Raw genomic sequence first — 244,651 nt, forward strand, 5'->3', positions numbered from 1 at the left:
GAGAGAGAGGGCCTTCTAATGTCACCGGCAGCCAACACCCAGTTGGGTGGAAGCCACTCGGGCGGGAAGGCCTTTACGACATCTAGGTGTGTCGCCTGTTCTGAGGCTGAAGGGCCCAGGAATGACCGCAGGTGTTGTTCCAGCCTCTAAGACAGGTGTCGGGTTACAAAACATAATCATTCCAGTTTGGCAACTTTACCTGTAGGACTGCTTTAAGCGACCTGCCCCACACTCCCCAAATCACTCCTGGAAGACGGCAGTGGGAGGCACGCGCCAGCTACTCCGGGGGATAGAGATGCTGGATGCCGGGAACCACCGAGGCCTGCCCTGCACTTAGGGTTCCTCCAGCCGATGTTGCCTGGGGATCGCTGACCTGCTGGCCAGCCAGGGCCCAGTCCCGAGAGACTCTTATCCTGACTTGGGTTGGCGACCTCAGCTCCAGGCCATGGAGACTTCAGAAGATCGAAGAGCCAGGGTGGTAAGTGTGGGGGCTCCAAGGACTGGGAGAGGGAGGGTCTCCTCTGTTCAGGCAACCTAAGAGGTCATCAGCTTACAACTTTGCAACACCTTCCAGGTGAAAAAAGAGGTCCCACCTAAGTCGCCCTGGTCCCCACTTGCCCTCCTCTCCCTTCAACAGCCAAGCCAGGGCTGTCCTTTCAGCTCTTCCCTCCTAAATCCTGCCTCTCTCTCACCCAAGGTCTCCTGGCTTGTTGGCTGGAGACTGGAACCACCTTTCCAATGGCGAGGGGCTGTTTTGACACAATGGTGGCCCTCTGCCCCCTCTCTGGGGAAACTGACTCATTTGTTTTTAAAGAAAAGAGTAGAGTGCTGCCTTAGAACAATCTAGGGTGCCATGGAGATCTACTTGTCTCTTTTTTTGGCTCTGCCTGCTCTCCTTCTCCTCTGAACACTGAGAGCTTCTCCACGGTCTTGGGGTGAAGAGAATCAATCCCATTTTTCAGGGAAGATAACTGAGGACAGGGAGGGGAGGAGGTGGAACCCAGGGAATCTTCCTTCTCTGATTGTTGGACAACATGTCGCAGTTGCCAACAACCAGCATGAAAACGAAGGGGAGGGAGGGGGGATCACTATGTCCAGGGAGAAAGGGATGACCTGCTGGGGCCCCTCAGGTGCTGGTCTCCCGACTCTCGAGCACTTCCCATGACACTCCTCTGGACTGTCTGGCAACACTCCAGCCCCAGGGCTGGGGTAGCAGGGGCCAGGAAGGGCTCCCCGCTTTACTCGTAATTCAGCCAGGATCGAAGCACCCCCTCCTGTGTCCCATCCCTAGATGCCCAGCCTGTGCGCTGAGAAACTCCACCCTGCGGGGCTCTCAGAATGGAGGAGGGAGCGGTACCAGCCTGCCTGAGTGTTGGCAGCTTCTTGATGTCACTTGGAGCCACATAGGAGGCAGTGTTTTGATTTATGGTTTTATTTCTTTACTTTGGCTGCGCCAGGTCTTCACTGATGTTTGGGCTTTTTTCTGCTTACGGTGAGCGGGACCTGCTCTTCATCGCCGTGCACAGGTTTCTCAATGCACTGGCTTCTCTTGTGGAATGCGGGCTCTAGGGCATGTGGGCTCAGAAGTTGCGGTTCCTGGGCTCTAGAGCACAAGTTCAACAGTTGTGGCACACAGACTTAGTTGCTCCACGGCAAGTGGGGTCTTCCCAGACCAGGGATCAAACATGCATTGGCAGGTGGATTCCCTACCACTGAGCCACCAGGAAAGTCCCAAGAGGCAGTTTTGATGGCAGATTGCTGCAGCACTCCCTGTGGAATCAAAGGTCACATGGCCAGCTCCTTTGTGACCTTATCAGCCTTGAGACTTTGAGACTCACTGTCTCCTTCTATAAAACAGAAATATTATCCACACCACCCCCTAGGCATACATACAGGGTTAGCCTAGTGGTATATGAGAATAGCCTCTGTAAACCAGGGAACCCCGTGCAGAAGTCAGGACTTTATGACTAAATAGAGCTTGTTCCAGGGAACGGCAGATTGGGGAGCATGACCTACACTGACCCTCCGCTGCCCTGGGCAGGAGCTGGGTGCTCGCTGCTGTGTGAACAAGTTGGGGCAGGTGAACACACTGGGGAGGAGGGGCCAAGCCTGGGGCCCCAAAGGCCAGGCAGCAGTGAGGCCATAAATCAGGATGGCACCCAGCAAGCTTCCTGCCCCTGAGCTAACCATTAAACCACTGTGCCTCATAACCTGCTATTTCCTCTAATGAAGCTCAGACAACTATAGCTCCCAGCCCTGGCAGAGATGAGACAGCCCTCCCTCCTCCCCCCACACCCCAGGGCCACTCCCTGGACCAGGCCTGCACTGTGGCTTTGTCTTCGTAATGGTTCTCCCTCAAACCTATTCAACCAGATGTGCCAGTGAGACAGGAGCTAGGGAGGGAGAGGGCCCTGGGCAGAGGTCTGAGCCTCGGCCCTCAAGGGGAACATGTCCCTTGCTATCTGATACCTACAGCTGAGCCCTGAGGGGAAGCCTGGGACGGGAGGACTAGCCGCCCTGGTCTTAACTGGTTACTGCCCACAAGGCCCCAATACACTATGAGCCACAGGAGTAAAGGGCTCAACACTTGAGGTCAGTCCAACCCTCGGGCTACCCTGAGGGTTGCAGGTCCTGCAGAAAGCAGGTCCTCCTTGCTCTCCTCCTTAAGTTGCTACTGATACAGGCCCAGAGGTGGCTGGGCTTGGTGGGACTCAGGAGAGTGGCCAGTCAGCAGGCAGCCTGCTGGCAGCGGGGATCAAGGAGCATGAGTGGGGTCCACTTCAAAGAGAGGCTGAGTCCAGGAGCCCACTCAGTCCTCGTGGCGCCTTCCTGGCTGGTAGACAGAAGAGTTGGGCCATGCAAACACCCAAGAGAGCAAGACAGGCAAAGAAGGGCTAGGTGCCCTCCTGTCCTCCAGGCCCCTCACCTGCTGTGACCCCCAAAGTAGCTGCACCCTTCCAACTGCCATTTAATCAGCCCCTCCTACTGGCCAGCCTCCAGACGGCTGGAAGTGGAACAAGAAGGCGCAGTGCCTGGGTTCTGGCCTGGAGGTGCTTGAATCCAGAGGAAGGGCGGCTCCTTAAGCAAAGAATCCTAAGGCAGTGTGAGCAATCCAATAACCAGAGGAGGTGCGAGGTACTGGTGGAGCAGAGAAGGCAGCAGGTTCTCTCTAGGGGTGGCAGGGGAGTCGTCCCAGAAGAGACAGTACTTGCACTTGACCTTGAAGCAGGCTCTCTCCAGGCAGGAGGAAGTGTGTATGAATAGCAGAAAGCATGGCAGTGCAGTGGTAAGGGGGCGGGGGCAGTGGTCAGAGCAAAGGGCGCAGACGCAGCGAGCACAGAGGGCGAAGCTGGGGTCTGGGCCCCTCCGGGTGTCATGCAGGCTCTCCATGGAGATCAGGTTCGGGGGCCCCACCCTGCCCTGGAGCTCAGAGGGGCTGGGCCAGAGTGAAGTCCCAGCAACTGCTTCAGGTTGAGCCACCCCCAAGAAAGGGTGAGGTTGAGCCACCTCGTCCCAAGAAATGGGTGCTGTGCCTTCTCTGTGCCCACACTAGACTCCCTGGTGACAGAGCAGACGTGGGCCCTGCACCCATGGAGCTCAGCGTCTAGAGCACTTGGAGGGTAGGAAGGGGTTGATGGTTATCAACAATCTCACCAACTCCTGCTTCACTGAGTATCACAGGCTGCGATGAGACACGGGAGCTATCAGAGCCAGACCAGGGCAGGGGCCTGGCTAGAGGTCAGTGGAGGCCAAGGGCTGCATAGGAGCTGGGTTGTGGGGAGATGGGCCATGCTGGGTAGAGGGAACAGTGGGCTAGAAGGTGGACATACAGCCCCCAGGCCCTCTTCTGTCTCCCAGCGCTCTTCCCTCCAGCCCTGGGGGTAGAGCTCTGCACCTGGGTATGAGGACATGGAGAAGTGGTTTAGAAGCCAGGCCTGGTCTTTCCCCTGGCCTCTCCCTCACCCTTCCTGCCCCTACTCTGTGCCACTGAGACCCCAGCGGTCCTCTGCAGCAAACACCCTTCACTTCCAGCCTGTGCCCTTGACAAAGACTGAGAAACTCTGAGGAGCTAAATGTGGGAAGTAAGGAGAGACTAGTTCAGGACAGAGGGGGAACATAGAAGAAACCAAAAACAGGGCTCGAGAACTCTGGCCCAACTTTTCTGAAGCCCAGAACTAACCCCAGGATAGCCGGAGACAGATGTTCTCAGGCCTGAAAATCTTGGCAGGCCTCTCAGATTTCCTCAGCTCATCTCCCCTCACTCTTCCTTCTTGCTCAGATGAAAACATCTGCCTCTATGCTGCTGCTGCTGCTGCTAAGTCGCTTCAGTCGTGTCCGACCCTGTGTGACCCCATAGACAGCAGCCCACCAGGCTCCGCCATCCCTGGGATTCTCCAGGCAAGAACTCTGGAGTGGGTTGCCATTTCCTTCTCCAGTGCAGGAAAGTGAAGTCACTCATTCGTATTCGACTCTTAGCGACCCCATGGACTGCAGCCTACCAGGTTCCTCTGCCCATGGGATTTTCCAGGCAAGAGTACTGGAGTGGGGTGCCATTCCCTTCTCCGATCTGCCTCTATAAAGCACCTCAAATGCCCAAGCAATGATCCCCCCCAACAGTGATTCCCCAAAACCTGAAATGCATTCATCTGTCACATTATTTTGCAAACATCAGAGTCACTACCAGACTGTGAGCTTTGAGAGGAGGGTCTGTGTCTCTACTGTTCCTTTTACTTATTTATTTATCGTTGGCTATGCTGGGTCTTCACCACTGCACGGGTTTTTCTCTAGTTGTAGCGAGCAGGGGGCTACTCTCTAGCTGCGGTGCGCAGGCTTCTCGTTGCTTTACTTACTGCGGAGCACAGGCTCTTGGGCTCCCCGGCTTCAGTAAGGCTCGTGGGCTTAGTAGTTGCGACTCCCAGGCTCCAGAGCACAGGCTCCAGAGTTGTGGTGCTTGGGATTAGTTGCTCCTCAGCATATGGGGTCTTCCTGGACCAGGGACCAAACCTGCCATGTCTTCTACGTTGGCAAGTAGCTTCTTTACCACTGTGTAAAGAAGCCTGGGTCTGTGTCTTTTCCATCTTTTTAGCCCCAAACATACCATAGGACCTAGCACAGAATAGGCACCTGATAAATGTTTGCTAACAAAGGACAGACGAATGACCAAAAACTGGAACCCTGTAACTAGCAGTTTGATTTATTTGACACTGAAAACAAGATTAGCCAAGTCTGAATGGAAAAGATCCCAGATGCCACCAGAGGGGTTCCCCAGCTGTTTTCTTTTTTTTTTTTTAGTTTTTTATTTTTTTAATTTTAAAATCTTTAATTCTTACATGTGTTCCCAAACATGAGCCCCCCTCCCACCTCCCTCCCCATAACATCTCTGTGGGTCATCCCCATGCACCAGCCCCAAGCATGCTGTATCCTGCGTCAGACATAGACTGGCGATTCAATTCTTACATGATAGTATACATGTTAGAATGCCATTCTCCCAAATCATCCCACCCTCTCCCTCTCCCTCCCCAGCTGTTTTCATCCCAGATGGGGCTGGGGTGAGGCCTGAGCCCACCTGGAAACCCCAGTGATAAGAAAGAGAGCGTTTGAGCGGGGCCAATGTGGCAATCCCCCTGCGACGTCATTAACTCCACCTCACAGCCTGCAGGTCTGTCACAATCACAGCAAGGAAATCGTAAACAAGATTTAAGACTCAAAACTGCAACACCTCTCTCCACTCCTCCCTCCCAGAGCAGCTTCCAGCCTCCTAGCATAATCCACATGCAACTGGAAACTCTCACAGGGTAGCGGGAGAAAGAAACACTTGAGGAAGAGGGCAAGAGGCTGCGCTGGCACCCCTTCAGGGGTGGGCACACGTCCAGGGGTGTCAGCAGCGTCTTCCGTCACGAAATGTGCAGCACACCGGTCTGGCAGGGGCTCTGCCTGCTGGTATGGCTGATGCTTTAGGCATTTCCTGCAGTCAATTTCTTTCTGTATAACATGCATGCATGCATTCAGCACGTGCTCCCTTGAGTATACAGTATGTACTATGCACGGGCAAGACACGGTGGGAGATTCAGAGAATATCCAAAATCTAAGCTCACACGCTCCATATGCTCTCTATGGATGGAATGCTGCTGCTGCTAAGTCACTTCAGTCGTGTCCAACTCTGTGCGACCCCATAGACGGCAGCCCACCAGGCTCCTCTGTCCCTGGAATTTTCCAGGCAAGAATACCGGAGTGGGTTGCCATTTCCTTCTCCTAGGAGCAGGGCACCTGTTCACCCACGGACGTGAAACAGAAAGGGAACAACGTAGCTGAGGTCACCCCACCTCACCTTCATTCCATTCCCACCCTGACACTGGGACTACATGCATGATCATGCCTCTGATCCCCAGAGAAGAGGGTCCTGCCAGGGTGTTGGAGGACCTACCCTGGTGAGAAAGAATCACTGATGCTCTAAAGAGAATAGTAACAATAGCAGCTGCATCTCATCTCCACCTGAACACAGCAAGAGCAGCATTTTCTGGCTTGAGAAGCACATTCATATCCAGAATCTCCCTGAATCCTTTTTTTAATTTGTATTTATTTGGCTGCACTGGGGCTTAGCTGCAACATGTGAACTCTCAGTTGCAGCATGTGAGCTCTGGTTCCCTGATCAGGAATCAAAAAGGCCCCCTGCATTGGGAGCATGAAGTCTTGGCCACTGGATCGCCAGGGAAGTCCCAAGAATCTCTCTGCCTCTTACCCCAGCTCTCTGATATGTAGTGGTCCTCCTTGTACAGGTGAGGAGACCGAGGCTCAAAGAGCTCAAGTGACTTGAGCAGGATCACTTACCCAAGAGGAGTCAGGGCTGGGACCCTAAGCTCTGGGAGTTTGGGATCCAGTGCCCTGCTTTTCCTTCCTGCCGTCCCCTGTCCTCGAAGATGTGGACCCATAAGACCCGAACTTAAACTAGAAACCGTAAGACCAGAGGGCCCCAGTTTCCTATCTAGGAGCTGATAAATTTTATAATAAAGTATGCATTTAGGGAAGACTGCATCAGCTGGTACAATCAAATGGAATAAAGACATTGTCATCTTTGCAAGGAGACTGCATTCCTTGATAAACTACTAAAGGTCACCAAGGAAGAAAGAAAACACATGAACACAAGAAACCAGTGGGCATAATTAACTCAGACTTTCAAGAAGGCCTAGAACAAGTTTCATGCCTGATGCTACCTAGGAGAAAAGCAAGTTACTATGAGATCACTAAGGACAGAAAATTGATTTAAAGAGAGAATGTTATGAGTAAATCAGCACTAGGACTAGTCTTATCTGGCAAGGAGGTAACAGAAGTTCCTTATTAACAGCAAGCTCTTCAGAATCATAGGCCCTAAGTTTGGAAAGGACTTTAGAGGTCTTCCAGATAAGTGGTTTCCCCAAATTTGGTTCAGCCTCAGAACCCTTGGCCCCTCTGAAATCTAATATAGAATCCCACATGGAAAACAAAGAAAAAACCAGAGCTGGAGTATTTGAAAGAACTGTGACCCTCATCCACTCCTCCCCTGCCTCTCTCCTGCTGCAGCAACCTCTGGGGGCTCCGCCAAATCCCCCCAGGATTCCCCAGAGCGCTTCACTGACCTTGCCTTTGTCTAGAACAGAAATTTCCTTCATGATTCAGCTTCTACTCATAGTCCTTCTGTGGTTCGTAACAATCTTCCCTTTGCCAAGAGAAAGCCATCTTTATGTAACTCTTCCCATCTGTCCTCAGCATCCTTCTTGCCTCCACCCTGAGATGGTCCTACACATTTTTTAACCTTTTATCTATTTTTTTGTGTTTGGCTGTGCTGGGCCTTGACTGTGCACTTTTATCTATTTTCTGTTTTTGGCTGCCCCGGGCCTTGGCTGCGCAGGCTTTCTCTAGTGGTGCTGAGCAGGGGCTGCTCTCTGGTTGTGGCAGGTGAGCTTCTCACTGCGGTGGCTTCTCTCTCTTGCAGAGCGTGGGCTCCAGGGTGCACGGGCTTCAGTAGTTGCAGCCCTTGGGCTCTAGAGCACGGGTTCAATAGCGAAACACAGGCTTAGTTTCCCTATGGCATGTGGAATCTTCTCGGACCAAGGATCGAATTCATGTCCCCTGCATTGGCAGGAAGATTCTTAGCCACTGGGGAAGTCCAGCCCAGCATATTTTAAAGGACCACATCTGTGCTACCCGAAATCTTCACTTCTCTGGCTCCTGCATCCTCCAACCTCTGTTCATGGAAAGATCACATGCGTCCCATGACATCACTTCAGGTCCCCTAACTGCCCTGGTCATTCTCCCCCGCAGGGCATCCTCATCCTTCAATTCCTTTCCTGAAGTCAGAACCGTTGACCTAATGAAACCACAAAACAGCTACCATTTGCTCTGCTCCTGTTACACACATGCTAGACCCTCTACTAGGCTTTCTCATTAATAATTAATGATATTTTAGTATCTATTATGTCAAGCCCTTCCTAGGTTCTATATTAATATTGTGAATTATTAATTTAAGTAGTACAATATATACTCCATGGGCACAAGGACTTTGCCTACTTGTTCATTACTGTATCTCCAGTCCCAGCACAGTGTCTTACTGAATGGACAAAGTATTAGTATTGTTGTTGTTATTAATATTTATTGCATTCCTACTATGTCATAGGCAACGTGCTACATGCTATGCATATTTTGGTCTCATTAAGAGGAAGACACTGGATCTCTGTCTAGCTCTATCCATGTCTCTGTCTCTCTCTTTCACTCCTCTCTCTCTCTCTCTCTCTCTCTCTCACACGCACACACCCTTGAGGCCCCCAGGGGTTAAATGACTTGATTGAGGCCCATGCTCCGTCCAGTATGAAACACAGTCTCCTCTAGAAAACAGCAACCCAGAGAGGAGAAACGTCACCAAGCGCTCCCAGTGTCATCTGAGTGGGCAGGAAAGCAGGGGGCTTCCTTGGTGGTTCAGTGGTAAAGAATCCACCTGCTAATGCACAAGCTTGGGTTCAATCTCTGAGTCAGGAAGACCCCCTGGAGAAGGAAATGGTAACCCACTTCAGTATTCTTGCCTGGGGAATCTCATGGACAGAGGAGCCTGGCGGGCTACAGGCCATGGGGTCACAAAAGAGTCAGACATGACTGAGTGACTGAACGATAACAATGGGAATCCAGGAAAGGAGCTTCACGTTGTACAACTGCAAAGCAATAGGTGCGGAGCAGCTATGGAAGCAGCGCTGAAGCACCGTTTTCAGGATCACGAGTTCAGGGTTCACAGGCAGAGATCCCAGGATCACTACAAACTTCAGCCAGGAGATGGCAGCTCTGCTGCAGCAGCCAAACAGGCCCACTAGAAGCTGGTTCTCTGGCCTCATGCAGAACGTGGGAGAATGCTCAGTCCTCCCTGTGGAGAGCCACCTTCAGACCCTCCTCCAATGCTGCGGGGAGTCCTGCTCCCCAAGCCTCCGGGGCATGTTGGAGGGGTGAATTTTCAGGTCAGGAAGATCCGCTGAAGAAGGGAATGGCTACCCACTCTAGTATTCTTGCCTGGAGAATTCCGAGGACAGAGAAGCCTGGTGGGCTTCAGTCCATAGGGTCGCAAAGAATCAGACACGACTGAGTGCCTGAACAACACAACGGTTTCTCTGCACATCAAAGCACTGTGCACATCATCTCAGCTCATCCTCACCAACAACCCTGTGAAACAGATCGTATCCTCCCCATTTTACCGATGAGGAAACAGAAACACTGAGTAACTTGCTCAGGATCACATGGTCGGTAAGGAGTGGAACTAGATTCAGGCCAGTGCTCCTGACTCAGAATTCAGAGGGTACAAGAGCAGAGACACCCCTCCTCAGACCACAAACACCAAGTGAGCCGGACCATGAGCAAGTCTGTTTGACCATGAGAAGACCAGATGGGGGTTTCTGTGAGCTTGAAAAGGTGCATTGAACTAGCCGGTAAAGTACCTGATGGAAACTTTCTCGCTGTCAGGTTTCATCACAGTAAGTTTTATCACACCTGAGTTCCAAAGGAAAAAATTCGGTCCAGAAGATGTTAAGTGATTTACCTAAGGCAAATAGTAGCTTATAAAGAGCTCCGCAGGTAAATAGAAGAGTCAGATTTCATAACACCAAAGTCCCTCGTCCCTCCCCACCATTTCTCTCTGTGTTAAAGTTTAAAGGACAATTCAGGATAAGCAAAGGGAGTGTGGATTTTTCAAAGGCAATATAAACTTTGCAGGGTTCTTTTATCAACCTCAGCCTGCATCACGGACGGCTATTCCTTAGTTCAAGTAAATTACTTGGTTTAGAGAACCCTGCCAAGCTCGGAGATCCATCAGCTCTTTCCAAAGGCAAACCCCTAAGGGTCCCTGTCAGTCTGGGTGGCCTGCCTCCTGACGGCTCTCCTGTCCCCTTCAGCCTCTGCGCAGGCATTGCTCTCAGGTGTGCAAAGGTGGGGACACCTACCTTCCCATCACACCCTGCAGGGAAGGGAAAGTGGGCTGGATGGAGCCACTATCAGAAAGCAAACTGAATAAAGTAGAAATGCTAAGAGAACTCAGAGAGGCTGCAGAGAAGGGGCTGCTCCTCCTGAGGCCAAAGGATGGCCCCCAGGTGGGATTTGTAGGAGCAACAGGTAACAGCAACATCAGCTGGAGGCAAGGGCTCCGCACTGGGGAACCCCAGTTTCCTTCAGTTTGACTCAACCCAACAGGCATGTACTAATACCTCCTGCCAGCCCTTCTCAATGTCCAGCCATGTGACCTGGGGCAAGACAGCACAGTGCCTCTGGACCTCAGTTTCCTCACTTGTAAGCCAGGAATTGTCACACCTTTGCTCTTTCCCCTGGCCCTACCTGGAGTTGAGAGCTGTGCCTGAACACAAAGGCTGATTCTTAATTGATGGCAGTGAACAGCAGGCTGGCCACAGGATAATGGCTGGTCACCCGACACCTCCCTTCCGCCCCAGGCCCTGCCCTGGAGCCATTATACTCTGGGATGGGGCCAAGGTGTTCAGCTCAAGTTGCCAACAGGTCAGCATCTGTGTGGCTTAGAACAAGGCAAAATGGTTTTGAATGTAGCAGCTGAGACTGAGGTTGGTCCAAAGGAAAGCATGCCACCATAAGGAGGTCTCTGCCCAAGCCAGAGTGAGCAAGGGCGTATCCAGAGGCCCCTCCTTGCCAGGGCGGGGATACCCACCTGTGCGTGGCCAGGGCTGGGGTGGTCTGCCTGGCCATGGGCTCTAACAGTTCAGAAGATACTTGAAAGCCAGCATAATCTGTCATCTCTGAGAACCTTCCATGTACTCAGGGCTGCTGCTTCCCATCCAGGCTCGTCTCACAACACTCACACCCTCCTCTCTTGACTCATGATCCCTCAGCCCCACTCACGGCCACCCTCCTTACCTTACCTGTCATGGCTGAGGCACCCTAAAGAGAGTGTACTCGCTTCAGCCTGCCAAAGGCATCAGACCGTGGATGGATAGTATGTAACTGCTTGTCGTCAGGTTGGGAGTAGGATGCAGGTTCATGGGTCAGAACTGTGTGAGGCCCCTCAGAGCAGCCCTTGAGCCAGCCGATGGCCGAGCCCCACTCTGCAGGCTGACTGAGAGCAGCCTCTGGTCCCCAGGCTCACCCAGAGAACTTCCCCCACCCTTTCCCCTGGGTTTCCCCCATCCCTACCATATCACCAGCCTTAGCAACCTAGCTGCCACCTGCCAGAGCCCCAGAGGACCTGTATATCCCATCACCTAGCAACAGCAGCATCCCTGCTCTAAATTTTCCCAGGGAGACTATGGGAAGCCAGGGCTTCAGACCCCATGGGAGCTTGAAGCTGCCACAGACCAGATCAGGGCCAGAAAGACCCTTTCTGTAGACCCCTGCTTTTCTCCCTTCTTCTACACCCCAGTCAGCCAGCTCTGCGCCCCTACCAACTTCTTTCTGGAATAAGGATTGAAGAGATAGCATTACAGAAAAGAAGAGAGAAATGAGGTCCAAGGGCAGGCTGCTTGGCAAAGAAAGCACACCAAGGAGCTGACCAGGCTTTCTGGCCTCTGTGAGCAGTTGCTTCTTTTTTGCCTCATTATTAGCCTGGTGGTGCCCATTTCATTGTGCGGTTAGTTACCCTCTTCTCTGCTTCATCTCTGAAAGAGAGCTCCCAATTACTGAAGGCATCTTGAGGTTCAGAGAGGTCGAGGAGCATGCCCAAGCTCACCCAGCAAGTCAGAAGACAGGGCAAGGTGAGAACACATACTCCCCCAACTGGGTCTTTGTCTTTCCTACAGTACACTTAATCCTCACCCCCATTTAAAAACAAGAGCTGCCTTATGTTTGATTCATCATCTCTGTGCTGGAGGGGAGACAACTGAGATAGTTATCTGTGATTTGGAGCTGAGCTAAATACAATCAGGAGTTTCTTGGGGATCTAAAATAGTAGGGACTTGAGGGGAAGGGATAGTTAGGGAGTTTGGGATGGACATGCACACACTGCTGTATTTAAAACAGATAACCAACAGGGACCTACTGTCTGGCACAGGAAACTCTGCTCAATGTTATGTGGCAGCCTGGATGGGAGCAGAGTGTGGGAGAGGATGGATACATGTGTATGCACAGCTGAGTCCCTTTGCTGTCCACCTGAAACTGTCACAACATTGTTTATCGGCTGTACCCCAATGGAAAACTAAAAGTTAAAAAAATAATAAAACAGCAGTGGCTGAGGTAAATAAAGGAAAGAAAGTAAATAAAATAAAGGTAAGTAAAGGAAGGAGAGCAGGTGATGAAGGTGCAAAGCTAAAAGAACAGAGGGAAGAAGGGTAGTGAATCAATAAAGCTCCTGCCAGGTACCAAGCACTGCAGTAGGCCCTTTCCTTAACTCAGCCTGGGAGGAAGGTCTTCTCGCCCCTGTTCATGGACAGTTTAGCAGAGTCAAGAACCATGCAGAGGTGGGTTTGCCTCCAGACTGAAGAAGGGCTGGGGAGATGCCGGGAGTAAGTTCTACATGTTGACTGCATGCTAATTATATGCAACTAGACCTCATTGCAGGGGAGTAGAGAATCAGAAGGATCCAGTACCTGTTGACAACAACCAAACAGCTTCCTGAAACAGTGGGGAAATGAAAACAACAGTCCGCCAAGTCCAAGAGGCTGGCCTCAAGGGCTGGATCTGTTACTTGCTCTGGGGCCATAGCGACCACTCAATCTATAGGAGTCTGGGTTTTCTCTTGTATAAAGTGGGGATAATTTCTCAGGGTTGTTGTGAAAGTATTTAATCCTCATGGCATTTATGAAAGATATGTAACAATACCCAACTGCAGAATAAGTTGTTCTGCCTCCATATTCAGGTCTTGGGTTAATGTCTTTCTGCCCCCAGTTGGGAAGCAAGGTAAGAAGATTCTCTGATAGAATCAGGCAGTATGCAGTAACGTAATGTTTTCCAGTCAAATAACTTCCACCCACCCCCCACCTCCCTCCAGCTCTGGGGTCTCTGGGGCCCTAGGGATTCTTGCCCTTTTGTTTTACTCCAGACAGCAGGAGCCTTATTCCAGGATGAGCCCTAGGTCAGACACTGGTTCGGCTGGCCCCGTGAGTCAGGGCTCCACTGGCAGCCTGAGTCAGTAAGGCAGGTGACCCCACCTGGAGCCCCAACCAAAAGAGGGGGGCCAACGCCTCTGCATGGGCAGGGCTGGGCCTGGGCTGTGGCAGCTGTGGCTAGAGGCTGAGTTCAATCTGAGGATAAACAGAGACGCCTCCAGCAAAGCAGAAGGAGGCACAGCTGGTCTTTGGTGGCCTCCTAGCCCCCTTTACTCTATCAGCTCCAAAGCAAGACATTCTCCTGGCCTGGAGGGTTTTCTCCAGGAAATCAAGGGAGTCGCCTGAGATGGTGTCCAGAGACCCTTTCAGCCGTGTACCCTGTGATCATGCGGGGATCCACCACAATGTTGGGGGCAGGCCAGATCCCAGGATCTAATCTGGTCCCCACATCTCTCAGCTCCCCCCTCCCCCTTCCCTCTGCTCAGGATTGATTTTGGACCAAAAGGCAATGTAGCTGCTGAGTCCCCATCTTTATCCTGCTCGGGAAAGTAGTTGGCATTGATTTTCCTCAGCTGTCATTCGTAGGCCTAAAACGCACTTACCTTCCTACCCACTCTCCCCAATGCCTTTGACCTACAGCAGCTGCCCTTGCCAGAAGTTTAGTAACCCATCATCTCTCATCTCTGTGCTGGAGATGGTTGCCAGAGAGGCTTCAAGAAAAACCAAAGAGTGAGCCACTAACTGAAGAACTCGGGCAGCATAAGAATAGCAGGGACCTCCCAGGTGGTCCAGTGGTTAAGACCTCACCTTGCAATGCAGAGGGTGCAGGTTCAATCCCTGGCCAGGGAGTTAAGATCCCATGTGCCCTGGGGCCAAAAAACCAAAACAGAAAACAGATGTAATATTGTAACAAATTCAGTAAAGACTTTAAAAATGATCCACATCAAAAACAAAAATCTTTAAAAAAAAAAAAAAAAAAGGGTGGGAATCAGAGCAGAACCTCAGGAGGATGGGAGTTTAACACCTTGACCACTATTCAGCTGAAGCCCTCAGCAGAGTCAGGTGGCTGCATTTCTCTTTTCTCTTTGACCCTCGGGTGCACGGCCCTGGATAAATCATAATCCTGGACTCATGGCATTTTTCACTGTTGGCCCATGCAGAGCTCACTGTACGTAGCTCACCCCCTAGTTTCAGTAACATAATGAGTCTCCATAAACCTACCACCCAAAACCAAAGCCAGGATTTAGCAATAACCTACATCTAACCAGGAGATCTCCTTGCTGAGGTAGGTGGGCAAGTCTCTTTTGTTTATTAATTCAACAGATCTTAGTTATACATCTTTGATAGGCCAGAAAGGGTGCTAGAATCAACCTGAATCCCATGTTCATAATTTCCTTGCTTTTTTTGGAAAAGATTCTGTGTTCTATGAGATCTTCTGGGAGTTAATTTTTCCTTTAATATGAAATTGCTCAAGCCATTCGTATTACTTTGTGGCACTATAGTTCGTGTGTTTTGACTGCAGCATAATAATCTATTGTGTGAATTAACAGCCAGCTTCTTCAAGGCTAGCTTGGGAAAAACTGCAACCCCAAAAACTGCAACCTTTTCCTTAATTTTTTCATTCAGCAAAGATTTATTAAATACTCAGAGTGTGTCAGGCATTGTAGGAGACACCAGGGGTACAGTCATGACCAGAACAGCCGCAGCCTCTATTGTTCTAGTTTGCAGGCTTTTCTCCCCATTTTTCTTCTGTTTTCTAAAAGGTAAGGCTTTTCTGTATAATGACCACTATTCGGTTGATAGCAACAGAAAGCATATTAGCCCGGGGTACCGAGGTCACTTCAGTTCAGAGATGAGGAATTCACGGTCCCAGCAAGAAAAGGCTGAAGGCCTCTTTTGTTCCTGCTCTCTCTGAGCTTCTAGCACAATTCTGGACCCACCAAAGGAAAACAGTCAATATTTGTTGAAATAATAAACAAAAGAGACTCGACCTACCTGCTTCAATCAATGCAGACCTTTATGTGCAGGCAGACTCTGTGAAAAAGAAGGACTTGACGGGGGACTGTCCGCCACCTGGATGTTCTTGATATCCCTCCAAACTGCCCCTCCCATAGCCTTCCACATCTCAGCGTATACCCTCTTGTCTGTTCACTAAAAACCCAAAAGCATTCAATCTATGAGTAAGGCCAATTGCCTTTAGGCCCTGGAGGAGGGCATGGCAATCCACTGCATATTCTTGCCTGGAAAATCCCCCTGGTCAGAGGAGCCTGGTGGGTACAGGCCCATGAGGTCTCAAAGAGTCAGACGTGAGTGAGTGGCTAAGCACACATTGCCTTCAGGGGTTTCCCAGGTGGCGCATTGGTAAAGAATCTACCTGCCAACACGGGAGACACAAGAAACTGAGGTCACCTCGGGTTCAATCCCTGGGTCAGGAAGATCCCCTGGAGGAAGAAATCGCAACCCACTCCAGTATTCTTGCCTGGAAAATTCCATAAACAGTGGAGCTTGACACGCTACAGTCCAGGGGGTTGCAAAAAGTCAGACTTGACAGAGCGACTGAACACATAAACCCATTGCCTTTATCTTCGAAGCACAGTTGAATCTTTCACCAACTGTCTATTTATCCCTCCTTGCTGTAGCCACTCTGATCTCCATTCTGTTCTTCCAGCACCAAGCTTATTCCTGCCTGCCTGGCAACTTCCAGTCATTCAAGCCTCAGACCAGAGGCCCTCCCTAAACTGATCCCTTCCCTAGATCTCCCATTCTCTGCACACAACCAGGTACTGTCTCCCATCACCCACATTACTCTCCACATAGCACCCAACTCTGTCTGGGTTTATCTGTTGATGATCGGCTCTCCCCTACCCTCCCCTACTCTACCCCTGACTCCCCCACCCCCTCCTCACCCCAGGATACAAGCTTCTCAAGAACAGGGTCCCGCATATCTTGTTTGGCACTTTTCCCATCCTTGCTGTAAATATTTCTCATTTGTCTTTAAATCCACAGCTCCCAGAGCAGTGCCTGGTACAACACAGACCCTCAACAAATATTTGTTTAATACTTAGCTATTGAACCACTCTGGTTATCAGACAAGTGTTATTTCTTTTCACCTTTGTATTTGACTGAATTAGACAAAAGAGCTTTGTGGACTGTTACTTGCTGATTGTGTGTAGATTACTGTTGGTAACATCACCTGACCCTGTAGCTACCAAAACGGAGGGAGTCACCAGATTTGTTCTCATCTTCATCCTGGAAGTAGCTACTGATGCAGGCCCTGGTGATGGTGGAGGAGAGATGGCCCAGAAGAAGCTACAGTACAGAGCCCAGAATTCTAGCAGTCATTTACTGGGCCTCTACTAGGTACAAGCCAGATTCAAAGCACTAAAGGCAAAGGCAATAAGAAATAGAGATCACCGACTGGAGAGTTCCCGGGTAGAGTCCTGGGCCAAGTGTCTGGGGGCACAGGGAGGAAGGGCCCAGAAGGAAGCTGCTTTGTGAACCAGGCACTTCCCGCTAGATATCTCACGGCAGCACTATGACGCAGGTGTCATTTTCCCCACTCTACCGAGGGGACACCTAAAGCTCAGAGAGGTTAAGTATCTTGCCCAAAGGTTCACAGTTAATAGGAGGCAGAGCCCATGTTCCAACTTGGCCCCTGCAGAGCCTTGGCCATCTCTGCTGCATCCCCCAGCTACCTGTGGCGTAGTGCCCCGACAGGGCAAAGCCAGGCACGTCCCCACAGCAGACCACAGAGTTGAGGAAGAAAGGAAGCAGCTCCTTCTCGCAATGACTGTGTCTGCCATGAGAGCAGGCAGCTCCCAGGGACCCCACAATTTCTAATCTAGATCACCCCCCCTCCCCCGCAACCGAGGTATTAGAAGAGTCCCTCTCAATCCCCAGTGGGACTCAGGAAATTTCAGCTGGAAATGTCCAGGGACCTGAAGCTTCCCCACCTGCTCTGGAATGGCTGTGACCTCAGCCAGTGGGCAGGTGAGCCCCGGGGTGGAGACCTAGACCTCGCCCTGCCCAGGAGCTCCAGGTCACATGCTGGACAAGGAAAAGGAAGAAAAAAAAGAGAGTTTACAGCTGGCAGGAAAGCATGAACTTAGGCAGCACCCTCCCCTAGCCTCTGCATTGCAGGAAAGGGTGTAAGTACTTTGCGTGAGAGTCATTGTGTATGTATTTTTGTATGTGTGTTGACAAGACTACACTTGAAGAAATATTTTAGTGTCCTGGTTGCTTTCTGTTTCTGTTTATTCTGTTGAGTATAATGTATGATCAGTAAACTACTCAAATCTAAAACATACAACTCAATGAATTTTTACCCATGGGGGCTCAGTGGTAAAGAAGTTGCCTGCTATGCAAGAGACTCAGGTTCAATCTCTGGGTCAGAAAGATGCCCTGGAAAAGGAACTGGCAACCCACTCCAGTATTCTTGCCTGTGAAATCCCATGGACAGAGAGCCTGGCAGGCTACAGTCCATGGGGTTGCAGAAGAGTTGGACACAACTTAGGGGCTGAACAACAACATACCCCCATGTAATCAATGCTTAGATCAAGATCCAGTTTTCCAACATTCCAGAAGGCTCCACTGTGCTCCTTCCAATAACCCTCATTATAATCACGGTTATGCTTTCTATCACCATGGATTACCTTTACCTTCTAATCATATATATGAAATAATACTCTTTTGTGTCTATAGTTTCTTTTATTATTATTATTATGTCTTTGAGATTACTCCACGTGTCATTGCATTTTGCACTAGTTTATTCTTGTCTATTGCTGCATGATATTCCATTATATGAATATGCCACAATTTACATATCTATTCCACCAGCGATTGACTTTTGGATGTAGTACAAAGACTTCTATACAGGTGTTTTGCGGAACAGATGTACTCATTTCTCTTGGCCCTAATTCTTGGTCATAGAATCATAGAAGAGTCATTTGTTTAGCTTTAGTAAACTCAGCTAAACCTTTTTCCAAAATATTTGTAGCAATTTACACTCACAGCAGCAGTGTATGAGATTTCCAACTGCTCCACATTCTCATCAACAATTGTTACTGTCAAGCTTTTTAATTTTAGCCACTCTGGTGTCTGTGTAGACATGGCTCATTGTGGTCTGAATTTACATTGGCCTGGAATTCCTCCGTGGTCCAGTGGTTAGGACTCTGCACTTTCACTCCTGAGGGCCTAGGTTCAACTCCCGGTCAGAGAACTAAGATTCCACAGGCCATGCGGCATGGTAAAAATAATAATAATAATTTACATTAGGCTGACGAGTGATGATATCAAGCATCTTTTGGCACGTAATTTGCCATAGAAGCATCTCCTGTTTTGAAGTGTTTGTTCAAGTTTCTATAGAATTATATCATCCATAAAAGTAGACAAATGATTGACAAAAACATAAAAGAAAGCAAAATCATCTTAGAAACTCAGTAAAACACTCAATAGCCCAGCAGCCAGTTGCTTCTATGATTGATAACTAGTTGCTACCACTAGTAAACCTGCTGTACCAGGTCATTTGAATGCACAACTAATTTTCATATTTTGAACCAATTATTTATACATCATGGAGACCTCCATCTTACATTTAACAGGGAAAAGAGAACATACATAAAAGCCCTTGGCTCAGTTCATAGCCCCAGCTTAAAAGGCTCCCTCTCTTAACTCACTGACTATTTTTCCTTCAATTACAGGATCCTGAGATCAATCGACCCCTGAACAGCCTCGGTAAGCTCAGGTCTGGCTTTCCTTTGTCTACCTCGGCCTCAATCAGTTACCAAGTAGATACTAAACCCCTCTTGCAGGACTCTCACCACCACCTCCAAGCACTAAATGCTAGGGAAGACACCCGTCCATCATCCAACAAACATTTATTGAGCAAGTGTGACCTCCAGGATTCATTCTATTAATACAAGTAGAAGCCACAGTCTCGGGAGAAAGGACCAACAAACCTAAAACCCCAGTGGCAGTGATTCTCTAATTCACTCATTCAGTTCCTCATTCTCTCATTCCTTCAGCAATACTGTGACAGCCTGCATGGGCCAGGCCCTGGACTGGACGTTGAGCTACAGCATAAATACAACAGCTAATGTCCCTGCCCTCATGAAGTTTACAGTCTGACCATGCTGCCGAGGAACAACCTGAACAAAAGTGCTTTCACTAGTAAAATAGAAAATGGGAGGGACTTCCCTGGCAGTCCAGTGGTTAAATCTCCATACTTCCACTGCAGGGGATGCCAGTTTGATTCCTGGTCCGGGAGCTAAGATCCCACATGCCAAAAATTTGTTTAATTAAATTGTAAAAAAATAAAAGCAAAAAATAGCATATAAAATGGACATAGCAGTATTTGCCTGACTTACAGCAGAGAAAAGGAGTTAATAGATAAAGTCTTCCCCAATATAGAGGGATTTTTTTCCCTCTTGTTCCATTTCCTTAAATTATTGATACCTATGCCTGATAGCCTGGATCAGCCAAAAAAAAAAAATTGAGCAGAGAACAAATATTAATATGACAGGTTCATAGGGAAATGACCAAACCCACTTACTTTGACAGCTTATTATTTCAGGGTCATGGGTTAATAAAGATCACAAACAATACAATCTTCAGCAGGTAAATGATGCCTAGTTTCTACTTTGCGATTTAACATATCAGTATTCCCTGGCATCCCCAAAGAACACCAGACATACAAGTGCTCTGTCACCTGAGTAAGCCTGGGAACTGCCAAACCAGAAAACAATTAAGGGAGCCCGGGAGGGAGAAATCTGTGCCAAGTGACAATTCTGAAGTCAAGAGCGATTACAGGCTGTGCAAGGACCAGGGAGTGAACCTGTTCATGTGGAATGGAGGCTGGTGAGGGCTAGCAGTGCGGATCCATCGGACTGGGAGAGGAGGCCAAATTACACTGGGTTTCAAAGCCCAGAGAAGAGTGTGGTCCAGCTACGGAAGTTGTGGGGAGCCCTTGTGGGTTCCGGAGCAGGGACATGACAGGATGAAAGCAAAGTATTAGGAGGCTCTGTCTAGCAGCAGATGGCTGACAGGCTGAAGGAACTGAGGCAGGCAGGGACGCTGTTCATAGGTCAGAGGGTTGGTTAACTTTATAAAGAGTAAACTTTACAGACTATAAACCAAGAAAACCCTTCCCTTCATGATGATGTTCTCCATGAGAACATCAGGGAGGCAGAGACACTGGGCCCTGGACAAGGGAACTCATCAAAGAATTCCCAATAAGGACTTCTGGGGAAACCAGCCAACCTTGGATCCCCAGAGGTAAGTGCTCAATGAAGAAAGTGCACATGAGTGAAGGAGCAAGATGTCTCCATGTCCACGGCCACAGGAAAGAGGACAGATTTGAATGCTCACTGCTGGAACTTGGAAAACAACACCCACTAACATTATTAACCTACTCTGTTGTCAGGCGGCATTAGTGGTAAAGAATCCACCTGTCAACGCAGGAGACATTAAGAGACTCAGGTTCAATCCCTGGGTCAGGCAACCTACTCCAGAATTCTTGCCTGGGGAATCCCATGGACAGAGGAGCCTGGAGGGCTACAGTCCGTAGGATCACAAAGACTCAGACACGACTGTGCTACAAAGCACACTGGACTGGACAAGCTCATACTGTGCTGGCAGCCTCTGCACACCCGGAGCTTAAAGTCTGGTCAAAAGGTAACCCAGGAAAGAGGATGCCTGCACGCATGCTCAGTCCTGTCCGACTCTTTACAACCCTGTGGACTGTAGCCCACCAGGCTCCTCTGTCCATGAGATTCTCCAGGCAAGAATACTGGAGTCGGTTGCCATGCCCTTCTCCAGGGCATCTTCCCAACCCAGGGATTGAATCCCGTCTCTTAACGTCTCCTGCATTGACAGGAAGGTTCGTTACCACTGGCGCCACTTGGGAAGCCCAGGAAAGAGGTCACGTGATAGTAAAGGGAAAGGGACGGGCCTCTCCTGGGGCAGACGCAGGTCAGACTGGACAGGGTAAAACATCCCAGGACAGGGGCCACGGCGGGAGGAGCACCGGGAGAGATGGACAGGCCCGGGTAAGTGAAAGGAGGCGGGGGTCCACGCACTGAGGGAGCTGAGCCTACTCTGCAGGAATAACCCCAGCACCAAACAAAACTATCCCCAAAATTTTCCTGGGGCCGGAGGGTGGGGAGGCTGTAGCCCTTGGCAGGGGCAGCCTCTGAGGGCTGACTGCTCTTTCCCTCCCCCTACAGATGTCACCCCCTTGCGCAAATCCCGCACCCCATTGGAGACCTTCAAAAAAGTGGGGATCCCGATCATCGCAGCAGTGCTGAGCCTGGCAACCATCGTCGTGGTGGCCATCCTCAGTAAGTTCCAGCCCCCACCAGGCCTCCAACCTCACTCCAGCAAGGGGTAGCACCCACCCATCCCTCCCCTGCCCTCACCTCCCAGCACTGCCCACCCTCCCCCCTCCACCCCAGCAGAGTCAAGGGGAGGTGATGTGCATATAGCTGAATCCACCCCTGCTTTGAACGAAGCCTTCCTCTTGCAGTGGAGGGGAGATGAACTCCGCCCCCATCTATCCCAGATGGATTCTGTCCCAGATGATTCCTTCTGCCGGGAAAGCACAGTTTGCACCAGTTACAAACCTAATCAGGCAATTTGTGCAGCAGCAGCGCCCCCAGCCTCCTCCTTCCCAGGCCTGCAGACTGAAAGCTGAGTGAATTCTGGCAGCTCTGGGGCTGGAGGAACGGAGCATGTCTGCTTGTGAGGAGGGGAAGAAGGAAGAGGCATTAGGGAAGATGCCCAAGAGGGCAGCGCCTCGCCCCATCTTGAGCTCTGGCTTCACCATGGCTGGAGCCTAAGACCCAGTGTGATCCAAGCAGGCCACTCTGGGGCCAAAGATGAGCGAATCAAGCAAGCCCTGATTCCCAGAGCCTGTCTCTCTCAGCCTCCCCCACACCCCATCCTACGACTGAGCCCTCACCTCCACCCCCCACCATGGCCAAGCAGGGTACTGACCACAGATTTCACCCAGGAAGTAGGGCCAAGAGGGCCTGACTAGCACTCAAGACACCTGGGATGGGGATCCCGGTGCTGCCCCTTCTTGGGTGCTGTGTGACCTTGAGTAAGTCTCCCAACCTCTCTTAACCTCAGTTGCCTCGCCTGTAAAATATCCTATCTTTGTCAGAGGGATATCAGAGAACCAATGAGGTAATGTGTGTAAAGTACTTGGATTAAAAACTAGGCTGTGCAAAAGTGGAGGTCACCATGCAGTGTGTAGGGCTGAGGTCAAGGCCATGTGTTTGCTCACCAGGCCAGGACAGCTTTCCAGGAGCCTGGGGCAGCCTCCACCTCATCGGAGGACACTCAGAGCTCATCTGGTCCAACCCCTCAGTCTCCCCTTGGGCACTGAGCCAGAGAAGGGGGATATGGCAGTTGAGGGGCCAGGACAGACAATCAGGCCCCCAACTGAGTAGGTCCATTTCCACCTCATGGTGGTGGAAATGCAGATCCGAGACATAAACATCACCCATCCTGAGTGCCCCACGGGGACATGAGATGCAGATAAACCCAAACCCTTTAGACCCTGGCTGACCCAAGAGTGGTGGTGGGCATCAGCAGATTTGTTGTCCTAAGCCTGTTTGGCTCAAACTAATAGTAAGATGAGCTTACCTTCTCTGACCATGCGCCCCATCATAGTGGAGAGAGCAGACAGGGCCAGGTTCAGGGTGAGCCAGGGCAGGTACTAATACAAGATTTAGAGTCAGGCTTTCCTTGTCCCAGAAGGTCCTGAGTGACTTCCAGCCCGGGGCCCCCAGGTTCTACAACTAGAATCAGTAACCTGAACTTCCCTCCTGGGCTGGGCTCCAACAACATTTGGTTTCTGGGGGCTCGACTGGTGACACTGTATCCTGGCTTCCCCCAGGAGGCAGGACTGACCCTTTCTCACCCTGGTTCCTGACCACGAACCAAACCCTGAAAGTCGAGGAAATATCTGACCTACTCCTTCTCCCTTACTTCTCAAAGCAAGAGCATCAGGACCAAGAAGTCACATTTTAAGCTCCTATAGGGAAGGCTGGGAGAAGCAGCAAAGAGCTTTGGAGCTGGACGGACTAATTGAAATCCTGGCTCCTAAGTGCATGTGGCTTGGGAAGTAAACCCTAACTCTCTAAACTTCCATATCATTGTCTGTAATGTGAGTTAATGATAGCACCTACCTCCTAAAGTTATTGTCAGGACTCCGGGTGACAATGCCCGGAAAGCTGTTAGCAGCAATAAGCAGGCCCATCATGACACTTGTTTCCATCACTCTGAGGGCCACTCAAGGGTGATGCTAGGCTGTCCAGGGGAGCTTCAGGCCAAAGGAGAGTTCAGTTAGACAGGAGGAGCTGGGAGAGTTTGGAAAAGTATGGAAATATCTGTTTCCTGAGGACTTAAAAACACTAGACTCCGTCCCATCATCCAAGACAGAGAAGGATCAATAGACTCTGAAGGCAGGAGGCTGCAGACAAAGCAAGCAAAACACCAACCTCCTAACGGTCTTTCAACCCCAGGTAAAAACACCTCATCCTAGAAATGCGCCTGATAGCAATGAGACACTTTCACAACCACCAGCCCACTGAGCGTTCCTTCTCCACAACCCTGTGAAGCCCAGAAAGGGCAAGGGATTAGTCTAAAATCCCCCAGGAGGCGGCAGAGCCAGTTCTCAGGTCCTCAGACTCCGGGCCCAGGGCTGTCTCCTCCGTCCCCAGAGGCCCTGTGTGCTTGGGGTTGAGAAGCAAGTGGGGCTATTTCTGAGTTGCTCCTCACACGTGATCTTGATAGACTCCTCAGCCATCTTTAGGGATGGGGACTGGTGTTATTATCTCCACTTTACAAAGGAGAAGACTGAGGACACCAGTAATTAAGTGGCAGAAGTGGGCCTGGAACCCATATCTGCCTGTCTCCAGGCCCAGCAGGTTTTCAGGGAAACACAGCCTCTCCTGCCCCTGGGCTGCCTGCCTGACCATCAGCCCTCTCTGCCCTTCCCTGCCCTTGCCTTCCAGTCAAGGTGATTCTGGACAATTACTTCTTCATCTGTGGGCAGCCCCTCCTCTTCATCCCAAGGGAACAGGTGTGTGATGGCCACCAGGACTGTGCCTTGGGGGAGGATGAGCAGTACTGCGTCAAGAAACTCCCCGATGGACCTCCAGTGGCAGGTGAGTCCAGGGGCCAAGGGGCCAGGGGAGTGGGCAGAGCAGGAAGTTGGCTCAGGTCCTCTTGGTCCACTGCACAGCATCTGGTGCCTGCCTAGTCAGCTTCCTTCCCGACTGTAAGAGTCTTAAAAGCAGGATCATGTCTTATCTACTGGATCCCCGATACTTCACGTGTAGCAAACACTCAGTGTATTTTGATGAACAAATGTGGACCAGAGGGGACAGGAAGTTGTAACTGAGCCTTCCCCATCCCTGCTGCACCTGGATGCTGAAAAAGTTCCCTTTTTTTCTCTGACACCTATTATTTCAAAGGGACTACAAAGAGACCATACGGCCACTAGCCAGCTATTGATTCTTCTGTTTATTTTGCGTGTGTGCTTAGTTGCTCAATCATTTCTGATTCTTTGCAACCCCATGGGCTATGGTCCGCCAGGCTCCTCCGTCCATGGGATTCTCCAGGCAGGAATACTGGAGTGGGTTGCCATTTCCTTCTCCAGGGGACCTTCCTGACCCAGGAATCAAACCCAGTCTCTTGAATTGCAGACAGTTTATTTACCGTCTGAGCCACCAGGGGTGTCTATTCATTATAGAAGTGTTTATTGTAACACGTTATGGAACAAAACTGAGCTAGGTCCTTCAAAGGATGGTTTTTACATAAAAACCCATGTTCTTCCTTGGATTGGGTTAATCCAGCTTGATCCACCTAGTACTTGGGCTCTGCAAAGAAAAGACAGCCCAGGACACAGGTGATGGGGGCTTTTATAGGGCAAGGCTGAATGACATCCTGTGTATTTGCTCCTTTTTTAAATCAGAAATCAAATGCCTGTGAGCCTTGCCACCCTGCTGCCAATAGCAATTCTCACTCACCTACCCCTCTCTGACCTTACATGGAAAAAAGAGCAAAGTTCCTCTTTGAGCAGTTTTCCCAGACTAGAGAACTTGTGTGAACCACGGGTAGGAAGGCCTTGTAATACAACCATCAAATGTATATATGCAAATACATCTACAAAGTGAAAGTCACTCAGTTGTGTCCGATTCTTTGCGACCCCATGGACTACACAGTCCAGGAAATTCTCCAGGCCAGAATACTGGAGTGGGTAGCTTTTCCCTTCTCCAGGGGGACCTTCCCAACCCAGGGATTGAACTCAGGTCTCCTACATTGCAGGCAGATTCTTTACCAGCTGAGCCACAGGAGAAGCTCAAAAGTGAAAGGGGAGCTATTAATAATTATGCCAGGGCGAAAGTCAAAATGGAGATTATTCCCAGGAGATCTGGTCACCCTAGCTCCAGTCAGAACAAGACTCAGTCAGTTCCAAAAGAGGAACTCCCCTTGAGGTGGAAAGGTTTGATGCTCTGTGAGGCTCCCCGGTTCCTGGCAGGGTCTGGACCACCGGTTCGGGCTGGTCACATGATGAATTCTGTGGGAGATGAGCCAGATGAGCCCTTGCCCTGAGCTGACCCAGGTTCCTTCCCTCCCAGTCCGCCTCTCCAGGGACCGATCCACCCTGCAGGTGCTGAACCCCGCCACGAAGAACTGGGCCTCCGCCTGTTTCGACAGCTTCACACAAGCTCTGGCCAAGACCGCCTGTCGGCAGATGGGCTATGACAGGTACCCAGCCCAAGGTCCGGTGGCTGTCACCTCACCCCATGACCTCTCTCCCTCTCTTTCTTCCTTCCTCTTTCCCCCTTTCCCGCTTTCCCTCCCCCTTCCTCTCTCTTTCCTGAAGATTGTAGGTATTGGAGTCAGACAACTGCTTTTGAAACGCTTTCCTTACAAGCAGCATGAAGTTAAATCTTGTAAGTCTCAGTTTGTTGAAGAGTTAATGGAGAGGTGTGTGAGGGGTGGGGTGGGGGTCTTCCCTGGTGGTCCAGTGGCTAAGACTCTGCACTCCCAGTGCAGAGGCCCAGGTTTGATCTCTCGTGAGTGAACTAGATCCTGCGTGCCATAATGAAGACTGAAGATCCCGCATGCCACAGCTAAGATCTGGTTGTTGTTGCTTAGTGGTGCAGTCATGTCCGACCCTTTTGTGACCCCCATGGATAGCCCACCAGGCTCCATTTTCCATCGGATTTCCTAGGCAGCTGGAGTGGGTTGCCATTTCCTCCTTCAGGGGATATTCCCAACTCCGGGATCGAACCCGTGTCTCCTGCATTGGCAGGCAGATTCTTTTACCACTGAGTCACCTGGGAAGCCTACAGTCAAATTAATTAATCAATTTTAAAAAAGAATTAATGGGAGAAGCAATGCCAACCTCATAGCATGGTTATGAGAGAGAGAATATCTGCCCCACCCCTCCCCCACCCTCACCCCCATCCCCACACCCCCCCCACACCGTTCAGGCTCCTTTATAATCCCGTCCTTTCCTTTACTCCTCAACCCTCATTTCTTCTTGGTTTGGCAAGATGCCGCCCCTGCCCCAGAATACAAAAAAATCTTATTTATTTATTCAAAGCCCTATTGGTTAAAATTTAGTTTAAATGAACCTGATCTCACTGGGGTTTCATCAGCAATCTCAGCTCTCTCAGCAAATTTCAAAAGCAGTTTTAAAAAGTATGAAAAATATCCAGTTATAAGAAGGGTAATTAAGGATGAAAAAGTATACTTATAAGAAGGGTAATTAACATTGCGTATTTATATTCATTTGATCTTGGCAAAAACTGAAATGGTAGTTATTATTCTGTTTTGTAACTAGGTTCAAAGAAGATGAATAACTTGATCGGATAGTAGCTGGGAGCAAGAGGGCTGGAACGTGTGCCCAAGACCCCCTAATTCCTGGGTGTCAGAATTATATCTGTTTCTAGGTTGGATAATTCTCTCTTTTGTGGAGATTTCATCTGTAGAGCGAGGAGAGGGGAGACAGTTGATCACTCAGAGCCTAACTGGAGAGGATAGAAAAGGACCCATGCATTCAGCTGCACAGGGGATAATCTCTTCCTGGCAGGCCCCAAATTTTAGGATTCTAAGAAACTGGACCCAGAGACTAGGTGGAAATGATACATCTTAGGCAGACACCATCCATCAGTCAATCACAGAATCCTCTTCCATCAAACCCTAGAGCAGCCTCAAGCCCCTTTTTCAATAAGCACTCTAGACAGACATCACCGAGCCATCAGAACTATTGGTGCCTTCTGCTCTCCGGCTGCCAGGTTTCTCCTGCTCTCTGCCCTCCATGGTGTGCAACTTGCAGTCCCTTCTGGAAAGGACACCCTGCTCTCTTCCTTTCCAAGGAGAGCTAGGAAGGCAAGCCCTGCCCCTGCGTCACCCCTCCCCCAACAGCAACCCTGGCCTGGCCTCCTGGCTGCAGCCCCTCCCCCTCCCTCCTGCAGTCCAGCCAACTGCAGTGTCAGCTGTACTAGCAGCGCAGGCTGCAGCTTGATTATGAAACCAGGATGTCTCCAGGGATTCTTAAGGTAAAAGGCTCCTAGGTTTTCTGTCCTTCTAATCTCTTTAAGGCATCAAGCCATCTTGCTCTTGGGCTCTGCAAGATCAAAGCTGATCAGAATTATTCATCATGATGTAACTGGTGAATAGAGGCTAACTCTCCTGAGAATGTCCACTTCCACCATGATCCCTCTTTCTGTATCTCAGATTTCCCTGGCTAGGAGGGCCTTCTTGTTCCAGGACCACAAAACTCTAGATGGCTCAAGATGGGAAGGACTCTGAAGGTCATCTGGTCCACCCATCATTTATAGAGGGGAAAACTGAGGCTTAGAGAGAGACCCAGAGAGAAAATGTGACCTGCCAAGGGTCACACATCAAGCTAGTGTCAGAGCCAGGAGAAGAATCTCAGGCTTGAGGGCTCTCAGCACAAAACCCGGCACTGCTAGACTCCAGCCTTTCAGGGGCCATGGCCGGGTCATCCAGGTAGTGCCAGATTCCTGGGTGGGCATGTGAGAAAGTGCCAGTCAGCCAGTGTCTTAGGTTGACCCAAACCTGCAGACAGAGCTTACGCTAGCATGACTGGTATAAAGGATGGGGAAGGATAGGAGAGATGGGAAAGAGGCACATTCAGTACAGCAACAATCAGAAAGATGAGATTAAGCAGAGAAGAATTCCTGGAGGAAGGAAGGCTTGTACTCAAGGTTTGAAAGAAGACAAACATGGATCTGTGGAGAGAAGGAGGGATAGTGACCCAAACGAGAAAGCTGTTTGTCTGAATGCATGTGAAGCCTGATCTTGGCCTGTCCCACCTCCAAAGGGACCATAAGTGTACCCTACTACCAAGTTCAGACCAGATGCCTCGTTTGGAGAACCAAGTGTCCACCTCTAGTTCCCTCCAACGTAGGGGTGGGTGCTAACTTGTTTCCTCTGCCTCCTTGTGAACCAGGAGAAACAGCTGAGACATTTGGAATAAGGACAGAGCTGGGAGTTACAAAAGGGTGTCCATAACATTTTTTCAGAGCTCTGGGCTTGGGACCAGTCTTCCCTGCCCAAGAAAGCAAGTCCACGTCAGCACTGTGCTCAGGGCTGAATCCTGGATGTCAGGAAACGTCCCTTGTCCTCTAGCAAAGCAGGCACTGCGCTCGCTGACCAAGGCCACCTCCACTCCCCAGCCATGCCCCACCCAGCTCCCTCCGCTGCCCGCTCTCCTGGGAGTGGGGGCTATTCCCACCACCTTGGTCTGAGCTCCTGCCTCAGCTCACATCTCTCACTCTCTCCCTTTCCCTCCCAACATGAGCAGCAAACCCACCTTCAGAGCTGTGGATGTTGGCCTAGACCAAGATCTGGACATTGTCAAAATCACAGAGAACCTGCAGGAGCTTCAGGTGCAAAACTCAAGTGGGTAAGTCAGAGGACGCCTCTGGCCCAGAAAGCTCACCCATGCTCCCTGTCATTGGGATTGCAGCCAGACCACCCTGAATGGATGCAGCAAGGGGAACATAAACCAGACAACAAGAACTCCTGGCCAGGCAGACAGTCCGATATCAAAAGCTAGAGCATCACGTTTCTGAGCGGTTTTCTGTGTTGACTCTTTGGCTTAATACAATGGGCAGCCGGACAAAGTGAGCTGTCCACATGCTGGCGGACTTTCATCAGTCAAATAAGAAAACCAAATTGGTTTCCTATGGCCTTATGCTCTCTTTGAGCCCCAGAGGCAGGATTCCAAAGGCCACTTTGTCCTTCCTGCCACTCACCCAGGCCAGAGCAGCCCCCACCCCCCACCGCATTTCTAACTCTCCGGAGGAGCAGCTGTGTGGCCACAGTCCTGTTCTCATGCCCACCACCTGTGCCAGAGCCCGGCATCTACAGGAACACTGTCACCCCACAGAGAAAATGATGTCTTCTTAGCATGCAGGGAGGTTGTTGAGAGCTGCTTATTCATCAAAGAGTAAATCTTGAAAAGGAGAGGACTAGGAACAGAATGAAGCAACTTAGCAGCAGCAGCAGCAGCAGCAGGAGCAGAATGATTGTTTGCCTGGAGTTTCACTAAAATCCCATTCCTCTCCTGTTTGAAGAGCCTGCAGTGCCGCAGACACTGGTCCAGCCTCTGCTCTCTTCCATCTCAGGCTGCCAAGAGCCCCAGGGTGGGCTGTGACTCAGGCAGGGCCCAGCACATAGCAGATGCTTGTCAGCAGGGGCGTGGAATCCAACTGCATTCAGTCGCACTGAATTGGGTGGAAGTACGGTGTCTATATGGGGCTTCCCTGGTGGCTCAGCTGGTAAAGAATCCACCTGCAAAGCAGGAGACCCTGGTGAGATTCCTGGGTTGGGAAAATCCCCTGGAGAAGGGATAGGCTATCCACTCCAGTATTCTTGGGGTTCTCTGGTGGCTCAGAAAGTAAAGAATCCACCTGCATTGCAGGAGACTTGTGTTCGATCCCTGGGTTGGGAAGATCCCCTGGAGGAGGGCATGGCAACCCACCTTGGTGTTCTTGCCTGGAGAATCCAATGGACAGAGGAGGCTGGAGGGTGTGGACCATGGGGTCACAGAGTCAGAATGACTGGACAACTAAGTACAGCACAGCACGTTGTCTATACAGCCCCCACCAGGCAAGGCTTCATACTTCCCGGGTGCTGGGAGGGGACTGGAATCAGTAGTGCCAGGAGACCCGAGGTCCTGCCTCCCAGCCAAAAGACAAGCAAAAGCCACAGGACGCCTGTGTCTCCTTTCCAGCCCCTGTCTCTCAGGTTCCCTGGTTTCCCTGCAGTGCCTTGGTGAGTATGACCCGCCTCTGAGGGTTTGGGTCCTGGGCCAGCAATAAGCAGGAAGGAAGACCTTCATCTTCACTCTTAAATCACTCAGACTCCAAATGTCACTCTATTCTGTCCAGACATTACTCCTTGGACCTTGGGCTTGTAGGTGAACACTCCTTCAAGTAGTTAGTGTTAAGAACTCCCTCCCACTGTCCACCCATATCTCCATACTTGTTGTGGGCAGAGATCCAAGAGAGAGTAGGAAAACCAGAAAGGGCAGGACCAAGCCTCTACCCGCTCTCACCCCTGGCCAGGGCCCACGTAATCTCATTTGCTTATTCCGTTTAGCAAAGATTCATGGAACAGTTAAGATGCGTCATCACTGTCGGATGCTAGCTGGAAGTAGAAGATACGTAAGAGAATTGGCCTCTGTCCTCAGGAGCTAATGGCTGAGCAAAGAGAGAGGTGTGAGGCCACATCGAGGAAGTGCCAAACTGAGCAATAGTCCCGACTAACATGCTCCAGAGTGAGCAGCATGGGGCCAGAAGGGCAGGGGAGGACATCAGGAGATCTGGACAGCACCCGTCCCACTGGCTTCCAGTGTGACCGTGGGTAATTCACTTGATCTCTCTGAAATTCATCTTCCCAAGAAGCCCTTTAGTCCAACAGCCCAACAGAATCCGGGAGAGCCCCTAGTTCTGAGAGAAGATCAGAAGGAAAAACAAGCTCTGAGGTCCCACTCATCCCACCAGCCTCATGGGAGAACCAAGCTGAGCCTGGCAGATGGCCAGAAACTGGACCACCTGAGAGGAGGAAGGTCACCCTCGCAGCCTTTGCAGTTTAGCAGTGTGGATGCATCCCTGCAGTTCAGTAGTGTGCATGCATGGAACAATGGACTGGTTCCAAACTGGGAAAGGAGTAATTCAAGGCTGTATATTGTCACCCTGCTTATTTAACTTATATGCAGAGTACATCATGAGAAATGCTGGGCTGGATGAAGCACAAGCTGGAATCAAGACTGCCAGGAGAAATATCAATAACCTCAGATATGCAGATGACACCACCCTTATGGCAGAAGGTGAAGAGGAACTAAAGAGCCTCTTGATGAAAGTGAAAGAGGGGAGTGAAAAAGCTGGCTTAAAACTCAACCTTCAAAAAACCAAAATCATGGCATCCGGTCCTATCACTTTGTGGCAAATAGATGGGGAAACAATGGAAACAGTGACAGGCTTTATTTTCTTGGGCTTCAAAATCACTGCAGATGGTAACTGCAGCCATGAAATTGGAAGATGCTTGCTCCTTAGAAGAAAAGCTATGACCAACCTAGACAGCATATTAAAAAGCAGAGATATTACTTTACCAACAAAGGTCCGTCTAGTCAAAGCTATGGTTTTTTCCAGTAGTCATGTATGGATGAGAGTTGGACTATGAAGAAAGCTGCTGCTAAGTCTGCTAAGTCGCTTCAGTCGTGTCCGACTCTGTGTGACCCTATAGATGGCAGCCCACCAGGCTCCCCCATCCCTGGGATTCTCCAGGCAAGAACACAGGAGTGGGTTGCCATTTCCTTCTCCAATGCATGAAAGTAAAAAGTGAAAGTGAAGTCGCTCAGTCATGTCCGACTCTTAGCGACCCCATGGACTGCAGCCTACCAGGCTCCTGCGTCCATGGGATTTTCCAGGCAAAATACTGGAGTGGGTTGCCATTTCCTTCTCCATGAAGAAAGCTGAGCAGCAAAGAATTGGTGCTTTTGAACTGTGTTGTTGGAGAAGATTCTTGAGAGTCCCTTGAACTGCAAGAAGAGCAAACCAGTTCATCCAAAAGGAAATCATTCCTCAATATTAATTGGAAGGGCTGACGCTGAAGGTGAAACTCAACATTTTGTCCACCTGATGTGAAGAACTGACTCACTGGAAAAGACCCTGATGCTGGGAAAGATTGAAGGCAGGAGGAGAAGGGGATGACAGAGGATGAGATGGTGGGATGGCATCACCGACTCGATGGACACGAGTTTGAGCAAGCTCCAGGAGTTGGTGATGGACAGGAAGCCTGACGTGCTGCAGTCCACGGAGTCGCAGAGAGTCGGACATGACTGAGCAACTGAACTGACTGATGCATCCCTGCTGGATGTTAAGACTTTTACCCATTATCATGTGATCCCAAGTTACTGATGGGGTCTGAGCACCTGATGTGCTGAGCTAAGCAGCTCTGAAGTCAGAGCGAGGCTTAAGCCACAGATCCTCCCTAGAGGAGGCTTCAGTCTCGTTGAGAAGACAGGACTGAACTACGACAACAAGGAAAGCTGGCCAACATCCAGGCAGACTGTGAAAATGCCAGGAGAGGAAAATCCCCAGGGATCAGCCAACTTGGAGAAAATGCTCAGGCTAAACATCACAGAATGAACTGTAGGCTCTAAGAGGGCAGGGACCAGGTCTGTCTCTCTGTCTTGGCCAGTGCTCTCTTCCCAGCCGAATGAAGAGTGATTTAGATAAACGTGAGAGGAGACGGCATCTCAGGGACAGGGACTTCCTGGAGCAAAAACAGAAAGACTTTTCAGGGAGCTACCAGCAGATCGATTAGGCTAGACAGCGATTTTATGTCAGGAGGCTGCCAGGAGCAGGAGTTTAAACTCTTCCCCTACAGACAGAGAGGGATGCTAAGGGGCTTTGAAGGGGAGTGAGGGATGTGTAGAAAGCAGTGTTTGGAATTAGAAAGTGTTTCACAAGCCCCTTCCAGGCACAAACCCAGACAGGGTGGTGGTCTTTCCCCCTTAGAACCATCACTGTGGCAGTGACTGCCAGGAGGATTGGAGAGGCTGGGAACAGGGCGGAGAGGTGGAACCAGAGATTTTTTTACAAGAGTTCGCAAGTCAGACGTGAGAGCCAGGAGAGTGGGATGTGGAAGAGGGAACAGGATGTCAAATCGGGAGACTCTCTGAGCAGGGGGAAGGGACTTGGAGAAAGGTGTGTTTGGGATGGGAAGATCCATTTCTGGAACTTTCTTCCCACTCTCCAATCCCAAAGCAGCCTGTGAGCATCTGTTCACTGTTACTCAGTGGGAGCAGCTGGGGACACACCCCTGGGCAGGACTTTGGGTCCACGTTCAGTTTCAAGGTCACGAATTCCAGCACAATGGACACATCTATATTCCCAGTATAAACTCCATCCGAAGCTAAAAAAGGAGATGGAGATTGGGGGGAAGCCTGGGACAATCAGTGTCTCCCCGTGACTAATTCAAAATTGGCCTGGTCCTCTACCCCCACCCCTGTTCCCAGCCCTAAGGACCCCACTCAGGATAGGCTGGGGGCTCTAAGGGGGACAACCCTAGTCCCCAAGAGCCTGACTCCTTCTTTCTTCCTCCTTCCCTCTGAGTCCAGACTGCGGACAGAGCGTGAAGGCCCCTCGGGTGGTGGGTGGGAAGGAGGCCTCTGTGGATTCTTGGCCTTGGCAGGTCAGCATCCAGTACAACAAACAACACATCTGTGGAGGGAGCATCCTAGACCCACACTGGATCCTCACGGCCGCCCACTGCTTCTGGTAAGGCGCACGCGGGGAGCCCCTGGGATCAGAGCCGCGGAGGAGCCTGAGTGCCTGGATCCTCTGTCTCCAATCTGTTGTCTGATGCCCTCCAGCCCTTCCCTGCCCCCTGAAGACCATGTACCAGGGTGTGGCTGCCTAAGGAGACACTGGACATGACAGCCTTTGTTAGGCCTTGGGGGTCTTAGCAGAGGGTTCCAGTCACCAGGCCTGACTTCTTCCCTTTCAGGGGGAAAGCCAGCAAAGACCCCATGTCCTCACTCTCCCCTATATCACTCACTGCACAAAAGCACTTCCCATCTGCCTCTGAGGACTCCAAGGGAGGCTTGAGAACTCTCTCCCTTTCCGCCAGTCTTTCAAGAATTGGCTCCAAATCCAAGGTCCATGCTGCTCCTTCATTATATCCAGAAGTTAAAAAAAAAAAAAAGGTATTCTGTTACCAGCCAGCAGAGGGAGGCCTGCCCATACCTCTGGAGAAGGCCCATTCTAGGTCCTCTTCACCTTCATTCATCCATCTGTTTGTTCATTCATTCACCATCTATGAGTACCTACTAGGTACCATGTGCCTTCATGCAGTAGACACAATAACTGCCTCAGAGGACACACAGTGTAGGCCAGTGATCTTTAACCTTTTTAGAGAATCTGATAAAAGCTATAAACTTTTCCCCTGTGCACTCAGCTGTGTCTGGTGTCAGGAAGAAGACAAGGACAGTAAATTCCCTGCATATGAACGTGTTCCCTTCCAAGAATATGTTTGTAAGTCCAATTGGTTCATTAACTTCAGCAAAGTTAGCCTAGGTACCCAACTTTTACAAATAAAGTCAGACACATTAACGAACGTACATGATTGGACATGCAAACACACATTCCCATCTTTGAGAGTCTTCAGCTTGAAGGTTCATACGTAGGAGACTTACTGTACACAGTAAAACTGACCACAATGCAAGTACCTCATGAATAAAAGACCAGTAAAATGCGCTAGAGGATAGAGTGTCAGGACCCAAAGCTCAGGCACTAGGCATAGCCCATTCCCCAGCCCTCCAGTTATACGTTTCTTCCGGCAGGTTTCACCAGGGAGAAGAATCAAATCCCCCTTTAGAATCTGACCTGCAGTAGGTGATTCCTCAGATGGCCCCTCCTCCAGCACCCCTCACCATCATTTCCCTCCAAGGCAGAGACATGCAGCACCCTACTCCCCAGGGCCCCGGAGACCTAGCCTTTGGCAAAACCTCCTCATGCTTGGCTCAGACCTGAACCGCACTGTCTCTGCCCCCAGGAAGCATCTCGATGTGCCCAACTGGAAGGTGAGGGCTGGCTCAGACAGACTGGGCAGCTCCCCATCCCTGCCTGTGGCCAAGATCTTCATCCTTGAGCCGAATGCCACACACCCCAGAGAGCACGACATTGCCCTCGTGAAGCTGCAGCTACCGCTCACATTCTCCGGTGAGAGCCGGCGCCTGGGGACAGAACTCCCATTCTGCCACTAGCTCTTTCACTAAGTGACCTTGGGCACATCACTACTCCTCTCAAGACTTCAGTTGGCCCATTGTTTCTGGCAAGTATATCAGCCTATCGTCATGAAAGCAGTGAGGCCTCCTCGAGCTCTTAACTGGCACCCGACCCCTGCCAGATTCTTCTGATGTTTGTTTTCTCTACATAGAGCACCCCAAGTGAGAATCACAGATTCATCCAATCTTGGAGTTGTGAGGGACCTAAAAGATCTCCTGGCCCATCCTCTACCCCAACCAGTGCAAAAGCCTGCACAATCTCCCTGCCAAAGGGTCATTGGGCCCATTTGCTCTCCTCCAGGGACACCAACTCATTACTGTTAAGGCAGCCCATAGCATCTTTGACCAGCTCTGTTCAATGACTCAAGCTTACACTGGGTGGTATTTAGATCAGCATCTCCAATGGTGGGTTCCATAGAACATGGGTCCCTTGGGTGCAAGAGGGTTCCTCTCTCAAATAAGTTTGGAAAACATTTTTATACCATAGCTGTCTTCCTGGAACACATTAGTATATTAATGACACGAGAGGGTTTTTTTGTTTTTTTTTTTTTTAGCAATTTGTTTTGTTGTGTTTAATTCACAGTTTCTTTATTTAAAATTATTTGTTTTTGGCTGTGCTGGGTCTCCATTGCTGCATAGCATTTTCTCCAGGGTGGCAAGCAGGGGCTCCTCTTCCTTGCGGTGCTTGGGCTTCTCACTACTATAGCTTCCCCTGTTGCAGAGCAAGGGCTCTAGGCACGCAGGCTTCAGCAGCTGCAGCAAATGGGCTCAGCAGTTGTGTCTCATGGACTTAGTTGCTATGTGGCGTGTGGAATCTTCCTGGACCAGGGACCAAACTCATGTCTCCTGCATTGGCAGGTGGGCTCTCATTCACTACACCACCAGGGAAGTCCAACACATTTTCTAAACTTATTTGACCACAGAATCTTTTTTTTTTTTTTTCCCATGCTACTTCTATTAACATCCCATGGAACATGTGCTATGGAAACCCTGGTGTTAACCCTTACAGAGGGTTTAGCTGCCAGGTTCTCCTGAACTTCGGGTCCCCTCTTTCTCTCTGCTCCTGGCAGGCACAATCAGGCCCATCTGCTTGCCCTTCTCTGATGAGGAGCTCACTCCAGGCACCCCACTCTGGGTCATCGGATGGGGATTTACAGAAGAGAACGGAGGTAAGTGCCAGGCTCAGGATCACAGGACTAAGTGAGAAGCTCCCAAAAGTGATGGGAAGGAGGACCATTCTTTAGAAAAACCCATCCTGGAGGTCCAAGCACCAAGATACCAGGAAACCCAGAGAACTGTCCTGGGCTGGAATTTGAAGGCGAGAATGGGAATGCGAGTGTGTTTTCAACCTCCAGGGAAGATGTCTGACATACTGCAGCAGGGATCCGTCCAGGTCATCAACAGCACTCGGTGCAACGCAGAGGATGCATACCAGGGGGAGGTCACCGACACAATGATGTGCGCAGGCCTCCCAGAGGGCGGCGTGGACACCTGCCAGGTGCGGCCTCCAAGGATCGTGAGGGAATTACAGAGATAGGGGAAGTCTGCTCTGAAGAGATGAGAAAGCTCAGAGGATGAATGCCCCCACATGAAGCCTTGCATACGGTGGGCACGCAGTGTGCGACGCAGTGTGTGATGAAGGGAGGAAGGGGGAGAGGGAGAAAGATATGAGGATGGATGCATGCATGGATGGATGGACAGACAGATAGGAGCAGAGAGATTTCAAATGTACATTTTACATACAAAGATGATGTTTCCCTCCCCACCTGCTCTTACTTCCCATTGCTTAAAACAGTATGAGCCCCTAGCCGGCAGGAACCCCAGGTCTGTTTTCTCTACAGCTGTCCTCAAGCTGCTGAACCACACTAGAGAAAACCTATCTCATGCTGGATAAGCCCCAGTGCACTGCCCCTTGCCCATCCTCCTGGCCAGTCCGTGAACATATTCTCACATCCCAACCCACAGGATCTTCTGAACTATTTTCATTAAAACCCAAAACCCTTCTCCCACCGCCATTCTCAGTCATTAAATCCCTTCACTCAAGAGGCATCTCTTAGGCCTCTCTTGATGACTTGATATCAGGTGGATGCAGAACTCGGAGGACCGTGTCTTCCCTCAGGGAGTTCACGGTAATGGGGGCGGGGGTGAGTAACTCCACAGGCAGTTCAGCTATCGAGTTATTGGGTTCTGAGGGATGAAGCCCCAGAGGCTATAAGAGTTGGTAAGAAGGACACCCAAATAAGTGCACTTTTCACTATCTCTCATTTTTTATACAAGAAAATGTCATTTTGTGGTTTGCTTGTTCTCTCTCTCTCCCCATCTAATTCCAAGCTCCCTTAGGCCAAGGATCTTTACTCTTTTCATTAATTGATCTCAGTTATCTAGAACAGTGACTAGCATGAAATAAGCCTTCCTGTAATGGTTCAATAAATCTGGAAACTACTAGGTTAGATGGGCTTCCCAGGTGAATCCGCCTGAAATGCAGGAAGTGCGAGTTCTATCCCTGGATCGGGAAGATCCCCTGGAGAAGGGAATGGCTACCCACTTCAGTATTCTTGCTTGGAGAATCCCACGGACAGAGAAGCCTGGCGCCCTGCAGTCCATATGGTCACATAGAGCCGGACATGACTGAAGCGACTCAGCACGCACTAGGTTAGACAAAGATAACCAGGCTTCCTTACTACAGGACCCCTTAGAGCCCTCACTGAGCTCGTGTGAGTTGTAGATCTCCAAGAAAGGGCTAACAGCACACCCACAACATGCTTGACTGCAGACAGAACCCTTTCGCCCCAAAAGGGAAGGGCATTCCAGGCTGCAGGAACAGCATGAGCAGGGGAAGTAAAGGTGGAACAGCAGAGGACGCTGGAGAGCAGGGACCAGATGGGCCAGTGCAGTGAGGGGAGGGTGGAGAAGCCCACCTCTCCACCCCAGCCCTGCCCACCCTCCCCAGCAGCCTCTGCTCTGGCCTCTCTCACAGGGCGACAGTGGTGGCCCTCTGATGTATCACTCTGACCGGTGGCAAGTGGTGGGCATCGTGAGCTGGGGCCATGGCTGTGGGGGGCCTACTACCCCAGGAGTATACACTAAGGTCACAGCCTATCTCAGCTGGATCTACAATGTCCGGAAGGTAAGCGTCTTTGCCCTCGCTGTTGTACCCTCCCTCCCTTCCTCTCCTCTGTGAGTTCCAAGCCACCCTTAGTGACTTAATGGCTCTGAGATACCCCTTTAAACCCAAGGCGATGGCACCCCACTCCAGTACTGTTGCCTGGAAAATCCCACGGATGGAGGAGCCTGGTAGGCTGCAGTCCATGGGGTCGTGAAGAGTCAGACGTGACTGAGCGACTTCACTTCACTTTTCACTTTCATGCATTGGAGAAGGAAATGGCAACCCACTCCAGTGTTCTTGCCTGGAGAATCCCAGGGACGGGGGAGCCTGGTGGGCCGCCATCTATGGGGTCACACAGAGTTGGACATGACTGAAGTGACTTAGCAGCAACAGCAGTCTTCATTCCCAGCAAGTGACAACCTGGAATTTCACCATTAAGAGCTGAAATTCCTTAGATCAGAGATCCCCATTAAACGCAAATACCTTACTGTATGGAACACACCCAGCTTTACCATTCTCTTGTTCTCTGATCAAATGCAGCTATCAGACACTTTCCAGAGACCAGATTCTGATAAGAAGGAGGATGGAAATATTAGTCCTAAAAAGGAATGAATTTGAGTCAGTTGTAGTGAGGTGGATGAACCTAGAGCCTTTTAGACAGAGAGAAGTCAATCAGAAAGAGAAAAACAAATATCAGATATTAATGCATATATATGGAATCTAGGAAAAAATGATGAACCTATTTACAGAGAAGAAATGGAGACACAGACATAGCGAACAGACTTGTGGACACATTTGGAGAAGGAGAGGGTGGGACAAATTGAGAAAGGAGCATTGACATATATGTACTATCATGTGTAAAACAGATAAGTAGCGGGAAGCTGCTGTATATCACAGGGAGGTCAGCCTGGTGCTTTGTGATGACCTAGGAGAAGGCAATGGCACCCCACTCCAGTAACTCTTGCCTGGAAAAATCCCATGGCCGGAGAAGCCTGGTGGGCTGCAGTCCATGAGGTTGCTAAGAGTCGGACACGACTGAGCGACTTCACTTTCACTTTTCACTTTCATGCATTGGAGAAGGAAATGGCAGCCCACTCCAGTATTCTTGCCTGGAGAATCCCAGGGACGGGGGAGCCTGGTGGGCTGCCGTCTATGGGGACTACACAACTGAAGCGACTTAGCAGCAGCAGCAGCAGCAGGGGGTGGAATGGATTGGGGGAGGGAAGCTCAAAAGGGAAGGGATATATATAATCATGACTGATTCCATTAATGTACAGCAGAGACCACCACAATGCTATAAAGCAATTATGCTCCAATTGAAAAGAAAAAAAGGAGGATGGAAAGGGTTATGAGACTTCCTGACCTCTAGAGAGTAGAGAGAGGAGCAAAGAGCTTCAGAAAAGGAGGATTAATTTTGCATGCCACCATTTTGTCCAGTTTCAAATTACCTAGTTTGTTTGTTGGTCTTTTTTATTCTAGTCTGATCCATGATGTTCCTGCCCCCTGCAGTGCTGGAAACTGCTTCCCCCTGCCCTGCCTACATGGGAATCCCCCAGAAGTCAGACACAGACCAAGAGCCCCCTTGGGCACACCTCTCTGCCCACACTCTCAGCATTTCTAGGTGCAGCAAAGGACCTGCCATCCCGTAAGTCACCCCACAGCTCACAGGCACCCAGGAAGTCAGCAGCTCCAGTTCAGCTGCCCGTGATGCTCTCAGCATCCCAAGGAGAGAGAGACACAGCCCACTGAACAAGCCAGCCTCCAAGGCTAAGGTCTCAGAAGGCATTGCTAAGCCAAGAACTTTCTACTCTGTTGAATGGAAACAGACGCTCTTCTAAGAGCCCAGATCACCAAGGGCTGGAGTGGAGGGAGGAGAGGCTCTGAGCCAGCCCTCTGCCTCCCCAAGCCCACCTGAACAAGAAACTGTTTATAATGGAAAATGTGCTGTCCTGCTCTTGGCTCAAGTACTGTTTCTTACTGTTTTTTATTGTGGCCAATGTTTATTAAACTGGTGCATAAACTCTTTGACATAGGCTGACGGGGCTGCTTGAAAAGTGTTAAGCTAATGACTACCAAACTATGATCTTTATTCCTTGTCCTGGGTAGGAAAAGGTCTATGGGAAATGATTGATTCTCAAAGTAGAAAAGAAGACATGGGTCCTAGAGCTGATGGGTGGGGGCACCCCGCCCAGGGGGCAACAGTGAACAACCGACTGGGGAAGCCAGGGGTCATTAAGTGTGCTTTCTACACAGCGGACTTGTCCCACTGCCTTCCTCCCCTTCCCCTCTGCCCTGATATCAGCCACAAGCAGGGAGAGGATCTGGGCTTTCAAGGCTGACTTTGAATCATGGCTCCCCAAGAGGCTGGGAAAAGGTATTGCAACTCTAAGTCCTAGCATCTGCCCTAAGAACTCTAGGTGTGATTTTTAACCATTCTTTTTTAAAAAAAAAAAAAAAACACATGGCATGTGGATCCCTGTCATTCAGTTTTAAACAGCCCTTTTTCACCTGCTTCGCTGGTGGCACTAGTGGTAAAGAATCCGCCTGCCAATCCAGGAAATGCAGGTTCGATCCCTGGGTCTGGAAGATCCCCTGGAATAGGAAATGGCTCCCCACTCCAGTATTCTTGCCTGGAAAATTCCATGGGCAGAAGAGCCTGGTGGGCTACAGTTCATGGGGCCACAAAGAGTCAGACATGACTGAGCAATTGAGCACAATCCTGCACAGGAATGGGATGGTCTCCAAGCTGGGATCTGAGGATATTAGCATGAATAAGTTCTTGCACTCAAAATGGTCAGAGACGTAAGCCCCATGAACTTTTCTGGCAGCTATAGGGAGCCCAGGTGTTTTGAGGACCCTCTTGCTGTAGTTGTATCAAATCCTTGATAAAATATACCTGTTAATGTCTTCTTAGGGTCTTAGTAAATAATAGAAATCCTCAAAGGCCAAAAAAATAAAAATAAAGCAAAGCCATCAGAATCATGAGCTGAAACTATGGGGGAGATCTGGGAACAATAGCTTACTAAAGTCTTGGGTTGCCCTCAGACAAAGACTTACATGAAAGCTGAGATCAGAACTAACCCCAGACCCACTGCAGGCAGGGAAGTGGAAACTGGGATTCCCACATAAAACAGAGACAACTGAATGGGGTAGATCCCATGAGGCAGATCTAATGGAGAAGGAAAGACCCCATTAGATTTAGGGCCTCAGGATTTCCAGAGGGAGATCCTCCAAATATGAGTTCACAATCAAAGACTGGCCAAGAGTTTAAAAATAAAACCGCAAGAACTTTAGATGTTAGAATTATAGATAATTATAATAATTATTATATTTTATTATACATATGGACATAGAATGTATATATATATGATAGAGTATGTCTGTGTGATGGACACCACTCTCTATATGGCTTCATCATGTAGGTAGTCACTTAATACTCACACAAACCTGTGAAATTGATTCTATTCTTATCCCCATTTTATGGATAAGAAAACTAAGCATAATCAGAGTAAGTACCTTGCCTGAGGTTGCATACTGGCAAGTTGAACATAAGCATTCTCATTCCAGAGTTCATGCTACAAACTACCAAAATATTGGGCCATACATATTCTATGTGGCCAAAAGAGTAACCACCAAAAGAATGGAAATAAAGTTTTTAACTTCAAAACAATAAAAACAAGAAATAGATTAAGGAAAAACAAACTAAATATCAAGCAATCTCAAAAGAAGGATGAGAGCTAAAACTAAAAAAAGTATAGAAAATGGAATAAATAAAATATACAAAAATAGGATAAAATATCAATAATTACAATAAATGTTAAACTCATCAACTAATACATAGAGATAAGCAAAATGGATAAAAATGTAAAATTAAGCTACATGTTATTTATAACAGACACACCAGCATGTTAGGTTCAGTTCAGTTCAGTTCAGTCGCTCAGTCATGTCCGACTCTTTGCGAATGTTAGGTTACAGACTGTTAAAACCAAGAAGACGAAAAAAGTACAGAAAGCAAGCACATAACAAAATTTAAGCTGGAGAAGCTAAATATTTTTTTTAAGTAAGGATTTAGGACAAAAAAGGAAAAAAACACTTAAGGATAAAGAGAGTCAATCATAAAAGCTTCAATTCACCAGGAAGACAGTAAGTTAAAACCTGTAAAAGCAGCTGCTGCTGTTTTCCTTCCAGTCCCAGAACCAAATGGCGGCCACACAGAAGACTTCCAGGAGCGTCTAAGTCACTGTAGGTTTTCTTCATCTTCCATCAGAAAACAGCTTCTAACTCACTTCAGCCTTCCCTCATCTTCTCTTAGATGCAGAGAGATCAAGCCCTGAGTCTTTGGAGTGGGAGCACTGACTCCAAGACCCTAGACTACCAGAGAACTAACCCTAGGGAGGATCAGATGGTGGGAACTCACACAAAGGAAACCACTTGGATACAAGACCCGGCATCACCCAACCACCAGTAGCACCCTGTGCAGGATGCCTCATCTAAACAACAAACAAAACAAAAATACAAACCCAGTCATCAGCAGACAGGATTACCACCACACTCAGCCTTGCCCATCAGAGGAAAAACAAACAAAAACTCAGCACAAATCACACCCTATACAAAGCTTACACAAATCACTAGACCAACCTTAGGAGGGCAGAAACCAAAAGGAAGAAGGAATTCAACCTTGAAGTCTGGGAAAGGAGACCTCAAACACAATAAGTTAAAAAAAAAATTATGAAAAGGCAGAGAAATACTACACAAATGAAGGAACAAACTAGAAACACAGAAGTCCAAATAAATGAAGAGGAAATAGGCAAACTACCTGAAAAGAATTCAGAATAATGATAGTAAAGGTGATCAAAAACCTTGCAAACAAAATGGAGAAAATGCAAGACTCAATTAACAAAGACCTAGAAGAATTAAAGAATAAACATACAGAGGCAAACAACACAATTACTGAAATTAAAAATACTCTAGAAGGAATCAATAGCAGAATATCTGAAGCAAAAGAATGAATCAGTGGGCTGGAAGATGAAATGGTGGAAATAACTTCTGAAGAGCAGAATAAAGTAAAAAGAATGAAAAGAACTGGAGACAGTCTCAGAGACCTCAGGGACAATATCAAATGCACCAACATTCGAGTTATAGGGTTCCCAGAAGAAGAAGGGAAAAAGAAAGGGTATGAGAAAATTTTTGAAGAGATTATAGTTGAAATTTTCCCTAACATGGAAGATGAAATAGTCAATTGAGTCCAAGAGACACAAAGAGTCCCGTATAGGATAAACCCAAAGGAAAACACACCAAGACACATATTAATCAAACTAACAAAGACTAAACACAAAGAAAGAATATTAAAAGCAACAAAGGAGAAGCAACAAGTAACATACAAGGGAAACACCATACGCTTAACAGCTGATCTTTCAGCAGAAACTCTGCAGGCCAGAAGGGAATGGCAGGATATATTTAAAGTACTGAAAGGGAAAAATTACAACAAAGATTACTGTACCTGACAAGGATCTCATTCAAAATTGATGGAGAAATAGAAAGCTTTTCAAACAAGCAAAAGTTAAGAGAATTCAGTACCACCAAACCAGCTTTACAACAAATGTTAAAGGGACTTATATAGTCAAGAAATACAAAAGAAGAAAAAAGATCTACAAAATCAACCCCAAACAATTAAAAAATTGCAATAGGAAAATATATATCAATAATTTCTTTGAATGTAAATAATTAAATTCTCCAACCAAAGGACACAGACTAGCTGAATGGATACAAAAACAAGACCCATATATATGCTGTCTACAGGAAACACACCTCAGACCTCAAGACACAGATAGAATGAAAGTGAGAGGATGGAAAAATATATTCCATGCAAATGGGAAGCAAAAGAAAGCTGGAGTAGCAATCCTCATGTCAGACAAAACAGACCTTAAAATAAAGAAGATCACAAGAGATAAAGAAGGACACTACATAAATATCAAGGGATCAATCCAAGAGGAAGACATAGCAATTGTAAATATCTATGCACCCAACACAGGAGCACCTAATACATAAGACAAACACTAACCACTGTAAAAGGAGAAATTGACAGTAACACAATAATAGTAGGAGACTCTAACACCCCACTCACACCAATGGACAGATCATCAAAACAGAAAATTAATAAGGAAACACAAGTCTTAAATAATACATTAGATGAGATGGATCTCATTGATATCTTCAGGACATTCCATCCAAATGCAGAATACACCTTCTTCTCAAGTGCACATGGAACATTCTCCAGGACAGACCACATCTTGGGTCACAAATCAAACCTCAGTAAATTTAAGAAAATCAAAATCATATCAAGCATCTTCTCTGACCACAATGCTATGAGACTAGATATCAATTACAAGAAAAAAAACTGTAAGAAACACAAACACGTGGAGATTAAACAGCACGTTTCTAAATAATCAACAAGTTACTGAAGAAATCTAAAGGGAAATAAAAAAATTTCTAGAAACAAATGACAATAAAAACACAACAACTCAAAACCTATGGGATGCAGCAAAAGCAGTTCTAAGAGGGCAGTTTATAGCAAGTCAATCCTAACCCAAGAAACAAGAGAAACATCGAATAGACAGCCTAACTTTACACCTAAAACAACTGGAAAAAGAAGAACAAAAAAACCCCAAAATTAGTAGAAGGAAAGAAATCATAAAGATCCAAGCAGAAATAAATGAAAAAGAAATGAAAGAAACAATAATAAAGATCAATGAAACAAAACCCTGGTTCTTTGAGAAGATACACAAAATTGACAAGCCTTTAGTCAAACTCATCAAGAAAAAGAGAGAAGAATCAAATCAACAAAATTAGAAATGAAAAAGGAGAGGTTACAACAGACAATGAAAAAATACAAAGGGTTATAAGAGACTATTATGAACAACTATATGGCAATAAAATAGATAACCTAGAAGAAATGGACAGATTCTTAGAAAAGTTCAATCTTCCAAGACTGAACCAGGAAGAAATAGAAACTATGAACAAGCCAATTACAAGCACTGAAATTGAAGCTATGATCAAAAATCTCCCAAAATACAAAACCCCAGGACCAGATGGCTTCACAGGAGAATTCTATCAAATATTTAGAGAAGAGCTAATGCCTCTCCTTCTAAAACTCTTTCAAAAAACTGCAGAGGAAGGAACACTTCAAAACTCATTCTACAAGGCCACCATCACCCTAATACTAAAACCAGACAAAGACAACACTAAAAAAGAAAACTACAGGCCAATGTCACTGATGAACATAGATCCAAAAATCCTCAACAAAATTTTAGTATACAGAATTCAGCAACACATCAAAAAGCTCATACACCACGATCAAGTTGGGTTTATTCCAGGAATGCCAGGATTCTTCAATATATGCAAATCAATCAGTGATACATCATATTAACAAATTGAAAGATAGAAACCATATGATAATCTCAATAGATGCAGAAAAAGCCTTTGACAAAATTCAGCACCCATCTATGATTAAAACTCTTCAAAAAATGGGCATAGAAGGGACCTACCTCAACATATTAAAGGCCCTATATGATAAGCCTATAGCAAACATTATTCTCAATGGTAAAAATCTGAAAGCACTCCCCCTAAGATCAGGAACAAGACAAGGGTGTCCACTTTCCCCACTATTATTCAACATAGTTCTGGAAGTCCTAGCTACAGCAATCAGAGAAGAAAAAGAAATAAAAAGAATCCAGATCAGAAAAGAAGAAGTAAAGCTCTCACTGTCTGCAGATGGCATGATACTGTACATAGAAAACCCTAAAGATAATATCAGAAAATTACTAATGCTAATCAGTGAATTTAGCAAAGTTGCAGGATACAAAATCAATACACAGAAATTACTTGCAATTCTATATACTAACAATGAAAAATCAGAAAGAGAAATTAAGGAGTCAATCCCATTCACCATTGCAACAAAAAGAATTAAATATCTAGGAATAAACTTACCTAAGGAGGCAAAAGGACACAGAAAATTAGAAGACACTAATGAAAGGAATCAAAGATGACATAAACAGATGGAGAGATATTCCATGTTCCTGGGTAGAAAGAATCAATATTGTGAAAATGACTGTGCTACCAAATGCAGTCTACAGATTCAAATTACCAATGGCATTTTTCGCAGAACTAGAACAAAAAATTTCACAATTCATATGGAAACACAAAAGACCCTGAATAGCCAAAGCAGTCTTGAGAAAGAAAAATGGAGCTGGAGGAATCAAACTTCCTGACTTCAGATTATACTACAAAGCTACAGTCATCAAGACAGTATGATACTGGCACAAAAATAGAAATGTAGACCAATGGAACAAGGTAGAAAGCCTGGAAATAAACCCATGCACCTATGTGAACCTTATTTTTGACAAAGGAGGGAAGAATCTACAATGGGGCAAAGACAGCCTCTTCAATAAATGGTGCTGGGAAAACTCAACAGCTACATGTTAAAGAATAAAATTAGAACACTTCCTAACACCATACACAAAGATGAACTCAAAATGAATTAAAGAGCTAAACATAAGACCAGAAACTATAAAGCTCTTAGAGAAAAGCATAGGCAGAATACTCGATGACATAAATCAAAGCAAGATCCTCTATGACTCACATCCTAGAGTAACATAAATAAAAACAAAAGTAAACAAGTGGGACCTGATTAAACTTAAAAACTTTTGCACAGCAACAGAAACTATTAGCAAGGTGAAAAGACAACCCTCAGAATGGGAGAAAATAATAGCAGATGAAACAACTGACAAAGGATTCATTTCCAAAATATACAAGCAGCTCATACAACTCAATGCCAGAAAAACAAACAACCCAATCAAAAAGTGGGGAAAAGACCTAAACAGACATTTCTCCAAAGAAGACACACAGATAGCTAACAAACACGTGAAAAGATGCTCAATATTGCTCATCATTAGAGAAATGCAAATCAAAACTACAATGAGATATCACCTCACACTGGTCAGAATGGCCATCATCAAAAATGCTACAAACAATAAATGCTGGAAAGCATGTGGAGAAAAGGGAACATTCTTGCACTATTGGTGGGAATGTAAACTGATACAGCCACTATGAAAGACAGTGTGGAGATTCTTTAAAAATTAGTAATAAAACCACCTCATAACCCAGCAATCCCACTCTTAGGCATATACCCTGAGGAAACCAAAATTGAAAAAGACTCATGTATCCCATTTTTCATTGTAGTACTATTTACATTAGCTAGAACATGGAAGCAATCTAGATGTCCATTGACAGATGAATGGATAGAGAAGTTGTGGTACATATACACAGTGGAATATTATCAGCCATAAAAAAGAACACATTTGAGTCAGTTCTGATGAGGTGGATGAACCTAGAACCTATTATACAGAGTGAAGTGAGTCAGAAAGAGAAAGAGAAATATTTTATTCTACCACATATATACAGAATCTAGAAAAATGGTACTGAAGAATTTATTTACAGGGCAGCAATGAAGAAACAGACATAGAGAACAGACTTAGGGACCTGGGAAGAGGGAAGGAGAGAGTGAGATGTATGGAAAGAGTAACACGGAAACTTACATTACCATATGTAAAATAGATAGCCAACAGGAATTTGTTGTATGGCTGAGGAAATTCAAACAGGGGATCTGTATCAATCTAGAGGGGTGGGATGGGGTAGGAGATGGGAGGGAGGTTCAAAAGGAAGGGGGTATATGTATACCTATGGTTGGTTCATGCTGAGGTTTGACAGAAAACAACAAAATTCCGTAAAGCAATTATCCTTCAATAAAAAATAAATTAAAAAGAAAAACTTGTAAACAAAGAGGAGAAAAAAGAAATGAAAAAATGCCATCTCTTTGTCACCACAGGAATTAGCTATCACACCAAGTCTTTATTTGGAAATTGTGTCTAGAGAGAAAAAAGTGAGCATTGTTCTGTTTTGCCATAAAAATCTACTCGCACTTAACAAGATGAGTCAAGGCGGTGAGGGAAAGCTCTTCTTTAAAGGAAAAATATAGCAAATTGATATAGATGAATGATAGAAAATCATTTTTTGCATCGTCAATGAAATAATTGATTCAGGCAAGTATCATCAACAGATGCTAAAACCATTAAATGAAAGGTTGAAAGAGAGCAGGATGTTTGCATAAAGCCCAAGTATAACCCTCACAGATTCCTTGCTAATCTCAAGAGTAAAACCTAGTTTTAAAATCAAGAGGGGACTTCCCTAGTGGTCCGTAATTAAGACTCCATGCTCTCAATGCAGGGCACACAGGTTCAATTCCTGGTCAGGTAACAAAGATCCCACAAGCCACATGGTACAGCCAAAAATCAATAAATAAAATATAAATTGACAAAAAATAAAAATGAGAAAATTCTGAACAGAAAAATATTTCCAATTTAAAAGCTAAAATATAATCAAAGGGTCAGATTCTCATCATCTACTCACTAACAGTGAAACAACCAGATATTATTTGCCTCCCAACATGAAGATAATGTATACCTCACATTTTGTCACCCAAAGGTAACTTATCAAATATGCTTAAGTCAAACCTTTACATCTAATTTTCAGTTTGTAGGAAATATACGAATTAGAGGAATAAGTTAAATGACACCCTTGGGACCTAACAGACAAATCCAGAAGGTGGGACATTCTAAAGACCAAGAGACCTGGTCAGGGAACTAAGATCCCACATACTACAATTAAGCCCATGGGCTGCAACTACTGATCCCATGCACCACAGCAAAGACCCAGCACAGCCAATATAAACGGTAAAAAATAATAATAATAATAATTTTAAAAATAAAAAAGACTTAAGAGAGTAACAGCCAAATAGAAGGTGTTGACCTCGATTGGATCCTCCCTGCATGCATGCTCAGTCGTGTCTGACTCTCTGTGACCCCGTGTAGCCCGCCAGGCTCTTCTGTCCATGGGATTCTCCAGGCAAGAATACTGGAGTGGGTTGCCATGCCCTCCTCCAGGGGATCTTCCCGACCCAGGACCAAACCCGCGTCTCCTGCATCCCGTCTCCTGCACTGGCAGGAGGATGCTTCACCATTGAGCCACCTGGGAATCCCGAAAGACATCTGAGCTAAGGGCTAACTGGGGAAATATGAATACCATCTGGATATTGGATGATAACAAGGAATTGTTAATTTCATTATAATATTCTACTTTAAAATATCTTTAATTTTTAGAGATTCATACAGAAGTGTCTGGGATAAAATTATACAATGTTGTAATTCATTTTTTAAAAAAAGTTGAAACAAGATAGAAAAGTGTCAAGTGTGGAATCTAGGTGATGGATATTTATTATTCTTCCTGCTTTCCTGTATATCTGAATTTTTTCTCAGTAAATAGATTTTTTAAAAAAAAACATATAAACAGTTTTAAATCCATCTCAAAACTGAAAGAACTTCAAGGAGATATTGATAAATTCACCATCATAAGGCAAACTTGAAGCATACTTCTCTCAATAATTATTAGGTCAAACAGGTAAAATATTAGTGAAGTATAGATGCTTAAGGCTTCCCAGGTGACTCAGTAGTTGAGAATCTGCCTGCCAATGCAGGAGATGCAAGAGACATGGGTTCAATCCCTGGGTCGGGAAGATCCCTAGAGTAGAAATGACAACCTGCTCCAGTATTCTTGCCTGGGAAATACCATGAACAGAGGAACCTGACAGGCTACAGTCCATGGGGTTGCAAAATGTCAGACACCACTGGGTGTGTGCACACACACACACACACACACAGATTTGTAAACAATACACTCAGCATACTTGATTAATACACATGTGTAGGACTTTGCCATCAATGCTTAGAAAATAAACATCCTTCTCAAGCACATTTGTTAAATAAAAAAAAATTAACTCCATACTGGTTCATAAAGTTTCAACCTATTTCAAAGGCAGTATGGGTACCCACCACATCCATCAATTTCTGCTCAGCCTTGTCTGCATCCCCCATCCTCTCACCACTTAGATGAAGTCACTGGCCTGGCTTCCTGCCCCAGCTCTGGTTCCTTTCACCCCCTTGGTTCTAAAGCCCTTTCAACTGTCACCGCCTCTTCTCCTAACACCACGTTGGTCTCCACCTCCCCTGGAGCCAGGGATGAAGGGTCTTCATCATACCCACCAGCACTCGGCACCAGCAGACTATACCCACAAGGCTCTGCTTCCCCAGAGCTGTCTTGAAAGACTGGGTAAAATATGGAAGGTATTGTCTGTGGGATAAATGTTTAATAATGGAAAACAGGAGACAGGAAGGAGCCAGAAGATAAATTATTCTACCTTCTTCCCCCAAATGAAACTATTCAGAGAAGCCCTAGTTCTCCAGAGACAGTCCTGTGATTCAGCAACCAGCGGCGTGCTGCTGATAGAGCTGTGTCAGCTCAGGGCTGCATCACCTTGTGTTCCCTTTCCCTCTTTACCTGCCACTCTGTCCTTTCCCCCTAAATCCTGCTTCCCTGAGACTGAGCCCCATAAAAAAGTGTTAAGATTAATTTTAATTTATACAACTTGAGTTTTCTAAGAAACCTAGTCTATCAAGCTGATGAAACTCTCTGATTGCAGCCCCATTAAGTTATAAGACAACAGCAAGCAGTAATTTTGAAATATAAAATGTATGCGATGTTTAACAGCACTTCTAAATAATTCATAGGTCAAAGCAGAAATTATAAGAAAAAAATTACTTAGAATGATAATGAAAGACATAGAATATATGTAAAGATGTATACAGACACAAGCACATATGCATAGATTTTAGAGTGACATTCAGCAGCTAACCTGAAAGTCCTTGTGCTCAGACTGATCTGGGTTTGTTTGGAGATGGACCAGTCTTTGCACTTGAGACTCGGAGTATAAGCGGTTCCACTAGAAGAGGGGAGAGGAATCAAGAGAGAAACAACAGGAAGCTATAAAGTGACTAGCACTGAGACTCACAAAGGTGACCCTCACCCTCTCCGGAAGGGAGGGTGTGGTGAGGGGGTTGGAGGAGAGAAGAGCCCTGTCCTCTTCCCACTAGGAAGGATGGGAACTGAACCCCAGAAAGATGAGCCTGGCTCCGTGGTGCTCTCCGCTTCTGTCCAGGGCCACCTGCACTAGAAAGTCCCCACCTAAAAGCAAGACCACGATGGAGCCCTGAGTGTGAGTGTGGGTCGGGAGCTAGAAGAGGCAGAGGGAGAGGCGAGGGGGCAGCCCAGCCCCTTAGTGGAACTCAGGAGAGAATTTAAGGATGGAGTGGAAAACAACATGATACAAGTGTGTACAAACGCCATGAGACAGTGACGTCTGAAATAGAGCTGGAGGCCGCAGGCTGCACCCACCCCAGGAGGAGAGCGTGGCTAGAGGGAACAGCAAGCACAAGGGAGCAGTAGGAAGAAGCCCTGTGTGTAGAGAACAGTGTGAGCGGGGACAGAATGGGAAGTAGAAAGGAGAGACGTGGATGACACCAGAGTGAAGGAAAAGGATTTTAGAGGCAAGCACACCTGACTCAAAACTCTGTGTGTATGTGTGTGTGTTTATTATGAATGTATTCAGTTCAGTTCAATTCAGTCGCTCAGTCGTGTCCAGCTCTTTGGGATACTATGAATCGCAGCACACCAGGCCTCCCTGTCCATCACCAACTCCCGGAGTTCACTCAGACTCACGTCCATCAAGTCAGTGATGCCATCCAGCCATCTCATCCTCTGTCGTCCCCTTCTCCTCCTGCCCCCAATCCCTCCCAGCATCAGGGTCTTTTCCAATGAGTCAACTCTTCGCATCAGGTGGCCAAAGTATTGGAGTTTCAGCTTCAGTCTCAGTCCTTCCAATGAACACCCAGGACTGATCTCCTTTAGGATGGACTGGTTGGATCTCCTTGCAGTCCAAGGGACTCTCAAGAATGTATTACATAGTTATAAAAAATTCCAACACCAAAGGTTTAAAGTAAAGAGTTAAACACAGTCATAGAGAATAGAATTGTGGTTGCCAAGGCGGGGGGTGGGTGGTAGAGGGATGGAGTGGGAGGTTGGGGTTAGCAGATGAAAACTGTTATACATAGAATAGATAAACAACAAAGTCCTACTGTATAGCACAGGCAAATATAGTCAATATCTTGTGATAAACCATCACAGAAAAGAATATTAAAAACAGTGCATTTATAATCAAAACTACAATGAGATACCACCTCAAACCAGTCAGAATGGCCGTCATCAAAAAGTCTACAAACAATAAATGCTGGAGAGAGTATGGAGAAAAGGGAACCCTCTTGCATTGCTGGTGGGAATGTAAACTGATACAGCCACTGTGGAAGAAGGTATGGAGATTCCTTAAAATACTAGGAATAAAACCACCATATGACCCAGCAATCGCACAACTAGGCATATACCCTGAGGAAACCAAAACTGAAAAAGACACATGTATCCCAATGTTCATTGCAGCACTATTTACAATAGTTAGACATGGAAGCAACCTAGATGTCCATCGACGGGTGAATGGATAAAGAAGCTGTGGTACATGTACACAGTGGAATATTATTCAGCCATAAAAAGGAATGCATTTGAGTCAATCCTAATGAGGTGGATAAATCTCGAGCCTATTACACAGAGTGAAGTAAACCAGAAAGGGAAATATAAATACTGTATACTAACACACATATATATGGAAGCTAGAAAAATGGTACTGATTAATTTATTTTCAGGGCAGCAATGGAGAAATAGACATAGAGAACAGACTTATGGACATGGGGGGAGGGGAGGAGGGAGAGGGTGAGATGTATGGAGAGAGTAACATGGAAACTTACAATACAATACGTAAAATAGACATGCAGTGGGAATTTGCTGTATGACTCAGGGAACTCAAACAGGAGCTCTGTCACAATCCAGAGGAGTGGGATGGGGAGGGAGAGGGGAGGGAGGTTCAGGAGGGAGGGAACATGGGGGTACCTATGACTGATTCTTGTTGATGTTTGACAGAAAACAACAAAATTCAACTAAAAAATAAATTTTAAAAAAAGAGTGCATATATACATAACTGAATCCCTTCGCTATACCACAACATTGCAAATCAACTACACTTCAATAAAAATATAGTTTTATAGCATATTTTTGAAATTTTATTGGGGTATAGTTGCTTTACTTTAAAAAAGAATAAAGTTTTGTCTTCAATTCCCAGCTGAATCCCCAATCCCCCTCATCAGAGACAACCACTGACCTCAGTTGAATGTGTATTTTTTAGACTCTTTTCTATACAATTATCAATAATCATACCTGTGTCTCTATTTCCTCATCTGTAAAATAGGACTAGTAATAACGGCTCTTCCCTCATAGGGCTGGGGCTTCCCCAGGGGCTCAGCTGTGAAGAAGCCACCTGCAATGCAGGAAATGCAGGAGACTTGGGTTCAAACCCTGGGTCTGGAAGATCCTCTGGAGAAGGGACTAGCACCCCACTCCAGTATTCTTACCTGGAGAAACCCATGGACAGAGAAGCCTGGAGGGCCACAATCCATGGGGTCACAAAGAGTCAGACACGACTGAGCGACTGAGCAGGCATACAGCTAATAGTTACATGTCTTTGGAAAATTATTTTTCCTCCTCAGTGCTTTGGTTTTATCATGGGTAAAAGGGAATTAATTCTACCTACCTTTCAGGATTGTAATGAGATGTGAATATGTTGTGGGAAGGGGACTAGAATCTCAGGAACCAGATCAGTACTTGCCTTAGTCATGACAACACAGAGCCCGGGTCTCCCTTGCTTACTCCCACAGGTCTTCACACTCACTGATCAAGGACATCTTACACCCAAAAGAAGAGGAGATGAAGGGCAGGACAAACCCTGGCTTTTCTCGCCCTCCTGCAGACCGTGCCCAAGAAAAGGTTGGAGTTTGGGCCAGGAACTAGAAGTTGCATAGAAATCTCCTGGGAAACTTGTTACAGTGCAAATTCTGATTCTGTGCTTTGGGGATGAGGCCTGAAATCCTGCATCTTTGACAAGCTCTCTGGCAACACTCATGCTGCAGGTCTGCAGACCACTCTCTTAGTAGTCAAGGCCCTTGACTCCTGTCCTTCCTGTGGCCCAGCTGAAAGACATGGACAAATGCTCTGCCTGACAAGATCAAGGACCCAGACAATTGACCTCACAACCCATTCTGAACCCCAAGGGGCTGCCCTCCCTCTGGGCACACCCAAGCCTCTGAGAATCCTATTCCTTCAAAGAAAGCAGGGAAAGCCTAGATTCTCCTCAGAGAATAGACACAGCCTCTGCTCCCATGGAGTTTATGTCCCAATTAAAGAAGATATACAATAAACAAGTAAACAAATATACATCTGCTAGAGAGAAGTGCTTTGAAAGAAATAAAGCAGGATAGGTAGACAGCATCTGAGTGTGGAAGATGTGATTGTAACTAAGATGGCCAGGGGAATCTTCTCTGAGAGATGGGTTTCGAGCAGAGATCTGACTGAAATAGAAGAATAACAGGGAATTCCCTAGCCATCCAGTAGTTAGGACAGTCCAGTCTCACTGTGGGGGCCCCAGGTTTAATTCCTGAGGGAACTAGGATTCCACAAACCACACAGCCAAAAAAAAAAAAAAAGTAAAAAGAAATAGGAGGGGCTACCCTGGTAGCTCAGTGGTAAAGAATCTACCTATCAATGCAGGAGACACGAGTCCGATCCCTGATCCAGGAAGATTCCCCGTGCCATAGAGCAACTAAGCCCTGCACCACGACTATTGAGCCTGTGCTCCAGAGCCCAGGAACCGAAGCTACTGAAGGCCACACACCTAGAGCCCAAACTCCTCGGCAAAAGAAGCCGCCGCAGTGAGGAGACCACACACCCCAACTCGAGAGCAGCCCCTGCTCCCTGCAACTAGAGAAAAGACCCAGCAGCAATGAAGACCCAGAACAGTCAAAATAAAAAAGAAGAAGAAATAGGAGAATGACTTCTGTGGATATCTGGGGAAGAACATTCTAGTAGAGGAGCAGCGTGTGCAAAGGTCCTGAGACAGAAGACGACTGATACTTGGAGGAACATCAAGGAGAACAGTGAGACTAGCCTGGGATGAGTCAGCAGGAGTGTCAGGAAGAGAAGATATCAAAGATACCAGCGAGAACAATAGAGCCTCTGGGCAATTGCAAGCAGTGAGTAAGGCGAACTGGAAAGTTCTGAACAAAAGAGTGACATCATCGTTTTGGGGTAATTTTTAAAGATGTCATTTACATAAAGTAAACTTTACCATTTTTGGTATAGAGTTCTGCCAGTTCTGACAAATGTATGCAAGCAAGCAATCATGGCTCTATCACCCCCCAAAAGTCTCCCCTGCCTTTGGTAGCCTTTCCCATCCCCACCTATTGCCATTGGCAACCACAGATCTATTTTCTGTCCCAGTAGCTTTGCTTCTTCCAGGGTGTCATTTAGAGGAAACTTTATAATAAATGCCCTCTTGAGTCTGAATCCTTTCCCTTAGCATAAAGCTCTTGAGATTCATCCATACTGGCATATAGAACTTCTTTTTATTTTCCAAATTCAAAGATTAAAGTGGAACAAGATTTCTGGCTTTTGTTGATGTCACATGGTCAGTTTCCTGTCATTTCCAAAACGACTAGAAAAACACCAGGTTGTTTTCATATATACGTTCCTTTACTGTTACTTAGTAGTCACTCTAGATATTATACCATGTATGGAGCTTTTTATTACTGAAGAATATTCCACTGTATGGATGTGATCGTTTGTTCATCCATTCACCAGGTGATGACAATGACAAAATAAAATCCCTACAAACATCTATATACATGTTTTTGTGGGATCATAAGTTTTCATGAATTTCTTCTGACAAAGATGGAGTAACAGGAAATGGATTTACTCTCCTATCTGAAGCAACTAAAAACCTGGGGCAAAATAATATACAAAATGGTTTTCAGACATAAGACATCAGACATCACATGACAGCAACAGCTGAGAGGGGAGAAACCAGTGAAAGGAGCCCTGCAAACGCTGAGCGCAGGGAGCGGGACTCAGGCAGAGCCTGGCAGCCCCCTGGAATCAAGGAGATGAAGGTGGGACTCAGGGAGGCCAAAGCGGACGGGGCCCACCTTGCGAAGTCCTGGGGACGAGAACTTCCCAGAGAGAAAGTTCCAGAGAGCTGCAAAGGGCCCCCTCAGGTCTTTGGCTTCTGAACAACCCGTGCGTGTAAGGAAGCCACCTAAGGCTGAGGAAGAACCACCAGAAAGGATTGGTGAGAACAACCCCTGGAGCTCACACAGGCCAGGGAGGAGGATCATCAGCACCAACCAGAATGGAAAATGTCCTGATTCCTGGGAGACGAGGAAGAGTTCAAAGGGTATCGCCTCAGTAGTTAGTGAGATGGTGCGTAGTTGCTCGGTCATATCCAACTCTTTGTTATCCTTTGGACTATAGCCCGCCAGGCTCCTCTGTCCATGGGGCTTCCCAGGCAAGAATACTGGCGTAGCTTGCCATTTCCTTCTCCAGGCGATCTTCTTGATCCTGGGATCAAATCTGTGTCTCCTGGGTCTCCACCAGTGGTAGGCAGATTCTTTACCACTGAGCCACCAGGAAGCCCAGCGGGTGAGATCAACCCTAGATGAAAGGCTGCCTTGTGTCAGCTCCAGCAAGCATTCCCCCTAATCCTTTCTGCTGGTTCTCTTCCTTAGCCTCGCAGAGTTTCCTCACACACTAGCAATACTCAGCTGAAGACTCAGGAATTCTAACTGACTTTGTCCTCCCAGAGTCTCAACTCCCGCCATCAACTCAGGGACAACACTGGGCTTAGCCTGGGTCCCCTTCCCTGCACTGTGGTCTGGAAATTCTCTCCAGGCAGTAAGCTGGGCCAGTGGAAGTTTCGTTTGTTTTTCACTCTCAGAAAACATCTGTCCCCCACTCCCTTTTGTCTTATGATTTATGATGAAAACCACCATATTATATATTTCCCCCAACTTTTTAGCTGTTTGAAGTACAAGGGTAAATGGTCTCCAAGACTCCATCTTGGCTGGGAAGTGAAGATGACATCATCTAATTTTGTCTTAAAAGGATCACTCTGGAGACCAGACTGAGGATGGGCAAGGGCAACAGTAGACAGACCAGTAGACAATTGCAGTAACCCAGGGGACAGCCAGTGGTCCCCTGGCCCATGACTTCAGGGATGGTGGTGCGAGGTCACTGAGTTCAGGATGTACTTTGAAGGCAGAGCCAATGAGATTTGCTGATTCATGTGTGAGATTCATGTGTGAGAGATCATAAGGAGTAATGGTAGACTCTACTATTTAGAGCCTGAATGACTGGGTGAATGGGGAAGACTGGAAGCAGCAAGATTGGAATGAAATAAGATCAGGAACTTGGTTTTGAAGAGTTGACATAATCCTGTCTGCCAGGAAGTCATTTCTCAACACATATCCCTCCCTCCTAGGTCTGCCCCACTCCACTGACAGCCTCTCGTAACCTGGAACATGAGGGTGTGCTCAGCTCTGGGCACAACCCGGCTTGTCTTCCAGTCCACTGGAGATGCCGTGATGGAGCCCTGCCTCAGGCAGCCCTTTCCAAGTATAGAAACGCTGGTGGAAGCACCTGGCTTAGAAACTACTGACATTTATGGCCAGCACTTTGCAGTTTTTAAAGTATTTCACAACTATTGTCTCCTTTAATCCTCTCAAGAGCAACAGTGGTGGGTGTAATCATCTCTACCTGCAGGTTATGGAACCAGAACTAAGACTGAGAGAGGTGAGGTGGTGCCCAAGGCCATTACTGGTCAATCATAGAGTGAAAACTTGAACCTGAACTCTGGATTCTAAATCCAGGATTGTTCTTTTCCATACTTAGACTCAGGCAGTGGAAGGGGACCCTTCATCTCACCTGTTAGCACCTCGGAGGCTTTATCTAAGCCTGGGCCTGTGACCACATCCCCTTCCTGCCATCAGTGTGTTCCTGCTACAGTGCATGCACGTGCAAGTGGAATGCCAGGAAAGAACAGGCCAGATGCCTCGGGTCCTGAAGTGAGAGGGGTGCTGAGCCGTCTCCAGCTTCAGTCTTAAGTCTGCTCCGCAAATGACGTGGTGTCTTAGTAGGAACCAAGACCATGAGGCAAAGTCTCTCAGTCTCTTGCCCCACACCCTCTGCAAATTTAGCAGCCTGGATTTCCACTTGTACTCCTTTCCCTGGTGCTTAGAAGGTAAAGTGTCCGCCTGCAATGCAGGAGACCCGGGTTCAATCCCTGAGTCCCACGGAAAATCCCATGGATGGAGGAGCCTGGGAGGCTGCAGTCCATGGGGTTGCTAAGAGTCAGACATGACTAAGCGACTTCAGTTTCTTTCCTTTCCTTTTCCCTGTTGCAGTAGCAGAGGGTTGATTCCTCTCTTGTCTAAAGCCAAATTAGACAAGATAAAACCCTCCCAGCCTCAGGGCCCATCCCCTCAGGTCTGCCTGAGAGACTCTTGCCTGCCTATCAGCCAAGACAGGCTTCCCCTCTCCACTACCTCTTTCCCACCCACATTTAATCCTGATTTTATTTTATTTCTCCCATCTTAAGAAGAAAACCATCCATTCTCCTTCCTACCTGGGCCAATGCCTTTTCTTTCCTTCAAGTTCCCTGAATTTGTAACCTTGTGTGCCAGTGCGTTCCTCCCTCTAGCTGACTCACCCACACCCTGGAATCAGGTTCCTTCCGCCTCTCCCATCTGGCCCTCCCTTCTCCTGTGCTGGGCTCACGGGTGTCACCAATGTCCTTTGTAAGGACTGATCCTTAACTTAGCGATGGCCACTCAGTTCCTAACACTCCTTGCCACCTTGACCTCAAAAACACCACTTGACCTTGACCTTGGCCCACCCTCATGACACCCTTTATGGCCTCCCCTTCCTCCAAATAGCCCCTGAGTGTCAGAGCCCAGGATTCTCTAGATGAGCCCACCTTGGCCATGGTTTGAACACACTACTTGAACTACTCCTAAGTTCTAGACTCTTCTTTACAACTACCTGCTATCACCCTGGAGGCACACTGAACATTTTCATAAATGCATTTATATTCTCCCCATGCCCAGAGCTCGGGCAAAATTATCTCTAAATACCTGATCATCTGCAGGGAGATCTTAGAAGCCATCCTTGGCACCATCTTCTTCTACCCGCCCCTCTGCCCCCAAATCAAGCTCTGTACATTCTATCCCCTTGATTATCTCAACCCTTGCTCTCCATTCCCTTCTTGCCTTCATCTGTTGCCTGGGCAACCACATCAGCCCTGCCATACTCACTGTCTCCTGTCTTGCCTTCCCCAATTCAGCCCTCTCTCTCCCCTGTCTCTCCCAAGTCTTCCAATGGTTCCCCATTGCCTACAAAATACAGGTTGAACCTTCTGGCATGGCCTACGAGCCCCGCAGGATTGGGGCCCCACCTATGCTGCCTGCAGACCTCCCTCCCCATCTCCAGCACACCACTGGGGCTTCAGCCGCAGTTGAATCTCCTACTTACCTGAACCCCTGTCCTCTCATGGGCTGCTTTGTGTTCCCTAAAACACACTTTGCTTTCTCCTGGGCACCCAGAATCCCTGTGGGGGAGCACATGAACAGAGTGATGTGGTTCTTTCCCAAGCCTGGCCCATAAAAATCCCCACACACCATCTTCATTCTCTCCTTCCCCATCCATCAGCTGCATGGGAAAGGCTCCAAGGACCCAGAGGAGGACAAAGCCACAACATAAGATGCCACACCTCTAAGCAAGATGTGGAAAGAGCCTAGACAGGAGATCCGCAAGTGAGAAGCAAACTTGCATCGCATTAGAAGTTTTCTGTTTGAATCACAAGAGACTATAAGCTCCCTGAGAGTATGCTTTGTATTTAGCCCATTTTAGTAACACTAGCTTCTAACAGAGGACTTCCCTGGTGGTTCAGATGGTAAAGCATCTGTCTACAATGCGGGAGACCCAGGTTCGAGCCCTGGGTTGGGAAGATCCCCTGGAGAAGGAAATGGCAATCCACTCTAGTACTATTGCCTGGAAAATCCCACGGACAGAGGAGCCTGGTAGGCTACAGTCCATGGGGTCGCAAAGAGTCGAACACGACTGAGCGAGAGCATCTGGTTCAGAATAACCCATCTAGTCTGTGTGCCTGCCAGCAGCTCAAATTAAGAACCTTTAAATTCATGTGTGTGGTGGGGAGGGGCTTCCCTGGTGTTTCAGTGGTAAAGAATCCACCTGCCAACACAGGAGACGTGGGTCCAGTCCCTGGGTTGGAAAGATCCCCTGGAGAAGGAAATGGCAACCACTCCAATATTCTTACCTGGGAAATCCCATGGACAGAGGAGCCTGGAGGGCTACAGTCCATGGGGTCACAAAGAGTCAGACACAACTTAGTGACTAACCAACAACAGTTTATGTGTAGTTTTGTCCTGGCTGAGTCAGTATGGCCTTCACAGGGTGACCCTATGTCAGGTTTACCCAGGACAGTCCCAGTTCCTAATTTGGTTTTGACCCATTCGTTTATCTATCAGTTATGACAGTTGAGTGCAGAAAGGAAATAAGGATGAAACAGCAGTGATGGAAACCTACCTAGGCCTTGGGACTGATCCCTACATGGGGAACTGCAAGTTCAATGCACAGCATTCCGAGTGTTGTAAACTCAGATGTGGACCAGGAAGCTTCAATATCCAACAGGTCTCTAGCTGATGAGAAGGTGGCAGGAGGTCCCAGGCAACAAGCAGGAGCTGAAGACGGGTGAGCACATGGATCCTGGTGATGAGTCCATTCAGGGTGGGAGCACAGAGGAGTTACTGTTGCTGAGGGTGAAGAAAGCACAGATGTCAAGGACATCTGCTGACACGGAGGACCTCATAGACCTCTGCCTTGCTGGGGTCTTTGATTGAGGAAGAAGTCTTTTAATAAGATCTCTTGAGGACTTAGTGTTTGAAACTCTTCGAGATGCAGTCTTAGGTGAACCTATTTAAGAGAGGGATATGGGGAAAAGATGTGGAATGATAGAATCCACAAATATAAGGAATTCCTTCCCAGCCTGCCTTATGCCCAGCAGCTGGAAAGGAGGCTTGAGTGCTTGGTTAAACTATGTTCAAATAACTTAAGATGGACAACATGAAATGCACATGGGTAGTCATTCCTGGGATGTCAGCCTAAACTTCCTCCCTCCCCCATCCCCACCCACGCCCATCCTCCCATCCCTGCAGACAGCATGACCCACCAAGCATGGCTCATTGTGCTTATATAGACCAGTCAGTAGGTCGTTTTGTGCTTTCTCTCTTTTTTAAATTTTTTAGATTTTTTTTAATGTGGACTATTTTTTAGATTTTATTTATTTTAGGCTGTGCCTCATCTCTGTTGCTTCACGGGCTTTCCTCTGGCTGTGGCGAGCAGGGGCTACTGTCTAGTCGTGGTGCGCAGGCTTCTTGTTGCAATGGCCTCTCTTGTGGAGCACAGGTTCTAGGGCACGTGCGCTTCAGGAGTTTCAGCACATGGGCTCAGCAGTTGTGCTCCTGGGCTCTAGAGCCCAGGCTCAGCAGTTGCGGTGTACGGGCTTAGTTGCTTCACGGCCTGTGGGATCTTCCCAGATCAGGGATTGAACCCATGTCGCCTGCAGTGGCAGGGGGATTCTTCACCACTTAGCCACCAGGGGAACCCTGTGCTTTTCCTCTTTAAGGTTGGCCTTGTAATTTGAAACAGATTTCACCTGGATATACATGTTAACCTGGGGTGGAGAGACCTGGGTAAGGGAGTGTGATGACATTGACTGGTACCAGAATCATTGCCAAGGTCATCAGTACAGGGAAGGCCCTGGTAACGATTCCAGGATTGGAGGGCCATCTTTGCACCTTCTTCGGGGAAGGAGAAGTACTATCAGCACTAATACAACCTGAATGCCTATGAATACAGCAGACATTCTTAGGCTTTTTACATCTGGTACCTCACAAAGGCAGGGGACGTTTCAGACACAAGGAGACTGAGGCTCAGCTGGCAAGCAATAAAACTGGACCCCAACTTCCAATTAACCAAGAATAGAAGCCCCAAACTGTTTCTATTAAACATAATTTTTATTTCATCCAAGGCAAAACTAAATAAAATTCTACAAAGCAAAACATGTTGTCAAGGCAAGACAGTCAGTCAGCTCACGTTCATTCTGTGCTTGAACACAAGTTAAGCGCTTGGTGTGTGCACATCTGCGCCTCCCAGAGGCACCCGCAGACCTGAGCCCCCCCAAGGCCCGTTTGTGCTGCGTTGCTTTGATCTATAGTTATACAGGAAATTGACTATGAGTGTTGTTGTCATCCAAGCCAGAGGGATGAACCATGCATAAGATAGTCGAAAGCACTGCATATCAGGTGCGAGGTGGGAGGGTAGGGACTCCCTGGGACACAGTCGTCAAGCAAGCTGTAGGATTTCCCCCAGAGAAGTCCCCTCTCCTAGCACCCCCTCCTCCCCACACTCTGACGGCAGCTGCGACAGTGAGATGGCATCATGGTGTTATGGGGCCCAGGAGCACAGCTGGTCTCTCCCTCTGTCGCTTATTCTTTCTCAGACTCCAGTGCCCCGCCAGGAAAGATGGCTCTGAAATGTATAGCAGCTCCCCCATCTCAGGCACACTCAGCGTTTATACACACCTCCAGACATCCACATGCCCATGCCTGGCCCACCCACCCCACAGCCACGCATTTCCACACGCTCAGTCCACACAGGCACACCCTCATCTGCCCCCATCTCAGAAGCTTGCTCTTACACCCCTCCCTTTGCATCCAGCTGTGGGCAGCCTGCCAGATGTGAAAGCCTGAGCTCCACCAGCTGTCCTCCCAGACCTCTCCAGGCTCATTCTGGCTGCCTTCTGCACAATTCCTACACCAGGAGAATCCCAAGGCCTGGAATGCTCAGGTCCTACTTGGGGGGTCAAGGAAGGGGAAGTGGGAAAGACTGTTTGTGGTCTCCTGACTTTAGTGTCTGTGAAACTGCATGTGTCCTGGGCTCCCAAGTTCAACATTGCGAATGCTCTCTCTAGCCCATACACCCTGAAAACACCCTCACCAGCCCCTGAATATCACTCTCAGAGACCTGCATGCACTGAGGGTCTGCTTGGGAAGATGGCTTTGCCCACACATCTTCCACTCCAAATTCATGCCAGAGCTTCACCATGGGTATAATCCCAGCCCTGGGGCAGGACAGTCTTTGTTGTGGGGACTGAATTGAACATCCTTAGCCCTCATGCTCATTAAAAGGCAGTAGCCATGAGTCCTCAGGCCTTGGAGCAACCAAAAGTGTCCCCCTCTACAGTTCCAATCACCTCTATGGAAAACTACCAAACAAAAGCCATGGACAAGAAGCTTTAAGCATCAGAGCCAAGGTTTCTAACATTACAAAGGCTAAAATAATTCTAAGGGCAGGGTCGGGGGGTGGGAAGAGAGAGACAGAAAAGAGAGTGAGAATGTGTGTATATGTGTGTGAGTGTGTGCACTATAGGGATAGGACACAGAGGACAGGATAGACTTGGAACATTCCCTCCAACTTTGACACCTGAACTCCTAGGTCCCTTTCCAAGCCAAAAAGACTTTTTTAAACCAAAACTTTCCAAGTCTTACAGTCCTGCGAAGTAGGTAAGTATTATTACCCCATTTTACACATAGGAAAAGTTGAGCCCAGAGAAGTTACATGATCTGGCTGAGTCAGCAGCAGACCCAGGAATAGAGAGGATGACGCTCTCCCTCTCCCATACTCTATAAGCTTTGGTTTCCTCTCAGGGAAGTCAGAGGAGCCCAAGACACTCTGCCTGTCCAAATGCCGAAGCTGGGAAAGGAAAAGAGCGCGGTTCTGCATGAAGGAAACCTAAGAAGTTTCCCGAATAACTGGTGGCTCTGGTCTGTCTGCTCCTAAAGACAGGAAAGCCTGAACCTGAGCCCAGGGTGGGAGAAGGAAGACACAAGGGACGGAGGCAGATCTGAGTGGGCCCTTGCTGGGACGTTCACTGCTGATTTTTGGCAGAGAGAGCCCTTAGGCAGTCCCCATACACTTTGGAAAAGAGGCTACTTCCCTCTCATTCCTCCCAGGGCCCCAAAGGACAGAGTGTCAGAAATTTAATGAGACATCGAGGTGGGTGGGAGCAGATGGTGGATTCCTCCATGATCACAGCCCCGTCCATCCCCCACTTCATCAACCCACAGGGACAACACCACGACATGGAAGGGCCCAGGGGAAGCACTTGGCAGATGCCTCCAGGACTCAGCTGCTGGCCCAGGGGGCGTTAGCTCCCCGGTCCCTTGCCTGACCCTGAGTGTGGGCGGCTGGGGACCCCTCACCAGGGCCCCACCAGAGTTGGCTGTTCCACGTGGGCTGAAGGAAGGGGTCGAGGACGTTATGAGCCAGGACTCAGGAGCTAAGGCACAGTCTAGCCCCACACACAAGGGGTGTGCAAACCAGTGCGTGGAAAAGCAGAGGAAAACTGTGGGCACTCTCTACCTGCCCCTCCCCACCCCAGGCTGCGGATGGAGGGGACAGCTGAGCAGGAAGCAGCCAGAAAACCCAAGAGCCCTCTCATCCAAAGCTAGAGGGTCCCTGAGGAGAGGGCAAGTCTTGACCCGGGGATGGAGGTGAACAACCCTGGGTGGGAAGAAGCGAGAGGAACACAGGCGGGAGCAGCTCCTCAAGCGAGATGGCGCCACCTGCTGCTTCGGAGGAAAAGCCGCAGGGCGGAGCCGGCTGGGAGCTCCCACGAGCGGCCACGGTCCTGCCAGGCCAAGGAGAAGGGGCAGCCACCGTTGGTGGGCGTTCTGCCCACCTCTGCGGCCCTGACGCCCCACAGAAATTCTAGGAAAGAAAGAAGTGGCGCCCAGTGCTCTGGGACAGCCTCAGGGACCCCTTCATGAGCCCTTCGGAACCCAGAGATTAGAAACGCAGACTAGGTGGGCTAGGACCCCTAACGCAAAGTGGCAGCCCTAGTTGGGAGTCTTCAGAGACTCCGAGCAGCGTGGGGGGCGGGGGGAGAACCAAGGCAGGCAGGCACCCAGGGGTCGGCGTCGGGGAGGGAAGTTCCTCCCTGGAGGGACATGGGGAGCCAGGTATCCATCGAAGCCTCTCCCTGCAGGATCCTTCCAGCAGCCCCCAACCCCGAGAGCCTGTAGAGAGTCCTCTGGCCACTCCCGCCATAAAAGGGTTAGTCCTCCACACTCAGGGTCCAACTTCTGGGGCAGCCCTCGGCGACCCCCCAAGTCTCTCACAAAGAGACATCGGGAGGAAAACCAAGGCGCTCCTCCTCTAGGGTGGGGGGCACTGAAGACCATCTACCCCGGTGTCGGGGAACAGGCCATCCACACCGCCCCAGCCCCTCCTTTCCTTTCCCGAACCTTCCACGGGTTCCTTTCCCTGGCCAGCCCTTGTCCCTGGGGAGCCCTGGTGGGAGGTAGGGGTAGGGCAGGAGGGACAGGACCCCAGTTTCTCCCCGCCCGGGGAAGACTACGGTTTGAGCCAAGCAGCAGATGTCTCAGGCACATGGGGTCACGGACACGGCTCAAGCATCGGTTTCATCATAGGAAAGTGAGGCTCCCAGCAGCTGCTTGGCCCCAAGCAGGGCTCACACTTTTGTTGGTGCTTTCTCTTCCGCCTTGGAGCCGGGCAACCCATTCTCCGTATTATCGTTCCCGGAGGAACTCACGAGGCACTCCTTCCTGAGAGGGAGAGAGGAGAGAGGGGAGGCAGTGGTGAGAGGGAGAGCCAAGTGATGGGTAAAACTGTGTGGGAGAGGAGCCGTGGGCCCTGTGCCAGCCCCGAGCCTCTCCCTGGCCTTCGGTAGTGCCACGGTAGCCAGAGGCCAGGTTGCTCACCCTCTCTGCCTCCGTTTCCTTGCCTAAAAAATGGCTACAATGGCCCCTTCTTCATGGGATTACTGGGAGGAGCCAGGGAGCACTGGGGACAGTGCCTGAGCCACAGGAAGTACTCTGTAAGGCTAGCATCACCAGGCCATCTCAACACGGCAGAGGGCAAGGGTGCCAGTCACTCCTCCCAGGGGTCAGTAATGAGAGGAGGCCAAACCAGGGGAGATGTCAGACTGTGCCAAGCCAGGGGAAGGGTCCAGGCCAGCAGGCAGGATGCCCAGGGCAAATAGCTCCTCACCCAGGCCCGGCAGGCCCTTCCTCCTGAAGTTCGCTGGGACGAGATGTAGCAAAATGAGATGGAAGGGCAGGCAGGTGCGGGCAGAGGCGGGGGGTGGGGCAGGAGGAAGGAGAGGTGGCCAGGTGGGAATACCCCCCAGAACGGCACCACCCCAGCCACCCTGTGCTGGGCATGTTCCAGTCTAAGTACACGACCCCCCAACAGCAGTGGCCAGGCCTCACAGGGTTCTCCAGAGAACACCTGACTGCTGCATTACTCCCACCTTTCAGCCCGCGAAAACTCCCAGGTCTTTTTCATGGCTTCTGTCACTAAACTGCATCTTAGCCTCACCCTGGGCTTGTGTAGCTGAGTTTGAGGCCTTCAGGAGAGAGTTAACATTTCATCTTCGTCAATTTCATCTTGCAGGATTTAGTCTATACCTCCAGCCTATCCTCCTAAATCCGGAAAAGGGAACTCTCCTACACTGTTGGTGGGCATGTAAATTGGTGCAGCCACTATGCAAAACAGTTCGGAGGTTTAGTTTTTTAAAACTAAAAATAGAGTTGCCATATGATCCAACAATCCCACTCTTGGGCATATATCCAGAGAAAACTCTGATTCAAAAAGATACGTGCACCCCAAAGGTCATAGCAGCACTATTTACAACAGCCGAGACGTGGAAACAATCTGAATGTCCATCCATAGGCAAATGAATAAAGAAGATGCGGTACATGTATGCAGTGGAGTATTACTCAGCCGTGAAAATAAGGAAATAATGCCATTTGCAGCAACATGGATGGACACAGAGATTATCATGCTAAGCGAAGTAGATCAGACAGAGAGACAAATACCATACAATATCACTTATATGTGGAGTCTAAAGTATGACTGAAATGAACTTCTTTACAAAGCTTCTTTCTTTATAAACAGAAAAGTTTATAAAGTATGATTGAAATGAACTTCTTTACAAAGCATAAACAGAAAATCACAGAGATAGAAAAAAACTTATAGTTACCAAAGGGGGAGGGATAAATTTGGATAAATTAGGGATTAACAGCTACAAACTACTATATATAAAATAGATAAACCACAATGCCTTACTATATAGCACAGGGAACTATATTCAGTATCTGATAATAAACCACAATGGAAAAGAATCTGAAAAAGAACAAATATGTAGGTATGTACAACTGAATCACTTTGCTGTGATTCCAGCAAACCAACACAACACTAAATCAGCTATACTTCAATTTAAAAAAAATAAAATAAAAGATCCTCCCAGATCCCAATTTTGTTCTCCATCCAACACAGTTGCTAGGTTTCTGGAAATTTGATAAGTGTATCATTCCTGTTGATGTTACCGTTTAGTCACTAAGTCACGTCCAACTCTTTTCGACCCCATGGACTGGAGCCCACCAGGCTGCTCTGTCCATGGGATTTCCTAGACGAGACTACTGGAGTGGGTTGCCATTTCCTTTTCCAGGGGATCTTCCCGACCCAGGGATCAAACCTGTGTCTCGTGCATTGGCAGGTGGATTCTTTACCCCTGAGCCACCAGAGCCCATGTCATTCTTAGTGTAGTTTAAATCAGTAATAACAATGAACAGACAGAGCCCTGTGACATAAAGACTTCTATTCAGATGGGTCTATCATCCACCTATCTCTAAACCTAAGGAACAGTCAGTCTAGCCAATTCCCATCCACCTAACCATCCATATTTCTTTACAAAGACCCTGTTTGCACTGTGTCAGGCTAGAAAGGTGTCCAACTGACAAGCTGTCTGCTCTCCAAAAACCTGCAGTCTTCCAGGAAATATGCTATTAAACAAGTAACAAACAAGTAAACAAGTACAAAGCAGTAAATGACAGGATGCAGGTGGGGCATACCAGGGAGGGACTCAACCTAGGAGGGCTCCTTCTAGGGTCAGGGGAGGCCCTTTGGAAGCGTCACTTAAGCTGAAAGCAAGAAAGATGAGCAGGAAAAGAGGGAGGAGACATTCTAGGCAGAGGGAACACCCTCACATGTGAAAGCCCAGAACTGATCCTAGGATGCTGCCCCCACGTCCCTTCTTCTCAGGAAGCCGCCACATCTTTACTGTTATGCAGGCCTACCTCGCTGCTCAGAGGACCCTCTCAGGCTTCCTCCTGGCCTGTCTCCCACCTCTAGCCTCTGCCTTTCCAGTCCCTGTGCCCACCAATGCCAGACCCTTTCTTCCAGGTCCTCTGATGGAGCCAGGCCCTGCAAGCCCTCCCCAGCTCCCCTGTGGTCAGAGAAAAGCCAATCTCAGCCTCAAGGGTCCTCAAGGGTCTGTCCCCACCCCCTATGTGGGTTTCCCCTCTTCCTCCTGACCCCACCCCCACTCTCTCAACAAGAGCAACCACAAACGTCTGTTCTCCACAACATGCTCACTTCCCAGGCTGTCTGTCTTTGCTCTCAGCGGTTCCCTCTACAGAACAACCTTCTCTTCACCCTCCCTGGGACTTAACTCATATCCATCTTGCAAGGCTGACCACAAATATCTCTTTGGCCAGAAATCCTTCACTATTATTCCACCCTCTCCTGAACCCCCTCAACATTCTCTCTGAGTGTGTGCAGGCATGCTCAGTCACTTCAGTCATGTCCAACTCTGTGCGACCCTATGGACTGCAGCCCACCAGCCTCCTGTCCATGGGATTCTCCAGGCAAGAATCCTGGAGAGGGTTAGGCCAGCCCTAATTCCTCTACCTCCTGTTACACTGATTTCTGCACATGTCTTCTTTACTTAGGGGCAGAATCTCATTCCTTCTAGAATTTCCTGCAGTGCCTGGCACAATACTTTGCACACAGCATCTCAAAAAGAGCCGCTGAATGAAAGAATGACTTACTGAACTCTAGATCCCACTCCCCTGTGAATCAGTAGGGCACAGCGGCAACAGCTGAAGTTTCAAAGCAAACAAGTTAGAATTCAAATCCCAGCTTTATCGCTTATTAGCTGTGTGACCCTGGGCAAGTCACTTCACCACTCTGAGCCTCACTTTGCTCAACTTCAAAATAAAATCATACATGTTTTATTTTTTCTAATGCCTGATGGAGTATCTAACACATGGTAGAGGCATGTGATGAATGACAGAAAGCGCTATTACACGTAGCATCCTCCTGATAACTGCGCACGAGCAGAAAATGTTAGCCTGCCCTGTTTTCAGTGAACTCATGGTGGCTCCCAAGGATGACTGCTTTCTTTCCCAAGTGCTTTTAAACCATATGTTGAATAACGTGTTCTCCAAATTTTCTCACCAGCAATAGTAAGACTGATTATTAAAAACACAATTTGGTCTGGATCCATGCTCCAGGCCCCTCTCAAGATCTCTGAAATCCTCCCAGCCTCTGGCCATGATGCAGCTAGATAGCCCAAGAGTTCATCATCACAACCAGTCCTCCCAGCTCTCCCTCCCCTCTGCCAATCCCTAAAATTCTCTCCCTGCCTTCAGCTGCCTTCCTTTCTGACCAGTGGCATTTCTGCCCTTTTCAGCCTAATTTCTTCTCAACAAAGCAGCATGAAGCCAACCCCAACAGATCTTCTCCTTCTATCTTCTGCTTCTCCCTTGCTTCTCCTACTTACTTTCACCCTCTCTGCTTCAGTGGCACCTGCCTCATCTCATCTTTCTTACCAAGAACACAACTTTCAGATGCCCTTGGTCTGCTCTGGGTTTTGCAGTGTTCAATCGTGGAACCTGCCAGCTCTGGCAATTCTGGGTGTGGGCGGCACCCTTTGTACCTCCCAATCTTTCTTCTCATTCCTCTTACAAATATCTGTCTTTATACCTGAATTTATCCTAGGGCTTCCTGGGTAGTCATATCAGCCTTTTTAGACTGTTTTTCTCTCCTTCATTTGAATTTTCAGAATTTCACAATAAAAGACTCCCATCACGCATCACTCCCATCTTCCCATTTTAGAGTTTCTGTATGCGGAATCTCATATTTCCCCTGATCTAAAAAAAAAAAAAAGGCATTTGAAAGCCTTTGGTAGGACTTCAGATTGAGGTGGTACAAATAACGGGATGGGCAGGAAGACGGGAATGAGGAAGAGCAGGTGAGTTGTACGTATGTTCTCAGTGAAGTCAGTGTATTCAATAAACGTCTCCTGAGCGGATGGGGAAAAAGGAGTGAGACGAAGAATCAGGCTGAAAGACGAGAGGAGCAGGGCAGGGATAAAAAAGAGAGTGGAAGAACTAGGAAGAGAGGAGTGATTAGGAGATAGATGGAAGGATGAAGGCAGATGGGGGATATATGATGGCGGATGAGAGGATGCTGGAACACCCACGAGATGAGAATGGGTGGTGGGCCGGTGGGAAGGCTGGAGTCAACTTACTTCTTCTCCTGAGTCTTCTTGATGATGAAGGCAATGAACTTCTTAACCAGCAGGATGAAGATGAGGAGCCCAATGACCCCACCCACGACACCCAGGATGATGAGGGTCACGGTGTTGTCCACTTCTTCCACTTCATGGTCAGAGAAGGGAAAGAAGAGGGGTGGAGAAGGAGAGCAGGAGTCACTTGGAGCACCATGGCAGCCCAGCAGCTCCCCAGCCTCCAACCTGGGCATCTGGGACACGCCCACCCCAGCAGGAAGCAAGAGAAGCTAGAATATGGCATCCATCAGGCTAAGGTATAACAGGAAGTCATCCTTCCCCGCTGTGCTCCACACAGACGCCCTCCTGCAGACACCCACACAAGTTCTGGAATAACTCAGACTTGGGGACCACAGCATCCAGGTTTGACTTGACCCTCAAGCATGAGACTTTCATTGCCTCCTTCTAGGTTTCCTTTTACCCATGCAGAAAAACAATTGGGAATCTCCCTGCAATATCTCTTACTTGGCCAGAAGACACAGGAGCCAGGTAATCTGGATTTCAACAACAGGGTTTCCACAGTCACTAATGAGCTGGTCACTAATAGTCACTAATAACCTACAGCTGGTCACTTAACCCTTCTAGCCTCAGTTCCCTCATCTGAAAACTGGCCTCCTGACTTCCCAAACCTGTTCCACAATCTCCTCCATCTCTGCTGAGAAATGCTCTGGCCAAAATCCTTGGAGTCATCCTTGACTCCTCTCTTTTTCTCAAACCCCTATGTCCAGCCCACCTGAGAATCCTAATGGCCCTAACTCCAAAAAAGTACAGAATTGTGAGCATCTTCTCTGCAGGAATCCCACATCATTCAGGAGAGCAGTGGGTCCCCAGGAACACAAGAAATGCAACACAATCAGGATGCTTAAGCAAGCTTCCTTCCTTTTTCTCTGCTCCCATGCCTCGATATCCTTCCAGGCTCCCCTCTCCATGATGCCCACCCAGTCTTAACTCCTTCAGCCCTTTCTCTAAACACGTCCAGTGTCGGGGTCATGGGATACCCTCATCACATGTTTCCTCGTTGTCTAATTGTTCCACCATTGTTGGATTGGAATCCCCTCAATCAGGACTTAAGCTCCAGAGGAGAGAGACCATTCTTATCAGTCTCTACTGGAACTTCCCTGGTGGTCCAATGGCTAAGACTCTGAGCTCCCAATGAAGAGGGCCCTGGTTCCATCCCTAGTCAGGGAGCTAGACCCCACATGTGGCAACTAACAGCCCACATGCCTCAACTAATATCTGGCTCAGCCAAATAAATAGATAAATATTTTTTTAATCTCCATTGCCTTGGCTTTGCATGCTTTGCCCCATTTCAATTATGTGTTTACTTGTCTTCTGTCCTACCCTGACCTGTCAGTTCTTTGAGAAAGGACACTGTGTATCATTCATAGCACTTTTTGGTCCTACATGGCATTCCATCAGCTGTTGCTAACAGAATACACAAGATTAGAAATAATCAACACATAAGGAGAACTTCACAACACACTTCCATGTAGCTTCTGGGACTCTCACAGCAACCCTAAGAGAAGGCAGATCTTCATATGAGGAAAACAAGGCTCAGAGGGCCTCAGTGTATATCATAAGCTATTCAGTGGCAGAATAAGTATTCACACCAAGTTATTCGAGTTTCCAGATGTAACTCCAGTTGCCCTTGAAAGCATAAAGTGAAAGAAAACACCAACGGTCCATTTCACCATTACACCAAGTTGGGTACCCCCCCACCCACCCCCGTCCTTCCAATGCCACTGCCCTTGGTCCCAGACCCATTACATACATTTATCAACAACTTGGAGGAAGATGGTGGCCTGGTGCTGAAAATAATTCTCCTTGGGGTTCTTCACGTGGCAGGTGTATTTGCCCGTGTCGCTGAACTCCAGGTTCTTCAGTGAAATGGAAATATTGTTCATTTTCTCCTTCGTGGAGCCCTCCAGAGTGATGCGGTCATCATCTTTCAATTTCACCTTGGGGTCCGATTTCTCATTCTTCACAGTGCCATCTATGAGCTGTGTGGGAAGATGGGAGCAAGGAGGGGGCCAAGAGAAAAATCACAGAGTCATGACATCACTCCAGCCCACTCCTTAGGCACCTCTCTGCCCAGGCCAGGAAGAGCCCTTCCCCTTGGTTTCCCATGCTTATCAATAGCTCTGTCTGTCTAACCTGGATTTTACTTGCTTCAGGCTAAACCCAATTTCTGTTACTAAGGTCTCCCTAGAATGTAGCATGACTTTTACTGCTTTCTTCATAAAAGCCTTTTAATACCACATAAAAGCCTGTTAATACCACACTTGCTTCCCTCTGCCATTCCTTCCAGCCTTTGCTAACACCTCATCCCCTATCGGCCTGAATACTGACCCTCCATCAAGATGTGGATAAATCCCACAGGGCAGTGCATCGGCACCCTCTGAGTTCAGTGTTTAATTACATCCAGAGTTGGTCTCTTGGACTTCCAGTCCCCTACTAGGTTGCAGAGTACTCAGAAAACACCTGCTGGGACTTCCTTGGTGGTCTGGTGGCTAAGACTCCACACTCCCATTGCGGGGTGGCCTGGGTTCAATCCCTGGTCAGGGAACTAGATCTCACATGCCGCAACTAAAGATCCTGCTTGCCACAGCTAAGATCTGGTGCAGTCAAATACATAAAGAAACATTTAAAAAAACACCTGCTGACTCTCCATCCCCACCCCAGCCAAAGCCCTGAACCCTTCTCTTCTCCAGCATTCCCTTCCATCCTTCCAAGGCCAATTCCCCAGCCCTTCTTCTGTTTGGACTCTTCTCATTCCCCCTCTCAAAGTCTTCCAAATGTCTTATCTCTTCTGCTTTTTAAATTAAATTATTAATGTTTACACAAGCTAACCAAGTTTCAGGTATTTCTTCAGACCAGACAGAGGACTCTAGACAGGAATTCCAACGGACCCCAAATTCTGGCAACAAAAATCTAAGCATCTTTCCCACATAGATCCGTCTAGACAGGCTCTGGAAAGAATACTGGGAGAGAGACTTCCCTAGTTAAGAATCCACCTGCCAATGCAGGGGCCGAAGGTTCAATCCCTGGTCCGGGAAGATCCCACATGCCACGGGGCAACTAAGCCTGGCACCACAGCTACTGAACCCATGTGCCCCGGAGCTCCTGCTCCACAGCCAGAGCAGCCGCTGCACTGAGAAGCCAGTGCACCGCAACTAGAAGGCAGCCTCCAATGGCTGCAGCTAAAGAAAACATCAAAGACCCAGCGCAGCCGAAAAGAAACAAACACATTCTTTAAAATAAATGAAAGGTGAGTGTGGCAAAAGATGCATCCCTGGGGACCATCATTGAGGGGTGAGTCCAGAAAGGACCACAGCCTGGGGTGGGAGGCAGGGTGAGGGGACAAACCCCGGAGGAGGATCTGAGCTGCCCATCCCTTCTCCGGCTACTTACGATCTTGTATGTATCACTGCTGTTGTAGGACCACCAGAAGTGTAGGTTCTCAAAGCCAAAGCAGCTGGAGAAGGTGCAGGGTAGCAGGATCTCCGTGCCGTTGACAGCGTAGATGGTGGTGGCCTTTCCCACTGACACCTCCAGCGACAGGGACATCGGGAGCAGGAAGAGACCTGTGTGAGGGAGCGGCACCACCTCCCTGAGTAAAACCCCACCAGAACCTCCAGGCTGCAGCCCTGGAAGGGACCTCTCCGGTGGAGTGGAGTGGCATGGTCAGGCAGGGAGGTCTCTATTGCCCTCCGTGTCAATATTAGGAAGATGGTTCTCTTTACTTTAACCGACTCTGCCTGGACCACCTCCGTGATTCATTCTCCCTCTTGGCCTGAGCTGGATGGACTTCTGAGCCTGTTAGTAGCCCTTGTGACACTCTAAGTGACCACCAGGGGTCACCCCAACCCAGGAAAACCAGGTCCCGGCCTCCGCGCCGCGAGTCCGCGCCCCTTAACCAGCGGATGCGGTCCCTGTGGCCCCCAAGTGCAGAACCTGCGCCTCCTGCTCGCGCTGAGAATCTCCCCAAGGGCTGTGCGCCACCCTCTCGTGATATTTTCGGGAATTGGCGGGGTGAGGGTGTTGGGAGACTGAGCGGGTCTCCTGAGGTGGCTAAAAGAAAAACGGCAGACACAGGACCCGGCTCCTCGGCCACTCATCACGGACCCTGGCGGCTCCCACCTGCCCCAAGGGGCCAAGAGGCAGGGGGATACCTCCCGCTAGACCTTGCTCCACCACCGAGAGGGACCTTCAGAAGAAAAGAGAGACAAGGCGGACTGGGAGGGCATCCCGCAGGGTGGGGTGGAACGGGGATGTCTTGGCATCAGTCAGCAGCCGCAAAACCAGAGGGAGTAAAGCAATAACCTCAGAGAAAGTGAGGGCGGAAGACCCTTTATGGAGGCCGACTCAGGGCAACAGGATGCTCGCAAGCCGGTGGCTGGAGTGGGCACTGCGCCCATGGTCCCCTCTGGACCCAGAGTAGCCCCCGACTCCCTGCAGCCCCACTGCGGCCTCTCATCCTGGGCACATCCCCACCCCCACCCCCTTCTTTCCCACGCCTTCCAGTCCAATGCCATCGCTGCCAGTTGAGCAGGTGGCAGTTGTGAATTTCCACTCATGGCCTCTGGGTCCTGCCTCGTGAGTTCGTGAGTTCTTGTAAGAGAACCTGGCCCTCCTGTCCTACAGAGTCCTTGAGGAAACCCCACTGTACCTCAAGGTCATGAGGAGGAGGGGTGTCGGAATTAGAAACTAGCTGTCCTTGCCCCTAAATGAACCAGGGTCACCCCGGGTGAGGACTCAGAGTCCTTCTCAGGTTCCCAGTGATGCTGAGAATAATGACCTTTTCCTCAGCAGAGATGTTGGCTAAGGCTGTGTATGAGTAATCTCATAGCATCTTCACCTCTCACCTGGAAGGAGGGTCTTATTAATCACATTTTACAGGTGGGAAAAATAAGGCTCAGAGGAGCAAAGTGCCTTGCGCCTTGGCCAAAGTCCTACACCTTCCAGAGGTAGCTGAAATGTGAACTGGAGTGTGACTCCAGGCCTAGTGGGCAGCTGAGAGCAGACACCTGGCTGCACCACCTCCTATGCCAGAGTTTCCCTGGCATCTCTTCCCAGACTGTAGCTTCTCTCAACTACTTGGACCGCCAGCCTGGCATTCCCACAGTGTCAGAGCCTATAGGGCCCGGACTGTTTCAGGTTAGAGACACCAAGTTGCCACTGCCTGACTTTACAGATGGGACAACCAAGAACCCAAATGGGAGGAGACTTGGCTGAACTAACTGGGTTTAGTGGCTGAGCCACTTGAGAACCCCTCTCAGGCCAGTCAGCTCCCAGCTCTGCAGGCAGTTCCCAGAACTGTTCTTGTTCCCAAGACAGATAAGGTCAGTCTTTGTTTTAAAGTTGCCAACCTTGCTCCCATCCTCATCCTCAGGGAAAGACCTCTTTAATCACTTAATTTCCTCATTGTATTGATAGATCATAAACCAGCTTCCTCTTGGTTTGCACACATGAGATGAGGATGTCTAGTGCCACCTGGGCAATGCTTTTTAACTTAGAAGAAAGAGACCTCTCCACCAGTCCAGTGGTTAAGACTTTGCACTTCCCACTGCAGGGGGCTCAGTTTCAATCCCTGGTTGCGGAACAAAGATCTCGCCTGCCATGTGGTGCGGCCATAAATAAATAAGAGGAGCTCCATGGAGAGCTGGAAGCCCAACTCTGCTCTTAGGACTCCCTCAGCTTCTTCATGTCCTCTTCACTTCTGAAGGCAAAGCGGACTGCTCTTAACACAAAGCTCAGAAATAACAACCCATAGTCCAGGATCCCCTGCCGCTGTCAACAGCTGCTGGTATATGCTCAGCACTTACTATGTGCCGGCTACATATAACCCCCACACCCATGCTCTGAGTGGTGTACCGTAATAGCTCCATATTACAGACATGGCAACTGAACATAGACAGGTTTGGTGACTTGCCTAAGGTCAACAGAGGGGCTTCCCACATGGTGCTAATGGTAAAGAACCCGTCTGCCTGTGCAGATGTAAGACACATGGGTTCAGGTTCAATCCCTGGGTCAGGAAGATCCCCTTGAGGAGGGCAAGGCACCCCACTCCAGTATTCTTGCCTGGAAAATCCCATGGACAGAGAAGCCTGGCAGGCCACAGTCCATAGAGTGGCACAGTCGGATACAACCGAAGCAACTTAGCACACACACACAAAGGTCAACAAGAGACATTTCCAGCATCCCAGAGCAAGAAAGCCCTACCTTACATCCTAAAACAGCAGATTTTGCCCACCAGAGTTCCTGTTAGTGCTGAGGGGTCATTTCAATTAGCCTTCAATCTTTGATCAGCTCCTCTGTGCCAGGGACTGTTCTAGAGCCATGGCTTTCACAAAGCGTCAGAATCACCTGGAGGGCCATTACAGCTAGCTCTGCCGGCCCCAACCCAGCAGTTTCAGATCCAGCACCTAGAGTGGAGCCTGGAAATTCGCATTTCTAAGAGGTTCCCAGAAAATGCTGCAATCAGATGACACTTTGGGCCCCACTGTGCTAGAGAATTTCTACCTATTAACTTCAACTCTGATTAAAATGCCAAAAGATGGGTGTCATTTTTCTCATTGTACAGATGATACAATTGAGGCTCAGAGAGGTTAAGTCACTTGCCCAGGGTCACATAATAAATGGTGGATCTGGAATTGAGCACTGACTGTAAAATAGGATGGGCATTTTACGGGCACTGTCTCATTTAATCCTCATGATAACCCTAATGAGGTAGTTATTATTTTTATCCCCAACAGGCAAGATGAAGAAACAGGCTCAGAAAGATTAACTTGCTCAAGGCCACACAACTGGTGAGTAGAATAAGCAGAGTACAGACCAAGCTCTGCTTTCCACCACTCTGTGACAGTGCCTCTCCAAGAGAATAATGCTGTCAGCGCCAGCCCTCCTTAAAGCTCCTGAAAAGCTTTTCTTTTCATTTCTCCCCTCCCTCACCACCTTGCCCCAGAGATCTACGGACAGGAGCCAGACATGCGATTACACCCTCCTGCCTAAAAGATGGCCTTCGATTTGGGTTGGTTTTTGTTTTTGCCACACTGCATGTGGGATCCTAGTTCCCTAACTAGGGACTGAACCAATACCCCCTGCAGTAGAAGCAAGGAGTTTTGTTTGCTTCTGGACTGCTTGGGAAGTCCCAAGAAGACAACCTTCTGATGGGAGACCTCAGTTTTGCCTCTCACCCCCAACTGCCTCCTCAAACCAAAGAATGGAGTGCAGTGTGGTGAAGCTCTCAGCAGAAGGAGCTTCCTGATGCCTACAGTGCTCCCTCGGAGCCTGAGCATGTGTTCCGAGGAGCACCACAGCACCAGCCTCTAGTGTCCGGGATCCTAAGGGAGACAGGGGGATCCAAGTCAGGGGCCAAACCCCTTCCCCACAACCTCAGCTGGAATAGACTATCAAGCACCAGAGACACTCATCAGAAGTGAAATAGTTTTGACCACTTTAAATAGAAGCAAAAACAAACAAACAGTCCAGGACAGAGGAGAGAAGTACTTCTGTAAGGTCTGACTCATGACCGTGCGCATTTCCGCCTGATTAGAGTGCGCCTGTGTGGATGACTTAACTCTAATGTACTCAGGACTCCCAGACTCCCAGAGTGAAGCATCGCCATTCCCACCATAGCCTGGAAAGGACAAAGGGAAGGCAGAGATGTTTCTACGGTGAAGTTCAGAGTCCTGCCTGAATTAAAGCATCAGAGATGGGGAGCAAGCCTGGCTTCTCCACCGCACACCCTCCCAGCACGCAGAAGTCTTATTGGCCGTGTCTAGGAAGCTCGTGCACAGGAAAACCCAGAGGCCTGCCTCCTGTGCTTTCTTCCCTGTGAGCCTGCGCTGGGGGGAAAGAAGGGAGCAGGGTCAGACCTAGATCCACTAAGGACTCAGAGAGGTACTTCAGCAGGATGACCAAGCCAGGATGCACGTGTCAGGAGGCACACGGCAGACCCCACTTGGCTGGCTGACCTTGAGAAAGTCAGAGGTGCTATATACTCAAACCAGGGATGCCTGTCTTTCCTACCTTCTAAGCTTGGTATAAAGCTAAAAAATACATGAGCTTATAAAACATGAGAAGGGCTTCAATGAGTGCATCCCTCTGGCCTGGGCTCTCTGCGGGTAGAGGAACATAGTGTTTAAAAGGAGGCAGGGGGACAGGGCTGGCCTCCACTGTAGGTCTAGATGTAACCAAGACACTCAAGGACCAGGGTCAGCTAACAATATCTCCAAGCCATTCAAGCACTGTTTTATACTTTCACCCTGTATTACTTCCTGGAGGTAATTATTTCCATGTGGCTACTTCCTTGGATAAAGAAGGACTTTCTTCGTCCCAAACTAAACTCTTTAGAATTTCAAGTGATCTTGTGTGTGTTTCAGATTGGGGGTCCCTTTCCAGCATCGTGGGATGGGTGGGAACAAGTCCTCTGACCCGTGATCCTTTGGAATTCAATCCAAAGCCTGTCTTTGCTCACTGAGAGTCCCTAACTGCCGAGCCATTCTCAGAACAGCCATTTTCTTGGCTGTTTTCTGATCGGCCCCCTCCTATCTCATGCGATTATGTCTCAGGATTGGCTCAGGCCTCCCATTTAAAGTAAAAACGTATTTGTACAGGCAAATCTTGTCATTCAATACACCAAGGGGGATCTCATGGCTACCATCAGACGTTCCAAGGCAAATGCCAAGGCAGAAATCTTCTCCCACCTTTTCCGATATCCGGGTACAGTGATACCCAACTTAGGGCAAGAGGAGGAAAGAGGGGCAGCGTGGAGCACACTCTAAGTTTAGCTCCCCAGGCTTGCCTGGCAAGGCAGGCGGAATCGTGGCTGACTTTAATAGGGAAGCTGATACACTGGCCCCAGGGGAGTCAGGTTCAAAGAGCTGGGAGGGAGAAAGTGGGCCAAGGCCAGCAGGACAAGACCCCTCCTGGGGTGCAGGCCCTGGGGGCTGTGGGAGGCAGGGCTGAGCCAGGAAAGGCCCCTGGGCCCAAAGACAGACGAAAGATTTCAGCTCCCTCTCCCTAGGCAACCTGCCGGCTTCCTGCCCACCCCCAGGAGCTTTGCGGGGATAGAAACATGCCCCTGAGACAGTGCTGGATGCTCAACAAAACCAGCTTTGCAAACAATTCCAAGCAGCGTGCCATCTCTCCTCCTGCAGGCCATGGAATGGGTGTGGCTTCTGCAGAGATCCTTACACCCTCAGCAGCAGAGCCAGGCGGGAGAATCTGTGCCTGGGGTCATCGTGGTCACAGCAGCCAAAACGACTTGGGACCCCGCAAGCCTGCATGTCCAGAAAAAGAATGAATCTCCAAACCTGGGGTCTTTCTCCTCTTCCCTGCTTTCCCATCCTCTTTGCCATAAACCGCTTATTTACCCTTTCGTTTTCCTTCCTCTGAGTGGGACTAAGCACCCTCTGCTTAATTGCCTTCTCATTAAACAAGTCCTTAATAAATACATACCCAGGGAAAGAGGGTTGGGCAACAGAGCACCCTCACAAGTGATAATTACACACAGATCAAAGCAATTAAGCAAATCAGGCAACAAGGAAGGAGTGGGTAGGACAGATATATTACCAGTTACATGGTTAGGAAGCGACTGACACCCTTTTATCCTCAATTGCAATACTGCCATCTTAAAAACTGTGTCTCAATTTAAGAAGGGGCATCTGGTCAGATTACCAAAAATCAGTTTTGTCTCGGTCTAGGAGACTGAGTTTGATATGGAGAGAGGAAGCTGGAGGGGTAGAGGACTCCTGGGAGCTTACTGCTCTGTACCCAGTTTCCATAGTTGTGAGAAGAGCTCTGGGCCTCCCAGCCTCTATCCTTCCACACCCAGGCTCCCGAGCTCACTGCTTCTTCAGTCCATCAGCACAACCCCTGCTGACCTTCCCCTGCAGCAGAATTTGGTTAACTGAGAGACAAGTTGGTGTGACAAAGCCCCAGAGACCTGGATTCGGGCCCACCTGGCCATCAACTGGCTACACACCAGTGAGCAAGTCACCTTCCCTCTCTGGACCGTGGTTTCTTCATCCTGAGGGGAGCTCTGTGCTATGGTTTCCAAAGCTCCTGCCAGCTCTGATGCTCTACTTGGCTGTCCAGTCATCTCTGCATCTCCCCTCCTGGACCAAGAGTAAGGATGGCGTCTTTGTGCCAAGCTCAAAGCAGTGCCACTGCAAGGCCTTATTGTTGGCTGCTTGGGCAAGGTCCAGGGCAGGACTCAGGTTGTGTTCCCTCAGCAGACCAGAGGGGCAAGGGGCAGAACAGCTGGGGCCAGTTCTAGGGCCTGCTGGTCTCCCCCTACAAATCACTTTGCTCTCTCCTGGGCTCCCAGAGGGTAGCTCAGGGAATCTTTCAAACCTGTTCCAATGGGCCTCTGTCCCTCCCTAGTCTATCAGCTCAAACAGCGCTTAGAGGAAGTGTGGGTTTCCACCTGGAGAAAAGTACCAAGAAGCTGTGCCTGAAATCCCAATACACACACACATGGTATATGGTGGGATTCCCCACAGAAGACAGGTTCTATGAATACTCTGGCACTCGCATTCCACCAGCCAACCAGGCAATAAGAGAAAGGGAAGCCAGAGGTGTTGGTAACCAAGCTAGTTTAATGGTGGTGTGAGTTTGAATTCCCCAGTGACCCCTTCCCCTTGCCAAGGCCACCGTGATCAGAGATGGGATGAGGGGGAGCAGAGGGCCACTGTGCCCAGCCCACGAAGAGCAGCCTCGGGCCTCGCAGAGACCCACTTCTTAGGGTCACCATGGAATCAGCACACCTGTGCCTAAGCTACAAGCGAGAACACCAGCTGGAGGGATGTAACAAAAGCAGTGGCTCCTGAGTGAAGGACATACTCTATCCCCGCTCCACCACCAGGTGCTAACATGACAGGTGAGCACACGGTTTACATTGGCAGAAGCAGCAGCGGCCACCCTTAAAGACTTCTGTCTTCCTGTTTTCAGCCCAAATGCTTACATCGTGTGCCCAACCCGATGAGGGGAGCTGCCAAAAGCCAAATCTGACAAATATAAACAGGAAGAGGTGCAGGTGCCAGAGATGGAATCAGCTTACGTGGAAATCCAGCTTTGACTTCTGAGAGGCTACATTCTGGACTACTAAACATCATTCCCTAATCTCTAGGAGTTTGACGTTCAAAAGTATCATATGCATAAAATAGACACTAATCATCTGCTCTGCCTGTGGTCTCCGGATGTGCCTCCTTAGTCTTCATACTCATCCCAAAAATGAAGAGCCAAGAGCAAGTTAAACAGGTCCCACCGCCCAACCCCATGGAATCTTTACCTAAGAAGAGAGACAGGATCCTTCCTAAAGGTGGGGATTTCTTGGCAGTCCAGTGGTTAAGCTTTGGTGCCTTCACTGCCGAGTGCATGGGTTCGATCCCTAGTCGAAGAACTAAGATTCCCACAAGTCTCGAGCCATAAAAACATAAATAAATTTTAAAGGAGGGCTTGAACGATCCTCCAAGTCCCTCCAACCCCATCCAGTCTGCAGAGAAGGCAATGGGCGCTAGAGAAAGTAGACAGCAGAGGAGCCAAACGGAAAAGGGACAGGAGGAAGGGGAGCTCCCCCACCTTGAACTGGTGCACGCCAATGCCGGGGCAACAAGCATCCAAGTTGCAAGGTGCTCCGGGCTGGGGTAGAAACCAGCGTCCCAACAACCACACGTGCAACCCACCGGGCATCTCCTACACCCGATCCCAGACACGTTCCCCTAGCCGGCTTAAACCTCTGCGGCCCAAGCTCCAGCTCCAGAAGCTGAAAGCACTAGAGACAGCAAAGAACTAATCGCCAGGCTGGCGGGTGGGATGGGGCAGGGGACGGCGCAAGGTCCCCCGGCAACTCAGCAGTCCAAACGGCGTCCTGGAAGAAGCGGGAGCCGCTCGCTGCGGGCCGCGCTCCAAAGCCCACCCTGTCCAAGGTGCTGTTCTTCTAAGTGACCCCTCCTCTGGCGGGGGCGGGGGGGGGGGTGGAGAGTGGGGGAAGGGTTGGGGGCAAGAGGTAGAAGAAACCAAGCCGGGGCTGCCTTACCCAAAAGCCCAGTGCCCAGCCATCTCGCCCGGGCTGCGCCTTGGTCCCGAGCCCGGGGCATCGTTCTGTTCTCTCCGGAGCGCCCCCGGGACGCGGGGACGGGATACAGGGCACACCCGCGCTCGCAGCCCGCGGTCTGCAGTGGGGCCGGAGGCTGCCGGGGAGCTCTGCGCCGCTGGCCAGGGCTCGGGAAAGTTAGCGCGGAGAGCGCGAGGAGGGGGAGGCAGAGAGGGAGAGGAGGAGCCGGCTGCAGGAGCGGCCGCCGGGGGCGCGGGAGAAGGAGGAGCCCGCGGAGGAGGAACGCGAGCAGGGCCAGGAGGCCCGCCGAGCTAGCACCTAAGCGAGCGACGCTGCGCCTCTGCTCTGGAAGCGCTCCAGCTGCAGGAGGGGCGGTGGCCGCCGCGGAGCCCGGGGCGCCCCCGCCTCCAGGTCCCGGAGCCCCGGGAGCCGGCCGCACCCCCAGCAACACCCCCGCCCTACCCCTCGCCCCCCCGACACACACACCCCTGCTTCCTCTCCGGCTCGGGCTGGGCGGCTGCGGCTTGGCACTGCAGGGCCGCCCGCAGCCGCCCGCATCATCCCGTGCGCTGAGCTGCCAATTAGGAGGATAGTTTGGGGAGGAGTCGAGGTGGAGCCTTTCGGGTGTTGGAAGGCTGCGTTGTCTGCTTTGGGGAACACGAGTTTGGGTAACTGCTCCCTCTCCGGGGGCCGCGAAGGGACCGCTCGGTCGCCCGCAGCCGGCACTGCCGCAGCCGGTGGGCGTGTGCGGGCATGTATGTACACTGCGGCCGCCGACGCGCGTGTGTGCAGCCTTGAAGCCCAGCTGTGCAGGGTCCCAGGGACACAGCTTCCAACTGCAAACTGCCCCCACCACCGCACACCAACCTCTCCCATTGCTTCATGGACTTCTCAGAAATCTTGATGCTCCTGGTTACGGAACTCGGCCAGGCCCTTCCGTCGGGTCCAAGCCCTGATTCTCCCTTCGGGGAACCCCTACTTCTTTTTTCCACCTAGGCCACACCCCCCACCCCGACCCTCCCTTTTCCCCCCTCTTCCAAAGGTTTCCTGTGTCCTTCAGAATCCTCCAAGACTCCCTTAGTCTCGCCTCTGTTTTGAAGTGGGGGTGGATTAGCCCGACGTAGGAGCAGGGTGGTCACAGCCAGGTCAGAGGGCTTTTCCCCAGAACCTCTGGAGTTAAAAGGGAGCCTGTCTCGGGTGCCTCGGTTGGTAAAGAACCCACCAGCCACCGCAGGAGATGCAGGAGACACAGGTTTGATCCCTGGGTCGGGAAGATCCCCGGGTCGGGAAGAGCCCCTGAAGTAAGAAATGGCAACCCGCTCCAGTATTCTTGCCTGGAGAATTCCACAGACAGAGGCGCCTGGTGGGCTACAGTCCATGGGGTCGCAAAGAGGCCTGAGGCAACTGAACGCACGCCCTCCCACGCATGCACCCAGGCGCAGTGCTATTCCCAGTGGCTTAGGAACTCATGTCTGCTCTCCTCCTCAGGCCCCCTCCCTCCCCCGCAGGTCCTGTCTGCCTTCGGGGCCCTCCATCCTCGCCTGTCTGGATACTGGTTCCGCACTTGGAAACCCGCTTCCACTTCATGGCCTGACCCCTGCTACAGCCCCCCACCACCCACCTTCTTGACTTGAGGGTCCTTGGTGGAATTCAGAGATCATGGACCCTTTGAGATTGTATGGGAAATGCTGGATGTCTATGTGTTTTTTTCTTTTTTCTTTTTTTTTTCCTGGGCGAAAGACTCAGTATAGCTCTGATAGTGGTACAGTGGCTCTGGAGTTAGACGCTGGGGAATTAAGTCCCAGCTCCAGCGTTTATTGTTGGATGACCTTGAGCAAGTTATGCAATCTTCTGCAGAAACCTCATTTGAAATATGATGAAAGTGATGATATTTACCTCGTGAAATTGCTAAGGGCAATGCCACCCTTAGACCTGGGCAACAGGGGCCTCAGCCCTGGGCTGCTGAGTTTGGAGGGCCTCACTCTGGCCCTCCTTTGATCACACCCCCTCCTCCTCACTGGAAAAGTGGTTCCTGGGACAGCAGGGAAGGGTAATCCATACACCTCACCTTCTAGACCATGCTCCAGACATCTGGGACCATGGAATTCTCTGTTCAAATGACCCAGTTCTGAGCAAGCCTCTTCCCTAGGCCCATCCTCTCAGGAGCTGCCCATGCAGAATGTGTACCCACAGGCCCGGGGAGAGGGCAAAGGGCAGCTGTTTGCGGAGGGTGGGGAGTGGATGGAACTTGGCATGCAGGTAGAACCTGACATCCAGGCATGCATCAGAGACCCTGTCCTCCAAGGACCAGGGAAGAGGGGGCCAGAGAATGGCTTTGAGACCTGGCCTTAAAATTAAGACTAAGAAAAATCCATCAAAGACAGAAGATAATAGGCAAGTTTTCACACTTTGTTATCTTGATTCATAACTTATATTTAGACATATATGTACTTTCCATTTGTGTGCTCACCCCCAAGCATCACAGACATCAGATGTAGACCTATGGAGACTGGATGAGATGTTGTTGTTTGTCCTTTAGTCTCTAAGTTCTGTCTGACTCTTCTGCAACCCCGTGGACTGTAGCCCACCAGGCTCCTCTGTCCAGAGTTTCCCAGGCAAGAATACTGGAGTGGGTTGCCATTTCCTCCTCAAGGGGATCTTCCTGACCCAGGGATTGAACCTGCATCTTCTGCTTGGCAGGTAGATTCTTTACCACTGAGCCACCAGGGAAGCCCTGGATGAGATATTATCACATGTAAAAGTGCTAACAGAGTTCTAGGCACAGGGTCAGCTCCCAGTACATTTTAGCTCTTATTATTCTCAAAGAGGTCTGGGGCCCTAAAAAGTCTAAGCCTCTTTCTGTCTCCAAGTTTGCACGTTCACCCCCTCCTTTGCCAGGAGGTCCCAGACACTAGATCCATAGGGCCAGGCCTCCTCGCTGCTCAATTTATTTTTACAACGGGGGTCATGTTTCTCAGGAGCCGGAGCCTGAGGTGAGTCAGGAGGTGAGCCAAAGGGAAGGAACGTGACCCCTGCCCAGAGAAGGGGGATGGGAGGGGACAGAGCTCCCTGGGTAGCTCTAGATCCTGGTGACCCGAAAATGTGCCAGTTTCCTCCATGCCCTCCACCTTCTCAGCTGCATCTCTGCTCACCAATTCTTAGAGCCAGAAGGGTCCTTACAAAATCCATACGCCTCCCAAATGAAAAAACAGGCACAGAGAGGTAAGATGTGTGGGCCAAGGTCACAGAGAAAGTGATTCGTCAAGTCAGAATTAGAATCTACCCCATTATTTGATTCCCTCCCTCCACACCCCCAGCTCTCCTCTAAAGAACATCAGGAGGGCTCCACAACTGGGCAGAAAAAGTGTTTGAGAGATGCATTAGCGGCTAGAGGAATTTTACATTTAGAGAGCGCTTTCCTCTAAAATTCTCAAAACCCTAGTCCATCGATTGATCCATCCAGGGATGCCAGGGGAGAGGGCAAGCAAAGGTCAGAATTCCTCTTTCCCACCTTTGGGAAACTACTTCTTTGCAGAGCCCTCCCTGACATAAACCTCCTTCATCCAACTCAAGAGCCCCAGTCTGGGGTCTGGGAGGGGGATGGGCAGGTACCTTGGCTCTTTCCTCCTCCTCCTCCTCCTCCTCCTTCTCTTCCTGTTGGAAGTCCCTAGAGGGCGGGATGGCAGTTGGGACACAGCCCTCAGCTGCACCCAGCAGGGTGGATTCCTGAGGGTGGGCTCCTGCACACTCAGGTCTTGGGCAGCCGGCTCAGAAATACCCTGAAGAGCAAGCTTTCAGAGAGGCATAGAGGGATTGGGCCCTGGGCCAAGGAGCTGTCAGGGAGCTGTTATCGGGTGGGAGGAGATAGGGCCTAGATTTAAGGGGAAAGGATTTTTTTTCTAGGGGCGGGGTGTGGGACGGGGAAAGGTTCAAGCGGTTCTTTGAGGCAGTTAGTCCAACAGTTCTCTCTGAGACAGGCGGCCTCTTGGTTCCTGCCCTCGGCCTCCACCCCCAGCCCTCCCAGGAGCAAGATGGGAGCTAGAAAGGGGCACAAGCACGAGATGAGGGTCAGAGTGTCAGAGTGTGGTGGGGATTTGGCCCCGGGCAGGAATGGGGGCAGAACTCTGGCTCGAAGCCTTCCGGGAGATGCTCTTACCCGGGAAGGCACGCACCCCTGGGCGCTGTCCCACCTTCCACAGCAGGGGGTGGGGTGGGGGTGTTGGGGGAGGTGATGGAAGATTCCATCCCCTGTCTGTTCTCAGAAAGCGAGCCAAGACCCCGGCAGGGGAGGAAGGGAGAGATCTGGTGAGGTCTCCAGAGCTATTTTAAGAGGAGTTCCTTCTAAGTAAAGGGAGCCTGGCAGGGAGCGCCCCCCTCCCCCCACGGCTCCCCTCTCGCCCTTGCCTGCCGCCCGCCTCCCCCGCTCCCCCACAAGCCCTCGCGGCTCCTGTCCGGGCATTGCAGGTAACCGGGCTGGAGGGCAACCCTGCTGACTCGGCTTTTAGAGATAGACGAGGGGCTTTGCAGGGAGCCCCCCTCAAGCCCCCACCTCACAGCCTCTCCCACCAACCATGGACCGCTTGCATCTAACACCCCAGAGCTTATAACCCCCTGTTATAAACAGAGCCCCAACCTCAGGACCGCGGGACTGCAGAAGCCAGGGAGCTCTGCATGAACTCCAAGCTGAACGCCCCCAAATCCTTCTGCCTCTGGGGTTGGGGTTGTGTGGATGTGACCTGGACAGACGTTTGGGAACCTCTTTCTAGTGTACCTCGGTCTATTCGCTGCCCATCCTTACTCACTATTCTGCCCCCAGCCCCAGCTCACTGCCGGCTTGCCCCAGCCACAGTCCCAGCATCCGCTGAAGTTTGTCAGGTGCTGAGGGGGTTAACCCGACACCGTGTACCTAAGGAACCAGTACTGGCCACCTTGCCTGCTGCTCCCCAGCCCACTGGGCATCTGAGTTGGGGTGGAGATAAACCCTTCCTGAACCCTCCTTACGCATCTCCACTTCCTAAGGGCTCTGGGTGCAGGCAGGTAGGCAGCCACCTCCTCCATCCCTCCCCTCCTCTTTTTCTGTTTTCTGCCAGGTTCTTTCCAAACATCCTCTCTGGCAAAGGGGGGGGGGTGGGGAGCCCCAGACAGATGAGCTCATTGGGAGGAGGAGGGCAGAGAGAGGAGGAAGCTGAAATATCCTGACCAGAGAGATGCTCACCGGACCATCCTAAGCTGGAGAGGGGTGTGTGCCCTCTTCCAGGACCAGGCTCTGCTTCCCTCACTGCAACTCAGAGACGGGGTGAGTCCTGGGCATCCCTTTATTCTGGGCCACTTTGGGGTGGGGTGTGAAGCCCCACAGCAGGATCTCTGCCACCCTGCTCAGCAGCCCAGAGATGTGTTTACCTCTCTGTTTCATGGGTTACCATGCCTCCTCACTGCCTTCCCATCAAGGGAGGATGGGGGCTCAGGAGGGCTGGGGGTCAGAGGCATCGGGAAGGTGGTCATTGATCGCAGGGGGACTGCTTTGTCAGCTGAATGGCCAAATGTCCTCCCAGAACCCTAGACCTGGTCCTGCCACTGAGCTGGGCGCTGGGACAGACTGACCAAACCGGAAGCATAAAATGGAACAGAGCGCCAGGCAAGGCTCCCTGGATGTTCTGGTCCCGTCCGCTATGAACATTTTAGTGCAGGAGCAGTGGATCTTGTAAAGTGAGGGGAAAGGGAGGGCGTGGAGTAGGAGCGGAGCTATGATGGGGCGGAAGGTCAGGATTTAGCCGAGAGGAAGGGAAGCAGCATGGAGAGAGTCTGCCCGGAGTGAAGGGCCGCCTGGGGAAGTTGGGGTGAGACACAGGCCGAGGAGGAGGGGTAATGATAGAGGCAACTGGTCAGCAGGTGAAGAAGAGTTTTTATAGGTTTTCAGAAACCAGGAGAGGAGAGGGCGGCCGGCAGAGGCCAGAGCTGTTTGCACAGAGCTGTGGGGTCAAGGGCCAGGCCAGGGAGGGTGTTTGGGATGCCCCAGACATCCCAGTGGGAAGGCTTTGCCTCTGCTTCCAAACACTTTTACCCACCTCTTGTTGTCCACGGTCATTTTGAAATTGGCTCCGAGTCACCCTTCCCCCATCCACTCCCAGGCCTCTGGGCTGCAAGAGGCTGGACCACTGCCCTTTCTCACAGTCTGATGTGATGGCTTTGGCTTCACTCCACCCTGGGTGTGAATTCTTTGCTAGTATTTTCTAGCTGTGTCACCTTGAGTGTACACATACTTAGTTTAACAGAACCTTGGTCTCTTTATCTGTAAAAGTGAGAAAAGAATGCATATTGGGGGAGTTGTCTTAGCCAGCTGATGCACACAGAATACTGAGCTCAGGGCAAGGCACAGAGTAGCTACTCAGTAAAAGTGATCATCCTTATTAGCCTAGCCAACTGTCACTCATCCCCCCAACCAACCCGGCCCCACCCTCCAAGCCCTCTGAGGCTGGATATGTCTCAGTGGTAAAGAATCTGCCTGTAATGCAGGAGACACGCGGGTTCGATCCCTGGGTTGGGAAGATCCCTTGGAAGAGGGCATGGCAATCCACTCCAGTATTCCTGCCTGGAGAATCCCCTGGACAGAGGAGCCTGGTGGGCTACAGTCCATAGAGTCGCAAAGACCTGGACTCAGTGAAGTAACTGAGCATGCATGCATGAACCCGCCCATGCCCACAGCCCTTCCCAACAGCATCAGCTCCTGTGAGAGCCCACACGGTATGCGTTTGAGCATGCTATGAGACAAGGATGGGGAGGCTGAAGACTATAGCAAAGTTGGGAGGGCGAAGGGAGGAGGTGGAAAGGATTGTCACCATTTTCTGCAGTTTTGCTTGAAGGACAAGGGATACTCTGCCCCTGCTGGAGGACCCAGCATTCAAGTTAGGCTTGGCGTGATCTGTGGAAGGAAGCTCCTGAGGGTTCTTAACTCCAAAATTCTACCCTCTCCCAGCCTATTTCCCACTGTGAATAGGGTTTTGCCACCTGCCCTCTCCCACCATTGCTAAGTCAAGTAAAGATGACCAGGGCAGGCAGGTAGCCGGACGCAGAGGCAGCCTGGGGTAGGGCATGACAGGAACACGGCAGCCAGGCAGGAGTTTGCCCTTGCGTGTGTCCTGTTCATCTTCAGCCAAGCAAGAGTTAATCCCGCATCTGTCATTTGAATCCTAAGATGACGGTGGCAGAGAGACATTGCCAGTAAGTTTAGACAGCGTCTAAAAGTATGCCCTAATATACGCATCTTCTGGACAACACCCCCAAGCTAGGCTTGAAGACCTTCCGGGATCGCGATCTCATTACCTCAAAGAAACATAACCCTCTGCACAGCTCTGACTTACGCTGGATCTATACCCGCCTGTCCGCCAGCTCTAATGTTTCATCCTGGGGCAGAACAGGACAAGGCTAATCCCTCTCCCCTGTGGCCACAGCCCTAACCACTTTTTGGCCATCAGCTGTGACATACACTTCCCCTCCGAGAGGAACCCACCCTCTTCATTTGTCCGTTTGCCCACAGGGGGCTCTCAATCTGTTGAGGCAAACAGTTCCTAGTCCTCATGCCACCTGTTCACAGGGAATTTGTCACAGCTGAGAAGCAGAGACAGCTACGGTCAGGACAAAGGTGATTTGCCAATGAGGCAAAAGGAAAAGCCCCTCCCATGGAATCCTGAGTTGCCAAGCGGAGCATCCAGTGTCCACCTGCCCCCCTTCCCTAGCACCTCATGGACCCTCAAGGTCATGATGGCCAGATAAAAGAAGCTGCTTTGTGAGGCTTCCCACCACTAGCCTAGTGGGAGCACTCAACTCATCCAGTCCCACCACCTCCATCCCAGTCTTTCTTTCTCCTAGACAGAGATGTCCTCGGCCCCCCAGAGGAGTGGGGTTCTAGACTGATCTATTTGGGGACAAGTTTATGTGCCATACCAAGATGCCAGGATCTAGTCTAAGATGAGCTTCCTTCCCCATCACCCTCTGGGACCCTCAATTACTGGGTGACTGGAGCCTGGGCTCCAAGGTGGTTGGAGCCTTGCACATCAACGTGGTAGCAGGCATCATGGCAGGTGTCAGGATGAGTCTGTGCAGGGCAATAACACTAGGGCATCTGAGAAGCATGCCTGCAGAGCCCAGCCAGCATGGACCTTCTGAGGTCCCGAAATACTAAAGGAGGAAGAGGGCAGGAGAGTTAGTAGGGGCCCATGCCCCTCCATCCGGCTGCCCAGACCACATTCCACCAGGCCCTGCTTCAGCCTCCTCTCGCCTAAAGGTTTCTAGATACCACCCCCACCCCTGCAAGATGGAAGGAAGACAAGCAGTCTAAGAGGGACTGGACGCAAACCAGCCTGAAGAAAGTCACTCTACTGCTGTGTAGAAGAGGACTCAGAAAGGCAACTAAAGCCAAGCTCTGTCAATAGCCTGTGTGACTTTGAGAGAATTACTTACCCTCTTTGAACCTCAGCTTTAAAAACTGCACCCTGACCAGAAGCCTGGGGCCTCTTCTTGTGCAACTCAAGCCCTCTGGGGAGGGGCAGGCAGGTGCCTGGGCTGGTGTGGACTGCTGTGCTGAGCTGTGCCGAGTGCTAGGCCCAGACGAGTTGTGGGCTATGGGAAGAACAGGCGGCTTGGGGCCTGCTGGGAGATCCTGGATTGTCCTGGACTCATCAAGTGGCCTTAAGCAAGTCACTTCCCCAATCTGGTCCTCAGTTTCCCCTTCAGGATAATCAGGAGACTTGGTCAAGTAGTCCCTAGGACCCATCTGATGTAAAGATTGACTCCCTCCCCACTTCCGCCATTCTTCTGGGCTCTAAAACCTGTCCTAGAGACTCAGCCCAGCACACAAACTCCTGTTCCATGGCAGCTGGCTGTGGGCAGGCCAATGGCCTGAGCCCCACGGGGGCTCCAGTGGGAAGCCAAGGAGCAGTGGGGACGGGGAGGCTCTTGTAGGCACCTCAGCTGGGGGACACGGGAGGCTGGTGAGCAATCCTGAACACTGGGGTGGGAGCTAGCCTTTCCTTGACATGGCAGTGCCTTCAGCAATCAGAAACAAACCTCCGCCTAAGCAGGCTGGGCCCCAAAACATCAATTTAGGGGAGACACCTGAGCCAAACCCAGCCCTCCCAGAAGCCAGTTGTTATTGTTTAGTCTCTAAGTCATGTCCAACTCCTTGTGACCTCATGGACTGTAGCCCACCAGGCTCCTCTGTCCATGGGATTTTCCAGGCAAGAATACTGGAGTGGGTTGCCATTTCCCCCTCCAGGGGATCTTCCCAACCCAGGGATCAAACACATTGGTCTCCTGCATTGGTGGGCGGGTTCTCTACAGCTGAGCCACAAGGGAAGTCTCCCACGAGCCAGGCCCAGCTCTGAGGTGTCCTCCAAGGCTCTGGTGGAAAAGCCCTGGGCTGAGTTAGATGCTGTGTCCACCCAGAAGGAACCAGCCAGAATCCTAGCACCTTCTACTCCTGAGTCTACGTCGCCTGCATCAGTTTCCCTGTTAGGTAAAGAAGCATCCTGTCTAACATCAGGTCCTTGGAAGGACTCAGGGACTCCGAGGACAGACATCCTTTTAAACTAAGGTAGCTTCAGTTCTGTCAAATACCAGCCACCTCTGCATAAGGCTGCCACCTTCTATCTGGCTTCTTTCTTGGGGAGCAGCTGCCAGCATTAGGACTATGAGTGTTAGGCTTGTCCTGGAATATTCTAAGATGCATCTAACCACTCACCGCTGGTGAAGGTCTCTGGATTACCGCGGAGCAGGCAGAAATGAGAAAGAAACCAAGGAAAAAACAGGAACCAACCACTTCAGCATTCCCTTGACATTCAGAAAGTTGAGGATTTTCTTATTGGGTGAGTTTCCTAGGCAAGGGTGTGTGTGTACCTGTGTGTGTCTGTGCGTAAGAGAGAGAAAAATGCAAAGAGAAACATAAGAACAGGAGGCAAGAGAGAAAAAGACTGCATGTGCCTGGGAGAACCAGAACCCCGGGGCCAGGTGGTTGCTTTTGGTCCTAAATTGAGGGCTGACTCATCAACACATCCCTAGGATACACCGGTTCGCAGATGGGACACGAGCAACCTGATTCCTCCCTGCAGCCACCCTCATCCATGAAGTTGCATGAGGGCAGACTCGGCACCAGATGTCATCTATTTCCCTTGAGCCTGAAGCGGATGAAAGAGATGTCTGCCTAGTCAGACACAGCTTAGCAACAGGGAGCAGGAAGGATGGCCCATCCACCCTCGGAAAGAGCAGACAGCACCAGCATGACAGCCAGCCTTGGGGGCTTGCAGTGTTGTCATCCAGAAATAACCAAGAGCCCTCCAAGAAGTGGGTGTTTAGCCACCCTGTCCCCAGGGTGCTTGCCAGGTGGATGGAGTCGCCCAGGATTCTGGGAAGGCCACGAGGGGAAAAAGAGACATCTGACAACAAGAGGGGAGCGGGACGACCTCATCCTTGATGGCGACCTGGCAGTGTCAGTGACATAACCAGGGAAGGAGTGACGGGGCCCCTGTGACGGTCCTGGCACTGCTTCAACTTGCCCCACCCCCTGAAAAAAGTCACAGTCGAGGGAGGTTCAGGGGAGACCGTCAGTTTATTGCAGCCAATACATCCAAGCAAGGAGACACGCTGTGGAAGAAACTCAGTCTGCTCCCAAAAGCAGATGCCTCACAGCGGCTGGGTCACAGAGGACCACCTGAGTTTCTCTCCCCACCACCTCTTCCATCACCACATAGCACATCAGTCCTAGAAAATGCATGAGTAGCTGTGTTTTCCCCTCCAAGTGCACAAACAGCCATGAGAACATTCCATAATTTGCCTTTGATGAATCAACTCAAAATATTGAGAAATGATTGTTTCCCCCCAACCCAGTGTAACTTTGGGGGTGGATGTAGTGAGATGTCCTATATTTGTATATATAATATATCTCTACCTATATATAGACTATGTACAAACGCATCGGCAAGCTTCAATAAAGGACAACATCAGCAAGAGGCACAGCAAAAGACACAGGCTGTCTATCCTTAAGACGCAGATAGGAAGAAAAATCTCTTGATTCATCACCCGTTCCAATTGCATTAAGCCATTCCTATGGCCTGGGACTATCTTTTTTGGACCTAGCCAGCACTTTCATTTGTCCATCTGCTTAACCTGACCTTGCAAATACTTACCAGCCCGGCCTCACCAAGGAGAGTCACAAGGAGAAATACAGATCCAGCTTCTCCTTTTTATAAATCGAGAATAAACTGTGATTAGCCCAGAGCCAGGGGGCAGATAGCTATTTCCAAAGCCAGTTCCAAGGCACCTCAAGGCATTTCAGTCCTGAAAAAGTGTGCTTTGTTCTTCATAAGCTAAATTCCATGGGTTGGCCAGCCCACCTCTCTTTACAGGACACTTAATTAGGAGAAAGAGACAGATAGAGGGTTCCAAGAGAGCAGGAGAGGCAGGAGCAGTTGAGAAAACCAGCAGAGTGCAGTGATGGGAATGTGCAGCCGGAAGCAGGGCTTGAGCCCCACGGTGCAGGAGGAGGTCCACACTAGAAAGCAGGGTGCCGAAGGGACATCTCACCGGTCTCCCACCTCTACTCGCAGAAGCCCCATTTTGTTCCCAACCTCATCACCTTAGGGGAGGTAGCTCCATGAGGCCTCTGGAAGAGACTCTTAAGAGGCCTTAGGAAGAAAGAGCATATGAAGATGGGCACCTGGGACAAAGGTGGTTTCTGGCCCCTCCCCATCGGCTCGGGCGTCTGAGGCCCCTTGGAGAGGCATTACTCTCCCTAGGACCCTCCAAGTCAGGGCAGAAAAAGGAAGGAACCCAAAAGTCTCGGGCTTCCTTTATAGAGAGTAGAATTTCTTAGAATAAACTTAGGGAATCTTGCAAATAATTCCCCTAAATGTTATGAAAAAGAAGAGTTCCCAGCATCTGCACAGATCCTTCCTCATCCTGGAAGAAGAGAGCACTTAAGAAGTTGCCAAAAAAGCGAAATCTGCAAGGGGCAGATGTGTTGTTACAACCACCCTTGATCTCGGCTGGAGATCAAGGTGCCCACCACCCACCTCTCTCGTCTCAGCTGGTTGGCTTCAAGGATGAGCAATGTCCACCCACCCCAGGTGTCCTGGGGGCTTAGCCCACCCCCATTGGCAGTGTGTTGATTGGCAGTTAGGTACTGATGACTTAGAATTTTCAGATGAGCTGGACTCATCCCACTCAGGAGCTCTCAGGCTGTGGCCCATCCCCAACTCTGTGCGCACTCTGCCTGGCCTCTCACCCTCTTCCCTACTGTATCTTCCCTTTTTCCTTCCTTTCTTCCCTTCCCAGGGCCCAGATTCTGGAATCTCTTCCTTCTTCTCCTACCCCAGCCCTGGAAGCAGTAGCTGCAGAGGTGGAATTAGATGCACCAAAAAAAAAAAAAATCACCTTGGTTCCCCATAGTGCTGACCTAGCAGTTCCCAGCTCCGTTACGGTTTTGTGTACATCCCCAGCACCTGGCCCAGTGCCTGGCACATAGGAGATGCTCAGTAAATGGATGGTGAGTTGAAGTGAATTAAAGTGAATCGTCCATACGCGATTGCTCTCTCCCCTTTGCTGGGCAGAGGCAGAGAATGGTCCCAGAGGCTGTTGGAGTCCTGTCTCCACCCCATTTCCCCAGACTCCCGTTCTCGGGTTCTGGGCACTGACTCCCTCAGCCTGGGCAGCTTCGAGAAAGATTGGGAATCTCTGCAAAGGGTCTGCTTGGGGCAGGGTTGGGCATTCCGGCAGCTCTGCCCTCCCACTGCCATCACCCCATCCCAGCCTTAGTCACAGCCCGAGGGCTGGACTCCCAAGAGGTAAGTGGGGCTGGAGGAGCCTGACTCCCTCTCCACATCTCTTCCACAAACTGTAGCTCTGTTGATTCAAACTGGAAAAGAAGAAACCCAAGGAGAAGCAGGCCCCTTGGTTTCTGTGAATGTGACCCTCAGTCTCCAGGTCTGTAGTATGGGTGACTAGGCTAGTTGATCTCCGAGGGCCTTCCAAGGCAGTTTCTCTCTGTCTCTCTCCCTCTCCTGAGGTTTAAGCAATTCCCTCTCTGTATGAATAAAATGGCAGTGAAAGTTGGCTCCCCACAAATGCTACTCTGCTCTCCACAGACAGAGTCGTCCAGGCGGGAGAGGGGTAACATGGCTCCAGATGTGACATGGCCACACGGTCTCAGAGGCTTCCCTCCCCGCCGAAAGCCGGGTGAAACCCTGCTGAGCACGGGAAAGTTTGAGCAGGAGTCCCAGTGAAGCCTCCACTCTGTGCACAGCTCTTCCAATGTGCCCCCCCCACCATCTCCCCACCTGAGGCGGGCGGCTCCTGGCCCAGTGAGAGCCACCACCCGGGCGAGAAGGCAGTTGACCATGAACTCCATTCTACAACAGAGGCCCCAGCCCCTTGTCTCTCTCTCCTCTGACTTTGAAGTTATCTCCTGTTGGTGGGTAACTGTGGTGAAAACAGACCACCAGCCAGACAGACCCCACCCCTGCCGCACGGCCTCGCTCAGCAGCCCTTTGGTACTTTTCTCGCCAGAAGTCCCAAAGGCTTGGCAGCCAGTGGAGACCCAGGGGCATCTGTGGAAGCAGACGAGGTGGGGAAGGGCGAGGAGTAGAGATCCCGGGGTCAAGGCTTGTCTCTGGCTGCCTCCAGCCCCGGCTCCCCTTCCTTCCACACCCAGGAAACGCACAGGTGTCCCCTTCAACAAGCCCCCAAGTTACAGGAAGGCGTCACCACCCCCATGACGAGACCACCCCCATGACGAGGCCGCCCCGGGCTGGGAGCCGGGCCATGCGCCCCGCCCCCACTTGGAGGGGCAGCCCCAGAGGCCTGTCCCACCTTCAGGTCCCCTCTGGAGCCACCACCAGATCAGCCCACGCCCTGGGCAGGCTGGACAGCTGGCCCCCTCCTCTCTCTGCGCCCCTCCCCAGGCCTCCTGCCTCCTCTCAGGGGCTGGCAGTTTTCACCCCGCTTCTCCCTCCCCCCCACCCCCACCCAGGGCCCACACATCCCAGACCCCAGCAGGTTTCTCAAATCAAAGAGAGGTGGGTCACTCTTGGTGCAGGGGACAGGAAGGGAGGGGCTCAGGAGGAGGCCCCAGGCGGGCCGGGGGGTCCTGGCTCGAGAGAAGCACACCGAGAGAGGGCAGGCGGGGCGGGGCGGGGCGGGGCGGGGTGGGAGGGGCAGCGCACGGGGCGGGGCCGCAGGGCCGCCGCCGTTACTTGGCGCCGTCGTCCGCGTTGCCCTCTCCGTCGGTCTTGCCCTCCTCCTCAGTCTTCAGGTCATCCGTGCTCAGTTTCTGCTCTTTTTTCCTCCTCACGCACTTCACCACCATCAGCACCAAGATGACCACAGCCAGAAAGCCTCCGACGGAGGCGCCCACGATCACGGCCACCGTGGAATCCCGCTCGGGGGGCTCTGGAGAAGGAGAGGAGACAGACCGCTGAGCGCTAAGGCTGGAAAAGGGAGCCCCGCCCGCTGGCCTCTGCTCCCTGCAGCGCGCGCGGGGTGGTCCTGCCTTCACTCTCTTGCGGGAAAGCTAGCCATGGCCAAAAACCAACCCAGCCTCTCAGCGCCCCGCCCACCCCGTAATCCCAGGGCACCTGAAATCGCCAGGAGTGGGTGGTCCAATACTGTATTCAGGAGGATGGGCTTTGAGCCCAATGGACCCAATCTGAGTCCCAGTTGTACTGTTTTTCCTTTTTTTTTTCCTTCCACATTTCTTAAGTAACATTTCTTTTCTTAAAAACTTCTCTTAAAATTTTTTAATTTTTAAAAAGTAAAATACAGAAAAGCTGCCGCACTCCCATATACTCTTCACAGTTTCACCAATTATTAACATTTTGGCAACGCTAACAAATTTGCCAATTTGTTTTATAAATTTTTATTCTGTATTGGGGCATAGCCAATAAACAGTGTTGTACGGTTTCAAGTGAACATCGAAGGGACTCAGCCACACATGTACATGTATCTGTTCTCCCTGAAACTCCCCTCCCTTCCAGGCTACCACATAACATGGAACAGAGTTCCATAGGCTCTACAGTAGATCCTCACTGGTGATCCATTTTAAATATAGCAATGTCTGATTGCACTATTTTTTTAAGTTCTCTTTTTTAATTAATTATTTATTTGCACCGAATCTCAATTGCTACATGTAGGATCCTTGGTTGTGGCATGTGGGATCTTTAGAGGCAGCATGCCAAGTCTTAGTTATAGCATGTGTGATCTAGTTTCCTGACCAGGGACTGAACCTAAGCCCTCTGGATGCAGAGTCTTAACCACTGGACCACCAGGGAAGTCACTGTACTATTTATTGTGTGACCTTAGATACCTTACATAGCCTTGGTTTTCTCATCTGTAAAATGGGGATGAGAAAGGGTTGTATGAAGATGAAATGAGATAATGCATATGCAGAGTTTACCTGTACCTACAACTGAGACATAGTAAGTGTCCAATAAATGAAAGCTGTTCTCAAGATTCTTAAGGTCATGATCATGATGCATAGCATCATCAGGACTCTCAGAGACACAGTCCTCAAGGACTGGAAGGAGTGAAACAGATGCCTTCCACCCAGCACACGCTGTGGCTCCCACCCCTCCACAGGGCACAGCTTCTCCCAAGGCGCCCACTAGCCCTGCTGGAGAGTAGCAGGCTGGGAATGGGCAGGGCCCCCCCGCAGCCTCTCACCTTCCATGAGGACCTGCAGATAGATCTTGCCGTGGCCGCGGTGGCGGTCAGGCGGGTTCATGATGTAGCAGTTGTAGGTGCCCTCGTCCTCCAGCTGCACTTTCTTCAGGGTGACTGACACGTCATACTTGCTGGGGTTCCCCGAGAACTCCACGCGGTCTCGGAACCGCTCCAGCTTCAGGTTAATGATCTTCATGCGGAACTGGAGGAACTGAGTGGGGGTGACGGGGTTGGATGAGCGAGGAGCTGCAAGGACAGCAGGAACCCCCTCCTCCCTCCCCCCTCCTTTACCTGGAAGGGAGGCAGTCACCTCCAGATCTCTGCTGCCCTCCCAGGGCCACCCAGGTGTGACAACACACCTCTGCTGATGCCCTGGGGAGCAGACAGCCCACCAGGGTATGCCGCAGTCCTCGTCCAAGGCAGGGACAGGTGGTGGGAAAGAGGGGCTTCATGCTGTGGGCCTCCTGCCTCCTCCCCCAATCCCCTGCCACCATCCCAGGGCTCACCATCTCCTCGGAGCAGTTGTTACACTCCTGGTAAGTCCAGTTCAGGGAGAACTGTTTGTGGTTCACGGTGTAGCAGGAGTTGAAGGTGCAGGGCAGGCGGGCATCAGAGCCATTGAGGACGTTGAGGGTGTTAGGTACTGTGACTTCCATGCTCCTCCCTGGTGGCACTGTGGACAAAGTCACACTCAATGAGGATTCTGGCTGACGCTGCCGGGGAGGGGACAGGTGCGCCTGGTGGGGAGTGGAGCAGAGCTCAGGCAGCTGGCTGAGTCCCTTGTGGCTGCAATTTGTCAGAGGGGAGTGGAGAGGGGGGCAGAACTCATAAGGGGTGCCTGATGTGGCCCTTGGAGAGAAGTGGGGGAAAAAACAAGGCTGGGGTGTAGAGAAATCAAGCATCTGTCAAGCCAGGGACAGACAGATGGCCTCAAGCCCTCCCTCCGCCTGATGACCGTTATGGCCGCCTGGAGGCTGAAGACCTTGGACAAGGCCTGCACTGTGCTGGCCTAGCTTTCCCCTTCCTTCCACCGCTTCCAACTGTCTCAGCAGAGCCCATGCCCTTCCAGCTGCAACTGCGGGGTCTCCAGGGGCAGGCAGCCTGGAAGACAGATGCAGAGGCCTCGACCCTCATACCCCAGGGCAGAGGAAAGCCTGGGCACTCAGCCCAGCCCAGCTCCCTCCTCTTCCCCAGGGTCCTGGCAGATGAACAACAGGAGGGAAGCAATACCCCATAAGAACAAGCACAGTTCAAAGGGATCAACTGATGGGTCTACAAGGACAGGAGTCCCTTTTGGAGACATCAGGCCTGGACTGCGAAATGCCAGGCTGGATGAATCACAGCTGGAATCAAGATTGCCGGGAGAAATATTAACAAACCACACTTATGGCAGAAAGTGAAAAGGAACTAAAGAGCCTCTTGATGAAGGTGAAAGAGGAGAGTGAAAAAGCTGGCTTAAAACTCAACATTCAGAAAACTCAGATCATGGCATATGGTCCCATCACTTCATGGAAACAATATGGGGGGAAAAAATGAAAACAGTGGCAGATTATATTTTCTTGGGTTCCAAAATTACTGTGGACAGTGATTGCAGCCATGAAATTAAAAAAAGCTTGCTCCTTGGAAGAAAAGCTATGACAAACCTAGACAGCATATTAAAAAGCAGAGACATCACTTTACTCACAAAGGTCCATATAGTCAAAGCTATGGTTTTTCCATACTCATGTAGAGATGTGAGAATTGGACCATAAAGAAAGCTAAGTGCCAAAGAACTGATGTTTTTGAACTGTGGTGCTGGAGAAGATTCTTGACAGTCCCTTGGACAGCAAGCAGAGCAAACCAGTCAATCCTAAAGGAAATCAACCCTGAATATTCATTGAAAGGACTGATGCTGAAGCTGAAGCTTCAATCCTTTGGCCACGTGGTACAAAGAGCTGACTCATTGTAAAAGACCCTGAAGTTGGGAAAGATTGAGGGCAGGAGGAGAAGAAGGTGACAGGATGAGATAGTTGGCTGACATCATCAATTCAATGGACATGACTTTGAGCAAACTCTGAGAGATAGTGAAGGACAGGGAAGCCTGGCATGCTGCAGTCCATGGGGTCACACAGAGTCAGACAGGACTCAGTGACTAAACAACCACACAGAAGAGAAATAGTAATACTAAGTATCAATCATTCATTCACCCATTTACCAAATATTTACCAAACATTTCTAAATCACCTTCTCTGCCCACCCCACCCCTCCAGACACTCAGTCTAGGCCCCAGGGTTATTGCTGTGATACAGGCAGAGATGCTGTAACTGAGTTTGTATTCTAGGGAGGGGGGCAGATGTTAACAGGGGAAAGATAATAATGTAACTTTAGTGATACACAGCAAGGGCTGTAAATAATATAAGGTGCAGGGTGCTGTTTGACATCAAAAGTCAGGGAAGGCTTCCCCAAGGGGTGCCCGTAGGTGGGCCCCACTAAAGTGAGGGAGTGAGAAGTTTTCAAATTTTGAAGGAATCTGGGGCAGCAGAACATCCAGAGGAAAGTTCCAGTGGTTGGAATGAGCATCACGAGTCTGGGGCACAACCCAGGAGGTGATCAAAGGGGCAGTTGGAAACAGCTGAGGCCCCAGACTTAGGCAGGGACCAGGCTGCCATTCTTCTGAGATAGGAAGCCACTAGAGGGTGCCCAGGCAGCAGCTAGGAGGCACGGAGTTCCCATTAGACACAGTTCAATCCTAGCTCTGCCTTCTGTCAGCTGGGAGAATGTGGGCAGGTTCTTCCACCTTCTGAGGCTCAGGCACCTCCTGTGTAAAATGCACCGATGATACCTACCTGCTGGGATTATAACAATTAAGTAAGACAAAACATATAAACCAAGTTCAGTTCAGTCGCTCAGTCATGTCCAACTCTTTGCAACCCCATGAATAGCAGCACGCCAGGCCTCCCTGTCCATCACCATCTCCCGGAGTTCACTCAGACCCACGTCCATCGAGTAGTGATGCCATCCAGCCATCTCATCCTCTGTCGTCCCCTTCTCCTCCTGCCCCCAATCCCTTCCAGCATCAGAGTCTTTTCCAATGAGTCAACTCTTCGCATGAGGTGGCCAAAGTACTGGAGTTTCAGCCTTAGCATCATTCCCTCCAAAGAAATCCCAGGGCTGATCTCCTTCGGAATGGACTGGTTGGATCTCAAGAGTCTTCTCCAACACCACAGTTCAAAAGCATCAATTCTTCGGCACTCAGCTTTCTTCAAAGTCCAACTCTCACATCCATACATGACCACTGGAGAAACCATAGCTTTGACTAGGTGGACCTTCGTCTGCAAAGTAATGTCTCTGCTTTTGAATATGCTATCTAGGTTGGTCATAACTTTTCTTCCAAGGAGTAAGCGTCTTTTAATTTCATGGCTGCAGTCACCATCTGCAGTGATTTGGGAGCCCCCCAAATATAAAGTCTGACACTGTTTCCACTGTTTCCCCATCTATTTCCCATGGAGTGATGGGACCAGATGCCATGATCTTTGTTTTCTGGATGTTGAGCTTTAAGCCAACTTTTTCACTCTCCTCTTTCACTTTCATCAAGAGGCTTTTAGTTCCTCTTCACTTTCTGCCATAAGGGCAGTGTCATCTGCATAGCTGAGGTTATTGATATTTCTCCCGGCAATCTTGATTCCAGCTGCTGCTTCTTCCAGCCCAGCGTTTCTCATGATGTACTCGGCATAGAAGTTAAATAAGCACGGTGACAATATACAGCCTTGACATACTCCTTTTCCTATTTGGAACCAGTCTGTTGGTCCATGTCCAGCTCTAACTGTTGCTTCCTGACCTGCATATAGGTTTCTCAAGAGGCAGGTCAGGTGGTCTGGTATTCCCATCTCTTTCAGAATTTTCCACAGTTTATTGTGATCCACACAGTCAAAGGCTTTGGCATAGTCAATAAAGCAGAATAGATATTTTTCTGGAACTCTCTTGCTTTTCCATGATCCAGTGGATGTTGGCAATTTGATCTCTGGTTCCTCTGCCTTTTCTAAAACCAGCTTGAACATCTGGAAGTTCATGGTTCACATATTGCTGAAGCCTGGCTTGGAGAATTTTGAGCATTACTTTACTAGCATGTGAGATGAGTGCAATTGTGCGGTAGTTTGAGTATTCTTTGGCACTGCCTTTCTTTGTGATTGGAATGAAAACTGACCTTTTCCAGTCCTGTGGCCACTGCTGAGTTTTCCAAATTTGCTGGCATATTGAGTGCAGCACTTTCACAGCATCATCTTTCAGGATTTGAAATAGCTCAGCTGGAATGCCATCACCTCCACTAGCTTTGTTCGTAGTGATGCTTTCTAAGGCCCACTTGACTTCACATTCCAGGATGTCTGGCTCTAGGTGAGTGATCAGACCATCGTGATTATCTTGGACGTGAAGCTCTTTTTTGTATAGTTCTTCTGTGTATTCTTGCCACCTCTTCTTAATATCTTCTGCTTCCGTTAGGACCACACAGAAGCATGGCCAAGAGGAGCTACCCCTTGCCCAGAGTCAGAGGCAGTGACTGAGAGCATCAGGCTGAGATGGCACAGGAGCGGCCAAGAGAAGCTACCCCGCGTCTGAGGTCAGGGGCTGCGGCCGAGATGAGCTACCTCACGTCTAAGGAGCAGTGGCTATGCAGGCCCAGGAGGGCTGAGAGGAGCTACTCCACGTTCAAGGTCAGGAGGGGCGACCATGAGGAGATACCCCTTGTCAAAGGTAAGAAAAACCCAAGTAAGATGGTAGTTGTTGCCACAGGGCATCAGAGGGCAGACACACTGAAACCATAATCACAGAAAACTAGCCAATCTGATCACAGGGACCACAGTCTTGTCTAATTCAATGAAAGTAAGCCATGTGGGGCCACCCAAGATGGACGGGTCATGGTGGAGAGGTCTGACAGAATGTGGTCCACTGGAGAAGGGAATGGCAAACCACTTCAGTATTCTTGCCTTGAGAACCCCATGAACAGTATGAAAAGGCAAAATGATAGGATACTGAAAGAGGAACTCGCCAGGTCAGTAGGTGCCCAATATGCTACTGGAGATCAGTGGAGAAATAACTCCAGAAAGAATGAAGGGATGATGCTCAACATCACTCATTATCAGAGAAATGCAAGTCAAAACCACAGTGAGGTACCATTTCATGCCAGTCAGAATGGCTGCAATCCAAAAGTCTACAAGCAATAAATGCTGGAGAGGGTGTGGAGAAAAGGGAACCCTCTTACACTGTTGGTGGGAATGCAAACTAGTACAGCCACCATGGAGAACAGTGTGAAGATTCTTAAAAAAACTGGAAATAGAACTGCCTTATGACCCAGCAATCCCACTGCTGGGCATACATACCAAGGAAACCAGAATTGAAAGAGACACGTGTACCCCAATGTTCATTGCAGCACTGTTTATAATAGACATGGAAACAACCTAGATGTCCATCAGCAGATGAATGGATACGAAAGCTGTGGTACATATACACAATGGAGTATTACTCAGCCATTAAAAGGAATACATTTGAATCAGTTCTGATGAGATGGATGAAACTGGAGCCGATTATACAGAGTGAAGTAAGCCAGAAAGAAAAACACCAATACAGTATACTAATGCATATATATAGAATTTAGAAAGATGGTAACGATAACCCTGTATGCGAGACAGCAAGAGACACAGATGTATAGAACAGTCTTTTGGACTCTGTGGGAGAGGGCGAGGGTGGGATGATTTGGGAGAATGGCATCGAAACATGTATAACATCATATATGAAACAAATTACCAGTCCAGGTTTGATGCATGATACTGGATGCTTGGGGCTGGTGCACTGGGACGACCCAGAGGGATGGTTCGGGGAGGGAGGAAGAAGGGGGGTTCAGGATGGGGAACACATGTATACCCGTGGTAGATTCATGTTGAGGTATGGCAAAATCAATACACTATTGTAAAGTAATTAACCTCCAATTAAAATAAATAAATTTATATTTTTTAAAAAAAGAATGAAGGGATGGAGCCAAAGCAAAAACAATACCCAGTTGTGGATGTGACTGGTGATAGAAGCAAGGTTCGATGCTGTAAAGAGCAATATTGCAAAGGAACCTGGAATGTCAGGTCCATGAATCAAGGCAAATTGGAAGTGGTCAAACAGGAGATGGCAAATGTGAATGTCGACATTCTAGGAATCAGCGAACTAAAATGGACTGGAATGGGAGAATTTAACTCAGATGACCATTATATCTACTACTGCAGGCAGGAATCCCTTAGAAGAAATGGAGTAGCCATCATGGTCAACAAGAGTCCGAAATGCAGTACTTGGATGCAATCTCAAAAACGACAGAATGATCTCTGTTCATTTCCAAGGAAAACCATTCAATATCACAGTAATCCAAGTCTATGCCCCCACCAGTAATGCTGAAGAGGCTGAAGTTGAACGGTTCTATGAAGACCTACAAGACCTTTTAGAACTAACACCCCAAAAAAGATATAAACCAAAGGGTAGAGGAATTCCCTGGCAGTCCAGTGCTCAGGACCCACACTTCACTGTGGTGGCTGGGGTTCAACCCCTGGTTGGGGAACTTAAGATCCCACAAGCTGCACAGCATGGGCCCCCCAAACATAAAAAATAAGCAAAAGGTAGCCTAAATTCTCCTTAAGCTCTGTCCCATAGAAGGAAGGGCTTCCGGGGCACTCTCCTGGCAGGGGCACCTTGGAGCCTGGCCCCTCAGGATACCCCTTGGAACTGCCTGGGATCTGGCACATGGCGCTCCTTCTGCAGAAGCTGTTTTTTGTGCCAAGCTGCGGAGGCCCCACCCCAGGCACTGCAGCCTGGAAGCAAGGATAGCAAAGTCCTTCCGCTCAGCTCATCCCTCGGGATGAGTGGCCAGGGCCCAGCAGGCACCACTTAAGAACAGGGGATGCTCAGAAATACTGGCCCCGGAGGTCAGGATCTAACCATAGACAGAGGGGGCAGACAGGCGGCCCTGCCTGCAAGGACAGGCTGCTAGGTGTGCTGACATGCACGTCAGGGGAATATGAACTGGAGAGGCTGAGCACCGGCCCAGAAGAACAAAGCCCAGTTCTTACCTCCTCACTCACAGCCGTTATGAAAGCACCGAGCATAGCGCCAGGCTAGGAGGAGGTGTGCGGAAAATGCCATCTCCACCCCCGCTCTGCAGAGGCAGGGGAATCTGCAGGGAAGGAGCCTGGCAGGGCCTTGTCCTGAGCTTACCTCATATCCCGGGAACACCTTGCTTCTCTAGCACCTTCCCTGGGAAGGGTCTGCCCTTTCCCAGAGCTCCTGAACAAAAGGAGCCTCCAAGGACGTTAGGAAGTAGGTGGAGTGAATCTAGGTGACCCATCCCTGCCTCTGTCCTGCCCCAACCCACGACATCACTCCACACACAGAACTTGAACCCTACCAGGAAACCCCTCCATCTTGAAGAAGCTAGCACCCTTCGGGGAGGTCGGGACCCTGGGGAGCGAGGGGCCTTTTCTGGCCCGCCGAAGAGAGGCAGACATAGAGATGCAATGCGGGTCCCTCCTGCATCCCTACCGCACGTCCAGTAGGAGGCACCAGGCGGACACGTGTGCCCTCTAGCGGTCAGAGAGGTCAACCGTCAATTCCCAACTGCAGAGAGGGAAACTTAGGAATTGTATCAACAGATCCAGCTCCATCATCTTACCAACAAGGAAAGGGAGGCCTGAGAAAGACATACAGCGGATAGGGACAAGCCGGGGCCAGAGTCATGGTCCCTGACTCCCTCTCCAGCGCCTACTTCCACCTGAGGCCTCCCAGGATCCCGCCTCAGGGCAAAGTCTTGACGTCCTTTCACCAATCCAGGCAGTCCTTAAAGATGAGTAAGTCATCATGCAACACAGGCAGAGCTCTGAGCAAACTTCTGGGCTCCTGATGAACTCTGCTGCTTCAGGAAATTAGCAGAATCCACAGCTAAGGCCACAAAAGGACTTCATAATAATAACAAGGCCCTTACCATGTGCCAGGCTCTGTTTAAGCACCCTACAGATATCACCCTATGACCACCCCCACTTTCCAGGTGAAGAAATGGAGCACAAAGAAGTTAAATGAATAGCCCAAGTTCACAGCTAGTAAGTGACAAAGCTAGATTGGAACCCAGGCTGCCAGGCTCCAGACAGAGAGGGTCGAGGGGTGGAGACTGCGTGAGGGTGTGCGTTTTGTTCCAAGGGGTCCCAGAGACCAAGCCTCCTGCTGTCTGCAAGGCAGGTCCTGCGCCATAACTGTCAGCCCCCAGGCTGGACAGAGGGGAATGGTCTTATTTAAAATGAACTTCCATACAAGAGGGGGCTTCCCAGGTGGTACTAGTGGTAAAGAACCTGCCTGCCAATGCAGAAGACGTAAGAGAAGTGGGTTCAATCCCTGGGTTGGGAAGACCCCTGGCGGAGGGCATGGCAACCCATTCCAGTATTCTTGCCTGGAGAATCCCATGGACAGAGGAGCCTGGTGGGCTATAGGACCACAAAGAGTCTGACATGACAGAAGCGACTTAGCACACGTGCACCATACAAGGGGAGCCCATGGTCTTCCTGGTTGTCCCATTTGGTACCAGGTCTGGAGCCTGGGTCTCCTGAATTCCAGCTCACAGAAAGGATATGATCAACAGGGGTACAGTCAGGATGTGGCTTTTGAGCTTAGTTCAAAAACATTACCAGGGCCCAGGCCCCCTCATTTTCTCCTAGGCGCATCTGGGCACCGTGGGCCCCATGTCATACAGTGGCCCATCTTGCAGAGAAAATGAACATTTGCTCATTACCTGTCCAACACTTTCCTACAGAGACTAGAAGTTAATTCTCCTCATGCCTCCTTCCAGTCTATGAGGTAGATTACTTTTTTCCTTGGTTAAAAAAAAAAAAAGGCTTGTCTAAGCAAAGAAGTTACCTCCCACCCTTCTGGAGCACATGGCCTCCTGCCGCCCCTGACTTGCAGGTGGCTGTGACATGCAGTGCATCTTCTGGGCTGCCTCACCATTTAGACCCGTCACCTCAGGGCTCCCCTCCCAGGCCGGGCCACTCCCATCAGCCATGAGAGCCTTGTCCTCATCACCCCTCACCACCAACCACCGCAGGCTCCCTGGTACTTTCAGGACCTTGGCCAGGCTCCTGGGCTTCCAAGCCCTTTACCATCTGGGGCCAACCAGCATCCCAACCTCGTTTCCAGCTCCCAACCCTCCACACTTCCTCCACTCCAGTGACTCCAGGGTTCTTGTGGTGGTTTAGGTGCTAAGTTACGTCCAATTCTTGCGACCCCATGGACTGTAGCCTCCTGGGCTCAGAATATTGGAGTGGGTTGCCATTCCCTTCTCCAGAGTTCTTACTTTTCTGAAAACACTGCCTTCTTCCACTCCTCCATGCCTTTGCACAAGTTTTTGCTCCAGATTGGGACGCTCATTCACCCTGCTGCACCTGAGCCCTCCTGCTTATCCTGCAGACCCCAGCTAACAAGGCATCACTTCCCCAGTGCCTGAACCTTCTCCCCAGCCTTCCAGACCCGGAGGCAGAGCAGTATCGTGGCCAAGACCAGTGCTCTCGTACCCTGCTCTGATCTCAGGCAAGATGGTTCACCTCCAAACACCTCAGCTTCCTCATCTGTAAAACGGGAGACAACAATAGGTCCCACCTCCTAGGGCTGTTGTGAGGATTAAATACCAAAGCATAAAGCTCATGGCAGTGCCTGGTACATGGTCAGCCTCACCAAAGGTTAGCTGCTGTTACTATCACCATTGCTGTGGCTTTATAGCACGTGTGATGTGGCATTGTTATTTATGTTGCCAAATCCCTCAGGAGACTCTGGGGAGCTGATTCTTATCCATCTTGGCATCCCTGGACTTAGAACAGTGAATGACACACAGTGGACCCTCAATAAAAGTCTTCCAGACCCGGAGGCAGGGGGAAGGGAAGAGAAGGGAAGGCCTTTTCCCCCATGTGTTCATGTACAGTGGGCTTGAGTGAGGACCAGACTCCACTTTCTAGGCCTCACCTAATATGACCCAGGGGCTTCCCAGGTGGCTCAGTGGTGAAGAATCCACCTGCCAAGCACAGGTTTGATTCCTGGGTTGGGAACATCCACTGGAGAAGGAAATGGCACCCCACTCCACTATTCTTGCCTGGGAAAATCTCATGGACAGAGGAGACTGGCGGGCTACAATGTCCACAAAAGAGTCAGACACGATTTAGTGACTAAAGAACAACATAATCCAGACTTTGGTGACCAGTCCGGTGACTACGGAGCCAAGGGTCTTGAGAAAAACTCTAGGAAAGATCAATCAATTGGATTGCTTCTAACTGAGAACTAGTCTTAGTGCATCTGCCGTGTGTACAGCAGGTTGACCAGCTGTCTCCTGCCCCTTTATCAGCTCTGTAGTCATCCTCACAAACCCAGCCCCTGTCATAGCCCCACCCTTATCACCTGTGGCATCCCTCCATCTCAGGGACCGTTGCTGCTACAGCCATCAGTTTCCTTATCCACCTGACTCCTTGGCCTTGGAGTGCCAGAGCATGCCTCATCACAGCACCAACCAAGTTCAAGTTCAAGGTCCTCACTCTTGCATCTTCCCCACATCCAGGTTTGCAGAAGCTTTAGTTTCCGCCCACCACCACATCACAGCCTCCACACCCTGACTTCTTCACCCCAGACTCCATCTTCCCCTGAGCCACACCCTGGTTCTGGTCCCCCAAACACTTTCCCTTTCTTCACTTAGGGAAGGCTCTCCTTCCCATAGGAAGCTCTCTCTAACTCCTGGAAGAGACCGCATGTCCTGTTCCCCATCTCCTTATACACTGGTCACTCACGCAGCTCCCCTCTTTTTGCCCATATTTAAGATTCTTTAATCCAAATTATGGTTAGCATGTGCTGTGCTTAGTCGCTCAGTTGTGTCTGACTCTTTGCAACCCCATGGACTGTAGCCCACCAGGCTTCTCTGTCCATTGGATTTTCCAGGCAAGAATATTGGAGTAGGTTGCCATTTCCTCCTCTAGGGGATATTCCCAACCCACAGATAGAACTCAGGTCTCCCGCATTGCAGGCGGATTCTTTACCATCTGAGCCACCAGGGTAGCCCGAGAATACTGGAGTGGATAGCCTATCTGCTCTCCATGGGATCTTCCTGACCCAGGGATCAAACCAGGGTGTAGTGCGTTCCAGGCTGATTCTTTACCAGCTGAGCTAACCCAGAAGCCCATTTTTAGCATAGCAGTACCATTTCTCAAACATTGGGGGGCAGTAAAGTTCAGTGGTTAAGAATGGGCTGAAGTCAGACAACCAAGGGTCCAAATCTCAACTCCCTTTAAACTATTCCTGTGACCGTATTGGGCAAGTTACTTATCTGTGCCTGTTTCCCTATCTGTAACATAAGAATCACGGAGAAGGCAATGGCACCCCGCTCCAGTACTCTTGCCTGGAAAATCCTGTGGATGGAGGAGCGGGGCAGGCTGCAGTCCATGAGGTCGCAGAGTTGGGCACGACTGAACGACTTCACTTTCACTTTTCACTTTCATGCATTGGAGAAAGAAATGGCAACCCACTCCAGTGTTCTTGCCTGGAGAATCCCAGGGACGGGGGAGCCTGGTGGGCTGCCGTCTATGGGGTCGCACAGACTCAGACACGACTGAAGCAACTCAGCAGCAGCAGCAGCAGCAACATGAGAATCACAGCATGTCTACCCCACATGATTACCGACTGCCTCAGGACTAAACAAGATACCCAGTGCATGGGCATGTGAAAAGCATTCATAAATGTTAACTATCATTGAGCATCTGCTGTGTGCCAGACTCAAAAACACCCAGGCAGTAGATATTCTTCAGTTCACCCAGGAAAGAGGTGAGTAACTTGGCAATAATATGAAGTAAATGACAAAGGTGGCTTTAAACCCAGATGGAATCCAAGGCTCATGCTCTTTCTACCACCTTAGCTTCTGTAACACTGTTAATACATCCAATAATCCAGCAAAGCTCATTTGCCTTGCAGGCTGCCAGGGGCCCTGTGCTGTCTCTGTTTAGCACTCCGGCCCAATAGCCAGCATGTATGCTAACTCACTTCAGTCATGTCCAACTCTTTGTGACCCCATGGACTGTAGCCTGCCAGCTTCCTCTGTCCATGGGATTCTTCAGGCAAGAATACTGGAGTGGGTTGCCATGCCCTCCTCCAGGGGATCTTCCCCGCCCAGGGAGTGAATTTGCGTCTCTTGTGTCTCCTGCATTGGCAGGCAGGTTCTTTAACTCTAGCGCCACCAATAGCCAGCACAGCTTGCCAGAGAAGGAGAGAGAAAGAGGGTTAAAGAGAGGGAGTGAGAGAGACTTTGTGATAGGGAATATTCCCACTGACAGCCCTTGGACTGGATCCTCAATTGCTATGCCCTCAGTGAGTAAGTGTAAGAGCAAGAGTGAAACTACCTAGACAGCAGGTTTGCAAGTAACTCCCTCACCCACCTACCCACTAGGAAGTCCATGAGAAGCCAGGTATGAAATTAGCATTTGGATCTCTTGACAGTCTGCAAGCGGGGTGGTGGGGGCAGTGCTGGGCAGTTTGGAGACAAGATCTAAAGGGCCACAACCACCCTCAGTCCATGAGTTGCTTTTTTTTTTCTCCTGATCCCTTCACCTGACCCCTCCTCCACTCCATCTGGCCCAAGCCAGAGAGCTTCTTCATCAGTGCCTGCTTCAGCAGTTCTCATCCCAATTTCGAGATCATTCCTCAAGCCTGCTTCCCACCTACGCCCCTACACACAGCAACAAATCAGTGGTACAGATTTCCAGGAAGCCAGACCCAGACTCAACTTTCTGCCCCCTACTCCACCACCGAATACTCTTCAATACCCTAAATCCGCCAGATTCTGAAGATTCACAGACATTAAGTCCCAGATCATCTGCAGCTGAAAGCAAAAATCCATGAAGAGGCTCTGCAGATCAACCTACCCTCTGCCCCCACCCCCACACAGGTCCATTTCAGGGAAATCCACAGAAAAATCACTTCTCTTGACACCTCCGGGGAACACTCGGATCCCCTGACCCAGCATTTCTGGGACCAGCTCACCCCAGCATTATGCGGTCCCCCGGACTGCATTATGCCGTCCCCCAGTCCCAGCACCTCTCTCCCCAAGGACACCAAGGGAAGCACAAGCAATGTCCTCTTTCCTGCCCCCGGCCCCCATCCTCCTCCTGTTGCAGCTGCACTTCTGGACCCCTCAGGAGCATGCAGATGTGCAGTCTAACTTACCTAAAGAGAAAAAGAGACTGAGCCCCGTGAGACTGAAGGCAGGGCGAGGTAGCCAGGCATTTCTGTGCATTTTCAGACTGAGATGTTAGTCGGGTGGGATAGGGGAGAGGGTGATTTGAGGGGCCGAGGGCTACGAGGGAGGAATGGTTAGATGCTAAAAAAAAAAATGCACAGATGTACTTCAAAGACACATACAACATTAAGGAAGCTTTATTTCCATCTCTCTAATATGGCCGGCTTGTATGTTGCTGCTAAAAAGAGAGAGGGAGTGTGGAAGGGAGAGAGAAAAAAGTGGATGGAGTAAATTTTGTGGTTAGTGGATTTCGAAAAGCAGGTGGGAGGGCATAAAAAAGTCTTTCTGCAAAGAAAAAAGTCCCTCCAACAGCAGCACTGAAGTATAGCCTGCCTTTCTCCTTCACTGGGATGACTGTTAGGGTTTGAAAGCTGTTTGAGGAACCCACTTATCTCAAAGCTGCTGAATCCTTTTTTTGGGGTGAATTCTTTTTTGTCATTTAAAAAACACCCAAAAAAGGAGATGATAATATTTGTTTACTTGGAATGGTTTCAGGAAGTAGGCTGGGAGATTTTCAGGAAGTAAGAACTTCCTCATTTTTCTAGCATTTCCACTGAAAACAGAACAGCAGATTGGTGTGAAAATGTCTAGGAGACCTTATAATCAAATGTAATGTGAACTTTTGGGGAATCCTGATTCAATCAAATCAGTAGTAAAAAGACGTTGTTGAGATCACTGGGGAGAAAACAAATATGGACTGGGTGTTAGATTACATTAATGAAGAATACTTCATTTTGGGGTGTAATAAAAAAATTGTGGTTATGTTCTTTAATGTTTTTTTCTGTTATACGCACTGGAATGTTTATAGCTGAAATGATAGGAGGGATGAAATTTGCTTTAAAATATTCCAAGAAAAAAAATTATGGGGGGAGGTCGGTGACACAGGAGACGTAGTCTTTGTTGATTGTTGAAACTAGTGATGGGTGCAAAGGTTTACTATATGTTCACTTTTCTGTTGTGTATGTTGGAAAGTACTTCCTTTGGAAAAAAAAGAAAAAAGCTAAAATCATAAGAGAACTTGGGGTGTAGTACCCACTCTTCCAAGGAGACATTTGAGGAGAACACAGACTCATGCAGCCACTACAGGCACTTGTGACGGGCCACTGAAGAACCAAGAGGGAGCTACTTGCATCTTAGAGCATTAACTCTGTACCAAGTCTCTACCTCATCATATGCCGGGAAGAAGTGATTTCTTCTCTCGTTTTTAAGTTTATTTTTTAACTGGAGTATAATTTCTTCACAATGTTGTGTTAGTTTCTGCCATACAACAACAAGAATCAGTATACAAATATCCTCTCCCTCTTGAGCCTCCCTCCCACCACCCCCCATCCCAGCCCTCTAGGTTGTCACAGAGCACCAAGTTCAGCTCCCTGCGTTACACAGCAGCTTCCCACTAGCTGTCTAGTTTACACTGGGTGGTGAAAAAGGAGACGCATGCCCACCCCCAGGGTAAAGCAATTGGAGATTCATTCCCTGTGGAATAATAATATAATATATCCACAAGTATTAATAATATAATTCCCTGTGAAATAATATAATTTCACAGAATCCCATGGACAGAAGAGTCTGGTGGGCTACAGTCCATGGTGGTGCAAAGAGTTGGACATAACTGAGTGACTAACACAACAATAATAATTGTTGTTGTCCAATAATTATATGATTATGAATAATATATATGATTATGTATTCATATATTCATAATATATATGAATAATTATATGAGTGGATTACAATTATATGCTGTTGTTCAATAATTACAATAATAAAACTGATATAATACTGTAGCCCACCAGATTCCTCAGTTCTTGGAGTACTCTAGGCAAGAATACTGGAGTGGGTAGCCATTCCCTTTTCCAGGGGGTCTTCTCAACCCAGGGATCCAACCCGGGTCTCCTGCATTGTTGGCAGCTTCTTTACTGTCTGAGCCACTAGGGAAGCCCTAATATATTGTAAGAGCAGGACAATTAAGGGAGGAGGCTGGGCCCTGCCTAGACAACGTACTTCTCATTCTTGAAGTCAGGAGACCTCCCCAACCACATGTGCACTGAAAAGCTCCTTGGAGGTTAAAGGGGGATTGATGTCAATGGATGCTCTACCCACAGGCCTTTGTGGTAGAATTCATCTTGGCTAAGAGACGCCTGTACACACATGGAAGGATCCTGAGATATACCAAATATAAACTGTGAATCAGGGAAATCAAAATGATTGGCCAAAGGAAAACAGGAAGAAATGCCCCATGTAAGTGATTTTACCTGCCATGGGAACACAGTTCAAGGACTTTCCCTCTGAGTTTGCACGTGTGTCTATGCACACGTCCTGTACTCTCTTTTCCTCTTGATAACTACTTGCTTCACTACTTTCTGTCTTTGTGGAAATTCTTTTCTGCAAAGCCAAAGGGCCAGGCCCCTTGTCACTGACCACTGGTCTAATGGCCAGGATCTGGTGCACTCACCACCACAGCCTGGCCTCGCTCTGTGGCTGGAAACCCAAGCCTCCCTCCAAGCGATTGCAGGCTGAGGCCACCTGAGATAAGTAGTGTATATGTGTCAATGCTGCTCTCTCAATTCATCCTTTTCTCTTTTTGTTAATTGCAGTGAGGAAACAGAGGACAACAGGGCCTAACCCTCTCAAGTTCAGTTCAGTTCAGTCACTCGGTCGTGTCTGAATCTTTGTGACCCCATAAACTGCAGCATGCCAGGCCTCCCTGTCCATCACCAACTCCCAGAGTTCACTCAAACTCATGTCCATTGAGCCAGTGATGCCATCCAACCATCTCATCCTCTGTCATCCCCTTCTCTTCCTGCCCTCAATCTTTCCCGGCATCAGGGTCTTTTCAAATGAGTCACCTCTTCGCATCAGGTGGCCAAAATATTGGAGTTTCAGCTTCAACATGAGTCCTTCCAATGAACACCCAGAATGGATTTCCTTTAGGATGGACTGGTTGGATCTCCTTGCAGTCCAAGGGACTCTTAAGAGTCTTCTCCACACCACAGTTCAAAAGCATCAATTCTTTGGTGCTCAGCTTTCTTTATAGTCCAACTCTCACATCCATACATAACTACTGGAAAAAGCTTAGCTTTGACTAGATGGAACTTTGCTGGCAAAATAATCTCTCCTTTTTAATAAACTGTCTAATTTGGTCATAACTTTCCTTCCAAGGAGTAAGCGTCTTTTAATTTCATGGCTGCCATCACCATCAGTAGTGATTTTGGAGTCCAGAAAAATAAAGTCAGCCACTGTTTCCCCATCTATTTCCCATGAAGTGATGGGACTGGATTCCATGAGCTTAGTTTTCTGAATGCTGAGCTTTAAGCCAACTCTCTCCACTCTCCTCTTTTAATTTCATCAAGAGGCTCTTTAGTTCCTCTTCACTTTCTGCCATAAGTGTGGTGTCATCTGCATATCTGAGGTTATTGATATTTCTCCCGGCAATCTTGATTCCAGCTGCTGCTTCTTCCAGCCCAGCGTTTCTCATGATGTACTCTGCATAGAAGTTAAATAAGCACGGTGACAATATACAGCCTTGACATACTCCTTTTCCTATTTGGAACCAGTCTGTTGGTCCATGTCCAGCTCTAACTGTTGCTTCCTGACCTGCATATAGGTTTCTCAAGAGGCAGATCAGGTGGTCTGGTATTCCCATCTCTTTCAGAATTTTCCACAGTTTATTGTGATCCACAGTCAAAGGCTTTGGCATAGTCAATAAAGCAGAAATAGATGTTTTTCTAGAACTCTCTTGCTTTTTTCATGATCCAGCAGATGTTGGCAATTTGATCTCTGGTTCCTCTGCCTTTTCTAAAACCAGCTTGAACATCTGGAAGTTCACGGTTCATGTATTGCTGAAGCCTGGCTTGGAGAATTTTGAGCATGACTTTACTAGCATGTGAGATGAGTGCAATTGTGCGGTAGTTTGAGTATTCTTTGGCATTGCCTTTCTTTGGGATTGGAATGAAAACTGACCTTTTCCAGTCCTGTGGCCACTGCTGAGTTTTCCAAATTTGCTGGCATATTGAGTGCAGCATTTTCACAGCATCATCTTTCAGGATTTGAAATAGCTCAGCTGGAATGCCATCACCTCCACTAGCTTTGTTCGTAGTGATGCTTTCTAAGGCCCACTTGACTTCACATTCCAGGATGTCTGGCTCTAGGTGAGTGATCAGACCATCATGATTATCTTGGTCATGAAGATCTTTTTTGTACAGTTCTTCTGTGTATTCTTGCCACCTCTTCTTAATATCTTCTGCTTCTGTTAGGTCCATACCATTTCTGTCTTTATTGAGCCCATCTTTAACTTGAGCCCACTGAAGTTACCTATGATATTAATAGTTAAGGGCAGGGTTGGAGTCAGGACTCAAGCTGAGGTCTGTGTGAAACACTGCATATATCCAGTAATCCATATCACTTGTTACCAAGGGGAGGAGACACGAGAAATTCCCTTGGGTTGTTTAGAGACACAGGGAAGAGAAAACCAGAATAGATGAAGCAAGATGCCTCTGTGTGTGTGTGTGTGTGTGTGTGTGTGTGTGTGTGTGTGAAACAGAATGCAGAAAGAGTCAGGGCACAAAGGAATAAAATGAGAGGCCAGCACAGTGCTCATTTCAGAGCAGACACAGGTGCTGCCTAGCTGCCCAGGGGTACCCTGAATGAATGAATGAGTGAATTTGGAGAGGGATGGGACATCATCCACATTATCAAGAAGGCAGTGAAATCTAGCCCAGGCCACTGAAGCCGTCCTAGGTTGAGGAGGAGTGAAGTGGGTCAAATTTGGGTGGCAGCTGCTGAAAGCAGAGGTATGGGGAGAAGACCTCTGAGCTTCTCCACACCAGAGGTGCTGATCTGTGCCTGGATCTTACAGAGACTCTGTCACCAAAGTGCCTCTCTCACTTCACCAGAGTCTGGCTCTAGCTGGCTCCTTCACAGAGCTCACAGCCCAAAGGAAGAGAAATCAGAGAAGGAGAGATGGGGTAGCCTAGGAGAAAAGGGTCTACTGGTGGCCACAACGCTAAGATCCCAGGCCGCCTCTGCCATCAGCACTGGCCTGGCTCTCAGGTGCGCTCACAGGGGTACACCAGCATCAGCCCAGGGGCCCCAGCTCCCTCCCAGCCCCTCAGCCCGGTCCCAGTCTGCAGCACCACGCTGCCGCAGGCACATGTCAGGCGGAGAGTTTTGGTTTGATGTAGCCGGCCTCCTCCTTTTTCTTAACGCTGTTGAGCATGCCTGTGAGGCCCAGGGAAGCTGCTTGCTTACCCAGCTCACTTGGTCTCACACTGGGTCCAAAAGCTTCTATCTGGGGGAACATCTAAGAAACAGATCCAGAAGTTCCTTTGCCTCTATCCAGAATTTGGCTAAGAGAAGCCAAGCCTGTGACTTAGTATAGACTTTGTCCAATTCAGCTCTCCAGGACCAAGAGTCAGAAGGCGTTGAATCAGGGGAGAGGCACCCTGGCAGGGAGAATTGGGAGGAGAGCAGACCTCGAGCTTCCCCACAGCTCAACCGGGCTTCCAGATGCCCATCTGCTTCAAAAAGGTATGCCTTGCCCCATGAGCCAATAAAAGCCTGGGAAGCAGAAACTCAAAGAGGTAATCAATAATCTGCAAAACAAGACAGCACTGTTGAAGACGGGCTATCTGGGGAATGAGGCCCTCTTTTCAGCATTTCTACCCAGTGCCATTTTTCCCTGAAGACTGCATTAGACAACACTCAATTTTCTATCCTGCTGGCAGAAGAATGTTACAAATAATCCAAAGGAAGGTGGTTTCCTTTTGCCTTTGGAATTCTTAGTTGAGGCTACAGAGAGCCTCTCTGGGTACCACTGCCTTACTGGACCAACATCCTCAGCCTCACCTGGGAGCTCCTTAGAAATGCAGAGTCATGGGCCCCACCTCAGACCCAAAGAATCGGAATCTGCATGTTAAACAAGATCTTTAGATGTTTCTTGAGCACACGAAAGTTAAGTAATGCCTTCAATGAATATTAAAAGGTTTGCATCCCAGGAGCAAGAAGCAGTGCAGAGGCCAGGTATGGGAGGCTGGGAAGAAGGGACTGGTGAGCAGGAACAAGCTTAGGATTAAATGTGTACAGCATCAAGTGGCCTGCTCAGGAGTAACAATTTCACTCACCTTTCTTCTCTGCCCTGACCCTTCCCAAGCCAGTCTGCACCAGGCAAGGTTTGAGGTTTCTCTTACCCCATGTAAGAGCTTCACATCATGGTGTCTCTACCTTTGAAGTTTCCTCTTCCAGGAATGCCCTTCCTCCCTTGTCTGCTCAGCTAGCTCCTAGTCCTTCTTCAAAAATCTACTAAATGACTTCCGTGGTGGTCCAGTGATTAAGAATCTGCCTGCCAAAAATGTAAGGGACACAGGTTTGATCCCTGGTTTGGGAAGATCCCACATACAGTGGGGCATCTAAGCCCGTGCCCCACAACCACAGAATCACACATGCTCTAGAGCTTGAATGCCACAACTACTGAAGCCCGCGCACCCTAGAGTCTGTGCTCAGCAACAAGAGAAGCCACCACAATGAGCAGCCCGTGCATTACAACTAGAGAGTTGACCCAGCTCCCAGCAATGAAGATGCAGTGCAGCCATAAACAAATAAAAAATAAATAATTTTTTTTTAATCTGCTACAAAGTAACCCCTTCCTTATTGTACCTACATACTTCTCTCTGTGCTGCTTGACCCTGGGTCCGCTCACTCATTTATCAGTTCCTTCATACAACAGACTCAAATGTCTAATGTCCCCTATGTGCCAGACACAAGGCTAGAAACTAGAGACATAGACGTGAATGAGATACAGCTCACTCTGTGAAAGTTTACCCTCTAGACAGATAAATGTATCAACTCTCATCTACCTCATCTGTGGTACCCCTGGGATTGCTTGAGCCAGGGAGTATTGTCATTTTTTGTTTATATATCTTACCTCCCCAACTGGACTGTAGTTCCTTAAAGACAGGGGTTCTGTCTTATTCTTCTTAGTTTGTGGCTAGGCCACTATTAGTCCCTGAGTAGATGAGAATGAATGCATGAATGAATATCTTTCGTATCTTGGGAAAGAGCAGAAACTCCATCAACCTGACCTTCCACAGCCAAAGTGTGGTGGAACCAGGACAGGGAGCCAGGTCCAGCCACCCCATTCCCTAGGAATTCCATTCAATGAAGGATTTTCCCACATGGAGTCAGATACTGCAACGCTCACAGAGAAGACCTAAAGCAGGATCTCTAAAGAGTTTAAGATCTCTCAGAGAAAATAAAGCCCACACCCATGAAACAGTCAGAAAACATCAGATGATAAAATCCAGTAAGTGTAGAGATACATAGAAATGGACCATCACCCAAGCAAGACTCAAGCAGGCCCTTGAAGAACTGTGGTGTTGGAGAAGACTTGAGAATCCCTTGGACTACAAGGAGATCCAACCAGTCCATTCTGAAGGAGATCAACCCTGGGATTTCTTTGGAAGGAATGATGCTAAAGCTGAAACTCCAGTACTTTGGCCACCTCATGCGAAGAGTTGACTCATTGGAAAAGACTCTGATGCTGGGAGGGATTGGGGGCAGGAGGAAAAGGGGACAACAGAGGATGAGATGGCTGGATGGCATCACTGACTCGATGAACGTGAGTCTGAGTGAACTCCGGGAGTTGGTGATGGACAGGGAGGCCTGGCGTGCTGCGATTCATAGGGTCACAAAGAGTCGGACACGACTGAGCAACTGAGCTGAACTGAACTGAAGAAGAAAAAGAGAATGCTAGACAGGGGAACACCAAGAGCAAAGGTTCAGAAGCACAAAAAACAAAGGTATGTGGAGCATGGGGAAAAAATGGGAGGTGTGGATGGGTAGACAAATGGTGCCCAGTGTCAGAAGGCCATGAGCATACAATGTGGAGTTCAGACAAGGGTCTGGGGAGTTCTGGGACAAAGTAAATCACTATTGCTCTCACCATCTAGGAAATATGAAAGGATTTAGCTTTCTGTGAAAACTCCAAGTTCCCTTATTTTTTGATGAAGAAGGGATGTTTCAAGAGTTGGTTTTTATAGAAGTGGTAATGGGCCACCTGATCTCCCTTGAGGAAGAATGAACCACATTTGCAAACCAACTGGCCAGGACAGAAGGTCAGGAGTTCTGAGAAACTTTGGTCTGTTCTCAGTAAGAAGATAACTGGTCTGGGTTGGGACAAAACTTGCAACCTAAGGTTCTCTAGGTCTAAGTAACTGAGCCAAATCAGTGGTAGCATGACCACTTCCAAACACACACACATACACATACAAAGAGCTGGTGACTTATAAAGAAAATTCCCAGTATAGACATGTAAGCACACAGACTAGCTAAAAGGAGAAAGGGTGAGGTGGCAAAGAGAAAAAGACTGAAGGGCTGGCAGAAGGCAGAAGCCTTTTAAAGGAGGCATATCTTCTGTAGGTCCCCAGGGGACAGGCTGAACTGTTTTCAGTTCCAGTAGCCAAACTGATGGTGCCAGATTCTCCATTATTCCTGGGCGGCCCCACCCCCTCCACCCTTAGGCTGCTTTCTGTTGGCAAAAGTTTGCTTGCTTCTGGAAGCCTTTGAATATGGGAGCATCTGGTCATCTAGAGACTTAAAATACTGCAAATTCCAGTAACATAACTGCTTGGACCTACAAGAAGATCCAGTTTGCTCCATCTCCAGCTGGTGTCTTGCCATTCAGAACATCACCCCTCAGAGCTATGCAAAATCCTTCCCCAAGTTCGGCTTCCTAAGTCTTTCTTTGGATGAAAAGAAGGACTTAGTTATTATATTTAGAGTTGCAGGGCTTCCTGCCCATAGAAATAAAAAATAATGAGATGGGGACTGAATCATCAGATGACAAATCCACTGGGGAAAACATATTGGAAGGAGGTAGAGGATCCAGACCAGGCTCTAGCCCCTAACCAACCTCATTTAGTTCCCATGATTATTTTCTATCAGGCAAATAGCCTCAAAGAATTGACACAAACTTTGTCATATTGAACAGAGAGTAAGAGGCAAAGCCAAGATTTAAACCAGGTTTGTTTCACCTAGAAGCCATTCCCTACGCCATATGCCTTCATGGTCCTGGATTTAGTAGACAACCACCCCTAAGCGAAGGGCATAGTGGGCAGGCAGGTCTTTCCCATGGGCCCCTCCCTGCAGGGCTGTTTTGGTTTGGGGCAAAATTGTATTTGACAGCTATGAACTTGTGCTCTCAACCTTGACTCCATGCCTGTGTGTAAGAGGAAGATTTGTGGAGAGGCAGAGTTGAGGGAGAGAGGTAGATTCCTCTTCTTCCTCCTCAGAATGAAAGCTTAAGGTTGAATGAATGGAATTCAAATTTGATGTGCGCAAGTCAAACCCTGCAGGGCTCTGTGCACACTTGCCGGGGCAGAGCGCCCTCTGCAGGGAGGAGCACATGGAGAAGCTGCCTGCCTCACTCAGCCTTTATCCCAAGTATTCCTTTCTATCCAGACAACAGATGTACAATCACCATCCATCCACTCCACTCGGTATCTTGAAGGTTGTCATCACATGAAAACAATATTTGAGGAAGTGGAAAAGGGCCCCTTAGCCCAGGAGAGCATGTTGCCTAATAAGTCAGAATGAAACCACTTCCTCCCCATGAACTTTTAGTATATGAAAGAGGGTGCCCCCCGCATCATGTCAATATGTCTCCCCTCTCTGATATGTCTTGGACAGGATATTGCCTTAATCCACATATTGTAAATTACTGACATGCTCCTTACTGAGAGCTAACACTGAGGAGGAAACATTTCATGACTCTTAGATATGGCTGAACAAAAAGAGGCTTCAAGCCTCCAAGTGGAGTCCAGAGGACGGCTGATAAAAGAGAAAGTTAATGATGAGTATCTAGTGGAGGGTCCTTGAAATCTGGAGAGTTAGGGAACTCACTCATAAATGTAGCTCTGGGACTTCCCTGGTGGTCCAGTAGTTAAGACTCCACGCTTCCAATGAAAGGTGCATGGGTTCGATCACTGGTCAGGGAGCTAAGATCCCAAGTGCTGTGGGGTGCAGCTAAAAAAAATTAAAAATTACCTCAACTTGAGATTGGATCAGAAGTCAGAAACTTACTAAGGATCTGCTCTTTATCCAAGCCCTAAATGGCTAAGAGGGAAAAATGGGACACAGTACACAAGGCAGTAAAGACGAAGAGATCTGAGCTGAGCCCAGACTAGAGACAGGAGTTTAGAACCAGAGGATTTAAAAAAACAAACAACTAGCCTTATTAAATCTTACAAAGTAAAGGAACCAAAAGGAAAGGTATCTCACATTCAGACCAAGAGTTAAATCAGTGGCTGTCCGTTTTGGTGACCCAGGAGTGTCGCTTCTGAAAAAGACAAGTGCTCCAGATCCACCAATATAGTCTATCCAGATCTCTGGTGGGGCCCAGCCAAGAGCCACCAGCCACTCTGATACCCAGCCGGCATCCAGAAGCACTGAGTTACATCGAAGAGATGTACCCCACTTCCAACCCATTCATGCCCCCCAAACTTCCTCAGGCCTCAAACTGGCCCCCAGTGTGTGAGTCACAGCAGGGCTTTCCTCCAGTCACTTCAGTTGCTTCAGGAGTTCCCAACAATAGATTCTTCACCAGCACTCCACATGCCCTTCAGCCAGGGTAGAGACACACGATGATTGCCACAGACTGCATTTATTTAGGGATCATTGGCCACAGGAGTAATCATTTGGGGTTGTTTTTTATCTCTGATTCTTCTCTGGAACCTTCCACAGAGAGCACCGTCCAAGCAGAGGGTCTGACTGAAGGGACACTCGAGGCCACTGCGGCAGCTGACCAGGGTCCCCAGGGCCAGGGTCTCACTCTAGGGGGATCAAGTCCATGCTCCCCCTTACCAGCCTTTCTTCCTCCAGGGCTGTCCAGTCTCTTTGCTGGCCTTCGAGCCCTCCATCGCCAGCCCTCTGCCCAAGCAGGGAGACAGGAAAAGGACTGGGAGGGCAGAGGGTCTGAAACAACTGCTACATGGATGGACTCAGGACACACAGCAAAGAGAGTCTCTGTGCAGCCAAGGGTAAAAGGACCACCCCTTCTTCTCAGAAGGCTTGCTCTGTTTTTGCCATTCCCCTAGTTGACCTTTGGTCTGGTGGGCTAGTTGGTGCTGACTTCAGAGAAGGCCAAACTGGGTTCTGTGGGGGGGAGAGAAACAAAGCATATTTGTAAGAAGCATTTCAGTCATAATAGTTACCATTTACTGAGCTCCTTCCATCCTTCTGGGCCAGTTCTGAATTTCACATGCTGCACTACCTCATTTGTTCCTCACCACCCGAGAGGTAGGTTTTATTAATATTATTCTCATCAAGGATGAGGAAACTGAACCTCAAGAAACCAAGTTACCTGCCCAAGGTGATCCAGCTTCTAAGTCAGGGTAAAGATGCGGACACTGGTCTGTCCAACTCCTAAGCTTAACCATTGTGCCACACTGCCTCAGAAAGAGGACATGGTGTGGTGCCCCTCCATTTAAGTAAATTTAATAGAAAAGCAAAGGTTCTGGGACTTCCCGGGGGGCCCAGTGGTCAGGACACCAGGGAGGCACAGGGGGAAGGGCTCAATCCCTGGCTGGGGATTTAAGATCCTGCACACTGCAGGTGTAGTCAAAAATAAACATCAATGTAAAAAAAATCCATGATAAAAAATTTTAAGCAAAATTTCTTTGTTACCCCTGCTCTCTATCAGATAACAGCCCCCTACCTGAAGTCTCAAACAAAGGCCAGAATTCACCCACAGCCGTGTGTAATTTGACACAGTGTTTTGCAATAACTTGACCAGCCCCTGAAGGCCTTTGAGTCTGTGGCCCTGGTCCCCTATCACACTTGCTTTATTGGACCCATTTCAAGGGGCCATGGGTGCTGTTTCCTGCAGAGTTTAAATCGCAAACACTTGGCGCTAAACATGAGACGCTGGCACTGAAGGTGGTTCACTTCTCCGTCACCTCTGTCCCACAGAGCGTCTGCAAACGGTACCGCCCAGGTGACGGACGCACTGAGCAGCAGGCACCGTTATCAGCAGGTCTCTAAGACGAGGTTCTGGCAGCTGCTGTAGCATCACATGGCAATGATGGGAGAAGGATGGGGGGAAGGGGAATGACTACGTTCAACTTCAGAGGGGAGCTCATGTTTCACTTGGTGGAGCAAGGCCAGATTCTGATCTCACTCTTCCCTGGCAGAACCTTTCTCTGTTGCAATCATCTGGGAGTCATGTGTCCTTGGAGCTGGTGTAACAGGAAAAAAACACAAGCAAGCCATCATCCTACAAACAGAGGAGGCCAGCCTTCCTGAACACAGCAGAACACTGTTCCCTCCTTGGCTGGGGTGCCTATTGTGAAAGTCCCTCAGTCGTATCCAACTCTCTGTGACCCCATGGACTACACAGTCCACGGAATTCTCCAGGCCAGAATACTGGAGTGGACAGCCATTCCCTTCTCCAGGGGATCTTCCCAACCCGGGGATCGAACCCAGTTCTCCCGCACTGTAGGAGGATTCTTGACTAGCTATTATTTATCTACAAATAGCATCACGTCCCTTGCCAGCTCATTCCTTTTGTCCTTACCCGCTACTCACTACACAGCCAGTGTCTTTTCTAGGTGCTAGACTTCCCTGGAGAGTTGAACAAAGAGAACATAGGAATCAGACTCTGTATTATTACATGAAATCCAGCATCCAGCCTTCCAGCAGTTGGGTTATGTCAAGGTATAATAAGTCACAGAATTAAAAAATCTAAGAGTTGCAAAATATTGACTTTCACTTTCACTTTAAATACAACTGGTGGGTAAATTTAGTTTAGGGCTTCCCAAGTGGAGTTTCGACTCAATGGACATGAGTTTGAGCAAACTCCAGGAGACAGTGAAGGACGGGGAAGCCTGGAGTGCTGCAGGCCAAGGGGTCGGCAAAGAGTCCCCGAGGGGACGTGACTGAGCAACTAAACAGCAGCAGATGTGGAGCCAGTGTAAAGAATCTGCCTGCCAGGGCAGGAGGTGTGCATTCAATCCCTGGGTCAGCAGGATTCCCTGGAGCAGGAAATGGCAACTCACTCCAGTGTTCCTGCCTGGAGAATCCCATGGACAGAGGAGTCTGGCGGGCTACAGTCCACGGGACCATAAAGAGTTAGATGTGACTGAGCACACACAGGTAAGTTTAGTAAACATTGAAAATTATAGGAAAATACCAGTGAAGGAGAAGCTCACAAGCTAACACCGAAGACATGTAACACTCCAGGACATACTAGAACATATATATTTGGATATACATTGGCCATCCAGAATTGGAGCCAACTAGAAATCAGTGTGGAGAAGGCGATGGCACCCCACTCCAGTACTCTTGCCTGGAAAATCCCTTGGACAGAGGAGTCTTGCAGGCTGCAGTCCATGGGGTCGCTAAGAGTCGGACATGACTGAGCGACTTCACTTTTCACTTTCATGCATTAGAGAGGGAAATGGCAACCCACTCCAGTGTTCTTGCCTGGAGAATCCCAGGGATGGGGGAGCCTGGTGGGCTGCCATCTATGGGGTCGCACAGAGTTGGACACGACTGAAGCAACTTAGTAGCAGCAGCAGCAGCAGAAATCAGTGTAAAGATAAAACCATTAGTAATCTAAGGAATTCTGAAAGATATGTGCAGAGAAGAGGTCATACTCAGAAATGTAAAAAAATAAACTTTAATAACAAGATAAAGCAATCAGCAAGTATATACAATATCCCAATGGATATGGCTCAGTGTCAAGGAACCTGACTGCCAGGGCAGGAGTCACAGGTTGGATCCCTGAGTCAAGAAGATCCCCTGGAGGAGGAAATGGCACCCCACTCCAGTATTCTTGCCTGGAGATCCCATGGACAGAGGAGCCTGGTAGGCTACAGTCCCTGGGGTCACGAAAGAGTCAGACAGGACTTAGCGACTAAACAACAGCAACGAAATATCCCGACACCATAGGAGAACTAAGGGCTGCAAATAAAGGAGCACTGGGTGAAATAGCATGAACAGTAGAGTTCCCATAGTTAGTGGTGCATCAAATAAAGAGCGTTACTAGCATAAAGAGGACTTAGGGAAAGACCTGGAACTCATTAAGGGACCTAGGGCTTGAATCGTATACAGCAGTTCCTTACCACAACACGCACTAGGAAGTTATTGGTGCTGGGCTTGCAGGCATGTGTATATAAGCATCTAGTGCGCATGGCAAATCTGTGTTGTGTTCAGTTAATAAAGTGCAAATAATGATCTTAAGCTGCAAGAACAAAAAAATCTAAGAGTCGGAAGGGACCTTTTGAAATGGAGGAAAACAGTTCCTCATGACATGATTTTCGTACAGGGATCTTCCAGTCCCTCTTCACAACATTGTGTTAAACCAGTATTGTGCTGATGAGGAAGAGATCTTTGTCTAACCTCATGATGGCACTTCCTTTTACCTCTGAGATCAACCCTCTCTAGCCCTAGAGATGCTCAGAAGACTCGAAATTGAGTATAAGGACAAGTTTGTTACTACTCTTCTATCCAGCAGAGCTTCAACTTCTTACAATTTCCAACTACCTAGAAAAAGCTCTGCCTTCAGCAGAGTGTCCCCCCACCCCACCACCACCGCACCTCACCCCCACCCCTGCTCCCACCAGGAAACCTAGCAACATCCATCCCCTGTGAGTCTGCCATATCCTTCCCAAGTCCTTTTCCTGCCTCCAGACACCGGGCTCAGTGGGACCCAGAACATTCCTCACCATGGTCATGTAGGTGGCCTCTGATTTTCCACTTGATTCTTCCTCATCGTTCACCTCTTGTGTGGTTATTGAGGAATAAATGTGTTTCTGGAGGGGAGAAAATCATATAAACATTCTTAAAACTCAACAAATCTTACATGCCAGAGAAAAGGCTTTCTTTTCTATGTTCTTGTGACCCCCTATGTTCACAGGGCATCAAGCCCCAAATCAGCGGGTTCTGGGGGTTACTGAGGGCTGCAGAATGATCGTAGGTCACAATAATCCAGTCCTCAGGCTTCTGAAAATTAACTCATTGGCAAGGAGCTCTATATTAAGGACCAGATTCTTTGGTTCAAAAGTCAAATCTCCGGGACTTCGCTGGTGGTCCAGTGGTTAAGACTCCACAAGCCCCATGCAGGGGGCCCGAGTTTAATCCCTGGTCCGGGAACTAAGATTCCACTTGTCCCATGGTATGACCAGAAAAAAAAAAAAAAAATGTCCAACATCTTTGTTTGGATGGGCATTGAGGTAGCAGCAGAGAATTCTTATTCTACCTAATGATTTGAATTTTGTGGTTATTTCCTCCTAATTAGAGTCTTGGCAGGACAGCATTCATCAGCACGTAATTGTCGTCATCTCTCCGATAGGGCTTAACTGGCAAGAACAGCCCTCACTGAACTTCATGTCTGTGAGGTCAGGGGTACTTTGTGACTCCCGTCCCTGTCACTATTTGGGGAAGTGATATCATCCAGGGACAAATTCTTGGACTTCTGGAGTCCCCTATACTATGATGTGAGGCACAAACAGCCCAAAAGATAGATAGGTATGTAAGAAGAGTTTTCAAAGGAAAGAAAGGAAGGCGGGAAGGAGGAAAACAGGAAGGAAGAAAGAAAGAGGAAGGGAGGGGGAAGGAAGGAGGGAAGAAGAGAAAGAACAAAAAGGGGGGGGGAGTCCAGGGAAATTAGTCCATTTCTCAGTTCCTAGTAGCAATTATTTATTATTTATATAAACTATCACAAACTAGTATGATCAAGAAAAAGTTCTTGATTCTCTCTTTCTAAAGGTTCCTGAATATTTAATCTGAACTATTAACCCCTTCACTGAACCTCAGAGTGGATCATAATCACCCCTCATATTGATACAATGCCTCAGAGACTATAGAGCACTTGCACACAGCATCACGTCATTTGAACCTCACAGCTGGACAGATATGTTTGTCCTTATCCTCATTTGGGGGATGAGAAATCAGAGGCTCAGGGAGTGGCAGAGCTGGGCTTGAACTGGGACTTTTCAATTCCAAGTCCAGTCCTCTTTCCCAAGACCCTCCAAGACTGGGCTAGGCTGCTGGGCTGGCCCCGCCCACCTCTACTCACTATGCTATTCACTTCTCCTGGGCTGTTACTGCGTGATGGAGATCTCCTAAGCACTGCTCTGGGCCAGGCACTGGAGGTGCTGAGACATAACAATGAATGAGACACAGTTCTCAGGAGAATGATAAAGACACCACCTGGGTGCTGGAGCAGTCTCCACTTGTCCTCATGGGGCACAGCTGCAAAACAGCATAATTCTGTTTTTTGGTTTGTCTTTTTTTTATTATTTTATTTATTTATTTGGCCCTGCAGGCCTGTGGGCTCTTAGTTCCCTGACCAGGAATCAAACCCATGTCCCCTGCGTTGCAGGCACAGAGTCTTAACCACTGGACTGCCAGGGAGGTTCCAAAATGGCAGAATTCTTCTCTTACCTCTGCACGAGCCTTCTCTGTGTTCTCCAGGCTTTTGACCAGGGTGGTGGAAGTGACTGAACTGCAAAGACATGAAAAGCATGTGCAATTAACCACCTGGCATTGTAGAGTCAAGGGTGATAACACAAGACCACACAGAGTTTTTATTAAAAAAAGACCCCAGAGGAGGACCCACTTCTAGACACCTTCAGCCCACACTACACAGCTCAGCTTAGAATCTGAGGCTTGCATCTCTTTAATGGAGAGCAGAGAAGTATTTAGATAAAGCCTGGGCTGAAGACAGCTCCAGCCTCTCTAGTGAGTGAAAGTTGCTCAGTGGTATCTGATTCTTTGCAACCCCATGGACTATACAATCCATAGAATTCTCTAGGCCAGAATACTGGAGTGGGTAGCCTTTCCCTTCTCTAGGGGATCTTCCCAACCCAGGGATCGAACCCATGTCTCCCATACTGCAGGCGGATTCTTTACTAGCTGAGCCACAAGGGAAGCCCTCAGCCTTTCCACTGTCACCCTAATAACTTCCTGTCCAGAACAACTGTAAGTGATTTAATAGAGGGACTCCATGGGATTCGATATCATCATTTCCGAGGACTAGGGAGAAGAAGCTGGACCAGCAGGGGGCAGCAGAAACTCAGCAAGACACCAATTCAAAGGCTCTGGGACTCTTCCTGGGGGAAGGACAAGCAGAATCAACCCCACAAACACCCAGGGCTAGGAACTCTGGTCCCTTCCTTGCCCCTTGGCCTTTGATCTCTTAACCATCTGCCTTCTGCTTTTGCTACTGAATGGCCTTCCGTTTTTCTACTTTGGCCTGAAGTACAGCTAAAAACAACAACCAGGGTTAAAGCTAGAAGGGAATCTGGTTTTTTTGTCTCAAAGTGTAAATATTTTAATCATATTTCCTGATTATAAAGTTGTATGCTCTGTAAAATAATTCAAATAATACAGAAATGTAGACAATCTGAAGTTCAAGTTCCAGTAAACCTCCTACCGTCGTAGGGCACACCTTTTCTTTTCTCCCAAATAGCACTATTAGTATTTTAAAATTATCCTTCCAAACTTCTCTCATTGCATAAGTATACTCACACAGAATATATTTAGTATATGTGCTGCTGAAGTGAGAATTACATAATTTACTTTTTTATTAAAATAAGATCCTACTATACATTGTATATTACTTCTTGGACATCTTTTCCCATAATTACATACAGGGCTGAGCAGTATTTCATCAACTGGAATACCAATTCATTGGATCATTACCTTTCTGACAGGCACTGACAATGATTTCAGTTTTTAATTATAACCTTTGTTACAGCAACCATGTTTATGCACAAATCTCAACACATCCATCTGATTATTCTTTAGAATAAACAGGTACACAGACATGGGAGTTCTGTTCTTCATTTTGAGAGAAACTGAGGTCCAGATCAGGGAAGTGAGCTGATAGGGAAGCCACATTGTCTAACTCTTCGTTCTGTGTTGCCCACCTGCCCAGAGCAAAGACTTTCAATTTCAAAACCAAGTCAGAAAGCCCCTGGGGAGTCAAATGCAAACCTAGCAGACACCAGCAGTTTCTGTATGATCCATGTCCCATGGGGAAAGGAGACCTAAAAGCCAGCTCTACTCAGTCTAAATGGGGGTTCTTGCCCCTTGACACTATTTCAAAAGGAGGGTCAACTTGCCCTAGCAAGATGCTCACGCCAGAGCATCTGTGAATTTCTGAGATACTAGAACTTCAGGTGGTGCAGCTGGTAAAGAATCTGCCTGTTCAATGCAGGAAACAAACAGATACAGGTTCAATCCCTGGGCCGGGAAGATCCCCTGGTAGAGAAAATGGCAACCCACTCCAGTATTCTTGCCTAGAAAATCCCATGGACAGAGGAGCCTGGGGGACTACAGTCCATGGTGTCGCAAAGAGTCAGACACGACTCTGAGCATGCATGTACAGGAGAACTTCAAGCCTTTAAAAATACATTCCCTAAAAATAATTTAGGACCTGAGAGGCTGTCCATTCAAAAGTAGCTTCTCATAATTAAAATGTGGTCCTTCAAATAAAGTCACTGACAACCCTCAAAATCCGAGCTTCTCTAAAAAGTGTATACGTACTATGGCTAATTCAAAAATCATTTCTCTCAGGCATTGAATAGCACCGTTATGGTTCTTGCATAGGATTTATACTGTTAATTATGCTCTACTTGGACAAACATTTGTAAGTCTTTGTAATATTATAGAATGAGGATGATGTGGGAATGTGCAAGGCCTTTCAGGACAACCAAGAACAGAGGAGGCTTCCCTGGTGGCTCAGTGGTAAAGAATCCACCTGCCAATGCAAAAGTTATGGGTTTGATCCCCGGGTCAGGAAGATCCCTTGGAGAAGGGAATGGCAACCTATTCTACTATTCTTGTCTGGGAAATCCCACGGACAGAGGAGCCTGGCAGGCTACAGTCCATGGGGTCGCAAAAGAGTCAGAGGCGACTTAGAGATTGAACAGTGAGCAAAAGGGGTGGGGTCACTAGATGACGACCTCTAACACGATTACCCCAGATGGTGGCTGGTTTAAAATACCCCCTTCTGGGCTTCCCTGGTGGTTCATTGGTTTAAAATCCTCAAGCCAATGCAGGGGACACAGGCTCGATTCCCTGGTCCAGGAAGATCCCCCATGCCATGGAGCAGCTAAGCCTGTGCACCACAGCTACTGAGCCCACTTGCTGCAATGACTGAAGCCTGAGCACCTAGAGCCCGTGTCAGCAACAAGAGAAGCCGCTGTGACGAGAAGCCCACTGGTCGCCACTAGAGAAGACCCACCGCAACAAATAAATAAACCTTTCTAAAAATAAATAAAATACACCCTTCCCTGAAAATGGTACGCATAGGGTCCTATCACTCTCTTCCACTTCAGGCTAAAGGCACCTCAGCCTCGCAGTCCAAGAGATGGGAGCAGCCCCGTACCTCTTATTTCCATAGGCCTTCTTCACAATCAGTATCAGAACCGGAAGAAGCAGGATGGTGGCACAGACAATCCCCACGATGATCACCAGCTGGTTACCATCCAGGATCTCTGGTCTGAGGGCTACCGGCGTCACCAGTGCTTGGGAAAGGAGAATAGCAATGACAGAGCCGCAACATTCCAGAGAAGAGCTGGGAGCCTCACCAGCTCTATGCCAAGCAGCAACTGCCACGTCAGGAAGCAGGGGGAGAAGGCCAGACTTCACCCCACATGGAAGCACTGGGACTCCAGCTGACCCCTTTAGATTGAGAACCAGCCTTTGCCCACCCCTTTTTACCCTTAAAATATAGATGAAGGTGGGTAGGTAAACAGAATATCACCTGACGTACAGCAGAGTTTCCGTTTACATTAACAATTCTATCTTAAAATGTGGTTCACCAAAAACAGACATGTTATAGGCTGCTGCCCTTTCTGTGGTGAAGTGATTGTTTTCAAAGGTATCTAGGCTACAACACAGCCCCATAGTCATGATACCAAGCACGACACTTCCATCCATCTATATAGCACCCTTCACCCATTTCCTCAATTCACTCCGAACACATACATCAAACACCTCCTGGGTGCCAGATAGTACTAGGCACGGAAGATACAAAGACCAATGACGCATGGTCTGTGCCCTCAAGGAGGGGGAGGGTGTGCACGGAACACCACAGACGCTATAGGTACTGTGAGAGCAGTCCGCATGCGGGACAAAGCAGCGCTGAGGAAAGGGCTCCCGGTTCTATGGGGAGCAGAACCTGAGACTTTGTCAGCAAAAGTTGTAAAATTTGAGTCTGAAACGAACTATCAAAGATTTTAGCAACAATGGGAGAAGGATTGGGGTGGGGGAGGTAGGGATATTAAACTCAACATCTGGAGCCTTTCGGTTCAGGATGGTGCTTAGAGAAACTAGAAAGAGGGTCTAAGGTTGTGTTTGAGGGCGTGATGGGGAATGAGGCTGGGTAGATAACAGGATCTAAGTCATGAAGGACCTTGATTATCTCAATGAGGAGTTTGTTTCAATTTTTCGTTTTGCTTTGTGTTTTGTTTTTTTCTGTAGGCAATGCAGAAGACATTGAAAGGCTGTAGGAAGTTCAGATTTGTGATTGAGAAAGATCGCACCGAGAATGAGGGGTAGCGACAAAGCGAAAGCAGAGACTGGTGAGAGGCCTACAGTCTGAGACAGGTTGACAGGCAGAATGATGCCAGGGGATGGTGCCAGATGAGAAAGAAGACAGATCCAAAGTCAGCAGTAGAAATCACAGGACCTGTTGACTTGTTAGACTAGGGGTCCTGGGAAAGGGAAAAATCAAGTACGACTCCCAGGCAATTATTCAGTTGGATAATATCCAGTATGATTATCCAGTTGGATAATATCCAGTACGATTATCCAGTTGGATAATTATGTCGATAGCAGTGGCATCAACTGAGGTTGGAGAGGTGGGCAGGAGAAAGGTGTGAGGGGTAGATTTGGATTATTTGTGTTTGAGTATTTGTGGAATATCTGGGTGGCGTTCATATACAGAGATGGATGGATGGATGGATGGATGGACAGATAGGTTGCGTCTAACAGAATATATTAAACGTATACAGAACATGGTGTTCAATGCTACTGGGGTGGGGAAGGTCAAGGATAGACAGTTAGAGTGCCACTGGTGACCTACACTGGAGGAGAGGTGCAAGTAGAAGGCTGACTGCAGAGTACTAGGGGTTAATGCAAGATGAGACAGAAGACACTGAGTTCAGTCCTTTAGCAAACTATCTGACTGTGTCTAGAAAGAAATGCATAATGTATCTCGATGAAAGTTGCACAACTCGGAATATACTAAAACCACTGAGTTGTACATTTTAAATGGGTGAATTGTGTGGCGTGTGAGTTGTATCTCAATAAAGGTGTTTCAAGAAAAAGTAAGACACTGGCTATCTATTTTACATATGGTAATGTATATCTTTCAATGCTATTCTCTCCAATCATCCCACCCTCTCGACTCCTCCCACTGAGTCCAAAAGCCTGTTCTTTATGTCTGTGTCTCCTGGAGGGGTGGTGGGAGGAGGGACGTGGGGAGGAGTTCAAGAGGGAAGGGACACGTGTATGCCTATGTGCGATTCATGTTGATGTACTTTGCACCATACTGCAAAGTAATTATCCTCCAATTAAAATAAATAAATAAATAAAGGTCAAGTGAAAGAGGGGAAAAAAGAAAAGGTATGACATAGGGTGAGAGCTAAAGGAGACAAGGACACGGGTAAGGGGAAGAGTTGAGTGTATGCGTGTGCTTAATGGCAGAAGCCCATGGACCGTGGAGCTTAAAGAGGCATGTTGTGAGGGTCCTGAGAAGGAGGAGAAGCACAGCGGCTCAGATAAGCCCCCAGAGGGAAGGGAGCTCAGGACGGCAGGCAAAGACGAGGAAGGAGTAGATGGAGGTCTGCTTGAGGGTGTGGAGGGCTCAGAAGTTGCATGAGCCCCCGCTAATGGCTTCTCTTTCCTGTGAAGCAGAGGGAAGACTTCTGAGAGTGAAGAAAGCCATCTGTCCTGCTTCCCTCTCCCGCTGGCATCCTCCGTTACTGACAAGAAGGCGCCTCCATGGACTTAAGTCTCTGGCCAGAGGTATTGAGGGTAGAGGTGCTTCCTCACCCCTATCCCTGCCCCCAGCCAACCACAGCCAACCCCTGGGGCCCTCGCAAAAGGCAAAGTCCACAGGCCACATCCTGACTGCTAACTGGGTTCCGGTTTAACTTTAACCCCTTACTTATCAACCTCTCTCAGTCAACACAATTGAGTCTTTACTCTCCTCCTCACCAATGGCCTTAATACACACTGCCAGAATAAAGAACCTGGGATCAGAAACTCCTTCTATTTTTGGTTCCTTCCCCTTCCTGTTTCCTCTGTTCTTTGCTGTCTCTCACCAGCTCAGGAGCATCTTCCCTTCTACTACAGAGCATAGAGCATCTCCTTTGAAGCCAAGTCAAAATGACCCAAATCCATCTCTGAGCTCCTGTATCTTTAAATTGGTATATTACAGAAACCATGAGTGAGGCTTGGCAGAGGGGTTGGCATTCACTCAGTATTATTACCTTTTTTTCCCTTGACCTACCATCAGGGAAGCACTAGGGTGAGGCAGGCAAGGTGCCTAGGGGACCAAATTTAAGGAGGGATTACTCTCAAGGTCATGCAAGCACAGGGTAGGAGTGCTTGATAAGTACGAGGCTTATCAGGAGCAGGCAAGTACAGGACCTGAGAGTGATGCCTCCTTAAATTTTGCATCCTAGAAGCCTCTCCAGCTTCACCCTAGTACTGCCCCTGCCTACCAGCTATGCAGCCCCTCCTCCCCGCCCGGCCAGATGTTACATACTTCGGGGCTCTTTCAGGATCACTTGCAACACAGTGGTTTTCCTGAAGGTCAGGTTCCCCAGGTAGATACTGCAGGTGTAGTTTCCTCCATCAGACTCCTTCACTCCGTGGAGCATTATAGAGCCATCATTGCGGGAAGTGTCTCCCACCAAGTCCACACGGTTCCGGAAGCGGCCCCAGTTCTGGGGGTACCCTTTGGGCGCCCTGAGTTTGGGCTGATAGCACAACACAATCTCCTCCTAGAAGGGAAAGGCAAAATGTAAGAGACTGAAGGACTGGGGTTGGAGGGAGCTCTCGGGATTCACAGGCCCTACGTGTAGAAGCAGTAAAGGTATCATCAGAAAGTATCAGAAAACACAAAGCCACGGACACACGGGTCCACACCAGCCTCCTTGCTGCTCCTAAGTGCTGGCCTCAGGGCCTTTGCACTTGCTGCTCCCTATGCCTGGAACACTCTTCCCACTTAGACAGACACATGGTTGCCTCCTTCACTTCCCCGAGACCTCTACTCAAATGTTACCTTTTTGGTGAGGCCTCCCTGACCACCTACATAAAAAAACAATCACAAAAGCCTGCTTTCTTGTTCTCCATAGCTCTTACTATTACCTGACATACTGTGTATATATTTCTTCATTATTACTATTATTTGGCTGCATTGGGTGTTAGTTGCCCCACAGCATGTGGGATCTTAGTTTCCTGACCAGGGATCAAACCAGTGTCCCTACATTGCAAGACGAATTCTTAACCACTGGATCACCAGGAAAATTCCTATTTCCTCATTATTTTTCTATGTATCTCCCTCCATCTTGATTGTAAGTCTCCCACCAGGGCAGGAGCTTTGAGTGTTCACCATATAACAGGCACCTTAAAAATACTTGTTAAATAAAAAAGTGTCAGAATTTTTCAAAAAAGTATATAAATACCATTAGTTTTTAGAAGTTTCTAAGAACAGGAAATAAGGATACAGACACAAATATGAATGAAAAGACCTGGCACCTAACCTGTTGTCTCTTGTGATTCAAGTTCATAACTCACAAATGTCAACTATCATCCTATGTTCTGCTGTGACTCAGTTTGGTGGATGACAATTAAATATACAATGGGTTCCCAGAGGTGAACCTGAAACTACCTGTAATTCCCCAGACCCCACCATGAAGCCATCCTTTCTGATCCACTCAAACAGCATATAGGAATCAACTGAGTGTAAATGACATTTTGTATGGATGACCTGGAATAAGTCTTCATTTGTAAAAGGTGAATCTTTCTAAGCTTTGTATCTTAACTTTTATTAACAATAAGTTATGTGGGATGTCTCTCAAGACACAGCTTGACTCATCAGGACATCACCATGCCATAGTTGACATCTACTGGTCTAACGAACTAACCTGCTGTTTACTGCTTCAGCGTTCCTGTGAAGCACCCTCCTCATCTTGGCCTCCAGGATTACTAATCCCAACATTCAACACATCCATGAAGACAAAGAAAATCCCATCACATAAATGGGGTGAAGGGGTGCAGAAGAAAACTCACAAAAATAACCCAAATAAGACGATCATTCTTATGCCTAACCCATTGGTCACCAAAAGCATTCCCCCTTGTTATTCCATGAATTCTATAAAAAGGAAAAGAGAGAGAAAGGATAAAACCAAGATGCTGTAGCCAAGTCATGAACCAGTGTTCTACATTACCATGTCCTAGATGCATCTTGACAACCCAAGTCGAGCAGTAGCAACTACTTCTCCACCATCTTCATTAGTCATTTTTCCCAACTGGAAGCTGAAATTGCCCAGCCAAGCTAAGAGGCCCAGTTTTGTTTTGTTTTGTGTTTTTAACAAACTCCAAAGTCCAAGCCCTCATAAGACCAACATGTGGCACCTGATGCCTAGGTTCTTGCTGTCCCCACTCTGTCCTGGCACCACACAATGAGGGCGTCTCCTCCGTACCTTGGCAGGCTCTCCTGATGAGAACATCCAGTCTACCCTGCTCACGTGCTTCTCTTCTGTGCTGTGGAAAACACATCCCATCCGAGTCGAATCACCCACATGAACCATCAGCTCTGGGGATAAAATGATAAATCAAGTTACACTCAAAGTATAGTCTCTAGAAGCCAAAGAACTTCTGGAAGAGATCATGTTTAGCCAAAGATCCTCAGCAGTAAAACCAATGTCACCACCCCACACTGCACACTTTCCCTCTGTGCAGCCAGAATATTCGGAGGCCTCTCATCAAACCAACACGATACCCCAAGGATAAGACAGCACCCTCTAGCTGCCAGCACAACATCAAGTCTGAGGGTCCCACTGATGTCAATAAACACTTTCTGGCTTCTCTTTAATTCCTTTCTCCTTCTCCTTTCCTAGAACTTCTCCCACAAGCCCCAACTTCACTTCAAGCCTGTAACAAAGAATGGAAAACCATGAAGCCCTCCACTTTCTGTTCGCCCACTTGAGTAACCACATCTGCTTAACATAAACAGGAAGTAGAAATAACTCTCATTCTTATAAATAACCCACTGGCTCTCCCAGGTGAAAAACTGAATCATGGGTGACTCTCTTCTACTTAATTCTTTTACAAGTTGTCTTAGGACTTGCTTAGGACAATTCTCGCTAGACTATAGGTCACAGGACTGCTTGCTAATTAGGTCAAACAACAGACAGTTTTCCTTTTGACTTTTCTCTCATTTTAATTCCTGTCCCCACTTCCCCACCTGTTCCCCCTTCCGCACCTGCTCCCCCTTCCTCCCATTCTTGGCTTTCCAACTCGTAGTCTTTTCCTCCTGCTTATTTGTGTAAACAGCTGATCCCATCATATATTTACTACTTATGTCATTTTAAGAAGTCCCTGAAAAAGAAAATAATTAGAAAGATGCTTCTGATTTTTCAACAGTGCTCTATATAAGTGAACCACAAAGTCAGTCAAGAAATGAAAGGCAGGATGGTATTTAAGGGAGACACAAGTCTAGGTCTTATTTGGACAGAGTTCCTTCAAAGGAGCATTGAGCAAAGCTCACAAAGCAACACAGTACATCAGCTAACTTTTTCATCCAAATTGTGTCCCTGGGAGAACACTAACTTCCCGCTCAGCAGAAAAGATGTACAATGGGAGGAAAGCAAAAGGAAATATTATGAACTTGGAACTCTGTGGAGGGGGAATTATTTTGGAAGTAATAAAAATTCACTCCAAAGAATATCAATCGTGAAGAAAATGCCCTCTAAATCTATGAGTATATCAAGAATTGAACCCTATATTTTAAATGCAATAATAAGAACTAAATATTCAGAATTCTTTCAACACACCAGACATGTGCTAAACACCTAGGTTATCACCTAGTCATTACAATATTTTGAGATATGCACTATTATCCTCCCATTTCGCAGAGGAAGAAACTGCATGAGCGCAGCACTTCATGGCCAGTAAAAGGCAGAGCAGAACTCACACCCCGGCCTGAGTGAAACCAAAGCCCACACGTTCTCACCCCCTTTACTGTTACCACCTCACATAAGTGGAGAGATGGCTGATTCTAGAGCAAAAGTACAGGAAGTTAACATTATTTTTATTTGTAAGAAAACTGTCTATACACCTGAAACTTGTCTTTCAAATATTAGGAACTTTCTCTAAATTAAAATTTAAAGCCTGTCAGATGTGATTCTAAAACATGGACTTTTAATTATTTCATTATCTTCCCTCCTTTCTAGTATCATCAGTTCAGTTTAGTCGCTCAGTTGTCTGACTCTTTGCAACCCCCATGGACTGCAGCAGGCCAGGCTTCCCTGTCCATCATCAACTCCCGGAGCTTGCTCAAACTCAAGTCCATCAAGTCAATGATGCCATCCAACCATCTCATCTTCTGTCATCCCCTTCTCCTCCCGCCTTCAATCTTTCCCAGCATCAGGGTCTTTTCCAATGAGTCAGTTCTTCCCATCAGGTGGCCAAAGTATTGGAGTTTCAGCTTCAGCATCAGTCCTTCCAATGAATATTCAGGACAAATTTCCTTTAGGATTGACAGATTTGATCTCCTTGCAGTCCAAGGGACTCTCAAGAGTCTTCTCCATACCACAGTTCAAAATCATCAATTCTTCACTGCTCAGCTTTCTTTATGGTCCAACTCTCACATCCATACATGACTACTGGAAAAACCATAGCTTTGACTAGGTGGACCTTTGTAGGCTTTTTCTAGTATCATGGGGCTTCCCTGATAGATCAGTTGATAAAGTTTCTGCCTGCCATGCCTGAGACCTCAGTTCAATTCCTGGGTTGGAAAGATCTGCTAGAGAAGGGATAGGCTACCCACTCCAGTATTCTTGGGCTTCCCTTGTGGCTCAGGTGGTAAAGAATCTGCCTGCAATGTGGGAAACCTGGGTTTGATCCCTGAGTTGGGAAGATCCCCTGGAGAAGGGAAAAGCTACCCACTCCAGTATTCTGGCCTGGACAATTCCAAGGACTGTATAGTCCATGGGGTTTCATAGAGTCAGACATGACTGAGTGACTTCCACTTTCAACTTCACTTTCTTTCTAGTATCACAGACCTTCATTAATTGAGAAGATATTAGAATAGAATAAAAATAACTAGAGTAATGAAGTAATGATGTTGAAGCTGAAACTCCAATACTTTGGCCACCTGATGCGAAGAGGTGACTCATTTGAAAAGGCCCTGATGCTGGGAGGGATTGGGGGCAGGAGGAGAAGAGGACGACAGAGGATGACATGGTTGGATGGCATCACCGACTCAAAGGACATGAGTTTGAGTAAACTCTGGGAGTTGGTGATGGACAGGGAGGCCTGGCATGCTGCAGTCCATGGGGTCACAAAGAATCGGACATGACTGAACTGAACTGAACTGAATGAAGTTAGGATCCAGAAGTCACCTAAAGCTCACCTACTATGCCACCTACCACGTGCATGAGTCTCTTCAGTAAGAGTATTTTCTCTCCCTGAACAACTCAAAACATTGTTCAGGCAATTTATCTGCTATGAAAACTTTAATTCTATTTTGAATCTTAAAAATACAGATCACATGATTGAAATAATATGCACATGCTTGAGCAACAATTACTTTTTGTTCTCTTTATACATCTCATTAACTATTATATATCTATACAGAGTAATTATATAATCGGTGAACACACACATTCAGATGCCTTAAAATCCTTTCACAGAATACAAGGAAGCAAATTCTTAAAAAAGAGAGAGAGAAAAGAAAAGAAAAAGAAAACTGTCTCTAGCTTTTAAAATAAGAACTATGAGTAAAAGAGTTGAAGCAGTAGAAAGACGGAAAAATTACAAACTGAAGAGTAAATTTCGTGGAGGAAGCCGTACATGAGTTTCCACCTGGGAGTAGATGGCTACCAGGCAAGTGGTTAGCACTCAGATCTATTCCCACTCTGGCTGGAAGGAAAAAGTAAATACCAGTTGCTCCACTGGCTACTGGAGAATATCTGCCTCCCATAAAATTGTTCTAGCCTACTCCCAAGGACTCAACTCTTAAAATTGCCTGCTTTGGATTTGTTCCCTCTGTGTCTCTCCTAAGCAGGAAAAGGCACCATTTTGTAGGACATGCTTGCATGTTCTCAAGGCCAGCATCAGAGAACAAAGAAGAAAGGGGTAACTCAAGGATACTCCTTGGGAGACACAGGTAGCTGGTTCATTTCTTCTTCCCAGAGAGCCCTAGCTTTGAAATCAAAGTAAAAAATGCAATTGATAAAAAGTGTTAATATGAAGTTAGGAGTGAGGTCAGAGGCCACTTTCCACAATTCCGTCTACCACTTCATTTTTTTAGAAATCAGAATCAAGTGAGAGATGCTAACCTAAGGATTTCATTCATTTGACAAATGTTTATTGACTGTGTATTCTGTGCCAGGTGCTGTGCCTGGGGCTGGTCATGAAACCAAGAACACAGATGCAAGTGGACAGGGAAGACACAACTGAACAGGTGTGATGAGTGTGTCACCAGAGAGGAGAGCTGGGTGTTCCAAAGTAGCTCATTGAAAGGACAGACCTAAGCAAGCTGGCAGGGAGACAGGTCTAGATCCTAGCTCCTGCACTAGACAGCAAGCCCTCCTGAGGACATAGACTGTTCTTCCATTTCACACTTTTTTGTTGTTGTTTTCTTCTTTCCAATCTTTTATGTTTGGTTGCACTGGGTCTTCATTGCTGTGTGCAGGCTTATTCTAGCTGTGGAGAGAGGGGACCACTCTCTGGTTGCACTGAGCGGGCTTCTCACCGTTGTGGCTTCTCTTGCTGCGGAGCATGGGCTCTAGGGTGCACAGGCTTCAGTAGTTGTGGCGCACAGGCTTAGTTGTTCCACAGCATGTAAAATCTTCCTGGATCAGGGATCAAGCCCGTGTCCCCTGCATGGGCAGGTGGATTCTTATCCATTGAACCACCAGCGAAGTCTCCATTTCACACATTTGAAGAGTATCCCTAATTCTGTGATTTTCAAACTTTTTAAAGCAGCAGAATTCTTTCTTCAAACAAAATCTTACCTGGAAGTCCAAGAATACAACAGAAAAAAGGAAAAGGACTCAGCTGTAGTGGAGGTGGAAACCTGAGGTCCTGGTGTGACTAGGTCCTCTGTCCCCGCCTGCCTTGTTCTCACGCTCTGTGTGGCCCACCAGGTCCCTTGGACCCTAAGTGTTCTACAGAGCATGTTTTTAAAACAAACAAACTACAGAAGCTATTTATAAACAGGAACATGAGATCCTAGGAAGTTAGGGAAACCTGCTCATTTGTTTTATATCCCCCAGAAAACATAGTTACCTACAAAATATGGAGACAACATCAATCTGCAAAATTTATGGGGAGCAGCAGGGTATAATGGAAAGAACATGATCTATGTTGACAGAGGTACCAGGGTCCAAGTATTGGATATGCCACTTAATAAATATATGTCCTCAGGCAAGTCACTTAAACTCTCTAAGCCTCAGTTAACACATCTATAAAATGAAAAGGAGAACATGGTACTTCCTTCACAGAATTTTCATAAGGATGAAATATGTTTAAAGTAATGATAAAATAATGATCATTATTATTTTTATTTAAAGAGCACCATTGGGACTTCCCTGGAGGTCCAGTGGTTAAGAATCTGCCTGCCAACGCAGGGGGCACAGGTTCAATCCCTGGTCTGGGAACTAAGATCCCACATGCCATGGGGCAACTAAACCCATGCACCACAACTACGGAGCCCACGCCCTAGAGCTCATGCCCCACAACAAGCGAAGTCACCTCAACGAGAAGCCCACACACCACAAGTAGAGAGTAGCCACTCCCGCGAGCAGCAACAAAGACACAGAGCAGCCAAAAGTATTAAATAGATAATGTTTTTTCAATCCTCTGTGGGTTACTTTAAAAAACTAATAATAAATAGCAAGCACCATTTATTGAGGACTCACTTCGTAGTAAGTACCTAGCCCACTGACTAGGATTTGCTCAACAAAATCAGTTCACATCCCTCTTTGCACACCAAATCTCTTGCCCTTTGCCCTTCTCTGAGTAAGCATTCATGTTACCTTTGGGTTCCTCTGGCAGTACATTCAGGACGACCACTTTTTTGAACACGAGGCTCTCCATTTGGAAGCGGATTTCACAGGTAAAGTTTCCTTGGTCAGTCTCTTTCACGTTTTGGAGCAGGAGGGAACCGTCATGGTGTAAGATGTCCCCCACCAAGCGCACACGATTCTGGAAGTGCCCCACAGGCACGCTGATGTTGGAGTAATAGAAGAGCACGTACTCATCCTGGAAGGCAACACAACATCAGAGGAAATTTCAAGCCCATGGCACCAGACCCAGAAGTCTGAGTTCAAAAGCCCCTGTTCCATGGAAGCAGCATAGTCATCGTCACCACCAGGATCAAAGTACTTGGTACCCAATTAAGAAGAAGAATGTGCCAGACAATACTTTAACTGACACAAGACTCTGTGGCTTCTATTAGACAAAGACAACTGGAGAAACAGGGTGAACACATTTTCATTTCTTACAGTTTAAGGTAAAATGTAACACCTACTCTGAAAATCACTCTGGGGATTCAGACTCACAACTTTTGGTGTTTAGCCATGCTGCACAGCATGTGGGAGCTTAGTTTTCCAACCAGGGATTGCACCTGGACTCGAGGCAGTGAGCGTACAGAGTTCTAACCACAGGACCTCCAGGGAATTCCACAAACTCACAACTTTTGAAAAGTACCTCCCTGTGTTCTGCCATGGCCCCTGGATTCATTGGCATCTAAATGCAACCCCACAGACAGGCTGTTGTAAGAATTCCTGCCACGTTAGCTGTCACCCCTCTCCTTTCCACCCTCCTCCAGGCAGCACATCATAAGGCATGAGAAGGAGTCATCAAAGGAAATGGTTTACAGACTGGGGGGAAGAGCCATAGGGAATTCTTATTTTCACTTAGGCCATGGGTATACCCCTCTTATAACAATAAACAGTCAGGAGGTTAAGACTTTGCCTTCCAGTGCAGAGGGTGAGGAGGGTTCAATCTCTGGTCAGGGAACTAAGATCCCACATGTCTTGGGGCCAAAAAACTAAAACATAAAACAGAAGCAATATTGTAACAAATTCAATAAAGACTTTAAAAATGGTCTGCAGCAAAAAAAAAAATCTTTGAAAAAAGTAAATAGTAACAAAAATTTGAGTGATAGTAATATTATGGAAATAACAGGCTCTGAGCTACTGAAACAATATTTCATTTGAAAACCTTAGGACTTTATTACCAGTCATACATTACTCGGAGTATATTTCACAAATGAGCCCGATACACAAGCATCTCCACAGAATCTAAGATGAGGCTTCATACACTTTTGCTAATCCAAAGAGCTCCCTCACTCAGCCATGCTGAACCTAACAGTTCAACAGTTAAATCCTAACAGTTTAAGCAGCCATGAGGGAGAAAGAGATGATTCCCCAGCACTTAAATGGATCAGCAGAATGCTGAAAGAATCTCCACCCTCCTGAAGATTACTATGACATCATTTCTGTGCCTGGGCCATAACTCTTTTTGTCTAGACCAATGTGTTTTCATTTTTCTCACCCCTCCCACCCACCTATGCTACTCCACAAATGGGAGAAACAGGAAAGGAAAGAAACTAAAAGAATCTTATGTGTATGTCTCCTATTAGCTTCTCAAAGACCTGAAAAGTAAGTATTACCATTATTCACAGATGGGGAAGTGAAACTCAGAGAGGTTGAGTAACATTCCCAGCTGACTGTAATCAGCTATGTACTGCCAAGAGATCAAACTAGGAGGCGGCTCAGTTCTGGCGAGCTCCAGAACCCAGCTCCTGAAACCCCACCTCATGGCACGGGATGACTTGATTCTCCCTCCCCCCACATTCTGACACCGCTGGCCAGGGGCTTCCGATACACGGCAGGGCTTCCTCCTTGTTACCTTGGTGTGCTCTTCTGATGAGAACATCCAGTCTACCTTGGTCACATGTTTCTCCCCTGTGCTCTTAGAAACACATCCCAGAAGGGCTGAATCACCCACGTGAACTGTTAGCTCCACGGCGGAAATAGTCAAGTCATTCAGGCCCAAGGAATAACCTAGAGAAGGCAACAGGCAAGAGAGACATCATCAGACAAACTCACTCAACAACTAAACTTAGTATTAATCTCCAAGTAGATGCAGACTTTGCTGGGGGCTCAGGTGGCTCAGACAGTAAAGCGTCTGCCCGCAATGCAGGAGACCTGGGTTCGGGAAGATCCCCTGGAGAAGGAAATGGCAACCCACTCCAGTACTCTTGCCTGGAAAATTCCATGGACAGAGAAGCCTTGTAAACTACAGTCCACGGGGCCACAAAGAGTCGGGCACGACTGAGCGACGTCACTTCACTTCACTTCCCTTCAAGATGGTAAAGAATCTGCCTGCAATGCAGGATACCCGGGTTCAATTCCTGGGTCAAGAAAAAACCCTGGAGAAGGGAATGGTTACCCACTCCAGTATTCTTGCCTGGAGAATTCCAGGGACAGAGGAGCCTGGTGGTCACAAAGAGTCTGACATGACTAAGCAAATGACCCAACGTGAACAAAGTATTCAGAGGCCTTTAATTCAACCCAGCATGGCATTCCCAAGGGTAAGAAAAATACCCTGTGGTTACCCCCATGCGGCTCAAGTCAAGGACTTCTACAGTCTTCATACTGTCCAATGCTCCTAGCTAGACCCTCCCTCTTTTCTAGTCTTCACCCCTGAAATGTCCTTTCTAAAGAAAAAAGAGAGGAAATTCCTTGGCAGTTCAGTAGTTGCTTTCACTGCTGAGGGCACAGGTTCAATCCCTGGTTGGGGAACTAAGATCCTACAAGGCACGCAGCAGGGCCAAAAAACAAAACAAAAATAAGAAGAAAGAGAGAAACCCTGAAGCCTCTGCCTTGAGGCAGTGAATTTAGGCGCCTATAAGCAGGTGATGATGTCTCCAGCTCCTGGTTTCCCACCAGTCCCCTAACTGAAAGGCCAGTTCACAGGTAACTTTGCTTCCCTCTGTTTTTCTCCTTTTTTCGTTCCTCTACAAAAGCGTATCTCTGGATGTGCTGGCTGATTCTGGCCGTAGTGCAGATCCTTGTAATTAGGTCAATACAGAGCGCGGCCCCTCCCTTGAATTTCCTTTGTTGGCTTTCTCCCCACCTGCCCCCTCCAGTTCTGCCCTCAGCCTGGCTTTCCAGCCTCTAGGGGTTAGTCTACATCATAGCCCTCCAATATCTGTCCATTGTTCAAGTAATTTCTCTTTTCACTTAAAGAGAAAACCATTTCTAAAGAGAAAACCATCACATGGATTTTTCTGTTTTCATAAGACATGCTCTATGTAAAGAGACAACCACAGCAAGACACATTCAGTTGCTGGCCAGTTCCCATCAAAGAAGAGCCAAGTGAATGGAGTTGGGTATAAACAGAAAATGCACTGGCCTCTCCATCCAAGCTGTTGTCCCAAGAAAAGACTGTTAACTTCCTGCCCAACAGCAGGCACACACAGTGGGGAAGATGGGAAAGAAAACATGAACTCACCACCCTCTGGAGGGAATTATTTTGAAAGAAATCAAAAGTACCTCCAAAAATGATTTGGAATTTTCCTGTAAGGAAGAACTGAGCAGCTTCAAGTGTGGTTAAAGGGATAAGAAGCTATATAATGTGATATGAAGACTGCTGACTGTAGAATTAAAAGAGCTTGCTAGAAGGTAAGAGCAGCAAGAAAAGCAGAGAGAAACTTGGACTTGACCAGCAGCCTTTGTACAAAAATAACTGAAGAAATCAAGACTTCTACAGAGGAGGAAAACCTCTCCATCAAGAAGTACAATCCTGGTCGCCCAGTGTCACCAGGCAACTCCACAGGGGGTTAGACCGCTAAGTCTCTGATGGAAGGGCAAAATGCTGCAGGCTGCTTCACCCATCTCTGGAAAGAAAAGAAAGTGAAAGTGAAAGTCTCCTACAACCCCATGGACTAAACAGTCCATGGAATTCTCCAGGCCAGAATACTGGAGTGGCTAGCTGTTCCCTTCTCCAGGGGATCTTCCCAACCCAGGGATCAAACCCAGGTCTCCTGCATTGCAGGCAGATTCTTTACCAACTGAGTTATCAGGGAAGCCCCTGAGATTATTATAACCCTGATTCCATGGTGAAAAAACGTCTCTAATGTGGACTATTTTCTTGTGCGTGCACATGTCTAACTGCATGTGTGTGCAAATGCTATGTTGCCTGGAATTAAAGCAAAGACCATTCTTTTGTGCACTTTGCTGAGTCATTCTTTAGGTTACCACGTGAAGTCCAAAAAGCTAATAAAAAAGAGAAAAATGGAATGGATAAACAACAAGGTCTTACTGTATATTACAGGGAACAACAGTCAATATCCTGCGATAAACCACAATAGAAAAGAATATGAAAAAGTATGTATATATGTATAACTGCATTGCTATGCTACACAGCAGAAATTAACACAACATTATAAATCAACTATACTTCAATAAAATAAAAAATTTTGGACTTCCCTGGTGGTCCAGTGGCTGAGACTCTGAGCTCCCAATGCAAGGACCTCAGGTTCAATCCTTCAACAGGGAACTTGATCCCACATGCCACAACTAAAGATCCCGAGCGCTGCAACTCAGGCCCAACACAGCCAAATAAATAAATAGAATAAATTTTAAAATGAAATTCAAAAAAAAATTTTTTAAGAAAACAAATTTAAAAGTCATGAGAGTAAAGCACCTAATTAATTTATTCTTCTGACAGAGCCATATCCATGGGATAAAGAGAGAGATAAGGGACTAACAGATGAAAGGGAGCTAAAGGACGAAAAGACAACAGATGAGCCAAAAGCAGCAGCCTTGACCACTGTAGGAACAGGAGACTCCAACCCGGTTCAGGGAGGCAACCAGAGCAGGCTTTTTAAAAGGAAGTAGAGCTTAAGGAGAAGACTGGGCTTAGGCAGGCTTGCTAGGGTGAAGTGGGGAGAGAAGGTACTAGGCAAAAGAAACTATCAAAAATTGGGCAAGAGCTCAGTGCATTTGAGGAACTGCAAGAAGGCTGGCATGGCTAAAGCAAGAAAACAATTACAGGAGCTTAGGGACTCTCTTTGATGATTTCATTTCCTGATCTGCAACAAGCTGTGGTTTTAAAGATAACAGTTGAAAGTGCAGGAATGCCAGTGAGAAACTTTCTTCATATTCTGTAGGAAGGTCATAGAACACCCAGTTAGGACCAAAAGGCATTCTGTTTCTAATAGAAACAGAGGAATATTCAGCTTTCCAAGAAAGAGTCTGCTACCTGGCTTCTAAAACAACTGTTTCAACAAAACTATAAAGTTCCAGGCTGGGGTTTCCGTTTCAGCAAAGCAAAGGGAAGTGAAAATACATAAAATTGGCTTCTGAACACACATGAGACTTGAAAGAAATCAAATACCCTCCTTGGTCCCTTGGCTTCTACTTACCCAGTAACACTGGCATCAGGACGACTTTCAGTGGGTAAAACATGCTGTTGTCAATTTTTCAATCTTAAAAGAAAAAAAAATATCAGAAAATAGTGTTAGGAATTCACTCATTTAACCAATCAATAGTGAGCACCTCTATGAGCCAGTCTTTCTCTGAAGCACTAGGATGCAGCATGGAACAAGGAAGACAAGGTCCTGGGTCACATGCAGTTTGCATGTGGCAGGGAAATGGAGAGAAAAAAGCAGCAAATGCATGAATAAGAAACAGCGGATGCTGGTAACTGCTATGATGAAACAGAACAGTGGTGTTTGGAGTCACTTGGGGGCTGCCTCAGATTGGCTGTAAGGGAAGATTATATGAAAGTTGCTTTTCGAGAGAAGTAAAAGCAAATAATTCCAGGATAACCTTGAGATGACAACTCTAAACAATCTACAGTCTGACAGTTTCATAAAAATGAAAAATTACAGGATACTCAGCCTGAAATGTTTACCTATACTCCAACTAAATTAAAACAACTGCCTTAAATATATAAAGAACGTTCTGAACATGTAAGAAAGGAGATACACAAATAAGGGGGAAATTTTTAAACTCAGTTAAGGCATTCACCAAGTTCTATGACACAAAGAAGCCACCTGAAAGGTCCATGGCGAGATTTTATTTTTTCACTTTTTCAGGCAGGATAGCATGAGTAGAAGGAGAATTGGGCTGTACACAGGCAAAAGTACTTTAAAACATCTCTATTATCTCTGTGGTATAAATTTCACTGCATCCACCATTTCCTGGGAATAGATTTGCTGTTCTACGCAACGCCCCACAGTTTTCTTAACAAAACAGAAATACCTTAACTCCAAAGAGTCACAGTTCAACCAGCCTCAGGTTCTAACCTACTCCTGTGGTGGGCCTCGGCCATGATCTCTGAACCCTTAACATCCTGGAGTAATTCCACCTCAGAATTTGCTGAAAGGAAAGGTCTTCTTGGTGTATTAACATCATATTACCCTAGCCAGCTCTGCTGAAGTCCAGCACATATATGGTGGCCATTCCAACTTTTTAAAAAATGATTACCTAAAAGTTTCTTATCTGAATTTTAATCAACAAAATTCTCCATCTGGGTCTTCCCTGGTGGCTCAGTGGTAAAGAATCTGCCTGCCAGTGCAAGAGACATGGGTTCAATCCCTGATCTGGGAAGATCCCACATGCCGCAGAGCAACTTAGTCTGGGCACCACAACTCTGTGCTCTAGAGCCTGGGAGCCACAGCTACTGAAGCATGCATGCCCAGAGCCCGTGCTCCACAACAGGAGAAGCCACCACAGTGAGAAGTCAGCACACAACAACTAGAGAAAGCCCGCACATAGCAACGAACACACAACACAGCCATAAATAATCACTAAAAAAAATTCTCCATCTGGAAAATCAGGGTCAAGCTGTTCAAGCCAGCCCTTCTTAGGTCTTGCTTATGCAGAAAGTCAGTTGTCCTTGATGAGCCTCAATTTCCTCACCTATAACTTGGGGATAACGATGCAAGAATCAGATATAAGAATGTAGATATCAGTGCTTAAAAAAATAGAAAGCATTACTATATAAGATCCTATTTTTTTAAAGCCTAAAAGTCATATAGGAAATAGAGTTATTAGCTTTAGAGGAGATTTTGGACTCTGAGAATCTACCTTTACAAGAATGGCAAATGATGAATCAGAATGAACTGGAAACTTCTCAAGTTTCGGTTCTTGAATCCATTACAACAATGAAGATAACAATTACACTGACTCAGATCTACCAAAAGTCACATTAAGTTTTCCCCAATATAAGTATTTCTAATGAAAATACAGATCTCTCTCAAGATAGCCACAGCATGGTTTATTCCAGCTCTGTATAAAAGATACACCCACCTTATCCCACACATACATCGCTGAGCATGATAAGGGGCTTCCTTTATAGCATAACTTTAATTCATCATATCTGGGACAACTAAAATCCCTGTTAAATTCTGGATGAATTTTTTCTCCAGGAAGTTGGTTGCGCTCCCTTCATTCCCCAGCAAATAGCTGTCCTATATTCCCCAAAGCAGTGCACTATTTGCACCAAGGAGTAATCATTGATTACAGTGTAGACTTGCCTACACCCTCAAAGGCAGGACCAAAATGCATCTCATTTGTGACTGTCCCATGCCTGTGCTACAGCACTGGTGAGGTGTCTGCACTGGATACGTGCTGATAGCTGCCAATATAACCATCAAATTGAAATCAGCTTCGACATCCTGCAAATGCACTGTTCTATTTTAAGAGGAAACCAGCGACTCCAAAAAGATTCTGAATCTAGTCACCAAACTCAAGACACACAGAGCCACACCCAAATCTTTTACAAACAAATTCTAAGAAATGTGCCAACAATCTGACAAATAGAAGATACCCATTTTCAGTCCTAAGTACTCAAAGGCATCATTAGAACTCTGTGTGAATGAATAGAGAAGCGATGACTTAACAGTAAGAGCATTAAGTTTTTAAAAAATTCTCTTCCCAGATCAGACATTCCATTAACTGATTCTTTGATAGTTGGGAAACCACTCCATCTCCCCGGGCCTTATCCTTAACATTAAAGGATCAGATTTTTCCCCTCTAGTTATAGCCCCACGCTAGAAGTCAGTAGCTGACACTCATTAAACTAGAGAAGAGTATGTGACAGGCACGGTCTGAGTGCTCTGCACATTAACCAATTTAATTCTCACAACCCTCTATGAGGTTTTACACGTGAGGAAACTGAGGCACAAATTGGTGAAGTGACCTGCCTAACAGCATAGAGCAAGCGGCAGAGCCAGGATTCAAACCGGGGTCTCCTGGATCAGAGACTGTGTCCTTACTACTATGGACGTCTCCTCCACGCATGTGAAAATAATCAGTGTTTTAGAGCAAAGCTTTCCTGAACTTCATTTAACAAAATAAGATTAATCTGATCCCCCTGACTGATTGTTCTTCCCACCTCCTGCCCCTAGTTAACTCTTATTCATCTTTCAGATCTCAAATTAAATGTAATTTCCTCAAGGAAACCTTTCCCAAACCGCCCTATCCAGGGCACATCCTAGCCACATGTTTTAATAGTACTATTATTTCTCTTTCTTTAGGGCACTTGTCACAATTTCTAATTACCTATTTGCTTAAGTGCTTGTTTGATTAAAGGCTTGTACTCCATCCCATCACCCCCTAAGACTATAAGCTTCATGAGGCCAAGAGCCATGCCTGTTGGCCAATGCATCTCCAGCACCAGCACAGAGTAAGACCCAGAGTGAAAGTCCAGGGACCACTGATCAAATGAATTAATAAACACTTAAATGGGCCAAGAACATGACTTGAGTCAAGTTTCAAGTTTCCCAGTTAGTTGGCAGATATTCAGAAATTCCTACCATGTAATATAGATAGACAAATAATAGTAGATGGATAAGCTTTTATATATACATATAGTTCAGAATTTTATTATTCAGATGAATAATTCAGAATACATATATGAATCTCAGTCTCTAAAAAATCTAACAGGAGCACTCAGATGAACCTTAAGCACCTGATGGACTCCATCTGAATCTTCAACTCTGCCAGCTTTCTTCCCAGATGCTGATTTATCTTCTCACCAGCATGTTCTTGAGGTAATTCCGCACAGTAAGTTATCTCATGTGTTGGTCAAATGTTTGGAGCTGAGCTCACGGTTCTTTCACAATGTAACTCTTGGTTAGTATCTTCTATCACCCCTGGGGAGTTGTAACTATCAGGATCCCCTTTTCTATTATTAAAAGTGAAAGGGAATTGTGTCTTTGGCACAATTATAACAGAAAAAAAAATCTTCAGAAAAATCTTCAGAAAATCTTCAGAAATGAGATGACCACACAGGATGCGGAAATGACCCCCTCAATATTACAATATTACAGGACAAAATAAGGGAGAAGCACTCTCTCTCAGTCAAGTGTTTGCCCCTAGTAAGGACAAGTGACCACTGAGCCCACCGACAACCTCACCACCTTCCCTCAATCAGGCAGTCATTACTCCTGCTCTCTCCTTTAGACCAGCTTCTATCTAAACCATCCTACTTTATTTTCCCTGAGATCCGGCCATGCAGATGGTGAGGCAAGCATGAACAGCCTAGCCCTCTTGGGAGGTTTAAGTTCCTGACTTCTTAAGGTTAAATATTGGCCTGTGTAGGATTGGGAGAAAAGAAAGGAAGAGTTCTGCCATGAGTCCAAGGAACAGCCAGCCACAGCTCTATCTTAAAGCCACAAGCAACTTAAAAGCTAAAGCTTGTCACCATCATCATCATCATTTACTCTTTTATTAAGAGCAAACCTTACTGGGTTTTTCTCTGAGGATCTTAACACAGGTTACTCTACACTGCAGAAAGGAAAACTGGACCCACTAGACTACCTTATGGCAGTCCTCCTGCAGAGGCTCACAGTTCTGGGATTGCCTCACAGCCCAAAAGGATGGCCTTTAAATGAAAACCTTCAGAACCTTCAGAACCAGCTTTCTTCCAAGTGAGAACAGTTCAAGTCACTGCTTAAGAAATACAAAGCAGGCGCTTACCCAAGATGATGAACACCAGGAGAAGCAACTCACTCAATTCTCCCACTACTGCAGTTCCCAAGTCCGACTGAAGACACTTCTGCCTGCACAGAAGGTCAGGCTCAGATCAAACCATATGCGTGCATTCTGAGGTGGCTGCAGCGACACAAACAGGAACCTCCAAATTAAGGTTCTCGTTTCAGTCAGCTGGCCTATTACTCAATTTTTATTTACACTTTCATTCTAAAATGAGGTAATAAATTCACCTTACTGAGGCAAGCCTCATGCTTCAGACCTCTGCAGGTGTCATCTCCTCTTCTAGGTGACAGTCTCCTAGGATGGGATGTTGAATTGTTCCAGGTAAACAAGCTGAGAAGTCAGCTTCATGCAAACAAAATACATTTAAGATTAATACAAAACATTTTACTCTGTATCTAAAATATAGCAATCTTGCAATTTTATTTTTCCTCTCAGTACAGAAGGGCAATATAGCCAATCCCTGCTTCCAAAGATATGCCTGTCCCATCCTCCAACTCACCGCCGAGGCATGTCAATCTCCCCTGGCCATGTGTCATCAGCATTTCTAGCATAAAAGAAGCATTTTATTCCTCAGAGAATCCCTCGGGTGACTTGGACATCCTAGATTAAAAACTCAAAGCTTCTTTGAATCAAGGAATCTTTTGCTTTCAAGTCACCACTTCAAAATAAGTGTTTTCAGTGTACACACCTTCAATCTTGCCTGCATTGGTTTGACTTACACATGGGCATACTTGTTTTTTGAAACTTGTTCTGTATTGTTTGATACGTTGATGAATGCTTGCTCTTCTCCAGGACTATGTCGCATGGTTCTTGAGAAAGAGTATGCTGGTAAGCCAGCAACTGAGCAAATACCCACAACGTGGTCTATTTTAAACTACCAACATTTTTAACAATTGTTAAAAATTCCTAAAAATTTAACAATCATCTCTTAAGGTGTGAGCTGGCTCCATCACACCTCTGAATCTGTGCAGATTTTTGCTGGGGTATAGCTCAGAGACGAACGGTTACTGGGTGCCGAAAATCATAAACCACCTCCCTTCTCTTTCACATGACAGCTCTAGTCTTATATGTACACACACACCAAAAAGTAGCCAGAAAGTGCAAAGAAGTTTATTAACTGTGATGTGGTAAAGATCTCAAGAGTTACAACGTCTGTGCATATGACCCAACAGTGCATATCCTCCTACAAAAATTAACAAACAAGAAACAAAGTGAAATGCTGCAGGTAACAGTCCAACACTAGAGTCAAAAGGATGGAGTTGCCTCTTCTAGCAGCAAAGTTTTAATTGTGCAATTAAGTGAGAGTCTTGTGCCACACCCTATTGGTCTTCTTACAAGAAGACCTTTGGAATCAAAACTGAGTGACACCCAAGAACACGCAGACTCAGGATTTGGCCACCAGAATTTTTTCTAAACAAGGACATGAAACATTCCCTTGTGAAGCACAGAGCCCAGTTTAAGGGCTACAGACAATGCGCCCCCCAAGAAGCTTGAGGTACCAGGTCACATGGGAAACACAAAACATTTTATAAGTTCACATTTGGTAACAGAATTAAGAGCTCAATGCACAAAACTCATAAGGCAATGTAGCCACAAGTAAAGACTTCAGCAGCCAAAGAAAAACTCTGAAAGGCTTTTAACCCCCTCTGAAGGTTCAGAATGCAGTTCCCTTTCTAGACAAGGTTGGTCTCCACAAAGTGTAATAAGAACTCATGGAAAAGCAAAATGAAAAAAATAAAAAGAGAATAGCACCTTAGAAAATATTAAAACAGTAAGTTTAAAAAAAACACTTTATTTTCCTTTCATCCTTAAAAGGCAGGTATCCAAACACTGCTTTGTGTTTCTCTGAAAAAAGCCGTAACTCAGACCCCAATAAAAGGGCTGAAGAAGGAGCCTGAGAGCAACCTTAAGACTGTGATGTGACCACAAACCCATGGAGCAGACTAGTGGTCAACTTACTCTCCTACCCTGAAGGATTTCATCATTTGGTCACTTAAAAAGGAAGGGACTGATTCAAACCATAATCAAGGCTACAAAATAACATGACCAGGCATTCACATAGCACTATTTACCTAAAGTGATAAACATATCCCGCTGGATGAATCCTTATAACATGCCTGAAAGGAAACTGCCAGAAAACTCAAGTCAAAACTGGTCCCTCATTGAATGGGATATAACTTTACCTGGGTTCCTATAACATCATCTCTTTCTCAAAGAATGAGGACCCACAAGAAGTCTATCTCATAACTAGATCTCTATCTTTAAATGTCCCAGAGCCCAAATTATCTACTCTTGTTGCTCAAACTGTTTTCCTTTCTGCGTTGAGGTGTCAGACTAGACTGTCTCACTAGATTGGCCCCAGACAACCGCATACTTAACAAGTAGCTCAAGACTGTGAGATTTAACCACTGAAGATGCAGACTGACAATCTTGCTTCTGCCTCTTCTTTCTTATATGATCAGAGGTAAATCGTAACATCTATTAACTAATCAGACTCTCTCATTAATGGACTAGATTAACATAAAAGGCCAGGCCAAATCTATGAGATGGAATAACCTAAATTTTTAAAAATAGGTCTTGGCAAAAAAATATAAAAGTGACTTTTGTATAGCATACAGTGCATTGTGCTATAATATAGAAACCTCCTGAGTCACCTAGCAAAGAATCACAGAAAGGGGCTATCCTGTTAAAAAAATCAAATTATGAGAGACATTTTTTGTCTCTCATAATTAAGAAGCAAACTCTATCCCTCTATTACAGAGGACTAGACAGTCAACCCTTCCTGATATGTCATACATACTTCTTAATGGCTTATAGGAAATCCCATGTAAATTAATATTTGAAATAATGTGGTGCAGTAGAATGGAGGAAGTTGATAGAAAGTATCGAGAGAACAGAAGAAGGAAGTAAAGTTGTATACACCCTCACTTCCTTATCTCAAATATTATGCAAAAAAGGATTTATAAATACCTTCTTTCACTCATATTTTCTGCATTTTAGAAGAAAATTTTTAAGAACAGCATAGGTTAAAAGATGATTTCCTTGCAAATAACTGGTAAAGTTATTCTACTTATCCCCACAAAAAACGCTATGAACAGTTTTTCTTGCCTCTGATCTGAAAGGTCAAGAAGGAAACCATAAACCACTCAGCTGTAAGAAAGTAAAATAACAAATTGCACCTAGTGAGAAAAAGAAGGGAACCCCTCCATCTCAGCATTTCTTAATTGTAAATTGTTGACACTTGAATACTTTCAAAATTCAGTCAAATAAACTACTGACTCCCAATCCTACCATCTCTAAAAAACTGGGGTTATACACTCCAAGCCTCCCAAACACAACTGATGATGAGATAATTAAACCAATGAGTATATGCTGTATACCAACTCACAGCTGAAAATATTCATGGAGCAAAAAACAAAGAATAACTATCCCCAAAAAACATTTTGTCCAGGAGCACATCAAGAAGCTCTAAGATCCGTTTCATTAAATACATACATATACATATATATATATATATATATATAGGTATCAGCAGTGTGGCCAACATCTAGGATTCTCCCTCATAAAAACTGGAAGAAAACATGTAATATATTCAAGAGCAAAGACTAAACAAAAAGTTATTTTTCTATTTAGGAAAAGAATTCCTTCATTCAATTGAGTATAAGTTATTAACAAGGGGTAGTTATGAGTCTCTTCTGAGAGTTTTTGAACAGTTTATAAATACAAAAAGAATATTTCTTCAATAAATAAGTCACTCCTAAAGTCTTTACTGATGACTTCCAGGATTCTCCACAATTACTGTCCAAGCCAGCTCCACTTCTCTTCGAGGCTTTAGCTGCCAGTGGAACGGGACATTTTCTGTTGTTAGGTGACTCTTCTTCTATCATGCAAACTTCCATCAATATGTCTCTTCATAGTCTGAATCCTGGAAAGGAAAGAATAGTAGTCGCAGTGTGTCTGTGAAATACATGCCACAGTCAGAATTCAGGTAAAGACCACACGGTAGGGCCCCCCAAATGGAACTCAGCTAGGGGCTTCATTAACAGTAAAATGGCACTGACTCAAGCCACCTAAATTTATTAAGTATTTCAAATTTAATATATCCAAACTCAGCTCCTGATCTTCTGCCTACAACTTGTTCCACCCACAGGCTTGTACATATTAGAAAATGGCAACTCTATTCTACCATTTGCTCAGGTCAAGATTTATCCTTAACTCCTCTCATTTGTTCACAGACACATGCAACTCGTCAAGAAGTCCTTCTGGCTTTACCTACAAACTATAACCAGAGAACAACCACTTCTCACCATCCCCACTATCACCACCTTGGTCCAGATCAGCACCCTTTTCCCTCACCTCCATTATTGCTAAAGTCTCTGAAATGGACTGTGTTTCTGTCATGGTCCCTCACCACCTGTTTTCAACACAGAAGCCAGAATGACATTTTTAGCACTTAAATCAGTTCAGCGTTCTCTTTGCAAAAACCTCCAGTGGACTCTGTTTCAGTAAGACTGAAAGTCTAGGTCATTACAGTCATGCAATGTTCTATAAGATATGATGTTACTCTCTGAAGAAATGCTATTCTTTGCCTTGCTCTCTTCATTCCTGCCACATTGGCCTCCATGCTGTTCCTCGAACATGCCAGTCATGGCCACTCCCCAGGGTCTTTGCACCGACCATTTCCTCTGCCTAGAATAATGCTCCTCCCTGGTAGCCATGCCTCTTGCTTCTTGTTTTAGATGTCTGTTTAAATATCATCTTAATGAGGATGCCCCCAACCATCTTATTTTTTTTGGCCACATCATGTGGCTTATGGGATCTTAGTTCTCCAATCAGGGATTGAACCTGGTCCACGACAGTGAAAGTGTCTAGTCCTAACCACTGGACCACTAGGGAATTCCCCCAACCATCCTATTTAGTACCACACCCCCTTATCTACCCATTCCATCTCTTTTTCCTATTTTATTTTTTCTCTATAGCATGAAGCACTATCTGAGACACTATATCTTACTAATTTTAAAAAGATATAGTTAGCTATTATTTGTACCCCAATTTAAGAGAAGGTAACATTTCAACTGTGTCCTGGAGGATGAGACATAACTAACAGTGTTGTGTAGTTTCCAGTGTACAGCAAAGTGATTCTTTTTCTTTTCAATTTTTATCTTATATTGGAATATAGTTGATTAACAATGCTGTATTAGTTTCAGAAAAATGATTCCTTTTCCCCCTGTTTTTTTAAGTTTTTATTTTATCTTGGAATATAGTTGATTAAAAATGTTATGTTAGTTTCAGGACATTAGCTTATTTTGTATTATCAAAATATTCAAATCCCAAAGGGTTTTAATTAGATTCTATCCACTGGCACTATCCACCTTTCTCTCATCAGAGAAGCCACTTATAATACTCAAGTACATGAGAGAAAGAGAAACAAAGAACACTGCGATGAGTAATTGGGCTGCAGTCATCTGGCCAAGTGCTGAGCTTAGCAGTAAGTACAAAGAAGGCTCAAGTTTAAACCCTGAAATGACAGGTATACTTCATATTAGATCATGAGTTACTTTTGACCTGTTTCCAACAGTACCACATCAGAAAGCCTCTCCTCCTAGGATCCTGGGGCAGCCATGCAAGCCTACCAGTCACAGCAAGTGCTTTCCGCAATTTCAATCAAAACTCAAGCCTTCCAACATGGGTATTTCTTATGGACAAAACAATCAAGTCATCTAAATGGTGATATCACTCTAATTTCCTGGGAAAACTGAGGCTCAGCAGAAAAGCTCAGTTCCACTGGCTTTAGGTTCAGCCAGTTCAGCCAGCTCTCCCAGTATGACCTTAGCAACACAGGACATTCCTCTTTCCTGTCAGTCAGCAGAGGCTGCCTACACAGTCCCCTTCCTAACCTAAGGACACCACTCAGTGCCCACAAGACAGAAAATAAAATAGTGGTTAGAAATGGGAAGGGTCCCCTGAGACTAAAACGCTCTGGGCAAAGACCTTGGTTCATACTTTGCTGTAGACCTACCTGCATGTCCCCTGCTTCTCTGAGGACAAAGGATTACCTTAATTAAGCAGGAAAACAAAGCATGAACAGTGAAATGGCATGGGCTTACCACACACTCGGCACAACGAACACAAAGCTTCGCCATGCAGTCATCCCCTTCCTGGTCAGTGCTGTAGGAAGAGGACAGACCAAATATGGACAGTCACCATCCTTGGTAGTGACTGTTAAGAGGACCAGTGTTGAAGTCAGATGGGTGTGGTTTTACATTCCAGTTCTGTCACTTACTAACAGGGTGACTGGGCAAATTATTTAAGCTCCAGGAGCCTGTTTCCTCATCTACAAAATGCAGGTATTACCAGCTATACTCAAAGGACAGTGGTGAGGAGTCTATGCAAAATAAGCACATGTAAATCATGGACCACAGTGCTTGGCACATACTAAGTGCTCAATAAATAAGAGCTAGTGGCAACTGTTCATTTAGAACTATACTCGGCATCAACCATGTCTGGGCACTGTCCCCTGAGCTCCTGATTTCCTGAGGGTGAGAGACCCATTAGAACGTAACAAGTATGTCACAATACAATGTGATAAATATTTTCATAGAGTTAAAGTCAAACTGCTGCAGCAGCACAGGGGAGAGAGAGATTAGTTTACCCTGAAAGAAACAGGGAAATTCAAGAGTAGGGGAAGCTGCAGCAGGGTCTTGGAAGATAAGGAAGAGTTTTCCAGGCAAACAAGGGAAGGAGGGAGGGGAATCCAGGTGAGAGGGAAGCACACTGAAAAAAAAAATTTTAATATCTAAATAGGGCTTCTATGGTGGTCTAGTGGTTAAGAATCTGCCTTGCAACGCAAGGGACACCAGTTCAATCCCTGGTCTGGGAAGATCCCACATGCTGTGAGGCAACTAGGCCCATGTGCTACAACTACTGAGCCTACGCTCTAGAGCCCACACTCTGCAACAACAGAAGCCACCACAACGAGAAGCCCCCGCACCACAACGGGAGAGTAGCCCCCTCTGGCTGCAACTAGAGAAAGCCTGTGCATAGCAACAAAGACCCAGAGCAACCAAATAAATAAATTTTCTATTTTAAAGATCTAAATGAGTATAGTAGGTTTGGAGAAGGAAACAGCTCACTGGAACGAATGAGAAGAAATAGCAAATAAACAATGTGATTCAGGCTTAGATCATAAGGAGGTCTTATTAGACCATGCTTAGAAATAGACATTTTAGTATTTTTTACCAAGAGTTCTTTGCCTTGTGGGAGGCCACAGATTCCTTTAAAGGGGACTCTTACTCCCATTATACAAATGTGTACATGCATACACACACACACAAAGATTTTAGATTCTCTCAAAGTAAGATTTCTCTTCCAAGGTTCCAAGCCCCTGAAATTGACAATGGAGAATCAACAGAGTTTTATGTAGACTTTTGCTACTTTTTTTGTCTTTAGTGGGTTTGTTCTTAGGGGAAATATTGGATCACACCTGCTCACCTGCTTTTGATAATCAGAATCCAGTTAACCTCTTTGGAGCATTTGCTGACCAAGAATAGTTCTCGCTTATTTAAATTATGTAGCCCTCCATGGCTGTTCTAAAGCCTCTCTCACTGCTCAGACATTTCTGTCAGCTTGGTGCCAGAATAAGGAAAAGGAAAAAATAATTGACTTGGTGATTTCCTGTTCATTTGGAAGGAATGAGAGATTCATTTCAGAATTTACACTCTGAACTGTACAATCTTATTTCCAAAAAAAAAAAAGAGACTAGTACCATGCTATTAACTCCTCTATCTCTTTCTCACTAAGGTAATATCCACAAATTCCCCTTTCAGCAGAACTGAGGTCAGCCTGGAAGAAAGGAAGGCATGGATGCAGAGGTCTGGTGCTGTCCAGAAAGCATGGCTTGGAAGAGGGTTGACGGCTCAGGACTGCAACTGGACTTACTCATCTGAAACCTCAATAGACGACTTCTTATAGCCAGACTTGCTCCTCTTCTTCAGCCCCGCAGACTTCCTTCCCATTCTCACCAGTAGCAGAATCACCACTACAGTTGAGGGAATGAAGACAAGAATGGAAAGAAGGGCCACAGAGGACAGCATCGTGCCGAAACCTGAAGGAGGGAAAGAGAAGGTAAAAGAGAGGGATGTGCGAAGTGCTTCCTATGACATGAGACAGTCTTACTTTTGCTCCAGTTTTCTTCTGATTACAAAATGAATAAATTCATGGTAGAAACACTAGAAAACACACAAAAATACAAAGAATTAAAAGTTACCCATAATCTGGATACCTAGGATCAACACATCAGTATCTACCTGTTCACTCTTCTTTCTAGGAGTATGTGTCTCTGTTTTATGTTTTGGGGTTTTGGCCACGAGGCAGGTGGGATCTTAGCTCCCCTGACAGGGATGGAAAACACACCCCCAGCGTTGGAAGATGAAGTCTTAACCACTGGACCACCAGGGAAGTCCCCAGGAGTATGTGGGTATGAGTGGGAATACAGGGAGGAGACTATATATTCAGAAGTGTAGACTATACTTTACATACTTTTTCTAACCTCTTTTTTATTTACTATATAAATATTTTCCATAAATATTCCATCCATGTGTGATTTTTTTCCATTTTATTTATTTTTTTCATTGGATTATAATTGGTGGCTTCCTTGGTGATTCAGATGGTAAAGAGTCCACCTGCAATGCAGGAGACTCGGGTTCGATCCCTGGGTCGGGAAGATCCCCTGGAGGAGGAAATGGCAACCTACTCGAGTATTCTTGCCTGGAGAATCCCATGGACAGAGGAGCCTGGCAGGCTACAGTCCATGAGGTCACAAAGAGTCGGATACGACTGAGCGGCTAACACACACACATGATTGCCTTACAATGGGGTGTTAGTTTCTGCTGTGGAACAGTGTGAATCAGCTGTGTGTGTTCATATCTCCCTCCCCTTTGAGCCTCTCCCACTCCTCCAGGCATCCCAGAGCCGAGCCGAGCTCCCTGTGCCCCACAGCACTTTCCCACTAGCTGTCTATTTTGCCTGTGGTGTGCACGTGTGTCAACACCACTCTTCCAGCTCACCCCATCCTCTCCTGCTCCCACTGTGTCCACGAAGTCCATTCTCCAAGTCTGCATCTCTTTTCCTGCCCTGCAAATAGCTTCATCAGTCCAGGTGTGACTTTTTTTAAGGGCTGCATAGTATTCTGCATATTGAATAATTTATTGAATCAATCTGCTAATGCTGGATATTCAAGTTGTTTCCAATTCTTTGAATCTATGAGTTATATAATGATGATCATCCTTGTATATAAAATATACTTAGCTCTATTTTTTAAAACAGTTTAAAATGGAATTGCTGGATCAAAGGATATATAATTTTAAGGTATCTGATTTATACTATCAAACAGTCTGCCAGAAAAACTATACCAGTATCTACTCCCACCAGCAGTATGAATGTGTCCATGTCTTTGAAATCTATGAGTTGTCCTAAAAAAATAAAGAAAAAGAAAGGGAAGGGAGAAAGAGAGGGACATACAGAAAGATTTGAGAAATGACAAGGTAGCTATAATGAACCATAATGCAGGTCTCTATCTCTAAATCTTTGGTTCAAATCCAAATAAGGACTAGAATGACCACTCAATAGTCACCAGGGAATGGTGGAAGAAAAAAGGAGGGTCCTTATCCCACTCATGTTTCACACCGAATGCAAACAGCTGCTCTTTGCAACAGAAAAGAAATGTGCAGCCTCCATATTTAAAGGAGGTACCCTTTCAAGACTCAGGCAAAAACACAGTCTCATAACTGAGGGTATGAACACATTAGGGAAACCAGAATGACATCTGTTTCACACAGACAGCAACCCTCCATTTACTCAGGGGTTTGCATTACATTCCACAAGAACCTGAAATGAAAATTTAAAGAAGAATCATGGCAAAACTATGACGATATTTGAAAAAAAAAAAAAAAAAAAAGCTTTAGTTTGCAAAATAAAGAACTCATTCTCAAAGACACTTCAAGATGGCAGAATGTTCTGATAAAGATAAGGTAAGTTCTGCTTATCACTGATCTCTCCACAAACCACCACAGAAGTCCCAGAGCACTCACTGCAGCACAAAGTTGGTGGCAGTTAGCTTACCCCTTTCTGTGACTGTCAGCTCTGTCACCGGAATATTATGGTGCACATCTGGGGGGTTTTTCACAGCACAGCTGAATGTCCCATTGTCCTTCATGGTAGGATTGCTTATGCTTATGGATGCATCCCCTTTGTATACATCCCCAACCCAGGAAATCCGATCCCGAAAAGTGCCCGCTGTGGTTGGGTACTGGAAAGACTGATAATGAAAAATCTAGGAAAGCAACACAATGAGAAAAAAAAAAAAAAAAAAGAGTTAATATGGAAAATGCAATGAAACATAAAGCTAAGTAGGTCCAAAATAAAATACAAATGTATAATGGGTTTTCCCAGTTGGACAATGTTTTCTTATGCTTTGTTCACTTCTGTACTATAGGTTAAAAAGACAGGTTTATGAAACTTGTCCCCAAAACAGTCCTAATGAAAGAATCCAGGGATTCTGATTCTCGAACCCCTTCTCCCCAAAGTACTAAAGTAGCAGGTCTCAACTAGGGGCAATTTTACCCTCAAGACATTTGGCACCATCTGGAGATATTTTTTGTTGTATTACTGGTATCTGGAGGGTAAAGGCCAGGGGATATTGCTGAAAATCCTACAGTGCATAGGCTAGCCCCCCACAACAAAGAATTATCTGGATCAAAATGCCAATAGTGCCAAAGTCGATAAATCCTATTCTAAAGCAGCATCTACTATCATATGGAACTTTATAGGGTCCAATCAATCTCTACACATTCACTCACCTGACCTTCACAACAACACTGAACTATCCATGGGGCAGACAGGGAAAACAAGGCCAAAAACAAAAAATTAAGTGAGTTCCTCAAAGGCACACAATGAATAAGTGGGAAAGGAGGGAGTTTTCATTTATCCTTAAAATCACCAAGAGGCTATAACATAAGCCTCTCTCAAGTCATCTATCTTAGAAATTAATAAAACCCCAAGTCAGATGTGTGACTGGTACTCAATGAATATACACTGAATTAAAACAACACTGCTTCAGATTGGTGATCACATACCTAATCACCAAAAAACACCTCATTACACCTGATGGTAGGTTGGGCAGGCCCTACAATACAATATCATCTTTCTCTCTTTTGCAAGACTCTAGCCTTTCCTCATTCTTTTCTTACTTGGTATCCTCCCCACTTAGGAGCCCAGGCTTTTACAAACACTGGATTGCCCAATTGTGAAAAGCAATTTCCCAGAGAAGACACTAAATCACTTCCTGGTTCAGGCATTCATTCAATGAATACTTGTTGCACACTTACTACATGCCCTTAGTCACTGTGTTTAGCAAAATGATACAGTGGGATTCAGGCAGGAATTTACCAGCTAGTGGGAAATACAGATATTAGTAAACAATATTTGTTTACTAATTGATTTACACAGCTGGAACACTCTTTGAGTGTTCCAAAGATGGAGGTAAAGAATAACTATCACAGATTATCAGCATCGGCATAAAAGGATTTAAAACTCCTTATTGACAAAACAATTTTTGTTCAGAAAACAAAGATCATGGCATCCGGTCCCATCACTTCATGGCAAATAGATGGAGAAACAGTGGAAACAGTGGCAGACTATTTTGGGGGTTCCAAAATCACTGCAGATAGTGACTGCAGCCATGAAATTAAAAGACACTTACTCCTTGGAAGAAAAGTTATGACCAACTTAGACAGCATATTAAAAAGCAGAGACATTACTTTGCCAGCAAAGGTCTATCTAGTCAAGGCTATGGTTTTTCCAGTAGTCATGTATGGATGTGAGAGTTGGACTGTGAAGAAAGCTGAGTGCTTTGATGCTTTTGAACTGTGGTGTTGGAAAAGACTCTTGAGAGTCCCTTGGACTGCAAGAAGATCCAACCAGTCCATCCTAAAGGAGATCAGTCCTGGGTGTTCATTGGAAGGACTAATGCTGAAGCTGAAACTCCAATACTTTGGCCACCTGATGCGAAGAGCTGACTCATTTGAAAAAACCCTGATGCTGGGAAAGATTGAAGGTGAGAGGAGAAGGGGACAACAGAGGATGAGACGGTTGGATGGCATCACGGACTCAGTGGACATGAGTTTGAGTAAACTCCAGGAGTTGGTGATGGACAGCGAGGCCTGGCATGCTGCAGTCCATGGGGTCACAAAGAGTTGGACATGACTGAGTGACTGAACTGAACTGAACTGATTGACAAAACAAAGCCTGCTGTGAATCAAGATTAATCTAATCTGTAAATTTTAAGTTAAACTAGTGATATTCAAATCCTGTTATCTGATTAGTTTGATAGAATCCTGACTGAGCACATAACTGCAACATAGCATAAAGCAAACTTTAAGGGTCCAATAATTCCAGCTTGGGTGTGTTTGCTGGTTTCCTGACTAGCCTCAAAAAAAGCAGCACCATATGAGAACTGCTGTTTGCATTTTAGTACCCCTAGAAAATCCCATTGTTTATTCTGTCCTACTTTTGGCCAAAGAAGAGTCATATAAAGCCAGCCATAGTTTCCTGACCACTCAAAATAAAGTGACCTATTTTAAGTCTAAAGAAAAAGGACTGCAAATACAGCCTTGCTTCCCTCCCTGGAGCCACCTTCACTAGAACAACCTACTGGGACACCTACTGTAGCTACCGGGAGATGCTACATGGCATTCAATAATGACTCCTAAAACAAAATCCAAAACTTACATATTAAAATCAAAGAGAAATTACTTCTAGTGAAGGAAATAGGATAAAAAATGAAGGATACTTTCAAAAACACAATCTGACATACTGCTATGACATTCACTTTCTTGATAAAATGTATCCTGACCTAGGATGTTGCTGGAAGCATACAGAGAAAGTATTTTTTAATAGCACTGCAATCTTCAATTAGACATCCACAATGGATTTGAGCCATAAACGTGTTTTATATGTGTGATTAAAATATATTGCTTCTAATATTTCACGACCATCTGTCACCAACAGCATCTGTCATCAACATAAGGTGCCACCACTTCCTTCAAAGGGAGTTATGTAAATGCAGATGTTTATACACTGGAGAAGATGCCAAGATAAATCTACACAGTGCTGATATACAAACAGATACACCCACAGAGATGACCTCACATGACAGGAAATGAGCAGTATTAAGTGAAAGGATGTCTAAGACTGGGACCTATAGAATTTTTCTATCCAACAGCCTGGAGGTACCCTTTTTGTACAACAAATCTGAAACTCAAGCTATGAAGCCAAGCAAAATGAAACAACAAAGGGGAAACAAAATTAAACCACATTTCCTCTGAGTTTCTGACTGGTTTTTTCCTATAGCATATTTGCAAGATTCTTACATAGAAGAAAAAGCCCTCCATGACCAAAAATGGCTGTCATACAGAGTAGAAGCTCATCTCCTTCTATTTAATAGAAGCTCATCTTCTATTTGAAGATGAGAAGGCCTGAAGTATGCCTGTGACTTAGAATAAAAGGGTTCCAGAGTTGTTGACCACAGAAAGCTCAAAGAAACAGCCTTAAAAGTATACACTTACTGGGATTTCCTTGGTGGTCTAGTGGTTAAGAATCCACCTTGCAACGCAAGGGACGTGGGTTCTATCCCTGGTTGGGAAACTAAGACCCCACATGCTGTGGGGCAACTAAGCCACGTGCCATAACTAAAGAGCCCATGTGAGTCTACACAGCCAAATAAATAAATGTTGTAAAAATTAAAGTATACACTTACTGATTCCGTGCGACTGCTGCTCGGAGGTCGGTATGTCCAGTCTATGGTGAGTTTGTCTGTGACAGAAGAGGATGACTTGAAGGTGCATCTCAACTTGATATTTTCTCCAACATAACCCCGGACATGGGCATCCGCTTTAATCTCCAGGGAAAAGACGACATAAACACCTAATCAAAGCAAGCCCAAACTTTTAAAATGTGTGCACTGGATGGAATACATAGATGTGAGTGAACAACACAGAAGCACTAGGTATCATTTTTAGGTCTCTCATCAAAAAGCCATGGGAATAAATATCTTCTCAGGCAGGCCCAAAACGATAAGGAGTGGATATCTACATTAATTAACAGTGGGGCGGTGGTTCATCATTTTACGAAATGAAGTCATAGAATGAAAGTCTGGGTAAAAATTTTAAACCTGGTCATACCAGCATTTTTCCAATAGACTTGTGGTTAAATTAACTATAATGAAGCATGTCAGCCCACAGAAGGCTAAAAGGCAATGCCACCCACTCCCTTGACACACTTACACTGCAGGAGTATGACAACTATTGTATCTGAGGGATTTACCCCAAATACAGCTCAGCTGTTAACCTAAAGCTATCACTGTCCCAACCACCAGCAGAAATAAGAATTGGAATTTTTTTCAAAGAATTTTATAAATCTACCTTGAGGTTCTATCTGGTTTTGTTTCATTTTTCCCTTTCTTAAAGCTGGTTAATGAAATAGATGGGAAACAGTGGAAACAGTGTCAGACTTTATTTTTTTGGGTTCCAAAATCACTGCAGATGGTGACTGCAGCCATGAAATTAAAAGACGCTGACTCCTTGAAAGGAAAGTTATGACCAACCTAGATAGCATATTGAAAAGCAGAGACATTACTTTGCCAACAAAGTCTGTCTAGTCAAGGCAGTGGTCATGTATGGATGTGAGAGTTGGACTGCGAAGAAAGCTGAGCGCCAAAGAATTGATGCTTTTGAACTGCGGTGTTGGAGAAGACTCTTGAGAGTCCCTTGGACTGCAAGGAGATCCAACCAGTCCATTCTGAAGGAGATCAACCCTGGGATTTCTTTGGAAGGAATGATGCTGAAGCTGAAACTGCAGTACTTTGGCCACCTCATGCGAAGAGTTGACTCATTGGAAAAGATTTTGATGCTGGGAGGGATTGGGGGCAGGAGGAGAAGGGGACGACCGAGGATGAGATGGCTGGATGGCATCACCAACTTGATGGATGTGAGTTTGAGTGAACTCCAGGAGATGGTGATGGACAGGGAGGTCTGGAGTGCTGGGATTCATGGGGTCGCAAAGAGTCAGACACAACTGAGCAACTGATCTGAATCTGAATGAATCACATACTCATTAAAAGTAAATCGGGGCAAGAAAAAGTTTCTTAAATTTGCAATTTAATGCATTTTTTTGGCTTGGTAAGGTTCTTTTTTTTTATTGGAGGAAAATTGCTTTACAATGTTGTGTTCATTTCTGCTGCACAACAACGTGATTCAGCTGTAAGTATACATGTATCCCCTCCCTCTTGCGCCTCCCCCTCCCCCATCCCCCATCTCACCTTGCTAGGTCACTGCAGAGCTTAGTATTCTGTGCTGTCCAGCTGCATCCCACTAGCTATCTACTTTACGCATGGCAGCATATATGTGTCAGTGTTACTCATGTCAATTGTCCCACCCTCTCCTTCCCCTGCCGTGTCCACAAGTCCATTCTCTGCATCCCTATTTCTGCCCTGCAAATCTGTTCATCAGTACCATTTTTCTAGATTCCAAATATATGTTAATATATGATATTTTTTCTCTATCTGACTTACCTCACTCTGCATGACAGCCTCTAGGCAATTTAATGCATTTTAAAATGTAAAAATATGATTTTAAAACTCTCTAGAGACTTCCTCTGTCCAAAACCACCCCCATAGATCCAACTCTGAAACCCTGTCTCCCCTAAAAGAGTTGGCACTTTCTTTGGACAATTCCCTCTACTTTCAGAGAACAGTAGTAGCAAATTCTCTCCCACTAGGGAGCCACTTTTTAGGAAAGCAAGCCACTAGCAGTTCGTTTTTCCTGCTTCCTTCTCCACCACAATGAGCTGTGATTTATCTGGCAGGCCAAAGGCAAAGAGAGCAGCAAGGTTTCAAAAGAGAACAAACCCACACACCATCCTGAAAACCAGCAGTCCCTCTGGTTGAGACAGTATACAAATCCCAGCCCTATCAATTGCTGACTCTGTGGTCTTCATACTTGATTTCTTCAGCTTCTCGTTCTGGTAGGAATGAGAATAACAACACTTACCTTAGTAGGTAACTGCGAGAAATGTTTGAATTAAAACAGGTGCCACATTAAGAAGCCTACCTAACCCAGAGTAAGTGATCAATGCGCATTAGCTAGCTTCATCATCCTTACTGCCACCTCTTTAGTTCTGTCCTTAACCACCTCAGAAATGCAGAGGATACCACCTTAATGCCAGAAAGTGAAGCGGAACTAAAGAGCCTCTTGATGAGGGTGAAAGAGAAGAGTGAAAAGGATGACTTAAAACTAAATATTAAAAAAACTAAGACCATGGCATCTGGTCCCATCACTTCATGGCAAACAGATTGGGGAAAAATGGCAACAGTGACAGACTTTATTTTCTTGGCTTCCAAAATCACTAAGGACAGTGACTTCAGCCATTAAATTAAAAGACACCTGCTCCTTGGAAGAAAAACTATGACTCTTTGCAACCCCATGGACTGTAGCCTACCAGGCTACAGCCTCCTCTGTCCATGGGATTTTCCAAGCAATAGTACTGGAGCGGATTGCCATTTCCTTCTCCAGGGGAATCTTCCTGGCCCAGGGATCGAACCCAGGTCTCCCTCACTGTAGACAGACGCTTTACCGCCTTAGCCACCAGGGAAATCCTGATAAACTAACTGATAAACACCATACTAAAAAACAGAAACATCTCTTTGCAACAAAGATCCATATAGTCAACGCTATGGTTTATCTAGTAGTCAAGTAGGGATGTGAGAGTTGGACCAAAAAGAAGGCCTAGAGAAAAAAAAAGACGACTGAGCGCCAAAGAGTTGATGCTTTTGAACTGTGGTTCTGTAGAAGGCTCTTGAGAGTCCCTTAGACAGTAAGGAGATCAAACCAGTAAATCCTAAAGGAAATCAACCCTGAATATTCATTGGATGGACTGATGCTAAAGCTCCAATACTTTGGCCACCTGATACAAGGAGCTGACTCATTGCATGAGCCCCTGGTGCTGGGAAAGACTGAGGGCAGGAAGAGAAGGGGGTGACAAAGAATAAGATGGTTGGATGGCATCATCAACTCAAAGACATGAATTTGAGCAAACTCCATGAGATAGTGAAGGACAGGGAAGCTTGGCATGCTGCAGTCCATGGGTTGCAAAGAGTCAGACACAGCTTAGCAACTGAACTGAACTCAACTTACGCTCTCAACCTTTCTTAACACAGACATACTTATGAGTCATCCATTCCACTCCCTTTACCTCTGCTGCTTTTAATCACCTTTTTCTCTCCTCTCTGGACAATCCAGTCTGTTCACATTCCTCTTAAAAGGAGGAGACCAAGACTAAGCTTACAAGACCAAGACTAAGCCCATCCCCAAAATGAGGACTATTTCTGGCTCGTTCATCTAAAACATCCTGACTTTGCCATGCTAAACTTGTCATTCCTCCCATGCCTTTGCAAATGCTGCTCCTCTGCCTGGAAAGACTTCATCCTTCAAAACCTTGTCAACTCCTAAGCCCTCACTCCTGATCCAAGATACAGGGTTTCTGTAATAAAGATACAGCTCTAAAAACTGGAAAGCAGAAATAAATAATAAACAGATAATCTACATTCTTGGAGAAGGCAATGGCACCCCACTCCAATACTCTTGCCTGAAGAATCCCATGGACAGAGGAGCCTGGTGGGCTGCAGTCCATGGGGTCACTAAGAGTCGGACACGACTGAGCGACTTCACTTTCACTTTTCACTTTCACGCATTGGAGAAGGCAATGGCAACCCACTCCAGTGTTCTTGCCTGGAGAATCCCAGGGACGGGGGAGCCTGGTGGGCTGCCGTCTATGGGGTCGCACAGAGTCAGACACGACTGAAGTGACTTAGCAAATCTACACTCTCCTCATATCCTTTATACATTTGGATTGGCCAAAAAGGTCACTCAGGTTTTACATAAGAACTTATGGAAAAACCCAAACAAACTTTTTGACCAGCCCACTATCTTTATCTTAAAACATAAGAATACCAGAGAGATTTTAAAGCTTGGATTTAGAATTAGACAGACTTGAACTTGAGTTCTAGCCTAGCTACTTTCTGCCTATGAAATCTTGATAATAGTTACCTAATCTGTTCCAGACTCAATTTTCTCACTTTAAGTGGGAATAATAAAAAAGACCTACTCCACTGAGTCACTGGGAGGATCTAATAAGATTAAAGAAGGTAACACATAAAATGCTTAGCATAGAACCTGAAATTGAACCTTTCGATAAATGCTAGCTATTATCATTAAAATGAACACCACAAAGATTCAAAAACCTTCAGGAATTTTCTATTGGGCTATAACATAAAATCTAAATAGTGCCAACTTGGCCTCCTTCTGCTACTGTACCCACTACCTATCCCATCCCTTTCACTATGCCCAAAATGTCCTACCATTTCCCAAATTTACTATATCCTTCATGCTACTGTGACTTTCGTTGAATATGTCTTTGTCTAGAATGCTCTCCCCATCCCTACCAAACCTGCCTGGGTTGTTCCCACAACACCACATCCCCCACACCCTTCAAAACTCAGCTCAAATATCAGCTCCCTTACAATGCCCTCCCAAATTCTCTGATGCAGTTTATTATTTTTTTCAATTTTCACATAAAATTTAGCATATAATGCTACTCAAGCACATATACCACTGTTTGTACTCAGTTTGTAAAGATGATTTCCTCCATTAAATAGAAGTAACTTAAGGGCAAAATTCAGAGGAAGAGAAGCAGGCTGAGAGAGAAAGAGGTGGACAGGTCACCAAAGTTCTCATATAGGAACAAAGTGTGCTTATTAGTCCCTCACTCTCCTCCTTTCCCATTTTTATAGTTTTTTCAACATTTTTAAGCCTCCTAGACACCTCTCTTTTCTTTGCACTGATTCAGGAAAAACTTGGAGAAGGCAATGGCAACCCATTCCAGTACTCTTGCCTAGAAAATACCATGGATGGAGGAGCCTGGTGGGCTGCAGTCCATGGGGTCGCTAACAGTCAGATACGACTGAGCGACTTCACTTTCACTTTTCACTTTCATGCATTGGAGAAGGAAAGGGCAACCCACTTCAGTGTTCTTGCCTGGAGAATCCCAGGGACGGTGGAGCCTGGTGGGCTGCCATCTATGTGGTCGCACACAGTTGGACACGACTGAAGAGACTTAGCAGCAACAGCAGCAGCAGCAGGGAAAACTCAGCCTAAATGACCACTTCTAGACTATAGCTGGTATCTACTGAAGGAGAAAAATCACACCATTGCACAAATAGTTACCATAAGAAACTCATGAATTCTATCACAGCTAAGCCTTTAATGAGGCAAGATGACATTTTTTTAATTATCTAGACTTTTTTTTTTTTTTTGCCACATTGCACAACATGTGGGATCTTAGTTCCCTGACCAGGGATCAAACACACACTCTGCCCAGAGTCTTAACCACTGGACCACCAGGGAAGTCCCAAGTTATGACGACTCTTTAACCAGCCTTGGTCAGCTCCTCTGACTCCTCAAACGTTGCCATTCTCTTTTATCCCCTGTACAACCTATAAACACCTCATTCTCAAAAGAAAACATCTCTCTTCTTCAAGAAACTTGAAGCAATACAAACTGCTTAGTCACACACCTTCGTGTGTCTGTACCCACGCTTACCTCCAATCTGAAAGGGTGTGGTGTCCCTTTTTCTATGCAAGATCAAGCCCTTCTTCTCTGCCTGGATACCTCCCTTCCAAGCCCTGCTCCAGAAAAAAACAAACAAAAACAAAAACCCTCTCAATATCTTCAGCTTACCCCTTTCAAGAAGGGCTGTCTCTTCCCTCAGCCTCTAAAAACATAGGAGTCTCTCTCATCTATAAAAACATATAACTATTGTTACAGTGTTACAATTACAGTATGACAGGGTTAAGGAAATTTTGTTATTGTTTTAATAACAAAATTTCCTTAACCCTGTCATACTATTCATTACCAACCACTGCCCTCTCTTTCCTAAGCCAAGTTTGTGCAAAAGTTGTCTACATCTAACATCTCCCTTTCTTTCCTGCCTATCCACTCCTGGACCCCTACCGCACAACCTGGACTCCACTACCACCTCTAATAAAAGGTAGTATTGTCTTAAACCTGAAAAATCCAAGGGATCAAAACTGACGTTTCTCTCCTGACTTTACTGGCTCCCTCTGCAAGAGTGACCATTTGCTCCATGACCTTCTCTGTCTCAAGGTTTCCAGGATGATACTCTCATTCATTCACTCATTCTTCAAACATAGATTTATTGAGCATCTGTTTTGTGCCACCCTCTGAGTCCAAGATTAAATGTGAGCAAAATACATATACTCCCTGTTTTGGAGTTTAAAATGCAGCAGAAGGGGACTTCCCTGGTGGTCCAGCGGCTACAACTCCACACTCTCAGGGTTGAGGTTTGATCCCTGATCGGGAAACTAGATCCCACGAGCTGCAACAAAAGATCTCACATGCCGCAACTAAGACCAAGTATAGCCAAATAAATATTTTTTAAAAGGTAGCAGAAGTTCAATATACTAATCAAATAAAGACAAATGTATAATTACAAACTCTGATACGCACTACATGGAAAAGACAAAGAGAGTGCTATGAGAACTATATCAGTTATGATAGGGGAGCAGGGAGTGGTTAATGAAAGTCTTCCTGAAAAGGTTACTTTTGGGTTGAGTTCTGAAGGAAGGGTAACAAGGTGAGGAGACCAGGAGTATTCCGGGCAGAGAACTCTGCATATGCAAAGGTCCTGTGCCAGAAAGAGGACAGTCAGTCAGGGAACAGAAAGAAAAGCAGAATGGCAGCAACACAAAAGCACAAGAGAGAAGAATAGGACATTACTAGGAGGTAAGCAGAAACCAGATTAGGCAGGACTTTAGAGATTTGGGTCCTTATTCTCAGAGTAACGGGAAGTCGTACTTTCAAAGTAAGTGGAAAATCCTTAAGTATGGGACGGAGTGAGAAGGGGCATGACGAAGTCTGCATTTTTAAAACATCACTCTAGCAAAGACACTTAGAGTGAGCCAAGAGTATATATAAAGAAATAACCTAAGAAGCTACTTAAATAGTCAAAGGGGGAAATAAGGAAAGCTTGAACTAACTTGGTGGCAGTGGACGTGGAGAGAACTCAGAAGACACTCCTTACAATGTAAAACCAGCAAGAGCTGGTGACAGGTCATACGTGGAATATTTGGGTAAGAGAAATATCAAGGGTAACTCCCAAGTTTATGTCTTGGTGATAGTATTCACTGACACAGGGAAGACTAGAAAAGTACCAGGCTCGGCAAGAGAGAAAATGAGTTTGATTTTGGATCAAGTTTAAGGTGACTTTGAGATATCCAAGGGATAATATTGGGGGATAGGGGGTGGGGAGGCAGTTGATTTAGGGCAGGGGTCAGCAAACTATGGACCATGGGCCAAATCTAGCCCACATCATCCTTTTTTTAATCATCAATTTGCTTTATTTATTAGGATTGCAAAACGGTTATATTCTATTCTCTACATTCTTTTTAAAAAACTTTTATTGTTGATTTACAATGTTGTGCTAGTTTCTGCTGTCCAGCAAAGTGAATCAGGTACACATATACAGGTATCTATGTTTTAGATTCTTTTCCCACATAGGTCATTACAGAGTATTTAGTAGAGTTCACTGTGCTACCCAGTAGGTCCTCATTAGTTATCTATTTTATACATAAGTAGTATGTATCACAACATCTTTTTATAGATAAATTTTTATTCAAACACAGCCAGCTCCATTTATTTATGTATTGTGTAGGGATCCCTTTATGCTACCCCAACAAAATTGAATAGCTGCAACAGAAATTATGTTGCCTACAAAGCCTAAAAGACTATCTGGCCCTTTACAAAAGTTTGCCAATCCTGGTTTATAGCAAAGAAGAAATATGGATTAGAGCTATAAAATCAGAATCTCATTAGTCTCCCTCCAACCAAATCTCCACACTGACTGTGTTACATATACATATACAAGTACACACTTCACTTCTCTGAGAGTTTCTATCAAATTTCCTTCTAAGGCTCCTTTTTTCCTACCCCATCCCTTAAACATTGGTGTTGCTCAGAGTTCACCCTGAGCCCATGGTCCTTCTTTCAACATGTTCTCTTTAGACAACCCTATCCAGTTTTACAGATTTCACAACCACCAATGGGCTAATGATTCCCCAAAGTATGCTGCTTGCCATGACCTGCCTCTGAGTGTCCAACTAGTACAGCATATACTCACTTGACTATCACCACCACAGGACTCTAACCTGAAGGCAGTGAACTCTTGTCACCAGCTCAATACCCATTCCCCTCATCTCCTTTCCTCACGATACCCAGATTTTCTTGGGATATCCAGCTTTCCCACATAGCCCAAGAGCTTGCATGTGTCTGTCAGGGTCCAGGCAGGAAACAGAAGGCAGAGTCAGCTAAGACTTTGCAAAGTGTATGGGCCACTTTTCAGAGGGACTTTTCTCAGGGTCAGGGAAGCCAACGAAGGCACGAAGTCTTTACCACTCCAGTCCTGAGGGGCAAAGGAAGGAAATGGTGTTACTGCAGCCTGGTAAGAGGTGGATGTGTGGGCCACTTGACAGAAGCTATAGCCACAGTAGAACACAGCCACTATCAACCATGGCACCATGACAGGGAGGGAGCATGGAAGAAAAATGTCTTTCTCATCCTGCCTTTCAATCTCCTGCCAATGCCTCCCATTGACCAAACCTAACAGGAAGCCAGAGGATGGGAGCCTGGATGAGGTAGTTTATGGGTTAGCTCTCCGAGGAGTAGGAAAAACAGAGAAGAAAAGTGAATGGATTTGATGAGAGAGGAGCAAATTAAGAATAAATAGACCCTACTCTCAGCTTCCCTGGTGGCTCAGAGGTTAAAGCACCTGCTTGCAATGTGGGAGACCTGGGTTTGATCCCTGGGTTGGGAAGATCCTCTGGAGAAGGAAATGGCAACCCACTCCAGTATTCTTGCCTGGAGAATCCCATGGACAGAGGAGCCTGGTGGGCTACAGTCCGCAGGGTCCAAAGAGTCGGACACAACTGAGCGACTTAACTTTCACTTTTCACTTTAACTTTCACTCCCAGCTCAGAATAGTGCCTCAGATTGACCTAAACCAATCATTACATCCAGAGGTGTGCTGGTGAAAAACTAAAAACAGAAAACCCAGGTGTGTAGGCTTTGACAATTTCTGTGGCACAGATACTCCCACCATGGCCATTTTCAAGCTACAAACGCAAAGTCTGTGAATGCTGAGTTAGGAAGACACGCGCATGATCAACTCTTGAAAGCCAGTAGGAACTAGATCCAGCACACCATCCTCCTGACCACAGAGATATATCTGGGGTCAACATGGGATATTAAAAGATGCTTACTCCTTGGAAGAAAAGTTACGACCAACCTAGACAGCATATTCAAAAGCAGAGACATTACTTTGCTGACTAAGGTCCATCTAGTCAAGGCTATGGTTTTCCCAGTGGTCATGTATGGATGTGAGAGTTGGACTGTGAAGAAAGCTGAGTGCTGAGGAATTGATGCTTTTGAACTGTGGTGTTGGAGAAAACTCTTGAGAGTCCCTTGGACTGCAAGGAGATCCAACCAGTCCATTCTGAAGGAGATCAGCCCTGGGATTTCTTTGGAAGGAATGATGCTGAAGCTGAAACTCCAGTACTTTGGCCACCTCATGCGAAGAGTTGACTCATTGGAAAAGACTTTGATGTTAGGAGGGATTGGGGGCAGGAGGAGAAAGGGACGACAGAGGATGAGATGGCTGGATGGCATCACTGACTCGATGGACGTAAGACTGAGTGAACTCTGGGAGTTGGTGATGGACAGGGAGGACTGGTGTGCTGTGATTCATGGGGTCACAAAGAGTCGGACACGACTGAGCGACTGAACTGAACTGAATCAAATTTGTTTGGAAAATTACTTAATACCACCATCCCTTGTTTATGTTTCTATGTCTGGAATTTTCCTTACTCTCTTTCTCTGTTGTTGTGGTGTTAGTAGCTCAGTCCTGTCTGACACTTTACGATCCCATGGACTGTAGCCCACCAGGCTCTTCTGTCCATGGGGTAGCCAGTCCCTTCTCCAGGGAATCTTCCCAACCCAGACGGTGAACCTGGGTCTCCTGCATTGCAAGCAGATTCTTACCATTTGAGCCACAAGGGAAGCTCCATTTTCTATTCTTCAAGAATATCCATCTTTCAAGACACCTCCAAAATCACCCACTATTCTAGAATTTTTTTTCAATAGGCTAATATTTGAACATTTGTGTGAGAGAAAATAAGAGGGAGATAGGAAACCAGGATTATTTAGAGTGACAGCAATTCAGCCTAAATATTATATTGCAAAATAATTTAGCTGAAAAGCTGGGAGGGATCAGGGAGTGTCCTGGCGGCATAAATACTAGTCATCATCAAATAAATAAAAACTCCCTAGCCCTACCTGCTGAGTCTTACAACACCTGAAGCCTTTATGTCAAAGGTCCTCTTCAGAAATTCCCACAGGGAAATTTTTTGCAAAGTTAACAATTCACTCTAATGCTAGCTCTACTAACATATGATTTCCTGGGCAAGACAAACACATACATACACAAAAATCCAGGAAATAATTGTACCCTAGATGAAGGTAATTAGGTTGACTGAAATTTATGCAACTTGAAAACTGCATGAAAGCAAAACTTATCCAAATTTTAAGATTATGTCATAGAGTGAATATTAACTGATATTTAATTAAAATTTTAACAGAACTGACATTCCCTACCTTCTATTTAAAAAAAAAAAGAAACTTATTAAAATACTAAAGCAGTTGCTTTTCCTCAACAAATGCATCACTATCAAGAGATCAAAGCACATCCTTTCTGCGGCTAACAAATGTTTTACTTCCTAGGCCCTGACAATCTCTTACAAAAAATAGAACTGCCAACAATCACGAATTCACTTTCCCAAAATTACTGGGACAAACTGCTGAAGACTAGAACTGTTTTCTCCTAAGCAGGAGATAAGGCCCACAAAACCACAGCCGAGTCAACCGTTGATAACTCATCACGAGATAATGCCAGGTGCCCCCTAAAGTCAGCGCCCTCCGTGTTTCTATCAAGTCGCCCCCTCGCCGCAGTATAAGAGTCACGCAAGGTGGTCGAGCTCTCAGGGGCTCGGGAAAACACTGACTAGCCACCGACTCCGCTCAGTGGGTGGTAATTCCGAGAACATCCCCCGCCACCGCCTCCCGCTTACTTCCTTCCTTCCCAGAAGCTCAGTGGGGGCTTTCCTCAGACCCCCCACCGGAACCGGAAAAGCGACCATCTTCCCTGAGCCCCCGGCCGGAAGTGTAAGTCGAGCCCGCCGCCGGCTCACTCACCCTGGAAGAACAAGACACCCAGCAGTGGGCACAGAGCGCAGCCACGGCTTCCAGGAACCCCGCTCTGCTGCATCCCGACAGGTCTCCAGAAGTTTGCACACCTTGTTTACGGCTCCCGATCACCACACAGGTAACACCGGAAGTGACGCCTGGGCGGGAGGCCGCAAGACCTAAAATGGCGATTCAAGTTGCCATAGCAACGTGGCTTCTTTCCAGAGCCACACCAGGACTTGCTCACTTCTAGTCAGCGATGCTTAACTCTCAAGGAGGAGTTCATTCTTCTCTTTTACTCGAAATGAAGTCAGACAGGCTTTGGAGAATTGACTTTTGTAATGGAATTCTGCAGGACTTTATCGTCTTGATCCTCTGACTCTAAGCCAGAAATCCTTTAACTCCTTACAGATTATTTTATTGAATGCTTTCGGAATAGATTTCTATGCATTTAAGAGTTCACAGTAACCCTGGAGAGCATACAGGGTTATTCAGTGAATAGATAAATTTGTATTAGGCCTTCGTGGGCAGTTTGTACAAGACTGATTTGTGTGTATGTGTAGCTAATACAGCATCCATCTCAGTACGTACCTAAATTTAAATTAGGTGTGTGTTAAATTACTGGAGACTCGGGTTCGATCCCTGGGTCGGGAAGTTCCCCTGGAGAAGTAAATGGCAACCCACACCAATAATCTTGCCTGGGAAATCCCATGGACAGAGGAGCCTGGTAGGCTACAGTCCATGGGGTCGCAAAGAGTCGGACACCACTGAGCGACTTCACTTTCTTTCACTTAAGTTACTGCTGACAGTGGCAATGATGAAATCATTACAAAAAGGAGCTGAGACTTATGCTTCTTTTGGCTGGAAAAGCGAGAAAGTGTTTTCACAGTGCTTGAAGTGCAATGAAGAGGTGATGTCATATTCTTCTGAAAAAGAAATGGGATGGTACCTTCCTTTAATTATTAGTCTATTCTGGAATCTACGCATGTTTAATGAAAGCAAGGGAACGAAAATATGCTCCAGCTTTTGGAATAGTTAATAACTTTACATTTTTCAACTCGCATTTCTTTACTAGACTTGAAAGCTGGTAGTTTCCTCTATTAAGAAGGTAATGTAAGAGTATCAGATGGAATAGATAATACTGTTCCTTCAAAAGAGTCCCCAAACTAAGTAGTTTGTTGTGCTCAATTCTGTTATTCAAAGCAATGTGAAAATTCCGTGGAAATTCATACAGGTTTATTTATCCAGTAGAAACTAATTCTATTATTGACTTCCAGGCTGCTCCTTAGAAAATTTTTCAATAGAGGTAAAATACATTCCCATTAGTTTTCTGTTACCTGCTATGTAAAAATTTTAGATTTTTGTATAAGCAAATTATATAATTGTAATGCTTTATTACTGACGGTTATTTACATAGTGTTTAAGGCACAATAAAAAATAAATTACAATACAAAAGTTCTCTTTAAGTAGAAGACACTGAACAATGGGGCTGTATTAACCCTTGAGCATTTAACCAAGACGCAGAAACCAGAAGTTTTGCTGGAAACACCTTCCATGAGTTTTTAACTACCTCTTTACTCTTTATCCAGGCCATCTGTTTGAAGAAATATCCAGTTACTATATTTTCAAAGGTTGAATATAGAGGAAATAAAAGAAAATGTGAATGAAAGCTAATATGGACTTTAAATCTGATTTTTAGTTTCAAAACTGGGTACTGAAACTACCTTTTTAGAGAGCATAAAAAGCAAAATGAGACAGGTATGAGAAGCATTTCAAGTTCATAAGTAAATTATACCAGGGTGAGGAGTTTTTTTTTTTTTTTTCCCAGTATTGGGGGGGAAAAATCAAAGTTCATCATCTTTAAATACAAATAAACTGCTTTGAAATTCCAGTTTGTTAAAAGAAATAATATCTTCAGCCTAGTTGGTGAAAACAAAGTATCAAGCTGTCTTAAAAAATAAATAAAAGAAAGAAAAAATGTAACCTCTTCCAGTTCTCAGAGCTTTGGGTAACACTAGAGAAAATTATCACCACTTAGGTTGATTTTTTTTCATTACCCCTAAATTTTAAAATTGTAATATACTACTTCAGAATCCTTCTGTTTAACTTCGTAATGATTCCAGTCTACAAATGAGCATAGATTTTGCTCTGTTGTTATAAATAATTGAATTGGAAGTGGGGAATATAGTAATCTAAACAGTCATTCACTGCTCGTGAAAAATCAGAGCTGTTGATCACTAATCAGAGCACAGAAAAAAGGTGACAAGCGTTTCATCCTGAGGTGGCATTAGTCAATCTATTAGCATTGGTGTCACCTTCGCTAGTTACTCTGTGGTTTTGGCTTGTGCTACTGTAAACCCTAGGTCAACTGACCAAAAACAAACAAAAACAAAACCCTGCCATCTAGGGTATTGAAAGAAATTCAATAAAATAAGATGTGTCTCATACTTAAGGAGAGTCATAAAAATCAAACTGTTCTTTAACAGTTTGAATTTAGGATTTTCTGTTAATTAATCAAAACTGTTGAGAGAATTAGCTCACCTTTTAATCGAGCAGGTGAGAAGGAAAGAATAAACATGTTAACTTTAGTAGCTAAAATGCTGCTCTAAAGAAATTAATATATCAAAGTAAACATAATAGTTTGGTTTTTATCTCATTTGAGCCAATATATGTGAATATAAATCATAATCCTCAAGGAGTGTTTAAGGGCAAAAATATAGCTTCTTAGTATATAAAACCTAGTGAGCATTTGAAAAATATTTGCACTCTGAAATTAAATAAAACCTTAGTAACAGAGCTGTTTGTGAGTCTGATGGTATTTACTCAAGAAGGGCCCTATGCTGGCTCCAGAGGAACGTTGCTGGTCTAGGTGGTTATATACTGCAGTGTTGGTTGGAAGGCAGGTCACAACTGAAAAAGCCAAAGAAAAGCTTCCATTAACTCCAGCTTATCTTAGGGTTCTTGTTCTGGGAAATCTTCAGCTTCCTGAAATACAAAGCAGAAGTTTAAATGGATAATGCATTTGGCAAGAGTACAATAGGAATACCTGACATGAATACATATATATTACTAGATCTATTTTCCATTGTGAAGAAAAATATTCTTAAGTATATTTGTCCCCCCTAATTTAACTGAAAAAAAAATTTCCTGATCTTTATTACATAGTTCTCAGGTTCAGTGTCCTTAATTCATAATCCCTGCCTTGCATAGACCCTTGGATGATCCATAGCTGCTTACTCACATATATACATTCTGTCTCTCTGTCTCCCCACAACCCCTTTATAATAAAGAAAATCAAGTATACAGAAAAGCAAAGAAGTCAGTGTGTGGAATATACGCTCACTTAATTGTATAGCTATAAATTGTACCTGCTATAAATAACATATATGGAGGGGGTTAGAAATGGCAACCAACTCCAGTATTCTTGCCTGGAGAATCCCATGGACGGAGGAACTTTGTGGGCTACAGTCCACGGGTTGCAAAGAGTCGGACACGGCTGAGCGACTTCACTTCACTTCACTTCACTTCAGAGTTTTTAAAACAAATTACTGACATTTTACCCCTAAGTACTCCAATATGCATTTTTAAAATATGTATGTCTTCCTGGGTAAGCACAATATCTTTAATATACATAATAATTAATGATAATGCTCTAATATTATCCATATTGACATTTTTCATATTAAGACTTTCCCAATTGTACCCCCAACTCTTTTTACAACTAGTATCCATCCAGTCAAAAGTCATACACTGTACTTGATTGTATCACTCCCTTAAATTTCTTTTAATCTTAAACAGCCTCTGTCTTTATTTTCCATGCCCCTGACTTAGAAAATCTGCTTGATTTTAAAAATAGCCCTTGGTAAAAATCTCTGTGATACCAAATTTTTTTCCTAGGTTTACAATAGAATCATTTTTCTCCATACTCTGTTTTTATAAATTCTTGTGAACTTTCCCTGGAGCTTTAGGCTGTAAAATTGTGGCTCTTTTTGCAAATGATAATAGTGGGCTGACTTCAGGGAATAGAAATTATAATCATATTAAAATAAATCAACCTACCTTTTAAGCCTAATAAACCTAAAAACTGGAAAAACAAAATTACACACCACTAAAATTAGGTTCATAGTCCCAAAAACTAAATGAGAGGAGTTGAAATCAGTTCCAAAGAATACAAAAGTTCTCTTGTCAAAATGTCAAGCATATCTATTGAGTCACTCTCTTAACTGCCATGATTAGTTTACAAGAAAAGAGTGAATATTAATTCTTTCATTAAAAAAAATTTACTTACATATTGAAAGTTAATTTATTATTGGAGGTGGTAAATATAACCCCAAAGTTTCAAATAATCATAGAATTTTCAGCTTTAATGATAGGAGGTTCTAGCTTTCTAGTCCTTTGCACAAAACACACTCAAAGAGGAAGCCATCCATAACACAAGAAAAGACTTTTATCTCTCTGCCCAGCTCCTCTCATTTTATACAGGAAACACTGAACAATCATATCATCTAGGAGATCTACAGTAGAGATGAGACGTGCAAGTAAGCTAAGGAAAGAAATCAACCCAATTGTGAAACTTACCATGTAAGAATGTTAGTCTGTGTATTCTAAAGAAACAGAAGCCTTTTTTTCCTGGTTGAGCTTTTCTTCTTCTTTTCTGTAACATAGAAGCAGAAACCACTGTCAGGAGAACAAGACTAGGAACAAGGGAGGCAAATCTGTATGTAAAGATTCAGGTTAGATATATATTCCCCCAAATTTGGGTAAGAATTATATGCACCTGGGAATAGATCAGGCTTACAGAGCACTAAACCACTAGTACTGTCTAACTAATAATACTCATGCCTCCACATGACCCTGGGTATGTGGATTTAGACACTTTTCAGAATATTGCTAGAGGGAAATATCACTTGGGAACTCCAGGTATTTAAAACAGATACTTTAGTTTAGCATTAGTATTCTACTTCTAATTCTACTTCTTATTCAAAAAAGAAAAAAGCATAAAATCAAAACCAAAACAAAGACAAAAAAAGACTGACCTAGAAATCATGTTTATCAATTGTATTCTATTCAAATCAACTCAGAGTTGGATTCATTAAGCTCTTTAAAAATCAGTTCTGTTTACTGTAGTAAATATTTCTTGAGGGAAAGAAACAAATGATGCTGAGACAGCTGAAAAAAATTACGACTGTGAGAGAATGAATTTGGACTCCTACTTCACACCATGTATGAGAATTAACTGAAAATGAATCAAAAAATAATAATAATAAAAGAATCAAAGGCCTAAATATAAGAACTAAACTGTAAAACTCTTAGACGAAAACAGGCATAAATCTTTTTGACCTTGGATTAAACCATGGTTTCTTAGTATGACACCAACACAAACAACAAAAGAAAAAAGATAAACTGGAATTCTTCAAATTTAAAACTTTTGTGCTGCAGAGGCCATCAATCACAATAATGGAAAGGCAACCCACAGAATGAGAAAAAATAATTGCCAATCCTTTATTTAACAAGGTGCTCTTGTATACTCCAAAATATATAAAGACCTTAAAAACTTAACAGTAAAAAGACAAATACCCTAATTTGGAAATGGTTTCAAATATTCAAAAATTCAAATATTTAACATATTTGAATAATATCTTTCCAAATTAGATGTTAAAATAGCCAACAAACACATGGAAAGATGCCCGACATCATTAGTCATTGCTGCTGCTACTGCTAAGTCGCTTCAGTCGTGTCCAACTCTGTGAGACCCCATAGACAGCAGCCCACCAGGCTCCCCTGTCCCTGGGATTCTCCAGACAAGAACACTGGAGTGGGTTGCCATTTCCTTTTCTAATGCATGACAGTGAAAATTGAAAGTGAAGTCGCTCAGTCATGTCTGACTCTTGGCGACCCCATGGATTGCAGCCTACCAGGCTCTTCTGTCCATGGGATTTTCCAGGCAAGAGTACTGGAGTGGGCTGCCATTGCATTAGTCGTTAGAAAAATACAAATCAAAACCTTAATGAGATACCACTTCATACACACTAGATGGCTATAATCAAAAGGACAGACAGAAGGTAACATAGAGTTACTATGCTGCTAAGTCGCTTCAGTTGTGTCCAACTCTGTGCGACCCCATAGATGGCAGCCCACCAGGCTCCCCCGTCCCTGGGATTCTCCAGACAAGAACACTGGAGTGGGTTGCCATTTCCTTCTCCAATGCATGAAAGTGAAAAGTCAAAGTGAAGTCGCTCAGTCATAGCGACTAGTAGCAACCCCATGGACTGCAGCCTACCAGGCTCCTCTGTCCATGGGATTTTCCAGGCAAGAGTGCTGGAGTGGGGTGCCATTGCCTTCTCCAGAGTTACTATATATCCCAGTGATTCCACTCCTATTTATATACTCCAGAAAATTGGAAAACATATGCCTACACAGAAACTTGTAGATGAATATTCATAGTAGCATTAATCCTAATAGTCAAAAAGTGGGGAAATTTTAAATGTCCATCAATTGAATGAAATAACAAAATGTGGGGACTTCCCTAGTGGCTCAGTGGTTAAGAATTTTCCTTCCAATGAAGGGGACATGGGTTCAACCCCCGGTTGGGGAACTAAGATGCCCCATGCCCTGGGGCAACTAAGCCTATGTGCCCTGCAACTAGAGAAGACTTTCATACTGTGAGGAAAGTTCCTATGTGCCACAACTAATACCTGACACAGCCAAATAAATTTAAAAATAAATACTTTTTTAAAATGTGGTATATGTATACGATGGAATATAATGCAGCCACAAAAAGGAATGACATACTATAACGTGGTTTAACCTTGAAAGCATTATACTAAGTCAAAGAAGCCAGACACAAAAGGCTACATATTTTTTTAAATAATAAAAAAATAAAATTTTTTTCAAATTACAAAAATATAATTTTTTTTAAAGGTCACAAGTTATATGATTCTCTTTACATGAAATGTCCAGAACAGGCAAATCCATACAGACAGAAAGCAGATTGATTAGTAGCTGTCAGGGGCAGGTGGGAGAGGAAGATAGGGAGTGATAGCTAAAAGGTATGGAGTTTCTTTTGGAGGTGATGAAAATGTTCTGGAATTAGCGTTAATGGTTACACAACTTTGTGAACATTAAATAATGAATTTTATTATATGTAAATTTTATCTAAAATATATATATATATTTATTTATAGTGTACCTTACATCAGCATGGCTGACTTCCCTAGGCACTGATTCAGAGGCTCTGCTGACAGCCCAGTGGTTCTTAGAAATGTATGCTTTACATTAAAAGGAAGGAATATCCTAGAAAAGCTTTACATAAGCAAATTTTTGTATATCAAATCCTACATAGTAAAGAAAGCCTATGATGAAATCTTCCCTAAAATTAAGAAACTAAACACCCCAGAGGAAACAAACTTACGGCTACCAAGCCAGAAAGGGTGGGGGAGGAGTAAGTTAGGAGTTTGGAACTAACATATACACACTATTATAAAATAGTGAACCAACAAGGACCTACTGTATAGCACAGGGAAACATACTCAATATTTTGTAATAACCTATAATGGAATTGAGTCTGGAAAAGAATATATATATATATATATGTGTGTAAATAATTGAATCACTTTATTGTACACCTGAAACTAACACAACAGTGTAAATCAACTGTATTTTGACACAGAAAAAGCTAAATTTACTAATTCACATCCTAATTTATCCATCCTGTGAATTTGAATTCTGTATGAGATTTACCCAAAAGAAAGGGCATTTGTTCAAGAATGATTATAAAATACCAACAGTTGCCATAAAACAGTGTTAGAAGACTTTTCCAGAACTGCCCAGCCTTACGATTTTATCTCCACCACTTTATGTGCTCTTTCAGCCCGTCGCTTTTTCCGGAAATGCTGGAAGAGGACCACCACAATTACTATTATGACCATCAGTGCACAGGCGGAGCCAATGGCCAAAGCCAGGAAGTGGATCTCAGAGAAGCGTACTGTAAGGAGAAAAGATCAAGTTGGGATTCTGAAAAGGAGGACTGTGATGAAATCTAAAGATATAATAGGGGTGTGTTTTCACCCTTAAATGAAATATTCCTTTCTTCTACCATATTAACTGTGTAAACTGGTAGCAATAGGAAAGCCATGCAGACTTCTTTAGTGGTTCTCAAACTATGGTCCTAGGAGGAGCAGCTACAGAATGACTTGAGAACTTCAAAAGGCGAGTTCCATCAGGCCCCACCCTAGATCTACCCAATTACAGGTGGGGCCCAGCAACCTGTTTTAACTTGTTCTCCAGGTGATTCTGATGCATGCAAAAAATTTGAGAATCACTGGGGCAGGTAACCTAGCTAATGGGGTAAGGTTATTGCTGACCTCATCAAATCCAGTGTTTATTTCTCCCTGAATCCTTCTTACCTCTGTCATTCAGTCAGCCATTTATTCAGGTTTATTAAGAGTTTATTATGTCCTAGCACTTTGGTGGAAATACAAAGCCAGAAAAGACATTACTTTCAAGGAACTGATGCCCACAGGAAAGAGAGGCAAGTAACTGTAGTCTAGTGGATCAATGATGTATGAGGGAACCCAGAGGGAAGTGAAGCGAAGTCGCTCAGTCGTGTCTGACTCTTTGCGACCCCATGGGCTGTATCCTACCAGGCTCCTCTGTCCATGGGATTTTCCAGGCAATAGTCCTGGAGTGGATTGCCATTTCCTTCTCCAGGGGATCTTCCCAACCCAGGGATCGAACCCTGGTCTCCCACATTGTAGACAGACGCTTTACCATCTGAGCCACCAGGAAAGTCCAACCCAGAGGGAAGGGTCCCTAAACAAGGTTAGAGACTGTGAAGTCTGAATCTCTTGATTTTGAGCTTGATTTCTGATTTAAATTTCAAAACACCTACAGAGCTAGAAAGGACATTAGCGAATATCTAGCCCAGGGGTTTCCGAGCCTCAAGTCGGTAAAGGAAGAGGGCGGGGGCAGGGAGGGGGAGCGGTGAAGGAGAACAAACCCACGAAATCCATGTCAGATTGTGTGCCTTGTTTGTGGTAAACAGCTTATAGCTTTCGTGAGGTCCTCAGAGTAGTCATCCTAGTATGTTTAAGACCCGTGGGTTCTTATCTACCTGTTCGTTTGGCAAAGAGGAAACTGAGATCCAAAGACATTACATTACTTCTTTCAACACTTAGATGACTTCTCCAAGGTCACACAGCTCTCTATTGATAGGGCCTTGAAGGATAATGCTAGGACTGAAAGGAATTCATACCATTTTATAGGCTTTTATGTTTGGATAGTAACATGTTGGTTAAGAGAATACACCAACGACAGCTAGGTTAAAATACCAGCTCCTATGTGACTTGGGTAGCCTCAGTTTCTTCAGTGTATAAAGTAGAGATAACAATACTCATTTCTTGAGTTCTTATAAAAAAATAAAGTTGCTTATGTAAATTGTTCCACACTGTGCCTGCACATAATACTTTCAATATATGTTAGCTATTATAATTTTCAGTACAATTCAGACTTTGGGGAGTTTTACTTTTATTATGTCATTTTATCCTCATCATAATCTTAGCTCTATTAGTCTCACTTTACAGAAGAAAAAAAATTTATTTACAGCTGATAAACTGTAGCAGTGACTCAGACCCAAATTTACAACTCTTAAGTTTTGTGGTCTTTTATTTTTGTTATCTGGCAGTTTTCCAGGTTGTCCTTTCTAGGCCTGCAGGCAATACAGTGCATTAGATGGAGCACAGTTTTGGAGATAGAGATGCTTGGGTTTGAGTTCTGAGTGACTCCAATTATCTGCTCCATGACTTTGGACAAGTGACTTAACCTGTATGAGCGCTGGTTTCCTCGTTAGTAAGATGGGGGGAAGGAAGCACTAAGAGCACAGTGGATTGACATGTGTAAAGATTAGACCGAGGACAAAGAGACTGGAGGGCATCGCCAACTCAGCGAGCATGAGCTTGAGCAAACCCCGGGAGATGGTGAAGGACAGGGAAGCCTGGCATGCTGCAGTCCATGGGGTCGCTGCAGTCCATGGGGTTGCAAAGAGTTGGACATGACTTAGCACTGAACAACAACAAAGATTAGATGTGTTACATAAATCTCCTAGCATTACGAGAAGGGCTCGATAAACAATAGGTACCATTATTGCTATCTACTTCCAACAGTGAGTGTGAGAATGAGATGGTACATGTCAAGCACTTTGGACAGCGAGTAGGTACTCAATCTTGTGACTAGATGAGTGGATGAATGGACTTATTGTTAGCCTTTTATCAGAGAGTTGCTTCCTCTCCCTTTCATGATCTCAATGCCATTTTTGTAACCGGTTCCCTAGGTCCCTTTGCCTGATTTTCTGTTTCTTTCCACAGCCAAACAAAGCCTTTCTCTTCTTACCCCAGGACTCTTCACTCTTCCTCTGCAATCTCCAGATCCAAAGAGTTGGTCCTCCTCTCTACTCTTTCAGCCATCACAAAACTTTGCCCTTCTGTTTCCTACAAGCTCTCATACTTTCCCAAAACACTTGTCTCTGCGTCACCTACCGGTCTGCACGACGCTGAGCTGGATCTCCCCGATCAGCCCATCAACGTCAGGCGGGTTCTTCACCTGACAGGTGTATGTCCCGTTGTCATCAAACTGCAGCTTCCAGAGGAGGATGGAGACATCATACCGCTCAGGGTTCCCATCCCAGACCACTCGGTCCTTGAAGCGCCCACTCATGGGTTTGAAGGGATCCACATGGTAGTAGAAAACCTAGAGAGGAGTCACGCCAGAGGTTTTACTCGGCACCTGGGCAGGGAGACGGGTGGCAGGAGCAGAAGAGAAACAGCAGGGCCGTCCCCGGCGGCCCAGGGGTTGAGGCTTCACCTTCCAGTGCACGGGTGTGGGTGTGATCCCTGGTCAGGGAGCTAAGTTCCCACGTGCCTTGTGGCCAAAACACCAAAACAATAAGGCAGAAACAATATTGGAGCACATCCAATAAAGACTTTTTAAATGGTCCACATCAAAAAGAAAAATCTTCAAAAGAGAAACATCAGCAAGCCTGACTGTCCGGTCTGCAGCTCTCCTGCAACAACCTCTTGCTTTCCCCTTCACCAGCCTCTCAGTTCTGTCTCTGTGCCAAGAATCGTTCCCCAGCTTTACCCTGTGCTTATCGCCAAGAAAAATACAAAAGGGCCAGGAGAAATGGACTGGCTTATTTTTCTAATCCAGGGCCCCAAACTTACAAACTGCTCAGGGCCCCCATCTCGAGGACGGAAATTCCAGGTCACCGTGAGAGCATCACCCACTGGGGCAAAGCTGGAGAAAGTGCATTTTAACCGAATATCTGTCCCATTGACAGCCTCCAGCACACGGGGAGTGTAAATTTCCACAGCTGCTATTGGCCAAAGAGCTGCAATGGAAAAAAGGCAATGCAGGGTTAATAGGAGATGTGTCTTAAGAGAATTTCTGCTGACACTACCAAAATAAAGGTCTGAGTAGGGCATCCAACAGATCTGAGATGCCCCAGCTCTCACTCAAACTCAGCTTCACCCGCCGCGTATTCCTACCTACATGTAACCTTGACCCTCCCATTCCTTTAACAACTAAAAATAGCACCCAGTAAACTTTACTTAGCAGTCACATTTCTCTAAAACAGGATACCCTAGCCTCATGGTACCCACTTTAAAACTGCTCTAACAAACTATAAGCATTGGAAAATAAGATTGAAGGCAGAAACAAAAAAAACTAATCAAAACATGAATTAGACCTCTGTTCAGATTAACTATAATACATTATGTGTATCATGGTCCCCTAGCAGTAAGTTTTCCAGAAAGGGTCCTTGTTAAGTGAATTTCCTACTATTCCTAGTCTTCTGCAAAAAAACGGAATTAATCATCCCCAGACAATTTAGCTTGCTTGTACGGCTGGAACCTTTATACCACATAGCGTTTTTTTAGCATGATATTTACATTTAGTGTGTGCATGCTGGGGCAGTTAGCAAGCCACAGTGGGTCTTTCTCCTTAACCAGCTCCGCTTTCCCAATGCTGTCCAGGGTCTCAGACAGAAATCCAAGAGCCGGGTTCTGCCTGTAGTGGGAGGTGGAGAGCAGCCACCAAAAAAAGGAGTGTAACCTGAGATTAGAAAACCCTCTCTGTGCCCCAATCACTGGCAACCAGAAAACACCTAAACCTGTTTTTCCAAAAGCAGTTCCCCCGAAACAACCCCCCACTTCAGTTTCATTAAAGTTAACACTAAAGCAAAATGTAACTGTGGCTCAGGCTCCAGTAAAAGACTCTTGCAATTTCTGGGACAATGAGCTAACTTTATAGGGTAGGCAGTGGAGGAAATGCTCAGAAAAGCCCGTGAGCTCTTACCTGTGAGCTGTAAGCCAAGGAGAAAACGCACAGCACGCGTAGGGCTCTTGCCATACATGAGGGAAACCCAGCCCTGGCCCCAGAGACCAGACCGGGCAGACCAAGCACGCCAGCACCCTGCCAAGGCCACTCCTGGTGGAGAGAGCACCTCGGCGTTTTTCCGGAGAAAGGAGTCTGTCGCCTCACCTGTGGGAACCTGAGCACCCGTGCCTGTGAGTCATTCCCGCTCTGCCAGTGCACTCTGCTGGAATGAAAGGTGGGGCTTCAGCTCGCAACACCCTCCTCCCCTCCTTCCTTGCCTCCCTTCCACCCTCCGCGCTACAGACACGTCTACACAAAGTCCCAGACTCTTCAGGTCTATCTTTTCAGCTCATCTGGACCCTGGCCTCTGGATGGCCTCAGAAACAGCCAGAGGAGGTGGTGCCTGTCTGAAAGGTCCCAGGCTGCTTTGGGTCTGGCCCACACACACACATTTTTTTAAAAAACAGGTTTTAAGCTTGCCTAAGAAGTGAATGTTGAACTTATCTGCAGTGATTTCACTTATCAAAGCACCGCCCTCAGGCCACAGTAGCCTGAACTGGATTACCACCTCCAAAATAATCAGAATTCCTTAGGACCCTCTGTATTCAAAAAGTCCTAGAGTTTGTATACTTGATTTTAACCAAATGTTACCACAAGGATCCCTGTGCTTTTTCTAGCTGGTAGATTTCCCCTGAAAACCCCATTCCCTCCACACCCCTGCCCCATCTAAAACAGACTGACCAAAATAAATCTGTGTTTAATGACCCTTTATGTTTGAAGGATTTAAAGAGGAATCACGTGCTATCTCAAGACACTTTGCAAAGTGCTTTCATTGACACGACCCTGCCCTGAAGTGTTCCCATTTCACCAGTGAAGACAGACACTAAAAACCCAGAGGTGATTTATTTGCGCAACCAATAGGTAGCAGAACTGGAACTTGTTTTGACTCTTTTTTTGTTTTTGGCCACACAGCATGCGGGATCTTAGTTCCCCAGGGATCGAACCCCTGCCCCCTGCAGCAGAAGTGTATGCCTGTTAACCCCTCGACTGCCAGGGAAGTTCTCTTTTTTTACTCAGTCTAGTGCTCTTTCCACAAAAATCATAGCTCATGTGAGCAATCAGACAGAGGATCCTCAAGGAAAAGCTTTTCCTAATACCTTTTTTGTACTTCAGGTTTTATTTGCCATTTTGGGGTCAGCCAACTGTCTGAGAAATCTGAATAGCTGAAGATTTGAAATGAGACAAGATGTCTCCTTGTCTGGAAGGATGATGGGTAATTGTTACAAATTAGTGAAGCTGTATGGAAACTCAGTAAAAGGAGGATGAAGGTTACCCATGCAATTAAGACATAATCTCTCACTGCCCTGGGTCCAGGGTTTAATCCCTGAGCGGGGAACTAAGATCCCACAATCCGTGTGGCACGGCCAAAAAGAAAAGAAGCAGGCTTGACTGGTAATCTAACCCAGAACAGAAGAAATAAATTGCTATCCCTGGATTAGCGATCTAGAAACTCAAGTGATTCATAAAATCTCCCAGTGAAACCGCAGAACAAAGAAGTTTCTAGGACCTGGAGGAAGGGGCCGGCTGACTAGAAAAAATAAAACAGCATAAAGAGGGAAGCAAAGAGAAAATTCCACCGAGAGGTAGACTACAAAAGAAAAAAGCAAAAGAGAGAAAAGCAGCAGGAGAAAGATGGGTCATTAAAAAAGTTAACAACAACCAAAATAGCCCCCATCAGAACTGAGAAACCAGGGACTCCACACGTGAAGAGGCATGGCGCCCCATGAGTGAGTGTCCTAGGAAGAGTGTTCCTGAACACAGGATGTTTGGCTCCTTTGTCAACCTCTAGGTCAGAAATCACACACGCAGTCAGTAGTCAACCTCAAATCAGAATGCTGGGGAAACATTTTAAATGGTGATAGGATAAAAGAGCCTTTCTGGCATGCAGGTCCAAAGAGTTCAGCTCCAGGAGCTGGAAAGAAAAGCAGTTAAGGAAACTTGAGCCTTGGCTGGCTTTCAACTTGCAGGGCAGTCCAGCCCTAAAGGAAGGAGAGGAGAAGCCTAAGGTTTTGAAGTCTGCCACAAACTGCAAATTTTTGGTGAGAGGTAGAGTTACCACTGCCTGGAAAATCCCATGGACGGAGGAGCCTGTTAGGCTGCAGTCCATGAGGTTGCTAAGAGTCGGACACAACTGAGCGACTTCACTTTGACTTTTCACTTTCATGCATTGGAGAAGGAAATGGCAACCCACTCCAGTATTCTTGCCTGGAGAATCCCAGGGACGGTGGAGCCTGGTGGGCTGCCATCTATGGGGTCGCACAGAATCAGACACAACTGAAGCGACTTAGCAGCAGCAGCAGCAGCAGAGTTACCACAAGGCTCAGGGGATGCAGCAAACAGCAGCAGGAGGGGAATCAGGGCAGGAAGAGCTGAACAAACTGTTATCAGGAGGGAAGACTCCTCCTCCCCACCCTTCCCTAGGTAGCCAGGCGCCCTTTGAGCAGGCAGACAGCGCTGCTCTGGAAGTTAGCCGCTGCCCAGAGCCCATTCCTCCTCAGCAGAGTTAAAGATCCTGGCGGGGTGCCCAACAACGCCCAATTCCTTCCAGTTAACAGCAGAGTCACCTGGTTCCCCTCCCTGGGTGGGGAGGGGAGAGGCCAAGGGCTGGACTTGCTAAATAGAGAGAACACTAAAGAAAAAGGAGGCCTGTCCCTAAGAGTCCCCAGGGTGCCATTCAGCAGGACTCTGATCAGAGATGGAGGCATCTGGGTGAGGCCTTAGTTACAGTTTGTATCTGGGCAAGTGAGAGAAAAAGAAGAGGACTTCTGGAGATTGAGAGGAAGAGAAATGGACTCCCCTGGTGGCCCAGTGGATAGGAGTCTGCCTGCCAATGCAGGGGACACAGGTTCAATTCCTGATCCTGGAAGATTCCACATGCCGTGGAGCAACGAAGTCCACATGCCACAACTACTGAGCCCACACTCTAGAGCCTGTGCTCTGCACAAGAGAAGCACCACCACAAGAAGAAGCCCCTGCTCATCACAGTTAGAGAAAGCCCGCGTGCAGCAACAAAGACCCAGTGAAACAAAAAAACAGTTAAAAAGGAAGAAAAGTGAAGTTTTCAGAGACATCACTTTGTCTATTTAAACTTCTCCAGAGAAAAATTCTGATTGTCATTAAAATTTTACAGTGTACTAAGTTTTGAAAGCACCCCATCTATCACTCCCCCTACACATTCCCTAAAAATATTTCTCCCCCCCCCCCAAATTCACTTACTTATATTGAAGAAGGCAATGGCAACCCACTCCAGTACTCTTGCCTGGAAAATCCCATGGATGGAGGAGCCTGGTAGGCTGCAGGCCATGGGGTTGCTAAGAGTCGGACGTGATTGAGCGACTTCACTTTGACTTTTCACTTTCATGCACTGGAAAAGGAAATGGCAACCCACTCCAGTGTTCTTGCCTGGAGAATCCCAGGGACAGGGGAGCCTGGTGGGCTGCCGACTATGGGGTTGCATAGAGTCAGACACGACTTCATTTGGCTATACCTGGGTCTTTTGAACTGTGATATTGGAGAAGAATCTTGAGAGTCCCTTGGACTGCAAGGAGATCCAACCAGTCCATCCTAAAGGAGATCAGTCCTGGGTGTTCATTGGAAGGACTGATGCTGAAGCTGAAACTCCAATACTTTGGCCACCTGATGTGAAGAGGTGACTCATTTGAAAAGACCCCTGATGCTGGGAAAGATTGAGGGCAGGAGGAGAAGGGGACAACAGAGGATGAGATGGTTGGATGGCATCACAGACTCGATGGACATGAGTTTGGATGAACTCCAGAAGTTGGTGATGGACAGGGAGGCCTGGCGTGCTGAGATTCATGGGGTCGCAAAGAGTCAGACACGACTGAGCCACTGAACTGAACTGAACTGATACCTGGGTCTTAGTTGTGTGGCATGTGGAATCTAGTTCCCCAACTGGTGTCAAACCCAGGCCCCCTGCATTAGGAGCCCAGACTCTTAGCCACTGGACTGCTAGGGAAGTCCCTCCTAAAAATATTTCCAGTGGATACCTAGGCTCTGGTCAGGAGGAAACTCACTGGGGACTCAGAAGACAAAAAGGTTAATTGACCCATATCAGTATGTGTAAAATTTGTTATCTTAGCATCCTAGGAAAAAAATTTTTTTTTCACTACAAGATGAAAATAACATTCTGTGAAACAAGGGAAACAGATAATTTAGCTCTTAGGGTGATTCAAATAAAGTATTTATTTACTCAAAAGTTTTGGTCCATATGTCTTTCTTACTAGAAAAGCTTTATGAAATTTTTATTACTGTGTTGCTAGGCTAGAAACACAAAGTGGAATTAGACATTTCTGCCTGGGTCTGGGGCAGGGAGGAATCAGTCTGAAGAGGATTGAAAGGTGGAGGGTGGATGTAAACAAGTAATCACCATTTTTGTGACTTTTGACCCAGCCCTAAAAGGATGAATAGAGAGAAGAAGCAGATGAGTGGAATGTGGTATCCACAGGGTTGTTGTTTCTTCCCTGGTGGCTCAGAGGTTAAAGCGTCTGCCTGGAATTCAGGAGACCCAGGTTCGATCCCCGGGTCGGGAAGATCCCAGGAGAAGGAAATGGCAACCAACTCCAGTACTCTGGAGAATCCCATGGAGGGAGGAGCCTGGTAGGCTACAGTCCTTGGGGTCCCAAAGAGTCGGACATGACTGAGTGACTTCACTTTCACTTTCAGACGCTAAGTCGTGTCTTTGCAACCCCATGGACTGTAGCCCACCAGGCTCCTCTGTCCCTGGGATTTCCCAGGCCAGAATACTGGAGTGGGTTGCCATTCCTTCTCCAGGGAATCTTACTGACCTAGAGATTGAACCCCAGACTCCTGCATTGCAGGCAGAAGACCTTCTAAACCAGAAAAAGTTAAAAAAAAAAAAAAAAAGGAAAAGGAAAAGGAGCTGTAGATTGGATTTGCTGGTTAGGGAAGGCTAGAAGTCCGAGTCTTCAGAAAACAAGTAAAAAGTTTACCTTTCATTGTGGCTCCTAGGCCAGGGGCCTATGAGACAGTTGGTAGAGGATGTGCTGGTTGATGACTCAAAGCCTTGCCTTCTTACTTTTTTCTTACTTAGTTCAGTTCAGTCACTCAGTCGTGTCCGACTCTTTGCGACCCCATGAATCGCAGCATGCCAGGCCTCCCTGTCCATCACCAGCCCCGGAGTTCCAGCCATCTCATCCTCTGTCATCACCTTCTCCTCCTGCCTCCAATCCCTCCCAGCATCAGAGTCTTTTCCAATGAATCAACTCTTTCCATGAGGTGGCCAAAGTACTGCAGTTTCAGCTTTAGCATCATTCCCTCCAAAGAAATCCCAGGGCTGATCTCCTTTAAACTGGACTGGTTGAATCTCCTTGCAGTCCAAGGGACTCTCAAGAGTCTTCTCCAACACCACAGTTGAAAAGCATCAATTCTTTGGTGCTCAGCTTTCTTACAGTCCAACTCTCACATCCATACATGACCACTGGAAAAACCATAGCCTTGACTAGGCAGGCCTTTGTTGGCAAAGTAATGTCTCTGCTTTTGAATATGCTATCTAGGTTGGTCATAACTTTTCTTCCAAGGAGTAAGCGTCTTTTAATTTCATGGCTGCCGTCAACATCTGCAGTGATTTTGGAGCCCCCCAAAAATGAAGTCTGATGCTGTTTCCACTGTTTCCCCATCTATTTCCCATGAAGTGATGGGACCAGATGCCATGGTCTTCATTTTCTGAATGTTGAGCTTTAAGCCAACTTTTTCACTCTCCTCTTTCACTTTCATCAAGAGGCTTTTTAGTTCCTCTTCACTTTCTGCCATAAGCGTGGTATCATCTGCATATCTGAGGTTATTGATATTTCTCCCAGCAATCTTGATTCCAGCTTGTGCTTCTTCCAGCCCAGCGTTTCTCATGATGTACTCTGCATAGAAGTTAAATAAGCACGGTGACAATATACAGCCTTGAAGTACTCCTTTTCCTATTTGGAACCAGTCTGTTTTTCCATGTCCAGTTCTAACTGTTGCTTCCTGACCTGCATATAGGTTTCTCAAGAGGCAGGTCAGGTGGTCTGTATTCCCATCTCTTTCAGAATTTTCCACAGTTTATCGTGATGCACACAGTCAAAGGCTTTGGAATAGTCAATAAAGCAGAAATAGATGTTTTCCTGGAACTCTCTTGCTTTTTCCATGATCCAGTGGATGTTGGCAATTTGATCTCTGGTTCCTCTTCCTTTTCTAAAACCAGCTTGTACATCAGGAAGTTCACGGTTCACGTATTGCCGAAGCCTAGCTTGGAGAATTTTGAGCATTACTTTACTAGTGTGTGAGCTGAGTGCAATTGTGCAGTAGTTTGAGCATTTTTGGCATTGCCTTTCTTTGGGATTGGAATATAAACTGACCTTTTCCAGTCTTACGGCCACTGCTGAGTTTTCCAAATTTGCTGACATATTGAGTGCAGCACTTTCACAGCATCATCTTTTAGGATTTGAAACAGCTCAACTGGGATTCCATCACCTCCACTTGCTTTGTTCATAGTAATGCTTTCTAAGGCCCACTTGACTTCACATTCCAGGTTGTCTGGCTCTAGGTGAGTGATCACACCATCGTGATTATCTTGGTCGTGAAGATCTTTTTGTACAGTTCTTCTGTGTATTCTTGCCACCTCTTCTTAATATCTTCTGCTTCTGTTATGTCCATATCATTTCTGTCCTTTATTGTGCCCATCTTTGCATGAAATGTTCCCTTGGTATCTCTAATTTTCTTGAAGAGATCTCTAGTCTTCCATTCTGTTGTTTTCCTCTATTTCTTTGCATTGATTGCTGAGGAAGGCTTTCTTATCTCTTCTTGCTATTCTTTGGAACTCTGCATTCAGATGCTTATATCTTTCCTTTTCTCCTTTGCTTTTCTCTTCTTTTCACAGCTATTTGTAAGGCCTCCCCAGACAGCCATTTTGCTTTTTTGCATTTCTTTTCCATGGGGATGGTCTCTCAAAGATGAGAGAGGATGTCAAAGTCCTAGATGAGAGGTGGGCTCTCAGCCCAAGGGAGACATGTGTTCGCTTGGGTCCTCCTCCTTGCCTCAAATTTCCTACAGATGGTCCAGGGCAAGTTGGGATCTGAAACTGAGCTCTACTTAGTAAAACCGTGGGCAGGAATGCGCTCCTGTCTCTCCGTCTTTTGGCAGCTGATGTGAACACTTCCCCAGTAAAACCTCAGACTCTTTTCTTAATTATACAGGAGGCATCATAATCTAGTTAATCAGCCCAAGGAAGAGACTCTGAAGTTTAACCCTTCATATTGTAGAGAGACATTAGATGGATTTGCACAGAGCTGGATAGACGGGGTGTTTTTAAGATAACCTTGAAGAGTCTCCCAGGAAGATAAAGAATCCTCAATGGATGTATCTGCCTATCTCCCTGTTAATCATATGCACCACATTTAACTAACTGAGGACAATTTACATTTGTATAGTGTTTATTGATGAATTCAGTATCTCTTGTTTACCAGGACCAATTTTCATCCTTAAGAAAAGAAATAGCCACTTCCTTCTTCTTTTCTTCTGTTTCACTAGAATCATGAGACAGAGGAGCTGGAGTCCTGATCCAACCTTGGCCACTTACTAGCTGTGTGACCTTGGGCAGATATTTAATTCTCTGTGCCTCAATTATCTTACATGAGAAATGAGAATAATAATTTCTTCCCCATACGCTTGCTGTAAGAATCAGATGAAATGCTATATTTAAGTAAAGCTCTATGCTCAGTTCCCATAGAAATGTACACTCAGTAGATTTAGTTGTTTGTGGTTATACTTAGTTGGCTTTTGAAAGCTGTTCCCAGGACCATGTTGAAAAGAGGTCTAGCAGTCTTTTGTTTCTTTTTTAGCTGTGCTGGGTCTTGCTGCAGGCATGCTTTCTCTAGCCGTGGCAAGTGGGGGCTACTTCCTAGCCGTGAAGTGCGGGCTTCTCATTACAGTGGCTTCTCTTGTTGCAGAGCACTGGCTCTAGGCGCATGGGCTTCAGTAGTTGTGGTGCTGGGGCTTAGTTTTCCCAAGGCATGTGGGATCTGCCCAGGCCAGGGATTGAACCCATGCCCCCTATGTTGGCAGGTGGATTCTTAACCACTGGACCACAAAGGTGAAGTCCAAAAGGTCTAGCAGTTTCTCATAAAGCTAAGCTTCATATAAAGCTTGTAAGGCTTGGAGAACCGCGCTCTGAAAAGAACATTTAGGGGCAGTCTCTAGTGGACTGACAAAGTTTATTATCTAATTGTGTAGTTTTATAATTTTTAGGGAATAGAGCATAAGACAGACTTGCACGTAGCCATTTTAGATAAACATCAAAGCATTTAAGCATAAAATACAGTTCCCACCGCCCAAGCCATAACATAGCTTTGGCGAAACTCTAAAGGGAGTCTTCTCAAGAAACAACAGTCCTTGATCCCAGAAACAGGTGGTCAGAAGGAAGCCTTTGAATGCCTCAAGGCTGGGCGTATAACCCCTTGTTAACCCTTTGTTATGTTTGTTTCGGCTTTCAACCTTTGTCGTGAGTGGAGCAAATACATTTTCAGTATTTGCTTAAAACCTTCCAGCTCCTCCACATTTTTTCTTTTCTTTTTTTTTTTTTTACAAGAGAAATGGGGCCCGTCAGGCTTTTTTTTTTTTTTTTTTTACAAGAGAATCTTTTCTTTTTTTAAGAGCAGGGACTGCTGCAGCCATGGTTATTTTTATTTTTGAGCGGCGGTGGCTTGAGCACAGAACGTTTGGAATTTTATAAGAACAATAACAAACAATAAACAGATCAGCGCATAAGAAGCCATCATATGGGGTACCCAATTTTTTGGGTTTAGAAAGGAAGTATTAGCGGATAGTGTATCATAGAAGTCAGTGTTATATCACATAGGGGGAATGTTGTTGAGGGTAGACGTGATATGTATTTGTTGATCTGTTTGAGCTTGTCGGGCCCAGAGATCATGAGAATCTTTTTTTTTAAAGAAGTAATGAAATTATGATTTTGAATAGAATTATATAATGCCATTTTAGAAACTTTACCAACAGTTACAACTGAAATAATATTCACTATGGCAGCTATAATCTAGCCAATAAAGCGTTTGGGGTTTTTTAGGGATTTTTTTAAGAACAAAAGACAACAACATGGAATTTGACCAGGGTTTAGAAATTTTAACTGGAACCCACAAATTAGTCTTTTGTCGGACTAAAAAAAAAAGTCTTTAGTAACATTAATTGGCACATTATGATTTAAACAAGTATATAAATGACACTTAGTGTAGGACAGAATTGAGCCATTATTTTTAAATTGTCTAATAGCAAAAAGAGGGCGCATTTATACAAGCACAAACATAACCGGTATAATTATATTTAAAATAGTATAATTTTGTAGGATGGAAACGTGTATAAGTATATGAGACGCTAAATCGAGACAAACAAGTAGGAATTTTTTAAAGATGTCAGTGTTTAGGCCCCAGGACTGGATGGATTATCTGGGGTCTGGGAGGTGAAAGACCTTTGTTGTACCAGTTTAAAAGTTTATCGAGTTGATGTCAAAGTCTTGTTTGTGTTTTGTTAAAATGTGGTGTTGAAACATTATATTATTGGCAGGTGTTATTATTTTTTTGTGATTTTGAGCAATTTACAAAGAGTCTATGAGGCCCCCAATCGACAAAAGTCATGTTGGCGTGAACAGAGACTTTTTAAAATCTTTTTTAATAGGTGGACCAGTCCATCTCTGGCACAGATGATTTTTTTTTTTTTAAGATATGCTGTCACAAGGAGGCTCAGAAGGCATCTGTTGTAATTTTTGTTTTAGTGTTGTGACCGGTCGGGGGGTGTGAAGCAAGATCTGTCTTTTGACTCTTTTGAGTGGGACCCACTGTTTGGTTTTATCATCTAAACTGACAAGATAATATCTCTTGTCTAGGAACTTAAGTGTTTTTGGCCGCCATTGATTAAGACATTTAACCCTGTGTCTCTTGACTGTGTAGAGGCAAATTAAAATAATTGATTGTTAGAAGGACTATAGGCATAATGGCTTTAGGTCTATAGGGGTCTCTTAGCTTATTTTCTCTGTTTTGTTTATTAAGAACGAGCTTGAGTGTATGGTGGGCCCGTTTAATGATGGCTTGACCTTGAGGGTTCTACGGGATGCCAGTAAGATGAAAAATACCCCATTGATGTATGAAATCATGAAAAGCATTGGCTGTAAAAGCAGGACCATTGTCTGTTTTGATGGAGGCAGGGATCTCCATCACTGAAAAACACTGTAGAAGAGCTGTGACGGCAGCTTTAGTAGTCTCGGCAGTGGAAGGAACTGCCCAAATGAAGCCGGAAAAGGTATTATGACTATAAACAACAATTTAAAAGGGGGCAGTTTGTAATGTGTAAAATCAGCTTGCCATAAAATATTTGCTTGTAAGCCTCTATGATTAGTCCTTTGGGGATTAGTGGTCAAATGAAAGGGGGAACACGTAGCACAGTCTGGAACAATTTTTTTAGCTGATGGGGTCGCACAGAGTCGGACACGATTGAAGCAACTTAGCAGCAGCAGCAGCAGCAGCAACAGTATTTTATATTGAACATGTAGTCTATTAGTGTTAGTATGGAAGAGCTGATGTTTTTGTTTGGGGGAAGAAAATATAGGGGCGATGAGGCAATCAGCCAAATCATTGTCTAAACTGAGGGGTCTTGGTAAATGGGAATGAGCACGAATGTGAGTAATAAAGAAGGGATGGAGTCTAGCTTTTATTTTTTGCTGAATCAATAAGAACAAATGTATAAGATCACTTTTATTGGGTATAAAATGAGCCGTTATAAAGGATGGAAAAAGATGTGTCATTAGCAAGAATCAGTTAAAATATTTAGTGGGGTTTTTATTAGAATAAGTAAACAATATAATGTGAATAATTTTGTTTTTTGAACGGATTGATAAGGACTTTTAATGTTTTTTTGTAGGTTGGGACCTATTATGGCTGTCCATCTTGCCTTATTTTTATCTATAAAATAATTAGGTGTATTTATGAGATTGATTGTTGATTGTTGATTTTATGAGAATATTGTTGATGATAAAAGAAGTATTTTGTAAGAAACTTTATAATTTTTTTTCAGGTGGGTTGGCCAATAACTCTCTTGAATAATCAGCAAGGGCTATCTGAATGGTAGTGGACACCTGGAGAGCATTATCAATTTTTGTTTTTGTCAAAGGTAGGTAAATTTGAGTAGGGTCATATCTAGCTACAGCGCACAAGCGAGAGCATGTAAGAAAAATGATTTTTTTTGTTAAGTCTCAATGTGTTTAGTCTGTTTGGAATGGAGATGTACCCATTCAATAGGGTGATTATCTTGTACTATGATGGCAGTAGGAGATATCTCAGTACCAAAGACGTATCTCTGAAAAGGGGAATTGTCATTAATATGGTAAACAAATGCTTGTTGAATTTTTTGTTTTATCAGTTGTAATTTTTTTTTCGCTTTAGGGGTAAGTTGTCAGGGACTATTTAAATCAGAGGAACCTTTTAATAATTTGAATAAGTTTTGTAAAGCATATGTGGGACTTTTTAAGGTAGGTCATAGCCAATTAATATTTCCAAGAAGTTTTTGGAAATCATTAAGTGTTTGTAAATTATTTTTTTTAATAGAAAGTTTTTGTGACTTTACAGTGGAGCAGTCCATAAGATATCTAAGATATTTAAAAGGGGAATGGTGTTGCAATTTATCTTTTGTTATTAGCAGCCCATGATTAGTTAAATTAGTTATGACCTCATTATTTAATAAACTTAATTGAGATTTTGAGGGAGAAGCCAATAAAATGTCATCTATGTAATGAATGAGATATGCCTAAGGGAATTGTTGTCTGATGGGCTGCAAAATTTTATCAACAACGAATTGACAGACCGTAGGGGAGTTTATCATACCTTGGGGCAGGACCTTCTATTGATATCGTTGAACAGGGGATTGATTATCAATAGAAGGTATTGAGAAGGCAAAGCATTGCCTGTCATCTGGATGTAAAGGTATAGTGAAAAAGCAATCTTTTAAATCAATGATCATAATGGCCCAGTCTTTAGGGACCATAGCAGGGCTTGGGAGTCTTGATTGTAATGTTTTTATAGGAATCATTATAGTGTTAATATTTTTTAAATTTGTTAGCATTTTTTATTTATCTGATTTTTTTTAAATGACAAAAACGGGTAAGTTTCATGGTGATTGAGTAGTTTTTATTTTAGTTTGTTGTAGTAGTTTAGCCACCAAAGTATGCAAAGTGGACAGTTTTTTTTTCCATAGGGGCCACTGAGTTGTCTAGATAGGTTTATCAGACTTTTATTTTAACTTTAGTGGCTTTATTTCGTGACCCCTAAGAAAAATGTTCATTTAATTGTATAGTTGCCTGAGTTTGTTGTAGAAAGTCTTTTTCTCACAGATTTAATGGTAATGGGGCAATATATGGTTTAATCTAAACGACTAATTAATTGATCAGGGCCCAGGGCTTGTAAGTAAGATGAACTAACAGAAGTTTGAGCTGTATCTGTAGTTTTTATTTCCACCAGCTGGTGGGAGGCTAAAACCGTAGACCAATCTGAAGGCCATTTTTGTTTGTTTGTTTGTTTGTTTTTTATGATGGAGATATTTGTCCCAGTGTCTAACATTTTTTTAAAAGTTTTTTTTTTTTTTTAATTTTAACATGGGCCTATTGATTTTTTTTTATAACAGTAGAAAGGGCTGCAGTAACGTTGGTACTCTCAAAGCCACCTGTTCTGGTATCTGTTTTTTTATTAAGTGGGCACATAAGGTAATAGCAATAGCTGAGCAAATCTGTCTCCCTTTTGTAAATACAAGTTGCGAGTCACATGTAACACTACTGCAATTTTACCTGTGTAATCTTTATCAATGATCTCAGTATGAACAATTATCTTGTGCATGGCGCTGTTGCTTCGTTTTAACAGGAGGCCTATAGTATTTTTTGGTATAGGGCCAAAATATCAAGTTAAGATTTTCATAGGATTATTTACCATTAATAATTTTATATCTCGTGGAGCAGGAATGTCTATACATGCGCTATGTCTGGTAGCCGCTGTTAATTTAGTAATATGTGGTCGTCGTCTTTGTTTAACGGGGCTAGAGGAGAGCCCTGTTTTAGTTTTTCGAAGGAGGTGTCTGAATGGGTAAAGATTATCTTGTTTATCAAATCTAGAGCGGCATTTACTCAGCCAATCATTTTTTTATATCTTGGGCAGACCCCAGGGGGCTTAGTTTTAATAGCCCCTCCTTTGTCAGGAGAAAGACCTGTTTGCTGAGGCAAGTGACACTGCTTTTGCATGTGTCCCGGCTTGCCGCAGTTAAAACATTTAACGTTAGACTTTTGGGAAACATTTAAGGTTTTTAAAGAGGCTATTTTAGCTTTATGTTGAATCGTCCCCATATATTTGCAGGCTTTTAAGTATTTTATAACTCATTCTTGCTCCTTAATAGGTCTGATAATAGCCTGACAATCTTTTAATTGTTTTAAAATGATTTTTTGCAAAGATGTATCTTTAAGACTGTGATCAATGGCCTCCTTTAATTTATCAATAAATTGAACATATTTTTTAGTTGATCTCTGCAATATTTTTACGAAAGATCTATCAGAGATGGAACTGTAGCCCATGTTCTGATAGCTACTTTTTTAATCTAGTATAACATGGGCGGCTGCACAAATTGTAATTGCGCAGCAGTTTTAGCTATAGTTTTGGTGCCGGTGAGAATTTTTAAATTTAGTTTAGCAGGGTTTTCCCTGCTTTGTTGTTCTTGCAAGATTAATTTGGCTTTATCTGTGACCCATATTTGCCATTGTAATAGCTGTTGTGGAGTCATAACCATTTTAGCAACTGTAAAAAAATCTGCATGAAGCCACTGATCCCCCTGGCCCCTAAGAAATTCCATACAGTAGGGTGAGGTAGGTCCATATAGCGTACATGCCTTTTTGAATTGCGTGAACAAACCAAAATCAGGTGATTGCCATTGATTATGTCCAGGTTGAGGATTATTAAATTGGACTGGAAAAACCCACGCACAAAGAGGCATGTCCTGAGGAGGAATGCTAGGAAATAGGGGAGCAGTAGCAGCAGCGGACAGCATTGCAGCGGGCGGAAAGGCCGGTGTTAGAGGCTTGTTAATATGAGCTTACTCTTTGGAAGAAAAGTTATGACCAACCTAGATAGTATATTCAAAAGCAGAGACATTACTTTGCCGACTAAGGTCCGTCTAGTCAAGGCTATGGTTTTTCCTGTGGTCATGTATGGATGTGACAGTTGGACTGTGAAGAAGGCTGAGCGCCGGAGAGAGAATTGATGCTTTTGAACTGTGGTGTTGGAGAAGACTCTTGAGAGTCCCTTGGACTGCAAGGAGATCCAACCAGTCCGTTCTGAAGGAGACCAACCCTGGGATTTCTTTGGAAGGAATGAGGCTAAAGCTGAAACTCCAGTACTTTGGCCACCTCATGTGAAGAGTTGACTCATTGGAAAAGACTCTGATGCTGGGAGGGATTGGGGGCAGGAGGAGAAGGGGACAACAGAGGATGAGATGGCTGGATGGCATCACGGACTCGATGGACATGAGTCTGAGTGAACTCCGGGAGATGGTGATGGACAGGGAGGCCTGGCGTGCTGCGATTCATGGGGTCGCAAAGAGTCGGACACGACTGAGCAACTTAACTGAACTGAATATGAGCTCACGAAAAACAAGATAAAGGCGGTTCAGGGGCCTCTGGCAAAGTTGATTGTTTAACTGCTTTCAGCATCTGTGACCCTTGTTTGTCTGTAATCTATTCTAGCATGACAGTTTTTTAATTTAAAACCTCTGATAGATCTTTTTCTTTTAATTCATATTTATGCAGGGATCGAACAGTTTAATCTCTAAATCTCTTCCTGAGCCATCTAATTGTTCCATAACAGCCCGTAAAAGAGACCAAGTTACCCACCATTGTGGGGGAATTTTTACCCCCTGTCTATAAGCTTTTAAAACATTATTTTTTTACTCTAGTCTAAGTTTGTAAATCTAAGGATCCTTCCTCCGGGAACCATGGATTATATTCAACCACTGTCTGGTAACAGCTAGTTAACTGCTCTTTAGGCAGATTAACCCCGTATTGTTTCAAGAAATGATGCATGAGATGAACAAAAGGAATTTTACTTGTCTGATGTCCCATCTTGCTTACCTCGCTTCTGCAGCAGTTCGGCCCTTTTTTAAAATCAGTCAGTTGCTTTGAGCCCCACGTTGGGCGCCATTTGTAAGGCTCGGAGAACCGCGCTCTGAAAAGGACATTTAGGGATCGCCTAGTGGACCCTTCAGATGGCTCAGAGGTTAAAGCATCCGCCTGCAATGCGGGAGACCTGGGTTTGATCCATGGGTGGGGAAGATCCCCTGGAGAAGGAAATGGCAACCCACTCCAGTATTCTTGCCTGGAGAATCCCATGGACGGAGGAGCCTGGTGGGCTACAGTCCACGGGGTCGCAAAGAGTTGGACACGACTGAGCGACTTTACTTTCACTTTCTAGTGGACTGACAAAGTTTATTATCTAATTGTGTAGTTTTATAATTTTTAGGGAATAGAGCATAAGACAGACTTGCACATATCCGTTTTAGGTAAACATCAAAGCATTTAAGCATAAAATACAGTTCCCACCGCCCAAGCCATAACATAGCTTTGGCAAAATTCTAAAGGGAGTCTTCTCAAGAAACAACAGTCCTTGCTCCCAGAAACAGGTGATCAGAAGAAGCCTTTGAACGCCTCAAGGCCGGGCGTATAACCCTTTGTTATCTGTTCCCAGCCTCAGGCACTCGGTGAACGCTCATAACCCTTTGTTATGTTTGTTTCAGCTTTCAACCTTCATCATGAGTGGAGCAAATACATTTTCAGTATTTGCGTAAAACCTTCCAGCTCCTCCACAAAGCTGATCACCTTAGCAATTCCACTTCCTAACCCTTAGTATTTATCCATGAGAGATGAAGTAATATACCCACAAAAAGGTTTGTATAAGACTATTTGAAGAAGCTTTATTCATATTAAGCCCAAACTGGAAATAGCCCAAGGTCCATCAGCAGATAAATACTCTGTAGAGCACTCATGCCTTGGGATACTACTCAACAATCAGTTCAGTTCAGTTCAGTTGCTCAGTAGCATCCAACTCTTTGTGACCCCATGGACTGCAGCATGCCGGGCTTCCCTGTCCATCACCAATTCCCCAAGTCCACCCAAACCTATGTCCACTGAGTCGGTGATGCCATCCAACCATCTCATCCTCTGTCGTCCCCTTCTTCTCTTGCCTTCAATCTTTCCCAGCATCAGGGTCTTTTCCAATGAGTCAGTTCTTCACATCAAGTGGCCAAATAACTGGAGCTTCATCTTCAGCATCAGTACATCCAATGAATATTCAAGACTGATTTCCTTTAGGATGGACTGGTTTGATCTCCTTGCAGTCCAAGGGACTCTCAAGAGTCTTCTCCAACAATAAAAAGGAGTAAACTACTTATACATACAGCAACATTGATGAATCTCAAATACATTATGCTGAACAAAATTAGCCAGACATAAAGCAGTACTTACTCTTTGATTCTATTTATATGAAGTTCTAGAACAGACAAAACTAATGTTTGGTGGAAAAATATCCTAATGGTGTTTCCCTTGGGTGAGTGACTGGACAGGCATGAGGGGAATTTCTAGAGTGATATTTATGTTCTGCATCTTGATATAGATTTGTGTTACACAGGCTTTGAATTCGCCAAAGTTATTTGAATGTATATGCTGAAGTCTTGTGTGTTACATTGTATTCAAATTTTATTTCAGTATATTCTTAAAAAGAATTGTAAATAAATACTGAACTTTCACTAATGCTGAAATATATAGGGAGGTGTGTCCCACTGTCTGCAATTTTATTTTTTTAATTAATTAATTAATCTTAATTGGAAGCTAATTACTTTACAATATTGTGGTGGTTTTCGCCATACATCTTCATGTATCAGCCACTGGTGTACAGGTGTCCCCACAACCTGAACCCCCCTCCCACCTCCCTTGTCTGCAATTTTAAAATGCATCAAAAAAATAAATAAATAACATATTAATGGATAGGTGGATTGAAGGATGAAAAAGATTGAATAGATATGCAATAAAGCATGTACATAGTAAAATGTTAACTGAAGAACCTAGGTAGGGAATATAGGTGTTCACTATAAAGTTCTTCCAACTTTTCTGCATGTTTGAAAATTTTCATAATAAAATGTTGGCAAAAATCCGCTTCCTCATTTACCAAGTTTCCTTAGCATTAAGTATTGAATAGGGGCTTCTCTGGTGGCTCAGTGGTAAACCAGTCTTCTTGCATTCTACCTCCTGCATAGCTCTCAGATCCTAACTTCTCTCCATTCCCTCCGCCATTGTTTCAGTTCCGGTCAAATCATCCATCTGGATTACTGTTCCCAGAAGCAGCTTCTTGCTTCCAGCCTTGTTTCACTGCATTGTCTTTCTCCAAATTGTATTTGTGTGCTCTTTTATTTATTATTATTTTTAAAAAATACTTATTCATTTTCTTTATCTGGTTGGGCTGGATCTTCTTTGTGGCCTGTGGGATCTCATTCCCTAACCAGGGATTGAACCTGGGCCCCCTGCATTGAGAGCATGGCATCTTAGCCACTGGAGCACCAGGGAAATCCCCATGCTCTTTTAATTACACAAATCTGATCAGGTCCCTTTCCCCTGAAAAGTTTTCAATGTTGCCCCATTGCCCTCTAGATAAAGTCCACACTCTTTAGCCCTTATCAAGGATCTTTAGGGTCTGGACCCTGATTAGAGTTTCAGTCCCATCCCTGGTCATTCACTCTCCTTTTTCCCTTTTTATCTCCACTAGGTATTAGAATGAATAGGTTCAATAGGTATTAGAATGAATGAGTTTCTTTGTGCCTCAATTTTCTCATCTATAAGATGGAGACATCTGCTTCTCTTGCAATTATGTTAATCAGAAATAATTATCTGTGACATGCCTGCTGCATTGCTGGGTGCATAGTAGGCACTTGATAAATGGGAACTTTTAAACTAATGGTAACTTTTGTTAAAATATAACCAATATTCTAAGAAATGATGTCTAAACTCAAGTGATATAAAATAATGACTCAAACATTGTATTTCTAAGTTTGGTCTTGTCATTTATTGAATACTTTTTTTCATATTCATTTATTTTTGGCTGTGCTGGGCCCTCATTGCTGCGGGCAGGCTACTCTCTAGTTGCAGTATGTGGGCTCAGTAGCTGTGGTACACGGGCTTAGTTGTCCTGAGGCATGTGGGATCTTCCCTAACCAGTGATTGAACCCGTGTTCCCTCTTCCCTGGGAAGCTCATAGTTGGAAGGGAGAAAGAAGTTTTTTAGTTTGGGGTTCATTTGTTGGTTTTAAGAAGGTGAAGTGTTAGCATGCAATGCAGGAGGCCCTGGTTGGATTCCTGGGTCAGGAAGATTCACTGGGGAAGGGATAGGCTACCCACTACAGTATTCTTGGGCTTCCCTTGTGGCTCAGCTGGTAAAGCATCTGCCTTGCAATGCAGGTAGACATGAGTTTGATCCCTGGGTCAGGAAAATCCCCTGGAGAAGGGAAAGGCCACCCACTCCAGTATTCTGGCAAAGAGTGGGACGTGACTGTCACTTCATTTCATTCGTTGGTTTTAAGAAGGTAAAGTATTAGCATGTTAAAATGAGCCAGTAAACAGGAAAAATTGTACCTCCCTCATTATTAACAAGAGGTTAAGAATGTTTGGAATGCTCAGGACAGCCCTAGTTTATACTTGCTGTCCCACTGTAATGGTTAACAGTACCTCTTTCACACTTCACACTGTGACAATGTGGGAGATAATTTTTATGGTCAGCCTAGACAAGGGGGAAGCCCAGGATGGGTCCAGATTTGGCTAATGTTGAAAATGAAAGAATTGGGCCCCAAAATTGAAGTTTTCATCTGTGTGTATTTAGTTTTGTTTTTTTTTTCCCCCTCCTGAGAGAGTTCTCATCTTGTGGTTTCTACTTCCTTTGTGTACTAGGGAAAAAATGTCCCAATCTTAGGGAGATGTGAAACCATTTATCTCAGATAGGGACTCAAGCCCAGCCAAAACCCACTTTGGGACTCAAACCCAGTAGCTGGCACTCAAACTCAGCCAAAACCCTGCTTGGGACTTGAACCCAGTCAAAATCCAGTTTGGGACTTGAACCCACATGGCTGGGACTCAAACCCAGCCAAAACCAATGATACCTGGTTTTAGGGCCTAATAAACTCAGGTTCTTGATGTCTCATCACAGAAAGAATTCAGTGAGAGACAAAGTGATAGGTAAGAAATCTAATTATTCAGACTTAGAGAGAAGCACACTCCACAGACAGAGTGTGGGCCATCACAGAGGGCAAGTGCAACCATGAAATGTGGCCTGGTTAGTTTCTAGAGGCTGGGTAATTTCATATGCTAATGAGTGGGAGGATTATTCCAACTATTTTGGGGAAAAGGTGGAGATTTCCAGGATTTGGGCCACCACCCACTCCTTGGTCTTTTGACAGTGCATGGAACTGTCATGGCACCTCTGGGTCTGTCATTTCACTTGTTGATTGAGGATCAAGGTCTGGTCTTGTCTGCCCATCTTGGTCCCATTTGGTTCTAACTGGCCTATGTTGTGTCCTTAAGTTCAGTTCATTCGCTCAGTTGTGTCCAGCTCTTTGTGACCCAATGGACTGCAGCACCCCAGGCTTCCCTGTCCATCACCAACTTCCAGAGCTTGCTTAAACTCACGTCCATCGGGTCAGTGATGCCATCTAACCATCTCATTCTCTGTCATCCCCTTCTCCTGCCCTCAATCTTTCCCCCAATCAGGGTCTTTTCTAATGAGTCAGTTCTTTGCATCAGGTGGTCAAAGTATTGGAGCTTCAGCTTCGGCATCAGTCCTTCCAATGAATATTCAGGACTGATTTCCTTTAACGCTGACTGGTTTGACCTCCTTGCAGTCCAAGGGACTCTCAAGAGTCTATTCCAACACCACAGTTCAAAAGCATCAATTCTTCGGCACTCAGCTTTCTTTATGGTCCAACTCTCATATCCATACATGACTACTGGAAAAACCATAGCTTTGACTAGACAGACCCTTGTCGGCAAAGTAATGTCTCTGCTTTTTAATATGCTGTCTAGGTTGGTTGTAGCTTTTCTTTCAAGGAGCGCCTTTTAATTTCATGGCTGCAGTCACTATCTGCAGTGATTTTGGAGCCGAAGAAAATAAAGTCTCTCACTGTTTCCATTGTTTCCCTATCTATTTGCCATGAAGTAATGGACTATGTCATTCTTTCAAAATTGTGCCCTGACCCTTTCCCTGCTGTTAGAGATGGAGGAGCAGAAGCCAGAAAGAGAGATGGATTTGGACAGTTTATGACAGGAATGAGAGGAGAAACTGGCCAAAGTCAAGTGGCATCTCCAAGGTCACCTACCTGGTGACATGGTCAGAATTCAAAACCAGGCCTGCCCAGCTCTGAAGTCAACTCCAGAGATAGTTTGCAGTCTTTCTATAATACCAGTCTCCCCTCCTCATTAGAATGTATCTATCATGTCTGCTGTCAGCCCTCTATTGTATGTTCAGGCCACTCTCTGAGCAGGGGTGCCTTTCTCCTCTCCCCATCACAACCATCACCACCATTCTGGAAGACTTTCCAAGCACAAGTAAATGAAATAAACATTAGGCATCCTCTTCTTGGCATGTCTCCTAAAAGAAAAGATTTGGTGGGAAATTACTTGGAAATTTTGTCAAAAACGCAGTTTGGATTGTGCCCAAATATCACCATGTTGTTCCTTCTGTGTCTTGTTAGTCATTTGTTTATTGTTGGTGTTTTTATTCTTCTTCTTCTTTTTTTTTTAATAGTTTTGAGCAGCTACCAGGCATCAGACACTGTCCTCAGGAACTCAGGAACAAAAAAAAGAGGTAAGATCGTAGCCCTCAAGGCATGATCAGGCTAATAACAACAAAAAAAATAGTCACAATACAGGCTGAGAAGCAGTGCAGAAGTACATACCAGATACCAGTGATCACACAAGAATAAGGATAAACTCTGCTTGGGAGCACTAGGAAACCTTCTCTGAAAGGGTTAAATATATAAGGCATCCTGAAAAAGGAAGACCAGTTGACAAAAGAGGAGGGCACTCTGGGCTAAGGCCTTGAGTTAGGGGTGGACCAGCATGGCTTGTGTAGGAACTCCAAGGAGGATGCTGGGGCTTGCTCATAGTACTAATAATAACCACCATCTGTTACATAACTTAGTTTTAGTATCTTCACATCCACAACAACCCATGAAAGTACTTCACTAATCTCATTATACAGATGAGTAAAATGAGGCTGGGAGATTAGTAACTTGCCCAAAGTCATGTAGCTAGGAAACAGTATCAGCTGGCCTTGAACTCTGGACTCTAGGATTGTTCCTCTATAAAACAAGTTCAGAAAAACAAGAGGGAAAACAGCAGGAAAGGAGCTATTTGAAGGCGAGGTTCTTTCATCTGCATTGCATTACAAGGGTTTTCAGTTAAACTCTAATAAAGTAAGGGAAATTCTAATGAGTAATGAAACTTTTAAAAGAGTAAGGCAATGGCAACTTGACAGTATGCTAAAGAGGTTTTACTTTTTTCTAAAGGGAAAGATATTGAAGGGTTTTACACACATTTAAGGATTTAAGCATAGATAATCAAAATACCACTGGTGGTCCAGTGGACAAGAATCTGCCTGCCGATGCAGGAGAAGTCAATGAAGGGAACACAGGTTCTATCCTTGGCCCAGGATGATTCCACGTACAGCGCGGCAACTGAGCCCGTGTGCCACAACTACTGAAGCCTGCTCACTCTAGAGCCTCTGCTCCATAATAAAAGAAGCCACCACAGTGAGAAGCCCATACACCACAATGAAGAGTAGCACCTGCCCACCACAACTAGAGAAAGCCCTTGCTCAGCAACGAAGACCCAGCACAGCCATAAATAAATAATTTTTTAAAGTCGTTGCATCAAGCATTCCATGAAGTATAACAGTAAGTGGGATGGACAATAATATGTTAGTTAATTGAAAGATGGAGTCTCCACAAAAGATGGAAAGAATGTAGAGAAAAGAGAACCCTCTTGCACCGTTGTTGGGAATGTAAATTGACAGAGCCACTATGGAAGACAGTGTGGAGATTCCTTTATAAAATAGGAATAAAACCACCATATGAGCCAAGAATCCCACTACTAGGCATATACCCTGCGGAAACCAAAGTTGAAAAGGACACATGTACCCCCAGTGTTCACTGCAGCGCTATTTACAGTAGCTAGAACATGGAAACAGCCTAGACGTCCACTGACAAATAAATGGATAAAGAAGTTGTGGTACATACACACAATGGGATATGACTCAGCCATCAAAAGGAACACATTTGAGTCAGTTCTATTGAGGCAGATGAACCTAGAGCCTATTATACAGAGTGAAGTAAGTCAGAAAGAGAAAGATAAATATCATATACTAACACATATATATGGAACCCGAAAGATGGTACTGATGAAATTATTTGCAGGGAGACACAGACATAGAGAACAGACTTATGGACACACGGGTGGGGAGAAGGAAGGAGAGGTTGGGATGTATGGAGAGAGTAACATGGAAACTTACACTCAGTTCAGTAGCTTAGTCGTGTCCGACTCTGCAACCCCATGAATCGCAGCACGCCAGGCCTCCCTGTCCATCACCATCGCCCGGAGTTCACTCAGACTCATGTCCATCGAGTCAGTGATGCCATCCAGCCATCTCATCCTCGGTCGTCCCCTTCTTCTCCTGCCCCCAATCCCTCCCAGCATCAGAATCTTTTCCAATGAGTCAACTCTTCTCATGAGGTGGCCAAAGTACTGAAGTTTCAGCTTTAGCATCATTCCTTCCAGAGAAATCCCAGGGCTGATTACATTACCCTATGTAAAATAGATAGCCAATGGAAATTTGCTGTATGATTCAGGGAACTCAAACTGGGGCTCTGTAGCAACCTAGAGGGGTGGGAGGTGGGAGGGAGGTTCAAGAAGGAGGGGACATATACATACCTATGGCTGACTCATGTTATTGCTTGGCAGAAACCAACACAATTCTGTAAAACATTCATCCTTCAATTTAAAAATTAATTAATTTTTTTAAAAGTAGTTGCATCAAGCACTCAGTGAATTATAACAGTAAGAGAATAATCTGTTAGTTCACTAAAAGATGGAGTCTCCAAATGTGCAACACTGTGCCAGGTAGGGTGGGAAAAAGCTTCACCTTTTCCAACACCTTCATATATTTTGCTCCATAAGTATCACTGAGACTGTGCACTTACCTTTAGAAAGAGACTTGAGCTTCCTGGAGGAAGCTGACCTTGCAATTAGCCTGCTTACAAAATAACAGCAAGTAGAAGCTGACTAAAGAAACTTGCAACTTTTGATTTTAAGTGACTTATAATCCAAATCATCAATTCTGTTCTCTGGTCTCATTATCAACAACTTATTTTGTCCTCTATAGGGTTTTTGTTTTTAATTGAACTATAGTTGATATACAGGCTTCCCTGGTGGCTCAGTGGTAAAGAATCCACCTGCCAATGCAGGAGACACAAGTTGGATCCCTCGGTCAGAAAGATCCCCTAGAGAAGGAAATGGCAACCCACTGGAGTATTATTGCCTGGGAAATCCCATGGACAGAGGAGCCTGGTGGATTACAGTCCATGGGGTCTCAAAGAGTCAGATACAACTTAGCAACTGAAAAAAAACTTGATTGTTTTTAAAATAGTATTGTGTTAGTTTCTGCTGCACAGCAAAGTGATTCAGTTATATATATATATATATACTTTTTTATATCTTTGCCATTATGGTTTATCATAAGATTTTGAATATAGTTTTCTGTGCTATATAGTAGGACTTTATTGTTTAGCCCTAGCAATTTTCTGTCCAGAGTCCTTGATATATTGTAACACCACCTCTTGCTCTTTACTCTTTTTGCAGCAGCCATCTCAGAGAAAAAGAGGAGTTCAGTCACACTAGGTTTGTGGTGATGTCATAAGCAGGAAAAGTATGGAATCTGTAACTGAGGCAATAGGAAGGAGTGGTCTGATCCTAGGGTAGCCGAGAAGAGAGCACAGGATCAAAGGTCAAATTCTAAGCACTGCAAGAAGTCTAGAGACCTGTTACACCATGCACACGTGCATGTAGTCACTCTGTCGTGTCTGACTCTTTGCAACCCCATGGACTGTAGCCCTCCAGGCTCCTCTGTTCATGGAGTTTTCCAGGCAAAAGTGCTGGAGTGGGTTGCCATTTCCTTCTGTACAGGATCTTCCCAACCCAGAGATCGAACCCATGTCTCCCTCATTAGCAGGTCGCTTCTTTACCACTGAGCCACATGCCCCTTAATTGGCATTCAGACAAAGACCACTCCCCAAGATGTGAGTAGGTACTGAATGAAAAGAAGATTCTGTACTCATGGGGAAATGCTCAATTAAACTAAACAGATACTGGTTTATTTTTGGGTTTTGCTACAATATTTCTCAGGGCTTTAAAAATGCTAGCATGAAGCCAGTTTTCTTACACATCATCTGTTAATCCTTCTAGAACTCTGTTTACTGAAAAACTTGGGGACAGTGCTTCTCAAAGTGTGATCTGCAGAATCCCCAAAACTCTCACAGATCCTCCAGGAGATAAACAACAAGCAAACAAACAACCGGAGACAAAGCGTTCAAAGCTATTATAAGTAATCTGATTGCCACAATATCCAAGGCCATGATCAGAGGGCTTGTTGTATAGGGTACAGAACAGTGTGGGTGTTGCAGGTTGCAGGGCAGGTGGCATAGGATGTTAGCCTTGTCCTAGTCACTTGCAGCCGAATCACATACAGATTGCACAGCAGAGTTTGCTGATCACTGGTTTAAGAAACACTGATGAGCCCAATCTCTGTTGTACACACTGGGTGTTGACACCCAGAGACATAAAGTGACTTGTTCAAGGTCATGAGGGTCAGTAGCAAAGGGCTGACTCTAAGGATTGCCCACCAGGGGAGCCAGATGGAAGGAAAAATTTTAAATAGAAGAAAAATGTCACTTGAAAATGATTTCATGACAGTGGTTCTGATTTTTAAGTGGCATTTATCCATGCAGCCCTTCCCAGGATCCCTACAAAGAAAATGAAAATTCAGTCAGCTAGACAAAGCTAATGCTGAAATCTGCTGAGAACCTCCATGATAAGCAGGACTGAGGAAATTCAGTCTTGAAATAGTTCATACCTGGAAACAGTGGGAGAACAGGGTGTAGCTCCTTCCTTTGTCTGGCATTGACCCAGAGTCAGGAGCAGGCAGGTAACGAATGAATGAAGCTGGCCAAGGGACAGGTAGGAGGAGGCTAGCAGGGACTGCGGCCAGCCAGAGAGAAGGTGACCTTGTCCACAGGCACCTCTGCTCCTCAGCTCTAGCCAGTTGCCGCCATGAGAAATACAGGCCTAGCACTATCACATCTTCTTTAGTATATTATTTTCATCTTTGACTTTTTGTTTTGAGATACTTACAGATGCACATGTAGCTGTAAGAAGTGTTACCCACCAGGGTTCTTGGCCTCCTTAATCAATAGAAATTGATAGGAGGCCAGATAAGAAATTCAGACAAGGCTTTACAGGGACTTTACAAGGAGGGAGCCAAAACAAAGAACTGGTTTCCTTGTTCACTCCCTAAGGAGGGGCGAGCTGGTTCCTTATATGGGATAAGGGTAAGGTTGGGTCCAGGGGTGGGGCCTGAGGGGGTGGCTCAGCTGTTCTGCCTTGGTGGTGTTATGTGGGTTTTGGGTCTTTTTGTATCTTGTTCATAATTTGCCCCAACTGCACATGCAGTTATTTTGAATCCCTTATAGTTTCTTTGTATTCTGTTGTTGAGATGTTTGTCCAGGTGCAAAGCACTGCAGCAAAGGGTCCCAGGTCCCAGTCTGTCTCAGAAGTAATACAGATAGCTGTACCTTTTACTCAGTTTCCCCCAATGATAACATATTGCCAGGTTCTGGTGCAATATCCTCAGACAGTAAAGAATCCACCTACAATGCAGGAGGCCCAGGTTTGTTTCCTGGGTCAGAAAGATCCCCTGGAGAAGGGCATGACAACCCATTCTTGCCTGGAGAACCCCATGGACAGAGGAGCCGGGTGGGCTACAGTCCTTGGGGTTGAAAAGAGTGGGCCAAGACTGAGCGACTAACACTTTCACTTTCTTTCAGTGCAATATCACAACAGGATACTGATACGGATTCAGTCAAAATGCAGAGCATTTCCATCTCCACAAGGATCCTGTCACAGCATTTTTTGAAAAGAAACAGAAAATCTGGGTTTTTGGTGAAAATACTCATTCTATAAATATTGACAATGAATTTACATTAAAACATTTTTTTCTTTAATACAGCATATAGGATCTTAGTTCCCCAGCCAGGGATCAAACCCATGCTTCTTGCAGTGGAAGCACAGAGCCTTAATCACTGGACTGCCAGGGAATTCCTGTAGCAATCTTTTCTCAAATAAGTCTTCCAAGACAAAAGAAATGAAAGCAAAAATAAATAAATGGGACCTAGTTAAACATATAAGCTTTTGCACAGCAAAGGAAGCCACCAACAAAACAAAGACAACCTATGGACTGGGAGGAAATATTTGCAAATGATGCAACCAACAAGAGGTTAATCTCCAAAATATACTAACAGCTCATACAATTCAATATCTAAATAAATAAATAAACAAATAAACCCAACCAAAAGATAGGCAGAAGACCTAAATTGATATTTCTCCAAAAACATACAGATACTCAACATCGTTAATTTTTAGAGGAATGCAAAGCAAAAGAACAGTGAGTCAGAATGGCCATCATTAAAAAGTCTACTAGAGAGGGCATGGAGAAAGGGGAATCCTCCTATACTGTTGGTAGCAATGTCAACTGGTGCAGCCACTACGGAAAATGGTATGGAGGTTCCTTAAAAAACTAAAAACCCCATGATTCAGCAGTCCCACTCTTGGACATGGGAAAAACAAAAAATCTAATTTGAGAAGACACATACACCCCAGTGTTCATAGCAGCACTATTTACAATAGTCACTGGTTGGAAGCAACCTAAATGTCCATTGATAGATGAATGTTTTATATATATATATATACACACACATATATATATAATATGATGTTTTATATATATATATATGTTTTATATATATTAATGTCAGGCAGGCCGGACGGCTCAGTGAGGTGCATAGCACCAGGGACCTGAGTCATGTTTCCTGTTAGCTGGGAAGAAAAAAAAACAGCATTCCTTGACCAAATTAGGAAGACTTCCCGTACACACCAACCAGAAAGAGACAGGACATGTGCTCATCCTGTCTAGCCAATCATGTAACGCCAGCTACTCCTGTAACTGAGACAAAGAACTGACTGTATATAAACCGCCATATCCCTTTGTTCGGGGTCCCTGTCGGATTCTGCTGTGTGGGATGAGACTCGGACCCTAGCGCGCTAGAAATAAACTCCCTTCCTGCCTTTTTGCATTACTGTGGAGGACTTGCTTTCTCTTGGTCAGTTCGGAGATATGGGCTCGGTGCATAACAGTCCATTGATAGATGAATGTTTTATATATATATAGACACACATATATATAATATGATGTTTTATATATATATGTTTTACATATATTTAGATGTTTTATATATATATTTAGATGTTTTATATATATATTTAGATATATATACACACAATGGAATATTAACCACAAAAAAGAATTAAATTTTGCCATTTGCAGCTACATGGATTGACTTAGAGATTATCATACTACATGAAGAAACTCAAGACAGAGAAAGACAAATATCATATGATGTTACTTATATGTAGAATCTAAAAAATTATACAAATTAATCTGTATACAAAACAGAAACAGACTCATCGACATAGAAAACAAATTTATGTTTACTGAATGGAACAGGGAGGTAGGAATAAATAAACTAGGAGTATGAGATTAGCAGATACAAACTATAATACTTAAAAGAGATAAGCAACAGATTTACTGTATAGAACAGGAAATTATTTTAATAAGTTAAAATAACCTATCAGTTCAGTTCAGTTCAGTTGCTCAGTCGTGTCCAACTCTTTGCTACCCTATGATCTGCAGCACGGCAGGCCTCCCTGTCCATCACCAACTCCCGGAGTTCACTCAGACTCTCGTCCATTGAGTCATTGATGCCATCCAGCCATCTCATCCTCTGTCGTCCCCTTCTTCTCCTGCCCCCAATCCCTCCCAGCATCAAAGTGTTTTCCAATGAGTCAACTCTTCGCATGAGGTGGCCAAAGTACTGCAGTTTCAGCTTTAGCATCATTCCTTCCAAAGAAATCCCAGGGTTGGTCTCCTTCAGAATGGACTGGTTGGATCTCCTTGCAGTCCAAGGGACTCTCAAGAGTCTTCTCCAACACCACAGTTCAAAAGCATCAATTCTTCAGCGCTCAGCCTTCTTCACAGTCCAACTCTCACATCCATACATGACTACTGGAAAAACCATAGCCTTGACTAGACGGACCTTAGTCGGCAAAGTAATGTCTCTGCTTTTCAATATACTATCTAGGTTGGTCATGACTTTTCTTCCAAGGAGTAAGCATCTTTTAATTTCATGGCTGTAGTCACTATCTGCAGTGATTTTGGAGCCCCCCAAAATTAAATCTGACACTGTTTCCACTGTTTCCCCATCTATTTCCCATGAAGTGATGGGACCAGATGCCATGATGTTCATTTTCTGAATGTTGAGCTTTAAGCCAACTTTTTCACTCTTCTCTTTCACTTTCATCAAGAGGCTTTTTAGTTCCTCTTCACTTTCTGCCATAAGGGTGGTGTCATCTGCATAGCTGAGGTTATTGATATTTCTCCCGGCAATCTTGATTCCAGCTTGTGCTTCTTCCAGCCCAGCATTTCTCATGATGTACTCTGCATAGAAGTTAAATAAGCAGGGTGACAATATACAGCCTTGACATACTCCTTTTCCTATTTGGAACCAGTCTGTTTTTCCATGTCCAGTTCTAACTGTTGCTTCCTGGCCTGCATACAGATTTCTCAAGAGGCAGGTCAGGTGGTCTGTATTCCCATCTCTTTCAGAATTTTCCACAGTTTATTGTGATCCAGACAGTCAAAGGCTTTGGCATAGTCAATAAAGCAGAAATAGATGTTTTCTGGAACTCTCTTGCTTTTTCGATGATCCAGCAGATGTTAGCAATTTTCCTCTGCCTTTTCAAAAACCAGCTTGAACATCAGGAAGTTCTCGGTTCACGTATTGCTGAATCCTGGCTTGGAGAATTTTGAGCATTACTTTACTAGCGTGTGAGATGAGTGCAATTGTGCAGTAGTTTGAGCATTTTTTGGCATTGCCTTTCTTTGGGATTGGAATGAAAACTGACCTTTTCCAGTCTTGTGGCCACTGCTGAGTTTTCCAAATAAAATATAATCTGCAAAAAAATACAAAAAACGAAATCACTATTCTGTATACCTGAAACTAAAACAATATTGTAAATCAAATATACTTCAATTTTAAAAAAAAGTTTACCAGCTCCTTGGGGAAAAACATGCTCTGTCTTACTAATCAAACACAGTTCTTAGCACACTGTAGGTGTTCAGTAAACACTGGTGATTTGAGTAAACTGATCTCAGATTAGCAGAAACAAGTACTTTTAGGATAACAGAGGAAGCATGCTGCTGCTGTTGCTAGGTCACTTCAGTCGTGTCCGACTCTGTGCGACCCCATAGATGGCAGCCCACCAGGCTCCCTCATCCCTGGGATTCTCCAGGCAAGAACACTGGAGTGGGTTGCCATTTCCTTCTCCAATGCATGAAAGTGAAAAGTGAAAGTGAAGTCTCTCAGTCGTGTCTGACTCTTAGCGACCCCATGGACTGCAGCCCACCAGGCTCCTCCGTCCATGGGATTTTCCAGGCAAGAGTACTGGAGTGGGGTGCCATTGCCTTCTCAGAGAAGAAGCATAAATTTTGACTAAAAATTCTTTCTTCTTCACAAAACCAAAATCAAGGTGTTCTTTCACCTAAAAAAAAAAAAAAAAAAAAACGCTAGCACTTTGAGATTTTCCCCTGACCTCGTTTATTTCTTTGGTATTTTTATATGACCAATTTATGTAATTTGGTTATAACAGCCAAACAGAATTTAACCATAGTACTAGTAACAAGAAACTGCAAATGACCAAGACTTTAATATTTATTCCTTTCAGTTTTATCTGGAGAAGCAAAACCTCTATGAAAGAAAGTGTAATTTAGAAGAAAAACTGAAAAAGAACTCTGCTGTACTAGACTCATTCTTATGTTCATCTCTATACCTTTTCCAAACTGTTTCTTTCCTCTAACATTCCTTCTTCACTGCTTCTCACCTATTCACACCCTTTCTTCTCTTTTAGGGTGGATGTGAGTGATCATATAATTTATTGTCCAAACTGGGACAGTTTTGAGAGTGAAACTGGCATGATTGATATTTTCACTGGAAAGACAGGCATAAACCAGAACTTTTCCAGGGACACTAAAACATTGTATCACCCTGTTTTAAACTCTCATGTCCTCAGTTTCCACCTTAATAAAATGAGGGGTTTGGAACAAGTGACTTTTAAGGACTCTTCCAGTCTCCTCTTCCTTTTTTTTAGCTGCTTCAGGTCTTAGTTGCAGCATTCAGGATCTCGTTTCCTGACCAGGGGTTAAACCCCAGCCCCCTGCATTGGAAGTCTAGAGTCTTGGCCACTAGACCACCAGGGAAGTCCTGACCCTTCCAGTCTTAACCTTCGAAGAGTCTACTGTTCTGATTTAAAGTGCTTCATCCATGAAGTTCAGTCTTGCTCAGAAAACCTCAGATGCCACAAGGTCTCAGAACCACTCTTTCCCATCACAGATTCGCTGAATGCTGAGAAGCGGCCAAGGTGCTGACTTAGCGAAGGCAGTTCAGCCTCTCTGCCCTCCCCTCCACTTCCCAAGGCGGTCTGATGCCTGCAAGGGAACGAGCAGGTTGGACTCGTTTGCTCAGAAGTGTTTCTGGGTAAAAAGGGCAGACCCGCTGCTTGTCCAGGCAAACAGAGTATGAGTCTTTCCTGCTAAGTAAGAGACTAAGAGAAAGCACACTTGCCCAGTCCCTTGGGGGATTCCCGGCCCCACGCACCACCACCACCCGCCCCCGCCCCCGCCCCCGCCCCCGCCCCGCCCCCGCCCCCGCCCCCCAGCCCCCCAGCCCCCCAGCCCCAACCCCAGCTTCCCCCAGAAGACTGGAGAAAAGTCTCAGCAACGTTGCTGTTTTTTTCTTCCCAAATGTCCCTGTGTTTACAGTCTCTCAGTGTCAGTTCCCACTCTCGCCTGGGAAACCCCATGGACAGAGGAGCCTGGGAGGGTACAGGCCACGGGGTCGCACAGAGCCGAGCCGGACGCGACTCAGCGACTAAACCAGCGTCAGCGTCTGCTGAGTCATTGTAGCAGGAACTAAAGGAAACGAGATTTTCAAAGAAAAACAGCAAAAAATGACCGTTTAAAACTGTCAAGTGCAAGCTCTTACTCTAAGGATGCTAACATTACTCCAAACATTTCTAGAGTGATTCTTAGCATCTTGAACCACAATTTCTTTAGATCCTTAATAATGGCAAATCATCACACTTTTGAGAGCTAGTTTGATTCTCTAACACATTAATCAAATCTAAAAATCATGAGAAAATGAGCAACCAAATGCCTCTAATTATAAAATTGGGAGAATGAAGATCTTGTGAAGGGTATGCGCTCCCTAAGGATCCTTTCAAAGACAAAAAACTCTGGAACCATTTTGTGCACAACTATGATGAGGAGATAATCTCTCCTAGAGTTTAACATTGCCCCTATAGTTACTGAGCTGAACACAGACCATAAAGGGGAGGACTTCCCTCGCGGTCCAGTGGTTAGAACTCCACCCTTCAAATAGAGGGGCTGCAGGTTTGCTCCCTGATTAGGCGATTAGGATCCCACATGCTGCATGCACAAGGCCTAAAAATAAAAATAAAATAAAAAAATGCTAAAGGATGCGTTCCTTTTCACAGAATAAGGCCTTTTATGATCTGGCCCCACCAACTATCCAGCCCCACCTCCCCACTTCTCAGGTTCCTTGAAACTTATTCTTGGCCATGGCAAACTAACTATATGTGTGTTCTTACCTTCATGTATATATATCTGTGGGCTTCCCTGGTGGCTCAGGCAGTAAAGAATCTGCAATGCAAGAGACACAAGTTCGATCTCTGGGTAGAGAAGATCCCCTGGAGAAGGAAATGGCACCCCACTCCAGTATTCTTGCCTGGGATATAGTCTATGGGGTTGCAAAGTGTTGGACACACTGAGCAACAAACACATAAACACACACATGTATCTATACTTGCTATTCTGTCTACTTTGTCCGCCTGATGAATTTTTACTTGCCTTTCAAATTTAATCTCACATTGTATGAAGACTTCCCTAACTTCTGGAGCCAGAATTAATAGTTCCTTACACCTTGTAATACCTTTATTATAGCCCTTGCTGCACTGTGCCATCATTTCTTGTTTACATGTCTGTCTCCACTCTAGTCTGAGTCCCTTGAGGACAGGTCCAGGTCTTTTCACCTCTGTATCCTCAGCACCTACAACTTCTAGGCACATGGTAGACTCTCAATGTACATTTGCTAAAGGGGTGACTGCATGCTTACAGGACAGGTTCCTGTGGGCGCCACATCTCAGCAAAGGCATGCAATATGGAGCGCCCTCTGGTGGAACCCAAAGAAGCTCCAGGGTAAAGACCTAAAACTGAGTTCCAGTTTTAACTTTGCTTGTTTTTGTATCTCAGCAAAGATCCCAGGTGGCGCTAGTCACAAAGAACCGGACTGCCAGTGCAGGAGATGCGAGAGATGCAGTTCGATCCCTGGATCGGGAAGATCCCCTGGAGAAGTAAATAGCAACCCACTCCAGTATTCTTGCCTGGAGGATCCCATGGACAGAGGAACCTGGTGGGCTACAGTCCATAGGGTCTCAAAGAGTCGGACACCACTGAAGCGACTTAGCACACAAAGATCCCTGGGTCGGGAAGATCCCCTGGAGAAGGAAATGGCAACCCGCTCCAGTATTCTTGCCTGGGAAATCTCATGGACAGAGGAGCCTGATGGGCTCCAGGCCATAGAGTCCAAAGAGTGGAACACAGCTGAGCACACACCCATGCAAAGATCATTCATGACTGAACGTTGCACACTGATCAACAGGTTTCCACCTTACACTATTTTCAGCTTAGGAGTGATCATGAAAGGCGGGGAGCAACTATAGTCTATAATATATAGCAGATTCTATTTGAAAATAGATAATATAATATATTAAATTATAATTGTCAGGATATGTCTCCTACTTTTATTCAGTCATTCTAGGTCTTAATTATGGAATGAATGATTCAACCTAGAGTTCTGTAATAGAATTCGGAATGTACTCTGTCACTCATTTATTTAACAAATAATAATGATTTGATTAAAGAAATTAAGTCTACACTTAAGAATCACCTGATATATGTCCCACACTGTGCTGAAGAAACGTTAGAAGATGCCTTAGCCAGCTTTAAAAAATTCAGATCGTTGATACTAGAACCTTCCATCTGCAAAGCACTGTGCAAAGCATTTGAAGACATTGCATCCTTTAATTCTCAATATTCTTTTCATTAAAAAAAAATTTTTTTTGTCCTCTCCCATCAATATTCTTTTTTTTTTTTCAATATTCTTTTTAACAGACGAAGAAAATGAGAATGGTGATATGAAGTGATTTCCCTCGCTATCCAGCTCAGTCTCCCTATAAAGTATATGGAAGAATCGGGGCCCAGCCTGGGAATTCTGTATTTAAATCCAAAACTTTTCCCATGGGTTTTTCACAAAGCCCCACAGAGTCAAAGGCAATTTCTTGTCTAGCTTTTTACTATAGAGAATTTCAAACACATACAACAGTATACAAAATGGTATAATGACCCCTAGGTACCTATCACCCAGCTCCAACTATAAGCAACCCACAGTCAACTTTTTCACATTTATACCTTGACCTACCCATCCAATCTTATTTTGAACAAATTGAAGAAATCATACCATTTCACCCATAAATGTAATTTCAATGCCATTGTCACACACAAAAAGAATGAACATTTCCTAAATATTAAGTATCTAGTGTTAAAATTTCCAATTATATCATAAATGTTTTAAATGTTTTTACAGCTTATCTTTTTTTTTTTTCCTTGGCTGTGCCACATGGCTTGTGGGATCTTAATTCCCCATCCAGGGATCGAAACTGCCCCTCAAGTGGAAGTGCAGAGTTTTAACCACTAGACTACCAGGGGAGTCCCTTCAGTTTATATATTTGAATTATGATCAAAATAATGTGCAAAATTTGCAATTGATCTATATATTTTGTAAGTCTTTTTTAATCTATATGTTCCTCTTCATCCCTTTTTTTATTTCCTTGCAAACTACATGTAGAGAAACTGGGTCACTTGTCTCTGGATTTTTCCACAGTCTGAATTTTTGGCTTGCATTGGTAGGATGTTACATAATATATTCCTCTGTATTTCCTATAAATTGCTATCGGATTTAGAGCAATGATTCTCAGTCTTTAGTGGGCATCAGAGTCTCTTCTGAATGGTTTGTCAAAACAGATTGCTGGACCTCACCTTGAGCACTTCTGTTTCTGGTCTGAGGCGAGTCCTGAAATTTTACATTTCTAACAGGTTGTCAGGTGATGCTGACCACACCTACGAGTCAGGCTGTAGACTTGGCCAAGCCTCAGTCAGATTCATAGTTGATTCTTCCTCATGGGTGATGTGGTGTTCTTCCTGTCTTTTTCTGGTGATGTTAGCAGTCTTTGATGGAGAAGGAAATGGCAACCCACTCCAGTGTTCTTGCCTGGAGAATCCCAGGGACAGGGGAGCCTGGTGGGCTGCCATCTATGGAGTCGCACAGAGTCGGACACGACTGAAGCGACTTAGCAGCAGCAGCAGCAGTCTTTGATACTCAGTGTCCAGAACTACTCCTTCATTAGGTGTTACAAAACAATGAGTTCTAATTATATCATTCCTGCTTCAGTTACTAGCCTGGCTACTTCTAGGAAGAGAATTTCCCTCATCTGCAAAATGGTTACCCAGCTAGTTCACTAGTATCGTCCAGTGGTTACCACTTAGGGATTTTCTGTGTATGCGTTTGTTTGTTTGTAGGTCATTATAAACTCATGGCGTTAAACGTATTCAATGCATTGCAAATAATCATTCCCAGGTGGCCTGCTAGCCAGTGCAGGAGACACAAGAGACAGGGGTTTGATCCCTGAATCAGGAAGATCCCCTGGAGGCAGGCACAGCAACCCACTCTGGTATTCTTGCCTGGAGAATCCCACGGACAGAGGAGACTGGCGGGCTACAGTCCATAGGGTCACAAAGAGTCAGAAATGACCCAAGCGACTTAGCATGCAGGTACAAACATCAACAACCTCAGATATGCAGATGATACCACTCCAGTGGAGAGGAACTAAAGAACCTCTTGATGAGGGTGAAAGAGGAGAGTGAAAAGATATGCAGGTAGAACGCATGGCTGCCTATTATGGTAACTGGCACACTACAGCTGCAGCCTGGAATTCTTGCCCTCGTGTTTCTGCAGCAGAGTATGTGTCTGCGTGTGCGTGTGCGTGTGCGTGTGCATGTGTGTGTGTGTGTGTGTGTGTCTGTGTGTGAAGTCGCTTCAGTCACGTCCAACTCTTTGCGACATTATGGACTGTAACTCACCAGGCTCCTCTGTCCATGGGATTCCAGGCAAGAATCCTGGACTGGGTTGCCATGCCCTTCTCCAGGGGATCTTCCCCACCCAGGGACCGACCCATCACTTATGTCTCTTGCATTGACAGCCGGGTTCTTTACCACTATGCCACCTGGGAATCCTCCAAAGGAATATAGGAGAAGGAAAAGTCTTCCTTGAAGCACAAACTGGAATCAGGATTGCAGGGGGAAATATCAATAACCTCAGATATGCAGATGATACCACTCTAATGACAGAAAGTGAATAGAAATTAAAGAGCCTCTTGATGAAATTGAAAGAAGAGAGTGAAAAAGCTGGCTTACAACTCAACATTCATAAAACTATGATCACGGCATGTGGTCTCATCACTTCATGGCAAATAGATGGGGAAACAATGAAAACAGTGATGGACTTTATTTTCTTGGGCTCCAAAATCACTCTGGATGGTGACTGCAGTCATGAAATTAAAAGATGCTTACTCTTTGGAAGAAAAACTATGACAAACCTCAGTTCAGTCCAGTCACTCAGTCATGTCCGACTCTTTGTGACCTCATGGACTGCAGCACACCAGGCCTCCCTGTCCATCACCAACACCCAGAGTTTACTCAAACTCATGTCCATTGAGTTGGTGATGCTATCCAACCATCTCATCTTCTGTCGTCCCCTTTTCCTCCTGCCTTCAACCTTTCCCAGCATCAGGGTCTTTTCAAATGAGTCAGTTCTTCACATCATGTGGCCAAAGTATTGGAGTTTCAGCTTCAGCATCAGTCCTTCCAATGAACACCCAGGACTGATCTCCGTTAGGATGGACTGGTTGGATCTCCTTGCAGTCCAAGGGATTCTCAACAGTCTTCTCCAGCACCACAGTTCAAAAGCATCAATTCTTCGGCGCTCAGCTTTCTTCACAGTCCAACTCTCACATCCATACATGACCACAGGAAAAACCATACCCTTGACTAGACAGACCTTGGTTGGCAAAGTAATGTCTCTGCTTTTTAATAAGCTGTCTAGGTTGCTCATTACTTTTCTTCCAAGGAGCAAGTGTCCTTTAATTTCATGTCTGTAATCACCATCTGCAGTGATTTTGGAGCCCCCCAAAAATGAAGTCTGTCACTGTTTCCACTGTTTCCCCATCTATTTCCCATGAAGTGATGGGACCAGTTGCCATGATCTTTGTTTTCTGAATGTTGAGCTTTAAGCCAACTTTTTCACTTTCCTCTTTCACTTTCATCAAGAGGCTCTTTAGTTCCTCTTCACTTTCTGCCATAAGGGTGGTGTCATCTGCATACCTGAGGTTATTGATATTTCTCCCGGCAATCTTGATTCCAGCTTGTGCTTCCTCCACCTCAGCATTTCTTATAATGTATGCTGCATATAAGTTAAATAAGCAGGGTGACAATATACAGCCTTGACATACTCCTTTTCCTATTTGGAACCAGTCCATTGTTCCATGTCCAGTTCTAACTGTTGCTTCTTGACCTGCATACAGATTTCTCAGGAGCAGGTCGGGTAGTCTGGTATTCCCATCTCTGGAAGAATTTTCCACAGTTTGTTGTGATCCACATAGTCAAAGGCTTTGGCATAGTCAATAAAGCAGAAATAGATGTTTTTCTGGAACTCTCTTGCTTTTTCCATGATCCAACGGATGTTGGCAATTTGACCTCTGGTTCCTCTGCCTTTTATAAATCCAGTTTGAACATCTGAAAATTCACGGTTCACATACTGTTGAAGCCTGGCTTAGAGAATTTTGAGCATTGCTTTGCTAGCATGTGAAATGAGTTGTGGTTGTGCAGTACTTTGAGCATTCTTTGGCATTGCCTTTCTTTGGGATTGGAATGAAAACTGACCTTTTCCAGTCCTATGGCCACTGCTGAGTTCTCCAGATTTGCTGGCATATTGAGTGCGGCACGTTCACAGCATCATCTTTTAGGATTTGAAATAGCTCAACTGGAATTCCATCACCTCCATTAGCTTTGTTTGTAGTGATGCTCCTTAAGGCCCACTTGACTTCCATTCCAGGATGTCTGGCTCTAGGTGAGTGATCATACCATTGTGATTATCTGGGTTGTGAAGCTCTTTTTTGTATAGTTCTTCCGTGTATTCTTGCCACCTCTTCTTAACATCTTCTGCTTCTCTTAGGTCCCTACCATTTCTGTCCGTTATTGTGCCATCTTTGCCTGAAATGTTCCCTTGGTATCTCTAATTTTCTTGAAGAGATCTCTAGCCTTTCCCATTCTATTGTTTTCTTGTATTTCTTTATTGATCACTAAGGAAGGCTTTCTTATCTCTCCTTGTTCTTCGGAACTCTGCATTCAAATGGGTATATCTTTCCTTTTTCCTTTGCCTTTCGTTTCTCTTTTCATAGGTGTTTGTAAGGCCTCCTCAGACAACCATTTTGCCTTTTTACATTTCTTTTTCTTGGGGATGGTCTTGATCCCTGCCTCCTGTACAATGTCATGAACCTCCATCCATAGTTCTTCAGGCACTCTATCAGATCTAATCCCTTGAATCTATTTGTCACTTTCACTGTATAGTCGTAAGGGATTTGATTTAGATCATACCTGAATGGTCTAGTGGTTTTTCCCTACTTTCTTCAATTTAAGTCTGAATTTGGCAATAAAGAGTTCATGATCTGAGCCACAGTCAGCTCCTGGTCTTGTTTTTGCTGACTGTATAAACAGTCCATCTTTGGCTGCAAAGAATATAATCAATCTGATTTCGGTATTGACCACCTAGTGATGTCCATGTGTAGAGTTCTCTTATATTTAAGAGGGTGTTTGCTATGACCAGTGCATTCTCTTGGCAAAACTCTGTTAGCTTTTGCCCTGCTTCATTCTGTACTCCAAGGCCAAATTTGCCTGTTACTCCAGGTATTTCTTGACTTCCTACTTTTGCATTCCAGTCCCCTGTAATGAAAAGGACATCTTTTTTGGGTGCTAGTTCTAGAAGGTCTTGTAGGTCTTCATAGAACTGTTCAACTTCAGCTTCTTCAGCATTATTGGTCGAGGCATAGACTTGGATTACTGTGATATTGAATGGTTTGCCTTGGAAACAAACAAATTTTGACAGTGTATTAAAAAGAAGAGACATTACTTTGCCAACAAAGGTCTGTATAGTCAAAGCTATGGTTTTTCTAGTACTCATATGGGAATGTGAGATCTGGACAATAAAAAAGGCTGAGTGCCAAAGAATTGACACCTTCAAACTGTGGTGCTGGAAAAGACTCTTTAGAGTCACTTGGACAGCTAGGAGATCAAACCAGTCAATCCTGAAAGAAATCAACCCTGAATATTCATGGGAATATTGCTGAAGGACTGATGCTGAAGCTGAAAGTCCAATACTTTGGCCACTTGATGCGAAGAACTGACTCATTGGAAAAGACCCTGATGCTGGGAAAGATTGAAGGCAGGAGGAGAAGGGGACAACAGAGGACACGTTGGTTGGGTGGCATCATCGACTCAATAGACATGAATTTGAGCAAACTCTAGGAGATGATAAAAGACAGGGAAGATTGGCATGCTGTAGTCCATGGGGTCGCAGAGTCAAACAGGACTGAGCGACTGAACAACAAAAAGGCTTCCTTGATACTCTTAGGTTCCCTGGCTAGGTCTGAAAATTAAACTAACAAAGACTCATAGGAGGAAAACCTACATCTTGATTTAATGCAACTTTTGCACTACATGGGAGATTTCATAATGAAATGAAGACTCAAAGAAATAGACCTGAGTATTTTTGCTGAGTTTGATGAAGAGTGGTCCATTGTGGGGACTTCGCTATTGGTTCAGTGGTTAAGAAACCACTTTGTAGTGCAAGGGGCATGGGTTCAATCTCTGATTGGAAATCTAAGCTCCCATATGCTACAGAGCAACTAAGCCTGCACCCCATAATTAGAGAGTTCACATGCCTCAATGAAAGATCTCTCATGCCACAACTAAGACTCGAGGCAGCTAAATAAGTAAAATTTTTAATACTAAAGGAAAGAGTGGGCCATTGTGGGGGAATAATATTTTGAGGAGTATAAGGTCATTGTATACTACGCTGGGGGAAACTTTCTGGATCTTTGGAGATAAGAATGTTCCTTTCCTCCAGGCAGTGGGCAGGCACCCAGAAATAGCCCGCCAGTGTTCCACCTTAATGTCTAGGTTTCTGAGATAGAATTCTGTTTTACGTCATTTTTAATAGCCTTTTTAAAGTGTTCAGAAAATCTGGAGCTCATAAATGCATTCTGCCACACTGATGCTTTAGTAAATTGGGAGCACTGACATATCTACTGGGCCACCTAACATGTGTAGCAGCTCTGATTTGATTCAAATTATTACCGTGTACATTTGCACCACATAACCATTGTGCTGGATTGGATATGTGCACTTTCTACCCTGGAATGAGATTTATAAACTTTTCTTCTTGGTTTTGCATCATGCTCTAAGGGATGTTTTTGGGTTGGCTGAACACCCTACAAAAGAAGAGAAACCCTTTTGGTTTGGCAGATGCCTCAGAAGGAAAAGGGCTGAAAATTGATGACAGCTACCTGGTGGGAGGGGTCAGAAGATAACCTTGCTAGAGTGCTGTTTTCCTTTTATTTACCCCAGACTAGTCTTGGGCTTCTCCTTTCATCGACTTTGTTGACCCTCTTCTTATTTCCCTTGAAGGTTTAAGTTCAACCATAGTCTGTCAACTCTTCAGTTTCAGTAGAATCTTTTGTTTCTGGTTCATTGTAACAAGAAATTGTTCTCTAAAAAAAAAAAAAAAGTATTAGTCTCTACTGTACAGCAAAGTGAATCAGTTATGCGTGTATGTATATCTACTCTTTTTTAGATTCTTTCCCATGAAATGTTTTTAATTGATTTAATACACCAAATGAATCAAGGGTATTCATTTTATCTGTAAGCCATTGTGCTCTGTGATCTCTGGGATTGTTTGTATGTCGGATATTAGGACTTCCTAGGTGGCGCTCACGGTAAAGAATCTGCCTGCCAATGCAGGAGACATAGGAGATGCAGGTTTAATCCCTGGGTCCAGAAGATCTCCTGGAGGAGGAAATGGCAACCCACTCCAGTATTCTTGCCTGGAGAATCCCAAGGACAGAGGAGCCTGGCCAGCTACAGTCCAAGGAATTGCAGAGTCGGACACAACTGAGAGACAGAGCACGCACGTATCAGGAGGCCATGATAACATTTGAGTAATTTCTTACATGGCACTCTTTTTGACACATATGACAAGATGTTCCAGCCTCATCTTGTCTATTTCTTGCCCAAATCTGAAATCATCCACAAATCGTCAAGTATCCTTGATTACTTCTAGTGGGAAATCATTTTTTAGGTCTGCTACTGCTGCTAAGTTGCTTCAGTCGTGTTCAACTCTGTTCAACCCCACAGACGGCAGCCCACCAGGCACCCCTGTCCCTGGGATTCACGCTAATAAAATAATGCTCAAAATTCTCCAAGCCAGGATTCAGCAATACGTAAACCATGAACTTCCAGATGTTGAAGCTTGTTTTAGAAAAGGAAGAGGAACCAGAAATCAAATTGCCAACATCCACTGGACCATCGAAAAAGCAAGAGAGTTCCAGAAAAACATCTATTTCTGCTTTATTGACTATGCCAAAGCCTTTGACTGTGTGGATCACAATGAACTGTGGAAAATTCTGAAAGAGATGGGAATACAGACCACCTGACCTGCCTCTTGAGAAACCTATATGCAGGTCAGGAAGAACTGGACATGGAACAATAGACTGGTTCCAAATAGGAAAAGGAGTATGTCAAGGCTGTATATTGTCATCCTGCTTGTTTAACATATGCAGATTACATCATGAGAAATGCTGGGCTGGAAGAAGCTCAAGCTAGAATCAAGATTGCCGGGAGAAATATCAATAACCTCAGATATGCAGATGACACCACCCTTATGGCAGAAAGTGAAGAGGAACTAAACAGCCTTTTGATGAAAGTGAAAGAGGAGAGTGAAAAAGTTGGCTTAAAGCTCAACATCCAGAAAACAAAGATCATGGCAACTGGTCCCATCACTTCATGGGAAATAGATGGGAAACAGTGGAAACAGTGTCAGACTTTTTTTTTTTTTTGGCTCCAAAATCACTGCAGATGGTGACTGCAGCCATGAAATTAAAAGACGCTTACTGCTTGGAAGGAAAGTTATGACCAACCTAGACAGCATATTCAAAAGCAGAGAAATTACTTTGCCAACAAAGGTCAGGCTATGGTTTTTCCAGTGGTCATGTATGGATGCAAGAGTTGGACTGTGAAGAAAGCTGAGCACTGAAGAATTGATGCTTTTGAACTGTGGTGTTGGAGAAAACTCTTGAGAGTCTCTTGAACTGCAAGGAGATCCAACCAGTCCATCCTAAAGGAGATCAGTCCTGGGTGTTCATTGGAAGGACTGATGCTGAAGCTGAAACTCCAGTACTTTGGCCACCTCATGCGAAGATTTGACTCATTGGAAAAGACCTTGATGCTGGGAACGACTGAGGGCAGGAGGAGAAGGGGACGACAGAGGATGAGATAGCTAGATGGCATCACCAACTCAATGGACATGAGTTTGGGTAAACTTCGGGAGTTGGTGATAGACAGGGAGGCCTGGCGTGCTGCAATTCATGGGCTTGCAGGTGGTCAGACACGACTGAGCGACTAAACTCAACTGAACTGAACCTAGGCACTAAGGGTACTTATTGCTACTGGATTGCTAAATTGTTTTGAATTATGTTCTGTTTTATGTTATATAGGCTTCTCAGTCCTTCCATTAAAATGAATAATTTAAGGTTACATATGCAAGCTCATATCTGAGTCTACTTTTTATACCATCAACTCTCAATTAGTTCAATTTTACAAATAAATGGGGTTAAACATTACAAACTTAACACATATGTGGTACTTATCCCCTTTAACTTCTGAAACCTTGCTAAAATGGCATATACCCATAAAAGACAAGGAGAATATGAAGATAATACCAGATAGGAAGTGGAAAAAAAGTTTAGAAGCTGAAAAACCAGTAAATGGGTGGCAAATCACTTATCATCCCCCCCCGCCAAAATTAAATTTCTCCCAAAATATTGAAGAAATAAAATACTACTTAAGTCATTCACTGAGGCCAGCATAACCCCCATACAAAATTCAAAGACACTACAACAAAGAAACTTCAAGCCTAATTCACTAATGAAAATAGAGGAAAAATCCTAAACAAAATATTAGCAAATTGAATCCAACCGAGTTAAAAAAAGAAGAGAGAGAAAGAGGGAGGAAAGGAGGAAGGAGGGAACCGCTGCAAAATAGGATTTATCTAGTCATACGGCAGAACATTCAAGATGGCTGTTCTCTTGCTCTCTGTCCATCTGTTCGACCAGTCCCTGCTTCACCGTCATGACTATCCAATCCTCTTACTTATAGGGCTTAATTAGTCCCTGGTAACTGAGCCCACCTAGTGTCAGTTTCTCTATAAATGGTAGCCTCCTTCTCCCACTACCCCCCTCACCCCTGCAAGCAGTAAAAACGGCTGTGTTCTTCTCACCGTTTGCCACACATGGTGGGTGTGGCTCCAAGTCTGTTTTCATAATATCCCCTGTCCAATAAACCCCTGATGTCTCTGTCACTGTCTCCAGGCTGTTTCTTTGGTCTCAAGGCCAGGCAACTACAAGGTTTACCGGCCTGTGGGGTGCAGCCCAACATCAGTTATATAACAATGGCTTAATATTAGAAAATCTGCAAATGTAATTCACCATAAAAACAGGTTAAGAGAAAAACCACATGAGCAGCTCAATAGAAGCAGAAAAAGCATGAATAAAATCCCATGCCTATGCAGGATAAAAACCTCGTAAATTGGAACAAGATAGGAATTCCTTAACCTGATAAACAGTAACTACTAAAATCCTTTAACAAATATTATCCTAACAGCAGATTCATTTCCAAATTAAGAACTGAGAAGACTGCCCAATGTCCCTATTTTTATTCCATGTTGTATCAGAGACCCTACCCAGCAGAGTACAACAAGGAAAACAAATTAGAAGCTTACAGAGCAAAAAAAAGAACTAAAGCTGTGATTGTTTGAAGATGACACAATTTTCCACAATGCCAAAACAAAATATAAACAAATGATTAGGAATAATAGAATTTAGCAATGAAACAGATATAAGATTAATATACATACTATTAGGAAACACTTATATACCCCAACAATTAACTTAAAACAGCTTAAAAAAGACTTTACAGTATAATCTCTAAAAATATTGAATTGAATACTATATCATACACCTGAAACTAGTATTTTAAATCAACTATACTTCAATTTAAAAAAGATACCACTTACCATAGTCTCAGAGTATATTCAACAAAAATATAACTCCCCCCAAAATATAACATATATAACTCCCCCCAAAATATAACCTAGATAGAGGAAATTTTAAAACAGTCTTAAGAGGCAATTTGGGGCTTTCCTGGTGGCTCAGCAGTAAAGAATACGCCTGCAACACAGGAGACATGGGTTTGATCCCTAGGTTGGGAAGAATCCCTAGAGAAGGAAATGTACTCACTCATTCACTTCAGTATTCTTGCCTGGGAAATCCCATGGACAAGTGAGACTGGTGGGCTACAGGCTATGGGGTTGTAAGAGTTGGACATGCCTTAGCGACTAAACCACCACCACCAAGAGACATTTCAAAATAAACAAATGGAAAGCTATACCATGTTCATGTATTCAAAGCCTTAATATTATAAAAATACCAATTCTCCCCAAACTGATCTGCAAATCTATTTCATTTTCTAACAAAATTCTGGAAGGGTTTTTCATGAAACTATTAATGACTCCAAATTTGTACAAAAAACTAAAAGGCCCAAAACAGGACACTTGAAAAGAACAGGGCTTAGAACTTACTCTATCAGATGCCAGGATTTATAATAAAGTTATAAAAAGTAAGATAATGTGGTTGGAGAAATGTCAAAACCACAATGAGATATCACCTCACATCCGTCAGGATGGCAATCATCAGAAAGACGACAGGTGACAAATGTTGGAGAGGATGTGGAGAAAAAAGAACTCTTTTACACTGTTGGTGGGAATACATATTGGTGCAGCCACTGTGGGGAAAAGTATGGAGGTTCCTCAATAAAAATAAAACTACAATATAATCCAGAAATTCCACTCCTGGGTATATATTGAAGGAAATGAAAACATTAATTTGAAAAGATACATGCATCCCAGTGCTCACAGCAGCATTATTTACAATAGCCAAGATAAGGAAGGAACCTAAGTGTCCATCAATGGATGAATGGATAAAAGAGACGTAACATACGTATGCAATGGAATACTGCTCAGACATAAAAAAGGATGAAATTTTGCCATTTGCAACAACATGGATGGACATGGAGGGTATTATGCTCAGTGAAAAAAGCCAGAGAAAGACGAATAATATGTTATCACTTACACGCAGAATCTAAAAACTAAAACAAACTAGTGAATATAACCAACAAGAAGCAGGTTCACAGGTATAGAAAACAAACTAGTGGCTACTAGGAAGGGGAAGGGTAGAGAGGCATGATACGGATAGGGGATAAAGCAGTGCAAACTACTACGTGTAAAGTAAATAAGCCACAAGGATATACCACAGAACGGAGGGCATATAGCCGATATTTTATAATAACTGTGAATGGAATATAACCTTTAAAAATTGTGAATCACTATGTTGCCCAGCTAAAATTTATGTACTATTGTTAGTCAACTCTACCTCAATTTTGAAAAAAGAGAGAAAACAATAAAGATGATGTGGTATTGATGTAGGGATGGAAAAATTAACCAGTGAAACAATCATAGCCCATTAGTTAGACCTTCACACATATGAAACTTTGGTATATAATACAGGTAACATGTCAAAAAGGTGGGGAAAGGGCAGACTATTAAAAACGTGGAGCTTGGGCTTCCCTGGTGGTCCAGTGGATAAGAATCTGCCTTTCAACGCAAGGGACACCAGTTCAGTCCCTGGTCTGGGAAGATCTCACACTGACGCAGGGCAACTAAGCCCATGTACCACAACTACTGAGCCTGTGCTCTGCAATAAGAGAAGCCACCACACTGAGAAGCCTGAGCATCACAACTAGAGAGTAACCCCCACTCACCACAACTAGAGAAAGCCTGCATGCAGCAATGACAACCCAGCGCAGCCAAAATCAATCAATCAATACATTTTTTTAAAATATGGAAAATAAAATAAAATATGGAGCTTGGGACTTCGCTGGGGGTCCAGTGCTAAGACTTGGTAATTCTAATGCAGAGGACTGGGGTTCAATCAGAGAAGTCAGAATATTCAGAAATAAAGGAAAATAGTCAAGCAAAATGATGATAGTTTAGCCACTAAACAAAGTCAAGGACCTTTAGTTCCTCTTCAAGGGTATAGATAATATTCTGTACCATATCCTTTGAGCTGTTTTGCAGATACTGAAACCCCCACCAGGTGGAAAGAGTTAACCGTATGTTACTCACAGCACGTAGACCCAGACTGGTTGAAACCAGAAGGTTGATGATGTTGACTCCCAGTAACCTCACCACCAGCGAAACAGGAGAATGTTCACAACCTGATCACATACCCCACAATCTCACTCCTTCACCTCGTCTTTTACAACCTGTCCATGAAAGCCATCAGGGAGTTCAGGTCTTTTAAGCATTAACTGCCTGACTTCTTGCTTGACCCTGTGCAACAAACACTGTACTTTACTTCACCACAACTCAGTGTCAGTAGGCTGGCTCCACTCAGCATGGGCAAGCAGACACAAGTTTGATTCAGTAACCTTTGTTACACCAGCTGCCTACCTATTCCTTCAGCAAAGTGTTGGACAGGGAAACACTGTTTTACAGGACGCAGTATTTTACAGTGGTCTAGAGGAGAGAAGACAAGTAAATGGCAATTATAATGAGTGCTGTGTTGAGGAGTATTGTCTAACCTAATTTTTTGTTTGGGGTTCAGGGCACACTTCCCAGAGGCTGATGCATCTTGTTGAAATCTGAAGTCTGAGTATGAGCTGACCTAGATGAGGGTGAATTTTCTAGGCAGAAAACCCAAGAGTACATAGTGGTTTGGAAGTAAGAAAAATAAAAGGCATGAAGTGGTTAGGCATCTATTAATAATTTAGTACAGCAAAAGCATGAAAAAGGAGGAGAAAGAAATAGAGGGCTAGATAAAGCTGGAAAGAGAATCAGGGACAAAATTCCCTCCCCACTTCCACTACCATCCCTGGGCTTTATAATTTTCCTGAGAATGATAGGTGTTTCAAACTTCAAGAAGCAGTGTGACAAAATCACGCTTTTTAGTATGTTTTAACTTCACTCTCACTGTCTTACAGAGAATGGATTGGTGGGATCAAGCATGGAGGCAGAAAGACCACCATTGCAATAACTGAGTGAGACTCAAAAGATTAATCCAATCCTCCTCCTCCTGTTCCCCAGCCTGAAGGGTTCTCTAGACTGGCAATGAAAGGAGGCCACTGCTGCTGCTGCTGCTGTTAAGTCGTGTCAGTCATGTCCAACTCTGTGCGACCCCATAGACGGCAGCCCACCAGGCTCCGCCATCCCTGGGACTCTCCAGGCAAGAACACTGGAGTGGGTTGCCATTTCCTTCTCCAATGCATGAAAGTGAAAAGTGAAAGTGAAGTCTGAATGACTTCAAAAACATAGACAATAAAAGTAAAAAAATAGATACATTGGACTATATCAAAATCTAAACTGTGCATCCAGTTTCACAATAGCACGAAAACGCAGCCTATGGAATGGGAGAAAATATTTGCAAATCCTATGTCTGATAAGGGCTTAACATCTCGAATCTATAAACAACTATAGCTTTTTTAAAAAGCCCAATTAGAAAATGAGCAAACAGACTTCCCTGGTGGTCCCTTGGTTAAGAATTGCCTGGCAATGCAGGGAACACGGTTTCAATCCCTAGTCAGGGAAGATCACATATGTCACAGAGTAACTAAGCCCACACACCACAACTATTGAACTTGTGCTCTAGAGCCTGGAAGCTACAACTGCTGAGCCCACGTGTCACAACTACTGAAGCCTGCATGCCCTAGAGCCGGTGCTCTGCAGCAAGAGAACCCACAGCAATGAGAAGCCGGAGCACCGAAACTACAGAGTAGCCCCCACTCGCCACAGCTCGAGAAAGCCTGCACAGCAACAAAGACCCAGCACAGCCAAAAATAAATAAATAAAATTTATAATAAAATAGCTTTTTAAAAATGAGCAAAGGACTTGAATGGACATTGCTCCCAAGAAAATATAAAATGGCCAACAAGTCCGTGAAAAGATACTCAACATCACTAATTATCAAGGAAAGGTAAATCAAAACTACAAGGAGATACCACTTCATACCCTATTGCCTTAGTGGTCTGGGAGCAAGTGACGAGAATGAAGACAAAACATGAAATCTGGTGCAATGGTTCAGGGGACCTGCAGCCTCTCTTGGACAGAGGTGCAGAGCCCACTCTGAGTCCAGCTTTTATTCCTAAGTGCAGACTACAAGAATTCATTTAATCTTATCTTTCTCAAGACATACGCTGTTTTAATCATGTACTCCTAAATGTCAGGGATTACACTGACATAGTCCAGATCCCCTTGGTTTTCACCCCAGGCTGTTCCCTTCCCGGCTAGTCTCAGGAGCAATCAGCAAGTGCGTAGGCAGCATTCCTGCCTGGCACTGACCTGGTGTTCCAAAGTCCATACCTTCATGATCCCAGTCATACTCCCTTCTGGATCTGGCCTTGGGGTTTGTAACAAGGCTATTATTCTAAGAAAAACATGAAAGATAATCATTAGCATAGTTTCTTAATGTATGCTGTTTTTCCAGACTCTACTTCTATGAAATTTCTCAAGGCTGGGAAAGTACATTATTAGGAATTCCTACTACAATAGACATTAGGATGACTGTTACCAAAAGAACAGAAAACAAGTGCTGATAAAGATGCGGAGAAATTGGAACCTTATGCACTGTTGGAGAGAATGTAAAATGGTGCAATTGCTGGGGAAAATAATATATGAGGTCTTCAAAAAAATTAAATATAGAGTTACCATATGATCCATCGATTCCACTTCTAGGTACAGACACAAAAGAATTGAAAGCAGTGTCTTGAAGAGAGATTTGAATACCCATGTTCATAGCAGCATTATTCGTAGTAGCCAAAAGGGTGAAAGCAACCCAAGAGACCATCAGCAGATGAATAGATACACAAAACATAGTATATACATAGAATAATTATTCAGTCTAAATCTTGAGGACATTATGCTAATGAATTAAGCTAGTTCCAAAGAAGCAAATACTATGTGATTTCACCTAAATGATAAAGTCAAATTCATAGAGACAGACAACAGAATGGTGGTTGTCATGGGCTGAAGAGAGGAGGAAATGGGGTGTTGTTGTTTAATGAATATAGAGTTTCTGTTTTGCAAGATGAAAAGACTTTGGGGACTGGCTGTACAATACAAATGTACTTAACACTAGTGAACTGTTCACTTAAAAGTAGCTAAGATGGGGACTTCCCTGGTAGTCCAGTAGGTTACAACTCCATTTCGGTGCTTCCACTGAAAGGGATATGGATTCAATCTCTGGTCAGGGAACTAAGATCCTGCATGCCTCCTCCCCAACCCCCCCCAAAAAAGTTAAGCTGGTAAATTTTATGTTATGTGTGTTTACCATAAATTTTTAAATTAATCCTCAAAAATAAAAAATGAGAACACTGCTTAGGGACTGCAAATTGGCTAGAACAGAGGTGGAGACCATTTGGGAAGCCAGAGAACAGAAGAATAGACCTAAGAGACTCCCAGGAAACAGAATGGAGTCCTAGGCCAGTCTAGTGGCTGTAGCGCAGGCTGAGTGAGGGCAAAGTTCAGAAAAGTCGAGACGTTTCATGCCGAGCATTCAGTTCAGTTCAGTCACTCAGTCGTGCCCAACTCTCTGCAACTACATGGACTGCACACTCCAGGCCTCCCTGTCCATCACCAACTCCCAGAGTTTACTCAGACTCATGACCATTGAGTTGGTGATGCCATCCAACCATCTCATCCTCTGTCGCCCCCTTCTCCTCCCACCTTCAATCTTTCCCTGCATCATTTCAAATGAGTCAGTTCTTCGCATCAGGTGGCCAAAGTATTGGAGTTTCAGCTTCAGCATCAGTCCTTCCAATGAATATTCAGGGTTGATTTCCTTTAGGATGGACTGGTTGGATCTCCTTGCAGTCCAAGGGACTCTCAAGAGTCTTCTCCAACACCACAGTTCTAAAGTATCAATTCTTCCGAGCTCAGCTTTCTTTATAGACCAACTCTCACACCCATACATTACTACTGGAAAAACAATAGCCTTGACTAGACAGACCTTTGCTGGCAAAGTAATGTCTCTGCTTTTTAATATGCTGTCTAAGTTGGTCATAACTTTTCTTCCAAGGAGTAAGCATCTTTTAATTTCATGGCCGCAGTCACCATCTGCAGTGATTTTGGAGCATTCATGTGACCACATTGCTGATTTCCTGGTCAACTGCTGCCTTCTGTTCAGTTTGAGAGGGAACTGGAGACTGGGGTTCTATAAACACAGATGGAAGAAAGGTCTTAAACGGTAATTCTCAATTAAGATGGTACTGTTCTTTAGAAGGTATTCTCGAAATGTGTGTGGTTGTTTGTGTGGGATACTAGAGGCCCTTAGCCAACCAAATGCTGGCATCTTGCCGTGCAGAGAACAGGTCAGCAAAACAAAAAAATTGTCCTACATATGACTTTCCAATGGCCCAAGGGATGTAGCAGTTGGCAGTAGGCAAAAATATAATTCACTCTCCCAGCAGGATGAATCTCTCCTTACCATCAGGAGGAGTCAGGGCTTCAGGGAGCAGAGAGAATACATGGAGAAACCAAGGGCTCACAGCCTGAGAAGGCCATGCCAACCAAGGGTTCAGGCTCCCCAAGCTATGTCTTCCCTTAGGTCAGCAAAAGTGCTATTAACATCTAAGGCCAGGAGCAGTCTAGAATGAGTAACAAAGAAGGGAGATTATGATGATCAGATGGGGCCCCCAGAACAGCTATAGTGGGGCCACAACTCTTCTTTCATAAGCTTCTCCAGAAAAAGATATCAACCAGAATCCTGAAAAGGTTGATTAAAAAATGGCATGAAATTACTATACAGAAAGTGGATAAGAAGGCCAAGGGGTGACCTACATGGATGCCACGTGATGCTGCCCACGTTCCCCCTTGAGGACCACTTACTCACCCATCTGCTGGGATTGTGTCCTCTGAGAGCTCACAGTGGAGCCCTCTCACAGGCCTTGTTCTCAGCGGAAGCAGCTGCAACACCCGAGTTCACACCTCTCTGGAAACAGTTCATACTGAAAACTAGATGATATGCCTATGGCCTTAATTCAGGACTGCTCTGATGGGTCACCCTGTTAACAAGTCCAAGCTTGTACCGCTCACGCATGCATGCTAAGTCACTCCCAACTCTCTGCAACACTATGGACTGTAGGTTTCTCTGTCCATGGGCTTCTCCAGGCAAGAATACAGAATGGGTTGCCATGCCCTCCTCCAGGGGATCTTCCTGACCCAGGGATTGAACCCACATCTCTTAAGTCTCCTACACTGGCAAGCGGGTTCTTTACCACTAGTGCCACCTCATGTGTGTGTGTGTGTTAGCTGCTTAGTTGTGTCCAACTCTTTGCAACTCCGTGGACTGTAGCTGCCAGGTTCATCTGTCCATGAAATTCTCCAGGCATGACTACTGGAGCGGGTTGCCATTTATTTCTCCAAGGGAACTTCCCAACCCAGGGATTGAACCTGGTTCTCGTGCATTGCAGGCAGATTCTGAGCCACCAGAGAGATACCAGAAAGCCACCTCATGACAGACCAATAAATCAAGAGAGGAGTTATGGAGGCAAGGAATAGCTGTTTCATTGGAAAAGCCATAAGACTGAGAAGATGGTGGGTTAGCGTCCCAAAGAACCATCTTCCCAAAGTTAGAATTCAGGCTTCTTTTATACTGAAAGAGGAGGGTGTAAAGTCCTGGTTCCAGCCAGAGTTGGGAGAGATTGGTTCATCTCTTCCTTCCTGCAGTCATTCACAGGTGAACCTGCTCAGGATGTTTCCTATGAGCTGAACAAAGGTATTTCATGTTAACTCTCATTACTTGGGAGGCAGGGTTCCCGACGATGAGCCATTATGTATAGTTTAACTTATAGGTTAACATCCCTTTAGTGATTACCTCATTATAGAATATGAGGCTCTTCCCTATTACAGCACAGTCCTATCCTGGTATCTCCCCTTGGTTTGGCTGAACTCTCATTGTAGCTTCCCTTCTCCCTTGGCCAATCCCACTTCCTTCTCTGACCAGAGCTGTTCCTGTGCTTCCCTCTGTGAGCCACCTGCACACAAATCTCTATCTCAGTTTGTTTCCCAGAGAACCCGAATGATGACAACTCACATTTAGAGATAAGAAGGTAACCACCAGAAAAACAGTTTACAAAGTTGAAAGTGGTTTTCTCTAGGGAGAGGAATAGGGCCAAGGCAAGGTGAGTCAGGAGACGGTTGTATGTACTCTTCTGTGCTCATCCTTTGTTCGTAACGTGCATATATTACTTCCACAATCAACTTTTTCATTTAAAAATGTTTAAAGAATTTGATGCTGTCATCCTCCTGTTTTAAACTCTTCAATCACTTCCCATTACCCTTACAATAATCCTTAAGAATCTATTGGGATGAATTGGGAGAGTAGCATTGGCATGTATACACTGCTGTTGCTGCTGCTAAGTCACGTCAGTCATGTCCATAGAGTCATGTCCGACTCTCTGCGACCCCAGAGAGGGCAGCCCACCAGGCTCCCCCGTCCCTGAGATTCTCCAGGCAAGAACACTGGAGTGGGTTGCCATTTCCTTCTCCAATGCATGAAAGTGAAAAGTGAAAGTGAAGTCGCTCAGTCGTGTCCAACCCTCAGCGACCCCATGGACAGCAGCCCACCAGGCTCCTCCACTCGTGGGATTCTATATGTAAAATAGATAGCTAGTGGGAAGCTGCTGTAGAGCGCAGGGCAGCCTGGCACTCTGTGATGACCCAGAGGAGTGGGATGGGAGGTGGGAGGGAGGTCCCGGAGGGAGGGGCTGTTTGTATACACATGGCTGATTCACTTCATTGTACAGCAGAAACTAACACAACATTATAAGCGATCATCCTCCAATTAAAAATTTTTTAGAAAAGAATCTTTAACAAGGCTTGCAAATCCCTCTCCATCTGGCCCCCGCTGAGTTTCCAGTTCCATTTCTTACCTCTGCTACTTGCCTTTCTGAGTTTCCGGTTTCTTGAATGGGTCTTTCTTCCTCATCCCCAGGCCCCAAACATGCAGCTCCCTCTGTCTGGAATACTTTCCTTGTCCTCCCCAACTCCTGGTTCACTCCAGGCCTCCAGCAGGTTTCAGCTTAGATGCCACCCGCAGAAGGGAGACCTTCCCTACCCCGAGACTACATTAGGCCTTCCATCACTCCCACTGCCCCTGTATTTCGTCTTTCTCAGCATCAGTCTCCTGAAATAATCAGCTTAAGTCCACATTTCCTTCCTCCATGAGCACTATGTATCTTGTGACTGCTCTATTACTAGCACCCAGCGCATACTACAGCCAAGTAGATATCAGTTCAGTTCAGATCAGTGCAGTCGCTCAGTCGTGTCCGACTCTGCGACCCCATGAATTGCAGCACGCCAGGCCTCCTTGTCCATCACCAACTCCCGGAGATCACTCAGATTCAACATCCATCAAGTCCGTGATGCCATCCAGCCCTCTCATCCTCTGTCGTCCCCTTCTCCTCCTGCCCCCAGTCCCTCCCAGCATCAGAGTCTTTTCCAGTGAGTCAATTCTTCGCATGAGGTGGCCAAAGTACTGGAGTTTCAGCTTCAGCATCATTCCCTCCAAATATCTACTAAGTCAATGAATTTCACCAAAATATTTTTGAGGATCCCAGCTCTGTAATCTGTGACAACTTAGATAACCTATCTGAGCCTCAGTTTACTCAAGCATAAAATGAGGATGAAAATAATACGTTAGAGGGTCATTTTTTCTTGTGTTGAGGCCACACCCTAACCCTCATGTCTACCTTGCGGTTATTGTTTAGTTGATGAGTCACATCTGACTCTTGGTGACCCCATGGACTATAGCTGGCCAGGCTCCTCTGTCCATGGGAATTCCCAGGCAAGAATACTAGAATGGGTTGCCAATTCTTTCTTCAAGAGCTCTTTCTGACCCAGGGA

The 244,651-nt window shown here is 45.8% G+C and overlaps 6 protein-coding genes and 3 long non-coding RNA genes across 24 annotated transcripts; 3 read left to right on the forward strand and 6 right to left on the reverse strand.

Moving 5' to 3' along the window:
* Nucleotides 1-228: 228 nt before the first annotated feature.
* TMPRSS4 (transmembrane serine protease 4) lies at nt 229-40,990 on the forward strand. Of its 3 annotated transcripts, none has more exons than XM_004016062.5 (13): nt 229-478; nt 19,211-19,244; nt 21,734-21,847; nt 24,530-24,682; nt 26,159-26,288; nt 29,362-29,463; nt 30,796-30,836; nt 34,189-34,348; nt 35,625-35,791; nt 36,927-37,025; nt 37,212-37,354; nt 38,834-38,983; nt 40,442-40,990. In XM_004016062.5, the coding sequence occupies exons 1-13, from the start codon at nt 446-448 to the stop codon at nt 40,451-40,453; spliced, it is 1,338 nt and encodes a 445-aa protein (XP_004016111.1). In that variant the 5' UTR covers nt 229-445; the 3' UTR covers nt 40,454-40,990. The 3 variants fall into 3 exon arrangements, 2 of the variants coding, with proteins under 2 accessions (XP_004016111.1, XP_060255293.1); XM_060399310.1 differs by lacking the exon at nt 40,442-40,990 and adding an exon at nt 38,303-38,508 and having other exon boundaries at nt 38,834-38,947; XR_009596512.1 differs by lacking the exon at nt 40,442-40,990 and having other exon boundaries at nt 37,212-37,461; nt 38,834-38,946.
* Nucleotides 40,991-62,969: 21,979 nt separating this feature from the next.
* On the reverse strand, nt 62,970-84,055 carry SCN4B (sodium voltage-gated channel beta subunit 4). 2 transcript variants are annotated; one of them, XM_042232689.2, is made up of 5 exons: nt 83,959-84,055; nt 74,823-74,995; nt 73,183-73,411; nt 71,373-71,502; nt 62,970-66,600 (listed from the first exon to the last, which is right to left on the reverse strand). In XM_042232689.2, exons 2-5 carry the CDS (start codon nt 74,976-74,978, stop codon nt 66,507-66,509), a joined length of 609 nt encoding a protein of 202 aa, XP_042088623.1. In that variant the 5' UTR covers nt 74,979-74,995; nt 83,959-84,055; the 3' UTR covers nt 62,970-66,506. The 2 variants fall into 2 exon arrangements, with proteins under 2 accessions (XP_042088623.1, XP_014956425.1); XM_015100939.3 differs by lacking the exon at nt 83,959-84,055 and adding an exon at nt 83,455-83,651.
* Nucleotides 84,056-88,637: 4,582 nt separating this feature from the next.
* On the forward strand, nt 88,638-135,271 carry LOC132657861 (uncharacterized). 2 transcript variants are annotated; one of them, XR_009596594.1, is made up of 3 exons: nt 88,638-88,768; nt 103,654-103,905; nt 134,411-135,271. It is a non-coding gene; the product is annotated as an uncharacterized LOC132657861 (long non-coding RNA). The 2 variants fall into 2 exon arrangements; XR_009596593.1 differs by having other exon boundaries at nt 88,639-88,768; nt 134,414-135,271.
* SCN2B (sodium voltage-gated channel beta subunit 2) lies at nt 97,654-112,672 on the reverse strand. Of its 2 annotated transcripts, none has more exons than XM_042232696.2 (4): nt 112,615-112,672; nt 99,684-99,850; nt 99,178-99,388; nt 97,654-97,908 (listed from the first exon to the last, which is right to left on the reverse strand). In XM_042232696.2, exons 2-4 carry the CDS (start codon nt 99,831-99,833, stop codon nt 97,709-97,711), a joined length of 561 nt encoding a protein of 186 aa, XP_042088630.1. In that variant the 5' UTR covers nt 99,834-99,850; nt 112,615-112,672; the 3' UTR covers nt 97,654-97,708. The 2 variants fall into 2 exon arrangements, with proteins under 2 accessions (XP_042088630.1, XP_004016112.1); XM_004016063.6 differs by having other exon boundaries at nt 97,657-97,908; nt 112,420-112,672.
* Nucleotides 123,131-152,808, reverse strand: JAML (junction adhesion molecule like). 2 transcript variants are annotated; one of them, XM_012095521.4, is made up of 10 exons: nt 152,740-152,808; nt 148,176-148,238; nt 144,653-144,807; nt 142,774-142,999; nt 137,212-137,324; nt 135,270-135,507; nt 131,880-132,018; nt 128,930-128,990; nt 127,210-127,296; nt 123,131-123,637 (listed from the first exon to the last, which is right to left on the reverse strand). In XM_012095521.4, exons 2-10 carry the CDS (start codon nt 148,216-148,218, stop codon nt 123,545-123,547), a joined length of 1,155 nt encoding a protein of 384 aa, XP_011950911.1. In that variant the 5' UTR covers nt 148,219-148,238; nt 152,740-152,808; the 3' UTR covers nt 123,131-123,544. The 2 variants fall into 2 exon arrangements, with proteins under 2 accessions (XP_011950911.1, XP_060255757.1); XM_060399774.1 differs by having other exon boundaries at nt 123,131-127,296.
* Nucleotides 152,809-153,845: 1,037 nt separating this feature from the next.
* MPZL3 (myelin protein zero like 3) lies at nt 153,846-178,339 on the reverse strand. Of its 7 annotated transcripts, XM_042232691.2 has the most exons (7): nt 178,188-178,339; nt 166,571-166,737; nt 162,877-163,087; nt 160,696-160,861; nt 158,865-158,925; nt 157,114-157,171; nt 153,846-156,682 (listed from the first exon to the last, which is right to left on the reverse strand). In XM_042232691.2, the coding sequence occupies exons 1-7, from the start codon at nt 178,258-178,260 to the stop codon at nt 156,669-156,671; spliced, it is 750 nt and encodes a 249-aa protein (XP_042088625.1). In that variant the 5' UTR covers nt 178,261-178,339; the 3' UTR covers nt 153,846-156,668. The 7 variants fall into 7 exon arrangements, with proteins under 7 accessions (XP_042088625.1, XP_004016117.1, XP_042088629.1 ...); XM_004016068.6 differs by lacking the exon at nt 157,114-157,171; XM_042232695.1 differs by lacking the exon at nt 157,114-157,171 and having other exon boundaries at nt 166,571-166,711; nt 178,064-178,282.
* On the forward strand, nt 178,155-233,175 carry LOC121816631 (uncharacterized). 4 transcript variants are annotated; one of them, XR_009596592.1, is made up of 5 exons: nt 178,155-178,317; nt 186,049-186,233; nt 201,693-201,788; nt 211,483-211,542; nt 223,447-233,175. It is a non-coding gene; the product is annotated as an uncharacterized LOC121816631 (long non-coding RNA). The 4 variants fall into 4 exon arrangements; XR_009596591.1 differs by having other exon boundaries at nt 231,778-233,175; XR_006056275.2 differs by lacking the exon at nt 223,447-233,175 and adding an exon at nt 216,833-218,141.
* Nucleotides 179,537-190,698, reverse strand: MPZL2 (myelin protein zero like 2). The gene is made up of 6 exons (XM_004016067.6): nt 190,527-190,698; nt 189,395-189,561; nt 188,711-188,921; nt 186,015-186,162; nt 182,757-182,832; nt 179,537-181,163 (listed from the first exon to the last, which is right to left on the reverse strand). The coding sequence occupies exons 1-5, from the start codon at nt 190,582-190,584 to the stop codon at nt 182,769-182,771; spliced, it is 648 nt and encodes a 215-aa protein (XP_004016116.1). The 5' UTR covers nt 190,585-190,698; the 3' UTR covers nt 179,537-181,163; nt 182,757-182,768.
* On the reverse strand, nt 218,978-221,757 carry LOC132657864 (uncharacterized). Its single transcript, XR_009596599.1, has 2 exons — nt 220,172-221,757; nt 218,978-220,073 (listed from the first exon to the last, which is right to left on the reverse strand). It is a non-coding gene; the product is annotated as an uncharacterized LOC132657864 (long non-coding RNA).
* Nucleotides 233,176-244,651: the final 11,476 nt, after the last annotated feature.

This window comes from Ovis aries, chromosome 15, assembly GCF_016772045.2.
Source record: "Ovis aries strain OAR_USU_Benz2616 breed Rambouillet chromosome 15, ARS-UI_Ramb_v3.0, whole genome shotgun sequence".
Classification (NCBI taxonomy): domain Eukaryota; kingdom Metazoa; phylum Chordata; class Mammalia; order Artiodactyla; family Bovidae; genus Ovis; species Ovis aries.

Bases quoted from the DNA above. Each gene is read 5' to 3' on its own strand.
- JAML (XM_060399774.1), bottom strand. From the start codon at position 148,218: ATGTTTTACCCACTGAAAGTCGTCCTGATGCCAGTGTTACTGG. The intron at 144,808-148,175 runs GTAAGTAGAAGC...TGCCTTCTCTAG, and splicing joins CCTGATGCCAGTGTTACTGG to GTTATTCCTTGGGCCTGAAT. The intron at 143,000-144,652 runs GTAACAAGGAGG...GTTGCCTTCCAG, and splicing joins CATCAGAAGAGCACACCAAG to GATGAGTACGTGCTCTTCTA.
- TMPRSS4 (XM_060399310.1), top strand. From the start codon at position 446: ATGGAGACTTCAGAAGATCGAAGAGCCAGGGTG. The intron at 19,245-21,733 runs GTAAGCTCAGGT...CTCCCCCTACAG, and splicing joins TCGACCCCTGAACAGCCTCG to ATGTCACCCCCTTGCGCAAA. The intron at 37,026-37,211 runs GTAAGTGCCAGG...TTCAACCTCCAG, and splicing joins ATTTACAGAAGAGAACGGAG to GGAAGATGTCTGACATACTG.
- MPZL3 (XM_060399785.1), bottom strand. From the start codon at position 178,260: ATGCAGCAGAGCGGGGTTCCTGGAAGCCGTGGCTGCGCTCTGTGCCCA. The intron at 160,862-162,876 runs GTAAGCTAACTG...TCCCTCCTTCAG, and splicing joins GCTGACAGTCACAGAAAGGG to GTTTCGGCACGATGCTGTCC. The intron at 158,926-160,695 runs GTAAGTCCAGTT...CTCTTCCTACAG, and splicing joins TCTATTGAGGTTTCAGATGA to CACTGACCAGGAAGGGGATG.
- SCN2B (XM_004016063.6), bottom strand. From the start codon at position 112,489: ATGCACAGAAATGCCTGGCTACCTCGCCCTGCCTTCAGTCTCACGGGG. The intron at 99,851-112,419 runs GTAAGTTAGACT...CTTTGTCCACAG, and splicing joins CAGTCTCTTTTTCTCTTTAG to TGCCACCAGGGAGGAGCATG. The intron at 97,909-99,177 runs GTGAGAGGCTGC...CTCCTTCTCCAG, and splicing joins TCTGCAGGTCCTCATGGAAG to AGCCCCCCGAGCGGGATTCC.
- SCN4B (XM_015100939.3), bottom strand. From the start codon at position 83,515: ATGCCCCGGGCTCGGGACCAAGGCGCAGCCCGGGCGAGATGGCTGGGC. The intron at 73,412-74,822 runs GTAAGTAGCCGG...CTTCCCACACAG, and splicing joins GCAGTGATACATACAAGATC to CTCATAGATGGCACTGTGAA. The intron at 66,601-71,372 runs GTAAGTTGACTC...TCTCCCTCTCAG, and splicing joins AAGAAGACTCAGGAGAAGAA to GAAGGAGTGCCTCGTGAGTT.
- MPZL2 (XM_004016067.6), bottom strand. From the start codon at position 190,584: ATGTATGGCAAGAGCCCTACGCGTGCTGTGCGTTTTCTCCTTGGCTTA. The intron at 189,562-190,526 runs GTAAGAGCTCAC...TTTCCATTGCAG, and splicing joins CCTTGGCTTACAGCTCACAG to CTCTTTGGCCAATAGCAGCT. The intron at 188,922-189,394 runs GTAAGTTTGGGG...ACTCCTCTCTAG, and splicing joins ATGGGGGCCCTGAGCAGTTT to GTTTTCTACTACCATGTGGA.